The sequence below is a fragment of the Brienomyrus brachyistius genome, chromosome 13 (assembly GCF_023856365.1).
Source record: "Brienomyrus brachyistius isolate T26 chromosome 13, BBRACH_0.4, whole genome shotgun sequence".
NCBI classification, from domain to species: Eukaryota; Metazoa; Chordata; class Actinopteri; order Osteoglossiformes; family Mormyridae; genus Brienomyrus; species Brienomyrus brachyistius.
In genome coordinates, this window is record NC_064545.1 from 19,465,559 (window position 1) to 19,749,840 (window position 284,282).

A 284,282-nucleotide genomic window follows, 5' to 3' on the forward strand; every position below is an offset into this window, starting at 1 on the left:
CGTTCAGTAACGCTCCATCACATATCACCCACCCGGGCCTTGCAGCAGCAGGCAGAGGCAGGTCTGTCACAAAGGTAAAGTGTGCAGGTGACGTATTACTCTGCATGCTGATTAAAATCTCATGGGCTGCATTTCATTCAGATTCTCACAGTGGTTACGGTGATTCTCAGAAACGGGGTTCAGGAAATCATTGTCTTTTCTTTATATATTTTTATGTTTCGTTGAAACTGTTTGCTAGATCGATTTACTCTGTTGTTCTCCTTCACTGACCTCCACTTATTTGGTTTCGGATGCCTTCATTGACAATCATAGTCCACTCTGTGCCACTTGGAGTCTGTCTTTAGAAAATGTGAGAAGGCGTGCAGACGGGAGTTACCTTCAGTTACTTTTAGAAACATGCGCAAAGCTGTTGGAAATTCACAATAAATTCTAGGTTGCGATGCTTAAAATGGAAAGTGTGGTTACCCTGATAGGTGTGACCAGAGGTAATTAAATTGTTGATGTTTTTAACAGATTTATAAGGAGGGATGTTTATATAGCAGTGGGAGATCGATCCGTACATACTTCATATCATACCTGTTTGCACACGCTGGTGATGATACTTTGAACGGAATTGCTAAGGTGACTGTGTATGTCTGCGCTGCGGTTTCCTGTCAGGCAGCAGTGGGTGAGTCAGGGCGGCCCCTCGTTATACAGGACTGCTGCTCAACCAGCCCAGACATCCAACCGTCGCGCCACACGCCGTACCCCATAAAACCCGAGCAGGAAACTCTGGCATCAGCCAAACCAGCTTAATTACAGCCGCCGACACTGAGGGCAGAACCTCTGGCTCCCGCGGGCGCCTCGCACCCGCCCTGCGACCCGGTGGCACCGGGCTCCCACGCTGTGCCCACATCTGATTCCTCTTAGGCGACCTGTGGAGACCGCACGCCAACCGCCACAGCACAGACGCACATGTGCACTCGCGTGCGCGTGATCGCACGTGCCGGACACACAGTTTCCTGGCCTGAACGCTACAAACGCACACTCTGTGTGCCACCTCGGGCGGAGAGGAGCGGTGGTACAAACAGGAACCTGAGTGATGCGTGTTTGAAGACGCCCTGACCTGGCACCATGGAGCAGGGGGAGATGGGTCATGGGAGGCTGGGGGGGGGGGGTGAGGAGTTGGTGGAACAAGCTACATATCACCCCCCCCTTTCTGAATGTACATGTATCCGTAGATAAAGTGCAAGCTGGGGAGGCCGGAGCAGATGTCGTCCTGTTCAGGCTCTCTGCGCTTTGCATTCCTTCAGAGCGCCCTGACAGATAAGTGAGTTATGCAGCACACGACCATCTGGTCAGTGACACCGCCTGTGCGCTGGTGACAATGCCCGCCCCGTTCCGTGGGGCAGGGGAGGGGGGAGGTGGTGGAGGGCGTGTTCCCTTGGCAACGGTGACATGTGCTGCTCTACGCCTTGTTCTTAGGGAGCAGTCTGGTCTCTCTGCACCCCCCCCCACCCACTCCACCCCTTTCTCCATTGTCATGACCACACCCCCCCTCAGCCCAGCCAGCTTGGGTCTCTGGGCTTTCCCAAGGCACTTTGTCCTCAGGCCCCGAGACATCAGAAGCAACAAATTTCACTACCCCCCTCCCCCCCCCGAGCAGCTGACTGCATGTGAGCCTTAAATGTAATGGGGTGGGGGGGGGATGACCCACCTTCCTCCCTTGCTCTTCCCATTTCTCATACTTGGTGATCTGTGACTCCACACAATGACCGCCGGGGGATACGCCAGTCCGCGCGGAGCACTCGCTTGTTTGGTTCACCCAACGGCGGCCGGACCTATACGCTGCCATTTGTTTATTGTAAAGATGTAAGTGGAGTGTCCACACACCACAGGCGGCCGCGGCCCAGGGCCCAGGCAAAAGATGTGGCTGAGCATGAATGGGCCAGGTCAAGCAGCCGGCCAGCTTGCATTCAACCTCTGGGCAACTGCCACAAATTAGGAGGGGCGGACAGGCCCCTTAGAGGGGGGGGTTATTGTGAAGCCCTGGACCCCTCATCCTGTAGATTAAAGGGCCTATCTGGCGAAGGTGAAGATTAATAGCCTTTTTGATGCCCCCCACTCCACTCCACTCCACTGCCCTCAATAATAAATCTACCTCGGAGCCAGTCAGCTGAAGCGACAGCTTTGCTCCCGCCCCCCCCCCCCCCCCAAGCTCCTTAGCCAGTCACCATGCGTGACGCTTGGCGCGGCTGCCGTCCGCAGCGTTCCAGGGCCGCCCAGCAGGCCCCCACATTCAGATGTGCCCCCGCCAGACTACATCTGTTTTACTATTGGTTTCAAATTCAGAGCCACCCGTTTTACACAACAGAGAATAAAAAGTGCCCGAGATCTGGGGGTGGCCATTGAATTTAAAACAAAACAGTTTTAGAGCTGCATGCCAAAGCTAAGTGGTGATACTACTCAAGTGGCTGAGCTCACTCCTCGTGTTTATTGTCGCATATAAATAGTTTTTCAATTAAATATACATTTATTTGCACTTCATTTTGACCACGATAAGAGTTTGAAAGATGGGAGGATGCATTTGTTTCCTTGAATTTTATATCCATATGAACTGATACTTGTCACCTATCCCCACACCTTGATCGTAGATTCAGAAGTCAATGTCCTGACTCACTGAAATGCCCACGTGAGAAACTAGAGTGTGGCAGACAGGGACATAAAAGTTGCGTTTACTCCCGTCATTGACTGGTACAACATTAGGAAGTCTGAGGTAGAGAGGAGGAAGGCTGGGGAGTGAAGAGACTCGATGCTTAGCGGAAGACGGCTGCCCTTTGTCAGCTGCTTAAAGGATGGAGAGCACTGATGTTTCCTGGGCCTGCCCCCGCGGAGCCAATCTGCCGGCCAAATGCCATCGCTCATCCAAGCTGGTGCACCCTAAAAGGTGCAACCAGCCTTAAAGCAGCCTCACAAGGCCAGATGATGAAGAGGGACAAGAAGGCGAGTCCAGATAAAAGAGGAGAAGGGAGCTGAGAGACGGATAGAAGAACGGCAGAGACGGCGGAATGCCGGCATCGACAGAAGGCTGAAGGGGATTCCCTCACAAAAAGACGAGAAAACGGGGGGTCACTACAGTCCTGGTGCAGTAGTGAAACACAAGGAAGCACTGTTCTTCCCAAAGGATGACAGTAAAATTTCACTCACACCCAGATGGCCGGAAAAAAAAAAATCATCACCAAGCGTCTGAGTAAATGTAAATGATGCGTACGCTGAGGTCACACCTTGCCATGACATCATTTATCAAGATGCAGTAAAAAAAAAAAGGATTCGTGACTCAGTTGTTAAGGAGGATCGCGGCGGGACGTCTTTGTAACCAATTTCACCATTTTCAGCCACATCCAGGAGTGCAATCGGAAGTGTTAGCTGTGGGGCTGGTCGTCGTGACTACCCTACAGACTGAGGCTTTTCAACCTGGGGTCTGTGAGCAAGACATCTGGTAAATTATCTAAATGTTGGAATTAACACCCCATTTACGCATCACAGAAAATATTAAAGGAGGACCACCCACCCCCCACACAGAGTAAAAAAAACTTTCAAAGGGAAGCCCCCCCCCTTGAGAATCAAATATTAAAGCCTCCCAGCCCACAGTTCTTAGTTACTTCTGTGATCACATATTAGTGGTTGGGGGTCCCTTACTCTGGTCTGTTTTCATTTTGGTTCAAAAAAAGGTTGAAAACCCCCCCGCTTCAGACAAATTGCACTGCTCTCTTCCTTTTTGATCTAGACAAGCAGATTTTCAAAAATAGAACTACACGTGGTTGTTGTTAGAGAGTGTCTCTCCCTCTTATTACAGCTTGCTTATTTAACCTCTTTAAGCATACATCAGTAACCTTGTTGAAAGTCTTTACTTCTGCATGCCCAAGCAGTGCGAATAGCTCAAGGAAATCAGACGTAATGCCCTTTTCATTTCTGCCACGCCGTCCTGTTTCCTGTACACTTCCTGCCCGTTTCCTGTGTGCCGATGACCTTTTCACTCGGCGGAGACGCCCGCTCTCCCTTCCGTCTCGGACCCTCAGCGGGTACAGATGAGCTAATGTCCCAGTTGTCTTTATTTAATTCACTACATCGTTTTGTGAACAGCAGTGCACAAGAGCCAGACTTCTTTCTTGATAGAGTTTCCCCTGTCGCTCCCCCTTTCATAAAGGAGAGGGAAGAATTGGTTGCCGGGGGGGGGCTCATGTCATTTTGAATTGTTGCTGGTAATACTGGAAAGGCCCCCTGGGGCCTGGATGGCCCATCTGGTGAGGACAACAAGGCAGCGATACTCTGGCTGCGGAGAGACACGGTCGTGCCCGTTAGCTGCGCCCGCAAATTTGGACTCCTGCTGCTTCGGCTCTGGGCTGGGGAGCTGTGAGCCAGGCAACGGTGGCAAACAAGCATGACCCGTCTCCTCCGGCCCCTGAAAGACCTGCGAGACGGCAAGCGTGAGCAGCCGCCTCTCCATTAGGTTGCCATTTTTCCATCCGCTGCCTTTATAATTACACACACATTTTGTGTTCTGAACCTGACAGCACAAGGGTTTGAAAAGCAGCCATCAAGGCTGCTGACTCATTGCCTCTGACAGAGGAGCTAGATGAGCAATATTGAGTTAAACATTTATAATCTATAGACGTTTTAAGTAGCCTTATCTTTAAACTGATGCTGGCTTGATCTGTTTTGATGTGATAGTTCTCAGGCATCGGGTAGGGATGGTCAAAACGAAAATGCAGAAAAGGGTGCCTTTAGTGCAGGGGTTTCAAACTGCAGTCCTGGGGGGCCGGAGCCCTGTGTAACTTAGTTCTTTCCCTGTTCCACTACAAATGATTCAGCTCAAGAGCTGTGTGGTAATTAGCACAAGGAGGTGAATCAGGTGTGTTAAATGAGGGGAAACCCAAAAATGTGAAGGGCTCCGCCCCCCAGGACTGGAGTTTGACACACCTGCTTTATTTATTAACCGAATGCCAAACAAACCCGCTCAAGCTCATAATACTGTCTGTCTTTCTTAATTCAAGTAAATGCTATGATCTAAGAGTCAAACAGCAGTGCTTGAATTGCTCTGCTGATGGAATTCCCTGACATTTATTTTTAGTATTTATATAACCCTACTCTGTCTCCGTTTAATAATGATTCGTCTCAATTATCTACCCAGTACTGCAAACTTAAATTATACAGTTAAGCCTGTGGTAGTTTCTTGTGTTTTACTGAACCATGCGGAGTAAAAGTCCTAGACATGGAGATGTTTCTGTGGGTGCGGAAACGCAGCAGCAGGTCACAGGAGCCCTCTGCTCACACACCTGCTCGATTTCAGCTTTTAGCACCTCTGTAAAAGCCAGATAGGACTGATTGGTACAAAGACTCCAGCTGACGATAAACGCGTTCAGCCAGGTAAGGAATTTGCCTGTTAATGTGTGTCACTGAAAAAGTTTTATGGTAGGAAGATGGCAACAAGCCAGTAGCCTACAAACGAATGGATCAGACAGACGGGCTGTTTATTTGACGTTAACCTTCTCTTGTAGGCTAAGCTAAACTCACTTTTACACTGTGTTACCAAAATTCACAAGAAATGGATCGTTATTAAAGCAGATAAATCTATACTGTTTTCTGGCTGAAAACTTCTTTAATTACCCGCTCGGTTAAAGAACAGGATTGTCTTGGTCTTGCATTAATTCTGCATTCCAGCTTATCCTGTAGCCGCCTCCTGGGCAGAGGTCAGAGTGCTGTGTTGCCCTCTGCAATGTCCAGATGGTGCGTTGAGCAGATAAAATATTTTCATATTGTGCAGTAATCTCTATATTGTTTCAGTCAAAGGGATGCCTTCAGTACTGAATCGGTTGTTTTGGATTTGTGTGAATTTTCTTCTACATAGATCACAACACACCATAACATAATAAATCACTAGGTACCTAGAATTATCAACCTGATTTCTCTGTAAGCTTGCATCTATTGTAATACATTAAATTTAAAGTTTCAGCGTAAATCTCCACCCTCTATACTGCAATTTTCGGATTTAAACTTCAAGTGTAACTAGTTCAGGCTTCCTTATCGGACAGCGCTTCGGGGCTAGTTCAGCTAGTTGGCAATAACACCGTGCAAGCGCTAAAGCGAGAACCAGGGATATCAGGCACTGCGGTCGGCTTGCTTTTACGGAACAAAAACCAAACAAGGGGAATTCGCCACTAGAAAGCCAGACTGACAAGTGACGAGTCAAAAGCGGGTCATTTTCTCAAAGCATTTGTCCTGTTTATACGCTGCGCCTGGTTGAGCCGCAAAATGCGCAGCTGCGCCAAATATGAATCGCACCAGCCATTTATACTAATCTGCATATGTCGGACATGTGTATTCAAATATACTCATATGGTGAATTACTAATTGACCTCTTAAGATTGTGAGCGACAGCTGCAAGGACTGAACATCCGCTCATCCACCAGCCTCATTGGCTTTAACTGCGGTTGCGCGCCACGATCTTTTCCTCTCAAAGTAAGAATGAATTGTGACGTTTATTGCATTGTATCGAATTCTTCCATATAGACAACGGAATTGTTCATATGAAGTGCGGATAGATGGGTCAATTATAAAGGATTTCCAGTTTCTGAGCTGTGTTTTTCTTTTACTAAATCAAATTAAACCTATTATGGTCAAGATGTCCAGAATCACCAGGCGCGTTGTTTGTGGCAGCTGGTAAATAATATAGGTCTACGGCACGACGTAAGTCGCCATTAGCGGTCAGCGCCACTGATTCTGTCGGCTAGGAGGGGAGGGGTTTGTGGTTAAAAAGTGATCACGGCCCCCCAACCGAGGCCAGGCTCAGACAAAAAAAAGGAAAAGAATGAAAGAGGAGCCCTGAAAAGCCGCCACGAGTTCCCCGTCAGTCAGGCTTCTGCGTGGCTGAGTCAATTCAGCTTTGGGCATTGTTGCACATACGCATGAATACTGAATGAAGGAATGCCAAAAAGAGCCTGCACCTGGAAGTGCGCACACATCAGGCGAAATTATACCTAACACAGCTTATTGTTTTGAATTTAGAAAGACCGTTTTGCAACAAAAGACTATTGCCGGATAAGCGGTTCGAATGGAAAAATACATTTTCAAGCATTCATGTTGATTTTCAGACGCACATAGGCCTACATGCATGCAGGCATACGGTCCCTGGTAATAAATATAATAAATAAACATAAATATCCAACACCGCAGCTGGAAATGCTCTGATTATTAGGGAATGAGCATAACTAGACCTATTCGTTTCATGCAAGTTGACATATTTTCCGACATTTCCTTGGTGTCAGAGATAACGGGACATGAATCTAGTGAACATAGTACTGTTGTCAGAGGCATTGATGCCGAGCTCATAAACAATTAATATTAAAAGGTCTTTGCTTTTTCGTAAGCGCGGCCAATTAATTGGAATATTTAATTTAATGTGCATCTTGTGCGTTTATTTTGCATAACATTTCATTGGGAGACAATGAGCAAAACTCAATCAATCAACGAGCCTTCCGTGTTGTCATTAGGATGCTGTGTGAGTACGTCACAATGGTGTATAAACATACAGGCGTGAACTCACCCGTCCATTCGTCACGCTAGGGGGGAAACTTGGGTTGGGTCGAAGAAAAAAAAAACTAAAATGATGCGAGTTTGTGGGGCCCGGGGGGTCGGGGAGATTTAATTTGGTGACAAAGCCTCATTTGCAGGTCAATGCAATGGCACACTCGCCTCTGCGCTCTCTCCAACTTGCCTTTGTTCCGTATCGCCTGCTCCGGTGCCAGATGGCCAAGGAAAATGCTAATTCACTCGCTGCGTTTTTTCTCCTTTTTGTATTTAATTGCAGTCTTTGCAGGTGGGGGCTGCGGAGTGTGTGCCTTATTCAAATGGGATTTAGTTTTTTTTTTTTTCCTTTTTTTCAGGCACGTTTCTTACTTCGTATGTGAGTCGAGCAGCGTTTGTCATCTGACAGCCAAGTTTGCAGATAACGCACACTGTCAACGCCCGTGGATCGGTTTTGGGACGCAATCAAAGCACAGATCGGGTTTTCCTTACCGAACAGAAGACCGAGTTCCTTTTATTTACATCCCCCGCATAACAAACAACATACACATTTTGTAGGATCTAACCATTTGCCGAGAATGAATTGCTTAAAAATGTGCATGACAATACCAATGAGGTAAATAAAATAATAAAACATATAATCTGGGATTTCATTATCAATTTGTTTGAAAAATGAGTGCTACATTTTAAAAACGATTATTTAGGCTATAGCCGCAAAATTTATCAGGTAGTTTTATAGTATTTATTACACTACTTATACGGGAATATAAAATGGATGGATGACATTAATATTTTATATCTGGTAAATTAACGGACGTATAGAGAAAATGAAGTTGACTTCGCCGAAAGACACCCTCTCTGGGTTTACACTGCATGTCACTTTCCGAAAATACACTACTGGAACAAAACTTTGATTACAGAACAGTGAACCGAACGTGTAGATAACAGACTTAATATCGCGTATGTTTACCCCAGTTGATAGATTTACAAAGGGAAGATTTACAGGGAAGATACGTAAGTGTTATAGCATAAAACACTAAATGGGACTAATTAGGAGGCACACTAATTTTGTATTTAAGAGATATTTCTAGGTGTTCAGGAACTGGACTAGTGAACAAGGGTTGCGAGTTCAAAAGAGAGGGGAATTACACTTGAGCAAGGTAATACTTTAGCCTGAGTTGGCTCAGTAAATAAATACAATAAGTGTAAAATTATAAATACAGTAATTTTCTTTTTAATTTTAAATAAAAACTGAACATTTACTAAAAGTTGCATAGGCCTATATGAATGCATATAGATATAATTTGATTTTATATAGGCTGTGTGTGTTTGTACATTTAAGTAGGCCCAGATACACAGCGCGTCGAAAACTAATCCTTAAGATAACGGAAACGAAAATCCGTCGATATATCGTGCATTTTAAACTTAAATTAATTAACAGTCCAGCATCATAATGTTCAAAAAGGCCAAGCAGGTCTGTTTCCTAATACTCAGTAAATGAAGATAAATTATACGTCTTTAACCAATAGAACTTGCGTAAAAAAAATGTTGATTTCAGCGTTTTTATGTTATTGAGACGATTGCTTACCGGCCGGGTTATTGTAAGTAAATTGTTGTTTGTGTTTGAATGTATTTGATTGATGTGGATGTCCGAATAATCTTTCGTATCTTTTCAGTTTTTATTTCGGATTTGCAATTCAGAATGTATCCTGACTTCTGTTATTACCTTTCACAAAAGATCATGGGTAAAAAAATAAACGTCGCAAACGAAATTATCCGTTTTCTCAATTATGGAAATGCAATGGGCCTATATTTGATTTCTGAATTTTCTTTAAGTGAAGGGATAATAGTGTGAGTCCAATGGAAAATGACTGACTGCTCTGACATACGAAGTGATCTCCCTCTGGTCTTAGTTATTGATTGTGCAAGTTTCCAGTTATTTTTCATGTCATAGTCTTTACACTTTTCTGTGTTAGTTTGCTAGTATTGCATGTAAGCACTTACCACAAGATCATTCACTGAAAAACAGCTAATTTAACTCACATTTGCTTAATACAATCAAATAATACATTCTTGTTTTGGGAAGACTTTTGAAAATAAACTGGAATGAAATGCCTATTACCTTGAAATAATTAATAATAGGTTATTAGTTGTAATATTGACTTTACTCAAGTCAGGAGTATTTTGAATGTGTATTACGATTATTTGATCGTTTGAGTGTATAAAGAGCACGGGTCTATAGTATGATTCTAAGTTTAGATTATCTTTGTCTTCCAGTTTCATCTGAAAAGGATCTTCGATTTTTGCGTCTTTTATGTCTAATTTTGGCTTTTTTGTTGCATCTTTTTACTTGCCGGTATATCCGTCATTCCTTAACGTATAAGACATGCAGTCAATACTCTGACAAATCATTAACACGAAGCGGGCCTAGAAATGTAACTTTAACGAAGGGAGACTCAATCAACGCGATGGGACTGGATATCTGTTATTTTTAAATGATAAAATGCCGTGCATTTACGAAGAAAGTTTGCTGAATGGCTCGGTTTCTTCGGGCATATGGCTCCTAATTAGCTGAATATTCCCCATAGTTTAATTATGTTTTTTCGCCCATTCGTATTAATGGATGGGGGAAAACAAAGTTTCCATTGTTCTCCAATGCAGGACATTATGTGGCTGAATTAATGGATCTTGGCTATGTCTACATGGATTTGCCATATGGCTACAAAGAGAGGAAGAATGGAGACTGGGTGCTTTGTGTTGGAAATGAGAACAAGCGCGTCAAAGGTACGGGTGCGTGTGTCTGCGCTGGCGGGCCGGTGGAGTCATTCACGTTAAAATCGCCCACTTGGGGGGGGGGTAACTTGCCAGAATGGTTCCGGGGGCAAGTAGGTAATTTTGACCTGTCGATATTAGAATAAATTTTCTATAATAAATATCTAGCTATCACTGGGTTGTTATTGACACGCAACTATCTATGCAGTCGCCCATGCAGTCATCTGCTTTGTCAATTCAACGTTAACTTGCGAATATATCTTATTCAACGTCGTATTTAAATAGAGGCTATAACAAAGCTGGTTCACTTTTTTGTTCCTCGGGCAGGTGGCGTCTGTGTTGAGGTAGTGGGACGCGGCGGTAAACAGTAGTGGTAGGAGAGGGTCCTTTAGACGAGTTACCGAGCGCACGCTGAATATGGGGGTGTATCAGCGGACAATGCGGGGTTCCAAAGGCACCTGCTTCACTTCTTTATGTGGTGGGTGGGGGCTGGGGGTGCTTTAAATCCCAGCCTATATCACCCAGCTGCCATCTTCGCTGCTCTGTCCTTGGACGCACAAATGACTGCTTTGTGTTTTATCTTAATGTGTGTACCGGCTCCTGGATGAATAATCATAAAACATTAAACAGTATTCTAAAACCACGGCTCAGCTGAAAATAAGGGCCTTTATCAAAAATAATAGATGTATCAGAAAAATACTGCCGTTGTCTGTGATATTTAAACACCATCGTATACTTTAATCTATATACCATACTATATTGTTCATTAGATCTCAAAAGAGATCTCTTAAAACGTGTTTACATTTAAGGTTATTCGCAAAAAGGCCTAATCTCGTAAACTGGGAACCACACTACGCAATCCTCGTAATTTAAAGGATCATATATGGTGTAAGCTTGGGGAAGCGACTTTTCAAAAGCGCCCTAGATAACAGTCTAAGATCATTTACAACCAGCGAGTGCTTTCTTCTAATCGAATGTCTTGATTTCCAGTTCGAGGTACAACTAGCCAGGCCCCTTTTGTACAGAAAAGGAGGGTCATTTTTAGATGGATCTCTAACAAATCGGAAAAATATTTGTAGACTGAAGAAAGCAAAGAAAATTATACTACTGGGGTGAGTCTCGGCGGGTAGCAGCTACGGCTTTCGGTGGTTTTGTTGTGAGTTTATGCCGGGATGATAGCCCTGGCGTTTAGGGTAGAAGCTTTAACCTTCGGCCGCGATACAAGTGCCGTTTCCCAAGAGGCTCTCCCGAAAAAGGGCGATCGTCCGTGGGCTAAATGAGCGTGTTCCAGTTTCATATTTAGTGATCTTAAGTCGCGAAGAGCCAGACCGTTTACTGGAAAAAACACGAAACAAGCCAGACAAAATGTAGCATGAAAATATGCCTTTATTCGTTTCTTTTGGGGAACACGTAATGGGCAGTGATATTTGACGGCTCAGAAACGTAATGGACCCTAATTTCAAGTTTACTATGAAAAGCTACATTAATGATTGCAAAACATCACAATATAAACTTTAAATAAAAAGATTGCCCTTTGGCTACAATACGATATACAATGAAACATAAATAAAAAATTATAAGTTAGATTATTCTTTAAAAATATATATTTACAAAAATCAAGATACATTTAACAGAAATAAACAACATATACTTTCATATTGTCTTTTTCGTTTTTTTTTTTAAAGCTGTACACTTTTTGCCAGTGTAGACGTTAAGTTATTTAAGATTGCACAGTTGTTAATGTATTTTAACACTGTCAAGCGGCTCCGAGCGGAACCACCAGCTTGCTACATTTCTCTGAAGTCCTTCGGCGAGTACAGTCTCCCAGCCACTGTGTCCTGAGAGCCGATCAGACGCTCCTCGTACAAGCGCAGGGGGACACCAGGCTAAATGATGACCAGATGCGCTTTCCTGTCCTCCTCTGGTGTCAGAGGAAGCTGTCTTCACATTATCACAGTGCAAATACCTACAGGAAACAACAGTGTTGTTCAGTTAAGGTGTTATATTTGGTTCAAAATAAAAAAATCAAGAATTGGAAAAATGCTTGTACTCCTTGTAAACGTCACCACCTACTCCAGCCTTTCCCGCCACTGTGACGCAAACTCCCCTCCCCCAGTCCATATACGCTACTTCGGGCCAAATTGCAAGAGGCAACATTTTAATACACTCTATACTCCAGACAGCTACCCATTCGTGCATAGAATTTAATGATATATTGCGACAACATTAATGGCATTAAACCAAAAAATAATGTATCGCACCTTTAACGAATTCTTCTGCGTGGAGTTTGTTCGACGTGAATCGTAGGTGCGCTGTTTTGGGAGGTGTCTTCAATTTGCTTCGTTTCATTTATTCTTTTTCTTTTCCCATAAAAATCTGGAAAAAAGGAACGAAGACTATGGTTAAGCTTTATCACAATATCAGTCAGTCGCTTTAGCCGCAGCCTAGTCTATAAAGTCCATATTATGGCAGATGTAGAAAATTCGGTTAAAATCAACTGAACAATTGATAATAAATTGAGATATTTCAGTTCTTACCGGTGATGTGAGTTATGGTGGTCGATGTGAGATCAGTAGTAGATGTCCTTTTCCGTCGCACGCAAGCGATGGCTTTGCATTTGGGCTTGCCTGAGTTCAGTTTTTCCGAGCAGTTCTCCTGGTTCACCTCGCTGGTACGGGACACGGCGCTTTCAGCATCTGACAGATGATCATCGGCAATGTAAGAAGATGATACGGCCTGGACAGTACAGTCCCGTTGCTTCCCGACCACTGGAACAACAATCCTAGATTTCCCAATTTGCAAAGAGTCCTGGTAGAAGACGGGCATTGCATCCACAGACGCCTCCTCCCATGCGTAATCTCCAGATAGCGGCGTATCGGTCTCGAAGTTAAAGTTCCACCGACGCTGGTCCCGCTCGGAAATTTCACGGAGCTTCGACTTCATCTCCCGATTGAGCTCCTCATGGTCGACCGGTCCAAAAAGATTCCGGCAGGCGCCGGTGCGGGCGTGGAGGGGGAAGGTCCTCCGTGCTGCTAGCCGCTCCAAGGTACTACTGGATAACTGGACGTTTGACATTGTGAGTGTATTATATCCAGCTGAAGAAAAAATAACGGATATCGATCCCCAGCAACGAAATGAAAACCTAGATCACAAATCTGACAGCAGTGTGCACGTTTACGCTCGAGTTCTGGAGTGAGACGTACACGAGGTTATTTAAATGTACACCCAGCTGGCTAGTAAAGTTGTATTTAAAGTCCCTTAGGTGCGCATGGTCGAATAGCCACATCGGCCAAGCTGCTGATTGGTCGAGGTTATCCCCGCCCCCTAGATCTAGACACACCCCGTCTTTATTTGCATTGGTTTAGGATCTGATTTGGACTTTTGCCAGCCGAAGCGCGGCTTATGATTTGCGGCGTGGAGTGTCAGACTCTGCGGAGATTGAGGTGCTGCTGGGGAGCTCAGTGTAGTTGTTATTGCCCGACGGAGATTTTGCTTACGACGTGATTTTTCCTGTCCTCTTACCCCCATCCCCCTACCCTCTCATTTTTTTTAGCCACGTCTCAAGACATAAGTTTATAATGACTTGTAATTATATGTATTCTAAAGGAATAATCTAACTCTATTATGCTGAGTACTTTTTGCGGTGTTTTGAAATATTTAGTAATCAGCCTGCGCATTCCTGCATAAACATATATTATGGGGATTTGCTAAGATTGTGCTTCATGGTGCAAACAATGTCTCATTTTATATCTTCACCCAGCATGTTTATTTTACTGCGTATTTTTTGACACAACTTAATTGGTAATGAAATTATTTTTAAATAGCAAAAAAATTAAATAGCGTACGATACTTAGGTCAAGAAAGGCAAATTGTGACATACGCGTCAGTTAACGTAGCTTTTGATAATTGTGTTCTGTGTGTCGAATCGCTAATTAATATTTCCACTTTGGCAAAGAAGTTCTGTTCTTAAATTATTGTTTTCACTTACATTTTATTTCAGAGTATTGTGATTTTAAAAATTCGTAAATAGTCGCTCTCAGCCTTAATGTAGTTATAAAATTAAATGGTTAAATTTTTTATCTGAGCACTATCAACAGACATAAATATAGTTTCGCAGTATATATATACACACACACACAAACGTTCGTGGCATGCAGGCTGTCTGCTCTTGTCGGGGTTAAATAAACTGATGGTGAGCATTTATTAAAGACAAACGCATTGAAGTCGTCTAAAAACAAAAACATATAAGGGAAAATAAAGGTAAATGCATCGTCATAATCCGGGAAAACTGCGTCGCCCTGCGTTTCTGCATCATAATCCAAGACCGACAAAAATACAAATGAAGTACAATACAGCGCCTCGGGGCACGATTCGATTCACATTTACACCAAACGTCGCATTTGTTCTAGTACAACGTTCTGATTCCAAAACAGATAACTAACAACTTTGTTTTCATCGTTATTCACCCTGCGAATGAGAAAAAAAAAACTAAATGCCGAATATCAGATTGGTTTTTACAGTTAGGTGACAGCCAGAATGTTTAAATAGTAGATTTTTTTTGGACTTGGATTCTTATGGTACCTCTGAGTATGATACAATGTCTCCGCCTATTGGATAGAATGTGTAAGTTATATAGTAGAGTGTATATTGTTCTTGAATAGGAAAGTGGTGTAAGCTATATCTGTGATTTATTTTTTTTGTTTCATCGTTTTGCCTTATTATGACACAGGGTAACACTAAGCGTGTATGATGCAACGTTTTTGTAGAGACACACGTTTTCTTCGCATGCACGTTGACCTCGCCTTCTCGTGACATATTCTGGTGTTACTTTGGAACATTTTATTTTATACCTTCATTGCTAGTTTCTCAGGTGCCTTTATTCTCATTGGCATGACACTGGCGAGATACTCTAACCGAAGACCGAAGTGAGTTTTTATTTATTTATTTACTTTTTTCTCTGCATGCAATTTTGTATGTGTGTGTGCGTGTGTGTGTATGTGTATTTGGATGTGCCAGTGAGTGATTGTCCGTGAATGCATGAAAAGTTCTTCGTGAGAAGGTAGATTCCACTTTAGCTCATCAATCAGTTGATTGATTGGTTAAATAATGTACTTAAGATTAAGAGGCAGTTTCGCGGTCATTATCCAGTGTGTCTGTAAACATGCAAAGAGACCTTGATCTCGTCATTTAGAGAAAGACTGACATGCCACCACTCTTAAAATGAATTGACTTTGAATATAAATGATTATATCACAAATAACATTTTATTTTCAGTGTTTTGCATTGGTGCTTTCATCCTCCAAGGCTGTGAATTTGCCTCTGTGTGCATAGATTTCTATATTGTCTTCTGCCCAAGTTAAACGAGTCTTGGCAACACTAGCAGGGTAAGTGGTTATTGAAAATTGGTTTATGATCGGATTCCCCTCTGTTGTGTCCATTGGGTGTAAACAGAAAGCACCACTTCAGCACATTGTAAGCAGTAATAAAGCACGACCTTTGGGGACAACCTCTGCAACGGATTTATATGAAAATGGTGCCCATTGGAATTCACACTACCTTCAACCATTTGTGATTGCGTCATTTGTAACCTTCGTTTACTTGATCACTCTGTAAGACTACATTACATGTTCTTTAAAACTGGATATTCGTTTACAATTTACGCCGCGTTGCTCAGAAAATCAAGAATAGATTCAAGAGGCAGATGTATATTGTGGGCACCGTGCGCCCTCTGCTGAATATCGTGGGCATTACGGTATCATTATACTGGATTTTCTCTTTCAGACGCTTTGTTTATACATTTGCTTGAATAAAACGCGGATTTATCTTGCTACTACTGCGTAATTTGTTGTGTCTCTGGCTAGTTTCATCCACCTGCAGTAAAATAAGTTTAATTTGCCGTAATTGTTCATTATAATCATTGTTATTTATCTCCCGATAACTTCTATTTAAATGTTTTACATTTTTGTCTTGTCTTGACTGTAAAATTGCGGTAACACTTTACTTGAGGGGTCACAAATACTTAGTAGGAACTTAGTTACTACTGGAGTACAAATCACGAACAAATCACGAACAAATTTAGTGACTACTTGCGATGAAAGAGAGTAGTTCACAAAAGATAATTATAGTAGTTCATTATAGTATGAAATATAGTATTTGCTTGAGATAAAAGATGCATCATGATTTATTAACGATAAGCGAACATGAGATCAGTTTGTAACTAACAATTAGTTTGTGGTTAATTCATACATAAGTAATAGCATAATACTATACATTATTTGTGTCCCCTCAAGTGAAGTGTTACCAAAATTTCATTAAACCAGTTTTCACAGCTCATGTTTATGTAAGTCAGCTTCTACATATACGCACGAAATGCTGTTTGATACAAATGTCAATCCACATTAGGGATTTAATATTTTTACTTTTATTACCCATGCACATGGGCCCAATTGAACAGATGTGGTTAGGGCATTATTATTTTTAAAGTACACTTATAGGCCTATGCGTCTTTTGCACAACTTGCTAACATTTAAACGACCGTCGTCTCTCTTACAGGTCTATAACTTGTGTCCATTGTCTTGTTAAAATATGCATTCTGTTCGTGGGCGTCGTTAGCCCCGAGTATTTTCATATTAGTCTATTATAAATCCTTTATTCCTTTTTATGTCGTTTTTTTACTCGGTTACATGTTGTGTGCGTGTCTGGCCATGCATCAGCATTCTTCGGACATGTAATCGCATTGGCGCAATAAAGTGATCGTGATTATCTTTTCAAGAAGTTTCCTCAAAACAAGTTACGTACATGGTAATATCTGCATATTCGAGACGCGCTACGAAGTCCAAAGAAGCAATGGATTAGCAAAATGAACTCTTCTGGTAAAACATTTATTAACGTTTTATTAACAGTTTGACCAGGTATAATGAAGTGACGACTAATTTAAATCGAGGAATGTTGTACTCAAATCCGGTATCACTGCATTGCTTTTTGCAGAAGTAGTCATACCTGACTTGTGCCTAAAGAAATTCAAACCTGTCTGTGAAATATGTGTTGTTGTTTGATGCTGACCTTTGCTTCCTGTTCTTTGGGAAAACTTTCCAAAACATTTTGTTTATCAGACACTCCATTACTATTTTATTAACTATAGAACGGGATACAGAATTGAACTGCGGTTATTTAACCTGAATTGTTTCTTTGTGATGTCTCTGTTGTTTTTCTCGTATGCCTCGGGCTGCTATCGTTATCATGGCCATAAATATTCAGGATTCTTTGCCGACGTGCGACGGGGTGATTAGGAACGAGTCCTCGTTCAGCCGCGTTCGGTCGCAAGACTAAATGAGACAGTGCTCAACAAAACGGATAGCGCAAAACTGAAATAGATTATGCATAATAACAAAAAAAAGTGCATTTCAGTATTTTATTCTGAAACATATTCAAGTTAAACAAATGCCTAAAAAGATGTATATCATCTCATTGTATAATAATGTATTCAGATGGGGTCACTGGCTTCAAAATGTGATCCTGCTCAAAGCAGCTACGTTGGGGATGACTGTATTACACGCATTACAGCTGAATGCCAATAGCCGCCAAACTTACACAATCAACCAGTTTAGCTGGCAACAAGGTAAGGACAAGACTTAGAGCACGCAGCCATGCTACAGCCCACAGCTAAGCTGTTATGTATATGTCACACTTCCTTGATTCATTATCTGTGATGTAACCCCCGGGACAAGGCAAAATCCACATTTTACACTCTGCATTGTGACATCTGAAACAACCAGTCTTGCATCTTTTGGGTTACCTTGCAGATATTTTTGTACATGACGGATTCTTTGGTTTATTGTATTATGTCACCTTGCATTGTATTATCTTTTTGTGCATATGTGTGGCACATACTGTTGTACGTTTGTTTTATGTACAGTTTGTATTTATTTAGTGTATTGTACAGTGAATGGGGAATTTTAGGCAAGGCTTTCATTCACTAGTTCACTTGTTCTAGGTATGTCTTAATAAAGGTGACTTTATTTGAGATAGATAGATAGATAGATAGATAGATAGATAGATAGATAGATAGATAGATATTTTGTTTGTCCCAAAGGAAATACAATAACAGTATTTAATGTAACTGAACCCTTTGAGGAATACACTCCTCCTTCACTGGGCCTGTCTGATATGGTTACTGGGTAAGTGTAATGGATCATGTGAACTGTGGATTCAATACCACTAATACCTGTCTGTGCTATTAATACTACTAATATTCTGTCTGTGCTACAGTATTGATCTTTTATGGCCAGTTCCCCATGAAAGCCAAACTGTGTTCAAGTTTTTCACATATTTCCATGAAACTTTGTGTCACGGCTGCGTGACTCCAGTGCTGGAGATTAGCTGGGAGTGTGAACTTTGACCCGGATACGCATCATACGCATCACACAGCATGTATCTGGTGTCTCGTAAGAGGAACATAAGTTACTGTGGTGGTATCGGATCCTTTAGGCAGTTTCTGATTCTGCCCCTGCAGTTTGCTTCCTCTATTTTAACATCACACAGGTTACAGAAATCCATGTCAATCTCCAAGACTGCTAACCATAGACTGTTTAGCAGTTTGGAGAAGCATGGTGAATTTTATTTCAGTTTCTGTTCCTCAGACTTCAGCTATGTATTCCTTTTCTTAATTTATGCTCAATTTAACATTGGACAATTCCATTGGAGGCCTGCATGTTTAATAAAAACTTGCTTTAAGTGTGTAATACTAAATCTTCTGTTGAGTAGATGGGTGCAGTCAGTACCTGTATGTAAAGATTAAAAACATATAAAGTAGATCAACCTGTCAGAATAGAAACTCAAGGACCCGAATGCATTGATTTGAGGTTTATTGAGGGACGTCAGCAAGCAAACACCAAATTTGCAGCCAGAAATCGGTTTCGGGGACAGAGTTGGACGCCGGTTGGAAGCCAGTGAGTCAGTCCAACAAATACACTGAGAACAGGAGGTAAGGACACCGGGGACATGCGAGGGAGTCTGGGATAGAGGAGATCAGGAGAGGAGAGCAAAGGCAGGGTGCAGGACAGAGACGTGTCACACAATGTCCACAAACAGCACCTCACAGTGAGTGCTCAGTCAAGCAGGTTTAAATTAGTGATCCCTCCGGGTAACAGAAATGACATTACATTTGGAATCATAATGGATGATAAGAAAATTACCCTTTTGTCAAATACTTTTTGAAGGGATTCTTTTATTCATAAATGAACAGTATATGCATTAAAACAGAACCTTTATTGGTGATCTTTCTAAAAGAACGCAATTACAAATCGCTGAAATTTATGGAAAAGAAAAATGCAGAGAAACTACTAAATATTATCGATGCCTTAAAAATATCAGAAGATTTTTATTTCATGTTTTCTTATTTGCTGTTTTTCAAAGATTATAATTATGTTTACATTGTTCTTTTTTGTGAGAATTGTACAATTCCTACTTCATCAATAAAAAATAAAAAAAAAGGTTTAAATTAGTGACGGGAATATCAGCTCATTTGAGGGAGCTGGGTCTTGTGTCTTCGTTCCTTTCCAGGAACCATTCAAAATGGGTCATCTTTCTTTTTTCTTAAGGGGTGGGGGTTACTAGGTTTATCTGGCAAAAAAATTACTAGGATAATAATAGGGTGATATTTGGATCAGATTCAGACTTAGCCATCCCACCAATGTAATGTCATTTCACATGCGCAGACTATACTTAGCAGCAGTAAATGACTTGTCTTGCCAGACTTAATGTCCATGATCTGCATTGTAAGCATTATACAAGGTGACACCAAATCTCTTTGCTTTATCAGTAAATTTAGGCTACTGCTTTGAATTTGCAGTCTGTAGGAAATGTCTTACGTAAATAAAGATGCTTTACGTTGAATGCAATTCATGCTACACTTAATATTACCAAGCTTTTATTGACAGAAAAACAATTCTAATGAACTTCATTCACTTTTAAAGGCGTTCTTACAAATGGCAACTGACAAATCCTGTTCATTCTGTCTTTAAGGAATGTCATGCAATAACATCTACCTCTTGTGACTAGTTGGGTCTCACTGTTCATGTTAAGGGGAGTGGCAGTGTAGTTGGGCACAGTGTAGGCTATGAACAAGTGTGCTTGATTCAGAATGTTAGTCTTAATCTGTAATTAAGATTTGTCAGTCTGAGACATAGTGAAGTGTATCATATAATGACTTAGTTGCATTACACCTAGATTAGCTGTAATTCAGAATGGAGTTTAGCCTTACATTTTGGAAAGACACCCAGGAATCCAATTACGCATTTTCTGTGAATATGTGCTGCAGATCATATGCAGAGTGAATAAGATGCATCCAAATCATGTAATGTCATGCTACAATTAAAGAAGGATTATTACATTCATTGGAGAGGCAGCACTGTAACTGTCCGTCCCAGAGACCTGCAGTTTTTGTCACAGCAGTTAGGTTCTGGAGCAGCCAAGGTCATACAGCTGGGATCATTACAATTCTGGCCCATTGCAGAGCACATGCATGCAGTAACACTCGAGCGTCCAATGTTGCGATGCCAATTAATCTGATACCATATATTTAGGCCAAATCCGGAGTACCAGGAGAACTTTCAAACTCCATACACACAGCCCTAAAGGTATAAGGCAACAAGTGCCATCATGTCACCCATTTTTTAATGGGTTTAAATGGTTTTAACAATAATGTAACAAGATAATTTAAATAATATGATTACACTGTAATCACAGAAACATTAACACAAACGACCGTTGATAGCATTAAGAAATATACCACTCAATTGCAGTGGAATGCATTCATTCTAAATCATTAAAGCCTAGGTAGACTTGTCGTGAAAATTGTGCCACCGTGTCTAATGGTACTTGTATATAAAGTACTGATGTGACACCAGCGGTTTCACCTGAAGGATGCATGTTAAAACCGAAAGCTGATCATCGGGAGATAACAGCAGGCATAGACTGATAACACAGCGAGATCCAATCAAATACCGTTTATGAAATTATCGGTAATTCAAAGCCCAAATGATCATAAACTGTAGCTTTTTTTTTTTTTTTTTTAAAGTCAGTAATTCTGTGGGGTTTTTTTGTTTTGTTTTACTTGGAAACGTTGCACTTCCCTTTCCGTGTCAGTGTTGATGATTCGCTGTGTATCGGTTAAAATGTACCTTTAAAAGGAATTTAATTTTTAAAAAAGCAACAAAAGTAACCCTTTGGCTCATGGAAGAAACGAGTTTACACGAAGAAAAAGCAAAGAACGCCAATTCTAAACCACATTCTTTATTGTGTCAGTTGTTAGGCTAAATTAACCGGTGCCAATCCTCGCCAAATGTTTTTTTTTGTGATGATTGTGAGAAAAAATAGAAATTAAGCTTCGTTTGTGTCAGTCAAATACATTGAAGTACATATTTGATCATTTGTGAAACAACCATAATAAATTACTCTCTAAGAGTAACCTATCCTGTACTGAAGCCGAAGTAAAAGGAACAACCAGATTTCTCCAAAAGAAAAATTAAATAATTTCACAAAAACTAATTACTTTAGTGGTAATACTGAAGAAAATGTATAAACAATAGTAATGATCACAGCATACAATCGTACGTTTATTTTATGTTAATATATGTGCGAGACTGTCAGCCTCAAACGCAAGTTTCGGATTTGTGGAATGCTGGCAGGAAACTATGCAGCCTTTGATTTATGTCTTGTATTAGGTTTCATATTTCAAAATATTTACATCTTCTAGTAGCGACCCAGTAATTGATACGCGATTGTGTAAAATTAATGGATTTCTACTGATATTCTGTGACGTGTTGATAAAATGGTGTTTCTGAAACAGTAATGGTTAATGTGCCTGTTCCCGGTGGTTGAGCCGCAAATCAGTGGCTCCTCTTTAGGAAATTAAAAGCCTTTGGAGCTATAATCGAAGAAACGAGCTGCTAAGACACCGCCAGCGACTGCGTCCCATCCGTCTCACTACCCCGATCGCTGAAATACCTCCGGTAGTACCACGGCTCATTGCTCACGCAATAACGCGTGGTGCCGTGACGAGCCATACGCATGCGTAGAGTTACGTACGGAAGTGACGTCGGAGCGGACTCGGCTTATGTGCTTTCTCAGTTCAACGGTAGTACGTTGGCGCTAAGCCGCATAGTCAATACATAGGAACGAAGAGGGAGGTAAAAAGCCTGCTTGGTGTCGAAAATTACCACAAAGACGAGGCGTAACCCTTCTCGCCGCTTCCATATTTTGACAGAGATTCTAACTTAGTTAAAAAATAAATATTTAAGGGACTTTTTTGTTTTGCCCGTATGCGAAAGGTGTGTAGCCAGTCGGCGACGCATGTGTTGGGCAGGTCGCGCGTAAGCTGGTGACTAGGCTGGCGTCTGCGTTATGGTTAAACCCATGCTAGTTAGCGACGTGTGGGGTTAACTAGCAACGCAGAATGACATTCGGATGCGCACCTAGGAGAGTCAGTCCCAGCGCAGCTGTCAAGTAAATGTCCCTTGGCATCCTCTACCCTGAGCTGGATAGGTAAGTTCGGACTTAAAAATAAAATCTTTCTATGAAGGGTCTGTTTTAAATGAAGCCTTCTAGTCGAAGCCATCACCGCAGACAGTTTCGTGCTGTTACAACAGCATCGTGCCTTTAAAGTCTACTTTGGGAGTTTGTGCGCATACAACCAAGGGATCGTGGGCCATTTCGTCGTAGATGAAATCGCGCTTGGGCCGAGCAATTAGTGTGGGCTGGGGTCGATCCAAAGCTGACTTTCCATCTGCAAGTGATGAATGAAAACTTTCATGACAGAAAATAGCAGGTATGACACTTAAAGCACGCGCTTCGTTACAGATACTATCTTGCAGGATCCACGTCTTGATGCTGACATTCGCTGGGTGGGGTCGCTTTGGATGACACGCAGCATAATCATAGTAAAATAATAACTGTCTGGACGGAGATTCCCGACCAAAGGGACTGATAAGGGACGCGATGACCAAGCCTGAGTCCAGGAGAGGCGGCGCGATGCTCGTCGCCGGGAGATCCGCCGAAGCGGAGGAGCAGCTCAACAACGGGCCGCTGGACCCGAACCCCTCTGGTGGCTCCGAAGAGTCGGTGGCTGCCGTGATGCCCAGAATTAGGTCTGCAAAGATAGGGTTACGGGAGAGTACCCCCTGGAAGTCGGCGGAGTGTGAAGTCTACGATGACGGAACCAACACGTTTTTCTGGTGAGTACCTTTGCAGGACGCCTTGTCTCAAGTGTATCTCGCACTATATTCCCGGCTATATTCAAAAGGGTTTTTTGCTGTACGTCTGACTTGACTAGTCGTGCTGATTTTTCTTTTCAAGCTTCAAGCAGTTGTTTTAGCACAGACTCCCATCCCTAACGCTTGATTAAAGTAAACCAGTCAAATTAAGGTTTGGGCTTATTTACTGTGCTGCAATGCCGCACATGCATTCTAAAAGCTGATTTGTTGTATTGCTTTGTGTTGCAGTGACGTTAAATAATTTAAAATGCTAATATCTATGGACTGAGTCCACTTCATTTATTAATACGATGGCAGTATAGTCTATAAATAGGTTTCTGAATAATCCCAGTATGGTGTGTGCAAGGGGTCACTGGGTCGTGGCAGTGTCACTATGTCCCCTCCATTATCCGTGTGTCTGTTATTATCCATGGCAATTATTAACGCCTCGATTCACGGCTACGCCAGGGAGCTGAGTTGTGTCTGTTCCTCTCATATGGCTCTAATGTACCTGTCATGTAGCCCAATCTATATCACTCAACCTTAATAACAATTATTCCATGGTGTCTGGCTCAATCTGCTGAGCATATCAGTCGATTAAAAACTGCTTCCTTCTTAAGGAAGGATATGTTTGTGGTTTGGGAAACCATTTCTTGTACTTGATAAATGCTCCTTTCCCACTGAAATTCAGGTGTCGGCATCAAGGGTGACTGCAAGACCTCAGCTCTGTGAACTAGAAAGCTGAACTTGCTCCCTACCCCCCGCTTTGTTTTCGTAAGACACAGTACTGCGGCTGAATACACACAGCAGTGCTTCTAATCGAGCTTGGTGATTGTTCACCCTGTGCGTGACATGCAGCCGCCATGTATTAAAATGATGCGAGCGGGATATACGGCTCTCGATGGCACAAACAGGCACGCTTGGGTTCAGTCAAAAACACTTTAATAAGTAATACAAAATAACCTCTCATTGACATCAATACCAAGCTATCGTATTGAAAGCAATGCAAAATAACCTTGTACTACAAGGGATATAGAATAGTATATATCATACGAACAAATATATATATTTTTATATATATATATATAAAAAGAAACAATAAAATATAGAAAATGCGAATTATTGTCACGAGCGGGCATAATTAATCCCCATTATCAATGAAATGCATAAGCAGCTGCAGAACTATTTACACTCGGACCGACATCACCGACCTTCACACACGGACCGGGGAGCCCCTTTCAGTCCTGGCAGGAGACCAACACGTGAGTCCCGAGTAAGTGCCGGGCGATGCGCGCTCTGTTCTCCAATTCCCCCTTTTGTCTGAGTGGTGCTGCTTGCGATAACAGTAAAATAGGCGTCCTTGCGCAAATCCTCCCTGTCCCCCTGAAGGCAATATAAGGTGTTGTATAATGACCCTCCCCTGTCTCCCGAAACCAAGAGAGGCATTCTGCATGCCGATCTAATGGACCTGATAAGCATCCTGGCTTCTTTTTATGAGACACAAGGTATTTATGACAAAATAGGTTTTACAGGTGATTGGTAAAGAATGACATGGTTGTGCAGTTCAATAATATTCTGGGTGAATCATGGACGATTTATCTGAATTTCAGGATGATTAGTCCATACACGATCAGAATTAATTCACTATCACAACTTCCCAGAATATTGCAGTATAAGGATTAATTCCATGCCTATGTCGTCCGCGAATTCATCCTGATACACGCCATGTGGGCAGAATGCGAGCAGATTGTTACGGAAAGCCAGCCGATGGGTTTCTCTGTGGAATCAACCTTCTCCTCAGTCTCTATTTTCATTCCTGCTACCTCTGCAGAAAAGACTCGGGAATTCCATTAGATGTCTGAGCCGACAGACATGTCCCGATAGGTTGGGTGGAAGGCTGTGAGGTAATTGCAGGGGGGTGGGGACCTGTAGGCATCTCTCCAAAGTCCCAGTGTGGCTAGTTTCTTACACTGGTGATGTGCTGCTGAAAAGCAGCCCTATTCAACACTCTGTATTGCTTGCATCTTCAGTGAAATGCAGAATGTTCGGAAATGGAACACGCAAGCAGAAACAAGCACTGGTGCCATGGTGGGAACAGCATCTGGTTCAACAGGATTCTTCTGCGGTTTGCATATTAATCTAATTTCGACTGACTTCAGAACCTGACAGGGTGCACTGGGAGCCATCACTCGCTGTAGGCTGGACCGCTTTCTGTGGAAATATGTCGACTGGGGAGATTAGCCTTGGAGGAGGGTGTCGTAAACTTCTAAACACTGTTTCTCTGAGGGGATAGCACTGTTCAGCTAAGGTGCAGTTGCATATGTCCTGTTTTTTCAGTTTACCTACCTACACCCAAAGTAGAAAGGACTCCAGTACTCTTACCAGTTTGTGTGTTTGTCTAGACTGGGCACGCCTGTATCTGTCAGCCAAAATCTTCAATGGCTTTTCTCAGAAATATGGGCTGATCTTATTAGATGTGTGATAGATGTATCTTGTCCACTGTTTATGGGCAATGCATTGCTTGCAGGCTTTCAACTAGAGTGCACTATTTACACAAGTTATTACACGCACAGGTCAACTGCCCCACACAGTTATTATCATTAATATTATCTTCCTGTGGTTACTAGGAAGAAAGGCGAAAATTAACCAACTACGAATGGCCCGCGGATAATTTTAAAGGCTGTAATTATGGTCTCCTGTCGCAAAAGCTAACAATAGCGGTTTAGTTCATTGAACATGGCGCCAGCCGGCGACTAGGTGCTGATCAGTTGCATGGTTTCGGTTTGTGTTGGAATTGGTTGCGGCGCTAAGCAACAACAGCTTATTATCACTGTCTTGGCCTCTGCTGTGACCGCAAGTCTTTGGGCCTCCTCTCTAGGTGCCACCAGCACTGCAAAAATTTACAGAATGAGATTGCCTGAGCTCCCATACCCTAAAATTCATTTTCTGTATGAAAAATGATTTGGCAGTGATCTTGTGTAATGTTTTATTGCAGTGTTTTCCAATCCAGTCCACGGGGACAAGCAGAGAGTCCACATTTTTGTTCCCTCCCTTGGGAATCACTGCTCTATTGTTGCATCGATGCCCGTGAACTTTACTTCATATAAATCTTTATCACATAAATTTGGCTAAAATTTAAGGCAGTTCAGTGATTTGCTAAGAAATCCAGAATGCCTCTGGTTTGCCTGTATTTTGTTTAATCGCGTAATATTTATAGACACAAGTAAATCGCCCTCAGCAAGGGGCCGCTGATGGGTTGTCCTGCCCTGTGCTCCCTGTCCTCTTGTGTTGCTTACACTGGGACAGGTCTTTCTTGTTCGGCGACCAGTGACCGTGATCAGTTCGCCTCTCCCTCGGCATCACAGGGGCTTCCCTCTCTCCCAATAGCAGTGCTCTTTCTGCCTCCGTCCGATGCTGCAGACCTGCCTGCCTCTGCCTCATTGTGAGGTCATTTCCAGACCATGGTGCTGGTCTCCTGTCTTCGGTCTGCACTCCTTCCTAGATCCCACTGCAGCCTACTATCGAATCACAATCGTTTTCCTCCTGTACCCAGCAGTACTGAGGTAAGAAGTCTCACCCTTTCTCTCTCTTTCTGCAGGAGAGCTCACACCCTGACGGTACTGTTCATCCTCACTTGTGCTTTGGTTTATGTCACCCTGCTGGAAGAGACACCCCAGGACACAGCCTACAACACTAAAAGGTCAGTGTGATCACCAAGTTTACGGATCTTACCTGACACTGTTTTTAGATAATTGGTTACACTTGCTTAAAATGGTAAAATGTAGTGCTCTCTTAAACAGTGCAAAAATATTTTTCTGGGGCAGTAATATGAGCTGTGTAATTTCATTGTATTGGCTGTCCTTGTGCCTCAGTAACTTTTTTTATTTTATTTTATTAAAAGTCACAATTTGACAGATGAGAATGCAGACTCAACAGTGGGTCTGTCTCACTTTGCATAGGTGGTCATTACAAACAGGAGCAGATCTGTCTATTGATGATAATGGGGGGGGCTTTTCTTGATTTTTAAGGAAAGGGAGATTGTCTGTTTTCTGTGTAGGTGATAGTCTTACATGTCTGGTGTTCAACCAAGAACTTATAGTTTTTTTTTTGTAGTGAAGGGTTAGTTGTGGTCGTCAAACGCTTTGTTCTGGTAATGAGAGGAAAGGTATAGTAGATCAGTTTGTCCAATAAACATTCACCTGCATGAGTGGATATTTGGACTTTGTGCATGACAGAAATAGCCTTCAGGTTGTATACGTGGCGTAGATAAGGGCTATGACTGAGCATAGGAATAATGAAGGGATTATTATCTGGTAGGTGTTCAGGCTGATAAGCCCGGATTTGTTCCGGAGTGGATAATAGTTGTTAAGTGGTGGTACTTCCCTGTATTATTTCTTGAGGGTCAGGGCATTATTCATGAGTTGGGGCAGAGGGTGGGTCCCGTGCTGCTCATGGCTGGGCAAGGCCTGTCACACACAGCTTAAACTCATCTGAGCAAGATGACAGGGGGGAACTCGTTGGCACAGTCACACTCTGTGGGGACCCGTAGCTTACATGCACAATCATTTTGTAAGCGGGGCCTCCACCACCAAAGCCCTGCTGCTGAGAGGCTGTACACCCAGGAACGGCTATAGAGGTTGTGCAGTTGACAGTGTGCCTGCTGTCCCAACGCCACTAACTGGATTACTCTCCATAATGTTCTCCTGCCCCAATCCAAAAGGGGGAGGGATATTGGTTAGGGATACTGTCATTAGATGGGAAGGGGCTCTTTTGCATCGTGGGAGTCTACGTCCCCTCTGTGTGGTTGTCATCTCTCAGTCAGTGTAGTGAAATGAAATGATCCTTTATTTTTGCGATTTGTACAAGTAAGAATGCAGGTACACTGGAATGCCTCTCGTGACCTATCCCTCCCACCTTGCTCTCCCTTGAGACATGCACACGCAAAGCTTGGGACTTTGCTCAAGGGCCCAAACTGGTGACCTTCTCATCACAGGCACAGAGGCTTAGCTGGGCCGCATTCCACCCCCCCTCCCCCCCCCCAGGGCCGCATTCCACCCCCCCACCCCCCTGAAGCTCTTTGCATTGGCTTTGAAGGCAGCTACAGTAACCACTGCATCACTAACGCTAATGTAAGTCCGATCTGCTGCCATCAGTGCAACCAGCTCAACCTGGCCCCTCTGCCCATTTGTGTGCAGGGGGATCATCGCCAGCATCCTAGTGTTTCTCTGCTTTGGAGTCACTCAGGCCAAAGATGGACCCTTCACCCGACCGCACCCAGGTACGTGCCGTGCCATGTCAGTTGGGGCGGGACCCCGTGAACACGACTGCAGGGCAGTCAGCATCCCCCCGCAGCAGTGCTCAGAGTCTGTGCTTGCAGATGTCAGAGGGCCAAGCTGTCTCCTGCTTGGCCCGGGGCTGGGCAGGGCAGTCTGGCCGTTTGGGAGCATAGCCTGTTCAGCACCACAGCGAAAGTGTAATTTTAATCTTTACTAAGCATGCAAATTTATAATTCCACATGTGTACGCAATTTAAGCTTTTACGATTCCTTGTTCAAAACCTGTAATACACGTTTGGAAGAACTGTCGGAACTACGATCGTCGAGTTCATAAGAGACAAACAATAAATTCTTCCCTGATTTCACAGTCAGCTGATGGCACATAAGACATACTGAAGAGGTCTGTGTTTCAGAGCTGTAATTACACATTCATTGCACTGGTGCAAACTGGCTGTGTCCGGTTTAGTGGAGTGTTTAAGATGGCGTGCACAGGAGTGGCCTGTGATTCCTGCAATTCTACTTTGATCCTGGGAAAGCAACTGCGTTCATTGTCAAGGATTCTACATAATTGCCAGGGCAGCTGGGATGCAAGTACAAACTTCTCAGGAGCGTCTTGATAGGGTGGAAGGGAGACAGTGATACACCCAGTGAAGGTAGTCTTGAGTTAGGGAGGACTTTGCAGAAAAACCCGTTCCTTGGCTGTTGACAGGTCAGGAAAGGTCCCTAAATCATCAACACAGACACAGCACCCATCCTGTTCCACATATCTGACTGACATCCTGTTTTCAGGCCAAGTCTTGTAAAATAAATGACAAGAAAATCCCTTTCAACATTCTTTTGCCTCGAAAGAAAACTCAATAAAATAATCAAACCGCAACATGAATTACTAAATGTTTCACGTCTGCTACTGGTGTTGTCTGTTCAAACACTGACTTATCCTTGTATTTAATGTTGGCACACAAAAAAAGCCTGCAAAAGGGGATCCCCCTCACTGCCAGGGATATCACTCTGCTGGCTTCATGCTAAAATGATGTTGTTGTAACATTCAGTTCTTAAAGTGGTTATATGTGCCAGGGGGCATGGTGCTGGCTGAGTGCAGTGGTATTGTCACACACAGTCCACATATTCATGTCTTTAAGGGGTCTCTATTAATTTCTGTGGGCCTAACCCTAATCTAAACTATGACTCATACCCAGCCTTAATCCTAACCATAATTAAATATTTTAAATTTTTTGATTGCAGTCAGATTTTTATGCAATTGAGGTTATCCTTGTGGGGACTGAAAGAATGTCCCACAAGTTAAAAAGTTACAGGTTTTTATCATGTGGGGAAATGCGGTTCCTACAACTAAATGATTACAAAAAAAAACACACATAGGCAGGCAGCTCTTTCAGGGTGGATCCTGATTGCACGTAGCAGTCGAAATCCAGCTGTACAGACGCTCCTCTACTTACAAACTTTCAGCTTACGAACTTTCAGACATATGAACGAAGAGGACTGTAAGTCCAAATTGTGTTTATTTGGGCTCCCATTTCCTGTCCGCAATATCAATTTTTTTTTCTGCGTGCCAATTCCGCCTGGTACGACTTCTGGCCGCTACTCCCACCACACAGCAGCGTAGCGTGCGTACTGCCAGCATCCTAGTTCTTTGAACTTGCATATACCCTTAAAATGATGTTGAATGACGACTTACGAACATTTTAAGTTATGAACAGCCCTTCGCATCTCGTTTGTAAGTAGAGGAGCCTCTGTATGTCTCAGACGCACATACACGTATACAGCTGTTACGCTTGCCATTGAACACTGACTATGTATCTGGCTCCCTGACAGCTTATTGGCGCTTCTGGCTGTGTGTGTCCGTGGTCTACGAGCTCTTCCTCATCTTCATCCTCTTCCAGGTGAGACCCAAAGTTGTATAAATCACTGTCATTTTATTTCAACTTATGATTTGTTTGTAAGACTCGCCTGCCTGTCTGTGCAGCCGTGCTTCGGGCTTCAGGCCTGTAGACTGATCCCCATACATGATGCTCTCTTCCAGTGATGGCAATGACTGATTGGGGGGGGGGGGTGGTTAAGGAATGAGATGGTCACTGTGATAGTAGTAATTGAGGATGCTCAGGCCCCTGGGGATGGCAGTGTGAGCCCGCTCTCCTCAGTAACTGTGGAGCTGACCCGGGAGACACTGGACACCATGCTGGACGGCCTGAGCCGCATTCGAGATCAGCTGTCTGTGGTGGCCAGCAAATAGCTCCTGAGACCAAGCCTGACCTCCCACTTCCCTAGGGAGGAACCACCAGCTCTCTACCAGGACGTCCTAAATCCACAGAGCACCTCACAGGGGTAGAAATATAAATATCAGTCATTAATGCAAGGTGCAAGTGGAACCTGACTGGACAAAGGAGGATTCACAGTCTGTCAGTCTGAAACATCATCCAATATACTGTTGATAGGTTAAAAAGTGTTTCCTTTTGTTTTTTCTATAGCATTTACTTAGAGTAGTGTTTCCCAATCTGGTCCTCAGGGACCCAGAAACAGTTCACGTTTTTGCTCCTTCCCAGTGCCCGAGGGAGCAAAAACGCGAACTGTTTGTGTGTCCCTGAGGACCGTATTTGGAGGTATTAAACCTTGAAAAAAATGTGTATTATGTTTATATCTTTTTACAGGAAAAATGGAATAACAATGGTAGGTTTGTTTGCTGTAATGCTTTTTAAATCTGGTAGATTTATCCATCTTTTACAGCCTGTCCCATTGATAGCTGACAGACCACTAATGTACAGCAGTCCAATGAAACACCTGAAAACATGCACAAAATCTGCAGGACTCTGGCGTTCTCACACCTGTCAGTCTGACTTCATTGTATTGTAGCAAGGGTTAGTGGTCATCGTGTTTAATTGCAGTTAAATGGGGCACAGACCTACATGCAGTCAGACGAAAGAAGACTTATGTATGGGTTAGAGAGATAACATCAAAATATAACGTGCTCTGTGCTCCCCCGTCAGACGGTTCATGATGGCCGGCAGTTTATGAAGTGGATCGATCCCAAACTTGGGGTGCCACTGCCAGAGAGAGACTATGGGGGCAACTGTCTCATCTATGACCCGGGCAACATCACGGACCCCTTTCACAACATCTGGGTAAGGCCGGTTTCCTGCACATCACCTAGAGTCACAGAAGCCTCCTGTCATCACTGACCTCCCCCGCCGCGGTTTGCAGCATATGTCATGCTTAACCGCAAGCATTCCGTTTTCACACCCCCTCTGCACAAACCACCGACCTTTAACCACTAGCAGCAGACTCACTTACTGAGGCTGTTATTTTTTAATTAGAGAGCATGGTGTGTGGTTAGGAAGCCTGCATCATTTGCCTGCCCACACACGCACTATGTCCACCTTTCCATGTCGTATATTGTCAGTCACTTCATGTACTATAGTGCTGACATCAGTGACATCACTTTCCCTTTCAGGACAAGATGGACGGCTTTGTTCCTGCTCATTTCCTGGGCTGGTACATAAAGGTGGGTCTTCAATGGGATCCCTATGAAACCTTAGGACAGTGTTTCCTAATCCGGTCCTTGGGGACCCATAGGCCAGATCCCAGAGTCGGGAGGGAGCAAAAATGTGGGCTGTCTGACAGGGAATTCAGAGGGAGTAAAAACATGAATCAACTGTGGGTCCCCAAGGCCTGGACTGGGAAACGCTGCATTAGGGTATATCTGTGTTTATAGAAATATGTGTGCACCGACTGTGCGTGTTTTATGGCTCCAGAAGGTTCTCTTATACAAAAGATATGACGACGGTCATTAGCTATAGCGACACGGACAGGATAGTGACTGCAGGAAGTGACGTGAGCTGTAGTGAGACTGGATCCTAACTGTGGTCTTGATAATGGTGGTTGTACCTTTGGCAGCCAGTGTGACGAAACCGCCTCGACGTGCTATGATGTCATGTGAGACCCTATTTGCTCTGTCAGACGCTGATGATCCGGGACTGGTGGATGTGCATGATCATCAGTGTCATGTTCGAGTTCCTGGAGTACAGCCTGGAGCATCAGTTGCCCAACTTCTCAGAGTGCTGGTGGGACCACGTACGTAACCCCCTACCCTCCCCCCACTTTGCATTTACCAGGTTCACATTCACAGCGTCCGTCAGTCACGCTTATAACGACTTCAGTTATGTCTTTAGATAAGATCACAAAAATTTTTCACTTTCCGGGTCAGTCTGGGTGCCTCATTGTGCCGTTAGATCCTGTTGTTCATCATCATTAACATATGACTTGCTTTTCTCGCTGCTTCCCAGTGGATAATGGATGTGCTGGTGTGCAACGGGCTAGGGATCTATTGTGGCATGAAGACCCTGGGCTGGCTCTCCATGAAGCCATACCAGTGGCAAGGCCTGTGGAACATCCCCACCTACAAGTACGGCATCTCATCCCCACCTCCGAAACATTTGTTTTTTTCCCCACTATAACAGAAATATACTGTTACAAAAGATGTCTATCCTGTATCCCAAATGTGCTGTTAGTAGATGAAATGTTGCTGGATGACCACTCTGTGCCCCTTAGGGGGAAGATCAAGAGAATCGCCTTCCAGTTCACACCCTACAGCTGGGTGAAGTTTGAGTGGAAACCGGCATCCAACCTTCGTCGCTGGTTGGCCGTGTTAGGCATCATCTTCATGGTGAGCTCGGAGCTCCACGTGCTCCCAAGGTGTAGGTGGTACAGGTGCTTAGCTGACGGTTTTCTCTGTTTATGAAGCTGATTTGGTGTAATTCAGCTAAAACGCCGACTTTGAGTCATTAATCACCACGCCACCACGCTTGGTGTATGAGGCAGCCGCTTTCCCTTGCAGTTCCTGTTGGCGGAGCTCAACACCTTCTACCTGAAGTTCGTGCTGTGGATGCCGCCGGAGCACTACCTGGTGCTGCTGCGCCTCGTCTTCTTCGTCAACGTGGGCGGCGTGGCCATGAGAGAAATCTACGACTTCATGGACGACCCGTGAGTCGTGAGCTTCGGATGCTCACGCGTGCCGTGCAGGGCACGTTGTTCAGGGTGATATGGATGGTTTTTTGAACACGTGTATGTTTCTTCCTTGCCCTCCAGGAAGTTCCACAAGAAGCTGGGGCAGCAGGCCTGGCTGGTGGCAGCCATCACAGTCACCGAGTTCCTTATCGTAGTGAAATACGACCCCAACACTATCATGCTGCCAATCCCATTCTTTGTCACACAGTGCTGGATCCTGGGCATTGTCCTCATCCTCACCTGGACACTATGGAGGTTCTTCATCCGGTAAGCCATGCCCAGCTGGGGGCATAACTCACCCATCCCCAAGGAGACCCTTTGCCCTGCCCCCTTGGTCACCATGACAACCAGTACGCCACTGCAGCCATACTCAAATCTAGTCCAGAGGTAAATAAGGAACATACTGACACACACATCCGTGCTGGCTATACCAGTTTCTGCTGGGTGAGGTTTCAGTTCACACCTGCTGGTATGAGTGTGTGATGTGTCCTTCTGGCCACAGGGACATCACGCTACGCTACAAGGAAACGCGACGCCGCAGGCAAGAAGGAGTGGGGGAGAGGGAGCGAGTCCTCGACAACGGCGCCGTGGCGACCAGCAGCGGGCGTGCCAAGCTCAACGGGAGTTCTGAGTCAACGAGGAATAGGAAGTCTTGAAGGGGGGCTGGTGGGGTGGGGTGGGGTGGGAGGGTGCAGGCTGTCAAGATTGGGGTGAAGGTGGACTTGAGTATAGGAACAAACACTGTAGTGCTGCTTGCAGACACCCTGGTGGAGAGTGTGTGTGTGTGTGTGTGTGTGATTACCTATCTGACAGTCATTCCAGTTGCGCTCTTCACTGTTAATATCATACGAAACAAGCAGAGGGGAGAATCCAATCACAAGGCAGAGCCTCATCTCTGGGTGGGGTTAGCCTTTGACATTGGTGGGGGGGGGTTGATGTGTTGTTAGATATGTGCATTTATCTTGCATATTCAATGCAAGTTGGGGGGGTATCCCTGGGTTTAAGCTATGAAGTGGTGTAAGTCATAAATGGTTTAAAGAATAGTAATGGGGGGGTGTGTGAGTAAGTGCCCTGGATAGCGAGGGGGAGACACTACTGAGGTGGCCCTGGCCTGCCAGGAATGCATGAAGCACACAGGTGTGACGTAGCAGTGAGTCTCTGATGGGTTATCTGTGTGATCCGGGAGGGTCCCTTTGATGTGCAGATAAGGCAGTGGCTGTCTGGATCTGAGCAGCTTGTTGGTGTTTGTGTCCCCATCGGCTGATTAGCGTCTTGATGTGTGGGGCCGCCAGACTGCGTATGTCTGCGTGTGTGTGAGAAACACTGCTGCTGGCCTGGTTTGGCCGTCCCAGCCTCTCCTACACCTGGCTTCCCAGCTCCAAGGGGTCCTGGTTTAAAAAAGAAACGGACAGTGTGCAACACAAAAAGTGACCGTCTCTTCTAATAGAGGTTGTCTGTTTCCTCCTGTTGTCACTTCCACCTGCCTCATTGTTGACACTAGAAGTAGGAGTGAGTCTGTTTTCTGCTGCTATGCAACATCGGCCGTGGATGCTAGGGGGAGCTGTGCTCACGAGGCCAAGGTGCAATTTACCATAAACACGCTCATTCTGGCATATTTGTATTCTGGACAGTAATGCAGGTTCTGTCATTTCTGTTCGCTTTTGTAGTGTTTCTGTAAAGTCTTCTGCATGAGCTTGAAACAAATATCTACTTACAGTGTAAATCTGTAAAATGGCTGTTACTACATTGGAGGCCTGTGTGTATATAGCGGACGCGCACACGTGCGCGCACTCTCAGCAAGTGAGGACAATCACACTAGTGGTAGCCAGATCCAAACGAGCAGAAGCACACGAGATCCAAATAAGCCACCACCAAATTTCCCAGAGTAAACGGGTGACTGTAGTCCTGCTAGACCTCAGGAAAGAGGGTCCATCAGACCCCGAATGAGCAGTTGCAGCCGCTGCGCCGAGACGCTGCTACATGGCCTAGCCTCAGGCTTCACTACACATACCACATCCACACTTTGGCCCAACACTCATAAATCCATTGATTGATATTAATCTGTAAATACAGTGGGGAACTCCGGCCTTAGAAGGTTTCAGGACATCAGTGTTGATACTCCTACAAACCTTGGACCAGGTAGTTGAGTCCTGAGACTAAGGTCAGCGACGTGTCCCCTGCCCTTTAGTTGACAACAGTGAAATCTAGTCCTGATTTTAGTGCTGCGCAGGATCACAGTTGTGAAATAGACTTTGTGTTTTGCTTTTTTGGCCGTGTGTGTATCACCAGCTAGTGGACTGTGTTGTGTTTGAATATCCATGTGCCTCCTTCAGGGGACTTTTGACCACAGTTCGGTGATTCTTAGTGTTAAGTAGTTAAAAAATGCCTAATGTTGCATAGGAAATGCTGTTTGCCATTACCGTCTTATGAATGTAATGTCTAATATTGCTATGAACTTGGGCTCGTATTTAAATGCCAAGGTGTTCATGCTGTGGGATGTTTATTCTACAAAAGTTTGTAAATGGACTTTCTGTTACGCCAAACTGATTAGCTTCTACTGTAAGGTCTCATGGATTACTGAGTATTTTAAACATGCAAAGAATGATTTTTTTTAAAAAAAAAAAAAACAAAACAAACTTTTGTCATGTTTTAACACTGGATTCAAGTGCTTTTCTCTTTGCTTTTTTTCTGAGAATAATAGGCCCCCTTCTTGATGTTTAGACTGCCTTAACAGGAAATTGGGTTGAAGTACTGAGGTCATCAGTATGCAGCTATCTTATACATGGAGCCTCGAAGTCAGGGGACCAATCAGATCATTATTTCTGCTTGCCTGGTAGTTCTGCTTTCAGAATATCTTGCCTGTCTGTGTGCAGAGGTGAGTCCCAGTGAGGTTAGCAGGATATGAGTAAAATCAGTTTATTTCCACATGTCCTCCCCCCACTGTGCTTCTGTTACTAATTTACTCTTTACTCCAAATCCATCCAGTGTGTAGGGGTGGTAAAGGTCGGAACAAACACTTTTCTACTATGTTTAACCTAATATGAATGGTGTAAAGTGTCAGACTAGTGGGGAAGAACATGCCATTTTATAATGTTTTCAATAAAATGATATAACATTCCTCTAGTTTTCGTTTACACACCCCGCTCTCACCATCTACATTGGCAAAGTTTCCTCACTAAAGCACAGCAGCTTATCGATATGAAGTAACCCTTATCTTCATTTAGCAGACTCTTATCCAAAGCAGCAGCAGCATTTGTCCCTGGTTTAGGCCTTGCTCAGCTGTGAAATCATTTTGCTGACAGCACTTACATCTTTCGTGCTTCACTGCAGCGGTAGAAGAAAGTTACCATTGTGGTGTAAACGTATGATAGGACAGGAGGAATTTAAATTATTTTAAACATCTATACATGAAAATGTGATGATTCTGTAAAAAAAATTAACTTGTCCAGTGAATAGGCTTTTAGCCAATATGGTACAACAGCTAAATAACAGTTTAATAGCTTACACGAGTAAGTATTACGGGTATATATATACACCTAATAATGGAATGACCACCAGAGGGCAATAAAGACAAACGGTTTACATAAATATAAAAGCGCAATAGCTGGATATTCCCAATAGATAGCAGTGTGCTACTGGACATGACTATTTAGTTAATGCGTCTTTGCTTCGATAGAAAAAAACTTTATATAAATATTTATTATATTTTGATGTTCTCTCTAACCCATACATAAGTCTTCTTTCGCCTGACTGCATGTAGGTCTGTGCCCCATTTAACTGCAATTAAACACGATGACCACTAACCCTTGCTACAATACAATGAAGTCAGACTGACAGGTGTGAGAACGCCAGAGTCCTGCAGATTTTGTGCATGTTTTCAGGTGTTTCATTGGACTGCTGTACATTAGCGATCTGTCAGCTATCAATGGGACAGGCTGTAAAAGATGGATAAATCTACCAGATTTAAAAAGCATTACAGCAAACAAACCTACCATTGTTATTCCATTTTTCCTGTAAAAAGATATAAACATAATACACATTTTTTTCAAGGTTTAATACCTCCAAATACGGTCCTCAGGGACACACAAACAGTTCGCGTTTTTGCTCCCTCGGGCACTGGGAAGGAGCAAAAACGTGAACTGTTTCTGGGTCCCTGAGGACCGGATTGGGAAACACTACTCTAAGTAAATGCTATAGAAAAAACAAAAGGAGACACTTTTTAACCTATCAACAGTATATTGGATGATGTTTCAGACTGACAGACTGTGAATCCTCCTTTGTCCAGTCAGGTTCCACTTGCACCTTGCATTAATGACTGATATTTATATTTCTACCCCTGTGAGGTGCTCTGTGGATTTAGCATGTCCTGGTAGAGAGCTGGTGGTTCCTCCCTAGGGAAGTGGGAGGTCAGGCTTGGTCTCAGGAGCTATTTGCTGGCCACCACAGACAGCTGATCTCGAATGCGGCTCAGGCCGTCCAGCATGGTGTCCAGTGTCTCCCGGGTCAGCTCCACAGTTACTGAGGAGAGCGGGCTCACACTGCCATCCCCAGGGGCCCGAGCATCCTGAACCTGTCAGACCAAGTGCAAACATGGATCAGTGGTGAGTAGGGATGGACAAAACAACATTTAGTGAATTTTTTTGTGGTATTTTTTTACCCCACTAGATGGCACCATCTAGTGGGATCAGAAAATACAGCAAATGGTTCATGAAGCATCATTTTGTCTATCATTGCGAGATGCCGCATCAAAACTCGTGCCCTGGGGGAGGGGTGTCAGTAGTCCGTTACCCACTTTCATGTGGAGCAGGCAGCTGGGTACAGCCATGCGGCCAGCAGAATCAGAACAGGTCTTCATATCCACCCCCCAGTCCATCTCCAGCAGCCGGGGAAGTGAAACTAATGGTGACAGTCAAGAGAAAATTATAATTTCAGCAAGTAGATCTGAATGCCACGCAGTGGGAAACACACACACACAGAAAGTGGCAGACATGGAAGTCTTACTTTGATTACCAAGCGCTTCATTCCTCCATGCAGGGCTAAACACACAAAAAAATATGCATTTAACAGTTAACATCCACACTGAGAAGCAATGCCGTTTACTTTTACAAGGTTAAGAAGTGTGTTAAAACAGCTTGACTATATTATGTAATACACCAAAAAATATATAATTGACGGTCCTTGCAGGTGCAATATCGTTTCAGAAGTAGTCTACCTGTGCTCCAGAAGGATCTTAGTCATCAGATTTTTCAAGTTAGGATGGAAAGCATCAGGGAACAAGGCAAGGATTTCCTCGGGGGTGGTTAAGCTATGGAACAGCACATGACGGGTGAGGGCGTGCAGAGCCCTGAGAAGCTGCGGAGTAGAGAAAGGGCACATTCAGGAGGAAATAGCTTTGGCTATGAACTCTACTGGGGAAAAAAACCGGCTTCGACGTGAAACTCACCTGCTGCGCCTCGCCAACGGATACCGACAGGGTTTCGGCCGCCTCGTCGGCGAGTCGCCGGGACTCCGGAGCTCCAGGGGAGAAGCTGTCTCTGCAGAGCTGCCTCACTGCGTCCTTGGAAGGCGCCTGGAAACGAGACGGTTACAGGATTGCAGAACTGCCTATCATCACCAGCTAGGCTGTAGTACCGCAAAACTCCAATAGTAACTCTCAGCTGCTTCTTGATAGCTAAGTGTCAAATGTATATTCAGACCCTAAAGTCCACAATACATAAAAAAAAAAATGCAGTACGTGTTTTTTTTTTTTTTTTACGAGCAACGTGGATACAACTCATTCATCTCGGTTTTTACCTTTAAAAGCAACTGAAAGGCGTCAAAATACTCCTCTGTTAGCGCGGCCATTATTGGTCATGTGACTAAGTCATGCGGGCAGTTCCACGTGACAAACAGAGGGGTTATGGGAAAAATAGTCCTGAAGCTGGAACATGTCTGAGATGCCGTTCTGTAAGTGCACTAAAGTTCATCACAGTACATCAATGAAAAGCAATGAAAAGGCGATATAAAACGTTGATATTTTTCTTGGATATATGGCACATGATGACGCATTTGATTTATGGGCAGGACATGTCATATTTCGTTGTGTTTCATGCCAGTATAGGTTTCTGATAAGTTTCTAAATATAGCAAGGAGCTTCCTCAAACGGAATATAAATAAATATGAGAGTTTCTGTTACACCCACTTACATGTAACTGTGGTATTTTCTGTAAAATTGTAAGAGTACATATTTGTAGCTTATAAACAAGTTCACCATTAAATAAATAAAAGTCTCACTACTGGGCTGGTTTTATTCAATTAAATTGCTACTACTAGGCGCCTTGGCGGTTTTAGTTAAATCCTATAGGCCTTAAAATCCAAGTCTTTCTGACATCCAAGCCTGCTAGTGTGCTTTATTTGTCTTGTATTTCCCCTACTTTTCAGCTCCTATGTACATGATTTGTAACATATTACTGGAATTGTGTAAATGTTTCCAAGGTTACATTTGAGGTATGGATAAGAGGAACTGCTTTGAAGTTTAAAATAGAACCTATAATTTGTTACGAAAGTGGAAATAGCAGAAATACAATATTTCAGTACAAAAAAACCAAACGTAACTTGTTTACCTGAAGATCAGACAGACCAACCTACTTTGCCACTTCATTGTTTGTATTTGAATTTGTGCACAGAGAAGAAATGTAGTGGTTGATTTGTACTGTATCTGCCTCAGGCAACTAATTATAATAGTAGATGTGTGTAACCTTTCCTCCGTAATTAATTTCCTCCCAACATCAGTTACAAGACTTCTGGATTAGTCAGGGGTTACTTCCTCATCGATACTAATCCCCTGCTGGTGTGTAAGATTTGCTTTCATCTGGTGAGTGAATAAATTAATGGCATGGAGCTTTTGAAGGGTGAAAGGGAATTTTATTGTTCTGCTGGGGGGTGTCAGTGAAAAAAATCAACAAACAAGGTTCAAGGAATGGGTGAAGGCTTGGGTCATGACAAGGGGTGAGCTGGGATTGGGAGCATTTGCACTGGGGGGGGGGGGGCTTGGGAGGGTATAAAGTCATGTTGCTTCTGAGAAACTGATATAACCGTTTTTAAAAACACAGATATTATTCAGGGTTTTATTAATGATGTTTTATTATTTCGCGTCAAACTTTTCAGATAAATATTTTGTAATTGTTATCATTCCCATCACGAGAAGGCATCCATATGAGGAATTAGAGTAGTTGCGACGGGTTGGACAGCAAGCTCTGCCATCCCAGGAGCTGTGCACATGCTCCTGCAGAAGCATGACAGGTAACTGGAAGCAGGGGCAGAGGAGAGGTCCCACAGCGGGGGGGGGCAATGGGTGGAGGGACGTTGGGAGGTGCAGTTCTTGGTAAATTGTTCCAAATTTTGAGTAATCATCTGTTATCAAAAGTGGCACTCTTTTACTATCCACGAGGGGGCGGGGCCCCCCTTGGTAAATTTTTCAATGGGCTTCTTCATGTGATGGGCTCAGGGCTGGCTGCTCTTTCCGAACCCACCCTACCTCCTTGGATACTGGTTAGAAGACTGATGGATGACAGATGAGGTTCCATGTTCGTTGGGGCCCTCTACTGGATGAGCAGTTACAGGAGATGGATCACACTATTTAATGAAAGCAGATTGGCTTTTTAGGTTACATGCATCATGTATTAGGCTATAGCATGACTACCACCAAATGCAGATTTTTTGCTTACCCTGACATAATTTCCTATCTATAATTTATTTGGACAATTCAAGTACTATCCTTTAATTTCACAAATATAGGCCTACACCAAGCAATGTGGCAGAACTGCTTCATACATTTTTGTTTTATAAACATTTCATATACGCTCATATTAACATCTAGAGATTCTATAAGTGAACGCTGATTGAATGATGGTACTGAATCAAAAATTCCTGTTGGACACATTTCTCAGCCTACCGCTTGACTATTTGTGCTGTATGCTATGACATACAAAGTGTTAAACGTTTTTTCTGCCCCTGTTCGTTTTTCCACGCTCTCTGTACAGGCAGCTGAACTGATTTCATTTGTCGAAATGGTCACATCTGCAAGTGTTCTCAGATGCATGTAGAATGTCGCAAATTCTGTCAACGGGGTGGCGATGAGCCGCTTGGCTTCCCGGATCAAGTCAGATGTCACTGTAGCCTGTAGTTAGAAAAAGGTTCCCGTTAGTAATCTCCGTCCCTCAGTCTGTTTTTCGAATTCTACGTTGTTAGCTTCAAACCTTCTTCGTATTGTTAATTAGAGGGGCAAGTTTTCAGTCTTTAAATAGCCCATGGGAATGCATGACAGGGTACAAAGTGATGACTAAACTGTTGCGTAGTAGGGAGAATCATACAATAAACTACAGAAGGTCCATTGTGGGGGACAAAAGCGGTAAAAAAAAAACCTTAAAACAATAATATTGTGAACGAACAAATCAGAAATGATGACAATGAGAGTTCAATGTTTATATATTGATAATAATAATGCAACTAAAGGGAGGATTTCGAAGTCTTCAAGTCAAAGACTGACATGTTAACTAAGCCGTGTCCTGAATTATTACCTGAAAAGATTTCCGAGAAGTCTCTTCCAAGCCATACAATCGGGTTACTTTAAAAATAAATGCATAATCTAATTAAAGATAATCTCCCGTTTAAATGCGAGCATATTGTACTTGCATCCTACTTGAGTATTACTGAAAAATGAGATAACTATAGAAGAGCCAACAAAAAGCATCCAAAGGCTTGGAAAATAACATAGCTATAAATTATTGGAAATCACAGAAGGTTGTGAGCTGTGAAGGAATGACGCGCCTTTGACGCCATGTATTGCAGGTGATGAATGAGGCTATGAATGTTTGATCGGTATAATGTGAGCGAGCCAATCGGCGTTTTGGGGGAGGGCATAGCGCCCCCCTCCTGGATCCTCTCTCGACTCGCATGTGAGGCAGAAGGAGGACAATGCGAAACTTATGGTAGTTTTAGTTCTTGGACTTGTGAAGGTATTCGGCTTCATCGATGTATTTGGTGAAGCTGAAGTAGCCGGTAGATCAGGGCAGTTTGCTCTGCCAGCGGTGCATTCGAATGGGAATCTCCTTTGTCCCTGGAGAAGAGCCAGAGAAAGCCTAGATGCACCATATGAATTAACTTACAATATTTCACACCTCAAGTGAGGACGAGAAGGAATCTACCGTAGTGTTACCTGATTTTGGCGTCTGTTTGAATGAGAAACTAAATAAATAGGGAAGTCAAGTTTAAAAGAAGACGCGGACTTTTGGGGGTAAGTTGCACCTCGTTTCTGTTAAGCGATAAACTTTAACTCACTCTTTGCTGATAGATCTCTGGCATATTTACGTATTTCAGATGAAGTGCGAAGCGAGAATTGCTTTATGTTTTAGGGGCGAAAAGTTTCTGTTTGCGAAATGCGCGATAGGCTGATCATGTGCAGGATTAATTGCACTTATAAATGGGTATATATGCAGCACCATGCTCCGTAAATGATTGTGCACCCCACCTTTCCCACAGCTCTCAAAACGGGTCGGTTTGGACAAAAGTGCCTGTCCGAGAATAGCAGCTTAGAAACAACATCCGACGTTGGGAAACGTATGCCGGAGTCAAGCATGTAGTTTAGTGAAAAATTCTATGATGGTAGATGGACATTAATCGAGTTGTGACGTGCAGAATATATATTTTAGGACTTTCGCTTGGTGCAACACGTGCCTGCGACGCATTTTCACGTTAAACTTGGGGTTACGGTTTGGTGAAAAACAGCATCGTGCCGCAGAGTTAGAAGAAAAACCTCTGGGTTTTCTGCAATTAAAATACATGTTTGTATATCCTGTTTGTCTCACTTCAGAAGACAGGCGGTGGTTTTGGTAATTGCTCAGCACAATGCATGGAAAACCCCCCCGAATGATTATTTTAGAGACAGAAAACATCGGCAGAATCGGCAACGCTCCTAGCTTGTGCTGCAAGTGCAACAGGCGATCCTGAGAATTTAATGGTGCTTGATGATTATTTCGTGTGCTCGGGCGGTGTGTACACTAAAACATGCTTTGACTGTTTATACAGCAACAGCGATGATTTTGTGGTGCACCAGTCATAATTTCATTATGTCATCTGAACGAACAGTTTCCCTTAATAGAGCATTGGGAATTAACGCCGCAAGCTTTACCTATACTAGCCTCCCATTTAAAACCCTTGCTGTTTGTTTTTTTGGGTGCTCCACCCGTTTTGTACCTCAAAATGAGGTCAAAAACAGTGACAGTTTTTTTTTGTCTTTGCTGCCTGCAGTTTTCACAGGTACACTGTGTACTTTTGTGGTACTTAAATCACTATATAATAAACATCTCTGGCCATTTCTTGTAGCACTAATCAGTAATTACCTGCTGTCTCACAGACATCATGACCAAGCACTGAATAACAGTGTAGACACACAGATGGCAAAGTTTGTGTTTTCCTGTTTGCAGCATCCAGATGCTGAACAGGGGGCGCTAGTCCTGTCTGCTTGATCGCCGATCTACTTCTAGGCCCTGTGCTGCAGTGTCCATCATGGCGGCAGATCTCTTGGTGTCCCCAGGCAACGCCCTCTGGGGCCTGTAAAGTGACAAGGTTACAGGGAAAGTGTAAAGGCTGCAGAATGTTTTTGTTCATAAAAATTGCTTAGCTAATGCGTGCCTTTTTTTGGAGATATGTGAGACGTTCACAGACTAGGAGCCAGTCAGGTGCGCTCAGCATCAGGACAACTGTCCCGCCCCTAGAATTCATTTATCTTGCATCGAGGTGTTGAAATGGAGACAATGGCAAGCGATGGAAACGAGACGCGGACACGCATTACATCACCGACACCCAGATGCTGCCGTTGATGGCATGAGGGCTTCAGTGCTGGGGAAGGATCGGGGTACCAGGGGAGGGGAACGGGGCATGGGACTGAGTCATAAATCTGGGAAGCGCTGGCGAGAGGATTCACAGGTTCTAGGGAGCACTGTGTGCATGCCCGCATGTGCCACTGGTGACGTTTGGTGACGTTTGCTCCCTGGCTTCGCACGTGGGCTGCGTCCCTATGTCTCACATGAAGACCGATCCATAATTACGCACCTAAGCGTCATGCTTTTACATTTTGTTGCGATCCTATCCCTCAGATAATCTGTCTGTTGTAATCTAGCTAAACCTGGCTAGATTTGAGCAGGAAATTTTGCAAACTGTGCTGTAGACTGGCCCTCCAGGACCGGAATTGGAGAACCATCCCCTGAGTACTTACCAGACCCCCTTACTCTTGCCATCTCAGCCAAGATGGGTCAGCATTTCATGTTGTTGACTCTGCAGAGTACCCAGGCGAGTAAATAGGTCTGAGGTTTGGGTGGTGAGGCAGGAAGTTGTATAAACTCCGCTTTTTTGCAGACCTCGTTACTTTCAGAATGATGCAGAGACGACCGTCGTGAGTGTCAGTGGGCTGAGAAGCGTGGCTGGCCTGGCAAGCTGTGATGCAAGCCAGCACTGCATGCATGCCTGCGAAGCCTAGTGAGGCTTTATCTCCACCGGAGTTTAACGTCAGCGTGGGTCTGTGTTGCTGACTGTTGGGGTCGGTGGGGGGCGGGTTTGTTGTGGAGGAAGTGGTCTGTTATGGCTGCTGTGATCATGTGACTTCTTTCCGACTCTCCTTTTCTCTCTTTGCCTTCACACCACAGTTCCTGCCATGTGTAGGGAGGTGTTCCTCCTTTGAACTGGACCATACCCTGACGCCTCAAGCACCTCCTCCAGGCCCTGGGGCAGGATGGGTTCGCTCCGGCGACCCCGACCGCGGTTCATGAGCTCCCCGGTGCTGACGGACTTGCCCCGGTTCCACGCCAGTGCACCCGCGTTACAGCTCACTAACGCCAGCGTCTGGAACAGGTTAGGGCATCCCCAATACTGCGTGTCAGAAACGCCATAACTCGCACGGACACGTCGGAGAATGGGAAGAAGAGTCCGGTGAGAGTTGGGAACCTGTCTGTCTGGAAGTGCTGGTTGTAAAAGAGGGAGCAAGCAGTCCATGTGTCCAGAGGAGATTGGGGGGGGCTCGTGTACCACTGGAGTGACGTGCGGTTTCTGTCGAGGCAGCTTTTTGTCCCGTTTGAAGGGGAAATGGAAACAGCCTGTGCTGCTGGTTTCCGGATGGAAGCGTGTTAGGGGTCATCGGTGGTGCTTCCTCTCGGGTTGGGGGGGGTGGAAATTGGCATTGTGTTGGTTGATTTTCGGGGAGACTGGACACAGCACCAGGAACAGTTGTGGGTACCAGAGACCATCCTCTCCTTGTTTTTGTAAAGCCAGCCCATGAGCGTGGTGTAGAACCAAAGATCGGATCTACCACGGATGCTCTGCTTTTCGGTGAGATCGACCTGATTTCTCGGGTACTTTGCCATGCAAATTGTCAGCAACTGTCGTATCTAGGGATTAATCTGCCGTGTGTGCGGAAAGTCAGTCCAGCCGCTGTGCTCAGGACGTGTGCGACACACTCGCGCTAAGACTCGCACTTGGACTCGCCACGTTATTATTCCCTGGGTCATTATTCACCCCTTGGAAATAACCTAAGGGCTAAACTCAGAGGCGGCTGTCTGTGGGAACAGCCCCGTGACACGGCGGGGAGGCGCCATGTGGCAGCAGATCCCTCCCGTTGCCATGAGTGACGGCACTTGTTTTGTCGTCCCTGCTGCTTTGAGCTCGCAGGCCCTGCTGTGCCCCTTCCGACCCCCCCCCCCCACCGCAACCATGGGCATAGATTTTGAAGGGGCCTGGGAGGGGGACATCAAAGTTAATAGTGCTAAATTATGTAGTCGTTGGGGATGGAATAGAAGCTCCACCAGCGTTCATATGAAACCCATGTGCGAGAGCTTTCCTGCCGTCCTCACTTGACTCTTCTGTTGTCCTCAGCGTCCAGTCTGCTGTGATCAAGGTTTTCCAGGGAGGAGGACTACAAAGCAACGAACTCTACTCCCTCAATGAGAGCATCAGGTAAACGGCCGGGCTGTCATGTGATCTGGATGAGCGAATGAGCACGATGTCACCTTCTTGTTCCAACTGGTGTTTCCCGTATTACTCTCACAGGTGGCTGCTCAAGACAGAACTGGGCTCCTTTTTCAAAGAGTACTTCCAGGTGAGTTCTCTGTGTCCAACCCGAAAATGAAGGAGACCCCAGGTGAAAGAAAATGATTTCCAGAGATGAGTTATGAGTTATTGTTTATGGTGTTTTTCAGAATAAGCTCCTGAACAAAGGCCTGGAACACATTGCTGAGAAGATCCAGTTGTGTGAGGGTAGGTAGCGTCTAGACCAGCGTTTCCCAATCCAGTGCTCAGGGACAAGTTTTGCCTCCCACCCAGCTCCTTGGCAGACTGAAGGTAGGAAGGAGCAAAAAACGTGGACGGCTGCTGGTTACCAAGGACTGGAATGGGAAATGCTGGTCTATGAAGATTATCACATGTGCTGTGTAAGAATGGCTCATAGGAGTTTACCTTACACAAAAATGTTCTGAGAGCAGAACTGAAAATGACTGGTTATCTCTTTGAACCAGTTAGATTGGAGAGGAGGCAGGACCAACCAATCAGATGTCGGTCCCACCTCCTGTACAATCTGATTGGTTATCTCCCTGAACCAATCATTTTCCATTCTGTCCTCAGAATATTTTTTGTGTTAAGTAAAACTCCTACGAGCGTGTAAGAATGGCACACTGTCTCTGCCCAGAAGCCTCAGTCTCTGCCTCGATGCTTTTCCAGGTGATGGCCAGCTTCTTATTTTGTCTGAGATGTGGAGTAGGTTCTTCATGGAGATCCTGCCAACGCTACAGGCTATTTTTTACCCAGTACAGGTACCTGGTCTCTCAGTATTTGACCAAAGTGAAAACCACCAAAGTGGTATAGTTACCAAAGTGCCAACTCTACCTCTAAGTGGTGAATGGACAGTTGAATTTTCACTTTTATTTTTTTTAGTAATAACAGCTGATATATATGCTAACTGGTTATATAATGCATCTCTACTTTTTTTTTTTTTTTTATCATATCTGATGCTATTTTATGTCATTGCATGGGAATTATATCAGTATTATGTTGTTACATTATTGGTCCAAGATGCTGTATATACCACTGACCCCTGAAAAAGGAACGTGAGCGTTCTGTCTGAGCCCTGGAGGAACCATTACTGGGTCTTCCCTGTCTGTGGGTGCAGGGCCAGGAACTGAGCGTGAGGCAGATGGCCCTGCTGGGCTTCCGGGACCTGGTGCTGCTGAAACTGCAGCTGGAAGAGCTGCTTCCCCCAGTGCCAACGTCGCCCCCTCCTGCCATCACTCAGATGCTGCTTGTGCTGCAGGTGTGCCCCTCATCAGCATACCACTCTCTTCGTTTACACAGTTGTGTGTTTTTTGCTTCGTAGATCCACCACATTTTGGTTGGTGCTTAGGCTTCGCACCATCTTCCCGTGATGGGGTGGGTACCTGTGGGTCGTTCTGCCCATTGAGTCTGTGACCCGTTCATCTGCAGGGCATTCATGAGCCCAGTGGGCCCAGTCAGGAATACTGTCAGCTGGAGAAGCTAGTGGACATGGTGGTATCCCCCTATCTAGGCAATTACCTGCACCGGAGCCCTGCCACATGCTTCATAGGTGAGCCATTAGCTTCAACACTGAAGGTCACCTCTGTGAAGAACAGTAAGTATTCTATCTATGTGGAGTCCATTGTGAAATTGGATTATATAAAAATAGATATATTTATAGTTTAATCCATTGTTTCTCAACCTGGTTATCAAGGACCCCTCGGCAGTCTACATTTTTGCTCCCTCTCAGCACCCTGCCAGACAGCCCACATTTTTGTTCAACCATGGACTGTCTGGGGGTTCCTGAGGAACACTGGTTTAATCTTACCAGCATTAGCCATCCAGTAGTGATTCTAAAAAACTGATATGAAGTAGTGAGCTTATATTTATATATAGAGGTTGAAGCTGTGTTCTGGGAAGAACTGTGTAATGATGTAGAACAGCCCAAAAACCGCAAGATGGGCCTTGTGAACAGGGGCGGAGCTCAGAGGCCTCGAATGCCCTGATTGGCTTCTTCAGGTTACATTGGCGGACAAGTGGCAAAGCACTCCTGCATGAACAGGAGGCTGTGTGGCACATCATGGGCCCAATTACTCTATGCCCCCTTTATGAGACACCAAACCCAATCCCTTAATCTGACTAACAGTAATTTGATTACATGAGTAGAAGCTGAATATACTGGTGGTGACTGCTGGCTCTAGTCACAAAGCCAGCACATGAAAACCATCCCATACTCTCTAACCTGCAGAGCACCAGCCTGGTCGGCCAAGGACTGCCCACCTCGATCAGCCGGAGATCTTGATAACCCAGCACACCGTGGACTCCTCCTCCCTGGCACCCCTCGTCGAGCAAGAGGGAGAGGCCTACCTAGAGAAGGCAGGGGGTATGCGGCGCCACACGGTGGCCAGTGCCCACTCGGACTTGCAGCTGCTGACTATAAAAGGTGCGAAGTGCCCTGCGAGAACAGAAGCCCGTGATTCGGGGGAAGACCTCCGTACAGTGCAGAGGCACATTGTCGGCAAGCCACTCATCTTGGAGGACGTGATGGCGCTCCCCCTCCAGCAAGACTGTGCCGAGTTCAGCTATCCTTCTCCAAGCTAGGAGACGGGGGGGGGGCATGTTGGCGACAGAGCAAGTGGAGCTTTGGAGTCTGGGCAAGTCTTTCTGACTGAGCTCTCGGGGGGGGGGGGGGGAGGGGGTATATATGGCTATTCTCCCCTGCTGGAGAAACCGCCCGTCTGTGCTGGAGGGTGGCCATTTCCATGAGTTCGAGCCCAGCTCAGGCACAGCCACTGTGATGGTAGCACCTAGATTTTACTGATGCTGTGCCAGGTAGCATAGCAACAGGCTCTGCTTTCATCTGAGAGTGTCCATGTGACATTGGCCAGACCCATTAATCTCATGTGGCAATGTGTGGAACCCTGCTGAGGGTTTACACCGACCACACAGAGATAAACCCTAAGCCTTTGTAGGCTCTTATAGGAAGGATATTTTAGGTTTTGTGGAGCAGTGGGTCTGTGATGCAGAAAGTCTGATTGCAGTAATGGGTATGAAACTTACAAACATGGTTTTCATATTGATTTACTGTATAACTGACTTAACAGGCTTTACTTAAATGTTCAGTTCTTGTTAGTCTGGTGGTTGCCTGACCATTCCTCTTGGAATCTCTTAGTATTTTTAACAATAGTAAGAAGTTTTAGTTGTTACGGTAAATAAATGCATTTGTTAACTGTTTCAAATTTCAGTTTTACTATAATTGTGCAAATGACAAACATTTGGCTCTTTTACGGAAAGCTAAGCGATGCAGGGTCACTTGGAGCCAGCCGCTACCTTTCGGTTTCATGTCTTTAGAGACTTATCCAAAGTGAGAAGGCAGGGGCAGGCCGTCCCTGAGTACTTGGGGTTTAAGAGCCTTGCACAGGGGCCCCACGCTGAAATTGCTCAGCTAACCACAGGATCCAAACCAGTGACCTTCCAGCCCACACTGCAGTGTGCTAACCTGCAGCGTCACACGTGGCCCCTTACATAATCGCCAGCTGTAACACGATCAGCGATCACAAGGTACACAAGAATGGAGTTTTTTGAAGCATATACAACTGCTACAATACTCTAAGGTGAGCAGTTCCTCCCCTATTATTAAATAATGAAACAGGCAGCTTCACACAGTACACAAACATCAGCACTGCTTAAACCACTGAAGCACCTTGGTTCCAAAAGCACCTCACTTTCAGGGTCATGGCAGTAGGGCATGTGATCCACCACCTGGGTCACTCAAACACAGGTCCATACTTCTTATGATCTGCTGAGTGTTGGGCACGTAAATGAAGTTCAAACACTGGTTCTCACATAAGACCAAAGGAGCCACACCTGTTGAGAACAAAATTCAGGTGTGATTGCTCTTGTCACCATGGTGATACCACTTTGGCCTGAACACCCTAACGCCTGAATGTAGAACTGGTAGAGAAGCAAGCCGTTTCCTCATTGGTCAGGCCTGGTTAGAAATAATGATTTAAAAGTGCAGAGTGACAGAGGGCATAGAACAGCACTTCAAATGCATAAGGAGTGTGAGCAGTCTCAGGGAGTGAGGTGTGTGACAGCCAGAGAGGTCTTCCGGAAAGCCCAAGAGGAACAGGCTTACTGGCACACAGACATAAAAACAGAACAAACACATTCTGAATATTCTTATAACCACGATTTAAAAAAAAAAAAAAAAATGAGAACAATTTCCAAAATTAAAGGGGAAAACCATAGATTTTCATCTTCAGGTGGATTGTGAAAAGTAATTTCTCCTGGTGACAGATTCTAATCACCTGCTCAGGCGTCCGAGACCAGCTGTCTGGCTACCTGACACACATTCAGAGGCACCCATGTCATCAAAGTAGGCAGAGAAGCAGCAGAGCTCCTCTTTGGAGCCCCTCCTGTCCTCCCCCTTTGGGGCCTGCTCACAGGGAGGGCTCGGGGCCGCGTGGTTGGAAGCCCTCTCGGCGCACAAAGTTGTCGAAGCGTGGCGTGACCTCGCAGCGCACCAGGAGCACGTCGTCGCGCACGTACTGCCGATGCTGCAGGGCGTTCAGGTGCATGAAGGTGACGTAGCCAAAGCCCTTGGGGTTGCGCTGTATCGTGGGCCGCTGGAAGGCCAGCAGGTCCGGCTTGGTCTCCATCACCTCCATGTGGTGCTGGTTCTCCGCTTGGTCCAAAATGGCCAGCCGGATGGTGCCCTGGAAGGGCCAGGACAGCTGGCTGTCGAAGTCGCCCTGCATGGTATGCACGAACAGGGAGACGTAGTTGGAGCAGCGAGGTGCGTTAGGCGTCTGCAGGTGCAGCCGCAGGCATAGCTTATAGCCCGGGCGGCCCGTGTAGAAGCCGGGACTGTGAATCACGACGGGCTGCCCAGCCTCCTGGGTACGCAGGTGGGCGGAAAAGCCCTCCACACGCCACACGTAGACGCCCTGGCACTGCTGTGCCTCCTGCTCACGCACGCGCTCCTCCAGCATGCGGGCCTGCCGCCGCAGATCAGCCAGCTGCACCGCCTGCGTCTCGCTGTGGATGCTCAGCTCACGCAGCTGATGGTCCTGCCGCACCAGGCGGCCCTCCAGCTCCCGCACCGTCTCCCGCATGTGCTGCAGGGCAGGGCCGCACTCGCAGGGGGTGACGGGCCGGGCTCCGGCCCCAGCCCCACAGCTTCGCTCCTCGGCCGCCGGAGCCCCTGCCACGGAACACCCGCTACCCAGGCCTCGGAGACGGTCCGCCATACAACGCATGTGCATCTGCGTGAACTCCTGCATGTGCTGTGCCAGGTCGTTCCGTGGCATCTGCAATGGTGGGGGGGCAGCATGGTCAGCGAGCGCGTGTGCTGGGACGAGCGTCATTTGTGGGGCGGGGCCAGGGACTCACCCGTTCTTGGCAGCCGAAGGGGCTGAATGGACAAGCGACTGGGGCCTTGAGACAGTCTGTGTCACAGTGCGATGCCAGCTGTTGGCAACAGAGCAACACAAGCTTTATGGAGCCGTCTGGCTGATGCTTTGTCCCCTAAAGGGAGGTTTGGAGGCTTCTTCCCTGCACTGCTAACGCACAGGTATTTTATCACCTCTACGCTACTTCATTTAAGAGGCTGATTATCTGATGAGGGAGATAGGAGGCTGAATGGCCTCTTTCATCCCTATCGAGCCTTAACATGTCTGTGGTTCTCCTTAGCGCAGAACAGACAAGTGATCACAGTGTGTGTGGTGCCCTCTCACCTCACCTGGTCTCGGATCAGCTCCATGCTGCAGTAGTCGCAGACCACGTAAGCCAGCGGACACAGCTTTTCGTGGAGCTGACGGTGGTAAGGAAAGCAGTGTAGCATCTGAACATCCATCATCCATGATACTCATTCAGTAAAGCAGCGTTTCTTAACCTGGTCCTATGGGACTTGCGGACAGTCCACATTTTCGCTTCCTCCCAGCTCCCTACTAGGATCAAAAATGTGGCCCATCTGGCAGGGAGCCGGGTGGGTGCAAAACCTTTTGTGCAAGACCATTTGTGGGTTCCCAAAGACCAGGTTGGGAAACACTGTAGTAAAGGGTTATGGGTTCAATAGGAAGCACAGAGTACAACATGGGGGATGCCCAGTATGTATTGTGAATTCACATCATTTCATTAAGTTTCCTTAAAGGATATGGACTCAATTTTGGTGAATGTGTCAAATGGCTGAAGGTTAAATGCTAGAGTATTTGTAAAAGCTACAGCAGCTGGAGGTGGTACAAGAGAAGTCCCCTTTACTGGGACATTCGTTTACAACTATCCCATGTAAAGCCATGTGCCACAACACGACATGTCAGTGGTGGCAGAAGCACACACCTTTCCGTCCTCGTAGACATACGTCTGCGCGCAGTCAGGACAGGTCACGGGCCTGCGCGGACACTGCTGGCAGCTGTGCTCCTCCAACTGGCTCTTCCGCACCACATCTTGGCACAGCGGACAGGGGACCGTGGCGAACTGGCATTGTGCCACATGGTCCTGGGAGGACACAAGCCGGGGCTGTAACATCTGGCAGTGCCCAGCTTAACTTCCCATGGAACTTCCCCAACTTAACTTCCCTTGGAATGGAAAGTTTCTGGAAAGTTCACAGAAATGTTCTGCCCCTTTACAACCCTAGTCACAGGCTGAGGATGGTCCAATTGCCGCGTCACAGACAGACGCTCTGCCTGTCTCGGACTCACCTCCAGCTGCCGGAGCTCCATCTTTTGGCTGCAGCCACTGTTGGGACAGCGTACGGTGAGGGAGAGGATCTCACGCTTGGCAAAGTTATCAGCAAAAAGCTGATCCTCCATCAGCACCTCATTGTCCACTGGACACTTCTGTCCCGCGTCCCTTGTTAATAAAAAGGGGGTAGAAAAATATAGATATGAATGAAGGAAGAATCATAAACCTTGTGCAGGCCTAGACCACATCTTAAATTACATTAATTCTTTATGCACTCAAAACTAAAGACCTGTTCATATTCTTACACATGGACAAAAAAGCTGCCACATGAAGTGTGTTGGAGTTTGGAACATGTTGCTCAGCAGAGTATAGAGGCAGAGTAATTACATTATCAAAAAGGATGACATGCTCATCAGCTTCTCCTGCATGATCCTGAACTGCGGCCACTATTGGTGGGCTGCTTACCGGAGCGACTTCCTGATGCAGCCGTGGCAGAAGCGGTGGCCGCAAGGAGTCTGCACGGCCGCCCGCAGCGCCATCAGACAGATGGGGCACTCGTACTTGCTCTCCAGAGGCGGGTCAAACTCCACGTCGTAGCCCTGGGGGTCGGCCGGCATCGCTGCCGCCATGCCCTGCAGGCTGGAGGAAGAGGAGGCCGCACGCAGGAGGGCCGGGCTGTCCACAGGACTCCAGCAGCTGTCCTGCTCCTTCTCCACAGCACAGGCTGAGGGCTCAGGTGACCCACATGCGGCCTCTGGGCCATCCTTCTCTGTCTCACAGTACGACTGGCTCATCTTGGGAAGGTAGGACAAAGGGGGGAATACAATGAACACTGTTTTGTGACCTCATTCTCAAAAGTTATTTAAGCTTTTCAGTTCAGCAAGTTTGTGAATCTGAAGACGTCTATGGGCCCTTTTCCACTGCATAATGTCTGGTACGTCTGGTACTTTCCCTTTTCCATTGACTCCCGGTCAAGTACATACCAGTACCAAAAGTTCCAGTACCTAAAATACCAAACTAGCCAAGGTACATTTTTGGTACTTCGCTACTTTGAGGTGGGTCTGGTGAATGCTTTCTTTGATAACTGATTATGCAAATCGTCTGCTTCTGAAACAATACAACTGCCATCTTGATATAAGGTTATAAAATCAGAAAATTTACATTTTTAACAACATGTGCATAACAAGTGATGTTGGTATTAATATTGCACATCGTCCAGCCCTACAATATACTACAGCCATTTTTAAAATTCAGTACAAAACACTCCACCTCCCGTTCTGACATCATTCAGTGCTGGTACCCGTTTTTACGCCAGTGGAAAACCAGGACCTTGAAGTACCAAAAGTACAGTACCTGGTGCAGTGGAAAAGCACCCTATGACATAATGATAAACTGTCATTTGTAGCACAAGTACAACTCTATGATTTTCATAATTTCTATGATTTTCATTTTCCCAGCATGCCTAGAGCAGTTTTTAGGTTTAAAAGCCTTGATCCTGGGCTCAACAATGATGAGATTACAATTCCGGTGATTTGAACCAACAACCTTCTTGTCACAGAGTCCTAACACAGAGAGCCACACATTATATACATATAATTACCCACACAACCTCTCAGGATAGAAAGGCATGCAGTGACTCCTACCTCAGAAGGAATCAGGGGGCGTTGCAGAATCGCGTATGATTGTTCAGGTTCACCAACATGCAGCACAGTGAAGAAATGCTAGATTCATAAAGGAACGTATTAGGATGAACTTTTTTGATCCCAGGAAAAAATTCTGGTGCATACAATAGGAAGAAAATATTGCACGAGACAAAGTCATCAAGCAGTCTTCTGTAGGACACGTGATAGGGAAGGACTCTCACATTTGTGGGCAGGTTCATTCGTTTTTTCTGGGATGGTAGTCAACCACAGATCTTCACAAAAATGAACCAAACAAAGTAATATAATTTAAAGTGAAAGAACACTAACTTTATCTCTCATAGCTGTTAGTATAGGCATCAATCAGGTTAAAAAAATCTACCAAAATCAATGGAATAGATCGTGTTAAATTTTCATTTCAAACAAACTCACCTCCTTCACGGTCCCTGGACGCTGTTGCAATGGTGTCTCCACACTGGTACAAATTCACTCAGCATGGCTTTGCCTCAGGGCGTCCATTGTCATGCGTTAATATCTCATCTCTACCTTTTTTTTTTTTTAATGACACGCAAACTCAACAGGCCAGTGATTCATTCTATTGCCCTCTGCTCCACATCAGCACTGGGGGATTTTCCCATGAGGTGACCCTCAAATTCTCTTCTGTGGTTATTTTGAAAGTGTATTTAAACAGCAGACCGACCTGCAAATACACAATATTCACTTTACACAACACTTCAGACCCTCTGTGTCTAATACCATTAATTTACTGAATATTTCCAGTATATCCCTAACTCCACCAAGCAATGAGAACCCTCTTTGGCTATTGCTCCACCTGTACTAACTTAGGCACCTTCCATAATTCCATCTCACTAGTACTGTACACTTTCCTATTTGTTCTGTGGGGGGCGCTTATGGGCCGAGTGTTAATTGTCTTTGCGATGTTACGGGGGTATAAATAAATTGTCATCTAATCTTCCTCAAGCAAGGACTACGTTGTAACCCGCAGTCCAAATTTTACGGGTAGCTTAATGTAATACACCCATTAACTTAAAAACTAAAGGTAAACTGATAATATAGCTAAAGCGAGCTTATTTAGACCCGGAAAAGTGTGTTTACCACGAAATGCGCGTTTACAAACAGCTGCCACACACTTACATGGTACAAGAACAGACACAAAAAAGCAGACAACAAATTCAACCAAACAAACGAGCATTGATGTTAAGATAAACGTCAAAACCTTTTACACCAAAGGGTGGGGTGACATTAGCCACTGCCGGGTTAAAATACAGAAAGAGCCGGGAAACCCAACCCCTAGCGAATCTATCAAACATAAAGTAACAAGCCACTCCTCACTGTAGCAACCTCTAATCCAAAAACGAATACCTTATAACAACTCCGTAAGCCAAGCCGAACGCAAAAAACCAAACATGGCGGTTAATTCTGGGAAACTCAGCGGAGGACTTTCAGGAACCTGTTAAGGCGAAGGAGACGACGCGCGCCTGCCCCAAGTAAAACAAAAAGAAAAAAAGGCTCACCGTCAAAGAACTGCATGAGAGCCTGACGACGACACCTTCTAATTCCTGTCTTCATAGGAATTATCTCATTTATTTCCCGGACCCTCTCTTGCGAAACTCAGTGCGCGCTAAACAAGCCCCTTCCGAAACTCCCCGGGCTAAACTATGACGCTGGTGTTTTTATTTATTTGGCTTGCGCCCCCTAGGGAACGGAGGTCGACAAGCCTTGGGCTGAGCGGGCTCCATCCATCCATTTTCCAAACCGCTCATCCTACTGGGTATCCCACACCATTCACTCACACCCGTACGCACTCCTACGGGCAATTTAGCAAGTCACAGCCTCAGCATGTCTTTGGGGAAACCGAAACACCCCACGACGAAAGACAACTCCAACACATGTGACCCAGGCGGGGACTCGAACCTGGTTCACAGAGGTGTGAGGCAACAGTGCTAACCACTGCACTACTTAATCCAAATTAATGTTTATCTTTTTTATGAAGTATTCTGATCGTCTTTGTTGATTTGTTTTGTCTCTCCCCAGCTTTTGGGGGAGAGAAAAACTGCAAGTGCTGAAGGAGGGGGCGCGTCCATAACTCTGCAGGCTAAAAATCTGAAACCACAGCCACTTTAAGTATACGAGATATGCAGGAAATAGTTCTTATACATCGCCAATGTTATCCTGAAACAAAATGAGCGCGATTGTTTGTCATTTCAGGTTTTATTTCTCAATATTTACAGTTTTCAGTTCAACAGGAGCAGCGCCTTCTACAAAGGAGACCCCCTAATGACGATGACCCGCGTCACGTGAGACTGTTTGTGGCCCATATGCGCACGCGCAGCCTCACTTTCGCTGCAGTGTCGTAAAGGCTGGCGGTACTTCCAGTTCATTCTTCCGTTGTTTTTTTTACCCGCTATAAACCTGATGTTTATATAGCGCATAGAAACGATATTAACCACGACCAGAAGATTTTATAGTCGCGTAGGGCACTGAGCTAAGGGCAGCGGGAAAAGAAGAAACACCATAAGAGCGTTATCGTACGTTTAGTGAGGCGTATCGGTACCCACGCTGATGGCGGCCACTGTGGAGGAGCTATACCGTAACTATGGGATCCTGGCAGACGCGAAGGACAACCTAAGCTCGGTGAGTGTCGCGGCGAGCACTTTAGCATCAGCAGCAACGGTTCAAGGCTTGTTTCGGTGGGCGATGATGCGGGCGGGGGGTGGGGGCACATTGGTTCGGTGCTAGTTAATCTGTAACAGCGCTGTCGGTTGTCAGTGTATGTGCGTTGTTAGCCTGTTAGCCTGCTAACTACGTAGCCTATCCTGCCAAGACTTACTCGCGGGCTAACCAACCGGCCCGCAACGTGGTGGCTGTTTCATTCCTTAGGTATTCTACTATTATTGGAGAGAATGAATAACTAAAGCGGCTACTTGTTGCTGTTGGTATTTAGTCACAGCACACCGTCCCAGCGCCGTTCGGGCCACGGCATGCGCTCGCGTAGCGCGTGAGAACTAAGATCCCCCAAGTAATCTTCGAATTAAATTTGGAAGCATTAACCATGTACGGCATCTGATCACTTTGTTCACCATTTAGGCGAGACTTTCAGTCTCGTGCAATTATGAGCGGTGTCTTTCAAACTGCAGGAGAAATCACTATAAGTAATACGTGATTTTGTAATTATTTTGTTGTCTCATTTGGTCCCACAGCTTTAAACGTGTTTTCTGATACTCGAGGTAACGGTATTAAATACTGCATTTGTTCAACTGAGATGATTGTTTATTTTTGCAGCACAAGGATGCATACCAGAAGATCCTGGACGGGGTGAAAGGCGGCCCGAAGGAGAAGCGTCTAGCCGCACAATTCATCCCTAAGTTCTTCAGTAATTTTCCGGAGCTTGCCGATTCTGCCATCAACGCACAGCTTGATCTCTGCGAGGACGAAGATGTTTCGGTAGGACTAACAATAAATATTGTAGAGCTGGTGAGATCTGCGCATCCCGGCATGCCTCGGGAGCACGTGTACATAACCCTTGTATTGCTGCTGTTGTATTTTTTTGATTAATTACTGTATTCCCGATTGTGGCATGTATGTTTGCCCTTGTCTTATTTGCATCCTGTCCGATCCTCACGTGTCCTTAAATCGCGGTGCTTGTTGAATGCCTGTTATAACCTTGTTCAGGATTGCAATAGAAAAGCATGTTTTTCCTGGCAAACAAGTCTATTGGTCTTCCTTGCTTTTGCAATGCCTCAGTACGTTTGGCACTATGATATATTTATGCAACCTGTAGAGACTTTGGTGTAGCTTAGTGGAAAGTAGAGAATATTAAAAACTCTTTCTCCTTGCAAAGTGTCATGTTATCGTTAATCATTTTCTCATGCGGTGGTAAAGGGTGATTTAAGGAGGCTGAACCTTCTGTTCTCTTGAACCTTTTTAGATCCGACGACAGGCCATCAAGGAACTCCCACGGTTTGCTGCTGGCGAGAACTTGCCCAGGGTGGCAGACATACTCACACAATTACTCCAGACTGGTAAGGGCACATAGCCTCTGCATAGGAGTAATTCTCAAGACGTCCTTGCACCATTGTGTATATAAACACATATTCAATGCCTGTACACTATGCATGTGGTTGAGGTTTGCATAAAAACTTTTTTTTGCACAAGTTGCATGTGCATGGTGATGTTCTTAATTTTTTTTTACTTTGCTGCACTGAAAGATAGTAAAAATAGATTTATCCCATGCTTGTAATGAATAGTTAGTTGGAGGATGGATGGACTGATGTATGAAGGTTTAAAATTTCCCACAGATGATTCAGCAGAATTCAACCAAGTCAACACAGCTCTGATCTCAATCTTTAAGATGGATGCAAAGGGTATGTACCCACCCCATGCCCCTCCAAAGCACCTTCTGAGAGAATGCAAAAGCAGGCGGTTCTGTTTTCATTCTTTGTTGAATTTCAGGTACACTGGGAGGCCTTTTCACACAGATTCTGCAGGGTGAGGACATCGTCCGTGAGAGAGCCATAAAGTTCCTGTCCACCAAACTAAAGACACTGCCCGAGGAGGTTATGACAAAGGATGTGGAGGATTATGTCTTCACAGAGATCAAGAAGGTGGTGGTCTCAGCTGTGGCATTTGCTGTTGATGTTTTTGTGCAGGCTTTATATTTTAATTGCACCTAGAAGGATGTATTTTAAGTGGATCTCTTCACAAAGCCGAAGAAACTCAGGTAGGACGTGTCACTATGGCAGTGAATCCAGCATGTAGCTGGTTAGGAATCTCAGGATATGCTATGTTTACCTTTGGTTAAAGAGTTCATGTTGTGGAAGCGGAAAGTAGGTATTGCAGGGGGTCCACAAGGGGTATAAAATGAGGAGCGGGTAGTGAGGATCTGTAACTTTCATGTTGCCTGATCAGGTCCCAGTAGCTCGTATCCTGGGCAGGACGTTAGAGGTGCATGAATATTTGGGCAGATGCAGATCCAGCACATTATCGGGGCCCTGAATACAAAAAACTATTTATACGCTTGGGGAGCATTATTCCTCTGCTTAGTAAATTTTACCGCGTTTCTTCCGATGGAAAGTGGCGATCCTCACGAGGGGTCCAAGGCTGCCCTTTGTCTGACTTTCTAGTTATGCCCCTGATGACAGAGCACACAGCTTGCTCTGGTGACAAATTGAGGTATCGAATATAAGCTGTAGATTTTAAAAAGTCATTAATGGGTAAAAGCGTTTGTTGGCGGTTCATGTGTATTGATCATTGAGCAGTCTGACTCATTTACTCTGTTGTACTTAGAGAGTCAGAGTGCCATATTTTAGCTGGCACATGATGGACCATATGGGGGGAATTATCAAACTATCTAAGAGTTTTGGGTGTGGAGTGTTACACCCCACCGGGAACTACTTTTTTTGGGCGGTGCTCTAGTGAGATTGTGCTGAACTGCTTGTCCTTTCATGTCCTTGGGGTCACAGGTGCTGGAGGACGTGACAGGGGAGGAGTTTGTATTGCTCATGCGCATCCTGTCCAGCCTGAAGAGCCTGCAGACTGTGAGTGGGCGGCAGCAGCTGGTGGAGCTGGTGGTGGAGCAGGCTTTCCTGGAGCAGGCGCTTGATCCCACGGACGCCGACAGCGTGGACCGGCTGCTGCAGTGCACTCGGCAGGCCCTGCCCCTCTTCTCTGTAAGCCTCCCCCCTCCGCCTTGCTCACCAGCAGTGCTAATTTCTGCCCTTGCATGTTCTCTCATCCTGTTGGCTCTCTCCTCGTCTGTAGAAAAATGTACATTCCACAAGGTTCGTGACGTACTTCTGTGAGCATGTCCTGCCCAACCTGGGTTCCCTGACCAGCCCGGTGGCTGAGCTGGACATCCAGCTAGAGGTCAGTGCTGCACCCCCCCCTCACCCCCCCATTGATAGCATGCCTGCGAACCGCTGGTCCTGACTTGCTACCGCCCCCTCCACAGGTCCTGAAGCTCCTGGCAGACATGAGCCGTTTCTGTGGTGATATGGAGAAGCTGGAAACCAATCTGACTATCTTGTTTGAGAAGTTACTGGTAAGGCGCTGGAGTTTTGACTGTCTCCATAGTAACCGGGAGGATCTTCGTCCCGTTGCGTGGTGAGGGTGTGGAACATTAACTTAGTCATACTTTGAAAACCATTCATGCAAAGTGTTTCGTGTTTCCTGTTTTTGTTTAAAATGCCCTTAGGATTCCCCTCAAGCAATTTGAAAACACGATGAAATGACAACCACAAACGGAATGGACTGCAAACTGAAATCTGATTTTAAGAAATACATCATGCAAAGAGCGTAACGCTAGGAAAAACGCCAAACACCAGAAAAACACTATGAAAAACACCTGCTTGTCCCAGGAGACGAGTTGGACATTGCAAGTGTTTGTGGCTGTTTGCATTATGCATGTTCCAACAGATTCGTAATAGTTCCACTTTTAGTTGGCAGAGTCTACAATACAGTGACAGTCTGGTGCGTGTCAGGCTTTAAATGTCCAAGGTACCACCACACAGTCAATGTCTTTATCTTGTATATCCACAAACTACAATATCTCCTTTGTAAAAAGATCACCGGCAACTGAAGTTTCCACTAAGAGAGTGTTTGTCTGTTCCCCAAGTCACTGTTACTGATGATATGTGTATTGATACTGAAATATTGATTCTTTTGATCTAAAACGTTTAATTTGGACAATCGAATGTCAGAATATATTGTTGTTTGAACCTGGTAATTCACATGTTTGATTAAATCCTTCACCCCATCCCCCACTCCACTAACATTGTTTGGCATAGGTTACGACAACCATATGATTGCTTGGCATGATAGGCTGATTAGTGCTATGAAGCAGTTTTCCTTATTGGCAGTTTATGGTGGGTTTTTTTTCTCGCTCCAGTTTTATATGAAGATAAGTGTCATTTATATTGGCCAGCCCTACATGTCAGATAAAGACCTTTTATTCACATGTAAATGTTAAGTTCAGTTTGACATCAGGTCTGTTTTCATCTTGGTCTTTAACTAGATATAAACCCTGTTTGTGCAAATTGGTTGCTTAACTTGTCTGTCTAACTTATCACTTGCTTAACTTATCACTTATCACTGTCTCTTTTACAGTTTGTTCTGCTTAAGGCTCCTGATTTGGTTTGATGTATTTGTTTTTTCCCGCTCCTCCTCCTCAGGAGTTTATGCCGCTCCCCCCAGAGGAGGGGGAGAACGGGGAGAATGCGGGAAGTGAGGAGCCCAAGCTTCAGTTCAGCTACGTGGAATGTCTGCTCTTCAGCTTCCACCAGCTTGGGAAGAAGCTTCCCGACTTCCTCATTGACAAGATCAATGCGGAGCGCCTCAAGGACTTCAAGATCAGGCACGTGGCATGTCCACACCGTGCTGCCCTTCGCCATCGGGGTTTCTTGCACTTATTAATGCAGAAATCAGACTCTGCTCTCCACCATGATTTTGATTTCTTGTCCCTCACCCCCCCCCCCCCCCTTTTTTTTTTTTATAGGTTACAGTATTTTGCACGAGGACTTCAGGTCTACATCCGCCAGCTTCGAGTGGCACTTCAGGGGAAGACTGGGGACGCTCTGAAGACTGAGGAGGTCTGTCCTGGCCCACAATGCTTTGGGCTCAGACCCTTGTCTGCTCCTCTACAGTGATTAGCAGCGCATACCAATAAGTACCTTCTGATTCTGTTTTCCAGAATAAAATAAAGGTTGTGGCCCTGAAGATTACAAATAACATCAATGTCCTTATAAAGGTGAGTTCAGATTAGGAATGACCAATGCGGCTCTACAAAACTTAAATGAACAAATGAAAAGCCAGGTATTTAATCACCTGGATGAACATTTGTGGAGGAAGTAGTAAAAGGCATTTAAAGGTGTATTTTTTTGAAAAATGCACGAAACCCCTTAAGTTCTTGGAAGGTACATTAGTGTTTCGGATTGTGCATCATTATAAGAGGGGGTTGGTCTGGTAGAGGGCAGAAAACGTGGAATCGCAGAGTTAGCAGTGACTATGTATTCTAGTACCTTACCTTATGTGTAAATTCTTGTTATGCATTTTATTCTGTAGGATCTGTTCCATAACCCACCCTCCTACAAGAGTACAATAACACTGTCCTGGAAGCCGGTGCAAAAGACGGACGTCACAGGGTAGGTTCCCGTGTTTCTCTCCCGTCCCCAAATCTGCGCGGGAGAAGTCGTCCTACACTCAGCTGACGCACGGTGGCACTAGGCCATTTGGGCCACGGCTAGGTGAGAGCGAAATCGGTTTTTAATGATCCTCCCACAACCCTTCTGTATCTTCCCACAGTCAGAAGCGACCATCTGGGGAGGAGACAGGGTCCGGGCCGGTGATGAAGAAGCTTTCTCCACTTCCACGGAGAGATGCAAGGCAGATCTACAACCCCCCTAGCGGGAAATACAGTGCCACCATTGGCAACTTTTCTTACGGTGAGAGTCTGTACTGGTCAAGCAGAATCTCTATTTTAATGCTGACCAAAGAACCTTTTTTCCCTTTTAGGGCACTTTTCCACAGCAACAAGTACGATACTTTCGATATTTTAGCTTTTCCATTGACTTCCGGTTGAGTACCAGTACCGAAAGTGCCAAACCAGCTGGGGTACTTCGATGATACTTCGGTACTTTGTTGTGGGACTTGAAATACTTTCTTTTGTCGATTTGGTTATGCAAATAGCCTGCCACTGAAGCACAATGCAAGTGCCCCCTTGAAAATAATAAGTTAAATAAAACAAAAATGCGATTTGGTCATAACATACACAACAAAAAGATCAGGATGGCATGGCAAGCCATGACAAGAAATTTAAAAAGAATTTTGTTGAATATATTAATACATCACATATATAGAATGCTGTCCTACCAATGTGATTTTAGTATAAATATAGCGTTGTAATTTTGTTGTAATATTGGGGTATTTATAAAACAAAAGGGGTTCATAAATTCCTCAGTGCCCGTCTTCAAGTGATTTAAACGGCAAGGATGAAAATGATTGATTGTCTCAAAGAACGTATGCAGTGCAAAAGCAGGGGAGGTAAACTTTTAAACTTTTTGATTTTATATTAGTGAAGCTTTAACCCCCCATGCTATAATGTCTGTAAAGTAAGAAAAAGCCTTATTTCTAATAGCCGACTAGCGATGCAAGAATTGTATGGGCATGACATGCGATGTTGTAGTACTCGTAGGACTGGCAAAACTAGACTTCTTTTCACCGAGTAGAATTTTACTTGGAATTGATTAAATGTTGGTGCCATGTTTGTGTTGGATTTCAGAGCAACGTGGTGGATTTCGAGGAGGGCGCGGCCGAGGCTGGGGGGGCAGAGGCAACAGGAGCCGAGGCAGGATCTACTGAGCGGCCTGCTGTTCTCCTGGCCGAATGCTGCCACCACACGGGCTCCCACCAGTGACTGGGCCTTTTTTTTTCCCCTGACCTCTGCCACACTTCAGCAGCTTGATACTTTCTACATTTCCTTTCTCTCCAGTCACCCAGAAATATTAATCTTGAGTTTTATTTTTTAAAGCAAATTTGTTTGAGAGACATTAGACTGGGAACTTTTCCACCACCCTTCCAGCAACATTTCTGTTTGAGTAAGTTTCCAGATTTTTTTTTTTTGTACGGACACATCTGTGGCATAGAAGATGACCAGGCCGTGATAATACTGACTGTTCAAAACCTGATGGAACAAACGCTTTTTGTTTAACAAACTGGTGACAATTGCTGTCCTTGTATGTTCCAGGCTTGTTAGACTTGGTATCAAAATTGTCATCTGAAATCTTGAAGTGCCCTGTTGGTTTTTTATTATTTTTTTTATTTTAAATATCATACCCCACTGGGTGATTTTGCAACGGATTCATAGTTCAATAGACTAGTCAGCAGGTTATTATGAAAAGGTCTAAATTGTAATATGAAAACAAATTTGCCACCTTAGACAATTTTATGGGCCTGCTTCCAATACTATTAATAGTAGAAGCAAGGAGCGTTTATAGTTTCGGGTTTTTTCCAGTTGACATTGCCAATAATACACTTGGAGTCTAGGAGTAAGATTCATTGAGAATTTTGGGCAACTTGGCTTTGTATGTGACTTACAGTAGTTATAAATGAATGTGAAGTTTTTCTGCTGTAAAGATTTGCATGCATTTTTGTATTGCCATTTTACTCCTGTTAAGTGTTATTTAAAATGTTTTGGATTAAAAAGAGGATCTGGACCAAAGTTGTCTGATTATAAATCCCGTTAATGTATAGTACGAAATGGTGTATAAGGAAAGTTGATTTATCTCGCATTCATACACGCAGCTATTTTAAATTCTACTTACCCAGCACAGGTTCGCGATGAATTTAAAGCCTGTTATACAGAACGCAGGACACAAGTCAGGGGTGTGTCCACAATGTATATTAACGTTAGTAATATTTACATGCTTAAACAATGCGTTTAGGTGTCAGTTGAATGAATTGACCCGTTTATATTGGCCGGTATTCCTTCTCACGCGACGCATATACGTATTTCCGTTTCCGGTTTTAATATGCGCCTGCAAAGCAGAGAGAAAAAATGGCGGATCACAGGAGGAGCTGCTTAGGGTCCCGGCGACTTTTCGGTTTGCGACAGACAGTCATGGTTATGTTTGCCATTGTTGGCTTTCTTTCTGTCGAGCCCGGAAGCGCCACGACTCATTGGGTTGTGACGGAGGATGGGAAAATTCAACAGCAAGTACGATGCCAGCCTTATTTTCTCGACAGTTTAGCGCAGGGTAGCCAATTAGCCAGCTAGCCGATCGATGACCGTCAAAATAGCATTGGTTGGCTGGCTGGATAACTGGGTAACTATAACAGTGGCACAAAACAAACCTAGTCAATGTCGACTGTTGTACGTGGAACCTCTATTAAATTGTTGCATGCAGAGGGGTTCAAAGATGTGGTTATATCTGGACGTGATTTAATCAGAGGTGTTTATATAAGGTTCTACACACAACAATGTATTTTTGAAAGAAATTTAATGGTAACTCTGTCGTTCATTTGAAAAGTTTCCAAAACAGGTATGCATCTGTATTACTTAATAAAAATGTACCCATCGTTCAAAATGACGCCGGCTGCATACAGTCTAACATTTTCTATTAGATACGCGAACCTCCGTTATCCGTGTACCTAGATCTAGTAGTATGGCTTGTACGTAATGAAGTACAAATTAACTTTAACGTTTACAATTTAACTTTTGATCATCAACGCAACTTTGGTCCAAGGTTAGCTGATTTAACCCGGCGTCTGGTTTTGTAGGTGGATTCGCCCATGAACCTGAAACACCCACACGATCTTGTTATTTTCATGAGACAAGAGACCCGTGTGAACTACCTCAAGGACCTGGAGGTAAAATGCACCTGCAGTGGTTAAGGAAGTTTATCCATCCAGTTTGCGTACCTGCTTGTCTTAACAGACATTTTCCTCTTATTTTCTAACCTTGTACTTTTGGCATGGCACCTGACCAGAGATGAAAAGTTCAGGTCCAAAAAATACAAATCTAGATCAAGATTTTGTTCCAACTGGCCAGTTAAGTATACAGGGACACAGTCACAGAGTACTCAGGTAGTTGGTTGAAACAAAACCTTGGCCTGGATTTGTACTTTCCTGATCTGAGTTTTCCACCCCTACTTCTGACCCAAATTGCTTGAATAGGGGAGAGTTTTATGGAACAGCGATTTTGGAGAACTGTGCCTGTTAATCTAATTATCTATTACTGATATAACTCTGAACAGTCTTTGGTGATGACTGACATAGGTCCTTTTTGCCTTTGAAAAACATTTGTATTTTGGGGTTCTTTAAGTAATTACTGGGGGCAGTGATATTTACAGTGATGTTTTACGTGAGTATTCTTCTGTTGCTGGGATTGAAGTAGATGAATTTAGGCCTTTCGTTTTAGTAGCAATCTCTTGTCTGCAAAAGCTGCTTCACAGCTGTAGTACTAGTCCTGCCTAATTCACCATCCCCACCCCACGTTTGGTGCAGAAACAGCTTGTCGCCCAGAAGATCCACATTGAGGAGAATGAGGATCGGGATACTGGGCTGGAGCAGCGGCATTACAAGGAGGACCCTGACTGCGTGACGGCCAAGGTGCCTCTGGGGGACCTGGACCTGTACGATGGCACTTACATCTCTTTGGAAAGCAAAGACATCAGGTAAGATGTACCTGAAGCTCAATCTGACACAACCAGGGGCTGTTCCATGAAGCAGCATTTCTAAGTTGGCCGAGTGAAGTCAAGATCATCCAATAGGAATGCTCCTTACGTAAACTCTAATTGGACGATTATAACTGAAACATCCACGATTATGCTGATAACACTAAGGCTGAGCATGACGTTGTGCCCCAAAGACTGTTAGTTTAATTCCCGTTTAATGTAATTTTATTGGATGAAGGTAACACAGTGTTTAAAGACAAGGATCAAACGCTCGTTTTTTGGGGGATACATTTCTGTTTCTGGATATTCTGCATCTTCAGCGTCCTTCCCAGCTGAATGAATTGGTGACAGTGAGCTGCTTGTGGTAAGATGTGATCGTCAGGATGTCATACTCTGGCTCTTTAGCTGAGGGGACAGTTGTTTTGACGGTAGTGCAGTTTCATTTAGTTTGCCCTGTTTTGGTTCCCGAAGGCCTGGTACTCCAGGTCAGAACTTGGAAGCCACTGCGTAGAGGTAGAGAGTTGACGAGGCTTGTTGTGGAAAACCCATCCGTCAGCCATATGTGTGTTTTTTTTTCCCTGTGTTTGAATCTTGGGAATTTTGTGTGAGAGGAATATGTCCTGATTCCCGGCAGCCCGGAAGATTATGTGGATTTCCGAGCACCATTACCTCCAGGGCTGGAGAAGCCGGATTGCGGCAGGATTCTCGAGCTGCCGTACAGCATCCATGCTTTCCAGCACCTGCGGGTGAGCTGCCCGGCGACGGGATCCAGAGCAGCTGGTTAGCGGACAGATGCTAAATGGCTAGCAAAGGCTTATTTCCTCAGTGTCCTGTGTTCTTTGGGACCCACGCAAATAGAGATGAAGCGACGGCTAAAAATAATTTGTCTAAAGTTGTCTAAGAGAATACATGAACTATAAAAAGAGTATTTAACATTTTAATGGATGGTGTGTTCAGTTAATCAGAAGCCGAAAGACAGCAGGGACTTGTCTGTGGGGGAGGGATAGCAGGAAAACAAGCAGGGAAGTGGGGCACGAGGACTGAGTTAGAGAACCTCTGGTTTAGATAGTAGTTATTAACAGTGCAGTTCACCATGCTCACCAGGATGACACATGAGTACTGTGTCCACAGGGCATACAGGAGCGTGGGAACCTGACGTCCCCACTGCTCTCCAAGGAGGACCCCATCTTCAGCGCCCTGTCCAATAAGCTGGGTCGCAGCGTGGACGAGGCTGGCCACCGGATACACCAAGGTTTGCTCAGGGTAAGGTCACGCCAGCGTGTGCTTTAGCTCAGTCATGCTTGGCTTTATACACATTCATCAAACCAGATCGTACCTGAATCACGAAGGGTGAGGGGTGGGTTCTGGAAGCTTCTGTATGGCGCCCGCGTCTCATTCTCTGTTCATCCAGTCCGGCTTTAACTGGGTGGCGGTGCAGTGGCTGTGCTGTCAGGACTTTCAAACACCGTTTAATTTGGCCTGGTGAAGATCCAGGGTCCAGATGCTTGCTGAACATAGAATGTGGGAGTGCTGATGTTGAGCTTGATTTGGGTCTGTCCTGTGCGCTGCTACCCATTGATGTAATGGGATGGTTTTTAGCAGAGTAACATTTCAGTGTAATATATATATATGTAAACTCAGCAAAAAAAGAAACGTCCTCTGACTTTCAACTGTTTTTACTTTCAGTAAACTTAATGTGTAAATAAATGTATTGGTATGAACACTAAGAGTCAACACCATAAGACATAAACTAAAAATGTTTCACAATGTGTCCCTGAATGAAGGGAGGCTCAGAATCAAAAGTACCAGTCAGTATCTGGTGTGGCCACCAGCTGCTTGAAGTACTGCAGTGCATCTCCTCCTCATGGACTGGACCAGATTTGTCAGTTCTTGCTGTGAGATGTTACCCCACTCTTCCACCAAGGCACCTGCAAGTTCCTGGACATTTCTGGGGGGAACGGCCCTAGCCCTCACCCTGCGATCCAACAGGTCCCAGACGTGCTCAATGGGATTGAGATCCGGGCTCTTCGCTGGCCATGGCAGAACACTGACATTGCTGTCATGCAGAAACTCACGCACAGACCGAGCAGTATGGCTGGTGGCATTGTCCTGCTGGAGGATCATGTCCGGATGAGCATGCATAAAGGGTACCACATGAGGGAGGAGGATGTCTTCCCTGTACCGCAATGACAACAAGCTCAGTCCGATGGTGATGTGATATACTGCCCCAGACCATGACGGACCCCCCACCTCCAAATCGATCCCGCTCCAGGGTACAGGCCTCGCCGTAACGCTCATTCCTTCGATGATAAACACGAATCCGTCCATCACCCCTGGTGAGACAAAACCATGACTCATTAGTGAAGAGCACTTTTTGCCACTCCTGTCTGGTCCAGCGAAGGTGGGTTTGTGCCCATAGGTGGCGTTGTTGCTGGTGATGTCTGGTAAGGACCTGCCTTACAACAGGCCTACAAGCCCTCAGTACAGCCTCTCTCAGCCTATTGCAGACAGTCTGAGCACTGATGGAGGGATTGTGTGTTCCTGGTGTGACTCGGGCAGTCGTTGTGGCCATCCTGTACCTGACACGCAGGTGTGATATCCGGATGTACCGATCCTGTGCAGGTGTTGTTACACGTGGTCTTCCACTGCGAGGATGATCAGCTGTCCTTCCTGCCTCCCTGTAGTGCTGTCTTAGGCGTCTCACAGTGCGGACATGGCCCTTATTGCCCTAGCCACATCAGCAGTCCTCATGCCTCCCTGCAGCTTGCCCAATGCACGTTCACGCAGATGAGCAGGGACCCTGGGCATCTTTCTTTGGGTGTTTTTCACAGTCGGTAGACAAGTCTCTTTAGTGTCCTGCGTTTTTAGACCTGTGACCTTAAATGCCTACTTTCTGTAAGCTGTTAAGGTCTTAACGACCATTCCACAGGTGCATGTTAATTAATTGATTATGGTTAATTGAACATGCATGGAAAACATTGTTTAAACCCTTTACAATGAAGATCTGTGAAGTTATTTGGATTTTTACAACATTATTGTTGAAATACACAGTCCTGAAAAAGGGCCGTTTCTTTTTTTGCTGAGTATATATATAAAGATATACTTATGACTTATGCGACTTACCACTGATCGACTTTACAACTCTTCCGAGACCACAAATATGTGGCCACAGTGTATGACAGTTTCTGCCCTAACCCCTGGTAGCAATGAATTGAGAAAATGGTGATAAAAAGTTAAAGATACGGGCTCAGGGAAGCTCGTTAGTCACGATGTCCTGTGTGTGTGTGACAGGCAAACAATATGACCTTAAGGTTATATTATTTTATTATACAGTGTACTATACATATATAACTTTTGCACATAAAGGGCCAGCTTATGACCGGATGACTGATTGCGGTCGCCGATGACCTGTATTTTGTAAGCGCTGTTAATAAGTTTTATGACGGGTATTGTCATAACTTCCAAGCACACCACGACGTATAAATGCAGGACGAATGTGTGTGGCTGTTTTTAACTGAGTGGCAAACTGTCCAATGGGAAGGTGCAGAAGTCCATTGTTGTCCCTCCTTCCTCACAGAACTCTTCCTCCTGGGTGCTTTACAACCTGGCGTCTTTCTATTGGCGTATAAAGAATGAACCCAGGCACGCGGTGGACTGCGCGGTCCGGGCCCTGCACTTCTCGCCCAGGTAGTTGTGCTGTGCCTTTGTTCCGTGTGATTTAATTCTGATCCTTATTGGTCGTTGTTGATGCGCAGTGTTGTAAACGCTGAGAATGCCTATGACCACCTAACTGTTCCGCAGAATGAAACTGAAACCACCGTGCATATTTTAATCATCTTAGCTTCTGTGCAGGATTTATTAACCAGAATATCGTGCAGAGCTCACAAATTAGCATGTTAATGTAGGTGGATGCATTTAGGAGTTGCTGTGGCTCACTTGTCTTTCTGCAGGAATCCGTTTAACCCCACCCCCCCATGCTTGACCACTTTCAGTTCACACCCTGAGCATAAATCGCTGCCTTAGCAACGCTTTTGTTTCCATTTCCCATCCACCCTCCTCTGCCCCCATTTTCCCTTTTGCCGGTGTGATATAATAATTACATCATTTCTTCAAAGCGCTTAACTTGGGGCAGACAATGAAAAATACACTTCTTGAAGGTCTTGAAGTGTCATTATCTTGTAAAGCCATATATAAACACACTGTCCACCCTTTGTGATATTTAGCGAGACTCAGCATGTCGTGATGTCTATGATCTAGATCAGTTTTTGTATATTTTCATCCAGGAAACCCCATACTACAATCTATGTAGCAGTTTTATGGATGATAGTGGAAGATGTTTCCTTGTTTGGGTAATAATATGGATTTTGTTAGCGCTAAAAAAATCTCCAAGGAGGTGGGTCTCTTGGGTCAGGTTTTGGAAATCCCACAGGAAACTCCCCCAGGGGTCCCGTGGCGGTATTCCCCTCCACGTGCCTGTTCTGTACATTCATCCTGCTTCATGTCTTCTGGCGCCATCTGCTGACCGGAGCTGTGTAGCTCAGCCCGTGAAGCACTTGAGGGTAGGGAGATGGCATCGCTGAGCGTGTGGCATTTGCGTCCGCAGGCAGCACAAGGACGTGGCGCTGCTGAATATGGCCAACGTCCTGCACCGAGCTCACTTCTCTGCGGACGCCGCCATTCTGGCTCACGCCGCCTTGGACCTCACGGCTGACCTCTTTACCAGCCACTACACGCTGGGGAACATCTACGCCGTGAGTGGGCGGCTCGCACCATGGCGCGGACCCTGTGGGCGCTTGTGTGCTCTGGTCGCCGCTGTGGCCGGGTGCCCTGTGTCCTGTCTGGTCACCACCCCCTTGCCCTTTGTCTCCATACAGATGCTGGGGGAATATAACCATTCAGTGCTCTGCTACGACCAGGCCTTGCAGTCACGCTCTGGGATCGAGCAGGCGCTGCGTCGCAAGCACGCAGTCCTCTGCCAACAGAAGCTGGAACAGCGACTGGAGGCCCAGCATCGGTAAGCGGGGGGCGTGGGCATGACTTCCACCTCTTCTCCATCCTCGTCCTTCTTCCTTATCACGCGGTCCACACCGCTGAGCGTGTATGCAGGGGGAGAGGCTTACGTACAGCGTCACCCACGCAGGTCCCTGCAGCGCACTCTGAACGAGCTGAAGGAGTATCAGAAGCAGCACGACCATTACCTGCGTCAGCAGGAGGCTCTGGAGAAACACAAGCTCATTCAGGAGGAGCAGATCCTGCGCAACATCATCCACGAGACGCAGATGGCCAAGGAAGCTCAGCTGGGTGAGGGAGGAGCCCCTCAGTCCACATCACAGCCGTTATCATTCTGCCGATACGGGCTCAGGGAAGCTCGTTAGTCACGATGTCCTGTGTGTGTGTGACAGGGAACCACCAGGTGTGTCGCTTAGGCCAGCAGGGCTGGCTCCGGTGCCCATTCGACCTGCCCGTACGTTACCATCGTGGAGATGTCTTTGAGAGCGTTCACTCAATTCAGGTGACTCTCGCTGCTACCCTCCCTCATTTACTCTCTCTTTGGAAAAAGTTGTCCAGACTGTCAGTTCTCACAGGGGTTACACAAAATAAATCCCAGTGATGTTTGCCCTAAAGCAGGGGTGGGCTATCTTATCCAGAAAGGACTGTTAGGTATGCAGGTTTTCGCTGCAGCTCCCTAAATAGATTACTAATTAGAGGACTGATCGGCTGAAGAGTCCTCACACCTGGGTTTGAACAGCTGACAAAAAGGTTATCCCAAAAACATGTACACACACTGGCCCTCTGCGGATAAGACTGCCCAGCCCTGCTGTCAAGAGTGGACAGATGTTTCATGCACGTTGTGGTAACAATTATTTCTTATAAGCCACTAATAGGTGCTTTCCCACCGGAGTTCAGAAACCTAGTATCTGGTTCCGACTTCCTGGGCCATCTTGACCCTGGAACTTGTACAGTTCCTGGCCGCTTCCACGTGTTGCTGTCTCACCGCACAACAGGAACTGTGAGCTTTATGCTAAATAAGCCTAAGAGACACAAAAACTCCTAGGTTAAGCTTCACGCATAATTTCACCATTTCACTCCAAAACAAAGGAGTTAGTGAGGGGATTGATTGCATGGTCCAAAGATACAGGACAAATTGCGTTTCATGTTGTTTCAAAACGGGACATTTATTTACATGTTTATAATTCATTATTAAATCTGGCCAGCAGATCGATCTTTTATTTCCCACAGAATAAAAGCAATGCAATGTTATTCTGCTAATAAGTGCTGGCAAGATTCACCATCGGCGATATTAAAGAAAATTATTTCGGTTATTGATTAAATTTTCTGATGCAAAAATATGGAGATGCAAGCAAAAAAATGTATTCATTAATGCATTAAATGTAACTCATATGAAAATAATTCAATCTAGATGAATAATTTCATCTACTTACATCTTTTTTTTTCCCTCACTTCTGCGTAACCTCCAAATTAGTGGCAGTGCTTTTGGTCAATCACTCAGCAAAGTTTATCGCTTTCTGGTACAGCAATAAGTGCCTACGCCTGAGTAGGGACGCAAAAATGAAAAAAGGTTCCGGGAACTACATTCAGACAGTTCCTGCGATAGGAATGCGACAAATACTTGAAAAGGTTCTGGTTCCTGAAAAATGTTCCTGCGGTGGGAAAGTGGCTAGCGTGTTGCTAGTCCTCGCTTTGTTTTTATCGGCGGTGTCTGTCGATAACTTTGTTTCTATAGCACTTTGCATTAAACAGGCTTCCTCAGGCACCCGTTTCCTGAATATCTGACACCCCCCCCCCCCCCTTTGTGTGCAGTTCGGCGATGGGATGTCTGTGGCTGGTAGTACGGCCATGAGTTCAGAACTCACCCTCAACGAGACACGACAGCTCCAGCCCTTCGCCTCTGTTTCGGGGGGAGAGGAACTCGCCTCCCTCTGGGACAGGGAGGCCTCATCTTCGGCGGTGAGCACAGTGTGCATGTGAGAGGAAGAGGGGGAGCGTGAGACGGGATTGTCAGTGCGTGAAAGTGCGTGAGGTAATTGTGTGTGTGTGTGTGTGTGTGTGTGTGTGTGTTGCACGGAAGGCAGCTAGGTTCTCTGACCTCACACTACGTTTTCAGCTGTGACTTTGGTGATCTTGATGACTGTTCCTCAGTGACTGTAGTGAGCTCTTCGCACGTAGCGTGTTAAATAACGAGCGTGAACCTGCACGCCTTGTCAGGCGGCTAATTACCGCGGGAGATGGTACTCGCTGGCATGCGGGCAGGTGCGGCGCCGGGCTGGACGTCAGCTGTCAGCGCTGACGCACCGCGGACGTGGGCAGGCGTCTTCGCACATCCCCAGCGCGTTCCAGCTGGGCTGGGGGACAGGCAAATTTGCCGAAAAATCAGTTCGCGTAATCTCGACGAGTTTTTGCAGATTCGTTTTTAGCGCTTAACTGTGCTCCATGAGGTGTCCTAAGATGGCCAAGTTGCTAAAACAGTGACAGTAACCAGTGGGCTTTGATGGTCTTCATCATTTCTTTCTCAAGTCCAGTGGTTCTCAAAGTCGGTCCTCGGACCCCACTGCCCTGCTTGTTTTCCAGCTATCCCTGTCCTACACACGAGTCCCAACTGTCTTTCAGCTTCTGATTGACTGAACACACCTGATCCAGGTAATCAGCAGTGTGTAGGGCAGGGATAGCTGGAAAACAAGCTGGGCAGTGGGGCCTGGGGACCGAGTTTGAGAACCACTGCATTAGCCTGATGTGGGAGGCATTTTGACTTTCGCATTTTGTGATACATACTACGTTTGACAGCCTTAAAGGGGTAGTTCAACCCAAAACTGAAAAAGATATATCTTAGACGGACTTCAGTGCTATTTATCCATCTAGGTTGTTCTGCTGGGAGCTGCCTAATTTTGGAGATATCGACCATAGAAATGTCGGCCTCCTCTCGAATATAATGGGAGTGAATGGCATTCTTTCTGTGGCGATTTAAAGCACCAGAAAAATGCATTTGGAAAATTCAACAGCGGTGTCTCTTAGCAGAAATCATGACCTGGATATTGATGATAATCCACGGACTTTGCAGTGAGCAGTTTAATGTAGGAATTATTTTCTTCCTCCGAACTCCACACCAGTTGTATCACTCGGAAACTAGGCAACTCCCAGCAGAACACCCTAGATTGATAAGATAAGATGATCCTTTATTAGTCCCACAAGTGGGAAGTCGCATCGTCATGGCAGAAAGTGGACAGTACAAGATAAGAGCAGCAAAAATTGAAAACAATAGGTGGCACTAAAACCCATCCATGCGTATTTTTCTCAGTTTTGGGGTACGCTGCCACTTGTCCGAGTGTCCAGTTGTACTGCGTCCGGTGTGTTGTGCGGACACTCACAGCCAGTGGTGTCTCCAAGCAGGAGAGCCAGGCTGAGTTGTGGCCGAGGAGAGCGGACTGTGCCGGCCGATTCCCAGCTGTGCCCCCGGCTCACCTGCTACCCACCTTTTACCCCGAACCTGAGACCCGTGGCTTCAGGTGAGGAGTATGGAGGTTGTTCCCTGGACCCCAGGATGATGTCGAATTCAGGTTGATGTGTGAACAGTGTCTATCTACGCGAACTGCACCCAGCTCAGACACACCCTTGGTTTCCCAAAGTCTTTAACCTTCTCACTCCCTTAGGAGATATTTATGGATTTCATTGAATGTTTAATTTCACCCAATTCTTGTCTCTACAACGCTATTTAACAGTTTACAGTAATGCTTTCTGGAAATACTTATCTGTGATCTAAACTTAGAACCTGAAACTTACTTATTACTTGGAAAATGAGTATTTAGTATGATATAAATTAGTAAATAATTTTTGATCCATGCATTTGAAATTCCCTGGAGCCTCTGTGGCCTCTTAGTGTGTATAACCTTTCTCCCAGGCTTCGCAGCATACTGTACAAGGATATGTCCCCAGCAACTGTCCCAGTTACCCCAAGCTGTGGGCCTGGCCCCCAACCTCTTCCCCAGGACCTGCCACTGTCAGTGGGCCGGCAGCTTCCAGACCCCCAGGCCTCCCAGGTGAGCCCCAGTAGCTCAGGTGCCTGCATAGTTTGCGGTGGCCTCTGACTGGCCAGGGTTTACATTTGGAGTCGTCTTATTTACCTTTCTCCAAATTGATTCAGCAGCTCCTTCAAGGGTACAACAGCAGACTCCTCTTGCAGGATCAGGATGTTCTTGAGCTAGGTGTAACTCTGTTAGGAAAGGAAGGAAGCAGTGTTTGTTGAAGTGGGAGCTCAGATGTGAAACATTGATCCAAAATTGGCACTCCTCTTGTAATCTAGGCTTGTAAATATTATTACGTCAGTAAGTGTTCGGTCGATCAGTGGTAGCCCGTGGTTTAAAACACTGTCTTTCGGCTGTGTGGCCCAGAAAAATATGGATAGGGGAATGAATGTCCAGGATGTTGAGGGCTGTGTCCTGTGCTTGAATAGGCACTTGACTCACCGTGGTTCCATATATCTAGTTCTGCTATAATGTAACTGATGCATTTCTTTGATGCAGTATTGCTTAAAGTAATACACAGGATAATGGAAAAATTAAGGTTACTAGAATACACAAATCACCCAAATGCCTCACCAGAACTTTACTATACTCAATAATTTCAAATTACGAAATAAGATCAAGCTTTTTTTTTTTTTTTTATGTTGAACGCCTCAGTTTTTGTTACAAGACCCTTTTTAAACACTTTTTGTTATGGACACTCGCGTAGCAGCAGAACTCTGGAGTATAAAATGGCTGATGTGTTGGGCGGGGCCTTCTGTGTGACCTGTGACGTCATGATGTGTTGGGCAGAGTGTATTGTGTTTTGACCAATAACATTAGAATATGTTGGGCGGGGCCTTCTGTGTGACCTGTGACGTCATGATGTGCTGGGCAGAGTGTATTGTGTTTTGACCAATAACATTAGAATATGTTGGGCGGGGCCTTCTGTGTGACCTGTGACGTCATGATGTGCTGGGCAGAGTGTATTGTGTTTTGACCAATAACATTAGAATATGTTGGGCGGGGCCTTCTGTGTGACCTGTGACGTCATGATGTGCTGGGCAGAGTGTATTGTGTTTTGACCAATAACATTAGAATATGTCGGGCGGGGCCTTCTGTGTGACCTATGACGTCATGATGTGTTGGGCGGGGCCTTCTCTGCTAACATGTGACATCGCGCCGTGTCTCCAGGTGCTTCTGTCTCGCTGCGGCGGCCTCAGCTTGGACCAGGCCGGATCGCTCATAGCCCAGGCTCTGGAGATGGTGAGACACCCCCAGGGGACTTCAGAATGCCTATTGAATCCTATTGTTAATCCATCAAAGTTTTAATCTTTCACTGCCTCTGGCCCAGAATATTGAAATGGATTGGAATATTGGGTTGGATTGAAATGGGTTGGAATATTTGCAAAGTGTTTGAAATGGAAAAATTGGTCTGCAGTATTGTGACAAGAAGTATGGGTTTATATTCTCCCAGTTTGTCCAACCTCTTATTCTGTAGTAGCGTATCAAACGATACTGCAGATATCGAAAGCTCTGGTCCCGTACAGTAAGACAAGGTAATTGGCTTAGTAGTTCAGGAATATCTGTGGCGTTTGGTCTCTCAGACTTCTTTCAAAATCGGACAGCAGTTTTATCGAAGTAGAACAATCTCACCTTGAACAGCACATTAGCTCCCAAACTCTGGGAAGGGCGATCAGGTAACACTCATTTGTTTCACTGTGGAAAAATGAACTAAAATAATGGCAAGATGTCTCCCCTCATGACAGTCTAGCGCCCCCCGGTGGCTCGTGCAAAATGAGGCGGCACTGTTCTGGCGCGCCAAGGGGAACGCCACCCGTGCACTGTCCTGCCTGCGCCACGCCCTGCGCGCGGCCCCACCGCAGCATCGTGACCTCTGCCTGGTGAATGCCGCCAATCTGCTGCTGCACCATGGACTGCCAGAGGAGGCCGACCCTCTACTGCGGGAGGCTTTGGCTCTCAATGCTTCTGAGGTATCGCCACTAGGGGGCGCCCTTTTGCACTTGCGACACGTAGAGTCGAAGCAAGCGCTATACTGGGTAGATTCTGATGTGCCTGGTCAAAGGAGACCAAACCTGACCCCTGGTCACCTCTCCACCTCCCCAGCCTCTGTCCTTGCTGAGCCAGGTCACCATGTACCTCTCCCAGGGGAACCTCACGGCCGCACTGGGAGCGTTTCGCCGTGCTCTGTCCCTGCAGGCCAGCTGTGGGCAGTGTCGCGCCAGCCTGCCCCTCCTGCGCTGCCTGCAGTTCTACCCGTTCCTGTACAACCTGACACGCCCCCCATGTCCCGGTAAGCCCCTCCCCCCAACTGGGCCGAGTCTAAACTGTGACATGTATCGGTTTTAATGGAACTCTCGTGTCGATTGTGCTAAATACGACGGCAAAACGCCTTCAGTGCAGAGCAGGTTGTGGCCCCGCCTACCCCAGTCAGCTTTGGATGTCCACAGCTTATGGGTGTTTAGTGTGGGTGTGGCTCGCAAAGGCTCCACCCCAAAGAGACTGCTCTTCAGAGCCCCAGGAACCTGCAGCACACACGCCTTTCCCTCCCTGCCCTTGCCCTCCGTATCACCTCCCCGTGATCTCCATCACACTCCTCGAGCTCCTTCATGCTCCTTGGTGGGGAGATTCAAGCCCTGGGACCTCGATTCGTTTCAGCTCCTACTACCCCCCCCCCCACCCCTCCAGTCCTTGCCTTTGCGCAGACGCTCCCCCCATCCTTCCACGGCAACCTGACCCGCTAAACCCCTGGTGATGGGCGAGGGGGGGTGGGGGGGGTTAGATCAAGGCTTTGAAGCCAGAGGAGAAATCAGGCGCTCAGTAATTGAAGTGGCTAAAAATAGCACCTTCCTTATTTAGCTTGCAGACTGCTTTATTTTTTGCACCGGAGTGGAAGGGCTGATCGTGCCCGACGCATGCAGGCGTCTCGCGCCACCCGGCCGCATGTGCCCCGAAACGTGCTGTTGTCACCTCCTCCTTGCAGCTCTCGCCCATGTGACCTGCCATGACATCGCATGGCACCCGTCTTTCCATGCCGATCAGCGGACTTCCCGGTAGCCAATGAATGTGTGGGGATTTATACACTGCCTGCCCAAAAAAAACAGGACTCCATTTGAATTTTTAGTTGGACGGCCTTTAGCTTTCATTATGGCACACATTTGTCATGGCTTTCTTTCCACAGGCTTATGCAACATCTCACCTTTTATTTCCATCCAGATTTGCATTCGTTTCTCACCGAGATCCTGTACTGACAAGCGAGTTGAACCTCCATAAAGCCTCCTTCAGCACATCCCAAGGACCTTCAATAAGGTCAAGGTCACAACTTTGTGGTGACCAAGTCATACGTGAAAATGATTCCTCATGCTCCCTGAACCACTCTTTGACAATTCGAACCCAATGAATCTTGGCATTATTGTCCTGGAATATGCTCATGCCAACAGGGAAGCTGATTGCTGATGGATGGAGGTGTAACCTGGCCAGTCAGTATATTCAAGTTGTCAGCTGACTTTATTGCTGTATGACGTTGCTGAGCTGTAATAATGATCCAGTCATTGGCTCTTATTTGCTGATATAAATTCAAATGGGGACCTTTTATTGGCTGGGCAGTGTACCATTGCATCTATAAAACTAAATTCTGATTGGTTCAAAGTGTTTATACATACGATATGAGGACATTAGGCGTTCAGGATGCCATCGATCAGAGCTGTCTCCGCAAACATCCGTGCGTGTGTGTGTGTGTGTGTGTGTGTGCGCACTTGTGCACGCACACCTGTGTGCAGATGGCTCTCGGTGCGTCGAAGAAGACCCTGAGCTGCTGCAAGAAGGGGAGGCCAGACACACTGGGGAAAACGCAGACCACGGAGCGGCGGTCCAGCCTGTGTCCATCCAGACCGATGAGGACCCCCTCCTCTTCAAGAGTAAGACCCCTTTCTCACATCCGCCTGGATTCTGGCGTCACTGCAGTCTGTCCCAACGTCTGAAACAGGTGGTCAGCCTGCAGTTTATGCTGATTCACACACCTTACAGCGGAGTATGTCTGGAGATGCCAACTAGCGCATGATACAATACTCATCAAGGTACTGTTGTCGCGATCTGATGCATCCCGATATCACCTAATCCCGATGGTTAACACTCGAATATTGAAATGATGGAACTGCAAAAATTTAAAACACGCCAAATTTAACTAACATTAGGCATTAATGGCCTTTAAGGTTGACTCAGTATCTTGAATAGTTGCTGCACACTTCAGGACGTTTTTGCATTGCAGCGCACTTGACATAGGCTACAAAAGCTGCACATTTGTCGCCAGCAAATTTAGAAAAAATGTACATTGAAACGTTTGACTCCACTACGGAGTTAAACGGTACTGCAACAATGGTGCTGCGCATGGGCTATTTGAAGGGGCAAAAAAATGGCGTGTTCTATATTGTGGACAGAGGTGGCTTAATGGTTAGGGAAGCGCACTTGTAATTGAAAGATTGCAGGTTCGAATCCCCGACCAGCAAGGTACCTCCCTCAAGCACTGCTCCATGTGTTGTACACGGGGTACTTTAATAGCACTATAGAAAGGCTGAATGGAATGGATTTGTAATGCAGGTTTTTCTCAAGATAATGCTAATTCAATGGTAATGCAACGTTGAGATTCTCACAGACGTGTTAGCAGAAATTAGCACATAGTACATCACGATGTACATCGTGTAGACAGTAAGTAAGCCTCCCTTCTTCCAAACCCGGTAACACCTTTACTGAGGCGACCGTTCTGCAGTGGGAAACCAAAGTGAGCTGGAGCTGTGCTGTAACTGGTCTTTCTTTGCGGCATGGCTAGGTTTCGGGCTCAGTTCCCATATGCCAGTGGAAAAGCGGCATTCATCTTTCTTTTGTTCTGTCCTAACCCTCAGCTCCCCAGGCAGTGGTACTTGATAGTAACGGGTCCGGGGAAGTCGGGCAGCAGGACAGAAATCATCGGCCAGAGGTGGAGGGTGAGGAGGAAGCACGGCAGCTGAAGGAGGAACTGATGGGGGCCTTTGAGGGGGCACTGGATGGAGGGGGTCCACGTGGCGACCTCAGGGGCATCCGTGTTCTGCAGAGCGATGGTGGCGCGGCCGGGCAAAGTGGTGGGCCCTGCTTCGGAAACTGTGAGGACGACGAGGGTGCAGAATGGGTACGTGGTCCATCAGCAGTGGGCTGATAACATGCATGGTCATCACTGGGGTGTTTAACATATATGGGGTGGTGGGATCTCTTTCCAGATCACATTCCAGGTGAAGCGAGTGCGGAAACCCAAGGCAGAGTCGTCAGAGAACGCGATCGGGGAGGAGGAGACAGCCCACCAGGGGGAGCCGCCCATCAGACAGTCCATCCTGGAGATTAGCGGGCCCACCATCCCCTCCCCAGGGCCATCAGGTATGTCCTGGCTCTGGCTCTGTCTGACCGGTGAAACTGGACAACATCCACTAAGTGGAGCTCCGCTGTGGGGCAGGTAATCACATGACCTCCATACCTGGCCTGGACATGATGCTAATGATAATGAACTAGCAAATATAATATAGACTATTAACTTTTGTTCCCGTATATTTAAATGAGATTAACAGCGTCCGTTCCTGATGTTGCACTAATATTACCAAAATAGCAAATGTATATTTTAAAAGAGATGATCAAAGTCAGTTCCCAATGTTGCACTGATGTCATGTCCAGCGCTATTGTGGACGTCATGTGACTTCAAGCCTCCTAATGAAGATAATGCTAACATTAGCATGAGCCCCTGTATGCTAACATTAGCATGAGCCCCTGTATGCTAACATTAGCATGAGCCCCTGTATGCTAACATTAGCATGAGCCCCTGTATGCTAACATTAGCATGAGCCCCTGTATGCTAACATTAGCATGAGCCCCTGTATGCTACGTAGCACTAACATGGCCGTGGTACTTATGCTTCTGAGCAGGTTCAGTTTAGGCTCAGGCCTGATTGTGTGACGCCACGTGTAAATTTTCGGCCTGACAAACTCTGGCCCTGCAGGACGATGGCGGGACTACGCGGGTCTGGGCTGGCCAGGTCCGGAGGAGTGCCAGCGAACACGACGGGTAGAGCTGACCACGGTGGCCAGCACCTGGCTGGCTGTGTCAGCCAAAAACATCGAGTGAGTGCCGGTGTGAGGCCGCCTGCCTGCACCGTAACACCAGTGTCTGCCTGCTGCTGTCTCGCTCACATCCATGTCCTGTACGGGGTAAAGAAACGAGAACTAGGGCATCTTCCAGGCAGCACAGAGCCAAAGCTCTTACTGTAAAAAGGCCAATTTTTCAGTCTTTTTTAATATATATCTACAGACTGTTACAGCCTTAGACATTAGTTAGTTTGTTATCTGAGTGGTTTGTTTGCTGGTTTGTTAGTTTGTTGGTTTTTGCCCATTCAAGCTTTCTCTAGATTAAGGACCGTATGTCCTGAGGGGTGTTTCCTGGGGTGTTTTTCTTCTTTATTTAAAATCTGGTTTAGTTGTAGTAGCACAGTTGGTTATATCATTTTTTACCTTTCCTCCAGAACACAGAATTCATATTTTTTATTAATGATTTTTGTTTTGAAATATGAAGAATTTGACATAGAATGTCATCCCTGCATGTCCTTCAGTCTTAGCATGTTTTAAAATAGTTTTTTCATAATATTTATGTTTTTAGTTAATATTAGGTATTAAAGTCCGAGATATTGTGATCAAGTAATAACTACATACCAGTTATATACGTATATTTTTTTTTAAACCTCGTGTATCTTTCTGAATGAAGTACGGCCTTGCAAAAAATAATAATGGCATTATTTTTTTCTTGGAAATCTGCACACATAGTCTCGGAGGAATTGACTTTGCCCCCACCCCAAACATCAGCTTCTTCAGGGGCCTTTTAATCTGACACGTATCTGCACTCCCCCCCCCCCCAGCATCACGGAGCATATCGACTTTGCCACGCCCCTGCAGGAGCCGGCGGCAGAGCCTGTGTGCAATGCCAACCTCGCCGCCAGCATGCATACCCTGGATCACCTGGGGGGTGTGGCTAACCGTGCGGGCATCCACTACACGGGCGAGAGCCAGCTTCGCGAGGTAGCCCCCCCCGTCCCCCCCGCCCGTCTTTTTGCCGGTTGCTCAGATCTCCGACCACCGGGCCGCACCCATCTGACAGCTTCTCCTGCCCCCTCTCTTCAGGTCCTGCAAAATCTGGGCAAGGACAAGTTCTCCCCCCAGTCCTTTGAGCTGGTGGGCACCCGCATCGCTAAGGTTCTAGAGAAGGTAGGTTATGTGATGCTGAGATAAGGTTCTAGAGAAGGTAGGTTCTGTGATGCTGAGATAAGGTTCTAGAGAAGGTAGGTTCTGTGATGCTGAGATAAGGTTCTAGAGAAGGTAGGTTCTGTGATGCTGAGATAAGGTTCTAGAGAAGGTAGGTTCTGTGATGCTGAGATAAGGTTCTATGCTCTAACCTTCCCGGGGAGGCCTTGTCATGTCATTGTGGCGTGCGGACTGTCCCGTCTTAAGTCCTTATAGTGTACATGTGTAATCTCTCCGTCAGAACCAAACGTCATGGGTGCTTTCCAGCATGGCTGCTTTGTACTGGCGGGTCAAAGGTCAAGGCAAACGAGCAATTGACTGCCTACGGCAGGCACTCAACCACGCACCACACCACATGAAGGTGAGTTTCTCCATGGCTGCAACTGTCCCTGTCACACTCTTCCCCCCCTAGTCCCATCTCTTCCTTTTTCATTTGTTTCTTGCATTCTGGATTCCCATTGGTCAGTGGTGCTGTCGCTCAGGGTAAAGTGACCAGACAATGCCAGCAATTGACGTAGGGCCCGCCTTACCCTCCCACCAGGATGTGCCGCTCATTAGCCTGGCCAACATCTTCCAGAACGCACGGCTGTGGGAAGATGCCCTGACCGTAGCTCGCATGGCCGTGGAGATCGCGCCGCACTTCGTCGTCAACCACTTCACCCTCGCCAACGTCTACATTGCCATGGTAAACTGCCTGAAACGGTCCAGCACTCTGAGGGAGCATTTTGTGGGTGTTTGGTGGGAAAATGTGGTCTGGGAATAAGTGAATTCCATCCCATTGGCGCTCTAGTGAGTTTGAGGATCTCCTTCGCTGAGGAAGTGATATGGAGGCCTTGACCCATGTCTGCATGTCTCTACCATCATCCAACTCAACAGTCTAGGGGTGGTACTAGCGGTCCATCATAATACCTAATGGAGATCTGAATGAGTTTTAGGTGGTCTACATATCATGGAAAGCGGGGGAATGCATATCTAAGCAAAGCTCTTCGCTTACTGGAAATTGTCGCGTATGAAGAAGGTGGTCATGTTACAGTTGAGCTGCACAATCCCACCCATCCTTTCTCAGCGTAACACTCCAGCTCGGCTCTTTTTCTGAGCGTAGTTGCTGGCAGTTAGTGTGTCTTCTGTGCAGGACTGTGTCGCTTCTCTTTAAGTCACAGGCCCAAGTTCTGTGGCAGGATGGTCACTTTTAGTGCTGTGGTTTTGTTCAGTCAGGTGGTAACATTCAGGTGTATTAAACAGAACTTTAGTGTAACATCCTTGTTTTATTTATTGGTTCCACACTAAATTTTGGACTTTCCAGGGTAATGAGAAAATGAAGATGCATTCTGAATATCGTGTCTCAAAGAGATGTACATATTTTCAGTCAAGGGTCATTTTGTCCACATTTGTTTTAACCTCTAACTCCTGTTACCATGCCAACTGACCCACCTTGTGGTGACGCTCAATCCCCTGTCCCCCACACTGAAGCTAGTGGCCCTAATCACATAGCCAATAGGAAGAGAGGCTTCTCTGTGATTCTACTAAGACAAGAAGACCACAGTAACTTCATGCCTACATATTTATGATGGAAATGTGTTTGAGGCTCCCTTGTGACCTTCTGCAGTCCATCATCGAGTGACCGCTGTGTAAACGTACTGCACTGAGCTTCTGATCCCATCCCTGCCCCTCTACTTGGCCACAGGAGGAGTTTGAGAAGGCCATGCGGTGGTACGAATCCACGCTGAAGCTGCAGCCGGAGTTTGCCCCGGCCAAGGACCGTCTGCGCAGCATCCAGTGTTACCTGCTCAACAAGAAGGAGCGACGGGCACCTTAGGGTGACCAGGAGACGTCGAGAGAGGACACACACACACACACACATATACACACACACACATACACACACACACAGACACACACACACAGACACACACAGACAGACACACACACACATACACACACACACAGACACACACAGACAGACACACAGACACAGACACACACACACAGACACACACAGACAGACACACACACACACAGAGACACATACATACACACACACAGACATAGACAGACAGGCAGACACATATATACACACACACACACAGACACACACAGACAGACACACACACACACACACACAGACACACATACATACACACACACAGACATAGACAGACAGGCAGACACATATATACACACACAGACACACACAGACAGACACACACACACACAGACACACACAGACAGAGACACATACATACACACACACAGACATAGACAGACAGGCAGACACATATATACACACACACAGAGACACACACATACACACACACAGACAGAGACAGACAGGCAGACACATATATATACACACACACACAGACAGACATATACATACATACACACACACATGCAACATGGCATTCATGTAATCCATTTTATTTCAAAAGCTCTCATTTTCCCTGTGGTGGTCAGAGTCATGTAGGCATCACATGTCTGTCAGATTTGCTCGTACATCGGACCTCGGAGTAAAACATTACACACTCTGCCCCTGAAACAAAATCCCCTTTCTATCCCTAAAGGCCTTTTTTGTCTATAAGCATTTTTGTCTTGACTCAGTTTAGCTGAGCAACAGTAATTTGTTGGGATTCTGGCAATAAAACACGTTGGGGTCCTGGGAGAGTGTGCTGGTCCTCAGTGACTTCAGACCCAGCGGTTGTCATGGTGACAGTGGCACGCTGCATTTGATACCTGTAGCCACTGGGCTTTGGGGGGGGGGGGGGGGCGGCAGGTGTCCCAGCATGGTTCAATCCCTAGCCATGCTGTTAAAAACACAGACTTTCCAACAACTCTGTTGGAAAAACTGAATATTCTTCATTGTGTGCCTGTGAGGGTGGGGGGCTTCACCTTGATTTTCAGAGTGTGTTCGTGGGTTTTATTTTTATTACGAAGCCCAGGTCAGCCTCAGTATCACTCACTATACCTCCTTTAGTTCCTGATGTTCATAAGGACCTTTTGGACCATGGTGTGGAAATGGGGAAGCTGTTAAGACCGAACAATAAAAGTTGTTTGTCCACGCTGGCAAGTTAAGTGTTTGTCAGCAGTTTTCTTTAGGTAAATATGGCTCAGAAAATAGGTTTACAAATGTTCTATGAAACAAGGTCTACATGTGTAATTAAGTTTCTTGAATTTGGCCAGTGGAGGTGGGTTCCATTTTGTCCGCAGGGTCTTTCAGAGTTTAAATCTCTCTCTGAGTTCCGGGGGTTTTTGCCTGACACGCGTGTGGCATACACTCGCTGTTCGCTCCCTCCCTCCTGCAATTTTTTCCCAAAAAAATCTCAACCCTTAGGCTGACTCTTCTCTACCTTCGCCTCCGTCAGTCCCCTGTTGCTGTGAAGGGGTGGGCCTTTAAAAACCGTCTTCCACAGTGTCAGCTTCGCGGTCAAACAAGGTGCGGTCAAGCAGGTTTGCCGATCTCGTATAAGGAGCCGTGGTCAGTGTGACACAAAGGGCTTGGGAATTACTTCACACACATTCTGAGCAATCTCCCTTTTCAGATCTCGTTCAGATTTAAGGACCTTTTACTTCTTAAATGTTCAGAATGCTCCAGGATACCGGGGACACTATAGAGGAATGCACTACTGCATCAATACGAGACTGTTAATTCATTTTCTAGTGAAAATGGAGATGATTGCATTGCTGTTACCATTAATAAATGAGACCAATGTAAAACTGCTTTGTCAGAGAGAAGAATACTGTTGAGTTCAAATGACAAAAAAATATGCATGTTGATCATCACCACAAAAGCGTTTCAGCTAACAAATCTGCACTGCTTGTCTCATCAGTGGGAAATGTATGGATGAGAAACCAGGATTGTTATGACACCAGTACATTTGAAGCTGTTAGCAAGTGTTTTGTTCAAGAGAGATGTCTTTTTTTCCCTAAATTGGCAAAAGATTGCTGAATTTGTAGCCAACAATTAATATGTTTCGTTCCCACAGCCACGTGACCATTCTACCGTTTCCAGGGAGATTCCTTTTCGTTTTTAATAGCCTTGTATACATTTCCGTTTCCATCCACTAGGAGGCAGCCTAAGACTTCCTTTCAGGCTTTTCTCGTTACTAAGGTTATTTGTTTTTGTCTAGACAGTGCAGACTTGGAAGGTTCACTTCTAGACTGAGTTGTGACTGCGCGTCACTCGCCTTTTCCAAGGCTACCTGAGTATGACACACATTTGACCCCCGGGCTGGTGGGATCTGCTATGCAAAGAATTTTTGAGTGTATGTAGACAGAAGTCTGAGCAGAAAAAAAGGCCGAGATTAAAAACAGTTGAACAGAATAGGAACACTTTGCCGATTTAACGAGAGATGCACGCCGGTACGATGTAGTAGGTTTGCCCAATGTGGAGGCAGACTTTAACAGGAAGGACTAACTTGTAATGAGAACGCCTGATTCAGTTATGTTCGTACATCCTCTCCAGGCACAATGCCTGCCTTCTTGACTTGTTGAACTATAAAAAAAACTTTTATTTCATCCATAAAAAATACTGTATTTTAGGGCAATGAACATTATTTAATCTTTTTGTATGCATTCTGGTAATGGTATTTAGCTCCGATTAAAGACAAAGTCTGTTTTATGGGTGAGGCATTGAGTAGAAAATAGGTCTTGTAGTGTCTATAGTGAAGATTTTATGCTTAACTTCTGCACTACGCTCTGGGTCCCTTTTTAGACTTCCGTTTCAGTACTCTCTCGATGTCTCCTCACCATCTTACCTCATTTGCCCCCTCTCCATTCCTTAAACCCCTTTTCTCTGTCAATGCCTTTTACATTCTCTGCCGCTTTCTCTCTAATTCCTTGGGAGAAAAAAACACACAGCTTCCCTTTATAGCCTGCAGGGGGCGACGTAGGCTTGGCCAGACTTGACTCCAGCTGATCGTGACCAGGTATTTCCCAAACAAGCCATCCGGCACCTCACGCGCACACTCGCGCATGCACACACACACTGCTGGTGCTGGAAATAATCTGAGGAGGAGCGAACAGGAGAAATGTGGGGGCAGATGAGCTTGGAGTGGGGGGGAGGCAGAGAGAGACTGCAGACCCTCCAGTAACAAGAAACTCTGAGATGGCAGAGACGAAGCACGGCATGGAGAGAACGTTAATAGAGGTATAAAGGGAGACAATTCTTCTTCCTGTACTATTCGTGTTCTTAACCACCAAGACCTGTTTTGAGGTCAATACCTGTTTGAGTGAGTATGTGTATATATATATATATATATGTGTGTGTGTTCTCCAGATAGTACCATAGGAAATGACTAAAATACCATTTCAAAAGTGATATTGTGTAAAAAAAAAAACAGGAATGTTCTCAATGTTCTCCATATATATATATATATAAGCAGGCTGGGTTAGAAATGGATACAGATCAAATTGAAGAGCTCTTTCCCTAACAATACCCTTAATCTGGAACCTAAGGGCAGTCATCTTTCAGCGGAGGGTCACCTCTGTTCACTATGATTGGATTCCCACTTGTCCATAAGTGCAAAGAAGCCAACTTCTGGCCTACAGGAACACAGGGCAAGGATTTTACTCTACGCCACGTCACAATTCATTCTTTTGAAATAATGATGTGGAAGTATGTTACATCACCTGGTTTAAACGAGGTGGTAATTAAAACATGCCTTTATTAAAACCTGTTGACCCTTGAGAAACTTGAATACTGTCTATTAACATATCTCATTCATTCCATGATGTTGGATAGGTCATTGATCTTGCACACACAATTTCATTTTAAGCAAATAATGTCTGATAATTCAGAACGTCTTAAACCATTTTGCATTGCGTTTCTCGCTTGTTTTGTTGAGGGTCATGTGGAGGAGGTTTTACCAGGCAGCATAGGGCACTAGGCAGGAATACACCTTGGATGCGATTTCTGTCTCAGGGCGCGCATACATAATCACACGCAATAGGCAATTGAGAGACGCCACTTAACCTAATTGCATGTCTTAGGCCTGCGTGAGGAAACCCGCGCGATACGGAGAGACCATGCAAATGCCATGGAAGCGAGAAACAAGTGTGCAATGAACTACGCCTGTGATATTATGCAGAAAATGATAAGCTAAACGTCGACGTAACAAAGGGACCAGTTTTTCTGCACATGCAGCCTTTAACACCGAAACGGAGTCCGTTTTTATGTTCTCATTTGTGGTGATTCCGCCTCCAAAGGCGGTGCGTAAACTGACAGACGAAATGGAGTCATGTGTTTGTGGTTGCACTGAATCAAGAAATAAACGGTGAGTGATTAAAACCTTCGTACACCACAAATCTGCAAGAAAACAACATACCAGAATGTATACTTGGCAGTAATGCGTTGTGAAAGGAAACTTTTTCTTCCCTTTCATAAAAAGTACAGTCCGCCCCCTCATGTACAATGCTGAGAATAGTAACAGCACTGCAAGGCCTACCAAATATAGCAGCCAGTGAGTGCTAACATGTCAACTTGTGAAAGGACACAGAGAGGTGGTTGTCACACGTGTAGCCTTGGTGGCTATACCGATCACTATAAATACCAGCTTTCCTGTAAATTATATATAAATTGCACCGTTCTTTTCTCGCTAGGCAGCTCCGAAAATCCTGCAAAACGTAAAATACCTGATTCTCAAGTGGGACATCAGCTGCGTGGTATAGTTTAAAATAAAGCCACACAAGCAAGCTTTATAGACCGCAATATTGAAAGCATTTTGCATGCAGTTCTTAGCGTATTTATTCCGACAAGCTTATGAACATTATAGAGGTTATTGGCATCTGTATTGCTATTACTTTCACATTTAGCCCCGACTCGCTACGTTTAATATAGATCGCGTGGACTGTTATATTTCTTTCTGATATAGAGGACAATATATAAATAGCTCCCTGACTTCTACATCTAAGGCGCTTGTGCAGCAAACCGTGCATTTATTTATGGAGGTTATGTAATACAGCATGTGAATTAAGAGACAGACAAGGGGGGTTGCAAGAATCATGCAGTGTGGTCCATGCATGCACTGCACTGATCGCTCACTCGTTATGGCAAAGAGACAGGCAGGCTTCTCTCGATGAAGAGATGCAGGATGTAAAATTATGTCACGTAATGGCAAATAAAGCCGTTTGGGAAAGGTCGCCCTTTCATGTCCAAACGGAATCATTCGATTCAACGGAAGGTAATGATTTAAATGTTTATTCAAGAAATGAGTGTTATTTATATCAATTCTATATCGATATTACAGGCGATCCCCATTTAAAGAAACCCATAAACACATTTCATAACGGGTATTCCGCAGAAGCTCCGTGGGATAACAGCATCGAACACGTCCGTTCATAAATATTCACCGTTTCTATTCATGCAGACACTTCTTGGGGTGGTTATTGTGCAGCGGCACCGCATCACGTGGTTCTGCGGGAGGAGGGCGATGGGGGCGATGCTATAAATAGCTCTATAGCTCGGCTTCCATTGACATCATTTAGGCAGGAGAGAAGGAAAAATAAACAGACAGATATAGGGGAGGGGGAGCGGGATTCTTAATATGAGCTTGAAATTCAAACATCGCCCATCCAGTCTTACTCCGATACTGCCCTCGACAGTAAACAACAAAAACAAAAGTGGCCGTTTCCTAGAACGTCTAAGTGTCACCTGATACGAGATGGAATGGAAACACCACGAGGCAGAAGGACATCAAACAAATTAAAACACACGTGTGTGTGCCCGTGTCCGTCTATAACGGAAACCAAGGCAAATATTTTGATGCTTTTTATTAATGGTGAGGGGGTGTAGCGTATTTAAACAACAGCAATATTGACTTATTTAAAATCCTGGGTGGGGGGTATATTTTGAATCATTTATCATGTGTAGTGCTTCCTTTACAACTCAGTTTATTGGGTGGTCCCCAAGGGAGGGGTGTGCCTGTGTTTTTGTTCTCATGGCTTATATGGCGGAAGAGGACACCTTGTTTCCACAGTACATTTAAATCAGCGCCGGCGTAACAGCAGGCACCAAAACTCAGCAACAGACACTAAGTACCTGGTGACATTATCTATGATGCCATCGTCTGCCTGTATTGCAAGACTTTTACGTTCTATAACTAAGAATAAGCATAAACATCTCCTACTCATGCACTAAACTCCTCGAGATCCATGCATTTCAACAAGCAGCTGTTAATGTACAATGCTTGACATTAAAAGCAGAATTAGCTACAGCGAATTCCTGTGATAAGGTTAGGAAAATGTTTAGGTGATGAAATACTACGTTCAGGTACTGTTTACTATGGAGGCCAGAACAGGAGATTCTGTTCTCGGGCAACAGAGTTTCAGGATAGCTGCATATGCTGAAAACAGCGAGATGATCAGCTTCTGAAACGGAATTTTCCGGATCATTTAGGATGCTTGCATTTATTTGCATATCCGATGCTTTCATCCAGTTTTTTCCACCAGTTTAATTAGACAGTTTGCTATTTTATTGAAGTGATTTAGGTTCAGTACCTTGCTAAACAGGTACAACAAGAGGGCTTCTTCAGCGACATTCGGCACAGTGTCCTGTATGGGTCTATTAATTTTAACATTTGCTTTTATTTTCATTTCTGTGTTGTTCAAGAATTCAAATTTAAACCTGTATGTACCCCTGTTTGGGCTGCCTGGGATGGGCACCCCCCCCCCCATGCTTGGCTAGAATTAGTGGTTAGAAGATGGATTTGTCATCTTTTTTGTTTTGCCTTATAGAAGACATGTGCCATATCAAATCCCTTAAATATAATTTGACAACTATTTGATACCCAATTATCTTCTGGTACGTTACTATATAGTACCCAGTTGTCATCTGATATTTTCCAAAGCTGCTTTTGAAATTCTCACAATGATCATTACACATTGTACTTTAAACAAACCCCGAATACTCGATTTGAAGGATTGAAGAGTCTGATTAGTTATGATTCTGTTAATGGCAGTTAAAGTTATGTAATGTTTGGTGCCAGCGCTACTGGCAGCAGTTCCACTTAGGGATTACCTTTTGGTCACTATCTTCATGTCATTCTGCATATTCTCAATAGACTTCAAGACAGGACTTTGACTGAGCCGTATAAGTGAATCTCAGCCCTGAGAGGAAACCTCAGATGTTCCCACAGTCCAGCTGGGAGATCTAATCCCTGCAGCAGGTCCTGGATCTTCCCTGGGGTCTGTGCCCAGTGGGATGCCATTCAGGTGGCACCTTCATCGGATGCCTAAACCACCTCAGCTGACTCCTCTTGATCTGAAGGCGGCTCTATTTTGAGGTCCTTCGAACTCCTCACCGTGTCACAGGTAGTGAATCCAGCAACCCTGCAGCGAAGCCTCATTTGTGCCACTTTTTCTCACGACCTTGTTCTTTTGGTCATTACCCTCAGCTTTAAGTACCTTCGAATTTACGAGGCTGTTATGTAATAAAATATCTGTGAAATGGGTATTGAGCATGGGTCCGATTCAGACTGGCTGACCTCTTTTGGAAGAGGACCGGTTATACTTTGTCATGTCTGATGCACTTTTCCGGAGAAAGAAGGAAACGTATTTTAGCAGTGCAAGTCATATGTCAGTGCTCCTGCATGCTTAAAACAGCTCCCGTGATAGACATCTATGGTCATTTGCTTGATGGATACCATTAATAAAATGCTGATCAGAGTTCGATTTTGTTTCAGTCACTCTGAATAAAGAATTTTACGAACAAGTTACGCGTGGGAGATATTTCCTAGTCATTCCATCATGATTATTCGGGTTCGGTTCCTTCTTCATCGTTCATGTTTTTAACTGTTTAACAGTGGCTCGGCATTTGTCCTGAAATGCTCTTTCGTGTTTTCGTTGTTTTTTTTACGTGACAAGGTTCTGTTTATTTACAGGTCGACATTAGTATGAGAGTAACTGTAATTTGTTTGGGACGGGTTTTCTTGGCAGGGAGCGCATGCAGGAAACTCTCCAGTCGCTTCAGGATCACGACGTCGCTCTCGCACTCTTGTCCTCAAGTCACCGCCAGCCTTACAGAAGCGCGATCGTGCCTGTAGCTGTTTGTGTGTCAACGCCCAAATATAGATGAAAGCGTGTTCACGTTAGATGTGCGAACATTTGATTAGATAAAGGTTTAATATCAGAATGTGAGGATATATCACGACAAAAAAAACGATCGTGCACAAAAGACGACGTGGGAAATGGGAAGAGGGAATCGGTTGTTGCATATATACTAATGCTGGGCGTGAATCAATTTATTGAACATACGGTTTATGTACAATCGACATTCTTACTTTTTATCGGGACGGTTGAACTCTCTTTATCTACCATTCAGGTTAGTGTTTAGGAGTCGGTAATACGAGGCACTCCCTCTGAGTGTTTAACAGATGATCGACCAAAATCCGTGAACAAATGCGACACAGAGTATCCATTCTGTTCAAACTGAACCTAATGCTTATACTTTAAATACAATGTACGTCACGAAACGTTCTCAGGGCTGTGTAAAGTGAAAGTGAAATGCAAATTGTCTTGTTTTTGCATAATAACGATGTTCTGCTCACTCAGTATGTGTGGTCTTGCCTAAAGCACAAAACTTAACGAGTGTTTATCAGGCTTTATGAACCTTCTGCCTTTACAATGTATTAGGAACAACTAGGGGAAGGTATATGCATCTTTAAATTATGAGAATTTATTTAATGACTACTGTTTTATGCTTTATGTGTCCTCTCTCTGTCTGCCTTCGCGCCTGTATGCCTTTTGTGGAACATCTCCTACATGCCCGGTTGCTTAAAAGCAGAGTTAAATGTGGACTGGCCATGGACATCCACTGCAGTCCGCTGGAACCGTGCGTTATTTTTAGCTCAGGGGTGTAGGGAAAATGCAACCCTTGTCTCGCAACCGAATACAAAAAAAATGTACAAATTTATTTTTCAGTCTCCCCGCTCTCTACGTACAGTCTCCCCGGTGTTCTTCGCTCGGTCAATGTTTTAAGTTTATATAACGACCCCGATGTCGGAATGAAATTCCGAATTTATGGCAGATCCTCAATACTTACCCCCTTCCCTCCGATTCACCCCCTCCCTCCCTCCGTTTCCCCGCGGCCCCGCCCTCTCTCCTTGCCAGCTGAATTAATTTGATACTATTTTTGAGAGTCAGTGTTTCTAAGGGATACCTAATGACGCAATGACGTCAATGCAGGTCAATGGCACACTGGCAGAGCGGGCTTGGTGACTGAGACAGGAGGCTGGAGCGGCGAAAACCTCAGCTTTCAAAACCAAGCGCATGATCGAATTTCCACAACAATTCGTGAACCCCTGACCCCCCCCCCCCCAGCCCCTAACATGCGTTTAAATAAACGTCTAAATGTATATAAAAAAGACAAATCTGCACCATCCTTTAAGCATAATAACACCCTATTCTGATTACACCCATTTCCTTCTTAATAAACGCCTTCGAAGTTTCGAAATATGGTTTAGTGAAGAACTGTTTTACGTGATTCTTTAAAGTCTAATTGCATTTCTACGTATACGGCAAAATATAATTTAGATAACTCAGCTGTGCATTTCGGTATTGAATGTAGGGGGGTGGGGGTGGGGGTTGTTCTGTTAGCTGGCTGGTGTTCCCTACCCGTGGATATATTCTCTCCCTTGCCGTGTCTATACTGGCAACACAAAATATTTGGCCTCAGACAGAAAACTGCAACGACACATACTGCGTGACACCCTTTCTTCGTCCTGACGCAAGAGGATTAGTCTGTCCCGGTTTTTGCTCTTGTCTTCTGGTCCTTGAAAATCGTATTGGTTTAAAACGTAAATAATCTATCTCCCAAGAAAACTGACAGGTGAAACATATCACAAGGTAGGTGCATTCTTTCCCGTGAGCATTAATCGTGACTTGATGTCGGGAAACTTTTATTTGCGCCAGTGACCGTACAGGTAGCTCTTAAAGAGTTGTCTTCTCTTAATACGTTTAAAGCATACTCAGTGCATATTCCCGAAAGCCTGTATTATCGTTTTACGAATTATTACGCGTTGATACATAAATCGCGTAAATCTATGACCGTCGAGGAACGAATCTTTGTGCATCAATAATACGAAAATTAATAATTTTGAAGCGTAGTTCCAGAAATTCAAATGGCGATTGTTTAAAGACGTAATACCAGAGTGGCATGTTTTTAAACAGAAAACTAACTAGGCATGTGCAAGTATACCAGTTCTTTATATTTTTAACAAGATTATGTACAGTTTGGAATAGTCTGCAGAGAAGCCGGCTGCGGTAATGCGTGGGTGTATTCACGTGCCGGGGTTCCTCTCTTTTTCTTGCCAGTCTGTTGGGATGCATAGTAACAGCCGCTGTACCTAGACCAGGATAACATACTGCTGTGGTTAAAGCGGATTTCCCTAAGCAAAGTTCCTTAGCACCACGGCTAACCCGCGAAATCACTCAATGGAAAGATCTACAGATCCAAAACTAGACGGAAACTTGTTGCAAACACAGATACTGACTACGTATTATACAAATGATTGTTCAGTACGTTATATTTAATATCGGTTGTTCTTTCGAACATAAGCCAAACATATGAGGAGTTCACGATAAACACGACTATACATTGTTTTAGCTGTGTTTTTAAAGGGAGATAGGGACGCACATGACGACCATGAACGGATCACGGTAATTTAACACTTGTGTCATCTTACTTTGACAATTTCTCATTAGTTAAGAGAATTTTTAATCGTACGTAAGATTATACCAATTATTATACTGGATGCTGCTGAAGGTACTGGGGTCAGCAGTACGCAAAGCGCGCACATTTGTGTTCTTTCTAGTAAACGTTTCGTGGTGACTAATGAGCCTTAATTGTGAGCTCTCCCAGACAGTCTTCATTTTTTGTACCCATTCAATTTCAGGTTTTCCAAGATGTGAAGCTGGGTGCGAAAAGAGAGTTAGAACCTGTTGATGTCGCACCACGTGTCCTCCGTCTGCGTGAACTTTAATGCATTTCCTCAATACACTATCTGTTTTTCAATTGATCTTTGGACATACAAGCTTAATTCCACCTTTGCAGTCAAAGCTGACTTGTGTCATATAATCTGAGCAGAATTCGAACGTGTCAGCCATATTATTTGATGCTCTTCAAATTGAATCAGCGTGCAACCACATTGGAACCCAGATGTGCAGATTCAAATACAACAATTCTTTACGTACATTAATGACTATATGTATGATTTCACAGGAAAGAAGAGGAAATGATCGATCGAGATGGATCGTATCTGGATTAAACCGAAACACGCAATACTCCCATCATCACAGAAAGGCGGAGGCTCTAACATCACCCATTTCACATGATCCTTCAGAATTGATTTACTCCATCACAGACTGGCACACTTTGTTGGTATAAGCCATAGGTGCTGAGGAAATATCAAAATATTCATAATAATATCATTATGTATTCAGATCAATAGGCAACTGGGCCTCTAGATCATCGTGTGTTAAATGACACAACTGAGGTTCAGAATTATCACACATATTTCTGCTGCACCATCAAAACAGGTGAATTATTGCAGTTGACATCATTCGTTTATACCGATATCCATCTAATCTACAGACAGATTGAAAAAAATTATAGTTGATATTGTACTTCAATGCCCAAAGTATTTTTCAAAGGAATAAAATAATGTATTTCATATATTTATATATAATACATATGCAAATAAATACTATGTATATCGTTTCATTTATACAGTTTCATTGTTTTGGAACTGGGTTTCCAAAAAGACACTGCTTCTGAGCAACAAATATCCATCCATCCATTCATCCATCCATCCATGCATTTATGTACTTATCGATTTCTCTCTACCAGGCTACACCCCAGAAGATACTGATGTCGCTTAATTTTAGTTCGTGACCAATGGAGTTGTAAGGGAGAAATTTGGTCTTTTGTGATGTTTTCTTCAGCTGTTTGTGAAGAGAATCATGGCGAGTTTACGTGCCTGCAATATTTAGCAACAATTTGTGCTGTGCATAAATACTAGTAAATATGTCGCGCCCGTTCGTGCGTGCGCGTGTGCTTGGAAGTGCGTACGTGTGTTTATTTGTACAAAATCTGCCCTTCTGTTGTGCCAAGGACATTTTGTATTTTCGGTGTTTAGTAAAGGGTATGCACCGAGTTCAACGCAAGTAAAGATGACAACATATGATAGAAATTTTCAGAAATATCATCACTCTTCATTTATTTTACCTACACGGGGCTTCACTCTGAATGAGAGACACTGGTTCTTTAAAAATAATGCTCCAGCTGACATTTTCATTAATCTGAGAGAAAGCTCCATTGAAACTCGCAGAAACAAATACGGTTCGCAAGTGGTCTAAAATTGCTTGTGGCGACACCTCGTGGTAAGCCCTGTGTGTTGCCGGTGCAAGCGGCACCATTCTCATTGATATTTGGTACCGTTCCTCTGATTGAAAGATTCGCCACTGCAGCAAAGACGACTGAGAGAGAGCGAGAGAGGCTGAGCGAAAGAGACTACTTTCCAACACCTCCCCGGTGTAAGAGGTGGCAGGTTTTAGTATTTGGATCAGATTTAGTTTGTATATGTGTTTGTATTTTGGTGAGGAGGGGCGACTTAAGGGAGTAGTGAACAAAAATATCAGGAACCGCGGATGTCACTGTTGAACTTCAGCATTTTTTTTTGTGTTTGTGTACCAGTCATCTTCGATCCAATAATAAATGTTATAATAAAACTATTAAATCATTTTGGGATCAATGATGAATCACACTGAACCGAAAACAAAAGAAAAAAACACGAAGGCTTACATATATGTACTGCTAATTCGAAAATGAAGCATAACAGAAACATTATTTATCGTTAGTATGTTTTTAAATGCAATGTGAGCCTTCCAGTCTCATAGGAGTTTTATATAGCCTCTATAACGACCAGTACCCCACCCGATCTTGGAGTGTTATGAGATTTTCTGCGTGTATTCGCCAGTAAGGTGTAACCCACGGCTCCGGGCGTATAGAACAACTGTGTGTATACGTCCAAAATAGCATCGACGGTTGCGACGGGCACTGCCCTTTTTCTCGAGATTTTCTATTCGAAGAAACGGGTTCTCTCCCGAGTGGAGAGAAATCGTGCTTATTAAATAAAGTACTGTAATCACACTCCTCGTGACTGACCGGGGAGGCATGGAGAATGCAGATATCGCGGGGAGTATGTGACTGAATGTGAAACAGGCGAAGGAAGCGTTGTTTCCCTACCAGCCTTTTATTATTTTATGTCTTCTTGTATATACAGACTCTGCAAATCACACATGCACTAAATATAAACCAAATGAATGAATGCAGAACATATATATATATGCGTGTAAGAATATTTCCGTGTAGTGTAGACAAACAGACAGCGAGTGTAGCATGGCTGTGTCCGCTGCCGCTGCAGTGTATGTGCAACTCACGCTGAGTCGATTCCGTGGGTGAGCGAGTCTGGTGCGTGGGCACGGGGAGCAGAGGGGCCGCTGCACGCTGAGCGCTTGCACTGTTATTGTCACTTGGGGAGGCAAGAATGTTTGCCTGACAAACACACGGAATGAGAAACCAAGCTTTATCGCAGGCTGCCTTGTCGAGGCAAAAATGGAAGGCAGGGGGATCCGAGAGAGAGAGAGAGAGAGAGAGTGAGGGAACAAGAAAAAGAGGAATGTGTTTCTCACGTTCTTGAAATGGCGCTGTGGGCAGTGCAGGGCTGAATTTATAAATTACTAAATGAACACAATGATAGGTATTATAAAATTCATTTTTGGGCCGTGTACCGGCGTTGTGCCCACTCCCGTCTTTGCTTTCACCTGCAATGTTTTTTTTTTTCTGGCAAATTTCATAACGGCGGGACAGACAGTGAATCCAGCGGCGACGGCTTTAATCAGCAGCTATAGGCTGTAAAGTGGGAGAATCTAAGTGTGACGTCAATGCCTAGTAACTGACACAGCCCACAACAGAAAAATACCTTTTTTTCTCTCTCGGCAGAAAGCTTTAATTATTTTACACAGTGTTTTGCACGTAATAGCAATACCGTATGCAATGGTAAAATCGTAAAAGCATAGCTTTCGATTTCCGTAGAATCATAGCTAACGATTGTTAGACTGCATGAAATCCACGTCGATACCCAGGCTATATATATATATATATATATATATATATATATATATATATATATATATATATATATATATATATATATATATATATATATATATATATATATATATCAACACACACGCGCGTTCTATAAGCAGTAACCTATTAATTCTTCCCATGTTTTCCCCATCGACAGTATAAGAACATTTGGTACATTTTGTGGCTCAAAGGAGAAAGCAGAAAGGGAGAGAGCGCAGGAGTGAGTGAAAGCGATCAGTGAAGTCAAGTAGTGTGTTTTCAGAAACAAAACTGAGGGGAAAATAGAAGGCGTTCGGTTAGAAAAAATCACCGCAATGATGCAACGAAGGCAGCTCGTGGCTCTTGTGCAGAGTTGGAAAGGCAAAATTAATGTACATTTCATGCTCTTCACGTAACGTTCCTGCGAGATGCCTTTGTGAGTGTTTTTTTCCCTTACTGCGTACTAAAAATAGCATCAGGGTTTGATCGTGGTCCATAAATAGACAGAGGGTATCACTTGTATAAAAAGGAGCGCGATTCTAAGAAAACTTGGACATTCCACTGAGCCGAGGAATGAATCAAGGACACGTTTTTGTACATTTAATTTTGTCTACTATTTTCTATCTGTGATATAAATGCAATTAAATTAAATTAAATTTTACGTTTGTATTTCCCCGTTGCAGCGAGGGTTCCCCGAACCGGTAAGTCATCCGTGCACCTGCAGTGTTCATACCGGTCTAGTTTTTCTGTTCAACATTGTGCATGTTCTCATGCATGTTTGGGTTCGTCTCGTGCTTTTGTGTGCTGTATGATACTACATTGCTTTGTCATGATTAAACTCTCATGTATGCCGTTTACTACCATCAGCATGCTTCTTTAATTTATCACTGTTATCCAAAGCATAGCTTAAAAGATCAAATTCAGCTTTTTTTTTGCAGATGTGGAATCACCCCAATGCTTAATATGTGAATCAATAGCGACTACAAACTCCTTTGTCCGTCGGCGCTGTTGAGTCCTTTTTTCCCCTCATATATTTTCCTCTCTGCACGATTTTTAAGCTCGCGCGAATGGAAATCCCATCAGATGAGTAGGAATCGAGGATTCTGCCAGTTCATTCCTAAACTATACAGGCAGAGAACAACTCTTGTGCAAGGGGAAAAAAATGAAGGGGAATGAATCCCGAGGAGGGCACACGAGCAGTAAGCGCTACAGTGCAGCGGATGGACGGGGAAACCCAGGAGCTGTCCAACAGAGATGGTGCTGAAAATAAATGGAATGGCGACGGGGGGAGGGGGGTGTTCCGTTTTCGACGTCCCCGCCGCAAAATGTTCATGTGCTCGGAAACCAGCAGACGTATCGCGAAATGGCATGCACTTCATGTGGAGGTCAACAAAGGAACGACGAAATGCTAGAAACTGCAGATTGTCAAAAGATTAAGCGACACTGCCAAATATGAATTAGACAACTTGAACACCTCCCGCTTTGTGAATCTTCCCGCCTGCGTCGTTTGAACAGTTTACCTGATGATGTGAACGCACAGACAAGGAGGCTATAGGCGGCTGGACTTGGATTACTCTTCCGCCCACGTCATCCAATTCGTTTCTTTGCAGTTTTATCAACTGATTGATTTGTCGTCTTTAAGCTATAGAATCTCCTGTTATGTCTGGAGTGTCCTGTTACTTCCAGAACATCTTGTTAACTCCTGCTTCGGCAAACACTTCTTTAGGCTTATCACGCAGACCGATTGCTTGCAAACTTCAGTCTATGTTTCATCTATGTTTCATTCAATGATAAAGTGACTGTAGCCTTCGGGATATGAGGCTTTATGCCAAGTCTGCTTTACGGTAATTGACCCCCTCCGTCAAGTTTAATTAAACTCATATCGTAGGAATGACAACATAGGCTGCAGTTTTATTTCCAATAGTAGCTTTTTTTTAACAAATATAATTTAATTAGCCTCGCCATTGTAACGTTTGACTTGAATAAATCAGAAGTACAATATTCTAAGTATATATGTGTTGGTAATTTCAGGTTGTAACTTTGCTTAAATTGGTATAGCTCTAGCTAAGAGACCACAGATGAAGCCACCCGTTTACGTTGGATGAAATACTGTAATATCAAATGACGAAACGATCGTTAGGACACCATTATCGAGGATGTTTATCTTTGTGATGCCAACTCGTTCTCGATAACCGTGTCAAATTTGCCTCACCGAAGAAACATCTCCGTACCATCAAAAAAGCCGATTTCTTTCGTTCACTCAAAGCAAAAAGCATTGCAGTCATTTCTAGGTAATTGCTGGTCTTCGGGTGCTACGGCTTCTCTGTTCGCTTTGCAACTCATCGGCTTGGTTGTGTAGTCAAGGGGAATAGCCTGCTGCATGTTTGCATTTGTGCTTGAAAAGAACTGTCATTCGTCTGTGCTGTGTGAGTGTCTATGTAAATTCATATGTGTTTTGAGCGACGAAAATAGAAACATCTGACTTAACCTCTTATAAACTGTTTTCCATTCTTTGCCAAACGCATAATCCAGACAGGGGCAGTATGCTCTTAAATAATTCAGTGCTGGCGGTGTAATTTTAGTGAAAACAACACGGATTCTCGAGTCGTGACTGCTAAAGTGAGTAATGCGCGTTGGCTGCGTCAGGAGAGGCAGTCACTGTGCTCTGGAGATAGAGGGGTAGAATCGTGACTGACTGGAGACGTCCGCAAATGAAAAGACCACCCAATCCAATCCACACTAGGGTGGCATCCGGCATGGATTTTACATTTGTATCTCACTTCTAGAATTCTTTGCTTTTTTCCCCCGTATCCGCTGCTATTCTACGAAGTTGTACAATAACAAAGAGTTGAAGTGGTGAAGAGGGGTTGGTTTGGATTCAAATGAGGGAGAGAGTGGGGGGTGGTGGCGGGGGGTGTCCAGATATAGATCGTGACCCCCTCACTCAGTACAATAACTTGCAGTTTCAAGAAAGGGGGACGCATTGATGTTTTGACAAACACTCTTGGCCACTGAAAGGGAGATATGGAAACAGATCATAATGGTAAGTGGAGTTAAAGTTTATATATATATATATATATATATGTGTGTATTATTTTCCGGGACATCCTCTTAATACTTATCTGAGGTTTTTTTTAGATCGTGTTGTACCACCTCCAGGAACTACCCCTGGTGGGGGTGTGGAATTGCATGATGGGAAGGTTTAAATAGCAAGAAGTAGTGCATGATGATGATGATAATAATAATAATAATAATAATAATAATAATTTTCAATTGTTGCCAGCATGTAACTGAAATATATTTAATATACTAGTATATACTATATTATTAAAGTATACTTATCTTTAATCGTGACAATACACTCTTCTTCTTCTTCTTCTTCTTCTTATTATTATTATTATTATTATTATTATTATTATTATTATCTCGTTTATATCGACCTTTTATATTACTATAATGACTTTATGATGTTCAGGTTCTATCTGGCTGTGATTAAAGTACATTTCCTCGTCTGATTGTGCCCCCTGTGAACTCTCCGCACTTAGCCAGTTGCATGGTGTCAGAGGGCCTTCGCATTGTTGCCTTAGTGTACAGGACATTGCCAGACTTCCCGCAGCTGGTGCAGGCGTTGTCGTGAATCAGTCACGTGCACATTTAAAGACAGGATTTATTTACATTGTTTTTAACTCACGTTACATCAGTAACAATTCCTTATTGCAAATAGAGAATGCTCTGAATGGCTACCATGGCTGCCATTGTTGATGTTATTGTTACTTAAACAGCAATAGTACTAGCTGTTGACATATGTCAAGTATATATTTGTACGATGTTTAACATTGCCATTATAAAGGCGGAAAATTAATAATGATAACCCACAAAAATTAGATAGACACAATCACACCCACATACACAAAGGGATGCATAAACGCATTATCTATACTCACTTTGGCTAACGAGGATACAATTTAGTTTTCCCTTTTCTTTTTTCCCTTTTTTTCAAAAAGGGGGGTCCCTATGTGAGAAGCACACCGATTGGTGGATGACGAGGTTTTGCTTGCACCAATAAGATCCGTCGCTGCTTCCTATTTATTACGTGCGGAACACAGCTTGTTCTTCCCCTAACGCAGAACTGCCGACCGGCAGAAGCAGCTCAGCTCTCCAGTAGGCTACATCACGATCGGGAGGATTTCTGAACATAATAACAACAATGACAATGTTGCTCAAACCAAGATGTAAAAAACTGAAATATGGTTGCTACTTTACTGTATGTTGTTTTGTGTTGATGCGCAATAGAGCAAAAAAGAGAGGAGACAGGGACGAGAGAAATTATAAATAAAACTAACAGGATGGAGCGAACATTTCTAAAAACGATCCTCGGACAGCGGTAGCGCATAGTTTACTGGGATTTGGATATGGCATTTTTGGAAAACCTTCGTTCTCTCGATGAACGCGCTGAGTTGGAGACAGACTTGAGCACAAGGAAAGGGTTCCGTTACCTCGGCTTTTCTGATTAATGGACACACTGACTGTGCCTGGGAAACAAGCGGGAGAGCAAAGCCTCTGGATATCGCTTTTTTTTATGGACTCAACTGGATGTAGTGTGTCATTTGTCCTTCGCGAATCTTTTTGCGGTCTGGGCTTGCTGTTAATAACTATCAAGCTGGGAAGCCCTTACCCCAAAAAGCATTTGCGGAGGTCGCATTCGTCGAATCTAAACCTTCATATCGAAGACGTGTTACTAGCGTCCTGGAGCGAGCATTATTATTATTATTATTATTATTATTATTATTATTATTATTATTATTGCATATTGTATGTGCTGTTTTATATCTCGAATTATGTCATTTGTTTTGTTCTTATTCTTAGGATTATATCCACGAATTTTTTTTTTTTTATTATTGCGAATGTAATTGTTACAAAATTGTGTACACGGAGCTACTCTGTCCTGCCCAATTCCCAGACTCCGGCGTGCATCCCAACCCAAGGGAAGGTATTTAGCAGCATCAACTTTGTCAGGACTCTGCTTCCAAAACTGTGATCTCAAACAGCCAGGCAACCAGCAGCTAACTCACCCAGTTTACCGAGTCAATGCACACGAAGCCCCAAAGTATGTGATTTAAAGAGCTGCATGTAAACACACAGAGCCCCCGAGATGTAGAGGGTTGCACGTGGGAAGACATAGTGACTTCACGCGTGTATGCGTGCGTGTGTGTGCGCGCGCGCCTGTGTGAGAGAGTGATATAAGCTGGGTGGAAAGGATAGGGGTCAAATCCCAGACCTTTCTTACAAGTACATTGCATACATTGTCAAATATTGCTGCTGACCAAGATCTGAAGGAGCCGAGAACTTCCCTCCCTCTTGTTCTCGCTCACTGTATTCCTCTCTCATATACATACACACGCGCGCCTGCACACACACACACACACACACACACACACACACATACACACACACACTCATGCAAGCTCATATGATGACAAATGAAACCGTATTGACATGAATAAGGGAAGATATTAGTCACAGAGTTAGAAGCAACATCACTTTCATTCCCCGATCCCTGGCGTGCTGAGATGGTTCTGCGGCTCGCTCCCGCATGGGTGTGTGGGGCGTACGGCGCTGCCGCACACGCCGAGGAGGAGCGAAGCGGCGACACCTCACACAGCATTCGCTCGCATATTTTCCTCACACACTCTTCTCTCTTTTTGGTGTTTTCGAAAAAAAAATATCCATCAACTACTTTCCTTTTCCTTGTATCCACAAATGTACTCCAAGCACTCACACCTGACTGACTGCACAGCCCAAACAAGCTGCTGTCTCACGCTGTATTGAAATAAGAAAATAAAATATAAAGCACATAAGCTTATTACAAATAGCAAGCCATACAAAAAGGTGTTCCTATTTATGCTTTCCCCAAATGAGGGCTAAAAGTGCCCCTACGTATTTCCTAAGTTTAACTCGTCATTGATACCACGCAGGAGGTGCCTCGCACCTGTACTTTCACTGTCGCCAAAAACAAACCGACGTGGCCGTCCTAACAAGCATCGTTCAACAGGGTAAAACAACTACAAAGTAACGAAGACCATTTTACATAAGAAAAAAAAGGTAACGATCCCGCAGGTATCATTAATGATACGTGTCTCAGAGTCAGTTTACCTTTGGCACTTGTGACTCCATGAAACATTTCTGTAGCATAGAATATTTGTTATATTAAAACACAAACTTTTTTTTGGTTAGAAATTATAAGTGGATACAAATATATTAATGCCTTCAGTTCTATGTATTAATAAGTATGACGCAAGACAGTTGTAAGATTGGACGTAACTGGTCAAAAACGAGAGCATATAGCGGAAAAATCACTTCAGCTGAAAAAACTCTTAAGACAGCATTTTATCCACGAAGTATGAATATAACCTATTTTTTCCCATAGCGAAGTAAACAACATGAACATGACAAGATCCATTCCCAACTATGATTGGTTGTAATTAGAAATTAAGACACCTAAATTATCATTTAGTTAATTACACCAAATAAACAAACATATCAAGTGCTGAGGTCAGAAATGTGTCAGGAGAGGTCAACAGAGGTGTGACTCCTCAATATACAGGATCCAGGCAATTTGGAGATGCGTGCAAGAAAGATGTAAGATGACGGCATATCATTTGTTAACATGAACTTGAGTTGGTCCTTGTCATAACGTATAACTCTCTATAAATTTATACTATGAGATGTAGCTCAATAAATTTGTATCGGGGGGAGGACACAATTTGCTGCGACGCAACACCACTCATGAGATTTGTAAAAATATCCACTTAAAACGAAAACAAATACAAGACAATCGTACCGTTCTTATTTCTTGAGTTATTTTAAAATAATTATCCAATATGTATACATTTGCACTGTGGCCCGCTTACCCGTAATGGCGCGCGCACCAGTACCACCCTCCCCACGTGGCATTAAAGAAGGTTCTTAGATTTAGGCCCCATGTCGTGGATGTACCTTCACATCCGCCCGTCTGCTCTGCTTGATGCCGAAACATCACTTGCCTGCATTAATTATAACGGTAATGATAACAATTATGGGCATAAATACTTGACACAATATTTTGCTATAATACTAAATTAATATAATTAATAATAGCTTACACTTACCATTTCAGGCGTAGCTCGAGGCCTGTGGTACAGAGAACCACGTGGAACTGGTTCACTTGCGACACAAATAAATCCAACCAAAAGATGTTTCCTATTTTTCTTGTCACGATATACTTAAAGCATAATCTTCTGTCACGTAGCATATAACAAAAAAATGCATCCTTTTTGTTTTGTGGTGTGTTGAGGGAATTATAATATGGTAAAGATATACTGGAACATTATAAGGTATACAGAGGAGGCTGCTGACATATTTTTTTATTTTAAACATTTTTATTGTCCCCTTGTACATAAAAGTTACGAACCCCAAAGGCGTCATTAGCGAATTTCATCGATAAGATCCATCACACTGTGAATGGGGGGTGATGTGTACGTCATAAGGTTACCTGATGTTCAAACTTTGGACATTTCAAACACATTACTTTATTACAATAAAATTGCTGCAGACATTATTAAAATGTCATTCATCAATAATAATTACTAATATTCTCATTCCTAAACACCAACGTAACTAGAGCCAATAACCATAACTAACTATATACATGAAACTACAGACAAATTGATAGTAAAGCAAAAATGAACAATGGTCGACACATGTGGTGTCCGCGTAAAGTTTATCATTCTACTTTATGCCTGGGTGTTTCTCATCAAACACATCCTTGAACTTGTTTTACCATAGCGGGTGTTACTTTTTCCATTGGCATTTCGCCGTATCTGTGAACACCTCTTCTCGGTTAAAGCAACCATTGTTCGGACGTGGCAGTGGTCACATTAATTTAAAACAGTTTCATGCAATTAATCCTCGCAGCATGTGGAAAATTCTTCTTTACGGAGTTCAGAAAGTTTGTGTGTATGTCTTTAGTTTTCATTCATTAGGTCATCCTTCATGTTTTAGTATATCTGCGCTAATTCTGCGGGTCTCCTTTCAGGTGAACCGACGGGGTTCTCTTCCTCTTGACTTTGGTGAGTCCTACTTTTCTGTTCCCTTTATCGAAGTGTTGTGTGGTACGTGGTCGTGAAGAATTTTAACATGGTAAATGATATGATAAACTGCTAAAAGACAGATGCAAAATTTCCTGAATTTAAAATCTATACACTAATATCTGCAGTGCAACATGTGCTCCTTCCAGAGTGCTCAGATTGTCCCACAGTAACCTATTGCCCCCCACCACAATGCGCTGAAAAACTGTAAAAACGTTCACACAGTAAATGCATTCACAAAGCACCTAAAGACGTAACTGTTTACTCTTGTTTTTTATTACCTAGTTTTTTTATTGCACTCCGGAAAAAACTTATTGTCGCCTTATTTTTGTGTTTGTTATTTTGCTTCTTGATTGCATTTTCCTTCCTAAGTTTCTGCCTTCATTTCTGTTTTTAAAAATCTTATTTCAATCATTCTAGGTGAAGCACTAATGCACTTTGTGTAGTTAACACGAGCTAAATAAGAAGCTATTATTGTTGTCGATCGTTATTCTTTACAAAAAGGGGGAAGGGGACTTAAATGCAATCCATCGGATCTGGGGAGGCAACATGCAATTAAAAGACACACGGCGATTGGTTTGCCCGTGTTTCGTCACTTTTGCACATGGCAAGGGAGAGTCGTGCGTTAAACATGACGTCATTTTTGCTGAATTGGACAGTCATGTGGTATGACTCTGCCTTGCTGATGTTGACTCCCCTTCAGATTTGCACTTCTGCTCTCTCTAGGTCGGTATGTGGAGGACCAGTAAGTTAGACCCTTTGAGTTTCGGATCATAAATTTTCTATAATTAAGTGTTTTCTCTTTACTTTCTGCAGAATTTCAAGTGTTGGCCAAACTTTCAGGCCCCACCAAATCATGGCGTGTGTGCTGACTGGGTGTTGGAGAAGAGATGTTGTGAACCTCAGGAAGGTCTTGTAAAGAATGAGGATTTTGGCCTGAGACAAAGACGGGGAGCCTGAAGGAGGAAAAGGTCTCCATGTGAGTTCCAGGATACTTTAACTTTCCTTTGTGTTTGTCTGATTAGTTTGCTCGTGATGTGGTGGCCAGGGTTTGTATGAAGAACATCCCCAATGCTTGCATTTGTGCTGGCTGGTGGGCCCTCATTCCAGATGGACCCTGGAATGAGATAAAAGCTTTGGAATGCATTGTAATATCTGTGTTGCTTCCTTTTTGTCAAGTCAACTGACGTGCAAGTAAATTCAGAGGTGCAGACCATCACTAGACACTCACACGACGTTGTTCATAGGAACTGTTTTTATACCTGGCCTTTTTCAGAGCTTATGGTCGGACCAGTGCCTGGCACTGCTGCCTCTCCGATAGGGTGTGGCATAACAGCACCAGGGCCTTTGCAGTTTATATAAGGAGCATGCTTTGCTGTTTTGGGATTCATCTGTCTTTCCTACTGATCTTTTGTCCTGGTTGAGAAAACGCTGAGGTTTGGTATTAGGGATTAACAACTATACGATGATGCGCAATATCTAGTATTATACGTTTATTCGTACCGAGACACTCAATTTTGGTCGAAAGTAGTTTATCTTTGGAAATAAGTATTTCATTGGAGGGAACGTTATGTTGTAAGGTTTTGGTTATAGCTGAGTAAAGAAATGTCTGTATGACAGCTTGCGACATTTAAAGTTTTTGATATCTTCATTTTACTTTGAGGAGAGTTTTAGTGCCTTTAACCCAGTGTTTCCCAGTCCAATCCTCCGGGGACCCACAGATAATACAGGTTTTTTGTTCCCTCCCAGCTCCCAGGGAGCAAAAATGTAGACTGTCTGGCAGGGAATTTGGACCGGTTGTGGGTCCCTAAGGAACAGAAACACTGCTTTAACCAATAAAATATAATTAAACCGTATAAATAAAAACTGAGGTGTTGTTACAAGCCATTTTACTAAACATTTCTACTGAGAAGGTTTTACCAGAATTTAATTTGCAAAACCTAGAAATAAGGAGAAACAGTTGAGGCAGAAGGTTTCAGAGAGAGAAATTCATGAAGGAATTCCCTGTTTTTAATTCCTTCCTCTGGATAAAGTGTCTTGTTGATCCGTTGCAGTGCTGCTCTCGTGGCCCCTGCTGTCCTTCCTACAGATAGCGGAAGGGTGTAGCTGAGCGACGCGATCCCTTCTGTGATACCTTCAACCCTTAGTGCTGAGAGGAAACTCAGCTCACATGAAGGAGAAAGGAAAATTTTGCAGTTAGACTCAGTTTATCTTTCAGTTATAATGATGGCTGTGTTGCGGAATTTGTTTCTTGAACTGTCTGGAAACTTTCTTTGACATTGTATAAATCCACCCCCCCCCCCCCCCGAATAGAGATTGAATTATAAATGACGTATTAAACTTTATTTGAGTTCTATCATATCCCTCCAGTCAGGGCTGTTTGGAAATATTGTACTTGGGGCATGTGAATTTGTGTTTTTCATCAGTCATGCCTGTCCTGGGCGAAGGAGCCTGCCAGGATGGTGTGTGTGTGTATGTGTGTGTGTGTGTGTTTGTACGTGTGCGCGCAGAGCGACTCTCATCTTTGTATGTCGGAGTTCTCACGTTCAGGAAACCTACGTCCATGACCACCTGCACAGAGCTAACACAGGCAGTTATAGGCAGTCTGCTGAAACAGGAGTCCCATCCTCCAGACTGGCAGGGCACCAGCAAGTGCAGACGACCTGTCGAGGCTCCAAAATGGCGGGCGGGCCTGAGGTCAAGGCTCCCTGCACCCGGCGCTTCCAACATCCCTGCTACTCTGAACAACCTGCGTCCTCCCTCTTTACTGACGAGGAGGGAAACTAAAATGATGATTCTTCTCAGTCACCTGGACGTCGATGACAATGTGCGCGGAGCGTCACAATGTGGTCGGGCCTGGTCAGCCGACGTCCACTGCTAGACCGGTCGCTTCTCGGAGCCAGGCTTCGAACTCGCCCCTCTCTCCCACATGTGGCGGCGAGCTAATCGGCTGCAGCCTGCAAAAAAAAAACCAAAAACCAAAAACACACACACATGCACAACAAAAATCGCGTTTGAGACACATTCTGCTATGCAGAGACGCTGTTGCCCTGCGCATGCAATCTGCAGCCATCCACTTGCAGGAACAGGGCATTGCGAAATGGCCTTCATTTCCGTCTGGACTCTTAGATTCAGTTGCTTGGCCGCTGTGCCGTGAACTTTTCACGGCATGGCGTTTGTGCGAACGCACCCTGCGCTTGCATTGGCGCGTGTGAGTGACGGAGGGATATTGCGGGCAGGTGTGCCACGAGAGTGTGTGAGGCACGGCGAGCGGCCGGCTTTTTGCGCGCGTCAGGTGTGTGTGCAGTTTTGCGGTGGCAGGACGGGCTGCCCAGCCGTTTTAACAATGGTTGAAGGGACGTCCGGGATTTTTTGTTTATGCAGCTCTTGCCGAAAAGCATAGGCTCCTACTGAGAGCGACGTTTGGTTGGAGGAGATATTTTGGAGCACTGGTGGACCGGGCCAAAGGGACCTCACACGCACATACACACACGTGTGTGAGTGTGTGTGGGGGAGGCTTTGTTATTATTTTGATAAAATTGGCGATGTCCCCACACTCCCCCCACAGATGCGTGCCACAGTTGGTTACCTGAGTTGTTGTATCCTGTACCCTCGTACCACACAGATTTTACCGTCCTCCCTGAATCCTGACCATGACTTCCAATTTTGTGTGATGCTTAATGTGGGATCGGATCAGCTCACTCGTTATCTAATTAAGCTGGTCCTCTTGTCCCCTTCACTCAGGTCGCTGTGTTCGGGTGTCGGCATGTTGGCATATTCGGGTGCTTGTGCCGTCAGCCTCCCCACGTGCTCCACACTCACACCTAACCGTCTGGGATGGTCCTTCGCTGTTTCTCTGCCTCTTTCTGCTTCTCCATCTCCAGCTCACCCTCTCCTACAATCACTGATCAGACTGGAACATGGATGCTTCTGTCTTAGAAACTTTTCTACAACGAGCGGACAATCAAACAATCGACATGTCCTGTACATAAACTAAGATGGAGGAACTTCGTGTCCTTGCAGTTGGAGTTGTACTTACTTTTTATTAGTGCAACATTACTATTATCATTATTATTATTGCTAGTTTAATTGATTTTACTTTATAATTAATTTATTTGGTAAACAAATGAAGGGCAGAGTTTACACATGGCTTTGATGATGTTATATAGATTATATATTAAATTTTTTAACCTGTCGAGACTCTTATTTTAGATACAGGTGTCACCATTCCCTCACAGCTGACGGGGGGTGTGAAAGCTTGATTTGTGGGCTAGCTGAAGAAGCTTGTTTTGGGTTCGTGTCTTCATAGAAGCGGGGTCTGGATAAGCGGCCTCTTAAATCTGAGGCGGTCTGTGTCTTTTTTCTTGTTTCTGAAAGCCTGATTTTCGCGACCGACGTCCGGCGGAGCTCAGCCCGGCCCTCCTTCCAGTCCAGCGAGCCGGGGAGCAACATGAGTCAGAGCTGGGGGCCCCCGCTTACACTGTCCCAGCCTCATGACACTTGTGAAAGCGGTGACCTTGGGGCTGTGATGTCACTGCCCCGCTCAGCGGCCAGTGTGTCTGCATCCCAAGGACCTGGGGTCACGGGACCTGCCCACTGTCTTGCCTCCTCACGTCAGTATCCTGTTTCCACCGTCGTCAATCTCTTCACACAGCCGCAGCCCCCCCCCCACCCATCCCAGCTGACTGGCTTACAGACTCTCGCCACACCTTGGCTATAACCATCTACCTGACAGCTCCCATTGGCAGCCACTTACCTGTGCAGCTTAGGAGGAAAGGAACATTTCCCGAAAGGGAGTCACCATTTTAAAATTTGGGGGTTCCTCTCCTGCAGGTTTCCTGTGCATCAGTGCAAAGCAGCGGCCACCCGTTCGCAGTTACACACAGGGGCACTCAGCCCTACACACCTGACATGTCACCTGCCTTTAGATCTGAGCTTTAGCTAAAGTTTAACAGAATTTTACCCGAATAAGACTCCATACATCCGTGTACCGCAGTTTCTCTCTCACACGGATGCACACACACAACATCTCTGACAGACAAACATGTACACACCTGTGCTCACACAGCAGTTGCATGTACGCGTGCGGATACCTGCACATTCTTCTGACACACACACACACACACACACACACACACACACACACACACACACCATAAGACAGACACAAATGTTCAGATGCAGGTTCAGAATAAGAGACACACAGATGGTCAATACAGACATCAGGCAGAGCTACATATTGTGCATTACTGACATGCAGTCGTACAGGTGCTGACCACTTCATACACAAAGTGTATCTGATGTACTGATATAAGTGTTTAATATTTCCAAATCAGATTACCCAATCACGGTAGTCCTTTTTTTAAATTGCTCGATAATACTTACAAACCGTAAGTTTGAGTCTGTATTGAGAAAATCCATTTATCAGTTTTCTTTTGCAAATTTTATTTTTTAATCTTTTTACATATTACATTTTAAAAATATATATATATATATGTATATATGCATTTTTTTAATCTTGTGAATTGTTTATTTTCTATACTTTTTACAGAGTACCATACAACAGAGAACTATTTGCAATATATTTATAATTTCACATATTTATTCACTATTATGAGCATTTCTCTGCATTCCTAATCTCATTATGTCACTCTTTTTTACCATTGAATTTTTTCCATGTTTAGATTCTTTTTAAAATCAAAATATGAATGGAACCAGACATTATGGATTTTGTTCATTCCAGTAGTAAGTTGCGTCTGATATCTTAATGATACCTTAATTCATAATTTGTACCGAAGTCCCTGCGTGCCTCTGTTAAACTTCAAATTTTTTCATTATGATTTACTAGCAGAATAAGCATATTGGTACATTTCTCATTGTCATTAATTTATCAGTCATTGAGCCACAGATTGTAGCTGATCTTTGTTTAAAAATTAAATTAAAATTGAGTTTATTTATCTCCCCCAGAACTACAAAATTGTGAGATGTGGTTTTGACACAAAGAGTAATGTGAAACAGCACATTAAAAGGGGCTGATTAATTTCAACAGTCCTTAGCATGTCACAGTGAATCACATACAGGTACATTCATGTTTCAAACACAAATCTTGTTTGATTTTTTTGTTAAACTGAGCCATAAAGCACATATTAATTTATGTTTTCAATTGAAGTTTAATGTTTTGCTTTACTTATTCCAGAAACCTTGACATTCTAATTGTTTGATAGATTGTATTTGCTGTGAAATATGGTGAATAGACTCACCATGTATACCTATTAAATTATGATTTTGTTTCTTAACAAATATTCGGTGAATCTGTTTGATTTGATAAATCAAATTTAAACAAACATTATCTTTGGTGGTATTCTAAAAACTACCCTTTGTATAATAAATATACTGTGAATTGTAATGAAACACAAAATATATTTGTATATTTAGTACAATATTACTTGTTTAAGAAAACCCGAAAATTATGAGCGTATAACAGCATGAAGGAAACCAGACAAAGGATTAAATACAAACAAATATTAAAATTTAGCTTTCCAAGGAACTACATAATGCACAGAGCACATTCTGGATTTGACATTTGAAAATACTAAAAATATTTAACAAGAAAATGAACCATGAGATGTCAGAAAAATAAGACGTAGGTCAAACAGTGTTTTAGGAGGGGTGTTAGACACCAAAATCAGCCCCTGCAGAAATAAACGAAGGAAGTTCACAGTGGAACGTGGAAAACATCTAATTCTACTGCAAGTTCTACAATTTCTACTTTAAAAACATCCATATAAATGATTAAATTGTTAAAACTAGTGAGAAACTAGAGAATGTGTTTTATTTATACCACAGTTTAACTGTGAGACACGAACTGCATTAATGCTTATTTATCTGACCTGTTTTGTCAGTTTTGTTAGCAGCGGACTGAGAATAATACTGATGTGGGGACCAGTGATATGGAAAGTAAGTGAAAAATCTGACAGGTACGTTTGCACATTTAATGCATGGAAAGTTATAAAACGGGACATTGCAGACATAATACAGGGATAAAGAACTTCAGAGGGAGATCGCAATATATATTTATTAAAAAAACATTTCAAACATTTCTTTAAGCAAAAATTGATGGCAGTTTAATTTTTTGGCCATAATGTATCGTTTTTATAAATAATAAAAAACAGCAGCAAGCAATAGTCTGTACAGGAAGCCATGAAAAAACAGAATCACCCTTCAGTATTAATGCGTGTTTTAAATAGAAGTTTTACATGAAGAGCTGCAAGGACAATACGTTTGTTTTTAGTTTTTCATTATCATTTTATACTTTTAAAAAAATTCAGTGATGCATGCAAAAGCGTAGCAGAGAGTTTGATATTGGGTGGGACAAAAGTCACTTTAAGTCTGGATGTGTGTGTGTGTGTGTGTGTGTGTGTTATTTATGCAGATGGTAGAATTTCGGTAACATTTAAGCGTTATTTCAGGGCAGCAAAAATACTGATGTATGCAATATGAAAATCGAGATAATAAGTAAATATGTTTACTGTCTTAATGACAGACATGAGCTGTGGATCTCTTTGGGTGCCTGGATGGAGCAGGTTACAGTAAGCATGTATGTGGACGGTGGATGAATGCAGGTCACAGAAGCTCGGTAGTATGAGGCCTGCAGTCTGGCTTCTGGGAAACGCTACTGTTTAGTGTTTACTGGCATGTTTGGAGTGATACTCCAGTTAATTGGGGCATGATTAGATGGAAGGTCTATCTGACCGCGGAGGTCAGGAAGGACTTGGGACAAACGGAGAGGGACGTACTGTAGGGACCGGGGATTGGACACTGAGGGTGGGGGTTATATGGGGGCTCCCACTTTGGGTTTGCCCTCCCATGTCTAACTGGTGGATTTTCTTGAGGGGGGTCAGGTGGTGAAAGAGGCATAAGAGCTAAGGTGGGGTAAGCAGACGTCTCTAAATGGGCTGGGAGGGTGTGGGGCGATTCATGATCAGTTGAGGTGGGCTGGACGTGTCCCACACGGTCTGAGCAGGGGCTGCTTTGGGTGTGGGTTTTCTGGGCGAGCTGTGAGTGAGCTGAGGCTTCAGTGAAGGCCGCACACACACTGGTCTGTAAGCAGCCCCGGCTGCTGTGAATCCAGCTTACGTGATATTCCTGCCCCATAATGCATCAGGCAGTCAGAGAAAATCCAAAGCATGTGTCCTTAATAGCAAATCGCAACATTAAATGGACAAACAAGAGAGAAAACAACCCACTTTCAGCTGATCGTGCTTTATCATGCTTTCGTGTAGAATGTGCTTTTAAAAACTTCAGAATTATAAGAAAAAAAACTTAAATATGCTTTGCAGTATCTTTTCATTAGATGTTTGCTTTTCATCATTTAATTTTGTTGGTTTTGAATGCATAATTTAAACAATTCAGACGATGTTTTGTCTCAGAAACATTTTACCTTAACTAATCACTTTATTCGTCTCTATATACTATTTTTGTCCAAAGCAACAAACCAGTGAAGCAAACAGCACATTACAAACATACAACAGAGCTCAAAACATATGAGAAAATGTAAGAATATTTCAACTGTATGGCTTCTGTCCTACTAAGTTTGAAATAATTCCATAAGTGTTGTCAATAGTCTCGTCTCGTGGTGCTGAATTTAATTTTGCTGTGTAACACATATAGTTCGAGGGACAGAGACAGAGACCAACTATATAAGCATAGTAAGCGTTATAATTACAGCAATCATTTGTGTGATCATGGGTGATAATTTGTTTTATCAGTGGAATATGTTAAATATGCCACAGCCAAATTGTTAGAGCTTGTGAGGTAAAAACTGAACTTGTGAATTTGATGTATCAGGTAAGAATAAGTGTGTTTGAAGCAGTAGGTGTGTGTAATTCTGTGTGTGTGTGTGTGTTTGTGTGTGCACATATGCATGAATTAGGAAAATTTGGGCTCTTATGATTGATAGGAGATTGAGAATAATCAGGGAGGGTTTAAAAATATATAATTCGTAACAATTTAACTAAAATAGTCTTATTATGATCAGGTAGAATGTTTTAAATTGCTTTATTGAAAATGTGGCCACTAATTGCATTAATAGTTATATTTCTTCTTCCCGTGTCTGAGGACTCTCGTTCCAACCTGCATGCCAAGCAGCCCGGATAGACGTGGGCGAGGAGACGGAGGAGTGGCCAGGTTGGGAAAAGGCAGACCACCCCCGGTTGGTCTTGGTGTCCGGTCTGGCATGTCTGCAGAGGAGCAGTAGATGTGGTGTCAGTTTGTCATGGCAAATATCCCGGCACCATTGCACAGGTCCTGCAAGATTTACCCGTCGTCACAAAAATATCATGGCAGAATTCATCATGTGTTTATTATCAATAGGTGACATGTTGCTGTATATATATGCAAAATGTAATTGTACTTGGAAGAATCTGTGCAAGATATTTTAGGACTGCAGCTTAAAAACAGAAAATATATGTTTGTTTTATCTCTCATCTGAGTGCAATATGCCTATATGTAAAATGTATAACTATTATAATGTGTTCAGGCAGAAATATCAGAAAAACAATCTGACAGAGGTTGAGTAATGTAAGTTTGTGGCTTGGTCTTTCACAGGTAATCCAATAACCTGAAGGTACTGGAAGTCTCGGACTAGGATGTAGAAGAGCAGGAGAAGGCTGGGATTCAGGAGATGGGAATTACAGAGCTCTGGGAATGATGGGAATTATGAGGGAGCAGCAGCGAAGACATGCACAGAACTGGACTAACTATACATGTGTCGTCGAGTGCTTACGAGAGCTAAAGGCGGTGGCCAGTCACTGTATATCAGGTAGGCACCATCCCCCAGCTGCCGAGAACCATTCTCAGTTGGAAAAGAGGCGAAACGCTGCAATAAGGGATTCGAACTAGTTCATTTATTTAACATGCTCTGCTAGAAAATAAAGCAGGATATCGTCTGATCGTTCAGCTTCTTTGAATATATTCCTAGTTAGATTGTTTACATTAAATGGTAAGATCCCCAGCTCCAGTGACTAAATAAACATGCTTCCTCCATTTTGTTGATGCCAGATTAAAATTCTGAATATAGATTGACAAGAATGTATACATAGCTATAGCTATAGAGAAGACTGGTAGAGGATGATCGCATTAAGTAAAAAGTTGAAAAACGCTGGTAGGTGGAGTGGATCTGAATTTGCGTGTGTTAAATCAGGTGAGAGAAGGTCTTTGCTGATGGGTAGCTGAGGTCCATAGAGATGACGGGCACAGTGGCTATGGATCCTCTGACTAAGGCTACGCACAAGCGATTAAAGGGGTTTTAAGAGGCTACAGCTCAGACGTCCGGCACACGTGTGACTCCCAGGACAGGATAGTTAGCGCTTTCTGGGCGTTTCTGCGTGACTGCCGTCTTGTCTTCACAGATAGCAGGGATCCTTGGACAGCCATGTTCCATTTCCTCCCTACAGGTCACTTGAGCTATAGGTAGAAGGTCTGAATAAAAAGTCTGGTGGAACATGATTCCCCAGGTCTCACTCCCTAGATAAATATCACAGCTTAGACGAACACAGGTGGATTGCAGTTTTTCACCTGTAAATTTAGACATCAGGATTAGACACCGTGATAGTTGTTTGTTGCCCAAGGAATGTGACTGGGTTGATTGCTGGATTCTAATCAGAATATAATGGGAAGACTGGAGATGTGGAAGTTTTATAGCGGAGCATTTCAGAACCTCTTTGCATTGTACCTGACTGGTTGAAGTTGAAGACACTTAGGGTACTGTTTTAGGGTGCCATGCGTGATAAGCGTCGGAATGTGAGTGCCCACGTGTTTACTGCCACCCACTGGGAGGGGCAACGTTACAGGAGGCAACTGGCAGGAATTTATTACGAAATGTATAGCGTGTCTTCTTGGACATATATGTTGGTGACATTTCCTCTGTGCTTAGTATGTGTGCTTTTAAGTAGCTGCTGGTTCTGGGAGGTACGGAACGATCTGTGCCAACAGATGGAGGACGAGACACATGTGTCACATTCTGATAAGACCTTTATGCTATTTTATGCAACTTTTAAAAACATTTAATGCGCTACTAAATGAGCAGGCTTTGATGAAGGGCTGGCTTCCTTGCTGTAAGGATTATGTTCCCCTCCCCGTGCTCATAAAATTCAGGCACGTAAACCTGACATCTCAGAAGTTTTAGGAAGAAAAAGTTTTGTGGATCTTCTCTGTGCTTTTCTGCTCCTTAAAAGGACGTGTGCGTTTTAATTCATCAGTAAGATCGAAGTAGAAAAGTCCCTTTTTAAAAACACTCTCTATTACAGAAAAGTGTCATGCAAAGAATGCCAAGAAATATATATATATATATATATATATATATATGTATATATATATGTATATATGTATATATATATATTTGTGCTTTTTGTAAATAGGTTACACTAATTTATATGTTTTACAGGTCGAAAACAATAAAACCTTTTTCGTTCATAGCTGGTAAAATAAGAGAGTTTTGTATTTTATATAAACGTGTTTAGCACAAATGTGTATAATTATTTTTTTTGATTTGTAAGGTGTAATTAGATCTGTCAGTCCAGTTCTTAGGTTTTTTTTGACAAAACTAAGAAACTTGTTTAATGTCATAATATAATATATGTTTAGACGTAGGGCGAACGTACTATGTTGCATGTATTTGAGAAGTATTCATTAATGAAAGATATGTGTCGTCTGATGTAAATCAGTAGTCTGTTGACTGTAAATGCAGAAACGGGTCCTAGTGATTCATTGTGATCTTTTGTGATCTTTTCTTCTTTTGCATGAGGAGGGAGAGTTATACTCTTTCACGGTACAGGCACATTCTGTAAGAATACAGTGAACTGTAGTGAATTCAGTTTGATGCATACATGACTGAAAGACAGGCGTGAGGTCCTGAGGTATTGAAAAGTTGACTAGAAAAAGGTTCTGGCCTTGCTAAGTGTGAAAGCAACGGTAATGATGATGATGATGAGGAAGAGGAACGTAATAATAATGACATACTGGCGAAAGACCATGCTGACATGCCTCACATGCCCTTCTGCTGATTACTTTTAATCTTCATCCATGTAATAGCTGCTTGTTTGCCTCTGTTTTCCCAGAAATGCGTTTAATTTTAAGTCCTAATGGAGGAGGCCCTTTTCGAATTAAGACATGGCCTTCTCGTGACTTCATTCGCAACAGGTAAATCATGGTATTGTTTGATTTCAGCAGTGTCTGCTGTATTGTTAATTCCTATATGGGGCTGTGTCGAAAATATTTGCTGCCTTTGAATACTGTTTTATTTAAATTTGCTTCTGAAGAGAGAGATGGTTCGTTAAATTCTATAAAATAAGAAACGTATGACTAAATTCCATATGTATCGCACTGACATATTAAAAGCTATGAAATAAAAATGTACAGATAGTAAACTAGCTGTCGCAAAACCACAAAATTGTACCTTAATTGTAATACAAAACGCACGTACGTTTGTGCAACTAAACGTCTCAGAATAAAAAGGTCAGATATGTAGATCAAAAACGCAGCAATTAGACACTGATTTAGAAGCTTCGTGCAACAATATAAATTTACCTGCACTGGGTGCAGTTTTGTCGACCTAAATTAAATTTGAATAACTATCCGCGGATTAAGTTTTAGTTTAACGAGGTAGGTGTGTATGCAGTACTGATAAATCTAAAGAAACGGAAATGTGGCCCAACTGAGGCGCACAGTCCAATGAATTTGTGCAAAATTATACATGACATTCATCTTTAAGTATAAATCGTTCAGAATAGCCACTAAAAAGCACATGGGGCCAAAATACACACGGTGCAGAAGTGTGACGTCCTGTAACGTCTCAACTTTGTGAAATTTAAGAACTTAGCCGTGCAAACTATCTCAGAAAAGCAAAACCCGAATTCATTTGGTTTGTGCAAAAATATTACTGTATTGCCAGGCATTTGCAGTTGTTACGAAGCAGGTTTTAACACTATTTATTATTATTTAGGGAAAAAACACATCGTTTGGAATCCTTGTTTCTCTCCAGCCACATATACACAGGCGTGCACGGCGTTCAGGAAGGTGGGCACTATATTTGAATGTTACTGTATGTGGCTTAATCTTGCTGTTTGTTGGTTCTGCATGTTAAGAGAGCACAGTTATACGCGCTCTGACGGTCGCTGTCCTCTGATCACTGGTGCTGATTCATAAGTCGTGCCAGTATCTGCTGAACGGAAGTACTTGCGTGCCAAAAAAAAACTTTCTTACTTGAGTGTTTCATGCCTTATTTTATCTCAGTTATAAAAAACAAGCTATTAGGTTCTGAGATATATAGAAATATATCTTTTTGTTTAATCAAGAGAAATATGTTTACAAAAATCTGGTTTTTAGAAGTTAAGCTGAAAAAGCTGCAGTTGTGTTTATAAAAATCAGAGGTAGTCATTTGTGACAATGTATGCTGTTATCAAATTTAAACTACATTTGTAGAAGTTGAGGAGATGATGTGTGACACTTTATCTTGAAATTTTAGTACTTTTGTCAAAGTATTGTACGACTCTCGTGTTACCTTAATGAAATGTTTTATTTTGCAGATATGGAAAGATTTTCTGTGTATCATAAAATAAATATATATAATTTTAACTTTTTTTCTGTCCGTTTTTTCACAAGAATTTATTTATTGGAATCATTTATACCAAAATGTAGGTAGGCCTAATTCTACGTTATGCTATACGTATGAAACCATTCGTTGCAATATACATTTAACATATATTATTGTGGAAAACCTATGAAGTGTCTTGTGATGTGAAAGAGAGGACGATAGGCAATACACATAATTATTTAAACTGAATCGATTAACTTTGGACTCATGCTCGTCTCATTTCAGATCTGCATTATTAATTAAAATTCTGCTTTTTTTTAAAAAAATGTAACAGTGAAAAGGTGTATTTTCCATGTCTGGATTTAATTGCTGTTATGCTTTGGAAAAATATCGTGACTTGTGGATCGTTATCTGAGTAGACAGGATATGTACTGAAGGTGATAATTTAAAAGTTTCTGAAAAAAAGTACAGCAATGTAATTTCACCGTAATTTATACTTATTCTAAACAACCACTCTAACAACCACTCTTAGATAACGTAAGAAGTAGATATTATATTACTTTTACTTATGTTGCACTGCCTGAAAACACACGATTCGTGCATCATGACTGAGGGGACAGGATAAATGATTGAGTTTTAAATGTAATGCACATGTGTACTTTTTTGTGTGTATATGCAATCGTTTATGTGTATGGTACATTGCGTAGCATACTATTGAAACATGTATTTCTTTCCCTTAGGGATGCAAAAAATGTTTAAAATCCTATAATCAACATGTTACATATTTATTTTAGTGATATGACCTTGCTGTGTTCCACTGTTTTGATGTAATGTTAATTAGGGTGATTCATACATTGCATGTATCTGTTCTGTGAACCATATCTACCCACGTTATGTGAGCATTCCTTAATAAAAATAATTTGGCATAACACGGTTGTGAAAACTAATGATTAATGTAATTTTACCATCACGCTGTTTTGAAAATGCTGCGTTCATGTACAACCTACCAACTCAGATGTGTTGATGCAGTTAAGCACCAAATTATATGTACCTGTAACACAGCACACAGAAGCTCTAATGAGATGTTTTCTTTTAGCGCAAAAAATAATAATCTTTATATGTACATTTTACTGAAACAATTGTAGTTTCCTACTAAGCTATCTTTAAAAGGGGCGTTAGGTGTGTTTCTTTTTGAAAATACGTTGCTGGTGTATACTATTTTTATGTCAAATTCCAGATTAAGTCTGAGAAACCCCAGAAGCATGGCGACAACGACTTAAAACATACTGAAGCCAAAACACTGAGCTAATCACGATTGCTAGTTTAATAAGAATGTTCTAACTCGTTTGAACATCGAAACAATTCTGAATAATACAACTGTTTTTGGTCCAACGTCAGTCTACATACATCTTGCATGTGCTATGTGCGAGAGTAGCTCACGAAGCAATCTACGAGCTGTGATCTCACATGGTGGAGAGCTTGGTGAGTAGGACTGCCTAGATGTTTATATAACCGCAATCCTTCTTCCGTGTTTGTAAAAGTTGCTACGAAATTTTGTCTCGCGAGTCTCTCCAGTGCGCAGGATTCTGGGAGCTGTAGTCCACGGAAGGCTGCTTTCTGTGGCGCTTCTTCTCTGTACAAACACGTCACACATGAAACGCGTGCAAGGATGTACATTATGCCTGCAAGACTAAATAGCATTTTAGAGGTGGATGTGTGGATAAAAGAAGAATTCACGAAAGTCCTTCTCTGGTGCGGCAGTATTTTAATGCTGAAAAGCGAATCGTTTGAGCAACAGGAACTCAGAGGATCTTGATTGGCACTCATATTAACGTATGAATTGTTCAAAAAGCACCACAGTAGGAGGGACGTGGGGGATAAGGGTATGCACCAATCGGAATTACTGTCCATTCATAAAATGGTATGGGCAGGACAGCGAAAGCGTGGGTTTAAGGTGTTTTGTAATACTCCCTCCGACAGTGAAACTTGTGCGAAGTAGAGCCAATAAAATCCTAGATTTTAGGTTGCTGTAATGCCTGTCCAATCAGGTCTTATACATGACTGAAACAAGCCCTCCCCTCGTTTTCTTAAAAAAAGGGGATGAATGAGAGCAACCTTCGGCAGACGACGCCCAAATTCACCAAACACAGAAGAGAATCCTTTGATTGACAGGATATTCAACCAGTCGTCACTAGAGGTGGGCTTGCCAGGAGCCTAAAGAGTAGGTGGGGGGCGTGCACTCCAATCTGTGCAGACTGTTAAAGAGTTGTGTCATGCTGCTGCTTTAGCTTAAAGGGATCTCACGTTATAGGGTTATTTAATTTCAAATTCACGCTTTGGCACTGTTCTGTAAGCCACTGTCATGCAGTCGTTCACCGTTAAGGTCTTACTACACTGGGCCGAGGCGCCTTTGTACTGGGTTGGTGCTTTTACAGCGGCCTGGGTATCGGTGTGGTTGGTCTACCAATTGCTCCTGGGGCTTCGGATATGGGTGTTGGGGAATGGCCAGTTGATCTCCACTAAGCTTGGGAAATGGGCAGGTGAGTTGACTAGGATCGGCTGTGTTCATATCTCTTATAATTCATAATTATGGGGGGAAAATAAAATGTCAATTGTCATAGTATGACAGGGATGCAGATCGCTGGCTGTTAACATCGTCATCACATATTTCAAATGTTTACAATCCTTCGAAATACACAAATTTAATTCAGAATGGTTTTAGTGTTAACTCGCGTTATTGACTATTGAAATGTGAGTTGGAACAATATGTTTCGATTGTAAGTTACACTGTTATCGATTTATGTACAAAGCGGTTTTTGAAATTGCGTTTTAATTGGAAACCTAGGTAAAATTTTGTGTACCTGTGTATGAGGTATTTTCGTAGGGTACGGCTCTGCGCATCTGATTTTTTGTCAGTGATTTTAATTTTAGTTTTAATTTACTCTTTTCTCCACTCTCATATTAATGTGACTTGGATAAGAAATTTTGATAAATGTTACTGGTTGAACAGAATAATCGCACCCCCTTTGAATGTAAGCGATCACACTTCAAACGTGCACAGTGTGCATCCACCACTGCGTCACGGAGCGCGCTTGGTGAGAATGCGCCCCGTGCACGATGAGCGCGTCTGGCGGCGCGCAGATCAGTCCGAGTGCGAGGTCCCTCTAACCGCAGGTATTTACTTGGCCCAGTTCGACCCACTTATCCATCCCCCCCCCCCATCTCTTTCGCGAGCTGCACGTCTTAAATTTTTGTTCCATTCCTTTTAATAGCGTTTAATCACGTTATAGCTATGGAATTATGCACACCATTTACTGAACCAGTTCAAAAACCGAGTATTACATGCTTTACGTTGTATCTTCGGCTTGGAGCAACGAGTGAAATGTATTATGGCGATAAAATAATTTGATGGTCATTATTAATGACACGAATATCTAGATCTGGGCACACCACAATTAAAGTTACACTGCATGAGGTGGTGGGGGGGGGGGTCAGCTGTATCATTAACAAGCACAAATATTCTTGTTCCGTCGGTTTCAGCGCCCCAGGCTCCACTTGCACCACTTGCGTGAAAGTCGCTTGTTGCCTGGTGATCCGTTTACTTGTACAAAAATGTACACTATGCACGAATGACTCATTTTTGCTTTCCAGTACTGAGTTGGTTCCTTTTCATTGGGTGGGCAAACCTGTTGGGTTTAAGGGGAAAAACATGGAGGAAACACTCCCAGAAACCGACAGTGGAGATTTCAGGTCTGACCAGTCTAGAAGTTGGAATAAGTTCAGTTCCAGGCTAGGACACATGAACTAGTGCCACGGGGTGCCAGCGCGCAAATACGCGGCCACAAACGAGTTTACTTGCGCTCCTTCCTGCTATGCTTCTCCCAGGTGCTGTAAGTCTGTCATCTTAGACAAGGCTCTTTATTCTCTCTGATATGCGACATTCCTTTGCTATTACTATGTGATGCCAGATTGATGACTGTTACTTTCAGAGCAGGATGCTTGCCACGTGAGTGTGTCTGTTGCTTAACAATACTTCGATAAACATGCCTTGCATGCATCAGCAGCTCTGCGTTTCCTGACTAACTTTTTTGCTTGGCTTTTTGCTGAAACCGATCATTCCAACACTGCAGCAAATATTTGCTGCTTCTAGAAATGGCATATTGCAGTAATAGGTGACGTACTCTAGAAGCAAAAGTGTATGATGTGCTAGTAAGTTACACTAAAGCGTATGAAGTATTCGGCTATATATTTTTAAATTATTGTGTAACAGGGATTTTTTATCTTTACCACGTCAACGCAGCTGCTCTCCTAACAAGGTGATGTAGAACAATCTGCCTTTAACCCCGTTATTTACATAGTTTATTTTAACTACCTCACGGTGGATTTAAAATATAATTAATAGTGTTTTGAGAGCGCTACACGGTACTTATGGGTTCACCCCGAACCCCAAGCCTGTAATGCTGTGCTTGGTGAGCGAGGGGGTTCCCTCTTTGGTGGCTTTGGCTCGTGTCCTGCGGAGATTCCGATTGTGTTGCGTCGGAGACCCCTGCTGGTGAACTCGAGTATAACGCGGTGAACGTGAATCGCAGTGATTTATTTTATTATTTTTTATATATATATTTTTGTATTTTTCTGTTTTTTTTTTTGCTCGTGAGAATTCACAGCTCTTTTGATAATGTGTACCTTCGTAGGCTATTTGACGTACGTCATATCTGTGCCTTTGTCATGGACTACAAAGAATAATTGTTAGATTGTCGTCGTCGTCCTCCTTTAAGGTTGGTGATTCTATGTAAGAAGCTGAATGACATCTTCTTTGTGCCCACATCCATTGGGATTATATATCAATGCAGTCAATTGCTGAAGCAGTGCAACAGTGCAAAACTGCCCAGGGACTGGGGGAGACCACAGGGCAGTGGCTGGTGTCCATTGGTCTCCATTGCTACCCCGAGGGTTGTGAATCTGGCTTTGGGGGACGAGACACGTGGAGTTTATCACCTACTATGGTGACTGATCTTACAATGACTAGCTTTGGGGGTATTTTAGGGTGCTGGCACATTGCTTCATCTCTATCCCTTTCTATGCACCCCCCATGTAGGAAATGTTTATGTTTATTAAATACATTTCTATGTAAGGGGTTTGAGGCATTCTTGCTTAATCCGACTCCCCCCTCCCCACCCTGACGTCCAGGTAATTTCTGCAGCATTCACATCTGTTAAGGGGTCTATACTTCCCCTGAAAGGGTGGCTTTTTATGAATAGGCTTGGCACCATTCACGGCACAGACACGCACATGTGTGAATGAACCACTGCATGTTTCCCGGCGCGTGTGAATCGGCGGGATGCTGGTCTCTGCCTGTCAACGGCCTTTTCCCCGCTCATGGACATTAATCTCCCCGCCTCTTGTGAATGGCGCCTCTGACTGGCTGTTGAGGTTGAGAGACAGGAGGGGGTGAGAAAGAGGGTCCTTTTCTGCTGTGTGGGGTGGGGATTCAGGGAGGTGATGATGCAGCCGCTCACGTGACCAACACCTTCGGGGACACGTGCTGCCGCTGAGGCTGCTGGGAAAAACGCGGCTCCTCATTTCCCGCTCTGCTTCCCGCCCCCCCCACCTCAGATGAGCCTATCTCCATTGCTGATCTCTCATTCTCTGTCTCTCCATTTGCACAGAACAGACTCCTCCCAATCCCTCTCTCTCCCTCCCTCTCATTGCAGAGAACCATCTTTCCCCAGCCCTCCCTTCCTTATCTGTGTCACGACTCGCATTTAAAAAATTTGTATAAAGAAACCAGATATTCTGCCTGTCTTTTCTGCGAAAGCTCATCATTGTTTTATCACAAAAATTCCTAAAAAAAGAAAAATAAACACAAATATCCCCCCAATCAGACATTAATTCCACAGTATCAGAGATGTGTAGTATTTCATCCTTAAGGTTTTTGACCCTAGTGCTCAGCCTGGAGTCCCATGGACTTGCCTTGCTTTTCTTGCCTGTCTTCTGCCCCCTAGTTCTGACTCTGACTCTGGTTCTGACTCCGACTCTGACTCTGCAGCCCCGCACACGTACATCGTCCTTCCCAGACACATCCCTGCTTGTCCATTTTCCAGATTCTCCAGTTGTTTTAGTTGTTAATCTTGTCAGTGGTCGGTCCGCTCAGGTGTTCAAGGTCATTCCCCCATGTGTGTTCGTTAATCCCCCGCCCTGATGTGTACGTCATCAGCGATGTATAAAAATGGTGTCCTGGGGTTGTGCAATGTGCCGTAAAGTTTGCCCGCCGACTAGCAGGTACTGTGGAATTTCATGCTTTTCCAGTTACCCTGGATTCCAGTGGCTTCGTGTCTGGTTTTTATGCCATCCTTCCCATTTTCGGTCCTGGTGTAACCAGGGCCTCTGTATAGCTTGTGATTGGTGTGATTTTCTTTTTTATTTGAATTCAGTTAGAATGGTTCCGGCAGCGATCCTCTGGTTTCAAGGAGCCCGTGAATATTATTTAAGAACCAGTATTTTTGTTTTTCATTTTAAACAATGAAACCCCAAATGTAGCCTCTTCTCTACAGACCCTGTATGTTGTCATGCCGGTTTGAGAGTGACTCGTCTTCAGGGAGGTGCAGGGGGCCCCGTGCTGCTGAAACCTGGCGAGGGAGCACGGGATTGTATAACTGCACACATAGGCGAGTGTTCAAGGACGGCAGCCGCAGAGGGTCTGGGTGGGGCGAGGGGCTGGGGGGGGGGAGGGGGCGCCACAAGGGCTTTCTGATGAAGTAAATTGGTGAGGCAAATTTGGTCTGCTGTAGCAGTCTGGTTTTCAGTGGCCGTGTTTTGCAGGCAAAAAAAAGGAAGGCAGAGGGAAGTGTTGCAGCAGTGGTATGGAGACGGACTAGCTGCTTCGTGAGGGTAGAGGTGGGTGATTGGTGGGGGGGTGGGACTGCAGGCCACCGGCGCCCCCCTGTGCCCACTGTGTGGTAGAGGCTTGTGGACTCACGGCCATGCCTGCTGGGAAGGGGGTCGAGCGTGATGCGGGGGTGGGGTGGAGCTGGGTCTGTGTGGGGGGAGGGAGCGTGCGAGAGCAGCAGGCAGGGAGGGGGGAGTGAGGGAGGGGCAGTGTCTCGTTGGTATTCGACTGCTGCTGCCGTACCAGACAAGGCTGCGGAGCTGGCTGCTATTTTTAATCTCGCTGCTGCTTTTTTTAGCCCCTGGAATATTTAGCGGGAGTAGCAGCGGCAGTGTGCTGCTGTAGGGATGTCAGTGTTTCCCAGTGTGCCACTGTATGGATGTCAGTGTTTCCCAGTGTGCCACTGTATGGATGTCAGTGTTTCCCAGTGTGCCGCCGTGGGGATGTCAGTGTTTCCCAGTGTGCCGCCGTGGGGATGTCAGTGTTTCCCAGTGTGCCGCCGTGGGGATGTCAGTGTTTCCCAGTGTGCTCATACACTAGTGCGTATCTTCCCCGTGCTCCGAGCAGGGAACTTGGCATTTTAAACCACCCCCACCCTGCCCCCCGACTCCTCGCCCCTGCACCCAGGACCCCAACTGGGCAGGAGATGAGATTTCAATCCCCTCAAAGTACCCGCCATCCATATTTGTGGTGCCAGTGTGGTCCTATGGACGGATGGACGTCAGAGGCGGTCAAGTTGAGGCCGCTGTGTACAGAAGCCACTGCTGCATGGCCTCGTTCTGCCGTGCGTTGCTGACGTCATCGGCCCTTGATTGAAGGGAATTAAATCCCGGCGGGAGCTCGACTGGGAGAAGGGCAGCGTCATGTAATGCTGTTACATGCAGAATATCGCGCAAAATATCACACACGCCCTGAGCGATTGAGCTGTGGGCCTTCAGTGTGCTTTTTGGAGGCAAACATCGAGCAGATATGACTGAGACTGCTGCCTTTAACATCCGAAGGAGAGTGGTCCACCTTAGTCCTAGGGAATCTGGGTGTCATGCCCGTGGTGCAATGAGTCTGTGATGACCGTGGTCTGTTTCCCCCCCCCCCCCCACCCCAGGTTACCACTGAACAATATGAATGACTGTTGCTCATTCAACATGCAGGTTTACCTGTTTCAGTATGACTGACCAAGGACCTCATGTATATGCCAGCGGCACAAGTTTAGACCCCAGCTCTTCTGCATTCTGTTCCCAGCAGACACACACATTGAGCTTTCCAGAGTATTGCAGTTGTGTGTGTGAGAGAGAGAGAGAGAGAGAGAGAGAAAAACGTTAGCTCTACACGTCTGTGCACAACCACTGCATCTAACCACTGCATCCAGCAAACTCCACTGCCATACCGGGCCCCCCTGGCATTGTTTAACAGGCTGGCACCTGAGCTAAAACCTGTTGCTACGGAGGACATTTTCCATCGTTCCATGGTATTTGGGAGCACTTTGCTCACTTGCTGACTGTGGTTTGGTACTCTTCCTCTGCAGGTAGAGAGCTAACTTACTGGGCCACTGCTGCCTGAATCGGGAGAAACCAAATGCACCCATCTGATTGATTACCTTTTCCTCACTCTCCTCCCCCCTCCCTGTAAGTGACTCATTTCTACTCTTGGTTATTCCCCTTCTCCTTCTCTCTCCTCTCTGCCTTTCATTCTTTCGTTTCTATTTTTAGCAGCCCCCAGGATCTGTCCTTGCCCCCCCCCCACCCCTTTTCTCAGCCTTATTGTTCGTCATCACCCTCTCGCTCCCTCCCTCTCCTCTCCAGTGCAGCTACAGTGACTGCAAGCTGCCCATATTAATCTTTAATCAGCAGAGTTCTGTGGCTCTTGGGGTGCAGAGGTGTGTGTGTGTGTGTGTGTGTGTGTGTGTGTGTGTGTGTGTGTGTGTGTGTGTGTGTGTGTGTGTGTGTGTGTGTGTGTGTGTGCTCGCACGCACCCTACCTAGGCCCTACCCTGTTGGCCAGTAGCAGTACTGGAAGAGAGAAGGTAAAATAACCCACCAACCATTATTACAGGTATGAATACATACTGGTTTCCAATCCTCTCCTTCCCAGCATCTCCATTCAAACATGGACATGCTAACCGGAAGAGGGTGGGCCATAAGTAGAGTGCGTAAAATTGGTATCTGGACAGGGTAAGGACTGTGAAGCAACTATGGTGGGACTGCGGTTCTAAGCTTCGGAGCTCTGTTCAGACGTCCCTGTGCCTGCGGTGGCCCATTCAGTAATTTTGGGTCTTTTTTGGATAGATGAACTGTTCCCCCCCCCCCCCCCATCTTCTAAGTATCCAACAAGCAGTGTTCAGGCAATATGAAATCTGGGTTTGAGCTGCACCTCTGTGAGTGGCGCTCAATTTACAAACATGAATGGTGGTTCTGGTATTTCCCCCCCCCCCCAAATAAAAACACTGGGGCTTAAGCATGTGCATCAGCCTTTTGTGACCTCTCACTCGCCCCCCATCCCCCCCCTCCCCACAGTGGTGACAGGAGCTACAGATGGCATCGGGAAAGCCTACGCGAAGGAGGTAAGCTTCCTGGCCCTTGTATATATTTCATTTCGTTCACGGAAATCACGGTGACTCATCTGGAGAGGTTTCTCTGGGAGATCAGGGCAGGCGGTGGGGGGGGGGGGTGGTGGTTTACGAGGGCCTTTAATGTGCTGATGGGGTGGGGTGTTGGGGGGGGCCCTGAGCGCACATGCGCGCATGCCTTTCACGGACATGGTGCGGGTTTAACTCCTGAATTGACGTACCCCTCTGCTTGGGATTGTGATTCTAAGTTTAACCACATGGCCGAAGTGAGGTCAGATCCGAGTCTGACAGAAACGGCGTTAACCTGCAGGTGGCGCTCAGCCCATTAGGCTCCTAAACCCTGAAACACTAGTCGGCACCTGGTATCGCCCTCTGCCATCTTTGAATGAGCAGAGAAGGCCTTGTGACACCGTCGCTGATGCCTCTCATCAGAGGTGGACGTATCTGATCCAGAAGGTAAAAATCGGTACCAAGATGTTTGTTCCAACCAGCCCATTGAACGAAGCAGCCTCTCTGTAACCTCTCTGATTTCTTTCTGTAACCTCGGTCTGGATTTTTACTTTCTGGATCTGAAATGTCCACCTCTACCCCCGATAGCCCTGTACTGAATGGGGACTGTAGTGTTTTTCTTGTTGCTGGTACTGAGGGTATTATTTTGTGTCGTCCCCCCCCCACAGCTTGCTCGACGAGGCTTTGCCTTGGTCCTCATCAGCCGCTCCCAGGAGAAGCTGGATGACGTCTCAAAGTCGCTGGGTGAGTGCGCCCCCTGTCTGCGACCCGCTGGTGCCATCTCTCAGCGTGCGATGGCTCCGTCTTTCTCCACGTCTGCCCTGACTTGGTGCGCTTTTCCAATGTGCCTATGATGCGAAATTTGGGCGCCATTCCCCCTTGTTGTGTGGGTCGCTGCTGTTTCACTGGCTCGCGAAGCACATTTGTACCCCCTACCGTGTATTGCACACCAAGTCACCATAGTCACTCAGATTATATAAAGAATTAAGGGTATAGGATATTCGACCGGCCTAAGGTCTGAGGAAACTCGTGGGGGAAGGTTAAAGTTGCCTAAATGTTCCCCAGGTAGTATTTGGCGAGTGCATGTGTGTGCGTGTGAGGTGCTGTGCTGAATCTGTGCACAGTTGCTCTCCATTCAGTGGCAGCCAGTCTGATGTTAATGAGCTTGGGTATTTTTAGCCTTGTGCTGAAAGTCAGGCTGCTGACGTTGTAATGGGGAGGGGCTTCTCAGGCAGAACACCGTCTGGGGGCAGGGGGGGGGTCACAGACACGCTTTGACACACCCGCTGGTGACGCCTTTCCTGCAGGAGCAAGGAGACCGCTCCCCGCTCGCGCCACCCTACGAGGGTCATTGTGACCAGGGATGGGGGGGGTGGTTTCAGCATCAGCACACGGTCGTGTGCCGATGTCCCACGAGGGCCTGGGGGGTGCGAGGGCTGTGGAGATGGATGGGCTGGGTGTCCTCAAACCGCCGCCTCCCGTCGTGCCTGAAGGACGCGTGGCTGCCATGGGGTGGCTGCGTAGTGCGAGCCTCTGGACGCTGACTGGCTCTCGAAGGGAAACATCACACAGCTGGCTGAGGAGGCAATGCAGACGGGCCCCCGGAAGCGGAAACCAAAACAGCATCATGGTTTTTTTTTGTTTTTCTTTGCCTTTTGGGTCAGTTCCCTCCTTCTCCGTGTGAGTCCGGAATCCCATTTGGATGGTTTGATGACCATCATGGAAAATGTATTTTTAGGAAGGAGCGCAGCGTGCAGGCAGTGAGGAGAAAGTCCACGAGCCCCACCCAGCCGGACGCAGGCTGTCACTTGCGTCTCCTCCCAGACCCCCTCCCCACACACACACACACACACACACATAGACACACACATCACAGCTCGTAGCGGCTCGTACGGCGGAGGCGTGGGATGGGGTAGCATGGCAGCTTCCGTACCCCTTCTCTTCTTCCTTTATTTCTCATTGGCTTATTCTGACTCGCAGTTCCTTTCTCTAGCATCTCCTCATTTTTCTGAATGGGAGAACTGGAATTACAGGCTGAATGGGAAACTGGTTGTGGCTGTTAGGAGCTGGTGGAGGGGCTTCCCCATGCCAGCACCGGCCAGCCGATAGGTCTCCACACTGGGGCGCTGATTTGTAGGGTTGGCCAGAGGTGGCGCTATGCACTGTTTGCCTGGATAGGGCGTCGGCGGCTACACGCACAAATAGCGCCATTTTAATGGTAATCCCTGGTTCTGCAGCCGCCCCCTGCCCCAAGTTCTGGGGTCTTGACGTCAGCTGAAGCGATGCCATTGGATGGGGATTTGCAGCTACCCAGTGTGTCGTTTCCATTGTCGTGCCTGTAGCCCAGTGAGGAGGGGGGAGTGGGGGCAGGAGGGGGTGGTGTCGGCCAAGTCACGAGCTGGGCGCAGAGGCTTCCAGGCCTGGCTACCCTCCGCCCCCCTCCAGCCCCCGAACACTGTATGTGTGTCATTTAAAAAGAGGTGCTATTTTGATTCTCCTTTTGATTTCAGGTCTAAAAAAAAATGCAGGCTTGATTTTAAGAGGGATTTTCTTCATTCAGCCTCGCCCAGTGTACAGTGCTTGCACGGCCAGTGTCCACCATGTGACACCTTGCAGGAATTTTCCTGCTGTAATTCACTGAATGCTGTTCAGATAAATGGGTCTTATGACAATAAATTCTAATTGCAACGGGCGGAGGGGAGCAAGAGAAGGGGGTGTTTGCCCAGTGCCCAGTGGTGCAGCGCCCCCTGCTGTCTGTAAATGGTGTACTTGCACGGATTAATATCAGAAATCTGTGGAATGCTGGTTGTGTGGTAATGAGGAACAGGCACTGGGGGGATGAAGCTGAGGGTAGAAAACACAGAATCAGGGGAGGTACAACTGACTTCTCAGTTTTTTCATCCTCGTATTTCCATCTGCCCAGAGTATCTGTACAATGTGGAAACGAAGACCATCTCCGTGGATTTTGGATCCTTAGATGTGTATCGCACTATCGAAAGCGGATTGGCTGGCCTGGAGATCGGAGTCTTGGGTGAGGAGTCTGGAATGGGTACTGCCCCCCCCCCCCTCAGTTATTCCCTTTTGTTCCATCGCTTTCCCCCTATTGGCCCCTGGCAGGCCACCTACACCTTTATTTAATTTGGGATTAATCAAGAAAAACACTGTTCTGCCCAAACTGAATCTCCTCAGGAAATGGCCAGTGATCTGGCACCGTAAAGCCAGTCCTCAGCCCTAAGTTTGTGTGTGTGAGTGTGTGTGCCCCTCTGCTCAGTACAGACACTACATATTGCTTTGCCTTTCAAGACCCATTTTTGCCAGTGCTGTGTGTTCCATGTGTGAGTTGCCAAGCATTAAACGTCCCTCCACCGCCACTGATTATTGAGCATTTGCTGCCACCTGCTGGCGATTAGAACTTCATATTCTGCGCGCTACGACGCTGCTAAGAACAGGAACATTTTATTTTTCCTCCTTAGTGAACAACGTTGGAATCTCCTATTCCTACCCGGAGTTCTTCCTTAACATCCAGCATTTAGAAAGTGTGAGTTTGTTTTCTCTTATTACATTTGGTTGTGCTTTTGCAATCTCTATAAAGCTGTTTTATTGGACCAAAGAGATCATATTAAAGTAATGCAGTAATTCAGATTATACATTTATTATTTTTTGCATGTTGTTTTTGTTTTCCATGATTGTCACGTCTTTTTTGTTCCATTTTAGTTCATTAACACCATGATAAACGTCAACGTCTCCTCAGTCTGCCAGGTTGGTACATGTTAGTAAATGAATCTGCATTCACTTCACTGACTGTTGGAGATACGGCTTCGTAGAGATATGATTGATGGGAGCCGCACTGTTCTCCAGTGCTGGAAGTGGGAGGGGCCTGAAGTGTGCCCTCCCCCCACCCTCTGTTGTACCTACAATTTCTATGGTTCCCAAAGCAACAGCAAACTACACCCCCACGATTTGCTCTCCTCTACCCACGCAGACTTCTCTTCAAATCCCCCTCTCTGCCTCTCCCTTCTCCGTGTCATCTCAACCCCCCCCTCCAATCTTTTAACTTTTTGACATGTCAACCCCCCCCCCCCCCCCCCCGGACCTCCACAGCTGTCTGTGCGTTCAACGCAGTGGAAATACCTGATTCAGCCACATAAACCTGCATGTTGTCCTCTATGTGTACATGTGGAATTAAAAGTGATTATTCTGCACAACATTTAGAAATGCTTTGGGTTTTTTTTTTTTTTTTAAATCACCAATATGGAATGAAAGGGCTCACACCTGTAGCATCGGGTGGCTAAATTCATTCCCTATCCTCTCTTCTGGAAAAGAGGACAAAAACACTGAATGGTGTTCAGTTGTAAATTTTGTTTTTGGTGTGGATTTTTCATTATAATGCACATGAAGTGGATTACCTGAAATATAAAGTGTATTTCACACAAGATGCACGATTAACGGGGGGGTTTCCGGGGAGTTTAATGGGACGTGAAGATTTTGTGAATTCTATACAGCCCCTCTTAGATTTTTGAATAAAGTCAAGTCTCACAAAGGATTTTCAGTAAATGTTTTTAGAAGATTTATATGAAGTAGCGTAAACCAGTGTTTCCAGTCCGGTCCTCGGGGACCCACAGCCGGTCCACATTTTGCTGCCAGGAGCTGGGAGGGAGCAAAAACGTGGACCGGCTGTGGGTCACCAAAGACCGGATTAAGAAACACTGGTGTAAATGATCCAGGCTCTGTTTTCACATTAGACCAATTACAGGAAAGGCGGAATTTCTGACACTGCCTTCTGGTAAAACTGTTCTTCTGTCTGGTCAGATGACACGCCTGGTGTTGCCCGGGATGGTGGAAAGGTGAGTGGTGCTACTGGGATCTGGGGAGATTCCTCCTCTTTCACGGGGGCGTCACGGGAAGCCACTCCATGTTTACTCGTTAAACTGTATTAAATCCTTATCCCTGACCTGCTGCCGTTGTGAAAAGCATAGGAATGAATAGGAACATTCTGCATCGCAATCGTTTGGCTCCGAGCAGATTTCAGGGTGCCTCATTTGATTTGTGGAGCCCACCCCCTAACCCCCTAAATCCCCATTTGACCTTTTTCCCTCTTGAGTGAGTGTGCATGGAGAAGAGGGGCTTTTCCTAGGTCTGCACCCGCCCTCACCCACCCCAGCTAGCCCGGGTATTCCGGTTCTCCTCTCTACACCCTGCGACTGCACGGTGTGAGGAAACTGCTACCATGACAACACATGAGGCAGCCATGAATAGAGCCTGGCATGCAAGAGAAAGAAGGGTGTGTGTGTGTGACAGAGAGTGTGCGAGGCAAAGTTAGATTAATGCGTGCCGTACTGTGACAGAAGGCAGCTATGTCTGCCTGTTCTCTGACCCCACCTACCCCATGTGGGGAGCACAAGTATCCCCCCCCCCCCTTTGCAGCAGTCCAAACCCAGTCGGCTGAGAGCTGAGCCTGACCATGCTTCTGTTTCAGGTCCAGGGGTGTGGTGCTCAACATCTCATCAGCAAGTGGCATGTACCCCATCCCCCTGCTCACCGTTTACTCTGCCACCAAGGCAAGTAATTCAACTGTCCTAGTGTCGCAAAATCAGGTTCATACTCTATAGTTGCATTTCAACTGTGTGCTCATTTTAAAGCTGATTTTATGACTTTTTTTTTTGAATATGTAATAATGAGGGGCATCATGGTGGTGCAGTGGTTAGCACTGTTGCCTCACACCTCTGGGACCCGGGTTTGAGTCTCCGCCTGGGTCACATGTGTGTGGAGTTTGCATGTTCTCCCCATGTCGTCGTGGGGTTTCCTCCGGTTTACCCCCACAGTCCAAAAACATGCTGAGGCTAAATGGAGTCGCTAAATTGCCCATAGGTGTGCATGTGTGAGTGAATGGTGTGTGAGTGTGCCCTGCGATGGGCTGGCCCCCCATCCTGGGTTGTTCCCTGCCTCGTGCCCATTGCTTCCGGGATAGGCTCCGGACCCCCTGCGACCCAATAGGATAAGCGGTTTGGAAAATGGATGGATGGATGGATGTAATAATGAACTGCCCTACTGATTCCTGTGCTGCTGGTCACTGGATTTTCACTGCTAGCCTTTACACTGCATTCTCCCATCTCAGGCATTTGTGGACTTTTTCTCACGAGGGCTTCATGCGGAGTATAAGAACAGAGGGATCATTGTGCAGGTGAGTCTTTGCCGGTCCTGCTCTCGCAGACAGGGCTCTGGCCCCTTCGTCTCGGAGCAGCTCTGTCTGGTGCTGCCTTTGTGGAAAGCGTCATTTATTTTAAGGTGCAGATCTTTGAATGACCCTCCATTGTTCCTCCCGCCGTGCACAGAGCGTGCTCCCATTCTTTGTGGCCACGAAGATGACCAAAATCAGGAAGCCCACTCTGGATAAGCCCACCCCAGAACGCTACGTAGCTGCAGAGCTGTCGACTGTGGGTCTACAGAACCAAACCAATGGCTATTTTCCCCATGCTATCATGGTGAGTAACCATATCCCCTGGAATGTGGTAGCTGGTGTCTCTGGTCTGTCCTATACAGGGGCGAAGCCAAGGTTTTGTCTTGGGGGGGGGGGGGTGAGAGAAGCTCAGGGGGGCCATTATATTAATATCTTGTATAATAAAATTTTAGAGGCAGTAAATGCAGAAGACTTGCTGGGGTGGCAAAAATAGTTCAGCGGGGGGAGGGGGCACAGTGAGGCGTCATTTCCTCTGCTGTTCCTCCAACCTCTGTCTGTTTACATGCACCAGATTCATGGTTTCTCTTTTTCTCATATTTACTCATTTCTTGTAGAAGAATATATATAACTAGCTGATGTCACACTACTTACTGCCTTAACAGGAAATTGTTGCAACCAGCAGGGGGCCCTCTAGAGTGTGGGGCATAGGGTTGTTCACCCCTCTACTCCCTTCCATATTCCGCCCCTGGTCCTATAGCTGTCCTCCATCCACCTGTGCTAAAGGCTTCCTTCCTGCTTTGTGCCCCCAGGGCTGGGTCACCACGGCCCTGGTCCCCATCAGTGTGGTCATCCATCTCGGCATGCAGATGCACAAGGCCCAGCGTGCCAGATACCTGCGGAGGAGGAAGCAGCACTGAAGGCTCGTCATTGGCTGGAGGGTGATGTGGGAGGAGTCTTCTGACGCTGCCCTCTGACTCCTGTGATTTGTAGTTTGTGCTCGATCCCATTGAATCGCTGTCTACAGAGGGCTACGCGTCGGTGTTCCGGACTACTAGGCTCGGACTTCTTTCTGCGGTTCGGGTTCCTTTCTTCGTCTTGTTTACATTGGGTGGGGTTTGCGTGTCCGTGAGATGTTGAACATTCGGCGAGGTATCGATGACCTGTGAGAAATGAAATGTCTCGTAAAACACGGTCGATTTCTGTCAGTCTTAACTTTTTTTCATATATATACACAAAAGCAACTTATTTCAAAGAATGTGGTTTCAGCCACCCTTTTTTTAAAGATTGATAAAATCAACATTGTACCTCTAGCACTGGGAATTTTGTGACATAATACCGTAGTTTGTCTCACTTGTGAAAAAAAAACTTTCTGAATATTTCTAGATTTGTAGCAATTTTTTATGTATATATTCACGTTTGTATGAAGTGTGTGAGCAGGTGGTGGAGGCTCCTTATCGAATTGCACTGTCATTTCCCCCATGAATTCTGCATTTTCCATGTGACCCAATGAATGGTGGTGCTACTTTGATAGTATCTCTCACACTACTGATGGAAAAAATAAGTGCCTTCATGGTTAATATGTTGTTGTGCCGGTAGGGAAACTAGTCATGTTCAAAGAAAAGACTGGTATAATGTATCATTATATATTTAATATTTTACACTGCCAGGGTTTAAGTGTGGGGGGGGGAGGTCTTGAATACTACCACGACTACTCTACCTACATGTACTTTGCCAGATTTTGAGTGACTTGGATTAAGTTTGTTCAGTTCAGTGGATGATGATCACTGATACTCCATACTGGAGTCAGAATCTATTTCCCAGCTCTCTGAATGTGACTAGTATCCCAGAATCTGCTTTCCAAATAAATTATTTTATGCCAAAGTGAACGCACTATGCAGGGGAAAGATCTCTTAGCCTACCATGTAGTTAGGTTGTCATAGCAGCCACCTGTATAACAGTTGATAATTGCTTGATATTATCAATAAAATACGTTACTTGTGGGGAGTTTTGGTCTTTTTTTTTTTTTTTGTACATTTCTTCACTGGCACGTGCTTTCCTCGATATACCACCCGAAAGGTTTGGATGGGAACCATATATCAACATGATGGTTGCCCTCTCGGGGGGGACTCATTTACAGGTAACACCAACACGGCATCGAAGTAAACATGCAGGCTGTGGGTTCAGCCGAGAACAAAATTAACAGCAGTTCACGTTAAAAGTATACTGTCTCGTGTATGTAAATAAAAAAAAGTTTATCTTTTAATCCCACGGTCATGATCGTCTGATGCAGGGTACTATTATATATATATTTTCATAAATAAATCTGTTCCTGTCACCAGCGAGGTAACGTTCTCGTTCCGCACCTGTCTTCTGATCAAAGCTGTGATTCCCAAACTCGGGGCTGTTAGTCATCTTGTTGTCGGCAGACGTGACCAAATTCAGGTAGTTTTACCTCGGCTGTAGTAGTATGCTGTTTTCGTTTTGCAACCATATGCTGAAAAATATTTAGTCGATCATACAAATCACCTAGGTTAGCGATACTGTTAAATACGCATTTAAATATGTATTTGTTAGCCTCACTGAACTAGAGACAATATATATTTTCAGCTCCTTATTCGCTACTGTCGCGGACTGCCGTACGGTCACGTCAACTGATGATGGCAGTAGAAGCAAAAGAGTAAAAATTTGTAGCGCAGATCGGTGTCCGGGCGAAACACGAACTCAAATCAGACAATGTAGCATAGGTGTAATATTATTCATTCTGTTTAGCTACGTCCTTGTAACTTCTCACTACCCGCGACCTATTTTCAGGTCCTTTAATGCAAAATTATCCGTGAAAAAATGGGGGATAAGCGACAACGAGCGAGAGTACAAGGCTCCTGGGCCAAATCTGCGCAGCTGCCGAAAGGTACATTTAAAACAGAAAGGAGATTAATAAGCTGGTGTTAATTTATAAAAGCCTGAGTATAAGTATATGAAAGTCTCCCAGTGTTTGCCTAAGTCCTCTTACGTATATTTGCCTGTAGGCGGTGCTCGAGGAAGGGGGGAAGATTCAGTCGCGTGTCAGCCACGCGCTGGGTGCTGGGGCACCGGCCCGCAAACGTTTGAGTTCCATCAGCCGGCTAAGGTAATAGGGGCAGTAGCCAGGGAATGAGACTTTGCATGGTGGGCTGGTCGATGCAAGGCTGACAACTCTCACGCATCTGGCGTGACACTCACCCTTTCAGACGCTCACGCAAGAAATCTTACGGCAAATGAATATTATTCCATCATACGCCTAAAATTAGCTACATCCAAAGCCCTGGCGTAGTTTGCAAATCCAACAGACTATTTAGTAGATTATAGGTCTGTTACATACATGTAAATTGAAATTGAAAATCTCTCTCCAGCCAGCTGACCAAAGTCGACAGCCCTGTTGATGCATTTTATGGTTTGTTCCCTTCAAGCCCATCCTCAGAAACCCTCTGTCCACCTCTTTTTCCTCAGCCCTTGAGAGAAATCCCAGTGGAGAAGGTGATAGAGTAAGTATGAGGCTATTTCTCATGCATTTCAGGGCGCTTCTGAAGCTCGCGGGATCAGAATCATCATGATTCTTATTAGTCTTCTGTCAGGTGTGAAAGTCTAGCAGGCAGCTGGTCTCTCGTCTTGCTCTTGCCGTTATGATTCTCCATCTTCCAGGCATGCAGGTGAATATCAAATAAGCCAGGGGCCCACTGGTGTTTCAAGGTGAGTAGCAGGAGAGGAACCGAGTGGAATCAACCATTAATCTAGCTGCAGGATTCAGTTACACTTCATATGATGAAATGTAATGTTTATATACAATAACGTGTGTGTATCTGTAAACAGGCTGAGACTGGTTCCTGGATTCCTGTCCCAGGAGGAGGCCGACTGGATGTTCAGCAAACTCCTCGCTGAACTACCTTGGTCACAGAAGACCAACTTCAAGCAGGGTGTGTGGCCAACTTTCTCTTTCGTCAGAGAATTTGCTAAATGTTTTGCTGCCTTTGCCCTGATATGGAAGGTGGCGTAGTAAAATGGGAGTTAACTCACACAGTAGGTCTTACTGCTTCAAACCAGTTCAGAGTGGCTTGAAACCTAGAGGTCGTTAGAACTTTCCCAGCATGGATTTTGATGTAATCTGATACAAAAACAGATTAAAAATGGCCCTTGTGTTGTACTATACAGCCAAAACAAACTCTGCCACACGTTACTCATATTTCCATCACAGAAGCGGATATTACTTGTCTTAATATGGCATTAGAGATGGGGGAGGGGGGAGCAGGAAATGGCAGAGATGGACAGGAAGCCCATGTACTTCTACAGTGTTCCCAGTCCCAGGGAAGACCTGAAGTGCTCGCTGATTGCGGAGTTCTAGCAAATTTGTTTATCTTTATTAATATCGTTATAGGATATATTTTTTTAGCATATCAAAGGACAGAAAATATTTGTTCTTGATTGCAGATAGGACAGTTTGAAACACTGTGGGTGACTTAGTTTGCAAAATGTTTAACCCCCCCCCCCCCTCCCCCACCCCAAACCCTCGTCTGAAGATGTCAGGAAGAAAGGAGGCTTAATGAAGATGCATGTTGCTCATTATGGACGGTGATGTAAATTTGCTTGTGTGTAACCTCTATTAACAGATGATATATGCCACCCACTGCATGTAATACTCACATACACCTACGATAGGTTGACATTGTCTGCTTCTGTCAGGCATTTTCTTGGCTGCTTTGTGACATAAATACTGTGAAATCTTCACATTCGCGAGGATTAGGGGCAGAAGGTCCCCAACATTATAAAAATCTACAAATAATACGGTAAGCTTGATGTTGGGTCCTTTGGGGCTGACGTGTTTGTCGAGTTTGTTTAATGCTCCCGTGTGCTACTGTCTGCCTGTACTGACTCAGGTCAGGCCTATGAGGAACCGCGGCTGACGTGCTGGTTCGGCGAGCTGCCATATACCTACTCGAACTCCACGCTACAGCCCAACTCGCAGGTACGGCAGTCATTCATGCTGCACCTCTTCAGGGTGACCCGTCACTCAGGGGCCCTTGGAATGATCCTAACTCCCTCCCCTCCACCACCCTATATGGAACCCCGGGGCAAGGAGGTTGGTTGATTTTGCCAGTCGGGGTGGGGGGAAGCAAATATTGGTGGGTGGGTGGGGGGAGGGGAGTTAAACCTGTAATTTTACTACCTGGTGCCGTGCCTGAGTAAGAGATGGTGAAGCTCTTTTCCGCAAACCTTCCACGCTCCAGTGGCACCCGGTGTTGGTCCAACTTCGGGAAGCTGTAGAACAGGCTTCGGGATGCTCCTTCAACTCTCTGCTCTGCAACCTGTACCGGGACGGGAAGGACAGCATTGCCTGGCACAGCGACAGCGAGGTCTCGCTCGGACCAGAGCCCGTCATCGCCTCCCTCAGCCTGGGGGACACCCGCTGCTTCAGTCTGCGGAAGCAGCCCGGCCCGGTGAGACCCCCCCCCCCCCCCCCGATTACATGTGTAGAAGGGGAGGAGACCTTCTGCGCTTCTTGCGTTACCTGATTTGCATCTGCTTGTGACTCAGGAGGAAGATGGGGATTACACGTATGTGGAGAGACTCCGGATCCCACTGCCACATGGGACTCTGCTCCTCATGGAAGGTGCCACGCAGGAGGATTGGCAGGTACGCCTCCGTTCCACTTGGGCCGTGAGTTTAAACCACCTGACCCCTAAACTGGCAAGGACCCCCTCCTCAGCTTGTGACGGGGCTATATTCCGATGAACCCATCGTGAAGTGAAAATATCCCACGTCGAATATGAATGTGATACGATAAACCACACAGAAACACTTTAACGATACGCCGTTAAACTCTGTAGGAGATGTTTATGCTCGCCATGGCTACAGACTGGAAGTTGTGGCTGGGTGGATACTGCTAGCCCGGGAACGGATCAAAATTCGTGTAAAAATACGTGTATCGTTATTGCACCGTTGTAATTTATCTGCTTCATTTATACTCTGTTTTTGTTGTTGCCCGTGACTGTAAGCACCAGCACTGCCGAAACAAATTCCTAGTTCGTGCTGTTGTTGTACCCGGCCAATGATGTGAATTCTAATCCTGATTCTGTTTAAAGTTCAGGTCATGGGATAAAAAGTCAAGAAATAGGACTTAGGGAGACACCAGAGTGATGTAACGTTTTCATGAGCTGGTGCATCATAGCATTCAGGGGTTTGTTTATAGCAATGGTGTGTTGGACTCTAAGTTAAGTTATGCTGGAATTAACCATGGCTCATGTGTTTCTCTTTAGTATATTTTAGTTTTATTATCTAAGTTTCTTTACAGGGATAAATCTGATAATGAGTTGTTAGGTTTGATGGTAAAGTGAATGAGACAGGGTTGGGGGGAGGGGATATGGATGTAGACCTAAAGATAGTTTATGGGAATGACTGACTGAGACGTTATGACCTTGGGTGTGACCTCGAGCTACACAGGAAGCATCATGGTGACTGAGGAAATGTGACCAACGTCCCACCGTTCCTTAAAAGAAAAGTACTTTACCGGAACTGCTTTGTTGAAATAAGCCCCTTTGTGTGAACAGAGACACATTGCTGTAAGTAATGGTAAACCAGGGCTGAGCACAGGCGAGAAGGTTACCTTTCACCTTCCCCATGGGCGCTCAGGACGGGGGTGACTAAGACGTGCTCCTGATACCAGCATTGCAAAACCAGCCCGTGAGGCTGATCTTTATGCCTCGTTGGAGCGACAAGCAGCCGGGTTCCATGGTGAGGGAGGAAAGCACAGTGTTGCTGTGTCGGGTTGTTTATTCGCGCTGCGGCGTGGAAACGCTCAGGGACGACAGGGCTGCTGCTCTGACATTTTGGTTGAGGCCATCTTTGCCTTAAATGTGACATTGTTGTGTTTTTGGTTAAATGTCAGCAGCTTGTCTGAGTCCTGATTCGCTCCCTTGGAAAACAGCCACCATCTTGTGTCATCAAGTCCTAAGTTGTCTCTCCTTCATGATGCCTCAGAGCAGGGGCGCCATGGCCTGTCACAGTGGCTCCCCCTGCTTGTGTCACCCCAGAACGCCTTAGACCCCTCCTTCAGTTTAACGTGGACCTTACATGTATCCTTGTGATAGTTTTGTATGTTAAAACAACCATGCAGTGATATTTTTCTGCCTTTAATGCTTTAACATGTTCAGTTCTACTTGTACGCAGCGAATTATAAGTTTCTTTGGATAGAAGATTCTCCTAAATCAATAATTATAAATGAATGACCCCAGTAGCCCTGTAAGCAGATGGCGATTTAGTGCAGATGGTAATATCAAAACAAAATATGTTCGCACTGCCGGATCCACCCGTAAGTGCTAAATATATGTACGCGTTTGGCAGCAACGTCTTTCGTCGCCTTGGGGTCCGGGTGCAAAAGGTGAGCCGGATGGCCGGGTGTGGAGTTGAGTGTGGTGGGATTTTTTTCGCCGTAGCCTGCTCGTAGCATCCCTCACTAGTATGTGACTGGTTTCCTAGGTTACCTGGCACTTGCATTGTAGTCATGGTGAGCACTGTGTCTTAATGTCATTGCGATGGTGATATGATCTTGCCGTTGGTGTGAGTTGCCCGTCCGCGGAGTCAGACCCAACGTCCTGATTGGTGTCCCCAAGGTGACACCACCTCTCTCTGCACCTTCCTGTCACAGCATCAGGTGGCCAAAGAGTACCACGACCGGGGTCCCCGGATAAACCTGACCTTTCGCACCATCTACCCAGAACCGGCCCGGGCCAAACAAACCCAGAGCGATGGGCAGTGGGGAGGGCAACGGTGACCGGTGGATGGATGGGCGGGAAGATGGGATGGCAGTCTGGAGGAAGAGGATTATTGTCTTTGTGGGGTTGTGGGTGGCTGTGGGAATGTTGGACATGAATAGTGAAGCACAGGCCCCCTGCTCCGCCTGACGCACACAAAACGCTTTTGGCTCCTCTCGAATCTTCTGGTTTTTGAATTTTCTGTGCATTTTTTTTAAATCTGACCTGATTTTGTGAGGCGGACCGACCTCCTTCGTGCTGGATCTTACCGCTCTGCCAGGTGGCACGCAGTGCATGTCCTTTAGACGTTCATTCTGGCGCTCTCTGATTTTGGCTAAAATTTAAATGGTGTAATGGGTGAAAATGTAAATGACATTTGCAGAGAGTAGCAGTGCTACGTGCCTTTAAGACGCCATAACAAGAGCCTGTGCTTTTATAACATTTTTTTTGAAACACATTTAGTTTCTGTACAATTTTAAGTTTATTGCATTAATATAGATTTGAAAATAAATGTGCTGTTGAAATTAATATCAAATGTGTATGTGAGTTTTGTTACTTGCCATAGAACGAAGCCAAGGAAAAGCAGTGAAATCCGTCCATGTGTCTCTGAAAGGGAGGTTTCGTTCTTAATTTGTTTTTCTTGTGCCCAGCGTGATGCAACGTTGTTTTCCTGCCGAACAGATGTTGGCTTGTTAGTAAATCTGAGTGAAACAAGGTTTTGCTTTTCCGTCAGGGGGAGGGAAGTGTTCTTAGGCTGGGTGGGCACTGGTTTGAAGTCTTTCTGCGATTCTTGTACGTAAGCAGGGCGGATGCACAGTGAGAGCGCTGCCTTCGGGAAACGTTCACTGCACAACACTTGACGTACTTCCAGAGGATTAGGAAGATGTGGCTGACAGCCATTTTCCACCCCAGCAAGGTGACTGCTGAGTATTACTGGTGTCACAAAAGTCTGTGCCAGTTAACGCCAGTGAAGGTGAAGTTCACCAGGAATCTCGTTGAAGTCATTTCAGTGCCTTTTCTGCCTGATGACCAAACCAATGTTTGTTTGTATCTGGCTTCACTGCGACAAACTACGCCACCATGACTGAAGCTGGATTTTATTTAAGGCTTTAAGGATTGAGATTTTTTTTTTTTTTTTTTTTTTACATTTATTTTCTGGATGCTTTTGTCCAAAGCGACATAACGGTGAGCATCAGAGAGTAGAGTCAGACAGCGCCCCTGGAGCAGCTAGGGTTAAGGATTCACAGGATTCAAACCCAAAATCTTCTGTACGTGGCCATAGATCCGTAACCTACTAAGCCACACACTGCTTGGCTTCATTTACTGCTGTGGGTAGTTTTTGCATAAAAAAAACACACAACCTAGTCTATTCATCCATATTTCTGCACATTATGACAAATCTGTGAGCATTCTGTACACTCCCCTCAGCCCCCCCAGGCCCCTGACTTCCCCACAAACACACACCCACCCCCAGGAATGCCCTCCAGCCCTCCCAGCTTACCAAACATCATCTATTAATAGGTGTTTCTAAGATATTGGTTACTGGTAACTGAAAGCTCAGCACTGGGGCCTCCCAGCCAGAGGCAGCTGAAATAGGGATACCCCACCTGCGACGAGGTCAGAGCTGAAAGGCTCAGAGTCAGGGGAAGCCCTGCGTCGTGATGTCCGGGGCAAGCCTGAGGTCGCACGTCACAAGTTCAAGCCAACAGTAGGATGTTCGCCTGGTTTCTGAGACAGTGGCATGTGTTTTCAGTGTCTGATGTCAACACAAATACAGTCCCAGGCAAAAGCCTGGACATATCTATTGAAAACCATTGTTTATCAACAGCATAATGAACATGATCACACCTTGAGGTTATGTAGTAACTATTACATTATGAACGAGGAAAGAGATGGAGTTCTGCAACAGATCACCTGGCCCCCATAATCCGCCCATTTAAACCCCATAGAGCTGGTTTGGGGTGATTTGGAAGACCAAATTGTGCCCAGAACTTGTGGAAACTCCTTCTGGACTGTTGGAGAAACATTCCAGGTGGCTACATCTGTAAGCTGGCTGAATGAATGCCGAGCCTGCAATGCTGTCATCAAAGTGGGAAATTTAGACGAGTCTAAAATTCAAGAATTTTGAGCTCTTGGTCGTTGCAATTTTTGTATTACTAATTGCTTTAAGGCCTTTTATAACAAAGTGAATAACATTTTACATGATCAAAAGTATTGTGACACCAGGATATTATACTTACAGGAATTTTTATGACGTCCCATTCTAAATCCATAGGCACCAATATGGAGCTGGTCCCCCCCTTTGGAGTTTGACTGTGGGAATTTCTGCCCATTCATCCAGGAGAGCATTTGTGAGGTCAGGCACTGATGTTGTTCGTGAAGGCCTGGCTCACTGTCTCCGTTCTGGTTCATCCCAAAGGTGTTCAGAGGGACTGAGTTCAGGGTTCTGTGCAGGCCGCTCAAATTCCTCCACACCAGACACTCCCAACCATGTTTTTATGGACCTTGCTTTGTGCACAGGGGCACATTTATGCTGGAGCAGAAAGGACCTTCCTCTAACTGTTCCCACAAAGTTGGAAGCATAGAATTGTCCAAAATGCCTTGGTACAATGAAGAATTAAGTTTTCTCTTCACTGGAACTAATTCAGGAACAGTTCCTGAAAAACAACCCCATACCATTATCCCTCCTCCACCAAACTTTACATTTGGTGCATTCAGACAGGCAATGTTCTCCTGGCATCCACCAAACCCAGACTACTCCATCAGACTGCCAGACAGAAAAACGTGATTGGTCACTCCACAGAACGTCTTTCCACTGCTCCAGAGTCCAGTGGCGGTGTCCATCTGACGCTTGGCATTGCGCTTGGTGATGTGAGGCTTGCATACAGCTGCTCATTTCATGAAGCTCCCAGTACGCAGATTTTGTGCTGAGGTTAATGCCAGAGGAAGTTTGGACCTCTGCAGTTAGTGAACCAACAGAGCGTTGGCGACTCTTACGCACTGTGCACCTCGGCACACGGCGAGCCGCTCTGTTACTTTAAGTGGTCTTCCACTTCACAGCTGAATTTCCATTGTTCCTAAACGTTACCACTTTACAGTAATACCACTTATAGTTGACCGTGGAATATCTAGCAAGGGAGGAAATTCAGAAACTGACTGCAAGGGTAGCATCCTTTGACAGGACCATGACTGAATTCGGAACGACTAGTTCTTTCACCAATGTTTGTGAACCTGACATCCTGGCATGGCTGGGTGCTTGATTTTATACACTTATGGCAATAGGTCCGAATGGAACACCTGAATTTAGATTTGTGTCCCAATACTAGGTATGCAGTGTGGCTCCATGACACTAGTCACATGGCTCCAGGGTTGGGGGTTCGATGCCTTGCCCTCAGCTTTCTGTACATCATGTTCATGTCTTGTGTTTTTTAATTACCCCCACCCCCATCATCAGAAATCCTCACAAGTCTCTGTTGACCAAAGGTTCCTGTTATATTTCCCATGTGGTTTCATAATGTGATCCGAAAGCCTGTAAACATGAACACAAAGGCCCTCCAGAGCTTTAGTCTTTCATCCCTTCCAGAGTAACCCAAACAGATGCCCTCAGCTGTTTGTATTTGAGTAACGGCGGTTTGGGTTGGCCGGCTGGTGCTGTTCTGACCCGAAAACACACCGGCAATGACAAAGGCCCTGTTCTGGTGATCTGGAATGCTGGGGCCTGGGTTCTGGGATGGAATCAGAACGTGCTATCTTCGCACTGCAATTAGAATCCCACTGCACTGAAGTCCAGACAGTGAGTGGGCGTGGTCTGTGGAGATGCTTAATGATGTTATGTAAGCGGATAGGCCGACCCTGATAGAATTACCCTAATGAGGCCTCGCAGGTCATCCTCGGCTCTGTGTGCCTGGCAGTGGACTGTTGACATCATGTACACTGCGCACCCCCAAAACAGGACCTCAGGCTCCTATGACTGTGGCATAATTGGTTCCTTCTTGTCTTCTACTGCTGAATTGCTCATGTCTGCTCATTCCGTAGCAGTCTTTCCCCCATGCTCTAACATCCTTGTGCTTTCTGTCCTCATTTATGCCCAAAAGTATTTGCCGTTTTCCTTTTTTTAATGGCTGGAAAAGGTTAAATGGCATGTTTTCCTGGATTATGAATCAACAGCATTCAAATTTCAAGTCTATGTCCTCAATCACTGTGCCACCACCTCTGTCGTCTTGGAATGATGCATCATCTGGCCTGACTTTTGACACAATTGACTAATACAGCTCTGGTTCTTTGGCACTTCTGTTAATGTGTTGGTGTCAACGTGTGTTTCAAGTTTTTTTCAGTGTTATTAATCACTGAGAATGAGCAGGAAGTACCCAGAAACAGAAGAATGTGGACAAATGACTCGCACAATGAAGACCATCTCGCCCTCCATTGGTTTGTGCTTTCCACCCTTTGACCTTTGTGTTAGTGTGTATATGCGTGGCAGTGTGACGGTCTGTGTGTGTGTTTTAGGGCAGAGGTGGCAGTGTAATCTCCAGCCTAGCTATGTGAAATGTAACCACTGTGTCCATATCGCTCACTCATTACGCTGGACGGAAGTAGCTTCTTCCCATAACAGATTCTTTAGATAACATTTTTAGGTAACTATTTAAACTATAGCCATTTTCATCTTTAAATATTTTAACTAGATCAGGGCCTCTCTAGGATTTTTTTGGGTTGTGTGTGTGTGTCTTTGTCTGCGTGTGGTTTTGTATGTATTATATCGTCCAGCGAACCAACAATGTAATAAAAACTTGATTCTTTTTAACTGTTCTACATTTTTTGGTCCCCACAGGGATTTTATATAATTTTATAGAAATCTGTGACAGCAATCAAAACACTAAAAATGCCAAAATTCTTCTGGTTAAGGTTAGGGCTGGGTAGGGGTTAAGGTTGTCATTGTTGGGATTAGGGTTTTGACCATAGAAATGAATGGAGAGTCCTCGCAGAGATATAACTATATGGACTGTGTATGAGTGTGTGAGTGGGTATACCTATCCTTATGGGGACACAATGTCCCCATAACGTGATAAATATAAATTTTTTCCCTTATGGGGACCGGTTTCCTGGTCCCCATAAGGGAAAACTCTACTTTATAAAAATCAGTGACTGCTATGGAAAAACTAAAAATGCAAAAACTCTTGCATTTTGCTTGGTTACTTATGGTTATGGTTAGGGCAGGGTGGGGGTTAAGGTTGTCATAGTTAGCGTTAGCTAACCATAGAAGTGAATGAGCGGGCCCCATAAGGATAGGCATACCCTACGTGTGTGTGTGTGTGTGTGTGTGTGTGTGTGTGTGTGTGTGTGTGTGTGTGTGTTTGTGTGTCTAGAGCAGGTTGCTCCAACCCTCTTCAGGAACACATCATCTCAGGATCCTGCTGGGTGGGAAGGCCTTGGCAGGCATCATTCACCTCAAGCACTTTAAAGTTATTCCCACTTCATTTCTTCCATTGATTGATGTCTGGATGGAAGGCTAGTTTCATACTTTCAGTTAGTCAAGGATTTGAGAATGAGTCATTGATATGCCCAGTAATATTAGCATAGCATTAGCATACCTTATTCATTTACATTGGCTGTTTTTATTTTCAATGGCCACGTAAGCTAATGTGAGTTGTTTGTAATTTTTAAATAACACTTTTCTCCCTATGTTCAGTGTGTCACAGAGGTCAAAGCTTGATACACTAAAATAAATTGTCAACAGTTTTGCCTTTGTATGCAATTAAGATATATTGTCTAAATATAATCTACGCCAATCCAAGGTTCCCTAATTATTTGCCACAAATAACTCTATCTTAAGGCCATAACAATTCCTAACAATTAATTAACAGTATATTATAATGGTTTGGAAACTACGTGGTGTTCTCACGTTGCCATGGACTTGCAACTGATGTGTGAGCTGTGTGATATAAAGCAAATAAAGAGGAGGTTTGTCTGCATTCACGCTGGGAGGTTTCAGTGCTGTGGGAATGGCTTCCTTGCCAGAATGACTGGCTGTCATTTTTTAGCGATGGGTCCCTGGAGAAACTTCGCTTTCATTCCCTAATGTGCATGTGATAACACAGTACATGCCCCCCCCCCCTGGAAGGGACCACGGCTCCACGCCTGACACTTCCAAGGTTGCCATGACGATTGGCCGGCACGATACCCCCTGGGGAAAAAAGAATATCACAAGGCCCAGATTCCGCCACTGCGAGGCTCAGATGCAAGACACTGGAGGCCCCTTTAGCCGACGTGACCCTCGGTTCTGCCCAAGATAGGCTGCCTGCCCGCTTGCAACTTGTGCTGCCTTGCTGGGATGCCGGGCCATTTTTTTCCAGCCATAATTTAGGACGACAGAATCACGACCCTTACAATCTGTTACTGTCATTATGCGAAAATACGGCTCGCCAAGAAGCTGCACGTTCATAAAAATATTAGACCATTTAGATGTGATATAAATGAAAATGAATTTTACCTGAAGAAATACGGCAGTGAAAGGGGTCTGGGCTCGTCTTCCTGCCGGGTAATCGTGCGATGTCTCTTGCACGACTGACTGGGAACGCTCTGTTGTCCCCCTGGCTTTGAGCCCCTAAACTGCGGACACTGTCTAACGCAGATCCTGACCAAACTGCGTTTCTGTTCACGTCTGGATTCGGGTCGGCGTTAATATTTGTCCTGATAAAAATAGATCGTTTTCCTTACTATGGCTGTATCTGAAGGTGACACCAGGGTGAGTTTCCATGACTGGGTCCCACGTGCCATTTCTGTATGCTGCCTGACATACAGTCATCAGCATAGCCTTGGGGGGCGTAACAGTGACTAACCCATCCTCATTTCTCCACCTTCTCCTTGCTATCCGTACCTCCTATTGCCCACTCGCTTGTCAGATATAAAGTATTTAATGGGACAGACATCAAATATGTCATTTTTAGCTCAGAAAAAATGAGACTTGGAATGACACTTATCCAAGTTTAAACCACCTATTTTTTAAGATCCACTTTAAGCATCTATGGGACTTTAAAGAATGGCTTCAAAGTAGAACAGTCCAGTCCAGAGAAGAGCTAGAGTGAGGCTTATCTGAAGAGTTTGGTTTTTCTTTGCGTTTCATGCTTCGATGTCTGTGAGCTGGACCCCGACGTCACGCGACATTTTGCCTTTCCTCTGGCCTCCCACCTTGTTCTGGCGCACAATCAAACATAAATCAACCTGCGAATCGAGAAGAGGGAGGCATTTCCTGTTCTCATGCCTCACGTTGAGCTCCAGGTTTGAAGCGCATCTAAATCAAAACGGGAAACTCTGGTCAGCTCTTTTTACCCGTGGGCCAAATTCCATCGGCAGCACAAAGCCAAGGTCCATTGCGTGTGGACAAAATGCCAACTGGAGGGGAGGGGGGGGCTGGGGGGTGCGGGGAGGGTGATCCCTGACAATGAGATTTCCTGACCGTAGGGGCGGCCTATTTGATGGAAGCTGCCTATTTGATGACCACTGCTTTAGAACTTCAAAGGAGTATCCCTGCTCAAGCTGAGTACCTGTGTACCTTGTATAGTCCCCTTCGGTGAAGGAGGTAATTTTGCATTTCCTGTCCACATCCTGGGGAAGCACACACAAGCAGAGAAAGATGGCTGATATAAAGGCCTCGGACCTGGGGTGGCTCAAACTCTGCTTTTAGGCATTACTGATATATTACAGCAAGGTCGCAGTACTGGGCCCCTGCGTCAGGGTCGAATACTGGAGCTGCAGGCTTGCTTTCTGACCTCAGGCCTTATATTTACACTGCGGTGACTCCTACCCTCCCCCCCCCCAACTCACCACTGAGCGGGAAAAAGAGAGTGTGGCCAGGACTCATCATGTGATGTCACCCGACACGGGGGCATCAATGGCGAGTCAACCTCAGCGGCCCCGAAATAAAGCAGACAGTTTTCGGAAAGGCACGTCTTCACACCTCTGCTGTGACTGTTTGGCAACAACCGCCCCCCCCCTTCTCCACTGGGACGGGGCTTCCTGGGAATACATCGATCCTCCCCCACACCCACACCCCTTGATCATGACCGTTTACAGATAGGTTAATTATAGCTGCAGTAACACTGAATACAGAACTGGGTTCTCGCGTGGAGAGGGCGTTGGGGTGGAGGTGGGGGGGGGGGGGGGCAACACAAACTTTTCTAGGACAGGACATTAACCCAACTGTCTGTCATTAATGCTACACCCCTGTAACTCTCTCCTCTACACTGCCAGTCTGTGTGTATGCTTATGGGGGAGTGTCCATACTCCAGTAGTATTTGTGCCGTGTCTCAGTGGACACGTGTGCAGGACACTCTGCCTCCGTCTGCACATGTGCCTTTTCCTCTCTCCCTGTCTCCTCTTACTCCATGGCACGTTCGCCTTGCTCTTGCTGTCTTCCTCTCTCCCTGGCAGCCCAAACACCCCCCCCCCCCCCTCCGACCACCCATTTATTTGAGGGGGCTGATTCCGGAGCTTTGGTATGGCAATCGGAACTGACTACGCCAAGATGGGAGGGGCTTCAGGGGCGAGTTGGGGAGAGAGAGGAGGGTCGAGCGGGTGGCTGGGAGCTTTATAAACTAGCGGTGGATGCATCTGCTTCAGACCGACCTGCCAGAGAGACGGCGATTCTGAGCCGGGAGCAGCAGAGCGAACACAGAGGCTGAAAGCGGCAGGGAAGACGCAGCAGCGGAGAGGCTAACAGGGCCAGCCGGACAGACGGAGAGCGCGGGATCTGCAGTGACGCGCTTTTGTTGGTTTACCGGCCGCAGACGTCTCGAGCCACGATCACGGGTACCTCAGAGAGAGCGGTGGTGAGCGGCGAGCAGGCGGTCCAGGTCCAACGCATGGCGACGCGTCCCGCAGAGGGCACCGGCAGCATCCACGCTCTGCACGCACACACGATGGCCTCCACCATGGAGGAGTTCCCTCAACAGCTCCCTGTACCCAAGGGCCCCGCCCGGGGCCGCAGCCGGGCCCGTCCACGCCGGCCACGCGAGGCACGTTTCAAGACGCAACCGGTCACCTTCTCCGAAATCGCCGAGGTCGAGGAGGAGGGCGTGTCTCCGCTAGAGGAGGAACGTGCCAGGCGCTCCTTCCTGCAGTCGCTGGAGAACCTGCGCAGGAGCACGCAGGCCCTCCACGGCCCCTCCTGCCGCCACTCCCTGGCCGCCACGCCTGTGCGGCCCAGCCTGGACTCCAGCGAGCCGGAATTCGCCCAGTGAGGCCCCCCCCCCGGCACTGACGTGCCACTCACCGCTTCACACTGAAGCATGACCAACCGGACTCTCAGTGCGTAGATGCCACTGGCCCAGTTTTTACCCACGTATACATGAAGTTATTTGTATTTGTAGCACTTGACGCGTTTGGCGATTCCAGTAATGTATGACTGGCTGGTAAAATTTAAAGCTGCTTAGCAAAATAGCATATAGCATGTGACATGTGACGCCATGGCGATGACAGTACCACTTCCATTGTTTATATTTTACTTTCTTTTTTACTGAATAAAGTCTTGGACCTGTGTAGGTGTATTTTAAAGAAGGGTATTTTGTTTTTAATTTCTTTGGAAAGAAAATATTCACATTGTGCCTGAATGTGTTCTGCATGATCGGATCTTCACAAGGTACTTAGAAGCCCAGTTTGAGATATATTTTGTCAGGTTATTGACTGTACTTTGGAACACATTGATACGTTGAAGGAACGCAGACATGTTGGTTGTGTGACAGGTTGATCAGGTGATCTAAGTGCAGAAACTGAAATAAGCCAAACAGCTCAAACTTGTATATTCCAGCACAAAGCAGAGTAAATGATATAATACCTATTATCAATGTGTAAAAACAAGATATTTATTTGATGAATTTTTATTTTATATTTTGCCAGCTTCGTTGACTTTGCATACTTTAACATGTAAATTTTTTGTTTTAAAACAGAAGCCTTTCTACTGATGTTTTGCATTTATGATATTTTTAAAAGTTTTTTTCTTAATTACCGTAATAAATATTTGCAAATATGACTTTATCTTTTGTCCATGTTTAGTGTCGTGTGCTGCAACGATCCTGTCCAGACTCACATAAACATTTCAAGCAGGTGACAGATTGCCCTTAGCTGGGTGTGACATGTTTTGCAGGCCTGAGACATCCCCGTTACAGGAACGCAGTGCAGGAATGTCAGTTGGGAGAGCTCCAGAGAACTATATAATTGCTGGAGTGGACTCCAAGTCCACAGCTCCCCCAAGCACACTGCTTTGGTCCTGTGAAGCTAGCTGGAGTTGCTCTGAGCCGGTTTTTTGTACCGGCTTAATCTGTGACCCCAGTTATAAAATAGCTGGAAATGTTGCTGTTTGCCACAAGATCTTTGGGCCCTGGAGGATAGAGGCGTACTTAGGTCAGGGTTGAGGGGAAAGGTTGGCATTTGGGGTCTGCAGTCGCCTTGCTCTTTGAAGACAAAAACCATTTAAAGCTAACATCGGCCTTCTGTGGGCAGATTCAGCACAGCCAATTGGAAGATGGGAGCCATGTCTTATTAGGACTGTTGGTGTACCCCCCCACGCACCCCCATTCCGGCGTAGGGGGGAGTGTAGGACGCTTGGGCGCGCTCCAGCCCGCTCCAAACGCTGGACGTGCCTCACGCGGCGAACCTGGAACACACTTCGCTTCAGGCGTCCTGTGTGGAAGCGGGAACGGCCCAACTGGCAACAGTTACAGAGCGTCCCACGGGGACTCCGCGCACGGCTGCCCGCGGAGACGCTTTGGTGTTTCCCGCGCTGCGTCTCAAGGCATCGAGCGCGCTGCATTAAATGGTTCACGAGTGCTTCTTATTAAGCTGCCTGTTCCTCGGGCCACGGTTACAAGTTTATGGTAGTAATAAGGAACTTTCTTTCCCCTCATTGTACGTTTCGTATTCATAGGGCTTTTCTGTTGCCCTGGCAACTGAAGATCCATTATGATGTGCTGTCAGCCACCGTAAAAAGCTTATGGTCAGTTCTCTTGGTGTCGGTGGCCCTGCTGCATTTCATTTAGTTTCTTCTTACTCCAAAATGTTTCCCTCTGTCCTGCTGAACTGTCATTTATCTGTTCACACTGCTGTCAGGGAGATTGAAAAAACCCTCCTCTCTGCAAATATGCAGTTTTACAATGTCCTGTTGTTTACCCCTTTTTAACAGAGTTAGAAAAGTAGGTCGAGAACTGCTATCATGTGCTCGGAGTCTTATTGCATCGCAGCCAGACGTTTTTATTCAAGCTTTTGTAAGAACATAATTATTTGTGAAGTAACCGTCTGTTGTTTATACTCAGGGACCCTGTTTTAATGACTCATATGATGTGACACAGTCTCATTATTCGAACCTGATAAGTGACATGTCTTACAGACTCTGGCTCCGCCTGTCCGCCGCCAAGTCTCACGGCGCGGCGCGTGTAGGCTGCCGCGGGTGACCGCCCGCCAATCAGGAGGACGTATGACTGACAAGAAGCGAGTTTTCGCCAGGCAGACTAAATGACACGGTCGCAGGTTGGCAGGCACGCCTAGGAGCCTGCCAGTGAATGGGAGACACATATGCTTGTGCGGATGATATTTTTATGCTGTGTTTTACAAGCAGTCTCACGTCTCCCTGGCTGAAGAAGCCAGAATTCGCTGCCAGAGAGTGGAGGGCTGCAGGGCAGAAAAGTGGGTTAAGGAGACCCTGAGTCACGCTTGCTTGGGAAATGTAGGTTGTTGCTATGGTACCCAAGATACACCCCAGTAGGTAATGTGGAACAAAAATCCAGTTCAACCCGGTGTGATGCATATTTTGGATATAACGGAGCCCCCCAGTGGACCACGGCAATGGCTAGGGAGGGTTAGATCCGTCTTGTGTTAGTTTACTGCTGAGTGATTGTAGGATGTTTTTAGTGTGTTTTGGGAGTTGGGGGTGGCCTGTCACCTCGCACAAAGGGTGTAGATTTGGAGCCAAAAGACACACTGTGAGTTGGAGAATTGGTAACCTGTACTGAGAGGCTTAGTGTTAAGTGACTGAATGACTAGATTAGTGGTTAAGGGGGAAAAGTGAGGTTCTGTTCAGTCTTCCTAGCCAATCAGCCCAAGCCAATTTCTGGAAAGCATTTTTCGACTGAATAAAACACGTCGAACGCCTGTTGGTCTGCTTTAGCTGACCCATCTACCTGTGCAGGATTGGATCAGAGCTAATTGGGCTCTGTCAGTGAAGAGCTCAGTCACAAATAGCAGATCATGTAGGTCTTTGTAGGGACGTTAACTGTGAACTGAACCAGCACAGATGATGAGTGATTTAGTAGGTACTTAGGATTAGCTGTGTCGTTCTTCGGCAACTTTCCTCTGGATTTCGTAATGCCAGTGAGATTTAAAAATAACATGCGAGCATGCAGTTTGTAAACTAAAACACTAAAATGCTTCTATTTTTGCCCTTAGGCCTAGAAGAGCTGGCATATATGTATGATGGTGACCTTTGACCTTTGACAACCATGACCTTTGACCTGGCTGGGAATGGAAAGTAGATTTCTTGGAGCCACGTGAGAAACAGCCTTTGTGAAACAGGAGAGGCTGCCAGTGAACGTGACTGGACAGCTTCCAGCTGACCAAGGCTGTCTGGGACGTAGAGAGATAGCCCTTTGCATGGAAGAGGTCTCCGCTTCCCAGCACAAGCCATCTATGGTCACCCATGGGTAGTTACTGGTGGACGTGGGATGAATGTATGACTGAAACTAAACTCAAGTTGGGGGTTTTCCTTTGATAAGGTAGTGACCTTTCAAGGACCACCTACAAGTACTGAGTCATACAAACCTATAGTGTGTGATTATAGCCAGGTTGTAACGTGTCTGTGATATCGATTACGGTGCCACAGTTTGTGTGGCTGAGTAGATGCGTGTTTGAGTAAGCGGATGTAAAATGGCTTTATGTAAGTGGCTACTGCAACACAAAAATTTTCCCCTTGGGGATGAGTAAAGTAATCTGAGTCTGAATCTGAAGTACCGTCTTAGTAAATTTCACTGTGAAGCAGAAAATCCACTATCCACCAGCAGGGGGTAATCAGCCCCACACAGGTTTACCACTACTGCAGTCCTTTCACCTTCAGACACAAGGAATGCCAATGGGGCACGGCTGGTGGCACATAATTGTCCCAAGCAGGGGACAGGACGGAGCATGCTGGGAGGAAGATGGAGAGAAAAGGAAAGAGCAAGACGGCATGTGCATGTCCTCCCTGCAGGTGGGAATACTGGGGGACAGGACGACCAGCCTCATGGAACTGCCACCTCCCTTAAGCAATCTCAAGGGTTATCCCTGTTTTCATTGTCGCTATCACTCTATTATGGTCAGTAGAGCATCTTGGAATTTCTCACTACTGCTTTGAGTACTAACCTAGTTCAAGTTTATGAACTATATCCCAGGGATAAGGCCCCCCTGATCCTGGAGCGCCGGTATCCAGCACGTTTTCTGTCCTACCTGGTCTCCGATGAACCTCATCTGATCTCAGGCAGATAGTAACTCATCATGTAGGATACAAAACCTGCTGGGTACCAGCACTTCATCATTAGGAGTGTCTACCTCTTCTGCAGCCTGTCATTCTGTCATATGTTTCATGTTTCATTAGTCAAGGAGGCACAGCCGATAAGGGTGCAGGACAAAGCTCATGGTAGTTTTACTTAGACAAAAAATGAAAAAATGAGATAGCCAATCAGATTGTAAAGGAGGTGGGTCCAAGCAACTAGAGGAGGTGGAACCAACCAATCACATGTCCTGGGCCCTCCTCCCCTAGTTTCTTGGACCCAATTCCTCTACAATCTGATTACCTCCTTGAACCAATCATTTTTCCTTCTGTCCTCAGAACATTTTTGTGTAAGTATAATATTGTATTCTTGTGAATATGTGTATTGTCTGTGTTATACCTTAGTCTGCTTTCTTATGACAGTTTTCACTGAGACTATAAGGTCAGTATAAGGCATACAGGTGTCTGTTATAAAAAGTAAGGAAATGGCAGGCGAAAAGATCAATTTTTCCATTGTTTAAACTCAATTCTTTATGAACGGAAACAAAAATACAGCAGTCATTTCCTTTGTACTGACAACTCAGATGAGGTGAATCAGGCCATTGAAAAAAATCTGCTTCTTTTTATCTGTAAGTAGTTGTAAATCATTCTTGTGGAGAGAGGTGTAGATGGTGAAACACAGCCAAGACAGTCTGCGAGGGCTTGGAGTGCTCGGGGGGCTCGAAATGGTCGGAGTTCTCGGGATGCTCAGATTGCTGGAAGTGCTTGGTATGCTTGAGGTGCTTGGAGTGTTCAGTGTACTCAGGATGCTCAGGGTGCTCGAGGTGCTCAGTGTGCTCAGGGTGCTTGGGGTGCTCGGGGTGTTCAGGGTGCTCGGTGTGCTCAGGGTGCTTGGGGTGTTCAGTGTACTCAGGGTGCTCGGTGTGCTCGGTGTGCTCAGGGTGCTTGGGGTGTTCAGTGTACTCGGGGTGCTCGGTGTGCTCAGGGTGCTTGGGGTGTTCAGTGTACTCAGGGTGCTCGGGGTGCTCAGTGTGCTCAGGATGCTTGGGGTGTTCAGTGTACTCAGGGTGCTTGACACAGCCAAACCTAGATGTTATTACTTCGTCATTCTTAGACTCCACAGAAGCGACTGAAATGCCTGGTGCCCTTTGTCCATCTCCCTTTTAAAGCCGGAACCAGCAGGCCCAGTATGTATGTCCTCACAAGACCTTCCCTATGTCGACATGGTGGCACGATGGAGGGGGGGTCCAGGCGTCTTCCGCTCCCTTGCTGATTCCTAGACCCTGATTGACTGAATCTGTCCAGCTTCAGCTAAAAGCTTTAACGGGACACTGCACCTGCCGCTTCCAAACTAGGGTGGATCCTGGCAAGGACAAGACGGGCAACACCTGGGGTCACCTTTCACCAACCGAGACAAAGTGCAACTGGCCAGTCAAGTTTGCCCAGAGCTCCACATGGACCCTCACCAGTACTGCCTACAAATATACTTTCACACACAAGCAGTCCAGCCCTCTGGAGGATTTTTGTCCTGCCAGAATATCTTGATACTGGAGATATTTTCTGTCAGGTTTGTGAGCTACGGGAGTAAATTGGTGGTAAATAAGCAAGAGTAGAATAGCTCTTAACAAGGCCCAGGAAGTCATCTGACATGCACCTGCATTGTTTGGCTGTACCCTGCAGCCTTGTTCTGCATTGTTTCTGTGAATTACTCACAGATTGGTGTTTTTGCACATTTGTTAGCAGACATGGGGTCCAGCCATAACTGTTTATTTTTTGTCTCCTGATAGACTGTCTACCTGGAATGGTCGCAGCCACACAGATGATGTTCTCCAATGATAAATGATAAAATAATGCTATGTGGCCATGGTTATTACACAAGCTGAAATGCAGTCCTTATTTTAGATACTTTCATCATGAAGTAAAAGCAAATAAATCTTCAGAACAGCCCCTTTTCTAGCACTAACAAAACTCAAGTCAGATAGTAGCGAGAAGCGCATTTCCTTTTAAGGGAAAGAACATTACCTTGTGAAATTTTAGAGCAGACACATGTTCTCAGTATATTTCAAAATATCGGAACTCTGTCACCCAAAAGGCTACATTGCTGTCAGTTGATTGATGTCACAACAAAGACTGTGGCTACCTTGAAGCATGCAACACTGAAGTAAACTTTTAAACCTGTTTTAAATATCATCATTACAGCCAATATACAAGCGCATGCCGAAGCAGCTCTTTGCTTATTTCAGTTCAGAAAATTGTTTTTCCTGCCTTCTCTGATCTTTGAACCTGATGTGTTTGAATCTAGCTCAGATAGAATGATTGAGTAATTGTACCTTGGCACTGAAGCCAAGTCTGGCAATTGATTATGAAGCTACTGCATCCAAATAATTTTCAATACTCAAATAGCCCGGCAAACTTAACCACCAAAGTTGTTGACAGCAAATTTAATTATGCAGCATTAATCGAGACCCTTTGTTAGTGGACGTCCCTGGACTTCAGCCTGAGTTAGACTGTGCATGGAAGCACGTCTGGGAATAACCGTGAACCTGGAAATTCCTGACCCTTGTGTTAAATTTGGTTCTGCTGCTGTCAGTGATCATTATAAGCTCACAATGGTGAGAACTTTTCTGGACCACGGGAATATTGTTTGTGGTCCAACAAGGGCCAGGCGGCGCCACTGTCAAAGACATTTTCCCTGCACTTAGTAATACCCATACGCAAGAACTGGTGGAGATATTAAATCTGGCGTAGTATTTGATCACTGGTAATATATCCGTGTTCCCTTAAACAAATGGAGCCAAAACGCAAACGCAGGAATATGTGTATGATGGGAGGGAGGGAAAAAAATACAATATTATATATTTCAGAAGACGAAATTAACAATGTAATATGTAACTTTTATTGCGTTCTTGCAGGCAGTTAAGACAGTTTGTGAAACTTTTTTTACCATCATAACCAGCCAACTGTATCGAGCAAAGGAAAACATTAGAATGAAAGATTAAATTCCAGCTACAGTTGTTCGGCTTTGATTCTCATTTTAAATACGCGAGAATCGTTATCGCCACGGCGCTGTCTTTCCGCGAGGGGGCGCTGCTGAGCCGCCTCCGTCTCGGCCGTTCGCTCGCTTCTCTAACTTGCTCGCAGCGATGAGCCGCTTCAGCTCGCTTTGCCGGCGCCTGACACGGGCCAAAGTTATCCCGGAATAAGGACAGCACGCATGTGCCGTAAACCCGGATGTAGTATTTTGCCAGTTCTTCGCCCATTTTATGCCCCAACACTAAATAATAAAATGCGTTATTTAACGCGTGCGGGCGTAGAGCTTCCCCGAAAGAACAGCCGATTTGAACCGTTCTAGTCCCGGTTTGGACGTGTCGCGTGTCGGATGGGGAGCAGAGCCGCAGTAAGACATTTACGCCGCTGTTCAGCGTCACTTTTGTGCTTGCATTTGGCTCGGCTTCTGAGCCACACTATCATTCCGTTTTGTAGCAAACTAGGCAGATTGAGTTTTTTTCCCAGGTCTGTGGGGTGGAAGTCGTGATTACAAAGCATGATATGTGGAAAATAACTTGAAGATAATCATGCACAACCATTAGTATTTAAGATGCGTGACGCGCTTTAATACAGGTGAATAAACTAATTTCAGGTAGTTGGCATTTCATTTATGTCAGAAGTGCATTTAAACGCACTTTTCAGGTATGGATTTTCGTGGCAAAAAGTACGAAAGGGGCAGCAATTGGTCCGATCCAGAGGTGGTAGAGCTGCTGCAGCTGTGGGCGGACGAGTCGGTCCAAATCGAGCTGGAGAGCTGCCTCCGGAACCAGCACGTGTTTAACCGGATCGCCGAAGTGTTGCGGGAGAAGGGCATCCTTCGCACGGGGGATCAGTGCCGGGAGAAGATCAAGAAGATGAAGCTGGAGTACCGGCGCATCAAGGAGCACCAGAAAACCATGCGCGGGGGGCGGCCCTGGAAGTTCTACGAGGTCATGGACCGGGTTCTCACCAACCGACCCTCCATCTCTTACTCCTCCTTAGGGGGTACGGTCATAGCCCACCAGGTTCTCCAAGGAGCCGCTGCCTCAGACGGCTTCCACCTGCACGGTCTCCCAGCATCGGCTTTCGGATCGCAGCCCCCGGGCTCCTTCTTATTCGGGCAGCCGCAGAAGCAAGGTGATCCTCTGGAGATTAAATGCGAGGACGCGGACTCCGATGACTGTTTGCTGAACTCTGATCCGCCTCCTCCAGAGCTGCTGTACCAGATCGGCTCAGCGGAGGAAGCCGATGCTGAGCGCAAATCCCTAGGACTGGAACGGGAAGAGTCCGCGGACATGGGGCGGGGAGACGGGCTCTCCCCCTCAGGTAAAATGTTGCGTGTTATCCGCGTTTCCCATCCTATATATCTGTTACATCGCAAGCAAGGAGTCCATTAAGCAATTAATGGGCTGTCATTGGCAGCGTGATTTTTACTTTCATTATTGCAGTCCTTACTGGCATCTAAAGCGCAGCAATATCGGAATTAATAATGAATGGATGAATATAATGCATAGATTTGGTACCATATTACACTGTTGTAGAGAATAATCTACCGATTTAGACGGTCGAAGTTATTCGGGGCCCGCGGTCCATTCAGACTGAATATTTTATGGATTGATTCACTTTCGATTGTAATACGCTAAAACTTGGACACTATAATACACTAAAACTTATTTCAGGATAGGTTGGTATGCATCTCCTGAAATGGGTTATTTAAATAGCAGTATCCGCTGAGAGTGCAAAAAAATGACCATTCAAATAGGGGTTGTAAGATAACTAGAGACTTTGGACTGGGAGAGTCAGCTTGTCTGCAAACCCGTACACAAACATGAAAGCTTTGGTTGAAAGTAAGTATGCCACAGACTGGTTTAAAATGTATATATTTTATGGTGATAACAACAATTTCCTAAGTGAAAATGACGTGCATAAAATGTCAAGACGATTGGAAACTTAATGGAACATTTCCATTAAGGCAAACTGATATCGTCCACGATGTTGTTATACTCAAGTATTGAATTGATTTGATTTATTGTGATTCTTCTGCAGTAATATCTTTTGGAGATATTAAAACGATATGTTTGAGAAGTAAAGAAGTATAGAAAGGCTGGTTTAAATATTTAACGGCAAATGTCAGTATTCAGTCTACAGTCAGCGCAGGCCTGTATTACTGTTTCATTGTGGGTACTGGGTGAGCCGTGTGTAATGAGCGGCAGACAGCGGACTCCTATTCGCACCTTCTGTCCCCAGGTTTCAGTGACCAGAACATGGGCGGCTCCTCGGGCACGGGATGGTCGATGGCCTCCTATCCTCGAACGGGGGTGGATGAAGAGCCTGACAGGGAAGCTTTTGATAGGGAGCGGCCACAGGGCCGAGGAGCACCTCGCCATCGCAAACGAAGGAGGCTGGGCCGTGGGGGAGCCGGTGGCTGCAGCCAGCGGAGGGACGCCCTGGATTTGTCATTGGCGCGGTTCTTGAGATGGCAGCGGGAGGCGGAGGAGCGGCTTCTGGCCCTGGAGGAGGCGCGGCTGGAGCGTGAGGCGAAGGCGGAGGAGCGGCGGGAGCGACTGGAACAGCGGCGGGAGCGGCTGGACCGCCAGCACGAGCTCCGCCTCTTCGCAATTTTTGCCAGCGCTCTCACCGCCACTCGGCCGGGGTCTGCTGGACCCCCTGATCCATTCCACCCCACCAACCAACCTACCTGGGATGCAGAACTGCCTACCATGGACCCAGAAAGAGCCCAGCATAGCATCTACCTCTCGCGGCGCGGCAGTAGCTTCCGGCAGCAAAAGAGCGTCATCCAGGAAGGCTACGCCCTGTACCATGCTGACAAGCACGACCCCCGACAGCAACCCTGACGTAGGTTATAGACGCGTTCCTGGCTTCTTGCTTCCGGTCCCCGTTTGCATGCTTGCGTGGAGGTGTCCTGGGGAGGCATTTTCAGACGGCATCCTTGGTGAGGTCTTGTGTTGTTCTTCCAGGGCATCATCAATATGGGCACCAGTGAGAACAAGCTGTGTTTCGATCTGCTCTCCAAACGGGTATGGAGAAGGTGGCTTGCCTGAGTGCTTGTTTGCATTAAAGGTTTTTTTTTTTATAGCTTGTAAAGAAAGGACCAGCGATTGACAGACATACAAAGCAGCATTTGTTTTCAATGTCCGACATACCAGCATAATAATCAGATAGGTAAAGAGTGGTACATATAAAAACAAGCAATATATTTAGATGTAAGTAACTCGAAAGAAAATAAATGAAAGTGGATTAAATTTAACCAGGTGATTCGGCAGTTCTGATTTATGCCCAAAATCCTTCCTACAGGGATATTCCATCCTTGAACAACCATTAATCTCAGTGATTTTACATTCGTGAGATATTTTGCGAATGGTTTACTGTAAGAATTGCACTGTCCTTCCCATGAGGTGCTTTAGTGATCCAAATTAACCCTGCAGCCTGCAATCACTCCACTCATTATCACTGAGAATTTTAGTTTTTTGATCATTTTGGTATTTGTGATCTGTCTCCCAGTAAGGCATAAATTTGGGGACAAAGGTCGTCGAACCTGACCTTCACTCAGGGTTTCTAAATCCTAAACCCTGGTTTAAACTCCACACACAGTATCTGCAGAGTGATTTTTTTTTTAACACGTATAGTTTTTCAGTCTTGCCAACATCCACACTGTCAGTCCTTTTGGATTTCATTCCTGGGGTTTACATTAGGGAGTGCTTAATCTGGTTCCTGCACCCCCCCCTTTCCCACCAGAATGTTTTCATTCTAACCCACACTGCTTTCAGCCTGCCACATTCATCATTAGTCTATTAAGGACCATCTGAGTCTGATTAAGGTTTTGAATGAAGGGTTGGAATGAAAACATTCTGGGGGGGGGGGCACCAGGAAGAGGATTAGAACCACTGCTTTAGCCTGTCCTTTCCTGGACTCTAAATAAGTCATCATACATCATTATTATGATCATTGCAATGCGTTGTTCAATTTCCAAATTCCCATAGGCTGCCTCTCTAAATATTTTGATTGAGATAATTATCAGTGCAAACATTCCTCAAAGGAGCAGCATTCTAGCAGTGGATTGTTCCCATTCAACAACGCAGACAGAGAGGCTGTTGTCCATCAGTTGTTCTTTGTTTTAAACCAGGGTTTCCCAATCCAGTCCCCGCAGACAGTCCATGTTTGTGTTCTCTCCCAGCTCCCGGCATGTGAACTGCCTGGCAGGGAGCTGGGAGGGAGCAAAAACATGAACCGCCTGGCAGGGAGCTGGGAGGGAGCGAAAACATGAACCGCCTGGCAGGGAGCTGGGAGGGAGCAAAAACATGGACTGTCTGCTGACCGGATTGGGAAATACTGTTATTAAAAAACGAAGATGTGTCTGGATGCACTTGTTTTTCTGTGAACTGGATCTTTGCCCCCCCTCCCCCACTCAGCCGGTGTGATTGTTTTCTCCGCTGCCTCTCCCAGCTGACGCAGGCAGACATGCTACATGTGGACCCTGCTCTTCTGCAGTATCCGGACTGGAAAGGCCATCATTTGTAAGGATTCCCCCCCCCCCCCCCCCCCCCCCCCCCCCCCCCGCCCCCCCCCCCCCCCCCCCCCCATGCCCACACTGGCATGTGCGTTGGTTCTAGTTTATACTTTACATAAGAAACCTTTTGGGTTTTCCACGCATCCATTCCAAAATATAGTATTGCATTCTTATTGTCAAGGACAGAAATAGGCAACTTGGACTTATTATTTCATTACTAGGGAAGATAAAGTTTTTTTTTTTCCATGACTTCATGAGCAGTAGGGAGTTTAATTTGCAGTTAGATTGTCAGTGCTGCATAATGTTACGCTCCCTCTGACTGTTTTGGTCTAACCATGAATAGGAAACTAAATGCAAGGGAGCTATCTGTGCTTTTGCCTCGTAGCTAATTCTCAGACAGCATGACGGACGGTTCATTTCCCCCCCAATAGCGGCATTCGACAGGATCTGTCGCGTTTGTGTCTGGGACATCATACGCAGCACAGCATTGACCTTGTGTGAAGCTTGCTGGGTGGTGGGTAGCACTGCTACAAAGTGCTGCGTATGCACAATTCTGTACGACATTTCCATAACGACTCTCAGATGTCTACATGGCAGTCCCACACACCCTGGCGGAAGGTCTCGTATTGAATACGCAATGTCTTGTCGCCCCACGTAGCCTCAGAGATGAAGTGGCCCAGTTTCTGACTCACTATTGCAAGTCCCCGCGCCCCCTGAAAGCAGACAACGTGAGTGCGTGTGTCTTTGTGTGTGTGTGCGCGTGCATAGCTGCACAATGCTAGAACTTTGTCGATAGACTGGCTATCAGTATTTAAACTGTATGGCCATGAGTTGCTTTTAAGAGGTCCTCTGGTGTTCAGGTGGTGGTGATGAATGGCTGTGGGTCACTGTTCTCTGCTATTGCTGCGGTAATCTGTGACCCTAACGGTAAGAAGAGCTTTACATACCCTAAAATCAAAAAGTCCTCGACCATAATTTATTAGGTCACCAAGCATGCTCCTTGATAAGAGTCCGCTGAATGCATTTTTATTATTGGTTTCTGGGGGCATATATTTAGAACAGTGTTCTATGGGTTCCAGACGCGATCCTCATCGCCACACCCTTCTATGGCATGATAACCGAAGATGTTAAGTTGTACAGCGGTGTGAAACTGGTTCATGCACACCTGGACTGTGAGGTACCCTGCTTTAGATTTTTTTAATGGATAGTGATGGACAAAATGGCGCTACATGAACTATTCGCTGTATTTCTTGAACCCACTAGATGGTGCTCTCTGTTGGAAAAAGAATACAAAGCATGCCCCAAAAGCAACCCAAGAGCACCATCTAGTGGGATCAAAAATACAGCAAATGGTTCATGAAGCATCATTTTGTCCATCATTAGTTATGGGAGTGAGGATGTATAGCCTCGCCACTGGTGTCTGTGTTCATAGGGTCATGCTTGTAGTATCTGGTCCTACACTTGGATCCCCTTCTGCATAGCAGTTCTTTATTGTTTTTCTTGTTCGTTGACCAGTTGTGTGGTTTGTTGCATGTCTCCCGGATGTTTCATGGGGCTTTAGCCTGGTGGCTCTGATCATCGCCCCTTTCAGCTGTCGGTAGAGAAACTGGAGGAAACTCTAGGCAAGGCCCTGAGTGAGGTACCTCACAGACAGACTTCGCCACACATTTATCCATAAGTTCCTTCTTAGAAGGACCAGTCTGGTTGTTCTTCCATACGCTAACTCTGTTGTCTTAACCAGGGTGTTAATGTTCGAGCCGTAATACTGATGAACCCCCACAATCCCCTTGGAGAGATCTACTCTGCACAAGAAATGACAGACCTCCTAGAGTTCGCCAAGAAGTGAGCTGCATATCTTAATTTGCGGATGAATTCTGAAAGTCGTATTTGACTCCCTAAAAGTGACAGGATATAATACTCCTATCAAAAAAGTTGGCAGGTCCTACCATGAATTTCACAGAACTAGCAGACAAACCTGTGGTGTTTTCACTGGATACTGAAAAAAGACCTGGGGAGAAGTAATGATGTACAATATTATCCTCCCGCCATGTTATATCTCCACAGAATGTAAAAATGTGTTTCCTCAATGGGTGTGTAAAAAAAAAAAATCAGCATTGCTTCAGGGTTACCGTTGCCTGTGATTGTGAGATTACGACTATTGTTTATAAGAGAAATCAGCTGTAAATCCATCCCACGCTGGTATAAAATTGTAGACTCGTAAGCCGAAAGTGTTTACACTTTATGTTCCAGTTAAACAACAGCCCGGTTGAGGAGAAAAGAGTAACTGGAATGACGGGAAGGACTCGTAAATGCTGACTTAGTTTTATTCTTCTTTGACAGGCATGAGCTGCATGCCATTGTGGATGAGGTGTACATGCTGTCCGTGTTTGACGAGTTAGCCACGTTCCCCAGTGTCCTCGGCCTCAGCAGGTAAGCTCGCCTCCACTGCCTTTATGGGGACTGTTGTTTGAGCGTTTGGCTCCATGCACAGTGCGCCAGTAACGGGGTGGGTGTGTTGGCAGGTTGCCAGATGCTCAGCGAACCCACATGCTGTGGGGCATCAGCAAGGTGAGTGCCCTGGGGGGTGGGGGGCTTTGTTGGTGTTAGTTTATCATTTTCTCTGTGTCCCATTGCATCATGCTTATCCATCGGCCCTGCGCCTACTAGGACTTTGCCGCGGCTGGGATCCGGGTAGGTGTGCTGTACTCTGAGAACCGGGACATGATCGAAGCTCTGGACCAAGTGGCCTCCTTCCATGGCGTCCCTGGACCCTCTCAGCACCAGGTGGCCCAACTGCTCCGGGACAGGGGTATGACAGGCAGAAGCCCTGCCAGGGATGCTGGGTGCAGTGCAGATGGATCACTGAGCTTTTTAGCTATCTGATATTTTTTTATTAGTTAAAAGGTGTTTATTTTTGTGCTGTAACAAATCTACCCGGGTCTATCTCTAACCGGTTTCCTCCCTCAGAATGGATCAGCCAAGAATTCCTGCCGGAGAACCGAGCCAGGCTGCAGGCAGCTCACCGCTGCATGACCGGGGAGCTGCAGAACCTGAGGCTGCCCTACCTTCACAGGACCGCTGGCTTCTTCGTCTGGGTCGACATGAGAAAGGTAAGAGGTGGCTCCGAGCCTGGGTCCTGAGGGCAGAAACAGGGGGACGATCCTGGGACAGGGGAATCGCAGGAGACTACAAAGGGAGGTTGAGACCCAGCCATAGATATGACTCGCCTTTGCCCTCCAGTACCTAAGGGAGCAGACCTTCCAAGCGGAGCTGGCGCTGTGGAGATGCTTCCTGAGGCACAAGGTGGTGGTCAGCTGTGGGCAGTCCTACCAGTGCAGCACTCCGGGCTGGTTTCGTCTCGTCTTCTCCATTCCGGAGCCCAGCCTGCGTATGGGTCAGTATATCCCTCCCCGCCTTTCTGTTTGACTAATAGTACATAAGTCTATTAATAATAATTACCCTTTCAGTTCGTCTTATTATTATTAATGTTTATTATCTCTGTGATACTGACTACATTATGATGTACTAGTCATGAAGAAATGATGTGTCATGAACCATTTGCTGTATTTTTTGTCCCCACTAGATGGTGCTCTTGGGTTCCTTTGGGGCATACTTTGTTCTTTTTTTTCAACAGAGAGCACCATCTGGTGGGGTCATAAAAATACAGAAAATGGTTCAGGAAGCGTCATTTTGTCCATTACATAAATGTACAGATATACACATTTTTCCTGTCACCCTTTTCCATTCCAGCTGCACTTTTGTGAGACTCTTTTTGCTTCTGTATGCTAGAATGAGGGGGGGGCATTTTTAACCAGTATAAGAACATTGCAACCATTATATAAAGAGAATGAAACTTGAACAGTCTGTTTACTGGCGCTGTTATTATATAGAAAGTACCTGGTTTTGATTCAATATATTTCTTTTTTTTCTTGAATTGTTTTTTTCTGCTAACCTCCACATTCCATCCCTATCCTAAGGGATGGAGAGGATTAGCGGAGCTCTGAGGGAACTGGAGCAGTCAAACAGACGATCTGTTGAAGAGCAAGATGTGACAGATGGAGAAATCTCCGCAGAGGACGAATTGCAGGACGGAGGAAGTGAGAGTGCTGAGCACAATGCAAAGGGTGCAGTGTCAGTAGCCCCAGCAGGAAAGGAGCAACCCAGTGAGAATGAGGGAACGGGTCAGGAGGATGGGTTGTCGTTGGCTGTTGAGAACTTTGTACTGATGGACGTGCAGGCCGGCCCGCCACCGGGGAAGCTGGATTCGCTGATTGACACCCTGCGACAGCAGATACGCTCATCTGATTGGCTAGAGAAAAACACTCCGGAATGGTCGTCAGAAGAAGATCCAGAGGTGTTAGATGTTTTTAAAGATCTGCTGGACAGAGCAAGGAAGTGAAAAATGTGTTTTATCCCTCTTATGATTTGGTAAATCAAACTCTGAAATTTGTTTACTTCTGGTTCCATTTTTACAGGTTCCTCTGGAAAATTTCCGTTAAGGCGTACAAAATGTATTTCAAAAACACTACTCTTAATTCTACTTAACTGTTGTTGTCCTGCCAAAAGAAATGCCTTATTTTGCTGGTAATGGGAAAAAAAAAATTCAAACTCAAAAGTTTCAGTTATTTACTATATATGTGTTTTGTGTGTGAATTTTCTGGGCACGTGGGGGGTGAGAGGGAGTTTGCCATTACAGAAGGAAACTCCGATAACAGAAACCATGCCTGCGGTTTATGTAATGAGCCTACAGTCTCTCTGACTTCAAAGCTTGTGTGGGTCTTTCCTGTACGTTGAGAGGGGGAGGGACCTTTTAACATGGGTGGGCTGAGGGCGTGCACTGGCCTCTCCGTTGTTGCGGTGAATCACTTTGTGACGGGCCTGGCACTGTATAAATCCTACTATCCCTGGATACCTAAGACTGCATATGTCAGTGCTGGACCACAGCATGTCATTTCACAGGCCTCATAGTGAACTTTGAGACCGTTTGCGTGGTGTAATATTTAGTGGGGTGTGAAAAAAAAACTTTTTTTAAAAGTGAAGGTGTCATGTACTGCAATGTAAAAGTTATACTCTGCTTTTGAAAAGATATATATAAATAATATGTATAGAATTAGGTGATCAATGATCATTGTTGACAGCACACAGTGCACAACAACGAAATGTGCCCTCTGCATTTAACCCATATGTGACATAGCAGGGGGCAGCTAATTCAGCGCCCGGGGAGCAGTGCTTGGGGGCGGGACCTTGCTCAGGGTACCTCAGTGGTGCCTTGGTGGTTGAGGATTCGAACCAGCAATCTTTCAATGTAATACACAGTGTATTGTGCTTATATTTAATGTATATATAGGTATATATAGTATGTGTTATATGATAATGCAAGCATACATATACTTGTTTTGCATTGGACTGGGTTTAAAGCACCTCTGTTACAGAGACTTTTGATTTTGTAAGTAAAATGAGGGAGGAAGCTTCTGCGAGGGCTTGGTTTCACTTTCACTAGTCTTACACGTCATGGGGTCTTTTGGGGGACTTTGCTGGGGGGGGGATTTTCCGTTATTCAGGGGCTTGTGGAAGGACCGCTGTCTTGCAGCCTCCTCCCTCTGCGCTGGGGGGGCGGGCAGATAAAGGCGTGCTCTGTTCTCCCCGCTCGCTCAGTGTTTTGCCGCGGAGTGGGTCGCCTAGGCAGGAGAGTGTCGCTATTGACATTGTCCGTTTATCTAGATCTTACCTATAGATTTGCTTCAGTCCAGTACATTCCTGAAGAAGATATTTAGGATTATTAAGCTTGTATGAAGACATCAGGTAAGAATGGATTCTCATTTGACTCTCAGTACTTTATTCTTTTGCCTGAATTTTAATGGTCATTGTATTTAGCACTAGTTTTGTTGCCCCGTTGTTGTATTTTTCGCCTAAACATGCCCTCTCCCTTTCCTGCCCTCTCAGTGAGGATGCTGTCCTCCGAGCTGCGCAACCCGGCCAGCCGGTTCCGCCTGGCCCAGTCTGCCATTGGCCTGGCAGGTTGTGGCTGTGTGATGTATGCCGTGTGGATGCCCCGTTGGTTTGGCGACCGGGGATTGTGGGAGAAGGTCAATGACACAAAGAGGGACACTGATGATGTTGGAGTCACCCCCACTGGTGGTGAGTTGCTGGTCAGTTAACATATTTAGGTGTTTTAACAGGTTGTAGCCTCATTGTGAGGTATAGTAGCTCTCAGGTATTCTTGGGGGGAAAAGCATGTGAGTTTAGTGATGGGTGGCAGAACACCAACAAATTTTAATCTGGTTCCTTTGTAGAAAAGCATATCCCTCACCTGGGTATAGTTTGCTGAAATTATGTTTTTTAACGGTGATGGTCTTTGGCTGGATACACACCAAGCTGATGGTCCCCCTCATCACATCGTGAAAATGTGTGATAGAACATACCGGTACAACGAGGTGACGGCTGACGTACAGCCCAGTCAGAGAACTCGGTGTCACCAACTTGTTTCAGCACCAATTCAACATGATCATTCGGCCAAAACGGTGCCAACTGGGACCGGCCATATCTGACGGTGTGGCGTACACTGGTGCAACAGTCTGTCACCCACTCTTACTGACTCTCACTGAAAATCGCCTTGCTGCGTTCCAGGCTTCAAAAATACTTCGAAGCAGCATTGTGCTGGGGGCGTACATGCCTGTAAATTTGCAGGAATTCAGTCACAACCTGCACGTGCAGGCGTTGACTTGTTGTGGCTCTGTGGCTGACAGGGTTATTATGGGGAATTTCTAAATCGTGTCATTTTATGATTATCTGAGTTATCCGAGGAGCGCAGGAATAGCACTTTGGTTCAGTTTTCAGCCAGCACCTTCTGGACTCATTTCTGTACACGTTCTGCAATATTACTCATCACTTTGTTGTTTAGAGTAGTAATGAGATGGCAGAGCAGGAATGAAAGGGCTCGTTTGTGCCAGCTGTGCTCTGTTTTGGGTTTGTTTCAAAACTTCTGGGCAGGGTTTAAACAGGTCTAAGCGAACGCCTGGCCTCCCTCAAGTATGCAAGGATCTGAGCAAGCAGCTTGAAATGGAGACGTACTCTTCCATTAACTGGTGTGGCCTTTCTCCCATTTTTGTGTCGGCATCACAGAGGTGGAGTATGTCTTCGCTATCCTGTCTTTCCTGATGGGTCTGAGTTCGGGGGTGCTGTGCCTCACCTTCGCCTTCTGCTGGACGTCGCAGACAGTACGCTCCTATTCCAACACCCGGTCCCTGCTAATGGTGGGACAGATGCTCTACCCCACCACGCTGCTGCTCATCACGTTGGCATGCACAGGTAAACCCAGTGGCCATTGTGGTTTTGTGTGTATGCCATTCGGCCTATCATGCAACAGGAAGTCTATATGGAGACACCAATATTGTGTAGCATTGTCTTAAATATGCTGGTGACTCATCTGACACAGTTTCTCCTTCTTGCACGTTTTAGGGTTTTTCTTCCTGCTGTGCTGGTCGTTCTTCACCTACCAGAAATGGGGAGACATCAGCGCCAACCCTAGCCAGTTGGGTTCCTCCTATTGGCTGGGAGCAATGGGGTTGATCCTGCTCTTGGTTGTGCTGCCAGTGGTGTTCGTAGCGGAGCAGTGCATAGTTCCAGATCCTTTGGCGGAGCTGAAGAACTCGGCAGAAACGTGGTGGATCACGGTCCCTACGAGCTACAGCGAACACTCCTTAAATGACAGCAGTAACCAAGAAGGGGAGGACTTTCTCAGGGGGCAGACGAGGTACATGCCATTCCCCTGAGTGCCCCCTCAGGGATGTGTGACTGAAAAAAGCATGGAATCCAAATATCTGTACTGGTGCTAAAACATCAGGGTCTGATCTGAAGCGGGGGGGTCAGGAATGATAAATGGCCAAGAGTCTCTGTGAGAATTAAACTGGCTTTGCCACCATATGGGCAGAGATTCAAGTTGCAGGAGGCATGTTCTTAGGAGATTCTAGGGACTTTGGTGGCCCTAGGCAAAACACCCCCTCCCCCAGCGATGTACTATGTAATCGCCCACCCTCGGGGGCCCGCTCCCAACTCGGGGACCCCGGCCTCTTCCTGCCCTGTCTGGCCTGTCACTCTGCCTCTGGGCATGTCTATACTCTAAAGTAAGAAACCTATCCTGAATTTCAGTAAAATTGTCTTGATCTTTATAGGACTTATTTTTGACAATGTTGAACTTTAAAGTTAGAGACTGACAGAATTTGTACTCTGAGTTCTGGAACTGTTCTTATTCAGGCACAAGACTAAAAACCCTTAATGTGGTGCTATTGGATTGCAGGTCTGTGAAAACCGATGTAGACCTATGAAATGGGAAATGAAATTGTGTTGGATTTGCTGGGTATTTTCTGGGGAATTTTTTTCTGATGAATGTCACAGTCATTAATTACTTCCACTTTTCATGAACTTTCTGTCTGTATGTTTACACTCCACTGTACACTACAAGTGACACCAACAGTGAACTGTCCATTCAAGGTGTCAGTGTTATATGTCTGAGCAAATAAAGCTAAATTACAGTTTCTACAATCATTACTGTTAAGGAGGAGACACACACACACACACTGCAATCATAAAATATACCACATCTTGAATGTGCAGTGTATTATGATTTGGTCAGACGTCAGGGGTAACCGTGGGTCAAACCTAATGTTCACAAATATTGGGTTGCCAACTCTGGTGTGACACTCGCATCCGGACTGTCACGCAAGAAATCTTACGGCTATCTATATTATTCCTTTTTAAACCTAAAATCAAAAGTGTTGGGGTAGTTTGCAAACCTTACAGAGTATTTACAAGGTAACAAAACTATTACATACAAATATGCGTATGGACTTGCCTCAAATGGAAAATCTCAAGCCAGCCAGCTGACCAAAGTTGGCAACAATGCAAATGTTTACCCTGTAGTGATCAGGACCATAGCTCACTTCAGGTGAAGAAAATGGTGTCTTCGTTTAGGAGAGGGTACAGTGCAGATCCTAGTATGCCTGTCAGAAGGTCCCGACCTGCTGTTCATCTGCTTAATGTCACTTTGGTGCTGTTCCTTACAAGCAGTTGGAAAATGGATAGATGGATAACACAAATATCTCTTTATACGTACATGCATTTAATGAGCTGTATTAAAGTGTACCGTTAAATATTTTAATACAATTCATCACACTTCTGTACACTAAACATTACAATGCTTGGCAAACAAAGGCACCACTGCGGGTGCAAAAAAAACGAAGAAGCTCGTATTGAAAAGAACACAATGCCTTTCTTATTAAGCTTTTAACTGGCGCAACACAACCACGAAACCGCCCAGAAAATGAAACACACGGGTGTTTGACGTTGGACTGTACAGCGCACACACGGTGGGTAATTTATACAATGACTAAAGACACGCGAGAATCGGACAGGGTTCACATATAACACAGGCAAGGGCAGCCACGACAAGAGGGAATACAACAAGTATTTACAATTATACGAACGAGGAGCTATTTACAAACATCCCCAGCATGCTAGACGCGCTTACTGGGCTCCGCTATGCGCAGCTGTCCCGCCGGTGTTGCAATATATTCGCATATACATTCATACATCATGAATGATAATAGGTGGGGGTATAACAGGGGCCATAATTGATATACAGTGGACACCCTTATCATTAACCAAGGACGTATTTTAACTCGGTGAGTAACAGAGGCGGGGATACTCCGTGGGCCAATCAGCTTTCATATGGTACCAGTCACCCTGTGGCCCCGCCCCTGTGACACGTTGTTTTCAGTAACATGTTTACCAGCTGGCCTTTCATTAAATGCACGAAGCGCGAAATAGAAACTGCAGCAGCAGCACCCCCTACTGGCGACTTCTATTTTATCTGTTTTTTTTCCTTTGGAATTCAGGCGGATGCGTTTAGCTGTTTTTGGAAAGATAATGTTTCAAACGTGGCGAAATACTTCATCCCAATTGCTGCAAGTGATACGAACACGGTGGGCAGTATAAACAATTAATTTCACAATTACGAACTTTTATTACCGGAATTTTTCATTAATCCTAAACTTAAGAATTAGTGCCCCGCTTTTCTATTTTCGTAAGTTCGGTTACCCTCCCATCACCTCTGCCACTTTGAATCTTCTAATAGTAAGTGAATCAGTTACTCAATTGTTCGCGTCATTGTGTTTCCCACAAGATATGATGGCAATTGTGTTTCCAGTAGCATTTAGTATTTTCCACATGGTTTTATTAAACAAAATTGGCCCATGCATCGAGAATTTCTTCGTGGGAATTTCTTAAATGCTGCTTGGAAGGGTGCAATCAGTGACAGTACAATCATTAAATGAGGGTGGCACGCCTCACTCGGCGCACCAACCGATTTAACCAGTAAAGCATTGTGCAAGTAGGTTATGGGTTCAAATCCGAGGGAACCTACATAAATAGTAACCCTGCTGTAAGTCACTTTCGATAAAAGTGTCAGATTGATTAATAGACTAGAACGGGCATGTCCAGCAGTACTGCTTGACCATTTTTGTGGTGCCCGGTGTTTTTGTCTGTCAAGGCTGTTGGGCAGTTGTGCTTTACCATTTACAGCATAGAATCAAGATGGCGGCTGTATCATTAGTTAGCCTTGTTTTGGTGGTGTCCAAAGTGCTCGTCTGTCTGGGTCATGACCAGACCCTCCCTCGTGTGAGGCTAGGGCTTTAGCCATCTGTTGCAGATGGTCTTTGGTTGACATAATATGGATTTGAGAGCCTGTGGCAGCGGAATATGTGATGGACACCAAATCCCGTCATTAGCTTTTTGTTTTTGGTTTGCTGGCTGTTGCTACTTGCTCCCCGGCCATCCAGGCGAATCCACAGAGTTTCAGCCTGCTTCTTATGGGCTTTGGCTGCTGAAAATCATCTCACGCTTAGCAGAGCCGCCAAAGCTCTCCCCTGTGAGCACGCTAGACTCAGCTTCCCGACCTGAAGGTTGTTTTGTCGCCGCTCGGATTGTCAGTTAAATTTTCGGTCCCTCTGCCATCTGGGTTTTGGATTTCGCTACAAACAAAGCCCTTGGGACTGAAAGCTAGTATGCTTTATTTATCTTTTGATCCTGCTAAAGTAAAAAATTCATTTTATCTGGCTGTTCTAATTGGGCATTAATCAGGGGTGCTGTACTAATTAAAGGGCAGTTCCACCCTAATGACTGTAAGTAATGGGTTTTGTTATTAAATCCACTGAGAGCTGTTTTTCAATTTACTAACAGGCCTGAGCTTGATTAGTAAGAGAGCGAACGCACACTGCCCTTGGAGGTCACGTCAGCGAAGTGTGGAGCGCAGGCAGACGTTACCTCAAGTGGCCTGAAGGGGGAGGCCATGAGCCACCCATCCAGCGTCAACCAGCATGCGAGCCTGAGGTGAAAACAATAATGTCAGGCAGCCACCCTGATCTCTGGGGCTGGGTTTATTCTGCCTAGCGGTTAATTCTGTTTTGTCAGTTGTGCTGAATGTGGGTCCTTTACCCTGTCCCACTAGTCTTTAGTGTCTTCTGTATTGCTCATATCCCGAAGTATACCATGCTAGTGCCACAGCGTATCAAATACCATCTCTGCATTTCGGTTGCTGTCCGTAGAGGTGGCATTCAGCATGTCAAATTGGAGCGCAGTTAGGGAGATGTGTCCTATCAATCACAGACGCCCATCGCAACATCGTGTGTTTATAATGAGGAATAAATAGAGATGGTTACTGCCAGGACGAATTTGCCTTGATTCGATTTCCAGGACTGGGATGTGTGAGGGACACAAGGGTGCTATAACAGTATGGGCCACATGGTGGTGCTGTTGTCACAATCTTGTAAAGTGGCTCCTTCTAGTTTGAAAAGGAGGTATTTACTCTTCAGTCTCTCTTTGATGGATACCAAAATCAAAGAAGCTGGTCTTAACCAAAGACAGAAAGCTCTGTGTGTATCTGTCTGCGTTTTTTTTGAGGCAGTAACACAATTTGAAAAATATATTTAAGAAGCCAAGGAATTTCTTAAGTCACCAATTGACATTTTTGCCTGGAACTGCCTAGGTGTCTTTCTGCTGAAGCCGGCAATGGCCTGTGTGCCGAAAATTAAAAGCGAGACTCATTTTTCCCCCTCAAGGTGATTAATGGAATTCCCCATCGCATCAGCTTCCTTGGACAGTTAATCGAGATGCACTTTTGGCAGAGAAAGGAAGGAGCGGGAGGGGGGCGGGGGGCAAAACAAGGGGGCCCATTGGGGCAGAAATGCTTCACAAAGCCTGAAACCTCCCCCTCTTTTTGGCGCTTGGTGCGGCGTTTTGTTTACGTCGTGATTTGCCGCAGTCCTGTTGAAATCACGCGTAGGGGCGGACTCTCACTAGCCCGATTCCACGCAGCGCTTGAGCCCGTCGCACAAGTTCTCCACCCGCTCGCGGGGGGAGGGGAGTCCGGAGCTTTCTCTGGCTCGTGGTCAGCGTGCCTCCGCTTCTGGAGAAAGGAGGCTGTTAGGAACACATTCAATGCCCGCTTGTCCTTCACTCTCTCTCCCTCTCTTGCTCCCTCTCTCTTTCTCTGAGAGCGTTTTCTGTCTCCCTGCAGAATCTTAAACATGACTTTGCCTTTTGTAATGGATGCTCTCCCCTGACTTTCCTTGCTGATTGCCTTTTTTTTTTTTGTGGAGGAGACCAACAACGGCGTGCGGAGGACTCTGAATCTAAGGTCGAATCTGCCATGTTCCAGTGTGCTTGCGGCTGCCTCTGTATTTGTGTGTGTCTGTCTCCACACAACCTTCTGTCTCCAAGACAATGTGGCCTTCACAACTATCTCACCGGTAGCTTCATCTGGTGTCGGTACAGCTACAGCTTATTAGCTCTTTATCTCTGGCCGTAACCAAAGAAATTAAATTACAAATGTGGCCACGGTGAAGTAGAGTTTCTCCAACTGTGTGACTCTGCTTTGCATATAGAGTGCCTTTTGCTTTGGAGAAGTGTGGTACCCCCCCCCCCCCCCCCCCCAATAGGGCTCTGGTCTAAGTCACCACGGAAACGCACTCCGGTGACTAAAGGGGCAGCTGGCCAGCCCTAAGTTTTTACAGCTCTGCCAGGACCACTCACGGGAGAAACTTCATACAAACTTCCTCTGAGGCAGTGCCTGGCGGCCGGGGCTGCGACCGGATCTCTCAGAGCCGAGCCCGAATTTTAAGGCGGAAGTGGGACGCCAGCCAACGTTCAGTTTTGCGGTGTCTGCGGATGAGAGCCAGTGTTCGGCAGGGGCCCCCTTAAATCCGCGTTGACGACTGAAGAGGGAGGTGGCTACCCTGGAACGAGCATGGGGCCCTTCACCTGGAGGGCGATGCTGGCCCGGTGAGCGAGGGCGAACGAGAGCGAGTGGGAGAGTTGGAGAGCGAGAAAGCCAGAGGCGGAGAGGCAGGGGAGAGGGATTGCGTTTCACCCCCCCGAGCCATCTTTGGCTGGCAGTAACGTTCCAGGCAATCAGGGGCAGTTACAATCCCCGCAGAAGGTCTGGCTCGTGGCGGGAGAGGTGAAAACTTCAAAGGTGCATTTGCTCTGTCCATCTTACGTGGAGGTTTTCTAGCTTTTATATGCCGGGCCAAGCCTATCAGCAGGGCCGGACACGTGTGGTTCCGTGCAGAGCCCTGTAGTCCGCCTGCCGCTGCCTTCCCCCGGGGGAGACGTCGCCACGGTGCTTGAGCTGGTAAACCTATTGGACCATAGCATCAGAGGCAGTGTCCTTTTTGGGATCCGCGTCGCGTGCCAGGGCCCCGCTCATCTGCCCTGGCCACACGTATCAAAGAACGGGCTGCGCTGCTGCCCCGCCACCCCGCCGCCTGCACCCTGGCACCGGCCGTGAGCGTTTGGATGCTGACGGCCGTGACTTCAGACAAGCTGGTTGGCCATCTGTGCCGGCGCCTCGGGACGTGTCATGCGCCTGCCAGCCCGCATGCACGGACCGGCACGGCTCGCGCCATTATCCCTGCACCCAGGGATGTGGTCTGGACCAGATGTCGGGGCGGTACCCCCTTCTGTTTACCTGTACACGAGCATCACGCCTCCTGCACCCCCTCCCTCCCCCCACACGCACGCACAGCCATCCAGCCTGACTCAGGAGGCTCCATACTGTAGACATTGTTGTTATTAGGCTGCTTTGCACACATTTCACGGTCTAATTCACATGATTAACATTGTTCCCGACATCATTTCAGGTAGTCGAGCTTCTTTAGGGATGCGGTTCACATTAGCAGCCTCTCTGGGGAACAAGAGCAGAGCCCCCCCAGGGACTGAGTCGGCGTAAGCTACCTCTGGGTTTTTTATAGCAATTAACGTGGATCCTTGCAGTACCTGATGCAGCTGCGGGACATGTGACATTCCCCACGCTGCCAGCTCCCCCGTGCAGTCATCCCCATGCGATCATCCCCTTGCAGACGTCCCTGTGCTGTCGTCCTGATGCGATCGTCCCTGTGCATCCATCAACATGCAGCCATCTCCATGTAATTGTCCCTGTGCAGCCGTCCCTGTGTAGCCGTCCCTGTGCAGCCCTCCCCATGCAGTCACCCCCGTAGAGTTGTTCCCTTGCAGTTGTCCCCATGCACAGCCCTGCCAATCGAGAGCCCCACCCTCACCATGCTCCAGAAGACCCAACAGGATTTTTTTCACTGACAGAGCGGGTCCATCAGTGGGGATAGAACGAAAAGCCACCTTCCATCAGACTGATTCGCTCCCTCTGGAACTGAACAAGCAGAAGGTACGAGAGAGAAAAAAGGGGGAAGAGGGGAGCGGGGCCATTTCCATCTTTATTATGGGATGTACGGCGTTATCGCAGTCGATCCGTTAGCGCTGACTCACAGCCTGTATGTGTCTCTAACTGCTCATTACTTTCTCCAAAGTGTACCTTTTGTCAGTGGTAACTCTGGAGAATGGCGCTGTCCGTGGGAAAAAGCAAATAATGATAGTTTTTGGGTGGTGGTGTTGCGGGGGGGGGCATACTGGCAGCCCATTAAGCCCCCATCCCTTTAGGTTGGATCCTCACATGCACGTGTGCGATTTCTGGCACAGACGCGCAGTTCCCCTGCTGACGTGCGGGTGCATGTTCGACCGATCTGCTGCACCATGTTGCTGGCCATTTCCTCTGATCCCCTCAAGGACTAATTCGTATCCATCCACCCCACTGCCACGGCAACAAGTGCATCTGTGGTCTGTTTGCCCGTGTCTCACAACATTACCAGTGGGGACATGTACCGACTATTAAACAAAAAAGTTAAATCCATATAAGTTAACGTACATTTTTTGTGAAGTATAGCACTTTTCTACGGGCTTGTCTGAGGTCAGCCCTAGTTTGATGCTCACTGTCTGGCAGCAGACGGTATTTCCTGGGTCCTTTGAGGCTGGCCACGACTGGACGCGACATGAAAGCTTCCTCACTCCTGGCACGTAATTGAGCTGCAGATTTGAAGATCAGTCACTCTGAACCGGATCAGAGTCAGCTTGGCAACAGATGCGCCGCTGCCCTCTGTCTGAGCTATAATATTACTGCACCTGGAAGGCCCTGTCCTGCTATTTCCAGTGATTAGACGTGTGTGGGAGGACCGGCTCACTCTTTAGAAGTCAAGATGGAGGAATGTGACCAACTGCTGGGAGGAGAGGATGGTTTTGATGGAGAAGTGAAATATCACATCTCCTTTCCCTCAGAAATTCAGAAGTCATTTCCTCCTCAACCTTAGCCACCAGAAAGATATGGCCTTACTTTCTAAATGAAAAAACACTAACGGATATAACCAGCCTTGTATATTTGTGACTCTCTTTGACTGCTATCTTAATTGGCCAGCCCTAACACTCACAAGGCTGGTTAATATGAGGATCTGTCACATAAGGTACAGGACAGATACAGCCAATTTGTGTGCGTTCGGTCGTGCTTTCATGAGAGTTGTTGCGTGATTCCTGCTCTGATACTGTTTACCTTTGTACCTGAGCATCCACTGGAAGATCAGCCTAGCTCGACTCCTTCATGGTAGTATGGTTGTAACGTGGTATTTGCTTTACTTGTATGTCGCTTTGGACAAAGGTGTCTGCGAGATGAAATAGATGTAGCGTAAATGTCACATTTTAGACGTCCATCTGTCTTCCGTGACCATGTATCCAGCACAGGGCCTGGCTGAGCCTGTACCCCAGGTTGTGTCGTGGATGGGATGCCAGCCAGCCATCACAGGGCCTTGGTTAAATGTCAGAAAAAAAAATAAAAAAAATCTAGCCGAAATGAGTGGTGCCTTCACACATGCTGGAAACTGAAATCTCCGGGCGTAGTCGGCCCCGCGCCACATTCCGGAAACTGCGATTTAATTAACGAAGAATTAAAGCGCACAGTTATTTTGATCAAAGGCACGCGCCTTTTATTCCCCACTCCTCCTGTGGTCCTGAGACTGGCTTATGATTTAATTTCGTTCGGTTTACTCTGAAAAAGCGGCATCCATCTGGAGGAGCTGCTCCGCGCACAGACTGGCCTCGCCTGCAGCCTCCCGCCAAGCTAAACGCCCCTCTTAAGGCCCACCTTGGTGACACGGCGACAGCAAAGGGGAAGATTACATTTCGGTGGAATTACAGATGTGATTTCAATTTCCAGGGGAATGTTCTATTCCTTGTTACATTGTCTTTCCTGTCTCCTGTAATATGCAGTCCATATTATGAAGGGATTATCATGTCTTGCAGGGGAGTGGTGAGACCAGGACATGATAGTCCGTATAGTTGATATTCTGCGGGGATTATTGTGAGATAATAAAAAAAAAAATAATAATTTGTGGGCCTGCAAAACTCCATTCAAGGTATAAGTATATTCTAATGTTAATGCTGACCTTGTGACCCTGACTAAGGTAATTGGTTCAAAGATGGACTGAAAACACCCGGTTCGGTAAGGTAAACTGAAGTACTTGGTTCAGATGGTTTTTAAGGAGGATTGTGACGGTGAGGCTGAAGTGGTGCTGAAATACCTTGTTGGAGTTGGCGATGCTGGCCGGCGGCCCGGCCCCAAATGGGAAACCCCCAAGCCCCCCAAGCTCCTTGACGCATCACACTGTCAGCAGTGGCGCAGTCATACTTGCTTCCTCGTCACGCCCTCCCTCCACCAGGGAGAAGGATGGAGGGGTTGGGGGAGCGAACGGAAGACCCATTGTCAGTTCAATGGTTATTTAAAACTTAACATGTTGGGTGGAGGGAGAGAAGGCAGGAAATCTGTCTGTACAGGGGGACATCCAGGAAGAGGGGGGAGAGTTTAGCCATGTGCTAAGGGGGGGTGCCACAGGGGTAGCTGTGCCCCGGGCTGGCAGCGTGCCCACTCGCGGCTCAGTATCAGCGCGCCACGTAGGGCTCCGGCGCATCCGAGGCTGGTGAGGAGCAGCTGCATAGCGGGCAGAGTTGCAGCTTTGACAGGAGGCTGCAGGATCTCCTTTATTTTGATTTGCCCGCATGCCGTGTGTAGGTACCTGTGGGACAATTTATGCTGCTTTGGCAGTTTTTTTTTTTTTATTATTATTATTTTTACACTTCATTTGTTGAAGGAATTCACACAAAGGGGTGGTGTGGTGGCTCAGTAGGTAGAACTATAGCCTCACACCTTGGGGGTCGAGAGTTTAAATTCCGCCCTCACCCTTGTGTGTGTGGTGTCTGCTTCTCAATGGCTATATCCCAAAACTGTTTTGTTTGACTGTTCCCTTGCTCCCTTCCCTTGAAGACTCGCTGAAGTTGAATGTTCATGAAGATGACAAGGGAAGGAATGAGTCAGTTAGTAAGCAAGGTAGGACACACAAAAAGCGGCATTGGGACACACTTGCATCCTTAATGGCTTACCATGCTTTGTATGAAGTCTGTGTATATATATATGAAGTCATCACTGAAGTAGAAACTTTTATGCCATGTTATGTGTAGGTGTCACCAAAGGTGAACTTCTCTTCCCCAAAGCGAACTCTCGACTAGACTTCCATATGCCCACAGCAAAGGGGTGATTTTGAGTGAAAATTGGCCCTCAATGACTCATTCACTAAGATATTGGGACACTTCTGCAAAGGTAGTGAGGGAGGCTGGTGCAAATTAGAGTTTTGGTATGTAACCCTGGTGTCACGTGGGTTTCTTTGGGGTTTTTGGTAATCTCAGTATGTGCTATTGTTTAATTGATATTTCTAAAATTTCATCTGGTGTGTGTAACTGTATCCTGTGATGAACTAGTGGACTGAGCTGGTCTGGGATCAGCTTTAGGTCATTCTGTGACCCTGACCAGGATAGGTGGATGGATTCACATGCAGGGCGTGGTGGTGGGGGTAGCCCCAGGACATGGTACGGTAGACTGAGGAGCTGCATGATGGGAACTGATGCTCTTATAACTCCAAACAACAAGCAAAGCCAACAGCAGCTTGTGGCTTGAGTAGTCATGTGGGCGTGCTTGAGATCCCACTACAGCAATCTCCCCTGAAAGATTCTTCACATTTCATTAGTAATTCAGAGCATGCTGTCCTTAGGGCCGACTCCACTTTTTCAGTGGCCCTAGGCAAGCGAATCAGGGAGGGGGTCCCCCTCGATAGGTTTTGCCCAACTCTGGCCGGAGGGGGGCTTGATAGATTTCCTCTCTTTTGTTGTCATCTGACTTTCTTTAATTTCCTTGTCTTTCCTTTTCCCTGTTCTGTGTTACTTTCTCTTAATGATGTTGCCATGTATCACAACACACCCATGTAAAACACATTTGGATGACTGTGTTGTGAAAGGCGCTATATAAAAATAAATTGAATTGGGTCGAACTGAATTGAATTTCACCCTCTGGTTGGACCCTCTTCTGCCAGTTGGGTCCCCTTCTGCTGGTTGGACCCCCTTCTTTAGGTTGAGTCCCCTTCTGCTAGTTTGGACCCTTGGTCGTGGCCTAATTTGATTATGTTTAGATTCAGTCCTGGATGTCCTACAAATCTACACTTCCAGAATTCAGGTTAAGCATCTTGACCAAACAGCAGATCCATTTACTACGAGATTCCACCTTTCGCTGGCCCCTGTTTCAGCCCCAACCCTGAGGCCCCCTCCCTCGGTAAGGATATTTCTCTATGTTTTATTCCTCCTTGCCGTTTTCCCCTCAGCCGCGATGTTTCCCAGCAGACAGAGGAGCCGCTCCCCGGCCGGGCGGCAGGTGCCGGCGCCCGTCTGACCAGCTCTGGCTTCCAGCCCCCGTTTTGCACGCTCCAGATGGCACCGCTCTTGCCGTAAACCAAACCGCCGTCGACTTCACCAATAACAAGGCCACCGGCGGGGGCCGAGGAAAGGGGCCCCTTGGGTCGGCATTTGTTTTTCAGGCAGATGGACATCTGCGTTTCCCAGTCCGCCCCCCAGCCCACCCCAACCCTCAAGGCCACTGCCTCCAGTGTTCCCTGCTGTTTGAATGCTTAATGGACCGGCAGTGCCTGCTGTTCCTTGTGTGCACAAGCATCCAAACAATTATAAAATCTCTGGGATCACAGGCCAGAAATGTGCAGTTACTCTCTGAGGAGCCCCCGAGCCCCCCCACCCCCACCCCCCACTTCGTGTACAATAAAGCCGTCGACGTACGGAAGACGTGCTGCGTCCCACAAGTGGTACAGCAACATAAGTACACCCCTCCTTTCCCTGTGTCCCTCAGGCAGAATCCCCCATGGGTCTGACTGTCTCCCGTGCGAGTGCAGAGCTGTTACTGGCTGAAGATGATAGGTGGGAATTCGCCCCCCCCCCATCAAGGTGTAACTCATCATCATTGATTTATAGAAAATTTAAAAAAATAAGAACGATTCCGAAGAGCGAATGGAGTAACGGCCTCAAGGCCGGGCGCTGAATAATGTGCTCTGATGCTAACGAGTGCGTTAATTTGCTGCTCCGCTTCAAAACGAGTTTAAGGCTCTAATTGTAATTAATTAGTTGCCTGCTCGTTACTGAAACTTGGGGAAATGGCATAATGAGGGTCTGCCGAGTGTATTCTGGGGTCGCAAAAGCGAAGCGGCAGCAGCAGCAGCGATCCCATAAACACATGACCCTCCCTATGGAATAAAACGTAATATCAGAGAATACTCCTTAATTATAACCCATGTGTGTTGTGTACAGGAGGAAAATATAACTGGTGATGTTTCAAGCCGTCTTTCAACTCTGTTGATGTCATTTAGTAAGTGAGGCATCTGACTCTCGCAGTGCTCACACTGTGTGTGCTGAAGGTGGCCTCTTTTAACGAAAGCCCTCTCTCTGCTCTTGGTCGCTTCATGGTAATGGTGTCACCTCTAAAACAGTCGTTGATCTGTCTCTTCTGTATGGGTTAGCCACCTGTTTGAGGTGAGACTGCATGGGAAAGTAGAGCAGAGTTTGTGTATTGGGGGAGGCTTCGGGGGGCTTATCTGCCCTCCCCATCTCCAGCCGGGAGATCAGGTGGCAGGGCCTGACTGTTAGGGGACTCTGTCAGGAGGTATAAATGCTGGGTGGGAAATGGTCCCCCCCCCAGAGAGACGCCATCCTGCAGAGCAATAGAGCCATTAGAGAAGAAGCTGGGAAAACAGACAGGCTAAAGGACGGCCGGCTGCCTGTTTGCGAAGGACCCCAAGGGACCGAACGCCAGCTGAGAAACATAAACAGGGTAAGGGGCCAATCGACACGCCGGGCTGAGCCGGCTCAGCTGTTTTGTGTTATTGAGATGACAGAGGGGTGAAGCGTTTGGGAGACAGGTACAGGCACTAAGGGAGAGGATAACATATCTGAGGACAAGCATGCCATCATGTATCTCGTACATGAGGATCACGGTAAGTCGGATAATCAGATGTGTAGCAGGTTTAGGAATTGACTGGATGATTAACCTGGTTTGAATGAATGATTAACCTGGTTTGCTGAAGGATACTGCTAAGGGTTCCAAAAGATCGAATGTAGGAGTTCCCAGTTCAGTGGCAAGTCGTTCACCGGCCCGCGGAACGCTGGGGGTTTGGGGGAGGGCTTGGTAAATCCTCAATAATAACCAGTATATTTTCATGCCATGCGTTTTTATAACCTCAGACATTTGTGCATTTTGATAGCACCAGAAACATTTTTAACTTGAATCTTTCTGATCGATCCACCACTCTACCCCACCGTCCTGGTTGACAAGCGTTAAAATTTTAAGTTTAAATTTGTCGCTGGTCCGCTATCATCAGAAGGTTGGGAACTTCAGTTGTAACGTGACTGCTGATTAGAGTGTTAAAGTGTCAAAGATTACATGTAACGTTCTTCGAGTAGAACACTGACCTTTTTCACCACTTATATTCAGAGGGATTATGGTCCTCATTTAAGCCCAGTTAACATGCTAGGTTCTCCAGCAATGCTTCTGCTGCTCAGGCACACCTGAGGCGAGCTCAGCAAACGTACCAGCCTTTTCTGTAGAAACAGAAGGTGTTTCTTCCCAGGGGCTTTTGCCAGCCAGCAGAGGGGAATCCTAAAGCGAAGGACAGGGATCAGTCCCAGAATCTTAACTCATGAATTTTACAGCAGGTTTAAATGCCACCGGCTGAACCTGGCAGTTTTGTGGGTCACGGCTAACCAGCTTCTGTTGAGCTGGGAATCGGGTGAATTTGGCAGCACTGCTTCGTGACACTGAAATAAATCCGTGCTACACTTTTTTTCGGGGTCAAGCGATAGAGTTGTCCATGTTTCCGCATCTGATGGAGTGCAATGCAAGGCTCAGATGGCTTTTAACTCGCGCGCCTAAATGCCTGCGTCGTTTCTCCTAAAGGATGCCAGGTGACCCTGACATCGTGGAGGACGGGTCCGGGCACTCGGAGACCCCCTGGCGCTCCGTCCCACTGGAGTTGCACCATCCCTACTCCAAATTTTCCGACTGGAAGTTCAAGCTCTTCCGCGTCAAGTCCATGGAGAAAGCCCCCCTGCCGGGGGACTCTCAGCCAGCCAGAGAGCAGCCGCAAAGGGTGCCCCCGGAAGACTGCACCTCAACACCCCCAGAGGCGGCCGCGGAGGTGGGCGTGGGGGTGAGCCCGGGGCCCCCCGGGAGTGTGATGCGCCTCTGTCTGGGGGGGAAAACCAAGGAGAGCCTGGAGAGCGTGGGGCTCCGCGTGGATCGCAAGCTGCAGGAGATTGACACCCACATGAACCACCTGAGGTACGACAAGGAATAATAACAACGGCAGTCATTATGGCATTATTAAGATAATGATAATGAATGAACAAATAACTGGTTTATTGTTACGTGCTTCTATATTCAGTACGTTCTCTATGGGCATTTAAAGTGGCAATATTGCAGAAATTCTAATTTATCGTGAATGCACTTGCTTTAGTCATTAATAAGTAATAAACAAATAATTTTATGTTAAGCTATGAATTTGATTATTTGAAATCTCGTTCTGGCCGGGTAGCTCTTGGTATAATTGAGTGTGTTTGGCTGGCAGGACCCTGTGCCGCCTGTGTGGCACAGCGCTGCGCAGAGTGAAAGGCGGACCAGAGCGGGAGGTCCAGGGTGAGCTGGACGAGAGCAGCAGGGTCTCGCTGCGCAGGATGGGCTGCAAGGCCAAGAGCTGGCCTGAAGTCATCCTGAAGGTCTTCAAGGTGGACGTGGCGGGGGACATGGAGACGGTGCACCCGCCCTCCTTCTGTCACCGCTGCTGGAAGGCTGCCATGAGGGGGGGGGGCTTCTGCTGCTTCTCGGGGACGCAGCTCACCCAGTGGACGCCGCACTCGGCCCTCTGCCACCTCTGCTTTCCCAGGAAGCCGTCGCTGCAGCGGAAGAGGCGAAAGCGCTGTCAGCCGTCCCGGGGATCCCTCCACCACCTACCCAGGGCCAAGCGGCTGAAAAGCGACCTCCACACCCACAGCCTGGCGGACAATGGCCGGCCGTGGAGAGCGGCGGACCAGGGGCCCAGCGGCAATGCCTGGCTCAGGCCCAACCTTCAGAAGGCTCTGTGGGTTCGTAACATCACTCGCTGCAAGAACGTCCACCTCGGGGCAGACCGGCTCCATGAAGACTTCCCTGTTGACTTTGTCCGTGCTGTGACCTGCCAGGTGTGTGACCACCTCCTGGCCGAGCCGGTGCAGTCACCGTGCAAACACCTCTTCTGTCGAACCTGCATCCTGCAGTACAGCCGTGCCGTAGGTCAGCACTGCCCGGCTTGCGGCCTCCCCTGCTCCCCCTTTGACCTAGTGAGCCCCGCTAAGGCCTTTCTGGGCATCCTGAACTCCGTCCCACTGTGCTGCCCCAAGGAAAGCTGTGGGGACCCCGTTCCGCTGGGGTCCTTCGGGACCCACTGCTCAAGTCACCAGGGGGAGAAGGAGGAAGAAGACCAGGCCAGGAGACGGCAGTGGCAGGCCTACAGCAATGGCTACATGCCCATCAACAAAGGCGGTAGGCCCAGGCAGCACCTGCTCTCATTGACCCGCCGGGCTCAGAAGCACCGGCTGAGGGACCTGAAGAACCAGGTGAAGATGTTTGCTGAGAAGGAGGAAGGTGGAGACATCAAGTCCGTGTGCCTGACGCTCTTCCTGCTTGCGCTCCGGGCTGGAAATGAGCACAGGCAGGCCGACGAGCTGGAGGCCATGATGCAGGGTATGGTTTACCAGTATCTCCGCATTCACATGTGTCTCCCCCTGGTCGTTCTGCATTCTTACTTTGTTTTTCTACACGTAGTACTTTCCATATGTTTTCATCCTAAAAATGCACAGTGGTAGTAAAGAACACATAATTTGCTTGCATTTGTAGTCATTTTCCTGTCTGTCAGGACAGACTAGCAAGCCGGGGGGTATATAGATCCTCGCCCATAAAACCAACACTCTCATTAAGAGCCTGTTTAGATCTAGACAGGACCTCTGCAGTATTAAGAGGGACAGGCGCTGTATGACATTAAATGACACCAGCAACATGCTTTCGTCCCCTGGGAAACCAGCGCCATCTGGCATCTGTTTTCATCATCAGCCAAGAGACCCCTACTCTGCCAGTTCCACCGCTCCAACCTCCTGTCCTATTGTGACAGTAATAATCACTAGAAATGTGCTACCTCATTACGAAATATTTGCCATTGTCATTCTTTTGTGTAACGAGCACGGGTTTGATAAAAGAGCTGGACGACACATCATCATCAGCCTCTAATGATCACCGCTGTTAAAAATGATGCTGTATGTTTTTTAAACTAATTTCCCTTCTTCCCTGTGTCTTCAGGGAGGGGATTTGGCCTGCATCCTGCAGTGTGTCTGGCAATAAGGGTCAACACCTTCCTGAGCTGCAGCCAGTACCACAAAATGTACCGCACGGTGAAGGCCACCAGTGGGCGCCAGATCTTCCAGCCCCTGCACACTCTGCGTAGTGTGGAGAAGGAGCTCCTTCCCGGATTCCATCAGTTCGAGTGGCAGCCGGCGCTGAAGAACGTGTCTAGTGCCTGCAATGTGGGAATCATTGATGGGGTGGCCGGATGGGCCGCCTCCGTGGATGACGCACCGGTGGACACCATTGCACGGCGATTCCGCTATGATGCTGCTCTGGTGGCGGCCCTGAAGGACCTGGAAGAGGACATTATGGAAGGGCTGAAGGAGCACGGCCTTGAGGACTCAGAATGCACGGGAGGGTTCAAGGTGGTGGTGAAGGAGTCATGCGATGGCATGGGGGATGTCAGCGAGAAGCATGGGGGTGGACCTTCCGTACCTGAAAAGGCCGTGCGATTCTCCTTCACAGTCATGTCGATCTCTGTGCAGGTAGAGGGACGTCAGGAAGCGATCACCATCTTTCAGGAGTTAAAGCCGAATTCTGAGCTGTCGTGCAAGCCGCTCTGTCTTATGTTCGTGGACGAGTCGGACCATGAGACCCTCACCGCTGTGCTGGGGCCTCTGGTGGCTGAGCGGAATGCCATGAGGGAGAGTCGGCTCATCCTGTCCGTTGGAGGCCTTCCCCGCTTCTTCCGCTTCCAGTTCCGGGGCACCGGCTACGACGAGAAGATGGTGAGAGAGATGGAGGGACTTGAGGCTTCCGGGTCCACGTACATCTGCACCATGTGTGATTCCACTAGGCTGGATGCATCCAGGAACATGGTTCTGCACTCTATTACAAGGAGCCACGAAGAGAACCTGGAGCGCTATGAAATCTGGCGGACCAACCCCTTCTCAGAGTCTGTGGAGGAGCTTCGGGATCGGGTCAAGGGCGTCTCAGCTAAGCCTTTCATGGAGACCCAACCAACCCTGGATGCCCTGCACTGCGACATCGGCAATGCCACCGAATTCTATAAAATCTTCCAAGATGAAATCGGTGAGGTCCATCTGAAGGGCAACCCTAGTCGGGAGGAGAGGAGAAGCTGGAGGTCAGCTCTGGACAAACAGTTGAGAAAGAAGCTGAAGGTGAAACCTGTCATGCGGATGAACGGCAACTACGCCCGTCGGCTCATGACCCGGGAGGCGGTGGAAGCCGTGTGTGAGCTGGTACCCTCGGAAGCCAGGAGGGAGGCTCTGAAGGAGGTCATGGGGCTTTACCTACAGATGAAGCCGGTCTGGCGGGCCACCTGCCCAGCCAAAGAGTGCCCTGACCAGCTCTGCCGGTACAGCTTCAACTCCCAGCGTTTCGCAGAGCTCCTGTCCACCACCTTCAAATATCGCTATGATGGCAAGATCACCAACTACCTTCACAAGACCCTTGCCCACGTGCCCGAAATCATAGAGCGAGATGGATCCATCGGGGCCTGGGCCAGCGAGGGAAACGAGTCGGGCAACAAGCTTTTCCGCCGTTTCCGCAAGATGAATGCGCGACAATCGAAGAGCTTCGAGCTGGAGGACGTGCTGAAGCACCACTGGCTCTACACCTCTAAGTACCTGCAGAAATTCATGGAAGCCCACCGTAACTCTGCTAAAGCCTTGGAGGCCACCATCGACCCGGTGGAATGCCAGGATGATAATGACTTGGTGCTGGATGTCACAAGCTCACTGGAGCTTTAAGGATGTGGAAAGGGCTTAGAAATCAAGGTGAAAAGAATCAGAGATGGCGTTTTCGTATGTTAAATGTGTCATTTTTCTCTTTATCCTGACAGGGATTTGCTCCCAGGGATAACGGGGAAGCTCACTTTGACCTACTGTCATTTTTGTTTATTACTTAAATGGATTTTGAGATGTCAGGGCAAAGTGTTCTGGGTTTTTAATTAAATTTTTTTGGGTTTTCTTTAATTCTCAGTGTGCTTTTGGGGAATTGAAAGAATATGTATTGATAATGATTTAATATTCATTCTCTTTGTCATCAAATGACTTGCATTTGTCATGATTATTTTATGAAAAGCCCTTTCATTTAGGCGGATGGATATTTCCTGTCACCTTTATCCTTCCTCAAGTTCATATGTCCAAAAAAATGTTGCTGGTTTTTCCGTATTCTTTGTTCAGATTGTCTGAGATCATTTTTGCCTCACATAAAATATTGGAAGGCTTATTGTTTTATCAGGATGTGACACATCCATGAATTTATACAGGGATATTATTTATGAAAACAGATTAAAGTGTTGTAAGTTATGGCAAGGTAATTGTGGTGAAGGGGCATACATTACTTAGATGCTGTATTTATCACCGTGGCAAGAAGATGGAGTTAAGGAATCTGAGGTTGTCTTTGTGCCAGTAAAAATGTTTGCTTTAGGGGTTTTTATTGGGATTCCAGGGTGCAAAACGACTTTTAAATCACTTTTCAGCACCTGCAGGGACAAAATCAGCTATTTTGCCTTCACTCCGACTACTGATGTAGAATTTGTGAACCTCATGTTTATTACAAGAATTTCTATGCCATTGTCTGCCTGGAGATGAATTCTGTTTTTGTTTTTGCTTTTGAAATCTGCTCATGGGCCCCTCATGTTTTCGTGTCTGCAGCCAGCTGCTCTTCTTTGACGTGAACGTTCACTTCTGCAATTCTGCCGAGGAACAGTCTGTTGGCCCTTAAGCAGAGCGTCACACGGCTGCCAGCATAGCCCAGCGTAGTTAAATATGTGTTTTACCTACGGCGTGGCAGTTATACATTTATTATAAGAGCATGGAAGTGGAAGAATCACAGCTACAAAAAAATATAAAACAGTATAGTTGAACAGAGTTGAAAACATTTTGGTGTACTTTACTGTGTTTTTAAGTTTTATGCTTATACTTAAACTTATGGTTATACTATTGACAACTATTTTAAACATGTTTAATAAGGGATTTGTGCCTTTGGTAACATTCTTTTAGCATAATATGATTTTTTGTGAAATGTCTTATCTGCCCTCTTATTTTTCCTGCTGTTATTGTTTGATGTAACCTACGTACACTAAGGCTTCTGACAGTTATATTTTGGTGGCTATTAGCCCTGCAGTTAACCATTGTTTATTAACCTTTTTTAAATAGGGAAGTATTTGAGAATGATGTCAATGTACAATCAGTTGTACACTGCATTCATCTTACTTTATTTTTTTTGCACTTTTCCTCAAGGCACAGACTTTCAAAATGTTTACATAATTTTGCATCTGCAATAATTCTCATGTTTAACAACTGTAGAAAAATTACACTTCAGATTTTCAGTGTAGCGTCATTAATTTACATTTTATTATTTGGATAAATCCTTTCATTGTATTTCATTGTAAAATCAACATTTTGAGTTTATTATATATAGTATGGTGTTTTTTAGTTTTTGTGATGTACTTTATAACACATTGTTTTTATAATTTGCTGAGATCCCTGTACGGGGTAAGCAGCCCTGGAATCTGGGTGTTTTATGATGTTTTATTGAACGCTGATTAATTTTAACATGGAAGCACAATTGATTTGCAATAAACAAATTGAAATGATTATCCTTTAAATGCTGTATATTTTACTCTGTTCTGTCTCATGAAATTCGAAGCATAATACATATAATGTAACTGTTGCATGGCATTAAGATCTATAATATTTTATGTATATAGATGAAACTCCAAGTCTGAAAATGACATAACCAACTTTATTATTTATGTATTTCATTTAGACACTCATTACAATATTATGCATATATAGGATTGCAAATGGCAATGAATTCACATAAAAAAGATATAGGCTATAAAATTAAGTAAAAGCGTATTAAAATAAAAGGCATTTCCTTCTGTCAATCGGCATGTTACAGTCCCATCCGTTTTCTGTAACCTCTTGTCCTATTCAGAGTCATGGGGAATGTACGGAAATTACAGTCAAGTACCGGGTCAATCAAACAGCCTTCTGAGAAAACTCTTCTTGGTGGGGGTCATCCTGAGGCGTATGGGGGCCTTACGGTGCTGTGATTTCATTGTTACACGCTTCAAAGGTGTGGCAGTGCGTGGTGGCGTCATCTCCTTCCGCGACATGCCCCCATGGTCGAGGCAGAAGTATTTGCTGCTGTTCTGGGAGAGCTTCAAGAGTAGAGTCTCAGTCATGTCCATGCACTGGGCATGAACCCAATGACCACCCTCCCCCCCGGAGCAGAAGATCATGGCAGGCCGGTGCAGCTCGGTGGAATAGTAGGGCACCCATGTGTTGGGATCCGCCTGGCAGCCCAGGCAGCAGCTCACCCAGTAACCCGCTTGGGACTCGTCCTCTTCATCCTCTTCATTGTAGATGTCGCCTTCGCCATCATCACTGCTATCTTCTAACTCGTGAGGCTCACGGCCAAAGTACAGCTCCTCAGAGTCCTCAAGAGGGGCGGAGTCCTCAAAGTCAGTGGATTCTTGGCTACACCCTTGCATTGCTTCCTCACCACTTCCATCTCCCTCCATCTGGAAGCTCACCTGGTAGAAGCTGTGGGCGTCTGGCTGGGCTGATCTTCCCTCGGTGGGCACCCCGATCAAGGCACTCCCCTTCCCCAAGCTCCCCCCGAACCAGGTACGGCTGTGGGTGATCTCCCCAGTCCATGGAGGTGGATCTCTGGGTTCGATGTGGATCCCGGTATCATCCAGCACCACGTTGTTGCACTCCAGCCGTTTCTGGATCTCAGACTGGTAGCCGCCCAGGACCACGTACTCATGGCCGGGACCTGATTTGACAGTGATGGTACTGGTCAGCGAGAGGCCATTGTCCATGATGTCGCATGAGAGCACCGGGCCACCTAAGAGTAATTGGACCTGGATACGGAGCAGACGTACAGGCCGGGTGTCCGAGGACAGATTGTGGCCCCCTAAAATGTAGACGCAATCATCCCGTGCTAGCGCCACATGAAACGACTGCCCGTCAGTGAGCTCTGGGACAATATGGGAGGAGCAGCAGCCAAAATCTAGGTCTATGAGGAACACCTGTGGAGGACAGTCCACCACGCAGTTCCATGTCTCTGTGGTTCGTTCGCCCGGTGGCCTGTAGCAGCGACCCCCAAACAGGACACAGGCTCGCTTGCCCCGGCTGTACACCACACTTGCCGTGTGCCCGAATCGTGGTCCTGGCATCTCTCCCACCAGCTCCTTCTCCTGGCAGCGCAGTGTCACCTTGCGGTTGCTGCCGCGGCTGTCCTGGTTCAGAAGGTACAGGCTTCCAGAGATCTCATTGTTGGGAGTGCGGCCTCCGTGAATGAGGTAGCACTCTGGGTCAGAGCCCCAAGGCTCTAGGTGGGCCACAGCAGGGCAGCGCAATGGAGGAAGGTAGCAGGAATCGTTGGAGAAGGAGATAGGACGCAACTTGAGCTCTCCCGTCTTCAAACGCACCATAAAAATCCCTGTTGGACAGGAGCGCTTCGGCCAGCCTTTCTGCCCAAACAGGAAAATGTCCCCATCCAGTGACAGTAAGGAACATCCAGGCTGCAGAAGGCTTGCACAGTTCACTGCACTCACTGGCTGTAAGGTCATACTGCAGTGGGGGAATAGTGGGAGACATGAGTTCATGTATTTTAATCACAAGGACACAAAGGACATAAAAATGTTATATTTTCACTCGTTAAAACATGACATCCATTAAACTTTTATATACGCTTACTTAATTTTAACTTTTTAATGTTTCAGCGTCATTCGTCTTTACTGAAACGGAACACCCCGGAACCCTATATTGCCTATGACAATTTGACAGGCGGACAGTACGGCTACGGCTATAGGACTTATGGGATGTAGTTTTTACCCCCATATTTACGCCTTTGTTTAAGGGACAAGAAACAACATTTCCCAGAATTCATTGCTTATGTTTTCCCGGGGATAGGACAGACGGTTCTAAGGTATTGTATCGCAACCTCCTGTACTACCTAAATATTGATCATAATTAAGAGAATGTACGTCCCATCATAGACATAAATCACGCCCATTCATAATATACATAAGGCTTAAAAATCTTAAACAGAACTATAGCAAACATGTCTGTTATTAATGTGAAACTGGTCTAACGTGGAAACTCTGAAGCTGAGCAGGCTGGTAAACACGATGGTGTAACGTCGTCGGCTGCTCGTTTCACTGTAAAATGTTCATGGATTGGTTTAATGCATCAAGATAATGTACGATATGAGATGCGTTTAGCTCACTTTTTGTACCGTTGCTCCTAAAACCTTCATTACAGTATTTTTAACCTCTGATGCACTCGAACAACATTTTGAAATAAAATTTTCGCAACATGTGTTGCATGCGAGATACTGTAGTTATGCACCATTCTGATATTATTATATATCACCTAGGCAATGTCACATTTTTTAAAATTACAAGAATTTGGCTGTTGCCTGGTTGCACATGTATGTGATGACGGTTGGTGGATAAATTTTGTGTGGTTTAGTATTTCATGCGAGTTGGCATCGCTTCTTACCTTTTTGGACTTTCCCAGTGTCACTGAAGACAGCTTGGTAACAGTCGTGTGCTGGTAAGTGGCAGGCTATGCGTAAAGCTATGCTAGTCCTACTGACAGTACACAGATGGTGAGGTTAACGGCCCCTGACTGCTGAGCGAAGTAGGTGGGCATACAGCGTTTCTTCCTCTGTTGTCTTTGAATCCTGTCAGCTATAGTATAGTGTTAATGTTGTTAAGAACCAAATTTATTTAATGCATCAGTACACTTTTTCAGGGTATTTGTAACTCTTAGTAGCTCATGGTGTATATTTTCCCGTACAGCCCACCAAAATTTGTACGTGCCGAATAGGAATGATTGAAAAAACATGCACAAATCACCCGTCTTTGAAATAAGTAAGTGATACATCATAAAAATGAAGGGGATGATTTCTTGTGGCTGATGAGGTGAATTAAACGGATGAATGATGGGGCCTTGAAAGGTCAAGAAGAGAAATGCAGAAAGGAAATACTGTACCCAATTTATCAAGCCGGTCCATGCCCTTGGATGGCTCATGTTATAGTGAGTATCTATCTACTTAGCTGTGAGGGTTGTGTTCAGTATTTAAAGGTGTCCTCTTTACCTACTTCACATTAGTGTAGAATACAAAAAACTGTGCTCCAGTGCTAGAGAACAGGTCTGCCTGTCACCAAGGGCCACATTGGAAGAAGAGAAAAATGGAGAATTCCGTAACACAGAATGTAAACTGGCACATAGAGCTTGTGTAATTATGGTCGTGCGTGATACTAGCTTGTAAACTTTGTAGTTAATCCTCTGCATGGCGTTGGTGATTAATTACAGTGAAGCCGTTTGTGTCTCGTCCATAAAGTGTAACGCAAAGTGTCTCTGGAAACATACTTTCTGAAAAGTTTTTAAGTAGTGATTTTGCTGCAGATTCGCCCAGTGTTTGCTTTAATGTTCCCCATGTAATGCGTAATAGTGAAACTCATTGGGATATAATTCCCAGAATCCCCACTTTTTTTTATTTTATGGCTCCATATATATGCCCATAAAACTGGGAGATTCTCCACCTGCAGTGAACCCGTCCTCCACATTATCCGCTGTGAGCACAGCGGCCTGAAAAATATGCTCTTACGTGGCGTCCTGTTTTTCATTAACTCTCTTCACTCCGTTTCACCCGGGAGGAGCCACTCGTACGCAGGGGCAGCTGTACGGCTCTCGAAAGCATCTTGTTTTTTTTGTTTTTTTTTATTGTGGGAGACGCACAGGAGCACGCAAAACAGGACTGCGGCCACAGCAACCCGAAAAGATCGTTAGAAGTCGAAAGATAAACAGCCACGCACCTGCGTCTCCACTCTGTGAGGGGAATGTGTGCATTTAGTCTCTGTTCCTCTGTTTGGGGAGCTGGTTTGGGGTACGGGGTCACAGCCAAGAGATGCTATCCTGTTGCCATTTAATGGGTAATTTGCTTCTTATTGACGTAGTTTACATTACATATAGTGCTGTTGCATCAGTAATGTCTGGCTCCCACACTGGCTGTTCAGCATTTTCACAGTCCCTGAAACTCCAAATATTGGAATGAATTGATGAATGCCACAGTTTCTGTTCGATATTTCACTAATTGCATGCTTCTATAGTATTTAGTGTACTTGTGATTGGTATTAAAAAGAATTTAGCCTGCATGCTGTTCTGGCCACAAAAGACATTCAGACATTCAGTGATGCTCAATCCTTTTTCATGTAGAGAAAGTACATCCAGTATTGTTGCGTATTATCAAGCCTCCTACCTCCTTTCTATGGCCTGACCCTCTCTGCTTCTTGTGACCATTAGTATAGTTTAGGCGGAAAGATGTTCAGAACATTGTGTTCAAAAATAAAAAACCTTGAATTGTAGAATGCAAATCTGTTCAGGAGACAGGCAGTAGTGACTTTAGCTGATGGGTAATGGAGATGAAACGGAGCATGTAGCTATGGTGTTTTCTCCGCTGTCCGGTACTTTGTGTCGTCTTGGCTGTTCTTTAGACTGCTGTAGATTGAAGAGTAAAATTGAGGGGGGCGGTAGTTACATTTGAAATGGTTATTTTAGCTTTGTGCATTGTTATGTATTGCTCCCACCACCCACTTTCTCTAGTGGAAAGCCTTTTTGGAAAGAAATGTTTTTTTCTGTGTATGCTGGCCAGGTCAAGGAGTTTTGCTCTTGTCTTCTCTAGAGATTTCTGTAAACTATTTTAGAAAGTGTTCTTGGCAATTGGAACTGAACTGACTCGGCCGCGAGCGGGGAAAATGTGACAGTGTGGTGCCCCCTCCAGCCATTTGCCTGGCCTCTCCCGGTGACTGTGCGCTGCCGTTGGGTTCAGACAGGTGTGAGGCGGGATGCCAGTTGTGCCGAGTGGCGCCGGTGTCGCGGCCTATGAGCAGGCGGTGGTGAGCACCTTGGAGCTCCTCTGTAGCTCCTCTGAGCAGACCTACGAGGGCTTTCTGAGCTCCTTCACACACCTCCCAGCAGGTGAGCATCACACCTGTAATTCTTTAGAACTCAGTTTAGTTATGTGACTCTTTCATGCTCTGTCACTTCTGGAGAAGATATCATCCATTCATAACTTGGGGTCATAAGGTAGAGTACTGTTTGTGTTCTTGAAGCTGTGACTGGAAGGGGCCCAATATTGTACTTAAGTAGGGTACGTTCCCTGAATTAATTAAGCAAACAGACACACTATATGGACCAAAGTCCTGGGACACCTGGCCATTACAGCTACAGGAAATTTTATTACATCCCATTCTAAATCCACAGGCATCAGTATGGAGTTGGTTCCCCTTTGCAGTTGTTATAGCTGCCATTTTTGTGGGGAGGCTTTCCACAAGATTTTGGAGTGTGTCTTTGGGAATTTTTACCTGTTCATCCAGAAGAGCATTTGTGAGGTCAGGCACTGATGTTGTACGTGAAGGCCTGGCTCGCAATCTCCATTCTAATTCATCCCAAAGGTGTTCGATGAGATTGAGGTCAGGGCTCTGTTCAAGCCAGTCAAGGACCTTCCCCAAACTGTTCCCACAAAGTTAGAAGCATATAATTGCCCAATATTTCTTGGTTTGCACATTTTGAACAATTCTATGCTTCCATCTTTGTGGGAACAGTTTGGCATGCGTATCAAGACAAGCCAGGCCTTCACATCTAAAATCAGTGCCTGACCTCACAAATGCTCTTCTGGATGAATGGGCTAACATTCCCACAGACACACTTCAAAATCCTGTGGAAAGCCTCCCCAGACGAGTGGCAGCTGCTATATCTGCAACGGGGGTACCAACTCCACATTAGCATTTAGTGGGTAATTTACCTCTTGTTGACTTCGTTTACACTACATATAGTGCTACTGCATCAGTCATGGCTGGCTCCCACACTGGCTGTTCATTTCAAAATGTTCACAGCAATTTCAAGGTTCCTGAAACTCCAAATATTACAATGACTTGATAAATGCCACAGTTATCAAATAATTCCTATGGTTTTAGAATGGAATGTCATAAAAGTTCCTGTGTGTAATATCCAAGTGTTCCAATACTTTTGTCCATAAAGTGTATATATTTATATGGTAACGGTATAAATATCTTCTGCAAAAAAGTAGCGCCCCTCCCCTAGCGAGCAGTAAATTATATCTGCCCACCTTCCTGTTTACCTGTTATTGTCAAAACTGTTATATTGCATATGCTTTACATGTTGCTTGTTCGCGTTTTCTAGGTAGCAGATAATAGCACAAATTTTCATTTGGCTCCTTTCCTCCAGGAGGCGCTGCAAATGGACAGTTGGACTTGGCATCAGGATTGAACCCCCGCCAGACAGCTAGTGGGATGCAAAATGGGGCGAAGACAGACATGGCGGAGGGAGAATGGCTGGGTGATAAGTGTCAAGATGAGGTTGTAGCTAAGTATTAACTGTTACTGAAAACACTTGTGGTTAGAGCTCAGTCTGGGGGGGGGCATTCTTGAGATTAGACCCTGTAGCCTTTTCCCAAAGCAGGGCAGCAGGCAGTTGCGGAGTGACTATACATACATGCATTCTTGATAGCTGTGCATGCACTCACAAGTGCTGGATGTGTGTCCATCATCCAGACTGCCGGATGGTGATGAAATGCCAATACGCACCTTCATCTAGAATGATGCAAATACCAGGTCTGGTCTTGTGTCACGTTCTCTGTGGCCTCCAGTGCAGTTTGCCTGAAAGCTGAATGTGCAGAAACCTGACAGGAGGCTGCTGTTTATACTCCTGAAGCCCCTTCACGCCTCAGTCTGCCCGTACACAGTAAAAAGGCTGCAGAATGCTCTACAATTAGTCTTTAATGGAACAAGACAAAAATATCCCAGCTGCAGATGGTGTTTTATGTAGCCTTGAGGATATATAGGAAATTATTCATTCTGAACACTTTAACATTATAAAAAACAAATGTGTGTTTAGTTTCAAATAAATTGGTTTTACTAGTACTGAATTATTATTTGGCTTTTTAGCATATACCTTTACCCTAAGGACGCGGAGTCTGACACTTTACAATTCATTTAAAAAGCAGGGTAATTTATTGAAGCAATTCACATTATGTACCTTGTTGAAGCGTATAGCAGAGGCTTCTCTAGGGATTTCAAGCTGCGGCTTTTTAGACAAAAATTAAATTCCTGAACCATTACCTCCTGTCACCTCTCTTTTAGCAGAAGTGCGGAGCAGTAATTGTTGAGTTCTGTAGTTCTTAGTTCAGTTTTCTTTGTCGGGCGCAAGGTGTTATGAGAAAAAATAAAAACGCATAAATAAATGAACTTGTAAAGCACATATAGGTGCATCTTAGTGTTTCCCTAAATAAATAATTCTTTGCTTTGGTTGCAGCATGTGCTGGACAAAGGCGTGACAGTGGGTGGGTGCGTGACTGGAGCGCGCCCCCCTGGGGGGGTGAAGGTGCGTAGGTATCCAAATCTCTATGACTACAAATAAAAAGTCAAGAAGACCCTAGAAACCAGACTTCAGGCCTGGATGTGATTTATGGTGCTCGGTATGTTTTGGCGCTTTGCCACTGGCGTGCAGGAACCGAGCCGTACCTGACCAGCACTGCAAAAAGAGACTGGTTACAGTGTGGATCCAGCTCGCTTTGGTTTTCCACTGCAGGAAAGGCGGTGGAGCATGCCCAGAGCATGTAGGCCAGTGTTTGAGTCCGACTGAACGTATACCTGCAGGAGTAAATTGACTCCCAGTCACATTGTCTGGGTGTCTTAGTCTGACTTGGAGCAGTTCGATTTAGTGCGGTTTCAGCTGGACCGACATGTTTACATGTACTTTAAAATTCCGGTTTTAGTCGGTCTAACACAATAATTAGATTTTCTTAGTGTCCCTGTAAATGTATTGAATGTGTACTGGTGGTCGCTTACACTTGTGTTTTGCACTGTCCACTTGCAATCCAATCACCCAAGACGTGTTTTACGACCAAGTGTACACAGGGCCAGTGAGCCGACTTGGTATCTTGGTAACAATTAGGACACGGCAGTGATGGCTGAGCGGCACACCCTGCTTAGACACATGGTACTATTCTCACCCAAAGGTCCATTTCTTGCTAAGATGCCCCATAAAACACTGAGGAATTCCTTACAGAGATATTTTCTTTGCATGCAGTTTGACAACTACCTGGATGTCTCAGACTTCAGCCGTGAAGAGGAAGATCTCAGTTTGAATTCAGGTAACTGTCTTAAACCAGTCGTGAAGCTTTTTGTTTTCTTAACGCAGTTTGACTTATGCATTTTTGTGACCCCCACCATTATTTTCTTTACATAGTCACTATCTTGATGAAATCTAACATTAAATAAAAAAAATGGCTGAACTGTGAATTGGTGGATAGCACCTTCAGTGTCGGTGGTGTGAATCCAGCCTCCTCTCTCGTGCAGGGTTGGCATGTTCTCTGTGTTGTGTGGGTTTTCCTCCGTATCATCCCACAGTCCAAATCCAGGCAGTTAGGCTAATTGGCATGTCTTTATTCCCCGTGGTGTGGGATCGTGCGTGTGCCCTGTGATGGATGGAAATATCAAAGCATGGCACCCTTCTGGGAAACATAAAACATTTAGTGTACGCCCCCACCCCAGGTTACAATGAGGTTATGTTCCAATAAACCAATCGTAAGGCGAATGCATTCTGATACAGTACAGATAACCTATCAAACATCATGGCCTAGACTCAGGACACTTACATTAGCCTGCAGTTGGGCAAAATCATTAACACAAAGTCTTTTTTATTATGCATTGAATGTCCCATGCAAGTATTTATTGAATAATGTACTGAAAGTGAAAAAGAGAATGGAATTGGAATACCCATCATAAAGCTGAAATATCGTAACACGGGCCATCAAAACCCAGTAAGCCCCAGTACTATAGCATTTTCTTTAGAGATATATTATAGAAATATTTTCCATGTGTAGAATTTGAGTTCTTCATTTCTTTCCCCTGCATTTGCTCTTGTAAGGTTCAGCTTATAGTTAGCATAGTTCAGCCCTTGTTGCCTATGTGCCATTGCTCCAATCAGGGCGGTTGTTGAAGCTTATTTAAATGCATTAGCGACCATTTGGAATATTTGCTAGATTCATTTCAGCTGGCCTTTGATTACGGGTGAGGGCGATAACATACAGAGAGTGTGCCTTAATATTTGCTTTATCTTAGTTTTTCGATAAATGAAACACGACCGTCTGACAGCTGGACGAGTCTCACCCTGAATTGTCATGACCTTTAATTAATGAGGCCTGCAAGACCTTCATGTTGGGACCATCGCCTCGAATACCCTCCATCACGTTTAGGTTCTGGGAGGAAAACGCAGACAGATCTGTAATTCAGAATGTGCCTCTGAGAGAAGAGAAATCGCTGATGGCTTCTGTCCCCTGCCAGTCAGACGAGCCGGATAATGGAAAGACTGACTCTGAACTTCACCCCGATTAACATGGATGATTATTAATCTGCCGCAGTGAACTTGAGAAGATTGGGGGGGGGGGGGGGGGGGACATCTTGAAGACTGTGAGGCCTGTGCTAAGTCTTGGAATTGCATAATTGGGTCCTTTGCCGGATCGATGTCTTGAACGTTTGACACTGGAAGTAATAGATTAACTGAGATTTGCCTGAGATGGATTGACAAGGACACTTTCAGCATTCAGGACTTAATTCTGAGACTTTTAATTACTTGATGATCTTTATAATCAGAGTTTTTCTCAAGGCAAATAGTCACTCTGCTGTAATAAACATACGGACCCCTCATCTGACTTTACCCCCTCCACTGAGGTGCCAGATCACGGTGAGTCAGGTGCTATATTTCCCACAATGCTGTGGGAAGTGAGACACCTGTTCCAGGGCTTGTGTTGTGCCCCAATTACTGCCTCCTGCATTGTTTTTGAACCCACAACCCCCACACATCTGGGCCCAGTCTGTCAGAAGCCCACCCCCCCCCCGCACACATACACCCAGCTCAAGTTTATCTCCCATCTGCCTAGGCATATTCTGAGGACTGTCGTCCTGGCCTTAAACTTAACGAGTTGCTTCCACTGAGAGAGTAATTAGCTGTTTAATTAGGACCTTCGTTGCCTTTATTACTGCCAAAAACTGAAAGAGGGGCTGCCGTGGGACTTTGTGGGAGAGGCTGCGGGGTGGCTGTCAATATTTTTAATTTATTGAAATTGTCTTTTTGTTAATGTACCTGCATATATAATCATTTACATTTGACAATTATCTTTTTTTTTTTTTATTTATTTCTGATGGGGGCATAATTCGTGCAGATGCTTTGTTAGGTGTTTATCAAAGTCTGCGCTCGTTCCGCTGCCTTTCTTCTCCCCTCTGCTTTTCGTTGAGTTGCTTCACGTTATCCAGCTCCTGCACTTGGGGCCCTTCTGGAGAGATGACCGTCTGATTTTCAGTGCTCGTTAAAGGTCACCGCTGTGCCGATGTGTTTCTGCAGTCCAAGACTCATCTTCTGTGTTTGCTAGTTCGGTCCTGCTTAAGTCACCGTGTGGAGAATATGTCTGGCACTCAAAAAAAAATAAAGTACAGTAGCAGTCATTGTTGGTGACCCAGAGTTTCCATATCCCCCAGTATCAGCTTGTCTCTTAAGCTCTGGTTGATTGGGAACATGTGTTTGGAAAGGATGAATGTTATCTTTAGCATGATTAGAATGGTGTCTGGGGCATTATAGCATACTGAGTTTTTGTACATGCATGTTAAGGGTTGCCTAGGAAACCAATATGTATCACATTCTGCACGCTGTGATGAGAGACGCTGATTACTGATTCGCTTCGGCTGGCTTCTAGAAGTGCAGCATTTCTCCATACCCTCAGCCCTGCATATTCACTGTTTGTCCTTAGATCAGATGGCACTGCCTGGTGAAGTAGAAGAGGGTCTCCTTTGCACGGCCTCCGTCTGCCACCACACCACGCTGGAGTTTCATACGGTAGCCCTGAACCCAGACCAGGGCCAAAGGTCAACTCCTGGAAGCCAGGTGAGGCCTCTGGATGTCATGTGAGAATAGAGCCCATTCAACTTCACGACAGAACAAATTCAACAAATGGAACTCTTACATACAGTACCAGTCAAAAGTCTGGACGCGCCTACTGAAAACTATTTGTGTTTCAGCATGATAATGACCATAAGGTTGGGTAAGAACTATTATCTTGTAAATAAGTAAAGAGACGGAGTGCTGTGACAGATGACTTAGCCTCCACAATCCCCACAGTTTGGTTTGGGAGGAGTCGGATTGAAGAGTAAAAGCAAGGTAGCCAACCTTCAGGACTGTTGGAGAAACATTCCAGGGGGCTGTAAGCTGGCTGAAAAGAATGCCAAGAGTCTGCAATGCGGTCATCAAAGCAAAAAGGGGGCTATTTTGATGAGTATAAAATTTAAGATTTTTTTTTGATGTTGTTGAAATATTTGATACATATTACTTCATTGCCTTGAGGGCTTTTACAGCAAGGTGAGTAACATAGCAATGCATTAAAAGCAGGTGTGTCCAGATTTTGACTGGTTCTATATATATGACATGCCTTTTAAAGACACAATTATGCATGGAAGCAAGTAAAATATACATGTTTTCTTGTTTGAGTATTTCTTTGTACAATTTAGTTCTGTTTCTCTTGTTCATTTTGTTAATTGTTCTGCTGACTGGCTCGTAGTTCAGTGGACTCTCCTCCTTTGAAACCTGTAGTAATTCTGATGACGTATTTCCCCGCCCTTCCCCCAGGAGGCGCCAGAGGAAGTTCAGCCCTTTACTTTGGATGAGAACTTTGACTATGACCATGCTGTGCTGTCCCAGAAGCATCCAGTGCTCTGAAGTAGCTGCTGGCCACACTGATGGGGGATTAGGGGAGTTACCCGTTGTGCAGTTATGAGTAGCTCCTCACTGACTTGCTGCAGAATGGGCCACCGTCTCTCTTGCTGTGCTTGGGTCTCTGCTAACTCTGCTGCTGCTCGTAGGTCTCCCACATCAGACAGATCGACAGCTTCACTGCCAAGCAGACGGCAGTGCAGTGTGCAGAGATTGATTTGTGTCTGGTTTGGGTGACATCACTTGCATGCCCGTAATTGACCCTGTAATGGAGCTTTTGTCTCACCTCACCCTTCTTCAGTGCACCACTGTATATGCAGTAGTGCAAAACGGTAAAGTGTGCAAGTACAGTCTGCAATGTGGAGTGGTGAATTTAAAAATGTACCTGTGTGCTTCCCTAACCTCATGGGGCCGCAGTTCACTACATTTCGTGTGATGCTGTGGGAGGGGGGCTTAGCGGCTCAGTGGGTAGCACTGTTGCCTCATACCCTTTAGGGCTGGGAATTCAAATCCCGCCCACATAATAGCCCCCCCCAATGATCCTGACCAGGATTACCCTTCAGAGGATGGATGGAGAGATGGAGGGGCAGTGTTTTGACTGGTGCGGTATGATATTTAGCGGGTACTTTTCCCCAATTCTTTACAATACGTTCAAAAGTTTCTTGGCCATGTTAGAGATTTTGCATGGTTTCTGAGAGCTGTTTTTCCTTGGTTTGATTCAGGTGTGGCTTGTAGGCCAGTGAGCAGGCATGTTGTTTGTGTGTAAGTGTGTTTGAGGGAGTGCGACATGCAGGCCTTTGGACAAAGTACTTGGCAAAATGACATTTCGCATACTTTTTAAAGAAGATGGGGAACTGTGCGCATAATATTTCAGCTTAAGTATTTTTATGCTTGTTCCTGACGCCTCTGAATCTGGAGGTGGCTGTTTTGGAGAGTGGAGCAAGGCAGTAATGGACAAAACCTCTTCTGAGCTACGGAGTGATATTTTTTCTGGGTTTAATATTAAAGTTATAAAGCAAAAAAAAATGTAGTCAGTCGTTTCCTTCTTTTACAGCACACGTTCTCAGACCACTCTGAGCAAAGCTTCCGTTATGCAGATTGGCGCTTCACTGTGAATAATGGAATCAGCAGATGATCAAACTGAAATAGGAGGGGGGTGGGGGGAGGGGTGGCCATGAACTGGCCTGTCAGGTGCCACAGTGAGGTCACTGGGATACAGCTGATTGCTCCAGTCAAGGGTGTGACTTTGGTTTGAACAGTGGGGGGGGGGGGGGGCTTGAGGTCTCCCCCCATTTAGGGGGAGACATGATTGTTGGGGAGGTTGTATTGGCCGGTTTTCATTATTGGAAGGAATAGTCCCCCCCCCCCCTGTAATTTATGACCAGGCCTCAACCACATATCAGATTCTCTGTTTCATTCATGCATAGAGAGAACACATTATCACAAAGTGAATCTCTTTCATAGGATATTTCTACTTGTATTGTAGGAATATTTGCTTATTTAATTGTCTGCTGTGGTCCGGGTGTTAAGTACTTACAAATACGGATTAAAATTGCATTTAAGTGATGCATTTTTCCAAAGCAGCGTACAAGTCCCTGGGGCTGTTGGGGTTAACGGCCTTGCTCAAGGGCCTAACAGTGATATAATATATCTGTCAGCAAAGGGATTTAAACCTATGACCTTACAGACGTGGGCATAGATCACTAACCAACTGAGATATACCTCCCCCCCCTCCCCAAAAATGCTTAATTTTATGTCAGACTGGGCACACAGAACCATTCTGGGAAAAGGGCAACATTCACAAACGATGTTCTAATTGGTCTCCTTGGGTGCTGGAATAGAACATTAAAAACCGTATAGTTGATTTATGTATTAGGCAAGCCTATCATTTATGTCATCATAGCATAGTTTGCCGTAGTTCATTTCAAGCCTGTGTCTTGGGCTATTGTAACACATAAACAGGACCATTAATATATTGTGAAAAATAGCTGAAAAAGGGAGCATATGTATGTTATCATTCCTGCTCCTATGAAACGGGAAAGGAAAGAAACTGCTGGTGTCTAATATAAAGACATGTTTTTACTGCTTCACTATTGCTGGATGGATGGCCTGTTTTATGCAGGGAAAATTCAGTCGGTTTCAATCTTTAAAAGTGTAAATCTTGACTCGATGATGCAATGCGGTGTCGATTCGTACCTTGAAATGGAACACAGTTCAGTAAGGCTCGGCGTGATAGGATATGATGTGATCTGATACTGACGAAATGGCAGAAAGCACTCTTCAAATGAAATAGCTCAGTTGGAGTGACTGGAATATTTTGTCAGACTGTCACGGGCTCTCCACCCGAGGATGAAGGATGGGGAAGCTTTACCCCTCCTGTGACAGCTGTATGGATTGTACTGCTATGCATTGACTTTAGATGAATTTTTCCTTCTCTGCAGATGTGCTGTTGCAGTCCCAGTTCACGCGTAGCCCCACGGCCCAGTTTGCCCATGTTAATTGCGCGTCTCTGGCCTTGCGGAGATGACAGTTATCGTCTGTGCTAAATGTCAGCGTACCTAGGCCTCTCCAGCAGGTGGAGATGGAGGTTGGGGCTGTCGGGCAGGTGGGGCCCCCGCCGCGAGAAGCACCCCGTCGAGTGACTGATCTGCACTGCCGCAGGGCTTCGGTTGTTGCAGTACGAGTTGGGAGGGGGAGGCAGGAGGGAAACCCCTGACACAGGTGTGATTGTTGTGGGCTGCCAACGGTTCCCTCAGCCCAGGTGATCTGGCGGCCCCTTTCAGGGCAGGTGGGCGTGTTGGGTGGGTGTCCTGGGGGGTATCTCCCCTTATCTTCAACTCCTCAGTTTACAGAAGAGTGCCTGCAGGGTTTGCCTGCATGTCATGATGTAGGTTTTACTCCAGCCGTTCCTGTCAAATCATTAGTCATTAAGTCGTTTTGTTTATTTTCTCTATCTTCCATTAATTAATTGTTAGAATTTCTCGTGCTATTAATTCTCTCTGAATTGACGTTTCATATGTTCTGTTGGCTTCTATACAAATTCACACTGCTTCCAATAACCACTCTTGCTTATTTATGCTTTAAAATTCATTTGTTGGTGCTCCAACACAGGATTATTGCATTGGGTTTATTGATACAAGCATTCAGATAGTGAGCTAAACTGTTTATTAATGATGATTCATTTGATACAGGGTCCTCCCTTCAGTGTCTGTAAAGATTTCTGACTCAGTCGTGGCAGAAATTATGAAAATAACATTGAATATTTACTGACTTCTGAGTTTTAACAAAGACAGACAAGCTAAAACAGGTTCACAGGCTGGACTGTAAACGCTATAGTTACCTTTTGTTATGGGGCACAAAGCTTTCTTTAGGAATTAACGCAGCAACAGCAATTATGCTACAATTCAAAAAAAAGAGAAGAGAGCATCATTCCAGCCTGCATTTTAGCGAGAGCGCCTCCATGTTATGATTGATGTAAGTGATGTGTTGGGGAGGTGACATTTTCTCCATACGGTGTCACTGTTTCCACATGTGTCACGTCCTCCTTACCCTGCACCCAGCATGTCTTGCTGCTGGGTGCTGGGTACTTACCAGTGGTGTGCCGTAGAGAAGGATGGCTCTGCCAGCAATCCCAGGATGTGAGACCTTGGGTCTGGCTGTCCGCCTGCTCTTTGGGCCTCTAGGCCATGCAGCTGGACCCTGGGTGAGTTGGACCTGTGATAACGTGAGTTTCATCACATTTCTTAGGTTTTCCTTTGTAAATTTTTCAGTTGCTTTTGTTGAAACCAGGACACTGACGGCTCATGGGTCAAACAGAAGGCCCTTTGGTACCAGCATTGAATTCCGTAAGCACTACACATGATCCAGTGTGCAAAGAGAGGAGATGCCTGGGTTTTTTGGTTTGGGGTGGAGGGGGGGGGGGGGGGGGAGAGGGATTAACGGTATTCACCCTAATCTCAATGGCACTCAATACACAGAAACTTTTAAGTCAGGAAAAAAAATTAAACAGCTGCATCGATTCACCAGCTGTAATTTTTACGGTTCACAGGTGGTGGGTGAAACACTAATGCCTCAGATGGCACTACAGTATGAGAATGACAACAATATTTGAATTAAAACATTTGAATAGATGCTATCATGTATATTCATGAGTTAACCTGCAATTAAATAGTGCACCGCATTGCGGGAGGCACAAATAATGAGGTTGCATATTTCTGCTTTGTTGATATTGTGTGTTTTTTTTCAGTGGCTTTGCAGCTCTATCAAGCTTGCTGGTGTTTTCATAGCATTACCCTCCAGACTCACATCTTGATTATATGATTATATATGTTTGCGAGGTGTATTTTACCTTCAAATACAGCTACAGCTCTTGTGGCTGCCAGTCAGAAAACATGAAAACTCTTATCTTGTGTGCAGTGAACAAATAAACAAAATATGGAATTTTATAGGAACTACAAATCTTGACCAGTTGGTTCCTTTGGCAGGAATGTTGAGCAGGTAAAAACAAATGGTGCAGGAGCAGACGAGCCAGCTCGACTTTGAAGATTAAAAACGGATTTTCACATCCCTTTGAATAATGCAGATAAGTGATTGTCATTACAACATTTGAGCTTTTCCAAATTAATTGCTTTGAATAATTATCTGGAACAGCATGGAAGAGACAGGCACACTTACAGATCAAAACAAAACACTGTGGAAGCACAGTTCTCTGACAGCATGTAATTTCTATCATAATTTGAGAAACACAAAGCTGATATTAACAGCAGTCTCTGACACCATTTTTTTTATCTTTCATTTATGTAATTGCATATTTTAGCAAAGGCAATTAATGTTTTACCTCTTAGCACTTTATTTAGGGAAAAACAGGTGCTGTTTTACATTCTCTCAAACAAGAGAAGGCCTCGTTCCTGACATTTGTTGTCATTAATTCTTCACTCTTGAATAATTTGATATCTCTGCAGCATCTGCTAGCACAACGGTCAAGGGCTGAATCCGTGGTGTGAAGACAGATTTCGGTGAAGTATTGTCTGAACATTTTGCTGAGTTACTTCTGCATAATGTTTTTATTTAAGGAACTGTTATATATGCACATATGCATGTTAACTAAATGGAAAGAACTTTGCATAGAAGGCCAAGCTGGAAATGGTTTCAAGCCTACAAAACAAAGGCATCTGACCTCTTGCGACCTCCTCGTGAAGATTCTATTTTTGGGAGGCCTGCCAGAATTCCCTGTCCCTTGTCCCATGAGTGTGATCTGCTGGTCAGGGCTTAGGGAAACACAAGCTCGGAAAAATAAGCTTTGACAGGAGTCAAGCCCTGCCAATATGCGAAACGCGGTGGCAGTCTGCAGTGGCACCCCAAGTGTCGGGCTGAAGGATGGATCGATTGCTGTGTTTCATGATTTCTCAAGATGGACAGAACAGAAAAACAACAAGTGAATATGCAGGTGATCCAGAGGCTCAGCAGATGAAATGTGTAGCACTGGAAGTAGAATTGAGGAGTATTCCATTATACATCATTATTATTTACTTTATTAAGTGTGTATGGGTCAGCTTGCAGTTATATTCAGTTCAGTTTAATTGTTTGTAGCACCCTTCACAGCAGTCATTTATGGCACTTATGTGTGGCAATCCATTAGTTCTTGTATGCTAAATGGTTCTGATAAAAGGAAAACGACACAAATTCAGCCACTTCCTTACTGAAATTTACTCCATATTTTACTGCATATCTTACACATCTCATGGTGAATTGCCACATATACTTCCTGCAGAATATTGGATTGTATGTAATGTGATTTTGTTTGTGCATTTAGAGTGAGATCTTGATGTCAACGTATCAATATTTCATTGTTAGTGCATCTTGAAATCTGCGGTGAGGTATTTCTTTCTCTGGTGAGATACAGCACATCAACCCATACCCTTAAAATTTCAGGCCTGTCATCACTCAAAAAGGAATGCAGGCAAGCCACATATATGTTTTAGTGTGCTATGTTGCTGACTAGCCTATGCCTTGTTTCAATGATCCTAATCCTACTAAAAGAATAAAAGCATCTTCTCACTGTGTAGGAAGCAAATGGTTTTTATCAGCAGCATTCCTCAGTTTATGTGCCATGTACTGTAATTTATCATGAATAGCAGCACTGCCTCTCAGAAAAAAAGAAAAAACTAAGTTTTTGACACTTAGTATTTGATCTCAAGGTTTCACTGTACCCTTGAAGGAAAAGACCCAGTCTGCAAGCATTGCTATCGACATATGATATCATAACTGTGGTACTGAATGCCATTTAAAATAAGACAATGTCCACTGTAACCCCCAAGTCATCAAGAAAGATTGGAATAAAAATCAATTATACTCGCTCATTTATGAACTTCCCATCTTGCAAATGCACTTGAGCTTAATTAGTAATCAGGTAATCAAGACAAGAAAGTGTTTCCAGGAGAGATTAAATTATGGTCATGATAGCCATTCCCTGAACCAACAGGTAATGCAATATGCATCAATATTGCATGATCGTACATATTTTACTTGGGGGGGCGGGGGGGCTATAACCCATTAGATGGGAAACATTAAAGGCATTCCTACAATAATTTCGCTGACTCTGACAATTATGTACATTATTGATAGTCCTGAGACAGCGATTACAATAAACATTTACATAATGTGATCGGAAGAAAATTATGTGTTTAGGTGATCCTGTAAGACCTACAAGGGGCTTGGCCTGTGTCAATGATACAGTTGGGGTCACGGACTTCGCTGCTGCAATGCAAGGTGTAGGTTGAGCCATGGGTTACCTCGTGGCGTATTCAGTACAGCCCTGTTATTTCACCGTGTAATGAGTAGGATCATGTTCATGCTTCAAACCACACAAAAGAGTTTTTAAATTCAACAAACGCCTATATTTAACAAACAATGAGAAAGACACTATGGTACACAATCCCTGCATTGTGAGGCCTAAAGCGATTTTGTCACACAGCACTTATCTATTTAAGGGCACAATATGCAGCTGTGCCGTGCACCATTTTCGTCGCGTAGTTTTGGCGCCGCTTAACACGCTCGGAAGAATCCAAATTTGGCGTGCTCGGGTCTTAGCGAGGCCTGGGTAGCATACCCGGTGACGGGCTGGGATGTCTTTAATTTGCTGGACGCTTATAGTGGGTGACCCAGTTAACCTGTCCATGGAGCACTCCAACATTTATACCAGTGAAGCCTGGCGAATTAAGGTTTTCTATCATCATTTTTACTGTGTTCATTTTTAATGAAATGCCCCTGACGCCCCCCCAATATAAAACAGGTCTGGTATCACCTCGGCCTGAACGCCATTCATTTACCATGGGATACACGTAAGGTGAAGGTAACTGCTAAAGTGTAGGTTGTAACGATTTAGTTCTTTCATGCTTATCTGAGCATCTTTGACGTGTCATATTTGTGTGTATGTTCTAGAACAAACTGTACAGCAAAATGAAATGAATCCCGATGTGAGAGTTACGTGATTCACGTGGGCTTGTTTGGTGCATTTCACTTAAACTGGTCGCCTTGCCCTAGCACCATTCCTTCTTCTCCCTTGTTGACGGAGAGAGGGAAAAACTCACGTTTAATTAAACCGAAATAATACTTTCACAGAGACAGTGCCGTGTTTTCAGACGAAAACCACAACCCGTAGCCCGTATTAAACTGTTTTAGTGTGTCCTCTATTTTTTCCAGACTTAATAACCGTGGCATGGCGGCCGGGCTGCCAGGTTATCTTCATGAATACACTCCGCGCTATTACACGGATCTTTGTTTAATTTACTGGCCCTAATCTGAAGACTCGCACGCATTGGCGAGAGCATTTTGCAATAAATTGAGTGTGAAGATGGAAAGGAATTAACATCGTCTCGTCTGTGGGCAGAACCATCCTGGAAGACTGTTTGTATACTGATTTACACATTAAAGGTTGACACTGGGAAGTTAATCATGGCGCTTCTCTCGTGGGACGCCTTGCAACTAGCGCTGTTTTTGTTTGAGGAAAAGACGAGCAGTCGGTTGGTACAAATGAGCTCCGAGAGTCCTCTTGTCCTTTACTTCGCGTTAAACTCTCCGCGGGATTGGTAAGAGTAGGATGCGAGGGTCAACAAAGCCCCTTTAATGCCGGTCATCTTTTATATATGTTTTTTATAAACCCGGAGGCGGTGTTAAACGACTATATGGGAATATTGAGTCTGGAGCCATATTCCTTTCTGTGAACGACTTGGAGTTTTCATCGGAGGTCTGTCCATAAAACAGACGAAGGCGGCAGCCCCGCGTCGGCGCAAAAGCCAGCAAACGGCCGTCGTAAACGGATAGTGAGCGATGGGCCTTTTCAGGATCGAGTCGCTGTCAAGGCTGAGGTTTAATTAAATATTTTCATCTTGTATACAGCGAGTGATACGGGGGTGGGCTAATTTTATATAAGGTGTGTTTTCCAAGAAAGTTGGTGGTTGAACGATACGCATCGTCATTAAAAAAATCGTGCTTTTCAGCACCTGTAACTCCAGGCAGGAAATTAGACAAGCAGATTTTTCATTTCCGAACCGCTATCTCTGCTCGCAAAACTCAATAAGGAGCCATTTTGCAGTAGTCCCTTGATTACATCTACCCAGTTCAGCCTTGCAGAAATAAAAAATATTGCTCTGCCCCAATCATGTGCACATTGATCTTGTGGTTTTTATCAATTAAATTAGGGTGGGTGTGTACCATGGGGGGGTAGTGCCCCCGTGACGACATGCATAGCCCCCTCATTGGTCCCCGAAATACGTGTGCTACCATCTACAGTAAATTACTATTACTTCCCTTTTAATATGTTGGCTAAAATTTTGTGCCCTGGGAAAACAGGCAATACGCAAACGTAAGGACATTTTCTCGATGGGTTAACGTCGAGGTGGGGTGATCAAGTTGCTTCATTTGGTGAAAAGCAAAGTTATCGACTGAAATTCAAGCTTGTGAAAGAAAGACAATCTAAATTACAAATCAGTGAGTTACATTTTTGTAAAAACTGCAAAATGAAGCATTTCCTTTTCTCTTTTTTTTTGCTTTATAAATGTCACATTAGCACATAGTTGTCTACTTGCGGTAAAAGGATATTCTGCTAGCCTTCCTTAAATTTATTTTAGTCTTTTTCATCAGGACAGAATTTTTTATTTTATTTTACATTGGCCAGATGAAAATTGAAGATGCTTTTGCTATCACTGGGTAAATCAATAATAATCCCGAGAAACGACCTACATTTTTGAAAATGTCATTTGAATACTCTTATTTCTGCACCCATACAGATAATATACCAGAGTATTCCTTAATACATATGCACACGTCTCTGCATCACTTCCCTGATGTTTAGTATTACTATGCTTTGTTTGAAATTGCTTTTTAGAATATGCTGTACTGGATAAAATTTGAATATCAGTGGATGGACTTGAAATATGTGCTCTTGTGGTTTTCTTAGTGTTAGAATATAGACTATCAGTAGATGAGTGCAGGGGACCGCAAGTATCTCACAAGACAACTGTCAAAGCTCCTTCCCAGCCCTGGAGAAATAGTGCTTCTCATTCTATGGTCATTTTTTAACTCTGGCTCATGCTTTTGACCTTTCTGCTTATGTGAAAAGTTTTCTGTTTGTTGTTTTCAGATATAAGGTTTTTTGGTACTTGGTTTCTTCTCACAGAAATCTATATGTGTCAGATGCTCATGGGAAACACCGCAGTTACATTGATTTTTGGATTACACAGAAAACGCCGAATTGTTCTTGGGAGTAGGCGGTCTTTTTGTTGCTTATAAATAAGTGTAAATTGCCAGGAGGTAGTCAGTGTTTCAGAATTAGTCAGTGGCTGAATATTTCAGAGGTTTAGGATACTTAGAGGTTAATGTAGAAATGAGTCATTTAAAGGTGAAGTCTTTTTTTAAGGTTAGAATTCAGCCAGGAACATAATTTAGGAATACTGAAACTATCAATAAGAATAGATGAATATGGCCTTATTTTTTACATGTTTAGAGATGTGCAAATCAGACTGGAATTCTGGGTTTTTGGTGAAAAGGAGAACTGGCCATATTGGCTAGAGTTTATTAGTATGTTGACTGGCGGTGTTGCTGTATTTGCTGCTCTCGGTCTTGCTATTTCTTTGTAATACTACTTATCTCTTGTTGTGCTTCTTATTTATTCTCATTGTTCCAAAATTTACCCTTCCAGCTCTCGTCTCTCGTTTACTCTTCCCTATTGCTCAATATTTTTTTTTCCTCCATTTTTTTTCAGTTGCACTATGTGGCAGCCACTTAAACTTATGGCCTGACATTGCTTTAATCTTGTTTTTCTGTTTCCTTCAGAGGAGGAGAAGTGATGCTGTGATCTCTTCATGTAAGATGTTTGCCTCTCACTAACTATTTCTGACTGTTTGTACTAATTTGTTGCTGTGCTTATGAAGTGTGTGAAATTTGTGATGCCATTTAGACTTGCATGACAGTGTCTGTTTTGTTATTCTGGTTCCTTGGTGCCATGCCTTTTGGGTCACGAGGCAGAAATGGGAACAGGGATGTGTTTGAGGGAACCACTGAGAATTTTATACCCTTAATAAACTAGTAGGGGCATCTTAAGGGCAATATAATGAGAGGAAGCAGGCTGACTGGGGTTACACACATGGTTGCATCCCTTTTGGATGTATCTTAGTGCTGTGAGGAGGAACGACAGGACCAGTCCACTTTTGGTTTTGATGCCAAAATTACAGAAAACTCCTGCTTAGCAGACAAGGTGCCAACCTTTCATTTCTTCACTGAGGGTGTGCTCTGTCTTCTGCATCTATTTAAAACTTCTAAAGTTTGCAGGATGCTCTAAGGTGCAGATAAATTTAGGAATTGATTTCTGTATGTGTTTTTCCACAGCATTTAGAGTGGCAGAATAACTGGGATGCTGGGCCCTTGTATGACACCTGTCACTCACTCTTTTTGTAATCTGAACATGCAAAAATCCTTGTCTTACTGGCAGAATATTTCTGGTGCTAATTATACCAAAAAACACTTTATTCAAGTAAAGTAAAATGCCAAAATTCTGTCATTTGTTTGTGATTGATTAAATAATGTCATTTTAAAAATGTATTTGTTCGTGATGTTCCATAAGTTGCAGCTTTTGTGCTAGGTGTGGGGTCAAGATGATATGGGCATTAACCTGAGAAAATACAAACGCTGATTCCACCAGAAGCTTTGCAAACATACCAAGCTCACAACACGGCCAGGAACTGAATGCCCTTTGGATTATGTCGTAGCAGATCTTTGAACTACTTAACTCCTCCAGGAAATTAATGGGAGCTCCTGCGAAATACAGCAGCCCTAAATATATATTTGTGTCTGAAGGATTTACAGGATCTGTGATAAATGTACAGTATAGATCTGTTCATTTCTTCTTTTCAGATGGCCTGTTTCTGCCGACTGCATGACATTGCTGTGATTTGGGGTTTTTAGTTTATAATAAAGAACCACCTTTTGATACCATAGTACGTAACTTGCTTTCCACTCCCGCCCATGTGAAGGAGTATATGTGTCTGCACACAGTGTGAAACTCTGCCATGGTCTTAACCTACCTGCTAGCTGCTTCATCCACCCATAGAAAGAATTTCCCCCATTGAGGGTTTGGTGTTAATTGACATTTGACACTGTGGTCCTCATGACAGATGACTTTCTCGAATTGTTTATTATATAATCCTGCTTATCCGTGTGTGTGTAAGCGCATAGTACTTACACGATACACATGCAATATATAACTTGATTAATATAGCTATAACTGTCACATACTTCATTTTAAACTGCTTTATTAATAAAAAACCAGTTCTAAGTTGTTTTCTAAAACATGCCACAGCAGTGCCTCCTCTGGGATTTAATTTCATGTCCCATTGCTCAGGTCTCTAACACCAACAGTAGCCAGGTCAATTAATCTTTTGTTCCTGTATCTGTTCTACATGGACATAAATCGAGAGCATCTCTTAACTGTAATTTAATTAGAAAATATTTTACTTGGCGAAAATAAATTCAAATGCAGGTAATATGAAACTACTACCATGTCTTACACAAATAATATCTGGGGGATTGTGTTTTGACATTTAATAAAGCTTTTAGTGTTTTTAATGGGGGCCAAAACTTGGTATTCAAGAAGTAGTTCTATAGTAACCCGGTAACAAGAATGTAATGAATAAGAACTGATATGTCACATTTTTATTTCTGTTTAAAAGTGGTGGAGTGACTATGATTTACTGACAGGTGATAAATCAATCTCCAACTATTTTATTGGTGTCTGTTAACAGAATGAAGTAATGAGGGGATATTAGGGTGTTATGAGCTCTGTTGAAGTGGATATTGCTGTTCATTTATTTTACAGTCCATAACTTTTTGGAAAATGGTCAATGTGTGTGTATCTGCATGGCTGCTAATGTCCCTCATTCAGTGACTGGAATGATTGGCTAATTTTTGAGGCTAACTTGGCAGCAGTATCTAGACAGCTAAATTACTCTCCATCAAGATTTGCTTTCAGCTGGATCTTCATTTGTTGGGCAAATGTGTGGTCCTGTTTTAGCACAGATTATTGAGTGACATTATAGTGTATTTTGTATTGTACCCATACAAAAGAGTTGACTTTTTGTCTTTTAGCCCGAACAGTTAAATCTGCAGTGTTAGTCATGCAACCGAGGTAAACTGGAAAGCTTTCTATACACGCACTATTGACTGCAGTTATAATTGTATGACGTAACCTGCATTAAGCATTAATGAATTATTCAAGTGATGTTTTTTTCCCCCTGAGATGAAAGGATAGCCAAATGGTTGATTTGCTTACACCACCTGAGAGCTAAACATGCTGGGAGACCTGTCGGATCCTCAGGGGAGCTTTTTCTTAGTATCTTTGATTTTTATTTATTTTTAATCATTGCACTGGAATTGTATTTCATCGGGACCCCGTCGTGCGTGGCGGGTCTTCATCCCGCCGGCCGCTTGGGCTGCGTCTCAGTATGGGTCAGCTTCCTGCTGGCTGAGCGGAGACGGGAATCGATGAGGGGTTGGTTGGGGACTCTGTCCCTCGGAGGGGGCCCATGCGTGACCTGATTGTGCCCTTCTCTCCTACACACTCCACAATACACTGGGGGGGGGGGGGGGGTGTGGGACCGTGGTAACCCAAGGGCTGGGTTACGCCATGTGCCCTGGCCTATAGACCTTACCGTTGGCCAATGTACTGCCCGTAAATCTTAATTGCACAATAGTCATCATACAACATTAGGGCCTTCATGGCAGGTGGGACATGCAGGGATCTACCGTCTTCCAGCGGTGGGGTGCTCTGCCCGTTCATCCAATTTTAATGCACCTCAGATATCCATACAGTCCATCTAGTCTTGATACACTCGGGGTGGGGTGCACAAGATTCTGCCAGCGGCGGAGAGCCCGTGCCCTGACCACTCCCCCACTTTTAATGCAACACAGTTTCTAATTTGCACACACTCATTCACACACACCTACATGTACACACCTCATATGCACATATTGAGTGGAGCGGGTAAGGAGGGCCCCTTTGGTCTCCTCTCTGGGCCTGCGCAAGGTGGATGGTAGGGTGGGCGCAGTCCCGGTGGGGTGGCAGCCCCCTCCAGCGGTGGTGCAGCCCCCCACACCAACTAGTAGCACATCCAAGTGCAAATACATGCATAAATACATACATGTATATAGGTATTTATCCATACCTATCTCTACGCTGTACGCACACACAAAGGTTGAGACATACACACAATGTTATCACAGTTGCAACTACAGTTATCAATGTTATTGCTGTAACTGTTGTTGCCACTTGTTTTAATTTTATTATTATTATTGTTTCTTTGTTTTGTGTTTTCCCTGTTTCTTTTTTTGTAATGGAAATTAAAAATAAAGCAGGCCTCCACAGAGGAGTGGTGGTGGAGGGAATATATAAAAAAAGGAATTGTATTTCATTAACCTTTGGAGTAGTGTTGATTTTTGTTTTGCGTTCGTATTGTCATTGTTGTGGTCTGATGACTTGGAATTTACATAATGGTATTCTCTTAGCTGAACTTTTAATGAGAAATGATTGAATGTTAAGGTGTTGTAGGTGGCTACAGATTTACTCAGGAGTTTTCCTTATTTTTTTGAATTACAGTATTGACTTTTTGCATTTGGTGCTAGTTTGAACTAATATTTTTTTTAGAATATTGCATTACATACAACTCGTGCTGTAGACACTTTATTAAGTATCTCTAAGTAGCATCAGGGAAAGTGCTACTTCACTGGGTAACAAATTATGCTTTCAGAAATACCTTTCTGTACACCAGTCTTGTACTGAGCTGTTATTTTTGCACCTGTGGCATTCCTGTCAGCTTTAATGAGCCTGGCCATTTTCCTCTGACCTCTCTCATTAACAAGGTGTTTTTGGCAACATAGCTGCCACTGACTGGATGATTTTTTTATCATGCCATTCTCTGTAAAATCTAGACACTACTGTGTGAAAATCCCAGGAGGGTGATGCTGGTTTTGAGATGCTGTAACCAACATGTCTGGCATCAACAATCATACCAAGTTTAAAACCACTTAAATAACCTTTCCAATGCTTAACCACACAGCAATAGAACCTCTTTACCCTGTCTGCATGCTCTGCAAGTTCAAATATAGCCACATAATTTCCTGGTTGGAGTAGCTGGAGTATGCAGTAAATTGAGTGTATTTTTGTTTGCAATCATTGGAAATAAGCTCCCCATTTACAGTACAACTGATTTGGTGTGACTTCGAACGCCATTCAGTACTGACTAAATAGGGGTGCTGCTTTAAAATGACTAAATTTAAACTTTACATGATGTCTCAACTTTTGTTTTGATGTAGGTGTCATCAACTACAGTTGAGAAATTTTTGAGCTGTTGAAATGCTTATTAAAAGTCTCTGGTGATTGCCAGAGAGTGAAAGGACATGATGAAAGTCTTGCTCAACATTGGGTGACATTGAAAGATTTTAATCCAGATTTCCATGGGCCCAACAGTGGGGGTGGTGGGGGATGGGAGAGAGCCAACAGGGAAATGAAATTAGCAGCTGAGGGGAGAAAATTGCTAAGGTGAATGGAATGGCTAGAAATGGTCTAATTAGAGTCTTACAGCAATCTTCTGGTATAGTTATAAAATTCTCTTGTTGACCACAACAGAGGAAAATTTCTGTAAATGGAAGAGTGAAAAAACCGTTTGAGCTCCTGAATTTCCATTGTGTTCCGAGATAAAAGGGAAGAACAGTTGACTGTTACAAGGGTATCTTGTCATCCAGTCATTCTCCTTTGAGTGCTTTCTTTTTGTATGTTGTCAGGTTGGGGAGCATGCACTGGAATGGCGCATTGCCACAGCCACGTGACAAAACACCTCGTGATCCCGGTTCATGACCCCGTTCTGTGAGCCTGATTGCCCTCAGGGAATCGCAGCACATGGCCATAATGCCGTAACTGACACTCCCTCACAATGCAGGTAATGTGTCTCATTTGGGACTCCCTGAGCAACTGCTGGTTCGAGACACAGTCAAGCCAGCGGTACCCAAGAATTCCACGAAGAGAGACTGTGCCTCAGGAGTGTAATCTTCATCTCAGATCACTGGATTGCGTCTTTGCATCTTGCAACCATACAGCAAAATGGAGTTATATTTTATAACTGTATGATATACTTGTAAAATTTATAACAGAAGGGCTGATGATCAATTGTGAAACTCCATAATTTTCCAGGTAATATCTTTTGACTTTACATTTTCTGCACTGAATTTTATTTTGCTATCACATGCTTGTGTTACTGATAGACTAGTGTTATTTGGCAGTACTGCAGCCTTATGTATTGGAATAGTTTTGTTTTTCAGAAACTCTTCATACTCTTCACTGTTTTAAGGTGAGCAATCAAATTTGTGTTGAAATGTTTATTAGTAGATGACACTAAAATAATTCCACACAGTAGACATTTTTCTAACTGTTTAGTATGTGGTTGTGCGAAGCAATATGGGTCACGGATTACTGGCAGTAAATACCAGCTCATTTATAACCATCAGCCAATAATGATAGTTGTCTGATACAGTCAGTGCATCTCTAGTCTTAATTGCAATTACAAACATTAACTTCAATTTTAAAACTTCACTTCATCCAGGAAGTAGACTATAGTCTACTGCTATTGTGTGAACATTGGATTACGGTTGTCATGCAAGTGCAGTGGGTTAGCAGCATTTGAGCCTTTATATACTGTCGCTGTACTTTTATCTGATATGTGGCGTAATTAATCGTTGGTTCAGTGACCAAGTTGCACTATAGCCTTACATTTTCTGGTTTGCAGGTTCAGGCTCGGCTCAGCTTGTGCAGGTGGAAGTTTGCTTTGTCTTGTGTTTGTGTGTTTCCTTTATTACTAAAAAATATTGGGAGAAATCATATTGCATTATTTGGAATAGATATTGCAATATTTATAAAAACAAATGAGTTGAAAATGTACCCAAATTAAACTACATAAATAGGCCTAGAGCATGATATTATCTCCCAATAAAGTCTGTAGGGGGAAAGGCTAGTCAGTTCACATTCTGGTTAACACAAATGAATTCTGAGATTCATCCATAAATCAAGAAATCCCTACTGATACACTGAAAATGTACTCTATCTTATTTAAAATTTTATTAAGAACAAATTTCACAAAATTTCAAGAACATTTATAATGACAGCCGGGGTAGCGTAAATATACATATAAAATTAGCAGTCGCAACATAAATAGATTCTCATACTTGTTTCCACAAGTTGTGCCAATAGACACAAAGCTGTGCTGATAAATCGCTTATTCTTGCTTAATACTGTCTCCATGGAATCCAAAATATTTCCATACAGTGGAAGACAAATTTCTTTTGGTGTGTAGTTCTTGTTTTTTCCTTCTCCGCTCATTTTTGTTAAGTTTCTCACAAATGTGCCACACTGAGTCTAAGAGCAAGGACAAGAGTGATTTTGATTAGCTCAGAAAGCACATGCAGAGCTCACTTTTAAGCAGATTATTTTGAAAATACACAATCATGAACATTACAAAGCCTTGTAGGTTTTGTTTTCTATGACAGTACAAATTTCTGCTTGAATTTTTGATGTTTCCAAAACAGCTCCTTAAATGCCATAGCTGATGTGACAACTGCATGTGCATAGCTTGAGATGTCAATGTTAACATTGCAGGTAGTGCAGGTCTAATTTCCTCTGGTTACTCTGATTTTGTCCAGAAACATTTTTGGTCCAAACACAGCATTTAGAATAGCAAATGTTTCATTTAAATTGCGGACTCGGATCCCATCCAGGATATCCTCTAGCTTTGTACTCTGTGTTTCCTGGGAGGGCTCGTCATGACCTTACTGGATACGTGGACATGTGCGATGTTATGTTAGATCATCCCTTACGGTTTCAATTGTGATTTTGTATTATACTGGGCAGATTAGATGTTTAGCTCCATTGGGTGTCCAGTTTTGTACTAAAACTGTTTGTGAATATGTTTGGGAACTGAATGTGTGTTACTGTTTATGGTGAAGCTTCATCTGGCCTTTTGTATCTTTATTCTTCTTAGGGTGGGGTCAGGGAGACTAGACATGGCTTGCTTTCTGTGTATTGTGTGTACTCCTTGTATGACTTACTCCATTAATGCATTTCCCCAAAAATATCTCTCTACTTCACTGGCTGTTAATTTGCCCACAAAAGAAGGTGAGTCCTCTTTAGCCTGTGGATGTGATGCACAAGGAACGCAAGGAGCTCAAACTGACCTTAGCTGCCTGAAGCCCAGCCTCATGTTTCTTGTTATCATCTCTTGGCAGAAAGAGGTTTAAAGTAAAGAATCCTGTTTCCCAGTGTAGCATTCTGAAGTTTTTTTTTCCCCAGTGAAAGCAAGCTATGGTGTAATTTGGTTCATGCCAGCAGGGATTTTTCATTTTGCATTTTTAAAGGAGTTTCTTACGAGCTTGATTCAGTATGCAAGAATTGATATTGCAATATTATTTCTGTCAAAAGCTCCTACTACTGCTACACTTAGTAGGTGCATGACGTAATTATTTCCTCTGTCTTCCTCTTGGGGACTTCTGCCTGCATTCTACCGAAAGACAGCATTTTTAGTCAAAGACTGAATCATTGTTAAATCCTTTTCCATATACATTTTGTGAGTGTATTGTCTGTATTGAGCAGGGCTGAGTGATGTTGGAAAAGGTTCACGTTGCAGTACTTTGAAATTCTACATTTACGTTTACATTATTTGGAGACACACGTTCTTGGATTTTACCTGATGGACAAAGCATACCTGTATTCACAAGGAGAATATATTGCTAGTCCTTGTGTCTTGAAGGCACTGGTCCTGGTTTCTGCTTCAAAATTGGTTTGCTTAAATTTATACAGCATGACAGACTTGTCTGCGGCGATAGCTGGTTTCCTTCAAAGAAATGACAACACATCAAAGCGGTTTCAGTGCTGGACTTGGAGAGGTACTGTTTCATGGGCCGCGCTTTCTTAATCACTCTAGCTCGGTTGCCCTATTGAAGACACTGGTCTCCTGACGTCTACACAGATGGAGTTTGTACAGACGTTAATGTCAGATGCCTGCGCCTCACTGCACTGGTGGTTCTGCTCTACATGCCATATCTCTGTGCCCTTTTGTTTTATTTCCCCAAGTGCCCCCAGGCTGCTCAGTGGTCCTGCTATGGCACCACAGAGTATCTGTCACACTTGATCTTTTTGCACCCGTCACATCCAGGTCCTGTTGCTTTTACTCTGTGTGAAGTGAAACAAGGGAAGACCCACCAGCCACAACCTTTAAACCTCAATCCTGGGTGCAGGCTGTGATTCTAGATCCTTCTTTTCAAATGCTGATATTACTAAGATGTGTTCTGTTTCTCACTTTTAGTTTGCATTGTGCATAGTGCTGTCTTCTCAACTCAAGTGTATTGTGTAAGAGAGTTCAAATGACACCACTGATTGTATGTTTTTTTTTCTTGCAAATGTTGCTTGACTTTTTAGATTATTGCATTTTTTTTGCATTATTTCCCAAAATGTGATGACTGTATGCACGATTGCTTTGCAATAATGGGTTTCGGTTAAGGTTATCAGATCCATGTCAGAAGGGACACTTTCAGCTATAGTGCAATATGTTCACAAAATTATACACAGCAGTTATATATGATTATTATGTAAGATGATGGAACTAAATGATTTCTCTTGTCTTCGTTTCACTCTTGTCTTGAGATGATTGCTTATAGTTATCTATGGCTAATCTCACATTATTGGTGAGCCCGTGGATGTCGTCTTCTAAGGCGTTGCGTTACAGTCGTGCTGTTGTGATAATGCAGTTGCCACAGAACTTTTTCATTCACTTTTCAATGTGAAGTGCTACCACACAGCTGAGGCTTCCACTTTCCTTTTATTTGGGCCCTCACCCGCTGTGGTGTGTTTCCCTTCATCATATTGCTGAGAAACTGAGCAGGCAAATCCATGCTTTGTTTTTAAATTAAGTAATTGATTAATCGTAACCGCTGGTCTGTAGATAGAAATTGCATACGTAGTTGATGAAGTTAATTCTATGAAAATGTGCAAAGTTCTTTATTCAATAACTTTGGTAATATTTTGAATTGACGGTTCTTTTCTAAATACTTAATTTTATGACTTGTTTCTTGTCAGCATGATCACTTAAGGACAAGGTTAATAATGTTCAGTCAAAGTGTCCAAATATCAATCTATCCAGCTAAGCTGTTTTAAAAAATCACGCAAAATGGGTAGACCTGACAGGCCCCCCCGTGGGTGAGGATACGGTGTCGTGTTTTCACTTTCCTTTTTATGAAGGTTTCTGCTCTCCAGGCTTCATGGCCCAGAGGTTGAATTAGATGTGTGATTGATTCCTTCTGTTCCTTGACAGTAACAAGATCTCGAGTTGAACTCCTATGAGTGTGTTTTATTCACTGTGCGTGCGCTGGCTTGTCTACCTGTCTTGGCAGACTTGACAGCTGATTTTCTTAAATACAGGATTATATTTGACTAGCTGACACACTGACAGACGGACGGACTGACAGACGGGCAAGAGGAATCCCTCCAGAAACCTGATCCATCATAGGATGGAAAACATTAAGGCCACATTGTGGAAGGTAATATCATTTTGGACCTAATCTGATAATGGAGAGTAAATCCGTTTTTGTCCAAACAGGAAGGGCACATACATTAACTTGATGGCAATGTGGGGTGGAGGGATGAAACGAATGAGAACTAATGTAATTTCTGGCCACCTCTCACCAAAACCCCAACAAAATGAACAAAAACAGTAGGAGTGATATTGAGGGCAAGGAAACTTTGCTGTGGTCCCAGAGAAGGCCTGGAGTCAGTGGGATTCTTTATAATCACTGCCAAAATGTAATTAAACAATGTTAACTCTGTGCTTGTTATCATACGCGGAGTCCCTGGCTTTTAATGACATTGTACCATATTTTACAGCTAATAAAATCCAAAGGAGAGCTAAATGGAAGCTCACCTCAAATGCATTTACTCGCCTTGGTGATGTGGCTCTGACTGCCTACTAATTTGTTTTGTGTAACTTTGAGAACATGCACATGTTCCCTTTTCCTTTCTTTGGTAATCGCTCACAGGGCCTTTTTCTGCACGGTGTGACAGTTTTAAAGAGCAAATGTGGTGCACCTTAGTTTGACAGCAGTTGTTTTGAAGGGAGTTCTGAGTACTGCATGTTCAGTTCGCTTCTGTTTGAGCCCCTTTCTGTCATGTGCTGGAGCTGAGGGTAGGAATTTTGGCTGGTGTGGGAGACATGATTCATTCAAAGAGGAACAATGGATGGTTTAAAACAAAAATACTAACACTACAGAAATAGAGGATGGCCTGATAAAACTTTCTATTTTCCAAACTAATCGCATGTTGTTTTTAAGAGGTGTTTTCTATAGCTTTTTCTTCCTTGTTGGGTTATATTTAAGGGAAGATGGTCAAAACAGATATTTAATCGGGGGTGAGAGCTGTAATCTTATGTTTTTCAACAGGCATGCAGACGCCCAGATGTATGTCCGCATCTGGTTATTAATAATTGCAATTAAAAATAGGGGGAAAGTGGAAAAGTGGCTGTCTGATCTGATAAAGTGCGCGTGGAGAGATTAATGCACTGTGGGTCATTCTTTCCCACATTTCCAAAGCCACGCTTTATTCTTGGCTGTTGTTCACTGCTGGGTTTCTTGGAGTGTATTGCAGGAATGACTGTGGGTGTGACTGTAATGCTACTGCATTAGGGTTTGAATTCTCCATTGAGTGGCTGCACTTCCTGTCTGGCGTCATATAGATATCTACCTCAGACTGATGGGTCTGGCCTTGTTGATGTGCAGCTGTGTTAGAAGATCTTTTCTTTAGCTCTTAAGTAACAGTCCATTTTCTTTTGATATATCTTTTACTGACAGCAAGCAGAAATGATCTCTGACTACTCTGAAATTGTTTGAAATGGAACATAAACATCTTGCTTTTTAGAATAACTGCGTGTTCTAGAACAGTCTCAGGTAAAACATTTTTTTCCCACCTTTTGTCCTCTTACTTTCTTGCTAAACTTTTGACGCGAAGTGAAGTTTACGAAACAGATAAATAAGTTTGTATTGTAACGCTAGAAGCCTGAAAGTACTACATCAGATTCAAATTTTATGAAATTAGACATCTGTCCCGGTCTTGGTCTCTAGGTGACAGATGTGACAGGATTGGGGATTCCTGCTTGCAGAATGACTTTCAGATGACTTACTAGTTTTCTGTGAATAATCCTTTGCAATCTGACCTAGTTTTCCAAGCTTCCATTTGAAAAAGGAGACTGAAAGCCAGCTTGGAATTGAATTTGTGGCTTGTACTTAAGACGCTTTATTTTGAAGTGATGTGCGCCTTATAGTGAGGGGACTGACACTTCTAGAACCTGGGGTTACTGGGGATGAGGGAGGTGGAATCGCATCATAGATCCAGCTGTGACAAGACCCTCAAACCCGTGCAAGGCTGCTGGTTTTGGCTCTGCATCCAGTGCGCCTGTGCATTCTCGTTTTGCCATTCTGCCTCTTCCTTTCTTTCACCCAATCCTGTCATTTCACCCTAACAACTTTGATCTCTAACAACAGCAGCACCACACACAGAGGTAAGAATTTGTCATGGAACTGCATGTCTTTGAAGTATGCTATGGTAGCCATACTGGCTGACTCTGTCCCCAGAAAGACAATTGCAGTCCCTGCCTCATGCTTGACAGTGGGAACCACACACGCAAAATTATGCGTTCCCTCTCTCTGTCTCTCACAAATACAGGCTGGTTGGAAACATGAAATACTGACTCAAATGTTTGTCCTCCAATTGATTTATTCTGAGAAACCTGATTTCAAACCAATGTACTTAAGCTTTTGATTAGTAGTGTTCATATGCTCTTCCCTGCCCTGTGCATGTGTAGTTTGCATGTTTGCATGTACATACAGTTGGATGAATTGGCATCTCTAAATTGAAGTGTGTGTGGTGTGGTGCAGTCTCCAGCCCCTCTTACCCCTTTCTCAGTGTTGCATAAGCAGATGTTAAGTGGATGGACGGATAAGTGTTTTTTCTTTAAAAGAATTAAAAGTCAATATCCAGCCTATCTGAATCCCCAAAGGTAAATAGTAAGTAACATAACCGCGAGTAAAGGAGTAAGTTATATAGATCTTTCTTGCCATACAGGCTAACATTTTTTTTTTGGCAGAGAGAATCTTTATCATGCTCTGTTGTGTGACACCCCCATGGTCATGCAGATGCCTTAAAGTGCGTCTTGCAGTACTGCGATATGCTGCTTGCTGTGCTAATTGCTTTCTTCATGCAGTGCTGCACTATGCCATGCCATAGAACTAGCATTGATATAAGATTACTGCTCCGGCCAGTGCAGCAGCCAGCCCAGTTAGTGCCTAATCCATCTTCCACCTTCCATGTAATAATTTATATGTCTGTGTGTGTGTGACACAATATTAATACATGCAAATAAAAATTACCCTTCCTCTTTAGGTTCGGACGGTTGTTATGACATAGATTTTTATTGCTGCCGAAACACATTAATTCCACACAGTATCCATGCAGTCAGTGCATGTGCCAGACCAGGTAAGGCTGCCCCCCCCCCACAGAGATGGACAGGGTGCTGAAAGTTTGTCGTGGAGCAGAAGGAGATGTGAGTTACTGAGTGGTTCGAGTTGCTTCCTCATTTCCATCCACTTCAGCAGTGTTCTTTGTTTATACGTGTATTTTTCTAATGTATGTATATGAGAAACTATATAGTTTTTCTGTAAGGGCATCTTTAGCTTTTATTGCATGAGTGTTTATGGTGGTAATTCGGGGTGCAGATTGATTCTACCACAGACATACCTTTACACTAACACCAACAGGACATACTTCCACTTTCCCCTGACAATGGGAAATAATTTCATTAGCAGATAATCATTATCTATAACCATATTTATTTCCCATCAGTGTTTGCTTCCTTCTTTAACTCTATAGCAGTGTTTCCCAACCTGGTCCTTAGGGACACCCAGACGGTCCAGTAGGAGCAAAAACGTGGACCGTCTGGGGCTCCCTGAGGACTGGGCATGGTTGCCTTGTAGGACCCAATGTCTTCCTCATATTCCATCCAGCTTCTGATCTTCTAAATTATAACACTTACACACCCTTAAGGCACTTCTGAGCTCAGCAGTCATTAGAAAGATCAGCAGAATAAAAGCTTTCTATGTTTACTTTTCACTTTCGAGTTGGATGGCTTTTTATCCCCATCAGCATTGAGTAGGGTGATTATTATGGAGAAAGGGCACCCTGTCATTCGAAAGTGGCCCTTTAGCTCTCAGCACTGTGGTTGTGCAAAGCAGCCGGATGGCTGTCCTGTTTTCCCCAGGCAGCGTCGTACTGGCAGTACAGCTGCCTATTGTTTTACAGGGGCTGACCTGTGTCTGGTTTCACAGCAGGTATGACCCTCTAGCCCACTGAAACTGCCATGTTTGGAAGTGAGCATCCTGCGTCTAGGGTCATAATAAGTATTTGATTGTGTCTGTAGTAAGTTATTTGTAACATTATTGGTTTTGGATACATGGAGGGTTCGCTGGTTAAATTCCTCGTATCATAGGTTGTGATGAGCGTAAATACCCGAAGGTTGTCCTCATGTTCTGGCCATCTTCCTTGGAGCGTGCTATGTTGTCTCATTTCCCCCAGTACCACTACATGTAAAGGTATGACCTTCAGTGGCCACCAAGTGCCGTAAACTGATTATTAACGTTGCCTGGATCCCTCCTTTAGACCATGTCAAGCTTGACCGTGGTTTCATCGAGCAACATAAACATCTCCCCTCAGGGGAGCTATTGAACATCGGTCCCAGTGAAACGATTTGAGATGCGAATCAAGACCCATTATGATAGGGAACATTAACAGTACATAATAGCCGTCTGTCTGTGAACTGACCTTTCAGGAGAAATGGAGTTATTGCCTCTTTTAAATCTCCTTTCTTCTGCATGGATGTGACAGTGACTTGGGGAATGTAATGTTCCCTTTATGTGGAAATGTGGAGTTGTGACCTTAACACGTGAAACTTAGGAATCGGCACCTTACCTCATGAGATTGGGAGGGAGGGAGGGAAGGAAGAGATGGAACCAATAGAAATTAAGTCCAGCTGACGATAATAATAATGATGATGATGATGAACACTGGCTCCAGGTAAGCTAGGGCACCTTGTCCCAACAGTCTACGATGTGCAGAAAAGATTCTTTCCCACAACACTGGTCATTGCCCTTGGCTGCTAGTCTTGTTGGCTTAGCCTGTAAGTACACTGCATATTGAGCCCAGGTCCAACATTATAAAAAGTCCTACAGCTTTTACAATGGGAGATTCTATACTGACTGGGACAGAAACTGTGACCATATGATTCTACAGTCTGCTACTTCCTGCACATTGCTGGCAGCCTGTGGAAGTGGAGCAGTCCAGGCTGTGTCATTGTTAACGTGTGTCTCCTGTGCATGGCCCTGTGCTTACAGGGGATTATTCGTCCTGCCTGTGAGCAGACTACCGTTGCAGCCAGTAGCGAATGAAATAATGTCAAAGTGTTGTTAAGTACCATGCTCAAGGATACTACAGCAGGCCCCTTCCTGGGACTTGAACCAGCACACAAATGCTGCTTTGCTATTTGCCACCTTCGTACTTGAAATCTTAGCCTCTACATAAGTACTTGAAACAAGGGATATGGTTTAGTGTATCTAGCATAGTTTTTTTTCCTCTCTTTGTTTTTCCCCTCTCTTCCTTGGTTGCCTGATTTATTGTGTGCTGTGTGTACAAGTGACCATCATTTAGCTGCGAGACTGCAAATGGGACCATGTGTCTTATCTATACTGGTTTAGTGGAGGCTCCTGTATGAATTGGGAATAGTGCCTCCTCACCTTCCCCTATTGTCTTCTTTCTCATTCTTCCTTTAATTCTAGGGACCCAAAGCGCAGGGTGCCACAAATAAAAATATGTTCACCTCTTGCCAACTTTCCGATTTAGAACTGGGCACTGTCCCAAATGGAAGTCTTCGTCTCCTTGCAAGTTTTTCATTTTCAACTGGCACAGATGGGATGGGGATCGCGTCCCTGGCACACTCCCACCTTGCCTCCGTTGTACTGTGCATCTTCGATGTCAGTTGTTAAATGAGAAGCCTTGAGGGAGAGCAGCTGTGAAGCAGGAAGACTTGACTGAGAGCAAAAAACACAGGGAAGGAGTGTGCAGACCTCTTTATGCTCGGCTTCTTTTATAATCCTGAGAAAGACGTATCTGTCAGTCGTTTTACTTAGAACGGTTCTTTATTGAAAAACACGGTGTCACAAACCATCTCAGAGGTCTATAACCAAACAAAAAATATGTGCCATGCAGGGGACAAACCTGAAAATAATTTTCTTTTAGAGAAATCAGTTTATGTTTAGGTCACGCTGTTGCATTTATGTGCGTGAGGTGAAGACCAATCCAAACCTACCAGAGTGGCCCTACTCTGCAGATGACGGATGGTCTCCTATGAGTGAAGATGTGCTTTTGTTCTAACATCATTTAGCCTGATAGCCTCTCTGCATTGAACTCCTTGCAAGGCCAGAGTCTTCAGTTCATCTCTGTGTTTGACGTTGATATGTGTCATTTGGCAGAGTTTCAGTGGGGGGAGGGATCTGAACTCTTAGCGACATTTGGCCATGAAGAAGAGCGACGGCTAGCAGAAAGTCACCCACCCCTCAGGCTGTCATTGACAGGGGAGGGGGTTGTGCACTGATTGCGTTATTTTTCAGTTTGGACGTAAGCTTCTCTGTCAGGATCTATTGGCCCCCCCTGACACCAGATCAGCGTGACTGTTTTCATCTTTTTTTTTTATAAAAGCACAGAACACACAGTGCCGGTTGCAGTAAGTAATGAGGTGACTATCATTCTTGACCTTGGATATTTGCACGTTTGATAGAATTACTCTAAGTCTAATCAAGAGGCAAGGAATATTTAGTAAATGGCAGATTTTTGGGGAAGGATGTATTTACTTTGTTCTTACCTGGGTTTTTGCCCTGCTGTGTTACGCTACCAGTGGATCAGGAAGTTTGCTCGTGCTCAGTTTCTGCTGTGCAGACTGGGGGGAAAAGGGGGTGAACTTTCGAAACGGAACGTGGCAGTAAAACTGCAGATTAACTTGGAAGCAATTAATGTTACATAACATTATCACAAATACAAAGTGCTTAAAGGAGAAAACATTTTACAGTTTATGAAATTACTGTGAATAAGTCTAATGGTGATGAAACGATGGAAGCAAACTTCCAAGGTGAAAATGGATTGAGTTAGGGTGGTACTGAGGCCAAGTAATATCCCAAGCCCACTGGGCAGGCAAGCCTTGTGCAATTTAATGAGCTTTGGTAAGCTTGGTCTGTCAACAGTGATGTTTCCTTTGAAATTACCCTACAATACAAACTTTACTTGCATTTTTAGAGATTCCAGAGTTTTTTTCTCTTGAAAACAATATCTTTAGCATCTATTGTTTACCAGTAAAATTAATTAAACCTAAGCCAATAGAACTTCTCTAAGGTGACAACTTGGAATGAAAAGCTACTTCATATCTGATGACTTCCATTGTCTTCAGAATACCGTTTAGAACGAAAATAGGGCCGGAAGGTTATTCTGAACACGGCGAGTAAAACGCCCTAACAGAATGAAGGGCACCTGTGCTTGTAATTTATTGCCCATTGATGCAGTTGGCATGACAGTTTGAAACCCATTTGTTATGGTGTCTGTGCTCTGAAAGTTGTGATCTAATGTTGCAAATTAAGGGTAAGTATTGCAAATATGGTCACCAGGGCTGACACATGGGGTCTTAAATCTTCTTTCTGAGCTGGTACAGACTGACAAGTAAGCATGACCAAAACTTAGTACCATACTTCTCTTACAGGTCAAAGACTGCAGTACCCTGTAGACTTGCTGGGGGGCAGTGTAGCATCACAGAAATATGGGTTCCTGGGAATCTCTTTTCTGCATTTTACTGGTCATTAGGTTTCATTTCCTGTATAAATTACCAGCTGTATTCAGTCAGTATACGTCTTTACCCAGAATGCTGCACACCTTTATCCCTGGTGGTGGTCAGTGAGCCCTTTTAGTCTCTTTGCTTGTAGTACTCTTTGGTTTCCCTCTTTCATTTGGTTTTTCTCTTCCCTTGAATATATTTTTTTAAATATCACCATTCTCAAGATTTCAAATTATGTACCATGTTTGCCATTTAAAGGTATTAGTTCTCCTACATGTCACTAAAGAGTAGCGATGCCCAACCATGATCTTGAGGACCAGCATGTTGTAGCTATTTCACTGCATTTAAATTGTGATTTAAGTGCAGCAGAGACCTGTAATGTTTCATTTAATAGTCAAAGCTGAATAAAATGTATCTTATTCTCCTGGCTCTTTAGAACAAGAATTGAGGTAGGCCTGCTCAATACGTAATATGAATATTGAAAACCATTGTTATGAACATACAATTGTCACGTCTCAAGGATCTCAGTAGTCAGCTGGAGTGACATTAGGCTTTGGGTGGCATCTAATTGTTCGTATTGTGCGGACATCATACAGCGGTACTTGGTATCCATCCATCCATTTTCTGAAACCACTTAATCGCAGTTGGGGTCACAGGGTGGACTGGAGCCTATCCTGGGAACAATGGGCGCTGGCGGGAACCAACCCTGGGCAGGCGCCAACGCACTGCAGGGCGCACACACTCACAGAACTGCAGGACCAATTTAGACTCGCCGATGAACTTATTCCGCATGCTTTTGGACCGTGGGAGGAAACGGGAGCCCCAGCATTATCGGGGAGAGACTCCATACAGAACGGACCCGGGACCGAACCCAGGACCGAACCCAGGACCGAACCCAGGACCGAACCCAGGACCTCCTTGCTGTGAGGCAGCAGCGCTCAGCACTGCGCCTCTGTGCCGCCCCCCAGTACCTGATATTTTGATGGTATATTCTAAAGCAGTGCTATTCTGGTATTTTGAAATTCTGGTGATAAAATTCGTGTAGCTGGGGAGGGGGGGTCCTCCATGATAAGATTTGCCAAACCAAGAATTTTCACTGAAACATTTTTGCTTACATAGGAAACAAAACTTAGGAAAAGTTTCCATGGAAAACTGGGATTCCATGGGAAATTTTTACTTGCATAGGAAACAATACAGCGAACATTGCAATTTAATGATAGTTATGAAAATGAACAATCAATTGCATCCTATAAGAAATACTGCTTCATCAGTCCCCCTTCAATGAAATGTGCCGAGGGGGAAAACTTTTATCTGCTCTGCATGCACTCTTTGAGCCAATCGGTTATTTCCGTTCTTGCTGGTGGACTCTCTCATAGACAGTGTGGCAGCGTTTATGAGAAATGAGTAAGGAAGACGGAGCCGAAAAAGAACTGATCATCAAAAGACATTCGCCTTCCTTTGTATCAGCACAACTCGCAGCACCACACACTTATTTGACATACTCTGGCAATTTTTTTTGGGTAAACTTTCAACTTCTTTTTTGCTTTATAAATATTGCAATACCTATTGCAAAAATGCATAGCTACATGGCTTTATTTGAAATTTCTCTAGTATCATGCAGTCCTGAATTGAGGTTCCTTGCCTCATAGATGACAAGCTTTTGCCCCTTGTCTCTTGCTGTGATCAGTGCCGTACAGTCTTCTCAAGCATCCCGTATCTGAGGCGTCCATTGGCTTATCCCCTTGGCTGATTTGAATGTTTTCTCACTCTTTTTAGCTAATGGTGGCATTCTGGAAGATAATTGTTGTTGGCCTTTTGAAGGTGATCAATCATTTACCTGCATCAGTGGTGGTCACTTTGCTGTTGAAATTCTGATTCTGACTGCAGCCCCTTGCATAGCAGTACAAAAATTTGATGTTGTAAGCTAAATGATTGCAGGGTAAAAATGGTTAATTATACAGTTAATGAATAGGATATATAAAATGGGTGGCTCTGAGAATTACTGGATGCAGATATTTCCATTTGACTGAAATGTGCTGACATTTGTGCAAAGGGTCTCAGGTCTGCTTCTCTTGCTTCTCCCTTAGCCAGTGGTGCACGGGCTCTTTGGTCCCATAGGAGGAAGGCAGGGAACCATAACCCCTCCTTTTCTTTATGGTCGAGGGCAGTGAGGATGCTAAATCTGTCAGCCACTGACCCCAGCAATGTGCATGACACCAGAGAAGCCTCTTGAAATTTTATTTTTCAGGATGTAGGTAAAGATGGCTGTGGGCATACCCCCCAGTACTAGCCCCTGCCCCCTCATAATGCTTTCTCAGAATGTTCCTAGCCTCTGCAGAGTGTGCTCTGCTCATCTGAGCTCCTCTGTACACTTTCCTTTATACATCTGTCAAAGACGTGCAGAGGAGGACATCCATCATCTTATCCTGCTCAGTGTCACGGTGGGAGCACAAGGCAGAGGTACGTCCTCTTTGCCAGTCCATTGCAGGGAACGCACACGATGGGGAATACTGACACCAGTAAGCGCCTTTGAATTGTAGATGGAAACCCGTGCAATAGAGGGAGAACATGCAAGCTCTCGCAGAGCTATGCTGGGGCTGGAGCTTCAGCAGTGCCAGTGTGGTGCAGCAGTGCTCCCCAGTGAGCCACAGTGCTGCCCGGGCATTTATGTAATGCACAGTGGTCCACCGTGGTGCGGCTAGCAGTTTTCCACCTCAGTTTTATTCAGGAATAGTAAATGAATAGGTTTCAGATATTTTTCTCTCGTTTAGTGAGAGCTATGCAGGTAAGGATCTTGTTAAATGCGCCTGTAAGCCCAGCACCGGCAGCAGCACCTGCTTGTCAGGGATGATTGCGCTGTTCTTGGCAAACAAGCGGCCGCTTGGCTAATCTGGTGATATTATGTATTAATAAGGCACCAGCTTTTATGCGCGGGATTTAGGTGGGATCTGTCAGCAGAGTGATCTTAGCTGGGGGAGATGGGGATTCGCCCAACCTTCCCGTGTTGCCAGCTACTGGTGGCGCCGTACGTTCTTTGGTGCTCTACCCCAAAGCCATCAAGCACTCTGTCAAGCACTGCCATGAGCACGTTCTGGGGATACTCCTCACTGCATTTTCATTTTCCTCTGCAATCTATTCTCCCTAGCATGCCGTCTGTTTAAAATTTCTAGATGATGTTTGGAAATAGCCTCCCCCTAACACTGGCACTGGCAAATTTATGCACATGGAAAGACTGTAACAAGGAAGTTAGGTCTCTGGAATGGAAGATAATGTTGAATGATTAAGTCTGGTGGAAACGATGAAAACGACTGCTAACTTCGGCGTCTGTCAGAAAACTCGTTTCTTTATAGGCAAAATCTGCTGCTGTAGTCCTCCCCCCTGCCTGAAGTCTTTCTTGCTGGCATTGTGAAATCTAGCACATGTGCCTTGCAGTGGAAAAGTGCTGAGAAGTATAGGCTAATTATGCTTAATGGCCCTCTTAATTCTAATTATTCTTGTAGCCTCTACAAACCCTAAGCCTGTCTTAGATGTTTTAATGAAATCGCTTCATATTTGTTGAGAAATCTATATGGGAGTCCTTGTCGTTCTGCGATGTTCTTAAGTTGGTGGATCAACACTGTATTGTAAATCGCATGCTCAGCTTATGAAGCTGATCGCTCTTTAATGAGGATATTATGTTTTGCCTCTAGACAAAATGGTGTGATCTGAGTGGTTGTTTCTTTTGGCATTTGTGAACAGAAATAGCTTGTTGAGCAGGATAAGGTCTTATAACTCCTGCATTTTTAGTATATTTTTTAATTTACAGATTTATTTTCCTTATGGACAACATGTAATGTAGAACACACTGGCATTCGTTAAGGGCGTACCCATCTTGTGCCCTGTGCTGACCCCCCTGTGACCCTGACAAGCATTTCAAAGGAGGATGGATACATGTAGACGAACCCTCTTTTCCATTCTTGTAGGAATAGCGGGATTCCACAGAACAGAAATGGCCCTGTGCCTTTACTGCAGGTGAATTAAGAAACGAGAGCTTCAGCTTAGTGCCAAATTAGAATGGAAATTTTGCTAAGCTAAGCTCAGTACTCTCACTGGGTGTCTTAGCAAGCTATGGAAAAGGCTTTCATAGGCTGCCGTTTCTTTTAAAAACATGTAAATGTGTCCCCAACAAACGTTCTATGAGGTTCTGAAACTGAGTATGATTGAGGGATGCTAAGCTGACGTCTGCTTTTAGTCGCTGCTCTCTCCATCCTTTCATTTCGTCGTCTCAGACTGTCATGACATGCCACAGTTGCTGTCTCTCAAGAGCCTTGCACATCCAACGTTTGTATAGTTACCCTCTTTCCCAATATATCTTCATCAAGTTCCATACCGTGGCGGTACAAAGTCAGGTTGCATGAAGCAGGTCTCAGAACGGGACACCACACAATATAGGTGATTTGTTTTGTTAAATTAGGTTCGCTTTTGCTTAGAATTGTCCCCCGGGGGGCAGCACGGAGCACTTTACAGTCTCGTCACATACAAAGGATGGCGCTATATAACGAGCAAACAGAAGTGTCCATGTATTAACATGTATGAAAAATAATCACCGAAACCCAGAGGGCGTGGCAGAGAGCAAAGGAACATTTCCAGTCTGAGAAGTGAGGAGGAAAAATAAAGCTCAGTGCATACAGTTATTAGAAAAGCTAAATGTGGAGAGCTTGTGTTTGAAGACAGGTGTCGCGTCGACTCGCGTGAAGCTCGGGGATTATTTAAAAATAAACGCTTTATACTTTCCCCAGTCTCGCACCCAATCACTTAGGACCTCTGTTTGGATCTGTGCATAATTTCCGACATCTTTGTATTCATTCAGTGTTCAGCAGAAGGATAAAATTATCCTTTCTGACCTACAGGCTGTGTAGCCTTAAAAATGATATGCACAATGACATTGGCTTATCATCTCTTTATTGTATCAATCTCCTCTAATAAGCTACAGACTACAGTGCATGACTTTATCTAGCTGTCCTTGTATTTATAATTTCCATATAAGAAAATATGAAACACTTGGTTATGTGTGCCATCATTAACTCTCATTAGTAGTCTGTTTGCTTTACAGAAAGTTTGTAGGAATTACTATGGTTACTGTTTGAAAAGCTAAATATGGCTGTTTTTCATTCAAAACCGTGTAACTAATCAGTAATCACCACCTTAAAATTTAAATGTTAAAATGGAACGAACATAGCCGGTGCTTTCATAGCGGCTTCATTCACAGTCAGCATCTGCCTGTCTCGGGATATGATTATAATTGCAGATACAATTACTTTTGGGACTTTTTCTTCAGAATTTGAAGCTGCTTGTTTCATATTATTACCAGGTTACAGACTGTGTAAAACTAGATAAACTAATGCACTTCAACAACAACAATAGTGTTTTTTTTTTTGTGTTTTTTTTTTTTATCTGTTATTGTCGATTTTCAGTTTTTCAAACGGTATACGTTCCTGAGTGATTGTCGGTTATATGTGACCTACCCTCGACATCAGACTTACTATGTACACTTTTCAGAAAGTAGGAGCATACTAGCTGATTTGGCATAGCTGAGGTTTGTCGACGCATAGTCATTAATGGTAAGAAGTGAAATGTGTAAACACATGGGATTTTCTTGTCTTTAATGACAAATGTTGTTAATGTTTCCTTGAACTCTGCTGCCATTCTATGGAGCAGAGTCTGGTATGAAAAAAATAAAAATAAAGGCATTTATGACTGACAGCATCAGTAACTTATTTTTCATGTTAGTATGTCATTACAACTTTGGTTAATTAAAGATTGTCATGAATTTTAAAACATTTATCTATCTCTGATTTTGGCAAGTGGGAATATTTTCGAAATTTAAATTTAATTGCTATCCATTTATGACCTGCGGCTAGATGGAAGCCTGAAGCATTTAAACCTGTTTCAAAGGCCTACACCATCCCTCTCTTTAGCAGTTAAACTAAGAACTGCAGAGTTTCACTTTCTTACTGCTGTATCTGGTGAACATAACTTGCTCTTGAATTTCTCATTCCGTGGCAAATGCATTTTTACCACAGAATGTGTATTATCTTCCATACTAGCACACTGGAGACAACTTACTAGGGCTAAGACAAATAGCTAAAATCTGAGACTTAAGAATTCATTCAGTAAGAGTAACTTTAAAAGACCTTTAAAGAGAAATGCAAAAATAGCATGAATGTAATAAAAAGCCACTGATGAAATGTATGTCTTGTTGGGCTTGTTGATTCTCTTTTTATAGCCAAATAGACGTGTGTGTGTGTGTGTGTGTGTATGTATGTGTGTTTGTGTGTGTGTGTATGTATGTGTGTGTGTGTTTGTGTATGTATGTATGTGTGTGTGTGTGTGTGTGTGTGTGTATAATATATATATATATATATATATATATATATATATATATATATATATATATATATATATATATATATATATACATATACATATATATATATATATATACATATATATATATATATATATATACATATACATATATATATATATATACATATACATATATATATATATATACATATACATATATATATATATATATATACATATACATATATATATATATATATACATATACATATATATATATATATATATATATATATATATACATATATATATATATATACACACACACACACATACACAGTGGTACCTTGGAACACAAACTTAATTTGTTCCAGAAGGCTGGTTGAGTTGCAATTTGGTTGAGGTCCAAGTCGATTTTCCCCATAAGAAATAATGTGAATTAATTTAATCTGTTCCAGACCCCCAAATGATTGCCTATTTAAACTTATCTACCTACCTAAATAATGATAAAAAGCTTTAACAATCAATATAAAACTAATACACACATGAAAAAGCACACATACAAAAGCAATAAGCATGAAATAAATGACAATCCCACGCTGCGAAGCAAGAGCAGACACACGCGCCACCTTCAAGTCTCCCTATAATTTATTTTTATGTTCTAGTTACTCTCACCACTTTTCTCTTTCGTTTGCTGCTGTAGCTGCTCCCTTTCTTAGGGACTGTAATTATTGTATCACTAAATGTACTGTAAATAAAACAAAAAAAAAAAATCACCCCGAACCCAACTTTTGCCCGTCGACCTTGATCGAGAGGTACCACGACACTGAGAGCGATTCATAGGAATAAGCATCGTAGGTCCGTTTGCATTCGTTTCAGCCCTCCAGAGATTCATCTTGATCCATACAAGTTTTAGCAGTTCTGTTTCATTGTTCCGAGTTCTCGGTCAAGTTGTGTGTGTATATACAGTACACACACACACACACGGGCATCACTGGCATTAAATAATTTCATAATTATTCGTTTGAATCTCACATATTTAACGTAAAATATTAGTTTTATGCCAGTGTGTCCCCCCCACCATTCAAAATGCTTCTGACGCCCCTTTGTGTGTGTGTGTGTATTGGTTGACTGAAATGTAGGGCTGCCACCCATGACTATTTTTCTATGGATGAATCTAAAGACTATTTTATCGATTTGGTCAATTAATCTAAACAGTTAATTTTCCTCCAGAAGATCCATCCGTTTTCCAAACTGCTTATCCTACTGGGTCGTGGGGGGTCCGGAGCCTATCCCGGAAGCAATGGGCACAAGGCAGGGAACAACCCAGGACGGGGGGCCAGCCCATCACAGGGCACACTCACACGCCATTCACTCACACATGCACACCTATGGGCGATTTAGCAACTCCAATTAGCCTCAGCATGTCTTTGGACTGTGGGGGGAAACCGGAGTACCCGGAGGAAACCCCACGACGACATGGGGAGAACATGCAAACTCCACACACATGTAACCCAGGTGGAGACTCGAACCCGGGTCCCAGAGGTGTGAGGCAACAGTGCTAACCACTGCACCACCATGCTGCCCCCCTCCAGAAGATCACTGTCCATTTCATTTAAGTTCATTTTATATAGACAAACTGTATGTCACTGCAGGGCTTTCGATAATGGACGCCGCCTTTTAGGCACTATAAGGACATTATTTTCGCCCATTCGATAAACAGATTAGTAATTTGTCTAAAATATTAATTAGATACATATTGTGATGCCCAAAAGTTAGCAATCGATAAATATAGTGTATTTTTATGCTTATTAACTTTGGTTAGCAGAGTGCCACATGTGACCGATTTGGTGAATTATGGAAGCAATGAGTACTGAAGTGGTGGTGAAGATAGGAGTGACTTTTCAGCCACAATATATAAAATGAAATAAATAAGGTAAGGTGGGTGGGGTTTTTTTGCTGATTAAAGTGTGGCACATTTTTTGGTAAACATACTTTAGTTTTAATTAATAGATGGTATTGAGAGGGATACCTATTGAAATCTGTTTTTCACCATCAGCATTTCTAGATATACCTTAAAAGCATCTTAGGCATAATTTAGATTATGTTTTGCAGAGAACAGAGTTCATTTTGTTCTTAAAATAGTTATAGATTTCCCAGTTGATTTACTTTTATTGTGGTTTTAATTTAATTTGGCTTTAAAATGTTCATTGTCAAGTTTTACCTTGCAGGGATGGCATCGGACACATTTAACTTGCATGGACAGTATCGGATTTCATTTCAGTCGATATTAATAATTAAAACTATACATTTAAAGGCTGATTTTCACTCCTGAGTGAAAGTTTACGAAACCAGATTGTTGTTTGTGGTTTGAAACTATTCTTTATCGTCAGGACATGACAAACACTTGCCAAGTAGCATTTCACATTTCACACATCTGTGGTAGAAGTTGAACAGGTTATTTGAGTCAGTGCTGACAAAATGCCACTGCTTGCATTCTTCCTAGGATTTGTGAATTATCAGTAGATTATTACTGGATTGAATTTTACTGTGGACTTTTGTTTTGGGTTTCACTGGATTGCCCTTATTGGATGGGTTACTTCGAACTTATCGGCTCCTCTGGTGAGTTGCCCTGTTTTTTGACTGTGTTGTCTTTCATCAGCCTGCCTGCCCTATTGCAGTCTCTTATTTTCTCTCTCATTTTCAATAAATCCCCCGTTTGTGTTCCATTGTGCTCCATTCCTGGTCTTGACAAGTAGTCACAGAGAACGTGGCATCATTTCTTTGTATAACAACCCATGTCTCCCTTCATCAATCATTTGTCACATCAATATCGAGGAAAATATACATTGTGATAATTATCGTTATCGTTTTATCGCCCAGCTATAATCTGAACAGGCTGTATACAAAAACCTAATGTAAGCACGGCCAAGCTAAATGAGTGACATAATGTAGCGGGATGAGTTTTGATAAAAAGAGAAGGTGTGCAAAATAAAAGTAAAATAAAGACCAACAGTGGAAAAAGTGCTAGTAGAAAACAACACAATTCTTGACCAAGACCAATAATCTTGTTTATCAGAAGTTGCCTAATTGGAATTTTCTGGTAGTGGAGAACCATACCAACATGAAAGCATTTAATTATAGTATCTTGCAACAAAAAAACCCCTTTGACAGCCTTTTGGTGACAAATTATTAAAGGAATTTAGGTAAAATGCAGTGCATGAAAAAGCGGTTGTTGGTTTTCAGTGATTTATTGAAAGTTTTTGAAATCTTTTGTCTTAATTGTAAATTAATGTTTCTTTTTATTGCTTGTTTATCCTTTTGCATACTGTCAAAATGCCTCCATTATTGTTCATTAATTGATATAAACATATGCAGCAAAATATATTTTTATGTATGTATTAAACCAAAGCACATTCTGAAGAACGTAAGTAATTCTGTCTTGAAGGCCGAGAGATGCTAACTGACAGCAGAAGAAAAATCGATTTAATGTCTCCAAAAGACATTTAGTCACTAGATGTAATGAGAGATCTTCTGACTGGCAAATGATCCTAATTAAATCCCCTAATTATGAGTCAGTGAAGGATAACCCAGAATACATGTACTGTTGAATTGATAGATGTTGCCATAAAGGTGCCATGTGCTGCACTTTCCGTGACTGACTTTTCTCACATAAGTCGTATCTATTTCAGACTGCTTACATCAGTGTCTCCTGCCCTTTCAAAGGCTGTTCATGGCTCTACCTTAAAGTACAGTTTATCTGCATTTCTACATATATGCAATTAATTAAAGGTGTTTAGGTTCCAAGTCTGGAACTGTGGTAGCAAAAATATTTCTTTATAAAAACATCAACTAGGCAGCAAAATGTAAAGTATGGAAGAAGAAACTATGTTTTTAAAGTTCAAGTTGTATGTACAATAAAATTCTTTCACAAATGCTTCTTCGGAAACTGGACAATTGCCAGAACAGTGCAATGTTACAATAACTAACATAAAATAAACAGCTAACAAATAACACGTGCTTTTGACAGGGTGCCCATGAGTAACCATTGGCGTACTGTTGTGAAGTGTTTTTTAAGCAGCGTGTAGCATCTGTATTGTGTGTTAGCAATATTGCACATGAGTTTGTTGAGCACCTTGTTAGTGTATATCGTACATTATACATCACAAACTGAGCATTATTATTATTGCACATGGTAGCAACCTGTTTATATGGCAAGAACCGTTGACGTCACCGTACATTTCTGTCTTTTGGTTGCATATATTACTAATTCTGCTCCAGTTCTGTCTAATTCTGCAGCCCAGTTTGCAAATACGTCCATGCACATACTAATATTTTTGCTTGGCAATCAGTCAATAGCGGAGACACTTGAATTGCCAAGTGCACATCTAATTAAACCTTTGATTAGCTGGTTTGGATTAAACATTATCAGTGTTCCTTTAAGTACACTCATAGTTGGAGCAAATGATGATTGCATTACGACCATTAATGTTACATTTTTGAGTGAATACTGAGCAATGGGTTCCAGTCCAAGAGAGTGTCATAATTTAGTTTGCCAAATCTTTATTCATCTGAAAAGCTGGAAATAGTGGAATGACTTGCAAAAGGCATAAAAGCAATTGATTTATCGAGAAAACCTAAGAGCCATCATCAGACTGTTGACAAATAATGAGTCCAGATGAAATAGATCAATTAAAGGATCATTATGCAAAGTTTTAGCCTGACAAATTAATCTTATTTAAAAGACAACCATAACAAAACCTACTACTACGTAGCAAGCAGCAAACTGTTTGTGTCCCTGAAGTTTGAAAAATATTTCAGTGCAGGATCCTCCAGAGGTGTGCATTAACCTAGATTTTGGCCATCACTTGCAGTCTCTCTCGCAGATAAACTTATGAAATAGACTGAAATATACATATAAACTTTTATTGAATGATGAGTCTCACGCTACACCGGATGGTCCAGATGGACAGGGTTCTGAATGGCTGGTCAATGTCCACTTTTATACTCACCAGATGGAGATGCTAGGTATGAAATGTTGGAATGACGTTTTGGATAGGAATGACAGGAAGTTAGATGGTAGGGCTCTTTAGGATCCCTCATGATTAAACTGATATCAGTAACATATCCGAAGTTTCTAACAGAGTATTTCCTGGCCTGATATATAAAGAGTTGTCATCCAAAATCAAATGTTCATGCCGAGTAGTTCACCATTACATACACTATTGACTCCTTTGAGGTTGTAGGCACAAAAAGAGCTGGAATCATGGTTTGGCCACCATCATTCCCCTACTTCCACCCTAGTGAAATTATGGAGCATTATGAAAGGAAAACACTTAAGGGTGCGTGGGCGATGTGGTGATGATTTGTCGTGTCTGGTTGCTGCTATATGCACAAGAGTTTCAGAGTTATTGTAAGAATTGTGATATAGTGCTACTTGGTCATATTTTAATGATACAACAAGCTAGCAAACACCTCACACAGTGTGTGTTTGGAGGCAGCAACAGCGCTACAAAACATCAGACTGATGTGAAACAATGCAATTACACAGACAGTGCTGAGGTGTTAGGGTGTGTCTCACTTTATCACTTATCTGTCTCAACTTAGTGACTAGATCTTGATCTTGACTCGATTGATCTTTTCTTACCCGTTAGCTAGCTTGTAAATAAGTAATAAAAAAAATCATTCCATCATACCATTGGTTTGATGAAAAATATTGTGCTCATCTCACACAGTAAACAACACAAGGTTCATAGACGGGTCGACTGTGTACAGCAAGGCAGATGAGGAACAACTGGTTTTCCACAAAGATTCTGCTTCAAATGTGTGGAAATGGTTTGTATTTGTGAAATACTGCGTGGTCCAGTCTACTGTATTACACAAACTCTGCAAAGATACTGTTGATAAAACAGGCGGTGAAACAACCAATCTTTGTGACCCCTTGAAATGTAAACACCCCAGTCAACATGCAGAATGCCTGGCTAGGCCTAAATGTGCGGGCATATGTTGGTGTTCATCATTCCATTTCAAGAAAATGTGAACCCCAACATGTATTTTAACTTAGGGTTCAAATAATGAGTTTTTAGGGCAAAGCCGTTAAGATGAGTGACATGTATAAACTTTATCTGTACGTTATGAAAATGATGTTGAGATATAGGTAGAGGGGGAGTGTGGTGTGCTGTGTTTTGCTTATGTGTGAACTTTTATACCCATTTGTGGTTGAATGTTTTTTGAGATGGACAGAATGCACTTTGCCTGAGGTGAGCGCATAACTGCAAAACGATTCATATGATGATGATCCTTTAAAATCACGTTATTGCATCATTTACAGTTTATAGGCCAGGTGTGGGTTTATCAATGATATCTGAATGTTCAGTTGCCTGCCTGGATGTACATCTTGCGTACCACAGTTGCTAATGTATAAACATGTATTAACATGTATTTATTATTATTAGCACATTTCTCATACACAGTGTGCAGTGAAGGAATGAAATAGAAGCTAAAGACAATGGAAAAACATATAGTAATGATGATGAATAGATTTAAAAAGAGAGAAACGCGTATAAATTAAAACCTTGTGAAAGCCAGTCTAAATAAAGGAGTCTTGAATCTTTTCTCTTAAAACCTTAAAGACAGAGACGGGCAGTTTTCCATCATTTGGCAGGGTTTTCCCCAGCATAGGAACCTGATTTCCCGTGTTTTACGTTGTTTGTGGTTGTTGAAGCAGATTGGAATTAGCCAAATGGGGAGGCACATGCATTTATGGGCTCTCCGAGGTAGGTGGGGGCTTTGCCATGAATCACTTTGTAAGTCTGTCTGAGTATTTAAAATTGATTTACAACTAAACTTGCTTTTCTCAGAGTGAACTGTATGTAGTTGTTGGCTTTTACAGAGGCAGTTTCCAGAGAGAAATCGAGCGAGAGCCAATTTTGGTTGGGGGCGGATCATCTTTGTCGCATTTTTCTGGCCATACATAAATGAATATCATGCTTTTTGAAAGACTTTAAAAGACTATATACTGTAAACACTGGGCTCCCTCGCTCACATTTTAGTAATGAACCCCATTTCTTCAAATATTTGGCAGCTCTCCAGTGATTGTTAGATAGGAAGCAAAGAGTATCGAAAAATCAGTTGAAAGGATGAAGGTGAGATGTGGGTATTCTGTTAAATAATGTGCTGTCCTACAATGGTATATTTTTCCAGGCAAGGAAAGTTCGGCTTGGTACTTTTAGTATCGGTATTGACCTCTGTTTTCATCAAAGAAATGACGATAATTTACATATACATTGAAATCTCTCACAGTGTTGCTTGCTTCACTACTTTGCCATGCCTAGAATACAAAAGGCATTGCCCTGCCATTACTGCTATTAGTCTTTCCATCCTCCATTTAGACATCATGGAGAAAATCTTTGAAGACAAGATGTTGTCCATTGTTCGTGGTCTGGTGGTTTTCCTTGATCAAGAAATTTGTCTAGGTAGCACGTCTGTGGTTTTCCACAGTCATCCCCACTTCACTGAATTGCTGAATAGGTTTCATTCTGTGGAGACTGCGATTCTATCCTGACAAAAGTAGTCTATCAAAGCTACTTTATTTTGGCATTTGTTGTGATTACCCCCATTTCATTGGGTATCAAGAGCAGCAAATATGGTGAAACTTGGATTATTAAATATAAAAGCCCTCATAGCTAAAGTTCTTCTGAATAAACCGACCACATACTGTACAAGATGACTTTTTGCTTTTCTCATACATTTTCTAGTGATGAGTAAGATAAAATTTTGATTGTATTAACATCCATATAGACAATAATAACACTGATGTACTGACTAATAAATTTGATGTCGCCCCAGTCAGTGCTATGGCACGTGTAAAACACACACACACACACACACACACACACACACACACACACACACACACACACACACACACACACACACACACACACACACACACACACCACATAAAATGTAATGCTGTTCCACACTGATGCATTGAAATTGGCTTCTGGAAACACCAGAACATGGATGATGCTTAAAATGAAAGGTATTTCATCTTGCCTGGAACTTGAAGTAGCTATGCCAACTTTCCCAGTTGGTCAAACATAGAACTCTAGCAAACAACCCATATACTTTAAATGATGACCTGACTTTTCTTAACAGCGTATATCTGAATATCAGAGAGTGGATTTTAGGTATGCTGTCCCATCTGCACGGCATTTTCAGTCATTTGCTTTTGTTAGACCAAGTAAACTGGCTACAGTACGCGTAGTTACAAAATGTACAGTGTACACCATTATGCAAAAGGCTTTGTTGAGGTTCTTTCCTGATATCTTCCCTCTTAGGGTGTCATAGGGAAACGATAATTATTAAGAACTTAGGCAATGGTAAATCAAAGCTTAAAATTGCTAAGTGCCATAAAGATGTGACAGAAGTTTAGATAAGGAGAAAATGAAAGTTGTTTCACAACTTAAGCAAGAGGTAATAAAAAAGCCTTTGCCAATGGCAGAGAGATATTTGACAAGTCTGATGCCAGCAGTGTCTTCAAGGTGTACAAGGCGCAGGGAAGTCCACCACCCTGGAAAATGTGTAAAGCCTGATTTTTGAACGCTGTTAAAGGGCAGCTACAAAGCAAAGCCTGTAAATTGGGCCCAGAGATGTTTCCAAGCTTTACTGTTCATTGATGGACTCCTGATGGATCTCACAGATAGAGAAAGGGTTGGTTCAGAAATGACAGACCTCGTCCTCTCAGACTGACGTGCAGGAGGTGGTGTGTTGTTTTAGGCTAGAATAATTCATGGTGAGCTGAGTGGTCCTCAAGGTGTAAATTTGATTACAGACGCTTATATTGAATTTCTGAAAAGCGACTTTGCACCATGGTGCCCAAGCAAGCCTTTGGCATTAAGACGATATTAACATAATATTCATGCATGATGAAGTTCCACCACATGCTATCAGGAAGAGAGCAGAATGCTTGATGAAATTAGGCTTCAAAAATGGCCATCTGATGGCGTGGCCAGCATCTTTATCAAGTACAATTCTGTTTAGAACCTATGGAGTATTGTCATGTAATAGATGTGTTGCTCTAGATGTCAGTTTTCTTTAAATGGCAGGTGTCAGTCTTTGTTTTTTTTTGCCCACATATTTCACTAAGATTTGTACTGTAAAATATGCTCAACTATTAAAGTTGGGATTTTTTCTTTAATGGAAGACTGTATATCTTTATGATTCTAAATAATTGAAATGGACACAAATGAACCATTTATAGTTACTGAATATTTCTAACAACTGAAATCAAAGTACTAATCCCTTGAAATGAAAATGTCTAGTGAAAAAGGTCACAATTTAGTTTTAATGTAAAAAAGCAAGTTCCTTATAAAGCAGAAAATATATAATGCACCAGCATGTGCCAAAGAAAAATGGCGTGTCCGTCGTTTGGATTTAGTGAGGACAACACCGAAAAGAGAGTTCAAATGTAAACACTGCGGAAAAAACGTTTCAGCTACCAAAGGTGATGCCACTAATCGATTTCAACACTAGTGAAATTAAAGTTACAGTGGAAACTGCTTATAGTATTCAACTGCTTAATGCATGGGTCAAACTCCAGTCCTGGAGGGCCGGAGCCCTGTGTAGCTTGGTTCTTTACTTGTTCCACCATAAATGACTCGGATCAAGTGATACTGTATGTCGTAATTAATTCTTGGAGGTACAAGGAGTTGAATCAGGTGTGTTAAATGAAGGGAAACCCAGAAATGTGCAGGGATCCAGTACTGGAGTTTGACACACCTGACTTAATAGATCAAAAAGCTTGGGGCAGAATCATTCCTGTGCAAACACTGTTTACATAATTATAGTAATCAAGTAGTCTGCATACAGTGTTCATTTGGGGTCTTTTTTTAAACATGACGGCGTATGGAAAAAAAATAAAACTGTGATAATTATTTGTTTTTATACTTGTTCACCCAGTAATATATTTTTTACTCTTGGGGAAGAAGTGTTAATTATCCATGATAATTATGAGCAGAAATAGCAGAACTCCCCAAGTCAGTCAGCACAAACTAAATATTTCAACTCACCAGCCATGTGTCACGGGTGTACGGCAGCGATCGCGGGCAGAGCGGCGATCGTGCGGGCAAGCGGGGAAGCAGGAAGCAGGCAGGCAGGATTCGGGACGAAACAAGGGGTTTAATCGAAATCCGGGGCAGGGAACACAGGACGGCTACAGACATCAATGACGGACGAAGGACTCGGGTAAGACACGGACTGAAATACACAGGACTGATTGAAAATAATCAGACACAGCTGGGTACAAATCGGGAAAGAACACGTGGGCAATCCGGGGGCGTGGCACACACGAGGAGCCGACGAGCAGGGCATGACACCATGAAATTTACACTTGAAGTTATTGTACCTGTTATCAAAAGGGAAACAAGAGGACATTAGTGACTAGGTAACATGGATCATCTTCTGACTGGACTCGAACAGGGCAAAAATTACATTAGTTACCCCTAAGTCTCTTAGACATGGATTCTCAGGCTTTAAGCTAAATATGAGTGGTTTCTGTCAACACCTCAGTAAAATACCTTGACATTTCAATCAACAAAGACTCAACAGTTGTTTCTTATGCTAGAAATGTGGCTAAAGTGTCTTTCTTTCATCTACGGAATATAGCCAAGGTTGGAGAGAAAAATGCTGTCTTTGAATGATAAAGAAAAGCCCGCACATGTATTACCTCAAAACCTTGATTATTGTAAAGGTCTGCTGTCTGCCCAGGCATTTTCCTAACGTTTCTTTATCTGCTAAAGAATTTAACTGTAGGAATTCTCACAAGAACTAAGATGTTGGATATTTGTACTATACTTGTTTCACTACACTGGATCCCTGTCATATAAACTAGAATATAAAGTAGTACTTGCCACCATTACCGCTTTAAACAGACCTGCATAAATGCATTTTGAGGATGTAATTTTATTTGCATTTTTTGCAACTTATTTGCATGATGCTGGTTGTCTTGTACCCAAAATTAAGCACAAAAACAAGGCTGTGCACCCCCAAAATGTAGCAGGGCCTCATTATGCAGAAATCCTGCGTTATATGTGTGCCTGGGATTCTTGTGTAAAATTCTGTTCATTATTCTTTTATAAATCCAATAGCAACAACGTGGGGAGAAGGAGTGCCCCTGACCACAGACCTATTTGTGAGCTATGCAGTTAATGAGTCTACCCTAAATTTGCATGTAATTAACGCTACTAGTTGTCAGTCAGGTTTTCCTTATAGTTATGTACATCCTCATCTTTTTATTGTAATACCACAGGCAAGCTCACTGGGCCTATTCCATTTTTCTTCAGGTTAACTTTATTCCTGCATAAGCTATTAATCAGCATAATTAGCCTCTGTTTATTCTTTCCCTTCTGTCTCCCATGATGGCCATCTGGCCCTGAGCTAGATCATAAACTGGACCTAGACGTCCAGCCTACAACAATGTCTAGAGAATGGATACGTGTGTCAGCGAGATCCAGTTTAATTCGTGACACAGATGTATCAGCCCTCTCTTGGTCCCCTACCTCCCACAGCTGGATAACCAGACCATGATCACCCTCCTGCAAGTTGCCGGTCTGTTATTTTCCGTCCGTAGATGCTTTATTTCAGTCCTGCTCAATCACCGTCTTTCAAGGAGCTAGAGAATATTTTTTTGTGTTTTGGCATTTTCTTCTCTCCCCGGAAAAGAAGTTGTAAGTCACTTCAAAGCATTTTGTGACAAACGTGCTTATAAAAGGTACACTATACTAGATACATTTTGATTGACTGACTTATTGTGGTAGGGTTGTGTTGCCTAGGCAGCAGCTGTATGGATGGGCCATACAGCTATTGCATTTCTCAGCTATTGGGAAACTGTTACATCTGTCATTCCAGCTAGCTCGGCCCACCATCTAGCTGTCAGGAATGTCCATGTCAAAGCAGAAACGATGCCGTGTTCCTATTGTTTGAACTCTGGATTTTACAAAAATAAAAGGTATTGCTAAATTTTTCAAATCAGAGTAATGACTGAGTTAGAGGGTACCTATTTTTGATAACTTTTTTTGAGCCCTATAATAGCCTCATATTTATGCAAATCGTTTGCTGTCGTAGTTCTGTGCTAATAGAGAGCGCTTCACAGGCTGATGTGAGTAATGGGCAGAAAATAAGTGCGTTTAGTTAGCCTTGCTAAATCCGGGAGGCCGTGGGTGCTGAACAGACTCTGTCTGTAAGTGACTGACTGCCATTATTTGGCCGAGTGGCAGGAAGCTCCTGTCTATTGTCTTTCCCTGAATGCTCCATACAAAGGGCTTGATTGCTCTCATTCTAAAATCAAGGGGGCCTAGTTTATTGTGGGAGTTCTGTGCCGTGGATATTGAATCCCTGCTGGAGCAATTGTGATGTTCAGATGAGGAACCGGTGTGGATCTGTCCCCCTCTGGCTGTTGCTGTGTAAAAGCTGCAGTAATGGCAGGGGAAAGTTTTGTGACGGTTTCTACTCAACTGGAAGTTTTAAATGGTAATTTATGTTACATAGCATGGTGGTAGGAGAACCACTTGGGTTTCTGATATAGCAGCTTTAGGCCAAAAGTACAATTGCACTGTGACATTTACCGCCCACACTTTTGTCTCGTGTGTCCTCAACTCTCCTTTGTTAAGGGACACTGGCAGGTGTGCAGCACCTGCTAATGATAGAGGATGCATTTCTAAAGCTCAGCTGAGCATTTGGCTGCCTTCAAGGTGTTTTGAAAACTGGACAGGATCACCTTTTGGTTGTGTGGGAAGTGTGACGTCATGTGGGGGAAAAACTTATAAAGATGAATCATACTAAACTGCAGGTGGAATGCATTAACCCTCGCCTAGCAGTGTGCACAGTTACTCCAATGAATACTTCTTAATGAGCATGTAAAAACTCTTGCATCTGTCTAAACTACAGATGTACTGATCCTAGAGCTGGGACCAAAAACTTACATCACGGTTTCACGGTATACAACGGTATTTTTATTTTTTTTTAAGTATGACGGGGCTTTTACCACATTTTACAGGATTTTACAGGACACATTTTTGTTTAACGTTTTTGCATTGTTCTCACATTAACTATCCATCCATCCATTTTCTGACACTGCTTCACCCCGATTGGGGTCCCAGGGGGGACCGGAGCCTGTCCTGGGAACAATGGGTGCTGGCTGGAACCAACCCTGGGCAGGCGCCAACACACTGCAGGACCACATCAACTATATTATTTTACTATTAGCCATTGCGCCTATCCCCTATGTGGAAGTAAAGTTTGACATCGGTAGGCCAGAGAGGGGAGGCACGTTGAGTCTGTTATGTCTTAGGGATTGTTTTGAATACTGTATGATCTCGCTACCTGCCTGCGGTTCTGCAGTTCTACAGACTCTGAAGAGGGATCAGTCCTTGGAGAGACAGACAGTGGAGCAAGGAGGGGAAGAAACCACCTGCAGGAAGAGATTCGAAGCTGCCCCAACTTTGTAGCACTGTTCACATAGAGGCTTATCAACATTCTTTTTTTTGTCACTAAAGCAGCTTGCGAAGTGCCTTCAACTGCAGCATATGCCTTGATCGGCCAACTCGGTACGTGTGTGTTAACCAGCGCGAATGCGTTCAGAGGCTAATGAGAGGAGAGTAGGGGAGGGGCTGCGCGAATGTGTGTGTGCGCGTGCGTAGTGCGCTGCGCTGTAGTGGTACTGTGTGAAGTGTGGCGAAAATCGCACTGTTGGTATCGATAATGCTGAAAATGAGTGTCTAATCAGATACTAATTTTTTATATGGATTAGTATCTGAGAATCAATTTTTGACAACCCCAGTGTCTCATCATTTTCAACTCCAGCGTCAGCTATATCTTCCATTTCTGATCTTTCGCGGTACATTTTTAGTGGTGCAGTAGTGAAAAAGGTCCCCCTTAAACAGTTTCCAGCTGCGCCACTTTCCGAACATTGTGCAGGCTATTTAAATCGGTATTGCGGTATAAGAACAATGCATATCCTAACAATAATAAAAAACGGTTTTCAGTATGAACCGGTATACGGGCCAGCACTAACTGATCCGATATCGGATATCACTCCGATACTGACTCAAATAGCAGGATCCGGTGCCATGACGATGGCCTCGTCTATGGGACTGATCAGTTCAATTCCATGTAATTGTATGTTTATGTGCACGTACTACCTCACTGGCAGACTCGTACGTTTTGCTAGAAGGAGAGCTTAAGGTAGCATGGAGGGAGCTAAAAGGCAGCAGTTTGGAGGAATTTCACGCTACACCAACAGGTTCTATGGCATTTCGATAGTATTTTAAAAAGCAACGCTATTCCGGTATTTCACCCCAGATTCGTGAAGGGAAATATCTTGGTATGTTGTGTTACCGTTATATTTCTCATGTCTAAATAGTAGGCATACTAATAAATTGACATTACGGAAAAAATATCTTTAATTACAAACGTGCAAGCCAAATATGTGGGAACTGTTATAAGCAGGTTTGCGAATTCCAAGCCATTCAATATATAGGTATGTCGCAGTGATTCTTAGATGAAGGGGTTGATATTGATGTTCCTCTGGGATTTGTACCCGATGGAAACAAAGTGACTAGTATTTCCTTCCACGTATATTAAAATATGGCAAAGCAGTCGGATGCCTGCATGTATTGCATAAATCCAATACGGCAGAATCCGACTCGGATTTTTAAGGTGACTCAGATGTGCCGGTGCGGTGATGCACTTCTGGAAAATGTTACATTTCGAAATCTATTATCTGGATAAATTATATATTCACAACCAAATAACCAGTACAGTCGAGGTTTTGTTCCTCTGTAGAGACTGTTCAAGATGAGAACTTAGAAACGTGGTATAAATGAATAAGTAAAAAAAAAAGAACTCAGCTTTATATTAATTAAATGTTTATATATATATATATATATATATATATATATATATATATATATATAAATGTACTGAATTATTTATGTATATTTGTTACATTTTGGTTTGCAAAGTTAGGAAAGCAAGACTGATGTTTCCTTACATGTAAAAGAATGACACACAGTGAGATATAGGGCTTATTAAATAAACAATGGTGTTGGATCGGTACTCAATAGTCGACTGATACTCAAAGGCCAGGTATCGATATCAGTATCAGCACCGTCTCAGGTACCATAAGGCACATGACTGAGGTACCCACTGGGTCGGATACATCTAAGCAAGTAAACAGCAGCACATAAACCTTCTAAAGCGAGAAGGGACCTTCCGTTTGGTCTCGGCTGCACATCACTTGGCCCGTTTCTTCACACGTGATGTCTGTTTGTCTGTGAACTATATGGTCACAAGTATTAGGACACCCCACAATTACATCTGTTCCATGGGGTTGACGTCAGGGCTCTGTGTGGGCCAGTCAAGTTCTTCCACACCAAACTCGCCCAACAATGTCTTTATGGATCATGCTTTGTGCACTGAGGCATCATCATACTCGGACAGAAATGGACCTTCCCCATACTGTTCCCACAAAATTGGAAGCATAGAATTGTCCAGAATGTCCTGGCATTTCACTGGAACTAAGGGGCCTGGCCCAGTCCCTGAGAAACAGCCCCACACCATTATCCCTCCTCCACCAAACTTTACAGTTGGCACAATGCAGTCAGGCAGGTAACGTTCTCCTGGCATCTGCCAAACCCAGACTCATCCATCAGACTGCCAGACAGAGTATGATTCGTCACTCCACAGAACATGTTTCCACTGCTCCAGAGTCCAGTGGCAGTGTGCGTTACACCGCTCCATCTGACGCTTGGCATTGCGCTTGGTGATGTGAGGCTTGCATGCAGCTGCACAGCTTTTCTGCTGGGGTTAGTGCCAGAGGAGGTCTGGAACTCCACAGTTATGTCAACAGAGTTTTGGCAACTTCTCACACTATGCGCCTCCGCACTAGGCGACCCCACGCTTTACGTGGTCTCCCTCTTCATTGCTGAGTTTATGTTGTTCCTAAATGCTTCCACTTTGCAATAACACCACTTGGTGCGGAATATCTAGCAGGGAAGAAATTTAATCAACTGACGTATTGCAGAGGTAGCATTCTATGACAGTACCACGCTTGAATTCAGAACGTCCCAATCTTTCACCAATATTTGTAAACTTGACTGCATGGTTAAGTACTTGATTTTATACACTGTGAAGCACCTGAATTCAGTGATTAATAGGTGTGTCCCAGAATTTTTGTCCATAATGTGTAAGAACCAACTTGTTCTCTGAACTTGAGGACATGCATGTTTTAGTTTCATTTGTGGTTCCACATGCATTCCTCACTCTTTTTAATAACGTAACCAATCAAAGGGCATTAGCTCTGCTCAGTGCCTGTTAGGAGAGCTTTACAAATGCTGTTTAAATATTTGTTATTCCTTTTGATATTTATCTGAATTGTTCAGTTTTTGTTCAGCATTTTCAGGCTGGTTGATCATTATCAATAAGAGAGAACCTGAAAAAGTAAAAGCAGACAGATGAAAGCTGTGTTTCATGCATGTACGACACGTTACAAATGTGTGACTCCAGGTTCTGTGTTGTATAGCGTTCCACTGTTTACAGGTTGCCCAAATATTACTGATTAAGAAAAAAATACATAAAGAGTTTTTTTTTCTGTGAGGTAGCAGATGCAACACATGTAAATATGTATGAAATGGATGCTACTCTTCAGTGACTAGCAAATTTGCAGGTTTGCAAATTAACCAACAAAACATGCCATTAAACTAATTAGTAATGCTGAAACACTAGAGACCTTCCAAAACGCAGTGTAATTTATTTAAATCATTATTTTAATTAATGCACCAATAATGGGTTTCTGTAAATGAGCAAGGCTTGCCACAGCACCCAGATGTACAGTTTCATTAATTTATTTTTCTGGTTTTATCTCGGGGAGGTAGAAGTGTGACAATAGAAAATTGGATGTTCTCTTAAAGCTTTAATGAATGGCATACTCATATTGGCATTCATTAGACATGCCTTCATGCTTTGTTTTTTGCTCTTCGTGTACAAACTGATTCCCGAATTTTTGTTTTTTGATTACTCATGCTCTTTTTTTTTTTATGAATATTGGCTTATGTATATTTGAAATGTCATGGTTCAGGCCTCAGGACAACGTTCATGGTTGAGTGAACGACTAGGTTACACACTGCAGCGGATAAACAGCTGCAGTGGGGATCATTTTAACAAGAACAGTTAATACAGCTTTCAAGAGGTGGAGTGAAAGTGCTGATGAGAGCCGCGCTGAATCCGCTTGCCATGTTGCCTGCTCTCAATCCCCCTGCCCAGCTTTGTTCAGATCAATACCATTTGAACTACCTTTGCTTTCTGTCAGGCTGCTGCTCACGTGGCATTTGGCCACCTGCTTGACGCCAGATCAATTTCCCTTGGAACTAAATCCCTTTGCCAGATAATAACACAGGAAACTGTTATTGATGTGAGCATTTTTGTAATCACCACTCAGGGATCTGAACACCCAAGACTCAGGGCTAGATTAGCTGCCGCTGACACAACATTCCCCCACAGTGCTGTGATTATTTCTTTTAATATTAACAGCAACTCAGGCAATTTCTGCACCCAAATAATAATCGTTGAGGTTGCAAACACAATAAGAAAATGTATGAAACGTTTGAGAATTTTCACCTCAAGCATAACCGTTTCTTGCCGTTTCTGGTCGGATATGCGGTATTAGCTGTGCTGAATTTCAGTTAATGAAATGAAGGGATTGGTCTGACCTTACTCTGTTGTTTTCAGGCATTTCTTAGCACCTGGTCTTAGACTTTTCTTCTTAACTTTAATTCCATTCAGCAAGGAAAAGGTATTCTTTGTCGTCTTTCGTAAGCAAGGCGAGTGAGCACGCCAGCCCAAAGGCCCCATCACTGCGATGTTTGATGTCTTGCATGGAGGGCTGTAGAACATGACTTTTGATGGATGGGTTCTGTCAGGCATCCAGCCCACACTGGGCCTGAAAGTCTGTCCTAGCACTGCACAAGAAGCAGCATGATATAAGGGTTAGGCTTGGCTCTGAGGTCACTGGAAATCTCTGTGATGTGGCACAGCATGCAAACTGAAGCAGCAGACACATGGACACAAAAAAACACACCTTTTATTCCTCAGCTGTGGAGTTTGAAATTCCAGCAGCAGAAGACGAGGCGGATGAAATCAAGGAGGAAAGCTAGATTGAGCAGGCTATTATGGAGAGGGGAGAGAATCCTCATGAGAAAGTAGGACCAGGATGAACTAAATTAGATGATTGCTACAGCCATGCCCAGAGTCTCATTACCTTAATGGAGAGCCATTCGTCCTATGAAGGTCTCCTGAAAATTTCTTCTGACAAGATTGCTATCCTCCCCACTAACCTAGTGTCACCATATGAACAGAACTAAGAAAGACAGTGCTGGCTGACTGGCCTGGGGAATTGCTGGCGAAGATTTGTGCCTGCAGTGCTGTAATGAGGTCTTGATTAGGGCTGGGTTTTTACCATCAGAGGCTTTAAGTGAGGTTTGAAATTTTGACCTTTGGTGGAGGCAAATGCTTGCTAAAGTGTGCGCATAATTTCCTTTGGGCTTTGATCATGAAGGTGATTTGCTGGAGGCTGAGGCCAGGGTTCTGAGCGAGTGGGCATTCTTTATTTTATTTGAGCCTGTCCTCTCCGATGTCCAGCCCCCCATCCTCCTGTCAAACACAATAAGTCATATCTATTGTAATCCTGCTGCCGATACTAGTAAGAGTAACTCATCCAGCAGGTGTGGTAAGTTTTGTTATTGTAGTAACGTTTAATAGAGGTTTTAATAAAGGTGTATGGGTTGTCTATTGTTTTGATTGTAATATTTATTAATTGCTGCATAGGAAGTTAATTAGTTGACTTCAATCTCTGGCTTTCAAGCCCTTTGTCTGTCTTAAAAACATCAGTCGTCATTCAGTGTAGCAGCATTTGAATTGCAAAGAATGGAAACATGGAAATATAAATAAAGGGTGTTTTCTTAGTCACAACATATTTGCTGGATACACACACACACACACACACACACACACACACACAATGAACTGAATATGTCATGTTTATTTCAAATTGTTTTGCCAGCAGCACATTTTATTTTTACTAATAATATATTATAATATATAATATAATGTTTTGTATTATGTGTGGTCATTTCTTTGGGGTGAAAAAAAAAGTTTCTTTAGCTTTTAGGTCACAGCTAGTCACTAAAATATGACTGTGCACTTCAGCAAACTAAACAGAGGACTGAAGTTCCGATTGTTTGCGTCTCCTTAATTTGGTAGAAGGCGGTACTGCTGTTCAGATTTATTGTTTACAGCTGAATAACTTTTATGTCTTTCGATATTCCTTCTTTCAAGATTTTCAAGGGCACGTTAACTTGTGTTGGACCAATTGTTTTCTCGCCAGCCTGCATTTGTGCTTCAGCCCCTGGAACTGCCCTCTTCTCTGTGTGAGGACGAGGGCTTGGAGGAGAGAGGACACTTTGGGCTCGGGGAGAGACCTTGAATAATTTTTTTCTTCTCCTTGGAGCAGTGACACCCATCCTCTTTCCATCGACAGCTTCCTCCTGGTTCTTCTCAGGGAAAAACAGATAAATTTAATGTTCACCGTGACCGGATATGTGACCGTACCATGACTCCCCACTCAGCATGAGAAATGGAAATTTCCTGTTTCCTTACATTTTTGTTTAATTATCCAATCTCGTGGAACACATTTGGTTTTGCTTTGCACTTACAGCTAAATGCTTTAATCAACTGGAAAACATTAAATACTTAAAGATACTTGGAGGGTTTCTTATTTTCCATTTTTCAGCGGAATTAAGATATTTCTGAAAAGCTTGTTCATAATCGTGCCCTGCAGTCCCGCGTGCACAACGCTGCACCCTAATACCCCCGTGTTTCGTTTTCCTTCTCACATCACCCAGATGATTCTACACCCTGGTCTTTATAATGCCCTGGGGTGCTTTGGAGTCTGTGGTTAAATGATCTGTCGTCATTCTCATGCATTCTGGCGGTGCCCTGTATTCACTGTCCTTATAACGCTATTCATAACATTCATAGCCATTAAACTTGGAGATTCTCTGTGAGCTGCCGTTCTGAAGGCAGGACCATAGCTGTATGTGTTTGTATAATCCATACATGCAAACTGCGCACAATATTTAACACTATAGATGTGTGATATATAAGATTTTGGGGGGAGAGAGAGACGCCCACACATACCTTTATGTACATTTTTGGCTTTGAGTCCTTGGAGGGCTTCTGCCAGTTGCCATTGACTGAAGGTGATTTCCCTTTTTGTAGTACATCAAATTCCTTTAATATTTTGGCTGCATTAACTAACATTCTGCATTTTTATAGCCTTTGATACCTGGAATTGTGACATAGTGAGATCACCTTGTCACACAATCCTTATTGGCTGGATAACTGCAAGGATCTGTCAAGCTGACCAATCAGAGCACACAGGGCTCATTGGGGGTGGGACTTAAAGCTGTAACAGAGCATTTCAGACAGGGTAAACAGAGATGTACAGTATGAGGAAAATAATGTGTTTTTGTTATATTGAGACATGTAAGTCTGTTCAAGCAGACTCCAAAAATAAAATTATGGGCTGTGAAAGTGAGCATAATTGGTCCTTTAAATGACAGAGGTGGCTTGTTTGTTGTTTGTGTAATTAGAGTGCATGTCATATGGTGACAGTCGAATGATCTAGTGATCTGTTCCAAATGCCTGGTCTTAGTTATTGGAATCTCTACATCTCTCTACATAGTTATGTAACATCTTATTCAGCTTTATTGCACTTCTGAGACAGATGAGTCTGTTCTGAGTCATGCAAGGAGCGATGCTCTGCTCTCCTCATGGTTAACTGCACGCAGTATGCAGGCGTGCACTTCTCAGTCTGCTTTTTGTCAGAAAACGCGGCTGAGGAGTTCCTTCATTTACAAATTTCAACTCTCAGATTGCTAGCAGTTTTTTTGTCCTTAACATTAACAGTGGTCATATTTGTTGGGGCAGTCTTCATTTCTTCGACAAAACAACGTTGTTTGAGTATTCTGTTAATTTGAATTATAACCTTTGTGACACTGACACTCAGGCAACTTGATGGAAAAAAAGACAATAATGAAATGCTAAAGAGGTCATTTACTTTCATGATGTCCTTTTTCTTGCTCCTCGTAATTAGAGGCGAGGCTTACGATGGTGTAGATAACAGCTAGTAGGTGATGAGGCTTCGCCGCAATTACTGTGCATGGGAACAGTGGCCAGACCCCTGGGTGCCAAGTGCACATGGGACTCAAAGAGTCTTTAATCAAAGAATGTCACTTAAATCCACACCTGTCTCCCACAGTGCTTTGACCTTAAGCCGGGTGTCGTTGGTGTGTCGTAGTGTGTTGGCTGATTGGCTTGGGGTGGGTGGTTGCAAGACTCCTCTGTCTTGGACAGAGGCTGAACTGGTATAGGCTCCAAATGGAGCTGTAACATGACCGTAGCAACATGAACCCTCTTGCCTCCTCGGAGATAAGGTAGTAAGACAGTAAAGACATGGAAGAGTAGTAAGTGCGTAAAGGTTAAAAGTTAAGGTCCTCTTTAGTCCTCCGTGGTTTAAATCTGCCTTTTTTTTTATTGGTCTCGGGGCCAAATAGGATAAAAAAATTAAATTTCAGATACAAACAGTTTCTTTTTAAACATTATACAACTTAAGTAGTTACTGGCTAGATTTATATTGCATGTGCTCGTTAGCTCTTTCCGAATGTGAAACGGAAATGATTGCGTGGCACATAAAGAAGGGTGAGTTCCTGTAAGTGGTGCATTAGTGTCAACAAGGGCCTGTCGGGGTGCCACAGCCTGCCGTGACGGCGCCCACTCTCCATGGGCCAGGTCCGAGAACCAGTTGGCTTTCGACCACGGAAATTTGATGATGTGTGGAGGGATTCTACACAGACACCTACCTTCTGACCTCCAGTGAAACTTACCATATTCATGCATATCCTGTCACAGTCAGGGGAGGTGACTGCAATGCCCGAGAGAGAGAGACAGACGCTTTCATCATCTCAGGCATCAGTGACTATTATACGCTGGACTCTGAGGATAGCTGCTCAGCTCAGTGTTACACATGCGCCCCCCTCTCCTTTTCCAAAATGACAAGGAAAATTTGAAGAACACCATGCTTCCAGATGTGATAAAAATACAAATAATGAATCCAAACGAATTTTTGTTTGTGGGGGAGGCCCAATACTGTGCTGTTGTTTGTTTTCCCTCTAAACGGAGGTCTCTGCCATTAGTCCTGCTAAAAACACTTCAGTCTGTCTATTTCGGGGGAAAAGGGCGTAAAATGCTTACAGTGTGATACTGAAAATAAAATGCTTGTAAAGAAAGTCAACAGGCCCCTAGAGCTTTGATAGATGACTTCCAGAAAATTAATTAATGAATGTAGTTGGTACATAATTGTTTTTGATGCTAATCTTGTTTTTGCTATTTTAAAGCACAAGTGTTCCAATTAATCTGTTAGCACTATATTTGGAATTATTTAATATTACATCAGGGACATAAATCACACTTGTTCTTTTTCTCAAATATTATTTATGACGCCCTGATCTTTGCAAGTTCTGATTGCATGTGCAAAATAAAATGGAAACTGCTAAACGCATAAAATTTGGTCTGCCAATCGATCCACCTCCAGCACTCCCTCGCCCCGGTCGACAAGTTTTACCGCCAGGCTAAACCTTAGACTCATCAAATCGACCACCTTTTACAGCTGAACAGGCTCTAGACATTCCATTAATTAAAGAATCAAGGTATTTTTCTGAAAGTTCCGGCCAACGTTTCTGGCGAAGTGCCTGCCAATGATCTGCAGTAGTGTAGCTTTGACCTTTCCATCTATTTCATCTCAGATCAAATCAATGTGGTAACGTCGGGTGATTGTGTACGCTGTCGTCCCCCTTTCCTTTTCATCTTCAAATAGTTCTGACGGTTTTTGCAGCCTTTACATTGCTTGATGTTTAACCAAAAAAATGAAAATTATAGTGTGTCCAAAAACTTTTGATTGGTATTGTATACTGATATGACTTGACTTGGTCGTTTTATCGACGCTTACCAAAACCTGTATTAATGCATCAAGTATGTTAATATTTAAACATACAAGTATCAGCTAATCTCTTAGAAAGTCAGCTTGTTTGACCAGTTAGTTTCCAATGACAGGCCACTTTGTGCCAGTAATGCGTATTTGGTCCTACTTCTTGCACCCTGGATATTTATTGTACATGTTAATTGATTGCAGGAAAACATGTAGTGCTATTTTCTAGTTTAGTATTAGTGCTACAAATCAGTGGTGTATCAGTTCTGCTGAATTGTGTTAGACTAAAGTCATGCGTGCAGAATAACGCTACCATACGTTACTCAGAGTAGATAGCGGTGTCGGACCATGTTGTATTTTACAGCCAAACCCCAATGTGCGGAACAGATACGTGGAACTTCCTCTGAAAGAGCTGCGTTGGTGTGACATTGCCATAGTTTGGATGCACATCATATTGGTGGAACTTTTGATTTTGAGTCCATCATGTCGACCACGGATTCTGTTCCATCGAAAGCCCAGGCGTGAAGATGTGAGGAGGGGTTGTTCCAGGAAATTGGATGTAGAATGACAGGCGTGTCAAGATGATTGCAGACCCATTGTTTGTTATCTTTCACTCTCCAAGGAGACCTGTAACCTGAATGATATACCCAGGGGGTTGAAAAAGTTATGGCAAAATTCATTCTTTAACTTGCAGTTAATTTCAGTGTAACACACTGTGTGCGTTTTCCTCCCGCTTTGTATTTAAAATTGAATTTGCAGATATATTTTCACAACAGTTAATTTACCCATTTACTCATGGATATTTTCCGCAGTGAAAACTGGGATTTATTACAAAGGATTTCCTGTGTATTTTTTGAGATTAGAATATTGAATTTCAGAATATGTGTTATGCATATTTATTTACATTTTCACACAGAAGTGCTGACACGGGATTTGGTTGCAGCAAACATCACATCTTGGTGGAAACATGACAGATTAATTGAAGAGTTTTTCCAACAGCAAACTTTTTTCCCCACATTAAGGCTACGGTGCAGCTGGATTCAGTAATGGCAGGATTTTCATTATAATGATTTGCAGTTATTTTAATCTTTTATCCTGCTGTGGGTTGGCTCCCAGTGCCGGGCTTTTACTGACTTGCGCCCATAGCTTCTGGGATAGACTCCGGACCCCCCTGCGACCCTGCATAGGACAAACAGGTATAGAAAATGAATGGATGGATAACCTTTCATTGTTTATGAATTCATTGATTATATAATGCTATACACTTACATGGTAAATTGCATTCCAACAGAAAAACTGTACAGCTAGTCATTGTGAGTAGCTGAGCATGATGAATGCAGGAACGCTGCCCAGGGACCTCTTCAAGCATGCCGCCTAAGTCATATTTACAACATCAGCTGCTCCTTCTAGAGAGCAAATCTTTTCCGTGTAAATACTGCGTAACGAGCCTTAAACTGGCTGCCCTGATTTATATTCTTATATATGTATTGATTCGTCCTTGCTGGTCGGTACTAAACTCGCATGGCATCTCACAGCTGTCTCCTGACACGTGGCTATAGACAGTTATGTTGCTCAGAACACACTTGTGCTGCAAATAAATTTTTTTAAGGCCTGACTTGTTTTCATGCTTCTTGTTTATCTCCATATAGGGAGGTCTGTGTAGAGTTAAAATCATATTTGTTTTCAGAGGAAGAGGCAGTAACACTGAGAATTTTATGATGTTTTCCACCTGGTTAGTACTTCAGTGGAGGAACTTTCCTGTTCTCAATGGGAGAATGTCTTTGGTCTTCATGACCTTCATAGCGAAACGACTGATTGCCGTCCTGAAACAATGCATCTCTCTGTAGCATTTCCGCATTGCATTCTCTCACGGAAAGTATTTGTTTATCAGAAAATGTTCCACAAAGGCACAATTAGCCGACCTTGTTGTGTTCTTTGATCATAATTATGAGGGTAGATATGCACTGTAGTGTAGGCTGTGCTGGATCTTTTCATTCTTGCGGGGGGGGGGGGGGGGGGGGGGTGCTGGCTTTATTTGTCTTTGTTTCACATTTCAAGGCAAGGAATACAAAATTGGCCTAAAGTTATTTAACGTGTATGCATGCAGACAGTATAGGTGGTGTTAAATATATTAATGGCATCGTGTCTGTATATTTGCTCGATATTTTGTTGTTTAAGAGGAGTTACATCAGCAGGAAGGTCATGGGGCAAGCATGTATTTTTCAAGTATAGTTTGGCATTTCTTGGAAAGACAGTGTATCAGCATTAACCCAGAATGGAGAACAGGGCACCCAGACAAGCTGTCGATGGGCAGAAGGTAAATTAAATAGTAATAACTGGTAGAGCTGGGTGAAGGTTTGTGGGAGTCACTATTGTGGTATATGAGAGAGCATGGATTGTCATTTCTGACTATTTACTTAATTGTGTAGAATTGATGGTACACTGATCAAACCCATGCTGAAGTATTAAAGTGTGCGGACCCACAAAAACCCCAAATAACCCCAAAGAAAAGGAATAATTATTGTCAGGGTGGCATCATTGTTTATTATACACTATGACAGCCTTATATTAATGTCCGATATAAAACAGGGTAACCCAAAGGACAGAATTCTTACTCACCCATCTAATCTATGTTTTTATACTTATATAATGCTATGCTGGCTGCAGCTTAACGAGACTTAATATTGGTGAGGTGGAGACTGCTGCTCGTCAGGGTCAGTTTACTGATTAGTCTGCTTATGACTTGGTTGGGCGAGTTCCAGTCACATTCTGGCTCTCTGGGTTTTTCTACAGTCTTTATCTAGGAACTTATGGTGACACTGCACAGAGTGTGGAGTGCAAAATCAGACCCACAACATTAAAGCGACAGCCTCATAGTCAAAGCATCAAATCCAGAATGCTGAACCAGAAGTAATAAATCCTCGGTATTGAACTCTGAGTGCCTCATCTAGGGTGCCAAAGCCTGGGTTTTGTGCTAATCCAGAACATTAAACCCAGAGCATTCGACTGCTCCGAACCCAGATTGCTAAATGTGGAACTTCGAATCCTAGCGCGCTGGGCCCACTGTCGTCGTTTTTATCTGCCCAAGGGAACAGTGACTGATGTGACAATAGCGGACACAAAAGATCAGATCATTCGGAACTGATTCATGCGTTCACACCACAAGACACACGTTTAGGTGGGGACGACAAAAAAGAAAATATATGTATGTGTATATATATATTGTGGAGCCTACGTTTGCTGACCTTCTGAATTCACAGTAATGTGTGTGCACATAGGTGAGTGTGTGTCTGTCCAGCGATTTGGAGATGGAGATAAAAATGTCCATATTTTCACCCCATAATCAGACATCTAGGCATGATTTACCGTTGCTTAGAAAATCCAATTAATTGCTTGACAAATTATGCCATTATAAATTAAACGAATCAAAAGTCTGACTTAACCAACTTCTATGTGTTTCCAAAGCCTACCTTCCGCAAAGCATTTCAGTAAATAAGACAGTGAAAGTAATTCAGAACAAATAAGAAAACTGTGCCAAACAGTGTAGCATTGTCACAAGTATAGTGCAAAATGGAATATATACTCCCATAGTCTGTTCAGAATATAGGTGCCGTTAAGAGACAGCATTGTACATTTGTATGCCAATGTGTAATGTACATCAAGCAGTAATATGTCATGAATAAACATCATTGTGTTTAATGTGTTAAGTATGTAATGTTGACTGTGAATTCCAAATGTCTGAGGTCACCCCTACTTGTATTTATTACTGGTGTGGCCTGCCAGCTCGGAGTGGCCGCATGGAGGTGCTCGTCTCCCAGTCAGTGCCATTGCAACCTTGCTCTGCTGGCCACTCTTCTGACCTGTTATGTGCAATCCAGAGTATAACATGCAGCATAAAGAGGTTGTCGATGCTGTCTGTTGCCTATCCCTTAGTGTTTCGATGCAAATTGGCAGAAGGCCCTTGTTTCTCTCTCCCTTTTCCACTATCCATCTGGCGTGCTGCTTGCCTGCCTCTTCACTGGGCCTATTTCATCCTGAACAAGCATGATCTAAGGACTGTGTTAAAACCTGCTTACCTCGCTGCGGATTTTGCGGACGTGCCCCTAGTTCCTGTAACTTCCGCTGCCGAGAGGCTGATTCCTGGTGACGGTGCAGTCAGAAAGGCTACAGCACCTGCTATTTCATGCTGTTTATCTTTCCTGTCCAGAAGTCACTAGGCAATGTCGTTATGCAGTTGCAGGATAATGTTTATTATTGAATGTCTTCTTGTTAATGCAATTGGTCTGCAATTAGTTCGAGTTCGTTTTTTTTTTCCTGTTGCACTTGCGCCTATCCTATAATGACACTCAAGAGGCAAAAAATAAAACACTACCAAGGGAGATGAGCGACCCATAAAGAACAATATGCCTTTGTTTTGGTACTGCGACTATTTTTCAAGTAATACTACATTTACTTTGCACTGTAAGTGCAAATCTCATTGCCTAGAAAAAAAAACATATACAAACACATACCTCTTTGGTCATCGTGTTCTTAATAAGAAAGTATTGGGAGGAAAATTGTTACCACTTAAGTGTTGTGTAACTTGGTTGATAGTATGCATCGTGTGTATGTACCAGTTTGTCCTTCAATCCCCGTGTGTCGCAGCTCTGTACGCTGTAAGTTAAATTGCTCATTTGACTCCCCTTCTCCCTGAAAAAACTTCATGGCTCAAAGGACTCGCTTATACTGATATTATAATCAGCTGCGTTTTCATCCAACAAAAAAAATACTGCTTTCTAGGGCTGCAAAATGAATCGTAAAGATGAATCTGTGCGATCTCATTTCTAAATTACAATGGTTCTTCTGCATTGTATTACATCAGCTGGATCAAAACAAGCGCTCCCACTTTTCCCCAGGGAGTCGCAAACATCCCATAATTCTGCATTTCCTTTAAAGGGCACTTTCCCGCCGCACTAGCTACCTTATGTTAAGTACTTCAATGTACTGGTTAAAAACCAGTACCGGCACTGAATGACATCACAGTGCAAGGTATTTCGTACGGAATTCGAAAAATGGTTGTATATTATTGGGCTGGCCGATGCGCAGTATTAATCCAGTCACCTGGGATCAGGCTTTTTCTTCCTTTCTTAGTTCGTATATAGACATTATAGCGTGCCGTGCCTTCCTAGTTTTAGCGTTGCTCTTTGCCATTATTGTACTTTCGAATTCTTCATATTTTACCATAATAATTTTTCGTAGCGCTACATTTAAACATGTAGCCCTGTTGCGATCTGTGCTTTTGTGATTGGCTAATTGGGTGCTGGGGGAAATACTCTTGGGCCCAATCCCATTGTGCGGAATCACGAATTTAAAAAACTGTGAGGCGCTTTCCTGCTAAGTTCCTGAGCTTAGTGCTGTCCCACTGTCAATCGTCAAGTGCATGACGGCTCTCTTGCAGACATTTTGAGCCCTTCATGCACACTTTATTTAAGTCCACATTTCTGCAGACTTTACCGGAGAGAATTACCCACAGTTCATAGTGTTGCGACATGGAGCATGGTGTTACTGGAAGAGTAAACAGTAAACAAATGCCATAAAATGAAAAAAAAAAGAATAAAGAGGAACAGCAAATAAACAAGTATAGAAGCATGGATATTACATGAAAAACATACATGAGATCAGAGGAATGTACTGTAAGCATATGCTACGCTACCCACCTTGCTTATTCAGCAGTTTCCGGATTATGTTCCTGTGCTCTGAACGTTGCAACGTTTCCTTCAAATTTAGGCTGGGTTGTTGATGCACCCACATGCAATGGATTTGCACAGCTCTGCTTCTTTCAGTATAAGGTATTAGCTAATGTTGCACTCAGTCACTGACATGTCTTTCTACACCCTGCCTTGGTCCCAACAGCGCAACAGAGGGGGTTTGTCTGTTTTAAATGCAATAGTAAAAATGACCTCGTCTGCTCTGGTGTTTGTGCTGTTCTCAGGTAATTACAGCATCTGTTAAGAGCTGTGTCCATCGTTTGTTATCTCCACATGGTCACCACTCCAGAAAACCAATTACCTGGGGGAGTTGTAAGTCATGGTGGTTCCTGCAACTTTCTGAAAAGACCTGTAAACCGGTGCTTTTAGAATAAAAGTACAGCCTTCTCCATCCGACACTGACTTAGCACCGATAGATCAATATATAACAAGCAGTTAGTGTAGCACTCTGTAGTTTTCTGTATCTTTCCTGCTTAAAGCTATGATAAGTTTGTGCGCATCCCAGCTTACTTTGCATTTCCAATAAAGGTTTTTGCACAAAATGGACATTTGTACAGTTACTAAGGTCATTCAGTGTATTTAAATCCATTCATTCATTCGTTCATTCATTCATTCATTCATTCATGACACCTGCTTTAGAAAATCAAATGTATCTGGAAAATTAATAGAGGAAAACACATTAACACTTGATTAATTGATCTCATTTGCAATGTGCATACTGAATACTTATTCGTTTCTTATTCTGACCTATGTCTGTGGTTGTCCTTTACGTGAAGAGATGACTTTCACTTCCGTCTCTCCTCCGACCAGAAAACTTCTCGGAAACCCCATAAGCGGATTTAAACGTATTAAAAAAAGTCAATAAAACCTTCACATTGAAAGAGCAGCTTTGCTTTGCCATCGCTGGGCGAGAGCTGCTTTACAGAGCCGGCTTGAACCCTTTGTTTACAGTCCTTTAAACTACTGTGTCTAATTACAGTGGCATTTTTAATTAAAAGTCAAGGATATGCAGTTGTTTGTGGTGAGACTAATCTGTTTCTGCCCCCTTCTCGTCCCATTGCTGCTATCTGTCATCTATCTGCCTAATGAGCAAAGGAGCAGCCAGAACAGGACTTGTTGATATTTGTTTCTTCCCTGAGAAGCCTTCTGCCAACGTGTGATTAGTAACTGGGTCCACACACATGAAGATATGGTCAGAGTGCATTTATAGATGTCTGGGATTTTACTGTTTCCTGTTTATTAATGACTCTCTGAATTCAGGGAATAGAGGTGAATTTTAGGGGCTGCATTTCACATCAGACATTATTCCTTTGTTTCTGTTTGTGCAAGAGGGTCATAAACTCCCTGTTTTTTTTTCCAAACAGGTTTTTTTAAAAAAAAAAAAAAATTTTTATAAATGTTTCAATACTCAGCTCTGGGGATGTATGACAGACAGGGTCAAAAAAGTGGAATCCATCAGCATTAGCTAGTGTCTGGAGGGAAAAGCCTACTCTTCCCTTGTGTTAGAGTAACGGAGATACCGTCAGTCACGTGCAATAAATGTCACTATCTATCACGACCAGGAGCACTCTGGCGTTGACATACCATCCATTTCAAGAGAAATTCCAGATGTTTCTGCTTCTGCCTCCCAGCAAAGCACTCAGTCTGGAACCGGCACGTGCAAACCCACATATTGTTTAAATCCATCAGAGTCGGTCTTTTTTTTTGTTGCTGTTATTCTGCTGGTTTTACATTCATCAGTGGGGCAGTCCACTGACAGGGAATCCTGTACAGCTGTTTACAGAGCCGGTGAGTCAGATTGAGCCACTGGTGAAGACCCATAGGGTTTAGGTCAACAGGAGGGACGATTGTACCGGGGTGATTAATAGCAGTGTAACGTAGGAGGTTCTTCTTTTTGCTTATTTATTTTTATTGCCCCCCCCCCCCCCCCAAATCCTGCCTTTGTGTGCCACAAGGTTTAAAATCATTCAAGGAAAAACATTGAAACGGGAGGTGGGATATATGTGGGGTGTTTAAAGGGGAAGAGGCTTTGGTGAGCAAATGGGTGGTACATTTACAAGGAAAAAGTGTTGCTGTTGTGTATTTTGCTCAGAGGTTATGGTTGTGAAGCAGTAACCCCACACTACTACCTTCACGAGGCACAGTAGAGGCTGTCAGGGAAGTACTCAGTAGAGATGATGTGCTATGAAAACTTTATCACGATTACAGTGACCAAAATCATCATGGTTATCAGTATTGTGTTAATATTAAAATTATTTATATAAAAATACATAAACTGTTTCACCAAGTTTCATATTGAAAACCACAGATGACCTACACAAACAGTGCGTAGTGCTAAGCATTAAAATAATGAGAGGCAAAACTTTATGTAAAGTAAAACCACATCAAGCGTGCATTAGCTTTAAAAATGTCCGCAGCACTTTCACCAGTGACTGTCACTGCCTTCTGCAATGTCTTCACTCACACAAAACAAACCTACGTTGAATGCTGTGTGCTCTGCCTGCAAGACTTGTTAACTTTGGTTGATGCTGGACAGTATTTAAGGCGAGTTTTTCGAAGCATGGTAATCAACCAAGGTTTCAATGATAATTATAGTCCATCTATTCATTTTATGTAACCACTTGTCCTATTCAGGGTTGGGGGGGGCTGGAGCCTTTGGGTGGAAAGCAGGGAACTGCCCAGGATGGACAACCAACCCATCGAAAAGGCACACGCACACCCCATTCACTCAGACAGGTGCACCTTTGGGCAGTTTGGTAACATCAGTCAACGTCAGCATGTTTTTTGGACTGTGAGTACCTGGAGGAAATCCCACGACGATAAAAGGAGAACATGCAAACTCCACACACACACAGACACAGTGGAGACTCAAACCCTGGTCCCCAAGACATGAGGTAACAGTGCTAACCACTGCACGATCGTGGCAGCCTGTAATGATTCATGATTAAAATCTAAAATGGCAATAATAACATCAAGAATTTTACTGCGGTTTACCGTGAAACTGGAAACCGTTTCTTCCCTATAACTCTGAGGTCACCTGTGACTGCTTTGGTGACATTCGTCTCTGATGGAAGTGTGCAGGCGAGCAGGGCTCGCTGCCCACATGCTACCCACAAGCTGCCCACGCCCTCTGAAGGCTGGAATGGCAGCGTGGCAGACTCCCCGTCCCAGCTGCCCTGTGTCTGCCCCCTGCTGGCTTAGAGATTCACGGCGGTGTCCCTGCAGCTGAGCCCCATTATGCAGCTCATTTGGCAGGAGCCGGGGAACCAGGTGTCTGTTCTCTGTCCCATTTTGAAGCCAGTAGCCACGGGATGGCAGACCTGGGCAAGACCCCCTCTGACTGTTTACACTGCGTGACTGAGCTCTGATCCTCCCTGTGTGTGTGTGTGTGGGGGGGGGGTGGTTATCTATATATTCAAAATGTTTCCACAATGGGTTTAAAAACCTGTAATTTTGATGTGGTGGGGGACCACCTTTTCAGTGACAGAAAAAAACTAAAAAAGCAAAAAGTCTTGCTTAGGGTTAGGGTAGGGGTTGGGGTCGTCACAGTTGGGATTAGATGTCCATAGGAACGAATGGAGGATCGCCTAAGGGACATGAATATAAACATGTGTGTGAGTGAGAGACAGAGATGGAGAACATGTACGCCTCAGCAGCAGCTGTCTGTGCCTTGGTCCAGTCACAGATCATTAAAATAAATTCATTATTCATTAAAATGTATAGGAATACTCCCCCATCATTTTCATAAATACCAAAAGCAGTAAATGCACTTGTATATTAAATTACCACAACTTAGTACTGATATCTACCTCTATTGTGAAATATCATTTGCTTATTTATGTTCAGAAATATTCAGTTTTGCTTTTCAGAACAGACCCCCCAGACCAATATAATAGGACATGCGGCGCATGTCAGCTAGTTTGTGTTGGATGGCTGGCACATTTCTTCCTATTTCCCCTTCTAACACCCACTGAATATTGAAGTAACACTATATGGACAAAAGTATTGGGACGCCTGGCCATTATACAGTACCTACAGAAAATTTTATGAGGTGTTATTCTTAATACATAGCAATCAATATGGAGTTGGTTCCCCTCTACGGTTTGGTGCCACTCTTCTGGGGAGGCTTTCCACAAGAAGAGCATTTGTGAGGCACTGATGTTAGATGTGAAGGCCTGACTCCCAATCTCCATTCTAGTTCATCCCACAGGTGTTCGATGGGGTTGAGGTCAGGGCTCGGTGTGGGCCAGTCAAGTTCTTCCACACTAAACTCACCCAATTGTAGACCTTGCTTTGTGCACTGGGACGCCATCATACTCGGACAGAAAAGGACCTTCCCCAGACTGTTCCCACAAAGTCGGAAGCATAGAATTGCCCATAATGTCTTGGTATGCTGAAGCATTAATAGTTCCCTTCACTGGAACTAAGGGGCTTAGCCCAACCCCTGAAAATCACCCCCCCATACCATTATCCCTCCTCCACCAAACTTTACAGTTGGCACAAATGCAGTCAGGCAGGTAACGTTCTCCTGGCATCTGCCAAACCAGACTTATCCATCAGACTGCCAGACAGAGAAGCGTGATTCGTCACTCCACAGAATGTATTTCCACTGCTCCAGAGTCCAGTTTCGGCGTGCTTTACACCACTCCATCTGAGGCTTGGCATTGCGCTTGGTGACGTGAGGCTTGCATGCAGTTGCTCGGCCATGGAAGCCCATTCCATGAAACTCCCGGTGCGGTTTTTGTGTTGAAATTAATACCAGGGGAAGTTTGGAACTGTGCAGTTATTGAGTCAACAGAGCATTGGCGACTTTTACGCACTATGGATGTTGTTCCTAAATGCTTCCACTTAGCAATAATACCACTTAGAGTTGACCATGGAATATCTAGCAGGGAAGAAATTTCCCAACCTGACTTATTTCAAAGGTGGCATCCTATGACAGTATCAGGCTTGAATTCATTGAGCTCTTCAGAATGACACTTTCTTTCACCACTGTTCGTAAAAACTGACTGCATGGCTATCTGCTTCATTTTATACACCTTTGGCAGTGGGTCTGAATGAAACACTTGAATTCAATGACTAAGAGGTCTGTCCCAATACTTTTGTGTATATAGTGTATTTATATATATTTTTTTACATATCTATAACTGAAATTGTGTTTTGAAAGTGATGGCTTTTCTTTTCCAGTTGGTCAAATGAGTCAGAGCCCATGTTGGTCATGTTTAGTGAACCATCAGCATTTGTGTACTTGGAGTACAGGTCAATCGTTCAGTGTACATATGCAGTAGGCTGGTAGATACGTACACGAGGGTATTTATATCAATGGAGTGCTCTGCCACAAATGTGTCGCACAAGTAAGACCGACAGCGTGTTCAGTGTTCTACTTATATATCTTAGAAAGTAAAAATTCAGGTACATTCATTCATTGCGAGTGAATTATGCAGTCTCAGGCAGCGTGTTTTAGGGTGAGCTCGCACAATGGTGTGTCACGTACATCACTCGCAATAAGTGCTTCAGCCAAGGGAGTCCATAATAAGACAAATTGACTTTTTCTAATTTAGAAATGTTCTGTATTTACATATTCACAGGGAATGATGCAAAGACCATTCAATATGAAAATCCAGTTGCTACCAGCGGAATATTACTTTTTAATAATTTATGAAGCCCTGGAAATGAGCTTAAGCAGAAATATTGCTCCATTAAGTTTATTTCCCCAATACATCCAAGAGATTACAGATATATTTGCTTGTTTGGAGACGAACGAGGGCTGTTTCATCTGAAAGGAACGCGTGCACAAACGGTTATTGGGAAATTTTAAATTGCATATCATGACGCATGTTATGGAAGTATGGAATTTAACTTCCAGGAGATTTTGAGAAACATTAAACTTGACATCAAGACTGTACCTTCCTCATTTCGGCCATATCTGCTCTTGATCCATGCGATTAATGACAGGGCAAGAAAAAAAGAACTTTGCGGGAAAAGGGGGAAAAATACGTAACATGATTCTATATTACTTGGCAATTTTTGAATAATTGAAAACAATGTTTTCAGAACATAGCTTTGAGTTTTATACGCAAATATGGCATTTTTTCAGTGCGATAGTGTCCTAGTTTATTAGATATGGGATCATAAGTGTTTGAATGATACGTCATCTGATGTCCGTCTCCGTTCTCTGCCACTAATAAGCTTGACATTAAAGAAAAAGCATGAACATTTTTTTACATCCTATTCATAATGGCACTTAATTGCCTTTTATGCACCAAATTTGAGACCCAGGCCAAAATTACCGGAGGAAACGTGTTTCTTAAGATTTCTTAAGTTGATTCGTGGTCTCTTTATGAAAAATTGTGCTAAAAATGGACACCTTATTTTATCCAAGGTTTTATTGAGCTGATGACGGCAGCTCAGCGTAATTATTAAATTATGAAATATGTTTGCTGTCTCTTTTTAAGCAAGGGGAAGAAGTGTTTTGGGGGCATGATGAAGACTATAGTACTCACATTAATCACCCTACTTCTGTACTTGTTATTTTGTTAGATTTTGGTGTTGGGAATACTGTATGAATTCTGAGAATTGTTGTAAAAGAAAAAATCTTGTTCTCTACGACTGACTGGCCCGTTTGCTATGAGTGTTGTGTGATTTCCATTTTAATGAACCACTGATTAAAAATGGCAAGCCTGCCATGTTAGACTTCGCAGCTCAGAGTATCTTAATAGCTGTCAATCCCCTCCAAAGTCTAAATGCATGGCTGACATCTTGTGTATCTCCTTGCCTTGTTAATTAAGTGTAATGTCTTGGTCTTTATGCTCCGTTTTAATTAAATGCCAGTTGTAACGAGCAGTTCGCACAATCAGAATCATAAAGCATGCTGATCCCAGCGAAATGCCATCGTTGTCTGTAGCTTAAAAGCGGGACCGAAAAGAAAGATCTTCTCACCTGCAGATTCTCTTACGAGGCTCGTAAAAGAGTTTGTTCAGGACAGTAAAGCAAAATTTTGGCAGACAAATCATCCGCGAAACAGCCTCTCTTCTGGGCTGCGGGAGTTGGAACATCTGCTCAGGACTTCATGACGATGCAAGCTGAGGTGCGCCGTTCGTTACCTTCGGCGCTCAGCAGCGCCCCCTGCTCAGTCCTCATTACGGCACTGCTCCCTTTCAGATTTTTCATCTAGAGCACTAATCCATATATATATATATATATATATATATATATATATATATATATATATATATATATATATATATATATATATATATATATATTTTTTTTTTTTTTTTTTTTTTTTTTTTTTTTTAAGGTGGAACAGTGAAGGTTAGTGTGACTAAACTTACAAGAGGACATTCATGGTTTTCAAACAACCTCTCGGGGGCGTTGTGAAAAGAGCAATCTGAGTTTTACACACATTCCGGTGTTTTTAAACTGGATTTCTCGCTGAGACATCTTTTACTGTCGAAGTCATTTCATTTCATTCACTATTTGCTGTCTCATCTTATAAGTTGAAGTCTTTGCAAGCTACAGCTGCATTTATGCATTAGACCGTATTTTGCACGTGCTGTTCTCCGTATTATATGATGCTGCTTGCATCACAACTTTTTTTCTAAAAAAAAAAAATAATAATTAAAAAATACTGGCCACATGTGCTTTTAAAACCCAGTGAAACATCTCCCATCTTTCAATTTTCTGTATGGGCGGGTTGTGCTGCATTGCAGTCACGACTGAATCCGATTTTTTCTTGCCTTAAATACACTTACATTCAGGGACACCTGGAGCTAATGATTGTCTAAAGGAACAAAGCCTCTTCAGAGAGTTAAACTTCTGCTTAATCCATAATGAGTTGAATGGCTACGGTTTGAAAAGTGAAGCTGATATTGGTGTCCTGAATGTACAAAGACTTCACTGCTGGTCATGCATACGCACGTGATCTTTTGAGGTGGTTTCAGATCAGCGATTTGGCAACTTAATGCAGAACAAGCCTATTACAAGTGATTGGTTCTCTATCCAGCTAAGCTACTCTTAGCCTCCCTCTGGAAATCTTTGGACCTTACAACTTCCTTCCGTCTGGAGGTCCACTTTATACAGTCTTGTGATGCTGGAGGTGTCTGCATCCCAGATTAACAACTCTCCTGCCATAACCATTCAGTAATAGCTTCACACCCTGCAGTGGGTTAAGAGTCGTTTGGGTGTCACTAGATGATGTGATCTGGTTTTTTATTTTTTGCTCTGCTTGCTTCCAGGTGGGGTGCGCTGGGTGTCTCTGTAGCTAACAACTCTGCTTCTCTTGGGCTGTTTCAGGATAGGGCTGGGCAGGGGGGGCATTTGTACATGAAGGATAATTTCTGCTTGTTCCATTTCTGTGATTTTTTTTCTTTAATAATATTTTGATCACAGAAAAAGAAGAGATTGGTAAGCGGGTTTATATCTTCTTAAGCTGAAAATTTTAATCTATTCACAATAGCTGGACCCAGATGTTGACTGGCCTGAAAATGTGCTACTGTGCCATCTAGATTAGACCTGCTCTGAATTACTGTTAGAAAATAAAATTGCTGCTTCATGCACTCCCTGTAACTAGTTAGGTTAGTTCAGATTGGGGGCATGGTGTAGCGCATTGCCACCCCCATCACATGGCAAAACACCCAAAGCAAAACACCAAGGATCCCGGTTGGTGACCCCCCCATTCTGACATGGCAGAAATGGTAACTTAGATTATGTCTTTTTCACAGGCTAGGTCTATGTGGTAAAATGTAAGTGTTTTTTTTCTACAATTACAGCAAAGTAGCTACGTACGTGTACAGTAAGCAGATTCTGTGCTCACAAGTCATAAGTACATTGGCCGCTGAAACCACAGGCAAGAAATATTTACTCTTTTTCCTTCTTAGCGCAGCAGCTCCTTTGTACCCCTGTTTCCAAAATGAGGATGGAGGTAGCCCCCGCCCCCCCCTCCGGCTACCTGCTCATTGTTGTTTACCACTCCAAATTCCTCATGGTGGTTTTTTGGCCTTCTTACCCCCCAGCTATGGCTGACAGTCGAGTGTTGACCGGTTGGGGTCAACGGCTTTCAGCAGATGGGCAACTGATCTCTCTGAGAACATCGGCGCTAAAAGAGCAAAATGAAGGTTATGATCATCAGAGAAGATGGAGAGTAAGAAAAGTGGCAGTGTCTCTTTCCTCTAGGGGCAACAACAGATGCCTCACTGACTCACAAAAGCAAGCAGAGAACAGTAACGTAAATCAATGCAGTTCAGACCTCGACACCTCACTAAAGGGTCCGGTGAAGTGAGACAGGGACTAGCAAAAGGAGATGGAAATAACTCACTTCTCTTTCTTTCTGTATCTATAAAGACAGGATTGCCCACAAGAGGACTCCTATGGCTTTTATTCTCTAGAAAAACAATCGAGTCACAAAAAAACCTCTGCGCCTTTATAGTCTTATTGACCCTCTCCATATAATCACCTTCTATTTTTTTATGTTGTACGAAACGAGCAGCATCATAGCACAGCTTCCCACGAAATGTGAAAGCCTTTTTGCGTTATGCTTTCATACAGTATCATTATTTAACCCTTCATGTAACGGATCACTTTTCTCTTTACCCTTAGAATGACTAGTCCTGGAAAAATTACTTGTAGTTGCAAATTACATCAGCGGCAGGGTGTTTCGGAAAAAAAGGGAGTATTATATGTCCAGGCATTTGCCCTCTCCCAGCCGGTACTGGAAAGGGTTAGGTTTTCCCAGAAATAAGGAGAGACTCGTATGCAAATCTGTCCATTTTAATAATTCATGTTTCAGATAATGTTCATATTGTTTGGCTGCACTGACTGCTGACATTAATGTCTTTGTGATGATTAATAATCATCTAAACACTAAAAATAGTCTTTCATTTCATAATGCGGATTATGAAGGGCTTACTATTAATTTGCGAGCCCTAAAAACTGACCGTACGTGTGATTTAGGTCCACATCCTTGATAATTCTCTTTGTTTTTAATGGATTCTCTTATACATAACACGAAACGCCAGAGTGGCCAGGGTACTTAACTTGAATACTTCATCAGTGTTTGTTTGGATGCACGTAGGCTGATGAAAGAATAGAGTTCATTACTTTTTGGGAAGTGCCCAAGGCTTTTACTAGTTTAATCACCAATGTGAATAATATAATGCTGTTGATTTTCACTATTTTAAATCCCTGACATGTACATCATTTACTGCACTTTTTATGAGGAGTGGAGTGGGGGGGGTGCGACCGACCTTAAACCAACAGGGCCAGGATGTCAGCACTGTGACACATGTCGGGGTGATTGGTTTCGACTGCTGTTTCTACAGGTGGAAAGGTCAGGTTCAGAAAGTCCAAATCCAGACCAAGATTTTGTTTCATCCAGCCAGTTGGGCATAAAGAGTCACAGTCACAGAGTAGCCAGCTGGTTGGTATAAACAAAATCTCGGTGCGGATCTGGACTTTCTGAACCTGAACTTTCCACCTCTGGCGGTTCGAAAGACGGCAGCATTGTTTTTGCGTACGACATCAGAAACGCCACTGCAGCAGACCATGTGCTTTGAGCAAGGGGGGAACTGGGGCCCAAAATTTGACCGACGGGCCAGTTTAGAGCCCCTCCCGTCCTCAGCCACATCTGTGGGAGGTTAAGTGTTTAGAAAATGAATGTTTAAAAATCAGATGTATCCCGGATTGCTCTTTTCGACCCTCGATCCCAAGGCTATCTCAGTTGCAGAGCTGACTATTTCATCTTCAGAGAAAAGGTCAGAGGCGGGACGCCCAGCAGAGTTCAGATCCTGTAATAATTCATCAATGTGCCCAGACATCCTGGAGTAGGAAATGAAGTCTCTGATAAAGGGGAAGAAGGGGGACGTCCAGCAGCTCTGAGAGCAGGTAGCTGTGTCAACTCTTAACATTTTCCCCGTTACTGGCTCTGAGCTGGGAGCAGTCGATGCCAATCTGTTTGCGGAGTTAGGTGTGCTGTTTATGATCTCAGCATCTTTATCTCTCACACGGTTTGCCAGCTGACTGTTTTCAGCACTATGTGTGACTGCGTAAGAGTGGGGCTCAGTCCTTGAAATGAAAAAATGTTTTCTCAAATATGACCATTTTTCGAACGTGGTCCTAACTAAACTGGAATTTGGAGATGGGGCTTGCAGATGTACAAGTAGCTGCAGCATCAGCAGCACGGGCAGTTTGTATATGCAGCGGTTATGTTAATTTGACGCTAATAATAGCAGATGTTGAGGGGAAGTCAGGGGCTTTAAGTCTTGACGCAGGCTGCGGCCGTTGAAATCCTGTGGCAATGACCACGTTGGCTCCGCCCCGCCTAGCTGGCTGTGGCAAGGTTGTCTTGGCTTACGGCCCCCGCCCTCTCTGCTCATAGCAGCCTGTAGCTGTTGTAGTCCCCCCCCCCCCCCCCCCCCCCCCCGTGACCACTTGCTGTGGAGCGGAAGGGGCTGAGGATGCTCGTGAATCAATACCGCAGTGCAGCCTGGAATCACGCTGCAGTGAGCTGCTGTGTGGGATGCTAACCGCATGCTAACCGCGACTGTACTTTTGTGTGCATGGGTGCCTCCTCCGTCCACTTCCCCGCTTACCAGCTCCTGTGCCCCCTGCTCCCCACCCCCCCCCCCCCCCAGATGACTACCTCCTCACTTCCTATGCACTACAGAAGTTCTCAGTTCCTTTCATAATGCGCCCCCCGCCCCCTCAACAGATTTTACAAAATTTTAAATGAAAAATGTGGAATTCACCAGTCACTTCTTTCTGGTTGTTTTCAAAGGTTTCCATGAAGTCACAAAGTTCCTGGATTCCATCTATCCTTTACACATGTTAAAAAGAGACAAGAAGCTACTCTTTGTATATCTACTGTACAGTATATATCCCAAAACCCAATCAATATATATATTCCCAGACTCAGTTTCACAAACTGCTTACTGTGGGTGCTTTGCTTGATATTTAGGTGGTTTTACTCTTGTGCTTCGTTGCATTTTTTTGTCTTTGTTTTTATACTTGTGTGTCTCCTCACTGTACCTTTTGAACGCATGCCTTTTGCGTGGTCATCCAGATGCATGTATGTCACTCTTACTAGGCTGTGCCGTGACCCCACAGGTTTCCTTTTGTTTCTGTCGGCTTTTAATCACCACAGTTCATTAGCCGAAGTATTCCGTTAGAAGTGTGCTCAGCGTAAAGAGTACAACTGGTGCATTGTTGGCTCCCCTTTCGCCTGATAACGGTGCTGTGTGTGCAGCTTTACCTGCAGTCAGTTGCTCAGGTAGTTGGAGAGATCACATGACCTTCCTTCAGATGAATGCGGCTTGCTGAAGGGTGGGAAGCTGGTCCACTGTTCTCCAACACGCTGGGGGCTGCACAGGGGTTAGTCACGTTCTGGAGATAAATGGCCAGGCAGCAAGCCTTGAGCTTCTTTCTCATCACTCTACTGGCCAGGTCACCGAGAGAGACTCATGGCGCCTTCAGGCCTAAGACATTGTGTGAGGCTTCTCTGCGTCTTCGCTTTCCCCGATAACCAAAGCATATGTCATTGCCTGTGTGCTTCCAGCAGACCACAGTGCGTGCCTGGCTGCCGGAGTAAATCCAGCAGTGTGCTCAGCATGGAGGCAGCTGCATTCGACATGCAGCACACGCTGTCGGCCCTGACGATTTACGGCCTGGCGCTTTGCATCGGTCACCATGCTCACCTCTGCTTTTTTGGTTCTGTTCTGAACTTTCGTACTTGACATTGTTGATAATTAGTAATGTTGTTGGCCAAGGCACCTCAATGGTGGCCAAACAAGTCACGCGCTACATTAAAGCAGCTGTCGACTTGATAAGCTGAGGGATTTATTACGTTAATTACAGTTGTTTCTGATTAATTATCGTAGTAAAAAACATTTTATAAGTGCAAGTGTAGAAGCTAAAAGGATTTCGTTCTGTTTTCGAGACCATTCAGTTGCTAATGTTTGCATAGGGGGAAAAATACATAAGACTGAGGAGGCTAATGCTTCAAAGCACTTATTCTGTAGCAGAATGAGCTACTGACAGCAGAGTGTGAGTATTTAATGGTGAGGCTCTGTGGCGGAAGAGTTTCACGGGCAATGTCAGATCCTCACTGGGCCGGGCAGTGCTGTTCATGCTGACTCCCAGTGTTCTAACTGCTGCACAGTCTCTCTGCCAGTTCACCACCTCTTCCTTCCTGCCAGAAACGAGTGTTGTCCCCTCTGAAGACGAGAATGGTAGCAAGGTTTCACCTGCTTTTCCCGCGCAGCACTTCCCGGCTAGCGGCTAACTGGCCTCACGATCACCCCCAGCCGCGAAGGTCAGACTTGCGGGGCTGTACTCAGAGGTGCTGAGCTCCCTACTCTGCCCAGGTGGTTCTGAACGGACAGTTCCCTTTTGATTTGCTCACAGGTGTTTCTAGCTTTGGCCCCCTAATGGTCCCACTAGAACTGAAGTTATCCTTACTAGGCACATCTCATCATGAAAGGCTTCAGTTTCTCAGTAGGAGCCAAACCACCTACCTGTCTTCTTCTGCCTTGTGTCAGGTGCTGTGAGAAAGATGGCACACTGATATCGTGGTGTGGAATACAGTCTTTCTGCAGGGCTCACTTAAGTAATGAATAATACTGTGAATGTTCTTAAATACTTATTAATCTCACATGTTTCTCTACATTTTTTCCCTCAACCTTCTTCAAGCTCTCCAAGTCTTAGAATTTTTTTGTGCAAATTCCTGAAGCACTACTTAAATATTTCCACTAGAAAAGTAATTTATTCATGATTTAAGGTATCATAAGGTATGATGAAGGTCTTCTTACATTCCACATAACATTAACATTTATATTGCCGACTGTGGAGAAAAATGAAAAATGTGCCCACATGTCCTGTGCAGGTTTGCTGGGTCTGGAGCCAAAATGCTTGTAAATGTAAAGCTGTTGTACAATTACAGTATTTACAGTAAAGAGAGCCATTTTTGGTTTTTCCTCTTTTTTATTTTACCTTTTTTTATACCCTGAGTGAGGGCTCATGCTCTCTGTAATTACTACCCTCTGTTGCTGCCAGCCCATGATTTACAATTTAAGGTAAAAAAATCAGGACAGACATTAAAACCACCTGTGGCAGTTATCAGATGAGTCTGTAAACGACACACTACACTGTCATTCTTTGTTAGATAGTACTTCAACAGCTGAGGTGTATTTCCTTTGCATGTACCGCAGGACTGATAAATTGAAATATGAAAATCACCCTTGAGATGTTTGGCATCCCCTGTATGATCTTCCCCAAAAACTGGGCAGGTGTGAGTGTTAAGGAACAGCCGGTGTCCTCTGACTCTATACCTGCTATGTGCGGTTTGTTTATTCTACATGCAAATAAGTGTTTTGCCCACACAGACCTGTTTTCATTTTCATTATTAATGAGCTGACAGAGATAAGGATGAATCATGTTAAAGACTGAGTAAGTGTCTGTCTGTAATTGGCTTTAGCTTCAAGACAAATTAGTTTGTCTGTTTCACTTCTGGGGATCGAGGTGCTTTTTTAAAAATGTAAATTCGATGGACTTTTGAACATTGCTAAACCATAAGTGGAATTTAAACGTAAACTAAACCAATAAAATATACCAAGCTGTGTGTGTGTCTTTATCGGTCCTCTTTGAATACTGTACCTGCATACTCTAGCTAGCAGGTTTTGGGCTTCTTTATAAAACTTTATAAAAAGGTAGACTTGAGTCTTGTTGTAAATTAGAATATTCAAGAATGTGTATAAACGCTTTAAAAAAAATCAAATAATAAATGATCTTTAACATACTATTTACCAGAAGTATAATTAGTTTTGCTTTATCCATTCTCTAGTAAATTTATGGTTTATTTGTTCTGAAGTTTACCTCTGCTGCCTTTGCATGAGCAAAAAATATTATGTGGTCCATTGGGCGGAGCTTAATGCTCTCCCCTTCTAAGATGTCATAAGTGGGAGGGGGGGACCCCTTATTCTGATTGGTTGAGGGGTTCTCTCTATATACCATACATGCTTATGCAATGTGTTGCCGACAGGGGGCCAGATGGTTTGGGAGATAAGGGTTGCCTTTAAACTTTAATAGAATAAAAATACATGTATTTATTTATGTGTTATGTTTAATTAGGTTTTTAAGGAATTTTAAAACATATGGCAGGATGAATGTAAAACAGAGCATACACGTCCAGCGGGGGTCTGTCCGGGGACAGTCATGTGTTGTTAGGAGTAAACAGAAGCGCAACGGCGTATTTTAAAAAAAAAGCACCAAAAGGTTTTAAAGAAGAGAAACTTTAGCGTTAAAAGCAGGCGGAATTTACACAAGTACAAACATGCCTGAAAGAAACAGAAGAGCAAATGCTGAGTTTAAAGAAGCTCAAGCGAAACCAAATAACATACATAACAAATAACATGTCATTTTAAAAGAAGATAGCACTTAAACTCATTACATTTAACCAGCATGTTAAAAGACAGCCTTTAGCTGTATTTATCAGTGTGAGGTTGAAGAAGGCAGAACAGC

General features: G+C 44.3%; 15 protein-coding genes and 3 long non-coding RNA genes across 49 annotated transcripts; 13 read left to right on the forward strand and 5 right to left on the reverse strand.

The window, feature by feature from the left end:
• Positions 1-11,703: 11,703 nt before the first annotated feature.
• Positions 11,704-13,588, reverse strand: LOC125706550 (cyclin-dependent kinase inhibitor 1B-like). The gene is made up of 3 exons (XM_048973273.1): positions 12,873-13,588; positions 12,597-12,711; positions 11,704-12,301 (listed from the first exon to the last, which is right to left on the reverse strand). Exons 1-2 carry the CDS (start codon positions 13,408-13,410, stop codon positions 12,599-12,601), a joined length of 651 nt encoding a protein of 216 aa, XP_048829230.1. The 5' UTR covers positions 13,411-13,588; the 3' UTR covers positions 11,704-12,301; positions 12,597-12,598.
• An 8,840-nt stretch (positions 13,589-22,428) lies between these two features.
• Positions 22,429-34,534, forward strand: ptdss2 (phosphatidylserine synthase 2). 2 transcript variants are annotated; one of them, XM_048973271.1, is made up of 13 exons: positions 22,429-22,878; positions 23,194-23,567; positions 27,184-27,285; positions 28,781-28,863; positions 30,691-30,758; positions 31,860-31,994; positions 32,324-32,374; positions 32,830-32,943; positions 33,156-33,274; positions 33,421-33,535; positions 33,707-33,852; positions 33,958-34,143; positions 34,379-34,534. In XM_048973271.1, the coding sequence occupies exons 2-13, from the start codon at positions 23,332-23,334 to the stop codon at positions 34,530-34,532; spliced, it is 1,509 nt and encodes a 502-aa protein (XP_048829228.1). In that variant the 5' UTR covers positions 22,429-22,878; positions 23,194-23,331; the 3' UTR covers positions 34,533-34,534. The 2 variants fall into 2 exon arrangements, with proteins under 2 accessions (XP_048829228.1, XP_048829229.1); XM_048973272.1 differs by having other exon boundaries at positions 23,208-23,567.
• Positions 34,535-37,075: 2,541 nt separating this feature from the next.
• Positions 37,076-39,808, reverse strand: commd9 (COMM domain containing 9). Its single transcript, XM_048973283.1, has 6 exons — positions 39,670-39,808; positions 39,320-39,445; positions 39,089-39,228; positions 38,878-38,912; positions 38,669-38,772; positions 37,076-38,446 (listed from the first exon to the last, which is right to left on the reverse strand). The coding sequence occupies exons 1-6, from the start codon at positions 39,718-39,720 to the stop codon at positions 38,303-38,305; spliced, it is 600 nt and encodes a 199-aa protein (XP_048829240.1). The 5' UTR covers positions 39,721-39,808; the 3' UTR covers positions 37,076-38,302.
• On the forward strand, positions 39,788-50,168 carry prr5l (proline rich 5 like). 6 transcript variants are annotated; one of them, XM_048973280.1, is made up of 10 exons: positions 39,808-39,822; positions 40,648-40,729; positions 45,558-45,762; positions 46,780-46,860; positions 46,954-47,002; positions 47,103-47,160; positions 47,620-47,711; positions 48,068-48,208; positions 48,379-48,544; positions 49,178-50,168. In XM_048973280.1, exons 3-10 carry the CDS (start codon positions 45,644-45,646, stop codon positions 49,528-49,530), a joined length of 1,059 nt encoding a protein of 352 aa, XP_048829237.1. In that variant the 5' UTR covers positions 39,808-39,822; positions 40,648-40,729; positions 45,558-45,643; the 3' UTR covers positions 49,531-50,168. The 6 variants fall into 6 exon arrangements, with proteins under 6 accessions (XP_048829238.1, XP_048829237.1, XP_048829235.1 ...); XM_048973278.1 differs by lacking the exons at positions 39,808-39,822; positions 40,648-40,729 and adding exons at positions 42,756-43,150; positions 45,271-45,429; XM_048973279.1 differs by lacking the exons at positions 39,808-39,822; positions 40,648-40,729 and adding exons at positions 42,756-43,150; positions 45,271-45,390.
• On the reverse strand, positions 49,995-57,031 carry LOC125706552 (TNF receptor-associated factor 6-like). The gene is made up of 9 exons (XM_048973275.1): positions 56,789-57,031; positions 55,686-55,953; positions 55,257-55,334; positions 54,079-54,407; positions 53,631-53,781; positions 53,269-53,427; positions 52,673-52,744; positions 52,324-52,401; positions 49,995-52,241 (listed from the first exon to the last, which is right to left on the reverse strand). Exons 4-9 carry the CDS (start codon positions 54,405-54,407, stop codon positions 51,372-51,374), a joined length of 1,659 nt encoding a protein of 552 aa, XP_048829232.1. The 5' UTR covers positions 55,257-55,334; positions 55,686-55,953; positions 56,789-57,031; the 3' UTR covers positions 49,995-51,371.
• Positions 57,032-57,595: 564 nt separating this feature from the next.
• api5 (apoptosis inhibitor 5) lies at positions 57,596-65,487 on the forward strand. Its single transcript, XM_048973276.1, has 14 exons — positions 57,596-57,908; positions 58,557-58,718; positions 59,203-59,296; positions 59,573-59,638; positions 59,727-59,878; positions 60,737-60,943; positions 61,035-61,139; positions 61,225-61,314; positions 62,444-62,625; positions 62,767-62,860; positions 62,962-63,018; positions 63,333-63,412; positions 63,573-63,712; positions 64,549-65,487. Exons 1-14 carry the CDS (start codon positions 57,837-57,839, stop codon positions 64,626-64,628), a joined length of 1,581 nt encoding a protein of 526 aa, XP_048829233.1. The 5' UTR covers positions 57,596-57,836; the 3' UTR covers positions 64,629-65,487.
• A 299-nt stretch (positions 65,488-65,786) lies between these two features.
• ttc17 (tetratricopeptide repeat domain 17) lies at positions 65,787-86,852 on the forward strand. Its single transcript, XM_048973274.1, has 25 exons — positions 65,787-65,982; positions 66,546-66,635; positions 67,272-67,441; positions 68,076-68,187; positions 68,573-68,704; positions 71,019-71,128; positions 72,045-72,192; positions 72,316-72,455; positions 72,582-72,742; positions 72,844-72,953; positions 74,264-74,410; positions 75,848-75,963; positions 76,356-76,494; positions 77,650-77,721; positions 78,225-78,449; positions 78,583-78,769; positions 80,256-80,393; positions 81,375-81,637; positions 81,726-81,879; positions 82,493-82,613; positions 83,402-83,561; positions 83,664-83,747; positions 84,025-84,144; positions 84,325-84,468; positions 85,468-86,852. Exons 1-25 carry the CDS (start codon positions 65,824-65,826, stop codon positions 85,597-85,599), a joined length of 3,534 nt encoding a protein of 1,177 aa, XP_048829231.1. The 5' UTR covers positions 65,787-65,823; the 3' UTR covers positions 85,600-86,852.
• Positions 86,853-89,550: 2,698 nt separating this feature from the next.
• Positions 89,551-93,412, forward strand: LOC125706263 (uncharacterized). The gene is made up of 2 exons (XR_007381955.1): positions 89,551-90,052; positions 92,837-93,412. It is a non-coding gene; the product is annotated as an uncharacterized LOC125706263 (long non-coding RNA).
• Positions 93,413-95,398: 1,986 nt separating this feature from the next.
• Positions 95,399-119,355, forward strand: LOC125706649 (uncharacterized). Of its 14 annotated transcripts, none has more exons than XR_007382042.1 (9): positions 95,399-95,618; positions 100,587-100,604; positions 100,842-102,194; positions 107,978-108,011; positions 108,846-109,008; positions 112,407-112,642; positions 114,932-114,986; positions 117,147-117,332; positions 117,636-119,355. It is a non-coding gene; the product is annotated as an uncharacterized LOC125706649 (long non-coding RNA). The 14 variants fall into 14 exon arrangements; XR_007382046.1 differs by having other exon boundaries at positions 100,962-102,194; XR_007382041.1 differs by lacking the exon at positions 95,399-95,618 and adding an exon at positions 100,056-100,339.
• A 4,519-nt stretch (positions 119,356-123,874) lies between these two features.
• Positions 123,875-139,259, forward strand: hsd17b12a (hydroxysteroid (17-beta) dehydrogenase 12a). Of its 3 annotated transcripts, none has more exons than XM_048973345.1 (11): positions 123,875-124,160; positions 131,016-131,062; positions 131,746-131,821; positions 134,001-134,108; positions 134,551-134,615; positions 134,792-134,836; positions 135,887-135,921; positions 136,554-136,635; positions 137,193-137,258; positions 137,410-137,559; positions 138,065-139,259. In XM_048973345.1, the coding sequence occupies exons 1-11, from the start codon at positions 123,983-123,985 to the stop codon at positions 138,170-138,172; spliced, it is 960 nt and encodes a 319-aa protein (XP_048829302.1). In that variant the 5' UTR covers positions 123,875-123,982; the 3' UTR covers positions 138,173-139,259. The 3 variants fall into 3 exon arrangements, with proteins under 3 accessions (XP_048829302.1, XP_048829301.1, XP_048829303.1); XM_048973344.1 differs by lacking the exon at positions 123,875-124,160 and adding an exon at positions 124,167-124,794; XM_048973346.1 differs by lacking the exon at positions 123,875-124,160 and adding an exon at positions 124,821-125,505.
• A 113-nt stretch (positions 139,260-139,372) lies between these two features.
• alkbh3 (alkB homolog 3, alpha-ketoglutarate dependent dioxygenase) lies at positions 139,373-145,571 on the forward strand. Of its 3 annotated transcripts, none has more exons than XM_048973068.1 (10): positions 139,373-139,697; positions 140,067-140,163; positions 140,282-140,382; positions 140,742-140,776; positions 140,934-140,981; positions 141,102-141,205; positions 142,163-142,251; positions 142,514-142,723; positions 142,821-142,919; positions 144,931-145,571. In XM_048973068.1, the coding sequence occupies exons 2-10, from the start codon at positions 140,097-140,099 to the stop codon at positions 145,054-145,056; spliced, it is 879 nt and encodes a 292-aa protein (XP_048829025.1). In that variant the 5' UTR covers positions 139,373-139,697; positions 140,067-140,096; the 3' UTR covers positions 145,057-145,571. The 3 variants fall into 3 exon arrangements, with proteins under 3 accessions (XP_048829025.1, XP_048829024.1, XP_048829026.1); XM_048973067.1 differs by having other exon boundaries at positions 139,373-139,598; XM_048973069.1 differs by having other exon boundaries at positions 139,377-139,487; positions 139,595-140,163.
• LOC125706394 (uncharacterized) lies at positions 145,565-152,334 on the reverse strand. 2 transcript variants are annotated; one of them, XR_007381991.1, is made up of 3 exons: positions 151,524-152,334; positions 146,639-146,764; positions 145,565-146,254 (listed from the first exon to the last, which is right to left on the reverse strand). It is a non-coding gene; the product is annotated as an uncharacterized LOC125706394 (long non-coding RNA). The 2 variants fall into 2 exon arrangements; XR_007381990.1 differs by lacking the exon at positions 151,524-152,334 and adding an exon at positions 147,277-151,024.
• Positions 152,335-153,618: 1,284 nt separating this feature from the next.
• On the forward strand, positions 153,619-155,060 carry c13h11orf96 (chromosome 13 C11orf96 homolog). Its single transcript, XM_048973373.1, has one exon. It carries the CDS (start codon positions 153,895-153,897, stop codon positions 154,270-154,272), a length of 378 nt encoding a protein of 125 aa, XP_048829330.1. The 5' UTR covers positions 153,619-153,894; the 3' UTR covers positions 154,273-155,060.
• Positions 155,061-161,717: 6,657 nt separating this feature from the next.
• accs (1-aminocyclopropane-1-carboxylate synthase homolog (Arabidopsis)(non-functional)) lies at positions 161,718-171,208 on the forward strand. Its single transcript, XM_048972779.1, has 15 exons — positions 161,718-162,896; positions 163,818-164,424; positions 164,548-164,608; positions 166,035-166,105; positions 166,757-166,826; positions 166,959-167,025; positions 167,178-167,275; positions 167,660-167,737; positions 167,840-167,940; positions 168,439-168,528; positions 168,621-168,666; positions 168,766-168,907; positions 169,066-169,208; positions 169,339-169,492; positions 170,076-171,208. The coding sequence occupies exons 1-15, from the start codon at positions 162,236-162,238 to the stop codon at positions 170,495-170,497; spliced, it is 2,811 nt and encodes a 936-aa protein (XP_048828736.1). The 5' UTR covers positions 161,718-162,235; the 3' UTR covers positions 170,498-171,208.
• A 1-nt stretch (position 171,209) lies between these two features.
• On the forward strand, positions 171,210-174,639 carry si:ch211-256a21.4 (uncharacterized). 2 transcript variants are annotated; one of them, XM_048972778.1, is made up of 4 exons: positions 171,210-171,900; positions 172,042-172,236; positions 173,221-173,406; positions 173,557-174,639. In XM_048972778.1, exons 1-4 carry the CDS (start codon positions 171,888-171,890, stop codon positions 173,868-173,870), a joined length of 708 nt encoding a protein of 235 aa, XP_048828735.1. In that variant the 5' UTR covers positions 171,210-171,887; the 3' UTR covers positions 173,871-174,639. The 2 variants fall into 2 exon arrangements, with proteins under 2 accessions (XP_048828735.1, XP_048828734.1); XM_048972777.1 differs by having other exon boundaries at positions 171,210-172,236.
• A 1,384-nt stretch (positions 174,640-176,023) lies between these two features.
• On the forward strand, positions 176,024-193,866 carry rag1 (recombination activating 1). 5 transcript variants are annotated; one of them, XM_048973595.1, is made up of 6 exons: positions 176,024-176,229; positions 177,334-177,483; positions 186,572-186,703; positions 187,826-188,209; positions 188,496-189,646; positions 190,256-193,866. In XM_048973595.1, the coding sequence occupies exons 4-6, from the start codon at positions 187,827-187,829 to the stop codon at positions 192,010-192,012; spliced, it is 3,291 nt and encodes a 1,096-aa protein (XP_048829552.1). In that variant the 5' UTR covers positions 176,024-176,229; positions 177,334-177,483; positions 186,572-186,703; position 187,826; the 3' UTR covers positions 192,013-193,866. The 5 variants fall into 5 exon arrangements, with proteins under 5 accessions (XP_048829552.1, XP_048829553.1, XP_048829555.1 ...); XM_048973596.1 differs by lacking the exon at positions 176,024-176,229 and adding an exon at positions 176,240-176,536; XM_048973598.1 differs by lacking the exons at positions 176,024-176,229; positions 177,334-177,483 and adding an exon at positions 185,663-185,796.
• A 198-nt stretch (positions 193,867-194,064) lies between these two features.
• On the reverse strand, positions 194,065-196,945 carry rag2 (recombination activating gene 2). The gene is made up of 2 exons (XM_048972754.1): positions 196,789-196,945; positions 194,065-195,855 (listed from the first exon to the last, which is right to left on the reverse strand). The coding sequence occupies exon 2, from the start codon at positions 195,852-195,854 to the stop codon at positions 194,250-194,252; it is 1,605 nt and encodes a 534-aa protein (XP_048828711.1). The 5' UTR covers position 195,855; positions 196,789-196,945; the 3' UTR covers positions 194,065-194,249.
• On the forward strand, positions 196,154-212,432 carry LOC125706183 (intraflagellar transport associated protein). Of its 3 annotated transcripts, XM_048972755.1 has the most exons (7): positions 196,154-196,213; positions 199,124-199,272; positions 200,542-200,672; positions 201,628-201,696; positions 202,405-202,468; positions 205,121-205,254; positions 205,489-205,983. In XM_048972755.1, exons 2-7 carry the CDS (start codon positions 199,140-199,142, stop codon positions 205,666-205,668), a joined length of 711 nt encoding a protein of 236 aa, XP_048828712.1. In that variant the 5' UTR covers positions 196,154-196,213; positions 199,124-199,139; the 3' UTR covers positions 205,669-205,983. The 3 variants fall into 3 exon arrangements, with proteins under 3 accessions (XP_048828712.1, XP_048828714.1, XP_048828713.1); XM_048972757.1 differs by lacking the exon at positions 199,124-199,272 and having other exon boundaries at positions 196,163-196,213; positions 205,489-205,985; XM_048972756.1 differs by lacking the exons at positions 196,154-196,213; positions 205,489-205,983 and adding an exon at positions 205,993-212,432.
• The last annotated feature ends 71,850 nt before the right edge of the window (positions 212,433-284,282 follow it).

Bases quoted from the DNA above. Each gene is read 5' to 3' on its own strand.
- LOC125706550 (XM_048973273.1), bottom strand. From the start codon at position 13,410: ATGTCAAACGTCCAGTTATCCAGTAGTACCTTGGAGCGGCTAGCAGCA. The intron at 12,712-12,872 runs GTAAGAACTGAA...CCTTTTTTCCAG, and splicing joins CACCATAACTCACATCACCG to ATTTTTATGGGAAAAGAAAA.
- ptdss2 (XM_048973271.1), top strand. From the start codon at position 23,332: ATGACCAAGCCTGAGTCCAGGAGAGGCGGCGCGATGCTCGTCGCCGGG. The intron at 23,568-27,183 runs GTGAGTACCTTT...CTCTTTCTGCAG, and splicing joins GGAACCAACACGTTTTTCTG to GAGAGCTCACACCCTGACGG. The intron at 34,144-34,378 runs GTAAGCCATGCC...TTCTGGCCACAG, and splicing joins CTATGGAGGTTCTTCATCCG to GGACATCACGCTACGCTACA.
- commd9 (XM_048973283.1), bottom strand. From the start codon at position 39,720: ATGGCCGCGCTAACAGAGGAGTATTTTGACGCCTTTCAGTTGCTTTTA. The intron at 39,446-39,669 runs GTAAAAACCGAG...TCTCGTTTCCAG, and splicing joins CCTTTCAGTTGCTTTTAAAG to GCGCCTTCCAAGGACGCAGT. The intron at 38,447-38,668 runs GTGGGTAACGGA...TTGGTCTGACAG, and splicing joins GCTGCCTGCTCCACATGAAA to GTTCAGGATGCTCGGGCCCC.
- prr5l (XM_048973281.1), top strand. From the start codon at position 45,644: ATGGGTTCGCTCCGGCGACCCCGACCGCGGTTCATGAGCTCCCCGGTG. The intron at 46,861-46,953 runs GTAAACGGCCGG...TTACTCTCACAG, and splicing joins TCCCTCAATGAGAGCATCAG to GTGGCTGCTCAAGACAGAAC. The intron at 48,545-49,177 runs GTAAGTATTCTA...TCTAACCTGCAG, and splicing joins GGTCACCTCTGTGAAGAACA to AGCACCAGCCTGGTCGGCCA.
- LOC125706552 (XM_048973275.1), bottom strand. From the start codon at position 54,407: ATGAGCCAGTCGTACTGTGAGACAGAGAAGGATGGCCCAGAGGCCGCA. The intron at 53,782-54,078 runs GTAAGCAGCCCA...TTTATTAACAAG, and splicing joins TGCATCAGGAAGTCGCTCCG to GGACGCGGGACAGAAGTGTC. The intron at 53,428-53,630 runs GTGAGTCCGAGA...GTGTCCTCCCAG, and splicing joins TGGAGCTCCGGCAGCTGGAG to GACCATGTGGCACAATGCCA.
- api5 (XM_048973276.1), top strand. From the start codon at position 57,837: ATGGCGGCCACTGTGGAGGAGCTATACCGTAACTATGGGATCCTGGCA. The intron at 59,639-59,726 runs GTATGTACCCAC...GTTGAATTTCAG, and splicing joins CTTTAAGATGGATGCAAAGG to GTACACTGGGAGGCCTTTTC. The intron at 63,713-64,548 runs GTGAGAGTCTGT...GTTGGATTTCAG, and splicing joins CATTGGCAACTTTTCTTACG to AGCAACGTGGTGGATTTCGA.
- ttc17 (XM_048973274.1), top strand. From the start codon at position 65,824: ATGGCGGATCACAGGAGGAGCTGCTTAGGGTCCCGGCGACTTTTCGGT. The intron at 66,636-67,271 runs GTAAAATGCACC...CGTTTGGTGCAG, and splicing joins ACTACCTCAAGGACCTGGAG to AAACAGCTTGTCGCCCAGAA. The intron at 84,145-84,324 runs GTGAGTTTCTCC...CCCTCCCACCAG, and splicing joins ACGCACCACACCACATGAAG to GATGTGCCGCTCATTAGCCT.
- hsd17b12a (XM_048973344.1), top strand. From the start codon at position 124,488: ATGAGGTATTTTCGTAGGGTACGGCTCTGCGCATCTGATTTTTTGTCA. The intron at 134,109-134,550 runs GTGAGGAGTCTG...TTTCCTCCTTAG, and splicing joins CCTGGAGATCGGAGTCTTGG to TGAACAACGTTGGAATCTCC. The intron at 134,616-134,791 runs GTGAGTTTGTTT...GTTCCATTTTAG, and splicing joins ACATCCAGCATTTAGAAAGT to TTCATTAACACCATGATAAA.
- alkbh3 (XM_048973068.1), top strand. From the start codon at position 140,097: ATGGGGGATAAGCGACAACGAGCGAGAGTACAAGGCTCCTGGGCCAAA. The intron at 142,252-142,513 runs GTACGGCAGTCA...TCCACGCTCCAG, and splicing joins CGCTACAGCCCAACTCGCAG to TGGCACCCGGTGTTGGTCCA. The intron at 142,724-142,820 runs GTGAGACCCCCC...CTTGTGACTCAG, and splicing joins TGCGGAAGCAGCCCGGCCCG to GAGGAAGATGGGGATTACAC.
- c13h11orf96 (XM_048973373.1), top strand. From the start codon at position 153,895: ATGGCGACGCGTCCCGCAGAGGGCACCGGCAGCATCCACGCTCTGCAC.
- accs (XM_048972779.1), top strand. From the start codon at position 162,236: ATGGATTTTCGTGGCAAAAAGTACGAAAGGGGCAGCAATTGGTCCGAT. The intron at 164,425-164,547 runs ACGTAGGTTATA...GTTGTTCTTCCA, and splicing joins GACCCCCGACAGCAACCCTG to GGGCATCATCAATATGGGCA. The intron at 166,827-166,958 runs GTGAGTGCGTGT...TCTGGTGTTCAG, and splicing joins GCCCCCTGAAAGCAGACAAC to GTGGTGGTGATGAATGGCTG.
- si:ch211-256a21.4 (XM_048972777.1), top strand. From the start codon at position 172,014: ATGCCCTCTCCCTTTCCTGCCCTCTCAGTGAGGATGCTGTCCTCCGAG. The intron at 172,237-173,220 runs GTGAGTTGCTGG...TCGGCATCACAG, and splicing joins TGGAGTCACCCCCACTGGTG to AGGTGGAGTATGTCTTCGCT. The intron at 173,407-173,556 runs GTAAACCCAGTG...TGCACGTTTTAG, and splicing joins CATCACGTTGGCATGCACAG to GGTTTTTCTTCCTGCTGTGC.
- rag1 (XM_048973595.1), top strand. From the start codon at position 187,827: ATGCCAGGTGACCCTGACATCGTGGAGGACGGGTCCGGGCACTCGGAG. The intron at 188,210-188,495 runs GTACGACAAGGA...TTTGGCTGGCAG, and splicing joins ACCCACATGAACCACCTGAG to GACCCTGTGCCGCCTGTGTG. The intron at 189,647-190,255 runs GTATGGTTTACC...CTGTGTCTTCAG, and splicing joins GCTGGAGGCCATGATGCAGG to GGAGGGGATTTGGCCTGCAT.
- rag2 (XM_048972754.1), bottom strand. From the start codon at position 195,854: ATGACCTTACAGCCAGTGAGTGCAGTGAACTGTGCAAGCCTTCTGCAG.
- LOC125706183 (XM_048972755.1), top strand. From the start codon at position 199,140: ATGCCAGTTGTGCCGAGTGGCGCCGGTGTCGCGGCCTATGAGCAGGCG. The intron at 199,273-200,541 runs GTGAGCATCACA...CCTTTCCTCCAG, and splicing joins CTTCACACACCTCCCAGCAG to GAGGCGCTGCAAATGGACAG. The intron at 201,697-202,404 runs GTGCGTAGGTAT...CTTTGCATGCAG, and splicing joins GCCCCCCTGGGGGGGTGAAG to TTTGACAACTACCTGGATGT.